Here is a 288358-nt window from a genome sequence, read left to right as displayed (position 1 = left end):
AAGAGAAAAATTGCCAGCCAAGAATTCTTTAACCAGCGAAGCTGTTTTTCAAAACTGAGGGAGTGTTTAAAATATTCACAGACAAATGCATCTCAGAATTTAGAATGTTATTTCTAAAATTGTGAGATGCCGTGCTCTACATGTATAACCTGGTATTTCTCTGGAACTTTGGATACCTGTGTGACACCTAAGACTTAGAGTTAAAGTTCTGCAGCTCTGAAAATCAGCATTGCTCTGTACAGCAACTTGTGAAGAAGCTGAAAAAGAGATCAGACTTCAATAAGAGATATGAATGAAGCTGATCTGGTTGGGACAAAGGTAAATCAGAATACAGGGTAAAGAATTATATTGTCTGTATTTTAAAATTTCACCTCCTGTGCAAGACCAAAGGAAGAGATGTTTATTTTGTACAAAATTTAAATTTTCTGTAGCACACCATCTAACTTAACCTGTTTGTCCATGTCATTTAAACAATCTAAACATATGAAGCCTAGAATAGGGAATGAGTTCTTGTAATTCTGTATAGCTTAATGTAACATTCCAGAGTATGTTGGACAGATAATAAAATGTATTTGCAAAGTCCCTTGAGAGACTAGAAAAAACATGGAACTATTAAACTCCCCCACCTGGGAAATTCCTGATACTTTCTCAAGCATTAGAGACTACCAATTTAACAAGCCAAGCCCTCAATCTTGAGGCCTTGTCTTATGAAACTCATTTCTCTAAGGGGAAGCTAAGCCTACCTATAATTATGCCTGAGAGTCACTTCCAGAGAACCTCTTTTGTTGCTCAGATGTGGCCTCTCTCTTTCTAAGCCCAACTCTGCAAATAAACTCATTACCCTCCCCGCCCCAACATGGGACACAACTTCCAGGGGTGTGTGTCTCCTTGGCAGTGTGGTACCTGACTCCCAGGGATGAGTTGGGCCCTGTCATTGTGGGATTGACAATACCTTCTTGACCAAAAGGGGGAAAAGAAATGTAACAAAATATGGTTTCAGTGCCTAAGAGATTTCAAATAGAGTTAACAGGCTATTCTGGAGGTTACTGCAATCTTCAGCAAGATATTGCAAATTGGCAAGGTGTGCCAAGCCTCAACCAATAAATTTCCTGAAAATCATAAAGAATACCCAGGGCTCTATCTTAGACTCTAAAAAGTTTCACTCAATAAGTTTATTTTTCAGAAACTTAAAGCCTCCAGATTGTTCCTATGCCAGATAAACCCTGAAACCCAGAGGTACCAGTCTCTCCAAGAACATCAACCAATTGCATCCCCTACTCCATGATGTCAAGACCACTTTTCAACATGAAGAAGTTAGAATGGTTATTGCCCAAATGTCCTTGAAGATTGAGAGAATGATCAAATGAGAAGGAGTTGTTGTAACAGAGAAGATAGGATTTAACAAATGATTATGACTACTGAATCATTATATAGGTATTTCTTTTAGGTCTCTAATGTATTGGGTCAGCCAGAAAGAAACACCTGAAACTGTGGAACTGTAACTCATACCATACTTTGAGTTTTCCTATATAATGACTTGTTAAATTGTACTTTGAAATGTATCATTTTTCTACATATATGTTATATTTCACAATAAAAAATGTTTTAAGAAAAGATCACTAGACCATAAATGTGTGTGTCTATTTCTTAACTCTCAGTTCAGTTGCATGGATCAATATGTATCTCTTTATACTAGTACCATGCTGTTTTTACCACTGTGGCTTTGTAATATGCTTTAAAGACAGGATATGTGAGTCCTCCAACTTTGTTTTTCTTTTTAAAGACTATTTTGGCTACTTGGGGCCCATACTCTTCCAAATAAATGTGATAAATGGCTTTTCCATTTCTGCAAGGTGGGCTGTTGGAATTTTGAATCACTTTGGTACAACTGACATATTGACAATATTTAGTTTTCCAATCCATGAACATGGAATGTCCTTCCATTTAGTTAGGTCTTTCATTTCTTTTAGCAATGTTTTGTTGTTTTCTGAATACAGGTCCTTTACATCCTTGGTGAAATTTATTTCTAAATATTTAATGCTTTTAGATCCTATTGTAAATGGATTTTTTTCCTAGATTTTCCTCCTCAGATTGTTCATTACTAGTGTATAGAAACACTACTGATGTTTGCAGATTGACCTTGTATACTGCCACTTTGCTGAACTTGTTTATTAGCTCTAGTAGCTTTGTTGTAGTTTTTTGGGACTTCCCAAATATAGGATCCTGTCATCTGCAAATAGGGAAAGTTTTACTCCTTCCTTTACTGTTTGAATGCCTTTTTTTTTTTTTTCCTTGCTTAATTGCTCTGGCTAGAACTCCCAATACAATGGTAAATAACAGTGGTGAAAGTGGGAATCCTTTTCTTGTTCCCCATCTCAATGGAACCACTTTTTCTTTCTCCATTGAATACAATACTGGTTGTGGGTTTTTCTTATATGCTCTTTATCTTGTTGAGGAATTTTACTCCTATTCCTATCTTTTGAAGCATTTTTATCAAGAAGGGATGCTGGATTTTGTCAAACACCTTTTCTGCATGAATTGGGATGATGATGTGATTTCTTCTCTTTGTTTTGCTAATGTGGTGTATTACATTAATTGATTTTCTTATGTTACACCACGCTTGGACACCTGGGGTAAAACCTACTTGATCATAAGGTATAATTCTTTTAATATGCTGTTGAATTCAATTTGCTAGTATTTTGTGGAGGATTTTTGCATCTATATTTGTTAGAAAAATTGTTCTGTTATTTTCTTTTCTTGTAGTATGTTTATCTAGCTTTGGTATTAAGGAGATGTTGGCCACAGAATGAGTAAGATAGTGTTCCCTCCTCTTCAATTTTCAGACTTAGCTTGAGCAGAATTGTTAACAATTCTTCTTGAAATGATTGGTAGAACTCACCATTGAAGTCATCTGGTCCTGGACTTTTCTTTGTTGGTAGGTGTTCTGGATTGCTAAAGCTGCCATCATGCAAAATACCAGAAATGGATTGACTTTTACAAAGGGGATTTATTATGTTACAAATTTGCAGTTCTAAGGCCATATAAGTGTCCAATATAAGGCATTGACAAGAGGATGTCTTCACTGAAGAAAGTCTGATGATGTCCGAAACACCTCTGTTAGCTGGGAAAGCATGTGGCTGGTGTTTGCTGTTCCTTTGTTCCTGGGTTGGTTTCAAAATGGCTTTCTCCAGAATGTCTCTGGGCTTCTGTCTCTCTTAGCTTCTGTCTCTCAGCTCCTGTGCATCTTTGCTTCTTCTCCCAGGGTGTTTCTTTCTAAGTGTCTGGGGTTCCTCTCTTAGATTCTCTGGGGCAAACTCGGGGCTTCATCTCATAGCGTAGCATCTCCAGACATCCTTCCATCTACATCTCCAAGCATCTCCAAGCATTTGCATCTGTGTGGGCTCTCACGTCTCTTAAGGACTCCAGTGATCTAAGTAAGACCCACCCTGAATGGGCAGTGTCACAACTCCATGGAAATAATCTAATCTAAAGGTCTCACCCACATTTGGGTGGGTCACATATCCATGGAAACAACCTAATCAAAATGTCCCACCCACAATAAATTCACATCCACAAGATTGGATTAAAAGAACATCACTTTTCCTGGGGTACAAAACAGTTTCAAACGAGCACAGTAGGTTTTTGATGACTGATTTCATCTCTTTACTTGTGATTGATTTGTTGAGGTGTTCTATTTCTTCTGTAGTCAATGTTGGTTGTTCATGTGTTTCTAGCAAATTGTCCATTTCACCTTAGTTGTTTAATTTGTTGGCATGTAGTTGTTCATAGTATTTTCTTGTGATCCTTTTTATTTCTGTGGGGTCAGTAGTAATGTCTGCCATCTCATTTCTGATTTTATTTATTTGGATCCTCTCCCTTTTTTGTCAGTCTAGTTAAAGGTTTGTCAATTTTATTTATCACTTCAAAGAACCAACTTTTGGTTTTGTTAATGCTTCAATCATTTCTAAAAGTGTTATATATGTAAATTCCTAACTTCTCTAAAGTTATGAAACATCCAACAGATGCCCCATTCTGTTATTTTTCTTGTCATGCTTTCAAATTCTTCTTCATGCTCACCCAGTATCTTTTTAATATCCTTTATCTCTTTAGCCATATTTTCCTTCCTCTCCTTGAATTGGTTTGGATTTGTTTGAACATCTTTGATTAGTTTTTGCATATTCTGTATCTACTTCAACTTTTTTATTTGTTCCTTTGATTGGGCCATATCTTCCTGTTTCTTAGTATGGCTTGTGATTTTTTCCTGGTATATGGGCATCTCACTATGTTGATGAGATTTTTCTGAAGGTCGGTTTCTCTCTTCTCTAAAATTTTGTTATTGATTGGGTTTGTTTTAAGGCTTTTATTGATCCTTGGCTCCTCAGTATTTCTCAACCAAAACAGGGTTGGGTCCCAGTCTGGGGCCACAGACCAGGTCTGGAGGACATGGGAAAAGAGTCAGGAAAAATGCCAAAAAAGTTTTTATTTCAGCTCCCCAAGTATGTGCTTTCCTGGTTTGCCCAGCAGGTGGTTCTATTCACCAAGAAGCCCTTTTGATGGCTCCCCAGATGTGCACTTTCCTGGTCTGCTCAGCAGTTGGCAGTTTTGGTAACCTATTCCTTGTATCCCTAAGAAGACTGGGTATTTTTAGCCTTCTTGTGGTCTGCCTCTGACACTGGTCAAAACACTGGCATGGGCAGTGCCTGTCCTGGAGAGGCAAAAGTAGCAGGACCCAGTGGTCTAAATTTGCCAGCTAATAGCTGGCTTAGTCCTGGGCTGTGTCCCCCTCTGTTCTTATGGACGAGGGCTTCCACTGCCCTCCCAGTCAGCAGCAGCCCCCCATGTAGAGACTTGGCTGATGTGAAGCTGCTTGTCTTGAGGGTACGGGATGGGCACCAGGGCCTCCACCACTTCAAGTAGTCACAGATTTTCACTGCAGTATCTCTGTCCCTTAGTCCCATTTTCCCTAGATGCTGTGCAGTACTCCCCTGGTGTCTGGAGCCCCCAGTTGTTTTGGACAGTTTCATCTTGTCCATTAGCTGTTTGGGGGACAGGAGTGAGCCCTGCAACTCCCTGTTTCACCATCTTCCTCCTACCACTTTTTTTTTTTAAGAGGTTAATTTTTTTTTAATCTTCATTTTATTGAGATATATTCACATACCACGCAGTCATACAAAACAAATCATACATTCGATTGTTCGCAGTACCATTACATAGTTGTACATTCATCACCTAAATCAATCCCTGACACCTTCATTAGCACACACACAAAAATAACAAGAATAATAATTAAAGTGAAAAAGAGCAATTGAAGTAAAAAAGAACACTGGGTACCTTTGTCTGTTTGTTTGTTTCCTTCCCCTATTTTTCTACTCATCCATCCATAAACTAGACAAAGTGGAGTGTGGTCCTTATGGCTTTCCCAATCCCATTGTCACCCCTCATAAGCTACATTTTTATACAACTGTCTTCGAGATTCATGGGTTCTGGGTTGTAGTTTGATAGTTTCAGGTATCCATCACCAGCTACCCCAATTCTTTAGAACCTAAAAAGGGTTGTCTAAAGTGTGTGTAAGAGTGCCCACCAGAGTGACCTCGCGGCTCGTTTTGGAATCTCTCTGCCACTGAAGCTTATTTCATTTGCTTTCACGTCTCCCTTTTGGTCAAGAAGATGTTCTCCGTCCCACGATGCCAGGTCTACATTCCTCCCTGGGAGTCATATTCCACGTTGCCAGGGAGATTCACTCCCCTGGGTGTCTGATCCCACGTAGTGGGGAGGGCAGTGATTTCACCTTTCAAGTTGGCTTAGCTAGAGAGAGAGGGCCACATCTGAGCAACAAAGAGGCATTTGGGAGGAGGCTCTTAGGCACAATTATAGGGAGGCCTAGCCTCTCCTTTGCAGCAACCGTCTTCCCAAGGGTAAAACCTATGGTAGAGGGCTCAACCCATCAAACCACCAGTCCCCTATGTCTGTGGTCATGTTAGCAACCATCAAGGTGGGGTATGCCGACACCCCTGCATTCTCCACAGGCTCCTCAAGGGGGCACTACACATTTTTTTCCTTTTTTTTTTTTTTTTTTAACTTTCCTTTCTTTTTTAAATCAACTGTATGAAAAAAAAATTAAAAAAAAAAACATACAATAAAAGAACATTTCAAAGAGACCGTAACAAGGGAGTAAGAAAAAGACAACTAACCTAAGATAACTACTTTACTTCCAACATGTTCCTACTTTACCCCAAGAAAGTTACCTAATATAGCAACATTTCTGTGAACTTGTTCCTACTATATCCATCAGAAATTAACAGACCATAGTCATTCCTGGGCATCCCCAGAATGTTAAATAGCTTATCTGTTCTTCTTGGATTATTGTTCCCCCTGCCTTAATTGCTCTCTATTGCTAGTTCCCCTACATTCTACATTATAAACCATTTGTTTTACATTTTTCAAAGCTCACATTAGTGGTAGCATATAATATTTCTCTTTTTGTGCCTGGCTTATTTCGCTCAGCATTATGTCTTCAAGGTTCATGCATGTTGTCATATGTTTCACGAGATCGTTCCTTCTTACTGCCGTGTAGTATTCCATCGTGTGTATATACCACATTTTATTTATCCACTCATCTGTTGAAGGACATTTGGGTTGTTTCCATTTCTTGGCAATTGTAAATAATGCTGCTATGAACATTGGTGTGCAGATATCTGTTCGTGTCACTGCTTTCCGATCTTCTGGGTATATACCGAGAAGTGCAATCGCTGGATCAAATGGTAACTCTATATCTAGTTTTCTAAGGAACTGCCAGACTGACTTCCAGAGTGGCTGAACCATTATACAGTCCCACCAACAATGAATAAGAGTTCCAATTTCTCCACATCCCCTCCAGCATTTGTAGTTTCCTGTTTGTTTAATGGCAGCCATTCTAATCGGTGTGAGATGGTATCTCATTGTGGTCTTAATTTGCATCTCTCTAATAGCTAGTGAAGCTGAACATTTTTTCATGTGTTTCTTGGCCATCTGTATTTCCTCTTCAGAGAACTATCTTTTCGTATCTTTTGCCCATTTTATAATTGGGCTGTCTGTACTATTGTCATTGAGTTGTAGGATTTCTTTATATATGCAAGATATCAGTCCTTTGTCAGATACATGGTTTCCAAAAAATTTTTCCCATTGAGTTGGCTGCCTCTTTACCTTTTTGAGAAATTCCTTTGAGGTGCAGAAACTTCTAAGCTTGAGGAGTTCCCATGTATCTATTTTTTCTTTTGTTGCTTGTGCTTTGGGTGTAAAGTCTAGGAAGTGGCCACCTAATACAAGGTCTTGAAGATGTTTTCCTACATTATCTTTTAGGAGTTTTATGGTACTTTCTTTTATATTGAGATCTTTCGTCCATTTTGAGTTAATTTTTGTGTAGGGTGTGAGGTAGGGGTCCTCTTTCATTCTTTTGGATATGGATATCCAACTCTCCCAGCCCCATTTGTTGAAAAGACCATTATGACTCAGTTCAGTGACTTTGGGGGCCTTATCAAAGATCAGTCGGCCATAGATCTGAGGATCTATCCCTGAATTCTCAATTTGATTCCATTGATCTATATGTCTATCTTTGTGCCAGAACCATGCTGTTTTGGCAACTGTGGCTTTATAATAAACTTCAAAATCAGGGAGTGTAAGTCCTCCCACTTCGTTTTTCTTTTTTAGAGTGTCTTTAGCAATTCGAGGCATCTTCCCTTTCCAAATAAATTTGATAACTAGCTTTTCCAAGTCTGCAAAGTAGGTTGTTGGAATTTTGATTGGGATTGCATTGAATCTGTAGATGAGTTTGGGTAGAATTGACATCTTAATGACATTTAGCCTTCCTATCCATGAACATGGAATATTTTTCCATCTTTTAAGGTCCCCTTCTATTTCTTTTAGTAGAGTTATGTAGTTTTCTTTGTATAGGTCTTTTGCGTCTTTGGTTAAGTTCATTCCTAGGTACTTGATTTTTTTTAGTTGCTATTGAAAATGGTATCTTTTTCTTGGGTGTCTCTTCAGTTTGTCCATTTCTAGCATATAGAAACATTACTGACTTATGTGCATTAATCTTGTATCCCGCTACTTTGCTAAACTTGTTTATTAGCTCTAGTAGCTGTATCGTCGATTTCTCAGGGTTTTCTAGATATAACATCATATCATCTGCAAACAACGACAGTTTTACTTCTTTTCCAATTTGGATGCCTTTTATTTCTTTGTCTTGCCTGATTACCCTGGCTAGCACTTCCAGCACAATGTTGAATAACAGTGGTGACAGCGGGCATCCTTGTCTTGTTCCTGATCTTAGAGGGAAGGCTTTCAGTCTCTCACCATTGAGTACTATGCTGGCTGTGGGTTTTTCATATATGCTCTTTATCATATTGAGGAAGTTTCCTTCAATTCCTACCTTTTGAAGTGTTTTTATCAAAAACGGATGTTGGATTTTGTCAAATGCTTTTTCAGCATCTATTGAGATGATCATTTGATTTTTCCCTTTCGAATTTTTAATGTGTTCGAATACATTGATTGTTTTTCTGATGTTGAACCATCCTTGCATGCCTGGAATGAACCCCACTTGGTCATGGTGTATGATTTTTTTAATGTGTCTTTGGATTCGATTTGCAAGTATTTTGTTGAGGATTTTTGCATCTATATTCATTAGGGAGATTGGCCGGTAGTTTTCCTTTTTTGTAGCATCTTTGCCTGGTTTTGGTATTAGATTGATGTTAGCTTCATAAAATGAGTTAGGTAGTGTTCCATTTTCTTCAATGTTTTGAAAGAGTTTGAGTAAGATTGGTGTCAGTTCTTTCTGGAAAGTTTGGTAGAATTCCCCTGTGAAGCCATCTGGCCCTGGGCATTTATTTGTGGGAAGATTTTTGATGACCGATTGGATCTCTTTGCTTGTGATGGGTTGGTTGAGGTCTTCTATTTCTTCTCTGGTCAGTCTAGGTTGTTCATATGTTTCCAGGAAATTGTCCATTTCCTCTACATTATCCAGTTTGTTGCCATACAGTTGTTCATAGTATCCTCTTATAATTTTTTTAATTCCTTCAGGATCTGCAGTTATGTCACCTTTTTCATTCATTATTTTGTTTATATGGGTCTTCTCTCATTTTGATTTTGTCAGTCTAGCTAGGTGCTTGTCAATCTTGTTGATCTTCTCAACGAACCAACTTTTGGTGATATTTATCCTCTCTATTGTTTTTTTGTTCTCTATGTCATTTATTTCTTCTTTAATCCTTGTTATTTCTTTTCTTCTACTTGGTTTAGGATTGGTTTGCTGTTCATTTTCTAGCTTCTTCAGTTGATCCATTAGTTCTTTGATTTTGGCTCTTTCTTCCTTTTTAATATATGTGTTTAGTGCTATAAATTTCCCCCTTAGCACTGCTTTTGCTGCATCCCATAGGTTTTGGTATGTTGTGTTCTCATTTTCATTCGTCTCTATATATTTAGCAATTTCTCTTGCTATTTCTTCTTTAACCCACTGATTGTTTAGGAGTGCGTTGTTTAACCTCCAGGTATTTGTGAATTTTCTAAGTCTCTGATGGTTATTGACTTCTAATTGTATTCCATTGTGGTCAGAGAATGTGCTTTGAATAATTTCAATCTTTTTAAATTTATTGAGGCTTGTTTTATGTCCCAGCATATGATCTATTCTGGAGAAAGTTCCGTGAGCACTAGAAAAGTATGTGTATCCTGGTGATTTGGGATGTAATGTCCTGTATATGTCTGTTAAATCTAATTCATTTATCAGATTGTTTAGGTTTTCAATTTCCTTATTGGTCTTCTGTCTGGTTGATCTATCTATAGGAGAGAGTGATGTGTTGAAGTCTCCCACAATTATTGTGGAAACATCCATTGCTTCCTTTAGTTTTGCCAGTGTTTCTCTCATGTATTTTGTGGCACCTTTATTGGGTGCATAGACATTTATGATTGTTATTTCTTCTTGTTGAATTGCCCCTTTTATTAGTATGTAGTGGCCTTCTTTGTCTCTCAAAACATCCCTGCATTTAAAGTGTATTTTATCTGAGATTAATATTGCTACACCTGCTTTCTTTTGGCTGTAGCTTGCATGAAATTTTTTCCCATCCTTTCACTTTCAATTTCTTTGTGTCCCTGTGTCTAAGATGACTCTCTTGTATGCAACATATTGATGGTTCATTTTTTTTGATCCATTGTGCGAATCTATATCTTTTAATTGGGGAATTTAATCCATTTACATTCAACGTTGTAACCGTGAAGGCATTTCTTGAATCAGCCATCTTATTCTTTGGTTTATGTTTGTCATATTTTTCCCCTCTGTCTATTAATATCCTTTATTGTACCCATACCGTATAAATCTTCATATTTTTGCAACTTGGTTTTGGCTTGAGTTGTCATTTATGTTTTTGAGAGAGAGAGGTTTCAATTGCCAAACCCTTCACTTCAGCTAAGCTGGTTTACCCACACTTCCCCAAACACATTTTGGGTGTTGGTGTCTGCTCTGAGAAAACCCTTTTCTCTCCTCTCTGGACTCATCTATTCCTAAGCTCAGCTGGAGGCCCGTATCTTCCTCAGAAGACTTTCTTTAGCCTCCTATGCACATTGTAGCATCTCCCACTTCATCATACCTGTAGCACCCACTGTCTGCTTCTCTCATTAGGCTTATGTTACTAAATATGCATATATTTACTCACCCACTCAGGAAATATTTATTGAGTTGCTAGTATGTGCCTGGGCACTGTTCTAGGCGCTAGGATACTTCAGTGAACAAAGCAGACCAAGTCTTGCCCACATGGAAATTAATGGTAAGAGAAACAGATAGACAATAAACAAATCAATAATTAATATCAGGTGGTGATAAGTGCTATAGAGAAAATAAATCATTTCAGGGGATGGAGAGATGACAATTTTATATGAGGTGGTGATAGAAGGCTTTTCTGATAAGGTGACATTTGAGTAGAAGACTGAAGGAAATGAGAAACTGTCATGTGGGTATCTAAGAAAGAGTGTTCCAGTCAGAAGGAACAGCAGGTACAAAGGCCCTGAGGCAGGATCATGCTTGGCATGCTTGCAGAATGACAAGGAGGCCAGTATGGGCTTCAAATGGAGTGAATGAGGGGGAGAGGAATAGGAGTTGGGATCAAAGAGGTAATAGGGCCATATCACGTCTTAAAGACTTTGGATTTTACTATGACTTGACGCATCTTTGAAGGGTTTTGAGTAGAGGATTGATTACACTAATGCTGTGTTGAGAATAGACATTTGGTGGGCAGGAGGTTGGGAGAAGGGTGGTGTCTGTAAGACAGCGATTAAGAGGCTTTTGTAGAAAGCCAGGCAAGAGAAGGTGATGTTTCGGACCATGGTGGTATAGGAGGAAGTGAAGAGAAAGGTTTGGATTCTGGAAATATTTTGAAGATAAAGTCAACAGAATTTGTTAATAGTTAGAATGTGGGGTGTGAGAGAGACAGTTCAAGGATGACGCCAAGATTTTTGGCCCGTACTATTGGAAGAATGGAGTTACTGCTTACCAAAGCAGGATGTATGTATTTTATCTAGTGAACTCCTTACAGGCATGTTATATTTCTTTGCATCCTGTCAAGAATTCCTTCATTATTAATATCTCAATAAATATAATAATGGAAGTTGCTACTGCTACTTCTGAGAACTGTCGGCGAAAGGATGGTATGCAAGAAATGTGAAAAGAAACTTGGTGCTGTCATCACTCCAGATACTTGGAAAGATGGCGCAGAAAGTGGTGGAAGAAAGCTGAATGAAAACAAAGCTTTGACGTCAAAAAAAGCAAGATTTGATCCATATGGAAAGAATAAATTCTCCACTTGTAGAATTTGTAAAAGTTCTGTGCACCAACCAGGTTCTCATTACTGTCAGGGTTGTGCCTATAAAAAGGGCATCTGTGCAATGTGTGGAAAAAAGGTTTTGGATACAAAAACCTACAAGCAAACATCTTTCTAGTTGTAATGAAGTTTCTGACTTTCTATATGATTTTATTTTCTGTTTTGAATTTTCAAGGCATAACATAGATGTTTAAGTTTAAAATAGCATGTTTTAAGACAAGTAATTAAGTTTAAACCAGGAAAGTTGATCGGTATTCATTCTTTTGCTCTCAAGAAGTTCTGAACAGCAAAAATATAACTAGTCTTCTGTCTTAAGTTGTTATTTTCCTTACAAGCATTTTATCAAATTGGAATAAGTGACAAATTTGATGAAAAAAAACTTCCAGTTCTATAGGCACTTTTTATTTAATGTTATTCATATAATTCCTATTTTCCCTTCCCTCCACTTGATAGACATAGCAAAGGTGAGAAGATTATTGATATTTTGCTCTGAACTCGGCATCTAGGCTTATAAACCTTACCTCATTCCCTTATTGGTTGCATAGTTCTTAGAATCAGCAGTCCCTTAATTAATACCAATTTCACAGGGTATTTAAATATTTGAGATCATTATTGTTGAATGGTCCCTTAGTAATTAACCCATACTCAAATCAAAGACAAGTTGAATTTGTGATTTTTTAAATTTGTTCTTGAAGCCAGAGTACCAGTTCCTTTCATGTAAGAACAAGAACACAAATAACCCCTGTGTGCTCAGAGGCATGCACTGTATTTCAGAACAGCACATATACACACCTTACCTTGAATTTAGACTGTTGTGAAAGACAGAAGAACAGTGTTTGTCTGTGATGACATGTCATGAAAATGAATCACCACTCCTTGAGAAAGCTCTTTGAAGCAGAAACAAAACTTTTTGATACCCCCCCAAAAAAAGAAATAACAAACGTAAATAAATAAATAAATAAATATAATAGTGTTAATAGCTAATATAGTAGTTTTTATGTGCCAGGCAAAGTACAACTAATTTTTAAATAATCCTTTTATGTACATTTACATTTAATCATTTAATCCTTACACAAACCTAGGCAATAGGTCCTATTGTTATTTCCACTTATATATGGGGATTTTTAGCCCCAGAGAGGGTAAATAACTTATTCAAGGTGAAACAGCTAGTAAAGGGAAAGCTGTACCTTGCTTTTCCACTTGCTTAACTTTCCGCATAGTTATACCATAATTTATTTAAGTAGTCCATTATTGATAGACACTTAATATATCTCCATTCATTTGTTATTATAAACTGTGCTGCAATGAATTACCCTGTACATTTCATTTTGTGAATTATATCCCAGATCTGTATGACCCTAAAGCCACTTAACTTCCACAGCACACTGCCTCCCAATATGTTGACTGATCTGAGGGGATGATTCTTCTTAACTCTTCTTAATTGTATGAGGATACTTTATGCCTTAACCCCTGTGGCCCTCTGTTTCGAGCCCTAGGTATAGCTCCTCCTGATACCTCTTACGTTCCTGAGCAGTAGCCTCAGGGATCTTGTCTGGGAATAAAGTCCACACTAGAAAAGAGGAATAATAAACTCAGAGCACTTGAGAAAGATTTTCTTTGTTATTAGGTTTAAAGTTAACATACTTTCATAAATAACCTAGAGGATAATCTACCAGCGGCAAATGGAAAAGCTTTTCTAAAAGGATAAGATGGTCTGCGTTCTGCAAAGAATAATTGCACCAGTACCTTGAGCAATACATCACCCTATTTTGTGTGACACTTACATCATTTTCCCTTTGCACAACCTTTCATTGTGCCTGGGACTACCTTTGTTCCAGATTTGAGTCGTTTCCTGTTAAAATTTTACACTCATTTAAAGGTTTACACTGCTGAAAGTTTTACTGATCTTGTAAGACTGATGAATAACTTAGCAACTCCATCTAGCCCTGAACTTTGGTCCAATTTGTGTTGCAGTGACATATACTTCTCTGTGAACTTTCACCTAGATATCTGATTCCCTGAAATGATTAACGGTACTGCAGGCAGGCCTAATGATCTTTTTTTTCCCCCTGAAGACAAATTTATTTTCTAAATGTAATTGAAGTCTGGCACAAAGATGCATGGGTTCGTTCAGGTTCCTTTTTCTTCACATGGCCTCAATCCTGTTTACATTGTGAGCTAGACAAAGCTACTCAGACATGTGTCCTGAAGAATATTTTTATGAAATCTGCTGGAATTCTGATTTCCTTCCAATATCTACTTGACCACTCACTATAAATAACTGTTTCTGTGTCCCCCTCTGCCTATTAGACCATATACTCTTTGAAAGCAAGAACTTGTTCATCTTAGTATCCATGATATTTAGCATGCTGTCTAACACTAAGAATATATAAAAACAGTATTTAAAGAAAAAATGGTAAGGATTAAGGGAGATGCTTTAGACCATAGCCTTTAGTCTATGTTTTACCTATAGTCTATGGTCAGGTCAACTGTGTCCAGTCACCTGGGATTATGTAAAAGTGATTGGCACCGTGGGGACCTTGTGGGCAAATCCTATGGCTCCCAGAGAAGCCCTATTGTAGCCACCAAGTGAGTATGTATGTATGTCACGAGGAGGTGGGTGGGTGTGAGGAGTGAGCTTCCCATCAGTACCATAAAGTGGCCAGAGAATGCTGAACCTCCAAGTGTTGTTATTCAACTGATAGATTTTTGTGCCATGGCTAGAACCAACCAGAAGACCGTGATGATCCTTGAGTTTGAGTACTTGGAATAAGGTTAAGGCTATTTCAGGACAGGTCTTCTCCACCAGTCTCCCATTGGAGACAGCTAAGGATCTGACACACCAGTTTCTAAGGGGCTTAGCTATTTGTACCAATTGCATCATCCACCAAGATTGAAAGCAAGATACACATGGAAGATAAGTGGTGGGACTATGGCCTGGCCAATGGTTGGCATTCTGATACAAGGTCCTTAAAACTTTCCTGCAATCTCTGGACACAGCACCTATACAAAGGGTGTGATGGCTGTATCTTCTCAGAGATATTCCATGATGAAGTCTCCCATCTATGCAAGTTTTTTAGGCGAAATCTTTGACTTAACGGTGCTCCATCATTAGTATGATTTCTCTTGAATGGTCTTTGCTTTCAGGTGCCTTTTCTCCTACAGGTGGTGGTGCCTGAGGTAGAGAAGTTTGAAGCCCAACTACTGTCAATGCTGCCTTTTACTTAACACAGGAGGATCTCAGTCTTTAGAGTCTTATAGCACTCTCTACCGGTTTGTACATATTATGTCACCCAGAAAAAGCCATGTTTTTTGATGCAATCTTGTGGGGGCAGACATTAGTGGGGTTTAAGTTGGAATGTTTGGATTAGGTTGTTTCCATGGAAATGCACCCCACCCAACTGCGGGTGTTAACTCTGATTGGATAATTTCCATGGAGGTGTGGCCTCGCCCATTCAGCATGGGCCTTGATTAGTTTACTGGAACACGATATAAGTTCAGACAGAAGGAGTGAGCTTTGCCACAGCCAAGAGGGACACTTTGAAGAAGGCACAAAAGCTGAGAAAGTAGCTGCAGATGAGAGACAGTTGAAGATGGCCATTGAAAGCAGACTCTTGCTCCAGAGACGCTAAGAGAGGACAAACACCCCAAGAGCAACTAAGAGTGACATTTTTGAAGAACTGAAACCTAGAGAGGAACATCCTGGGAGAAAGCCATTTTGAAACCAGAACTTGGGAGCAGACGCCAGCCATGTGCCTTCCTAGCTAACAGAGGTTTTCCAGACACCATCAGCCATCCTCCAGTGAAGGTACCCAATTGTTGATGACTTACCTTGGACACTTTATGGCCTTAAGACTGTAACTGTGTAACCAAATAACCCCCCTTTTATAAAAGCCAATCCATTTCTGGTGTTTTGCGTCCCGGCGGCATTAGCAAACCAGAACACACTCCAACTTAGAGAAAGGAAAAGAAATGCTGGGGTTGGATGGAGAGGTGTCTGGGAACTAAGAAAAGGAAGAAGAGATGTCTTTTTTTTTTTAAAGAAAAAAATCCAAAGTCTATTAAACATTAAAAATAATAGACAAATAAAAGTTTGGACTTAGTATAATTACTACCAGTATCATGGTGTACAATTAAACTGACCTCATGTTAACTTGTACCTGTTTATTGGATGCAATCTTTGTGGTGTCATCTAAAGGATAATGGTGGATTGTTGTTATGTTTGGTAAGGTGTTCCAAAATTAAAGATTTTATGTCTTGACTTAAATATTCACACACATTTTCCTACACACACTTCACCCCCTGCAAAACGTACTGACTTTAGTAGCCTAATCCAGTCCATCAAGATTTAGGATAAGGTTTTGCTCATTTTTTAAAAAATGAAATTACTACTTATAAAGAAAACCTGGAGGAGACCTTGGCCTAGGAGCCAATAGGAATGTGACAAACTTGAAAGCAGAAAGTGTTTGCCAAGCCCGCCTGCCTTGGGAGTCCTCTAATTAATTCTCACAAAGTTTGTGTTTTCCTAAAAAGAACATTAGGGGAAAACTAAATGAACTATGGAAAAAAACAAGGTTAACTTTGCATTTTACAAAATGTCTATTGTTTTACCCTGAGGGTTTTCTTAACTATTTGAAAACAAACTCCCAACCTTTTAAACTAATGATCCTTTTTAGTCTATTGGCATATGAGATGTCTAAATACTTCATAAACATTATTAGCAAATTGAAAGTTAAACCACTGTTTTTCATGTCAGCCATAGAAAACAGCGTTTATTTATATTTTTCATCCTGTGGTAATGGTAATAATTAACCCTTATTGAGTCCTTACTATGTGCTAAGTGTTTTTCTAAGTCCTTTAGGTAATACTCACAACACAAAAGGTGGGTTCTAGTATTATCATCCCCGTTTTATAAATAAGGAAACTGAAGTTCAGACAGGTTAAATAACTTGCTTAAGGTAATACTTCTATGTAGGGAAACTGGGATTTGCATTCCTCACAGTCTGGCTCTGGAGCCTATGTTTTTTAATTATTATTATTATTGTATGATTCCATTTAAATGAATGCCCAGAATACACAAATCTATAGACATAGAAAGGAGATGAATGGTTGCCAGGGGTTGGGGGGAGGGGGAGAGAGGATTGGGGAGTGACTGCTAATGGGTGTGGGGTTTCTTTTGGGAATGACATGACAAAAATATTCTCAAATTAGATGATTGTGATGGTTACACACTTTCAAATAAACTAAAATCCATTACTTTAAAAGGGTGAACTGTCTTTGACTAAAGCTATTAAAAATAATAATAAGGATAATGATCCAGTAAGGTGGGGGACCATTGCAGGATCAAATTCCTTGGAGCAGAACAGGGACCCCCAGTTTTAACAGTCATCCAAGGCCCATTTGTGGACAAGGAAACCCAGGCCACCAAGAATCTCTTGGTGGGTTAGCCGAGCAGTTGGGAATGAGCCCTAAGGGGCTCTTGCCTCCATTAGTGGGTGGGGGGCCATGGAGCCTATGCTTTTAATCACTACACTATGAACTTTCTAGGATACAAAACCTCCATCTATCTTACTACTACTGTCATTTCCCATCTGTTCTAAACAGATTAATTTTTTTTAATTTTTAAAATTTTATTTATGTATTTATTTTTATTTATTTGGTCTTTCTGTCTACCTATCTCCACCTCAACCCTCTACCTTCTTGGCTCCAAACTGGCAAAGCTGAGTTGGGAAACCAGCTGTCAGAATACAGTAACCCAATTTCATGATGCATCAGAAGGTCATAATTCCCTGACTGGGAAATGGTGATACTGACAATGGCTCTCTAACAGTTGAAAACACTTCAGTGAGTGTGATAGTCCTTGTACAGAAGCCAAAATGCTGGTCAGGGAAGGAGGCCATGTCCTGGAATAGGCTTGTGTTCTAGGGTGGGTTTAGGAATCACCCATGGCCTCAATGTGAATTAAGTTTAGACCACCTTTAGAATGAAGAATATTTGTATCCCCTAGATTCCAACAGATTTCAAACTTCTTCAGGGCTTCCATGGGAGCCAGGCAAAACTAGCACGTTCTTTTCAAAACAGCTCCCCTTCCTGAATATTTCTTGAATCCTGCCCAGGGATTCCCTCTAATCCATCCTCCACGTGGTGCCAGAAACCACATAATCCTAGCTTAAACTCCTACAAAGCATCCCCAACATCACTACATCACTTTCAGAATAAAGTTTAAACTCCTTAGCTCATCACATCAAGGGCTTTACGATCTGGTCTCTGCCTCTTTGTTGGCCACTCCCTCACATAACTCTTCATTTCACTCCCCTTCCCTTGTTCTGGCCTCTTAGCATGCTTTTCAATTCCTCCTAGATCTACATTTCTAGCCTCATCTCCTACCATTTGCCAACATATATCTTCTGTCCCAACCTCATTATTTTACTATTCCATTTCCTCAAGTATACCACGCACTTTGCTCATGTGAGCAAGAATAGTTTCTTAACATTGAGTTTATTTTAACTCCTTCCCTATTCCCCACTTATTCCTAAAGACCAACTCCAAAGCCACCTCCTTTGTGAAGCCTTTGTTGCTTTTTACTGCATCTGGATGAGCTGCTCCTTCAACTATGCCCTCAAAGCTTGATATATCTGATTCTTTGTTTAGATCACATTGCGTTCTTAAATGTAATACATTTATAGTTTACAATCCTTTCTCCTCCAATAGATTATGAGTTCTTGATACTCATACTGTATAGCTACTCATATTGTGTATCTATTTCACTTCTTTATCCCTCTGCAGGTTCTACTAATTGGGATGATCATGTGTTTTTTTTCCCCCTTCGTTTTGCTAATGTGGGGTATTACATTAATAGATTTTCATATGTTGCACCACCCTTGCATACCTGGGATAAAACCCAGTTGATCATGGTGTATAATTCTTTTAATGTGGTGTTGAATTCGATTTGCTAGTATTTTGTAGAGGATTTCTGCGTCTATATTCATTAGAGAAATTGGTCTGTAATTTTCTTTTCTTGTAATATGTTTATCTGGCTTTGGTATTAGGGTAATATTAGGGTAATGTTGGCCTCATAGAATGAGTCAGGTAGTGTTACCAAGAATAGTTTCTTAACATTGAGTTTATTTTAACTCCATCAATCTGCATCAGTGATCATCCCAATTGATGTAGAAAAGGCATTTGACAAAATCCAGCATCCCTTCTTGATAAAAATACTCCAAAAGATAGGAATAGAAGGAAACTTCCTCAACATGACAAAGGGCATATATAAAAAACCCACAGCTAACATCATACTCAATGGTGGAAGACTGAAAGCTTTCCCTTTAAGATCTGGGACAAGACAAGGATGCCCACTGTCACCACTGTTATTCAACATTGTGCTAGAAGTTCTAGCTAGAGCAGTTTAGGCAAGGAAAAGAAATAAAAGCCCTCCGAATTGGAAAGGAAGAAATGAAAATTTCACTATTTTCAGATGACATGATCCTGTATCTATAAAGTACTGAAAAATACTATAGCTAATAAATGAGCTCAGCAAAGTGGCAGGATATAAGACCAACAAGAAAAAAATCAGTAGTGTTTCTATATACTAGTAATGAGCAATCTGAACAGGAAATCAAGAAAAAAAATTCCATTTACAATAGCAACTAAATGCATCAAATATCTAGGAATAAATTTAACCAACGATGTAAAGGACTTGTATTCAGAAAACTACAAAACATTGCTAAAACAAATCAAATAAGAGCTAAACAAATGGAAAGACATTCCATGTTCATGGACTGGAACACTAAGTATCATTAAGATGTCAATTCTACCCAAGTTGATTTATAGAATCAATGCAATCCCAATCAAAATTCCCACAGCTTACTTTGCAGAAATGGAAAAGCTAATTATCAAATTTATTTGGAAGGGTAAGAGACTCAAATAGCCAAAACCATCTTGAAAAAGAAAAATGGAGTTGGTGCCTCCAGGGAGAGGGAATTTTGTGGCTAGAGAACAGGAATGGATGAGAGACTTTTCCCCTGAATTCCCTTCTATAACTTCTGAATATGAGATTTCATGTGTGTTTCTTATGCAAAGAAACTTATGTAGTGAATGAACCTTGAGGACATTATTGTTGAGTGAAATAAGCCAGAAACAAAAGGACAAATAGTGTATGGTCTCACTGATATAAACTAATTATAATGAGCAAACTCTGAGAATTGAATTAGAGAGCATAGGTTATCAGGGGATAGAAAGTGGGCAGAGATTGGGCAATCAATGGTTAAGGAGTACAGGATGTTCAATAAGGCTTATTGTAAAGGTTCCTAGATTGTAAGCTCTTACAGCAGTCACATCTATTTCTGAGTTTTAACTGTTATTTCTAAATTCTGAGATGCTGTGTTCTTTATGTATAATGTGGTAGTTCCCGGGAACTTTGGTTATTTGTGTGACACCTGAGACTCAGAGTTAGAGTTTTGCAGCTCTGAAAGTCAGCCTTACTCCATACAGCAACAGTTAAAGAAGCTGAAAGAGATATGAATGTAATAGACCTGATTAGGACTAAGGTAAATCAGAATACAGTGTAAAGGATGATATTGTCTGAATTTTAAAAGTTCAACTTCTGTGTGAGACCAAAGGAAGAGATGTTTATTTGGTCCAAAATTTAAATTTTCTGTAGCATGCTATCTAACTTAACCTGTCTGGTCAGTTTATTTAAACAACCTAATTGCATGGAACCTAGAGTAGGGAATGAGATCTTGTTATTCTGCACAAGTTAAATTAGTACCTTAAAAAATTCCAGAGTATTTTGGGCCAAAAATAAAATAGTATTTGCAGAGTCCCTTGAGGGACTGGGGGAAAATGTGGAACTATTAAACTTCCCCATCTAAGGAATTCTTAATATTCTCTCAAGCATTAGGGACTCCCAATTTAATAAGCCAAGCCCTCACACTTGAGGTTTGCTCTTACAAAACTTATCTCTGCAATGGCAAAGCTAAGCCTACTTATAGCTACACCTAAGGGTCACCCCCAGAGAACCTCTTGTTTTGCTCAGATGTGGCCTGTCTCTCTAAGCCAACTCTCCAAACTCACTACCCTCCCCCCTACCTAGGACATGCCTCCCAGGGGTATAAGTCTCCCTGGCAACGTGGGACATGACTCCCAGGGATGAGCCTGGTCCTTGCATCATGGGATTGAGAATGTCTTCTTGACCAAAAGGGGGAAAAGAAATGGAACAAAATAGTTTCAGTGGCTAAGAGATTTCAAATAGAGTCAAGAGGCCATTCTATAGGTTATTCTTATGTAAGCTTTAGTCAGATTTTGCAAATTGCCACAGTATGTCAAGCCCCAACCAACAGTATTCCTGAAAACCCTAAAGAATATCCTGGGCTGTATCTAAGACTCTATAAATGTTTTACCTAGTAAGTTTATTTTTTCGGAAACTTAAGGTCTCCAGATTGTTCCTATGCCAGATAAGCCCTGAATCTCAGAGGTACCAGTCTCTCCAAGAATATCAACTAGTTTCATTCCTCTACCCCATAAGGTCAGCACCCCTTTCCAGCATGAAGTTAAAATGGTCATTGCCCAGATATCCTTGAAGATTGAGAGAATGAATAAATGGAGGGAGGACGTGTAATGGAGAAATTAGGATTTAACAAATGATTATGACTACTGACTTATTATATAGATATTTCTTTTTAGTTTCTAGTATATTAGAACAGCTAGAAGGAAATACCAGAAGTTATTGAGCTGTAATCCAGTAGCCCTGATCTTTGATAATGATAGTATAGCTATATAGAAAAAAAAAAGAAAAGAAAAGAAAAGAAAAAAGTTGCCCGTGTTTGTATGGCTCTACTTCTGGAAGTTTTCCACTTCTCTATAGATCTAGCTATGACAATACTACACTGTCTTAGTTAATCTACCTTTATTGTAAGTCTTAAAATTGGGTGGAGTACAATACTAGGGGTCAGTAAGGGTGGGTGGGAATAAGGGGTATAGGATGTTTAGAGTTTTCTTTTTTCTTTTTATTTCTTTTTCTGGAGTAATGCAACTATTCTAAAATTGATCATGGTGATGAATGCACAACTGTGATTCTGTGTAACACTGATTGTATACTTTGGATGGATTGTATAGTGTGTGACTATATCTCAATAAAATTACTTTAAAAAATCAAATGGAAAAGTCATGCAGGGACTCCAAATTTCCAAATTCTTCACCATATCATAAATTTCATATAAAAGGCAACTTGGCAATTCTGACTTAGGTCCAGTAACCAAAGGCAATACTCTTAATGTCATGAGTTATTGCATTTAGCAAACTCAACACACTTTCAACAACTTTAAAATTCTGGAAATTGTTTTCTCATTTTAATAAGAAGAGATTTTAGAATTTTTTTAAAAGTTTAAAAAAACAAAAAAACGGCTCCTCCAAGTAGTATCATATTGTTAAGTTGCAGAACTTTGCTGTGCATGGCCTTTAGTCACCAAAGAAGTCACTGTCTAGCTTCATAAGGCTAGACTGACTCATCACCATCCAACTGGCTCCATCTGTTTGAGGACTTTTTAGCTGTGGCCAAAGCACTGCATTTTCCATTCTTGCTTTCCAGGTGGGGCTGGTCTCAGGAAGTAACTAGGTTGAGTAGCTCAGAGAAAAGAGGGGTTCACAGGCAGATTGGAGGTCTGATGGGTTCCACTGCTGCAGGTTTGCATGAAAGGAGGTAGAGGCAGAGATAGGGCATAAAGAGTTACAGGGGCACAGTCCTATGTAAATAATAGCTTACATGTTCCATACTCTACAGTTTACAGAGTGTTCATAAACATTGCTTCCTCTGAACTACTCAGATGCCCTGAGAAGTAAATGAGGCAAGGATTTTGTTTTGTTTTAGTGAAGAGGAAACTAAGTGTTGTAGACGTAAGGATATGCTTCTGATATCCATCCAATTGACTGAGCAGGGAGTAATTGACTGAGGGCCCCTGCTGTGTACTAAAATCCATCACTGCATTTGAGCTGAGGCATGCTACCAATGGGCTATTCCTAGCCAATGACTGAGCACGGCAGGGACATCAGAACAGGCTCATTTGTGGCTCCTCTAATGGCTTGAGTGCTTCCTGATGGCCTTGATTAACTTTCCTTAGAAGTACTCCCCAACCTAAGACACTACTACATACTTGCCTTCCTTCTCTCCCTCCTTCACTAAGGGTCAGGCCTGCATCTTAGTCTGACGGGCTTCCAGCCTCTTCCAGTGACATCCCGTTTTCTCTTACAGGCATTTCCCCCAATAATGACCTGCAAGTTTAATCCCACCTTGGCATTATACATGGATCTGGGTGATGCCAGGTTGTGCTTTTAATTAATGCACTATATAATTTCTTTTTTTCATGAAATTAATTTCAACTTGAATCAGTATATGGGAACATCCTTTTTTCTATCAGCTTGCTATCATTTTAAATACTTTTTTTACTAAAAATAGGCATATATATTTGATTCTGTCTAGCATATTATATAGGCATAGAAGTAAAAATTTGTTAAAATATGTAATTGTGCTTTATGTTAAATTATATAAATTTATATAAGATTCCGTTTCTCAGTCAAAGCTTTCTCTTTAGTTTATATGCAAACTTTGAGTTTGTTGTTGTTGTTTCTTTGTTTAATCATTTGTCCTCCCCTATTCTCCATTTCCACTTTTGTTGTCCTTATTAAGGCTCTCTGGAGTTTGTAATTGTGCTGGCCATCCTAGGGGGTGCTGGAATTGATGCATGCCAGGAGAACTAGCACTTGCAGGTAGGTCACGTGGTTTGGCAGGGAATGCCATAAACCCACAAATGCTTGTCTAAGGAGCAGGCTGTTCTGAGTCAGAAATGGTGTCACCAGGAGAATGGGGATATTGTAAGCTGTGAACAGGATGCCATGTAATGAATGTAGGGTGGAGAGGAAATTGAGGAACCAGCAGGCTCTTAACTTTGGGCTCTTCCTGGAATTGCCTGGCAGCAATCTGGCTTGCTGTTTGCACGAATTCCCAGGACTCCATCCTTGGAGTTATTCTGACTGAACAGAATGTTTTGTCAGAATGACTGGGGCCTCCTTCTCATAGTGTGCTTGGCTGAGAAAGAAAGCAGGCACCCTTCAAGGGCCAGTATTCTAGAAGTGACTGATCCTAAAGTGGTGATGGAAAAAGGGCTACAGAGTAAGGGTGGTAAAGAGGATTTTGAGGCAATTTGATAAGCTGAGTCACGTAAAAGCTGTCCTAACAGGTGGCAGACAAGAGCATTATAATACTTACCTTGTGCTCATTGATCCCCACAGAGCCAGAAAGCGTGGTGGGAGAGTAGAAGAGTGCCAAAGCCAGGACAACAGAGGAAAGTGAGATCTTAAGCAGCAGTACCTGATCTGGTGAAGAAATGGAACTGTGTATATAAACAGACTGTGATTAACTTGTAGTGTTCATATGTATATTAAGGAATCAGACCTCACACACTCGCACACACATACACTCACAGAAAACAATATTATCTTGCCCCTTTTCGGCAGTCAAAATCCTCAGACACTAACTATATTTTGAACTCTTTAAGAGCAGGGGTCATGAGTTTTATGTCTGTTGCTTACCTGATAGTGCCCAGCACAAAGCTGCATGCATGGCAGGGCCTCCTTGAATTACAGCGCATTGTGCCTTTGGAAATGGAGCAGGTCATGGAAAAGGGTTCTTGGCAGCACGCATTGTGCTAAATAATTTGCATTCTCAAGAGCACAAACGTTGCCTCCACCCCCTGCCCCATCTCGCCTCCAGCATTCTTCCTCCTCCACACATTTCCAGGCCTCTAGCTAACAGCCCAGTTCAACGACAGGTCTTTGACTAAGCATGAGGTTTGTTCTTGATGACAGTCAATGCTAGATTAAACTCCTATGGCCATTAGCCATCTGCTGAGACGCCTGGGGAATCAACCATAAACAAAGGTGACAGGGGTTGAGGGGGTGGGCTAGGGCCTCCACGAAAACTGCTTATTCTGATGGTGAAAGCAGTGCTTTCAGACAGAAGGGAAGTCAAAAGAAAAGGATGCCCAGAGGGCTTTGACTTTTTCCCAGATTTATATCTGCAGGATACTCTACCCTCTCAGAGCATTAGTAACAAACTGCTAAGCCTTCTCAGCTGCTTGGAGATGGTGAGTTAGGGATTCTTAGAGGCAGGCAGGACTGACCTCAAGGAAGTCTGGCATGAAGCAAACAACAGTAATATGTGATCCACTGCTAAGAGATATGGCATGCTGCTTTGTCCTTTTCAAAAATTCTCTTATGCTTTCTGTTAACAAAAGTAAAAATACAGGCTTATTAAACATTTTCAACCATTACAGAAAATATATAATGTGAAAAATGGAAGTTTTTTTTGTAATCCCTGATCCCCACCTCCATCCCAGAGCACCATTGCTCATTATTTGGTATGTCTCTCAAGATGACATGCTTTGTGAGTTTGAAGCAGATTGTGTCTTAACACATAATATCTCCTACCAAAAAAATTGTACCATAAACAGATTCTTTGGCAGTTGTGTGTGTGAGTGTGTGTGTGTTGTATGGAAGAGAGACACAGAGAGACAGAGAAAATGTGATGAAATTGCTCCTATCCTTTTTTGGGAAAGGCGCTTCAGTTCTTGATTTTTATCTTTCACAAGAAAATGTGTGTGGGGAGCCGCTTTCCGGGTTAGGGCCTGTTGGACACGCCGCGACCTGCTCTAGAGTAGCCCCCGCCCATCGAGTGAGCCAAGATGGCGCCCGTACCCTGCTTCCGTATATGACACATGAGACCGCGGTTGCTGCTAGCCTATTGTACACGCTTACATAGTGCCAGCATATTGGTTGTAACCATAGTATATAAGAAATTGCTCGGGCTAGCCTCGGGGAGACAGCCCACAGGGAGCCGTGCCTGACGGCCGCATAGAGGTTGTTCTCCCGCGGGGTGTAAGGCCTCGCGTGGAATATGTAACAGAGAAAGTTTTCTTCCTGGCTCCAGTAAAAGGCTTGCATTCACTGCCATTGTGTGCCTCAAGTGTCAGTTTGTCTGTGTCTCTCCCTCTTTCCCTCTGTTCTCCTTGCCGGCCGAGGACAGAACGCGTGGGACCGAGCGAGAAGGCGCCAGACAAATGTGCTATGAATGAGCAAGCCAGATCATTTATTTAACATGAATATGTTAAATTTTTGCCCAATCACAGGAAGCACTAATCAAAAATTACAGAAAAATAAAAAGATATTATAAACTACATATACTTACTTGTTGGAGAGCTGTCAAGAACATGAGGGCCGAGGTGTGCTTCTGCCCAAGCATCCCTGAAGTTCTTGCAAGCATGTGAAGGCAAGGGGCCATTTCTTGGATGACCAGCAAGGATTTGCTGGAGTGGTGGTTTGAGGAGGATTCCTTTTGTAAATGGTTATTTGGAAGCCCCACCATGTGAATGAAACCGGCTGCTTTTGGGGGTGCACCACCCCTCGCCACCAGCGGTTCCAGAGATTGGTGCTGGCTAATTGGGATGCATGTTGCTTCGAAAAGGCAGGGGTGGGAGCCTAGAAGGTGACTGGGAATGAGTCCTGACCTGTTGCTGGCCACCCTGCTCATGTATGTTCTTACACCCTCACTCAGAACATCTGAGACAATATGTTTGGGTTCACGAATTAGACTTCAGATCTTGAGACTCCCTAACTGACAGTCTCCAAGCAGTGTGGGAGACCCTGATTCAGGTACATGTGCAAAAGTTCACAGCTGGATTTCTAGAACAGCTGAGCTACACCAAGCTATTGGCTTTCTGTAATCAAGTTGCTAGGTAGAATTTAGCAATCACTAGTGAATCCTCTGGTTGTTTATTTATTTATTTACTTATTTTTGGCATTAAGTATGATCTAATAAAATCTTCTTAAAAGATTTTATTCTTAAAAGAAGTACATGTACAGGTAATACATGTACACTTTAGAGAATACAGATTTACAATTTAAAATGAGCCGTAATCCTCTTAACAAATAACTGCAATTAAAATTTTGGACTAGCCTTCCAAAATTCCCATACCTTACTAAACTTTTAATAGATATTTTATATGTATACGAGAAAGTTTTCCTTTCTCCTTTTATTTCAATTTGGAGATAACTGTTACATTTTTTTACAAAAGTATGAAAATGAGTTCTATTCACTATAAACTGAGAAGCAGATGAAGCTGGTTTATGTTGGTTATTTAAACAACACACATTCTCTCAAGTGGCTTTTTTTTTTTTAATTTAGACTTTTGGGGGAAAGTTGGGTTTTTAAAAGAGCTAGAAATTGATCCACTGAACAAAATCCATGGACTTTAATTAATACTAATTTAGTTTGATCCTTAAATGAACTATATCATTCCTAGCCTCTAAATTTTAGCCCAAGATTGTTTCTTCATCCCCTCCTTGAGAGATTGTAAGCTTTTGTCTTAAGAGGGATATATTCAATTTAAGAGTCATGCTGCTGAAACTGAAATCATGTAGGTTTCTGGCTAAACAGCTAACCTGGGCACACAGTGGCCAAATATTTAATGTCCATGGCATGTTTAGTGAAAAAAGACAAGCTACAGAATAATATCTATTATGGAATCCATTTTTATGAAAATATAACATTAGATGGATATCTAGAAAAAACATGGGAATGCTATAATCCAAAATATCAGCAGTAGTTATCTCTAGGTAATGGAGTTATGGATGATTATTATTTTTTCTTCATTCATGTCTATATTTAAAATTTTTTCTTCAATAAGCATATATTACATTTTTCACGTATTATCTTTATAATAAAAAATATGTTATAGTAAGGTCACAGTCATCATTGATCAAAAACAAAATGATACTTCAATAAAGGAAAATATATTTGTTTCCAACATCTTCTCTCTCCCAGTATCTTTCTTTCTTATCTAAAACATTCATCAAACTAAGTGCCCTGTGGTTTCCTCTCATCTCTGAGAAGATGGTTTTGAGAATCCTTACTGATTACCTTTCAGAAGCAGAAATTATGCAAGAAGTGGTAGAGTGAGAAGAGGGATTAAAAAATCCATATGTATTATATGTTTGAAATTTAATTCAGTGCTATGCTACCTAGGTACTTAAGAATTTAGCAATTTGCTGCATTTTGAAGATTACATTTTGCCAGCTGTAGAGCCAGCCAGAGACTCCTTGATGTTAGCTACATCTAATCAAAATCAGAATCTGTAAATGGGGGCATGTAGCTAGCTGATCTGTACTCAATTTCAGAATAATAGTCTCCTGTTTCTTATCCTCTGACTGGAGGCTAGAGTGGTGTTAGCTTGCCAAAGCCCAAACATGGCAATTTCTGCCGGCTTGTAAAAGTGATGTTGCTGTGGTAGATGCCATTCTCACTAGTATAACTTTGCATCATAAACCTTTTTTTTTTTTTGGTTTGTTTGTTTTTTCATTTAAGTGCTTTGATATTTGAAGATCATCAAAGGCAGATGTGTGGGTTTTTTGTTGTTGTTTGTTTTTGTTATTTACAGATCTATTAAAATGACATCAAGAAAAGGAGGCAGTGATACCCTCAGAGTGAACACCACCTGCGGGTGGCTGCCTGGGGACCGGAAACCTTCTCCTGAGGAGCCGGACGAAGGCCTTGTACCCGACAGCCCCCTCTTCCAAGCCATCTGGGTTACCCTGTGGTGCAGCTGAGTCTGACCAGCCCCTAAGAGGCTGTTAGCATTTGAAGACACGCTAGAAAACCCACTGGACAGCACGCCGTGGATGAACAACCCAGAAACAGGGTTGGTCATGCTGCAGATTTCCAGGATCTTCCAGACACTGAACCACAGGTAGGGGAGGCTGCCCCACCCTGCCACCGCAGGCCTCTCCCAGGAAGGGGCAGAGAGTGGCAGGGAGGGCAAGGGCGGGGCTCCTCCTCATTGTCTCAGCCAGTGTCCTCATGGTTGGTAACAGTAGAGCAGTGGAGACACTTTGGATACGCTGTGGGTAGGGAGGGGAAAAGGTCCTGGACTAGAGGGGACCTGGCCTGGAAAATGCACCTGCGGAGCCTCAGCCTTGCACTATTTGAGGCCCGATCTCTGCTCCCAGTTTTTAAACTTATTGCTTAAAATAACTTCTGTGATGGTAGTTTGTAAGTTCATATTTTTAGCAGCTGACAGATGTTTACAGAAAAGTGACTGTTTCAGTGGGAAATTGAAGAATGATCATCCACCTCCCAAGAGTGTTACCTTGTGGCTCTTGATCTGTTGCTTGAATTGACCCTTAGGGGTTTGCTTTTTAGAGTCCATTTTTATTGAAGGCATGTTTCAATCCCAAGTGTTCATGTTAAACATGTTCATTTAAATGTAGCGTAACTCACAGGTGGCTTTTCTTTAATAAATAATTTCCTTTTTTCCTAAACACACACACACACCCCAAGACATCAAGCTTACTCAATACCAGTATAACCTTAAAATTTAAATCAACTCTGAATTTGTGATGAATTTCTTAACTTTTACAGTAGTGGGGTTCTGGAAGTTTGCTAAACTTTGGAGATCATGATGTATCCCTCTGTCTTTACTCAGTGACGGTTTTTGGATTTTTCTTTAATGAAATATTAAATCAAATGTTATACTTTGATTAACTGGCTCAGATAAAAGGAACATCTCATCCTGGAATGACAAAAATTGATCCTGACATTGAGGGATTCACTCCATGTGCTCAGAGAGTGGATAGTTCTGGAAATGGCACTAGTTCTGGTTGGTAAAGTCATGTTTCCCCTTCCTTCCTCATTTGTTTCTTGAGTCATTGAGGACTGCTAATATTAGCCCTGACAGAGTCAACCTTGGAGGAGAATCTTTGCCAAATGCAATTCCAGACCTGGAAAGTTGAGGGAGACACTGAATATAATGGCTAAGTCATTCCTGCAACTTTGGCATAGTCATCTTTTCAAACTTAACATAAACAAAAACAAAAACCTCCTTTCCCATCCCTACTTCCCACCTGGCTCTCAACCAATAAGAGGACTCCAAGAAATGGAAGGATCAGACATCTTCACAAAATGAAGCCAGGCTAAAAGGAAGGGTTCCACAGGTGGCCACACACTTGCTAAAGCAGTCTTCCCAGAGAAGTCTATTCTCTGGGCTAAAGATCCAGGCCCCAGGCCATTTCTATGCACAAAGAGACACTTAGAGACCCACTGGGTTAGATAATCAATAGGGTCTCTTCCTACTCTAAAATTCTAGGGTTCTCATCAGGGTTTCATGGCCCAAAATTAAAATTACCTGACTGTGATTCTGAATTCTTGGGAAAAAGCAAAAAAATAAAGAAAAAAATTATCTACAGGCCTGATATCTTTGGGAACTGAAACATGGGTAGTAGATGGGGGTAAGTGTGTGTGTGCTTGGGGAATGAGAGCTTTCTTAACTTCATATAGCCTCCCTCCCCACTTCTCCATTTACAAAGAACAATTTCTTTCTGGTCCCCTAAGGAAATACTCCTTACCTTTTCCTTTTTTTTTCCCCTTTTTTACACTACCTCACTCCCACTTGCTCTTTATTTCAACTTTCACTCAACATTCACTCATTAGGGATTAGACATTTACCCCTCATAGACAGCATGATCTAGCTGAAAGAACTTTGGCCTAAAAGATTGTGGAACAGAACCTTTGATCCAGCTCTACCACTTACAGACCAGGTAGCTTTGGACAAGTGACTTTAATCTCTTTGAGTGAGAATGTAGAGTAGAAACAACATGCCCTTCCTACTCTACATGAGAAAGTATTTTGTAAATTAAATAAAGTATTTTTATTAACTTGCAAATGCCCCTAGTAGAGGGGTCATAATAAGCTACTCTTTAGCAATCTTGTTTGAATTCTTCTACAGAATGCTCTTTGATGTTTTAGTTGAAGTTGAACAAGCACAGGCTTGTTAAGGTTGGGGTGTGGGGGCGAGGGAGCTGCAGAGAGAGAGACTCAGAGCAGACAAACAACATGAGTGCACCAAGAGAAAGGATTATCTAAGGAGGAGCAAAGGGGCTGAAAGAATAGGCAGGGGTGCTGTCAGAAAACACTTTGCCCCCTCTGGTCTTCCTGTGCAAACAGTCTTTTTTTTTTTTTTTCTCCCTGATCCATCTTTGTTTATTTTTTAAAATTCAGTTTTATTGAGATATATTCACATACCCTACAATCATCCACAGTATACAATCAATTGTTCACAGTACCATCATATAGTTGTGCATTCATCACCAAAATCAATTTTTGAACATTGTCATTACTCCAAAAAAAAAAAAGAATAAAAATAAAAGAACACCCAAAACATCCCACACACCCCCACCCCCTATTATTCATTTAATTTTTGTTCCCATTTTTCTACTCATCTGTCCATATACTGAATAAAGGGAGTATGAGCCGCAAGGTTTTCACAATCTCACAGTCACACCGTGTAAGCTATGTAATTATTCAATTGTCTTAAAAAATCAAGGTTACTGGGTTGCAGTTCAACAGTTTGGGGTATTTCCTTCTAGCTAATCCAATACCAAAAACTAAAAAGGGATATCCATATAATGCATAAGAATAACCTCCAGAATGACCCCTTGACTCTATTTGAAATCTCTCAGCCACCGAAACTTTACTTTGTTTCATTACTCTTCCCCTTTTTGGTCAAGAAGACTTTCTTAATCCCATGATGCTGGGTCCAGATTCATCCCTGCGAGTCATGTCCCACTTTTCCAGGGAGATTTATATCCCTGGGGGTCATGTCCAACGTAGAGGGGAGGGCAGAGTTGGCTTAGAGAGAGAGGCCACATTTGAGCAACAAAAGTTGCTGGGGGACACTCTTAGGCACAATTATAAGTAGGCTTAGCCTCTCCTTTGCAGTGACAAGCTTCATAAGGGCAAACCCCAAGATCGAGGACTCGGCCTTCTAAATTGGTAGTCCCAGTGCTTTGAGAATATCAGGAATTCCCCAGGTGGGGAAGTTTAATATTTCCACATTTTCTTCCAGTCTATCAGGGGGGCTTTGCAAATACATTTTTATTCTCTGCCCAAATTACTTTGGGATGTATCAGGGTTTCACACTAACCTGTACAAACCCACAAGAGCTCACTACCCATTCAAAGTTCCATATAATTATGGTGGTTGAATAAACTGATCATTCAAGTTAAACTAACTACAGATAATTTATCTATCTATTACAGAATATCTATTATTCTATGCTACAGAAAATGCAGATTTTGCACCAAATAAAGATCTCTTCCTTTGGTCTCACACAGAATTTGAAATTTTAAACACAGTCAATATTGTTCTTTACTCTTTAGTCTGACTTGCCTTAGTCCTAACCAGTTCCACTTCATTCATATCTCTAATTGAAGTCTGAACTCTTTTTCAGCTTTTTAAACAGTTGCTCTATGGGATGATACTGATATTCATAGACACCAAACTCTAGCTCTGAGTCTCAGGTGTCACACAGATACTCAAAGTTTTAGGGACAGACCAAGTTATACACAAAGAGCTCAGCATCTCAGAATTTAGAGATAACTGTTACAACTCAGGAATAGACGTGACTGCTGTAAGAACTTAGAATCTGGGAACCTTTATAATAAGCCTTCCCCTGATAACCTATGCTCTCAGATTCAATTCTCAGAGTTTGCTCATTATAGTTAGTCTATATTAGTGAGGCATTATAATGTTTGTCTTTTCGTTTCTGGCTTATTCCACTCAAAATGTTATCTTAAAAATCCATTCACCTAGTTGCATGGAAACTAGTCTTTTTCAAAGAAGGTTCATGTCTACTAACTCAAAAGTCCATGTTCTTGGAGTCATTAAGCCTTGTAAGCTCAAGTTGCCCAGTATGTTTGAGTTAGAGTTTAAATTAATAAATGTGTTATCACAAAGGGCAATTCTTTGTGCAAAAAAATGAAAGGACTATAGACTTAAGTCTTTTGGTGGAATAGACTTACTGTTGAGTTCTATTTTCTGTATATGGTATTGAAGCAACACAGCATGGTGGAAAGGCCGTGGAGTCAGGCTCCTCAGGTTCCCGTTTCAACTCTGGCAGATATGGTCTCTAGGCAAATCTCTCAGCTGTTAAAACAAACAAACAAACAAACAAACCCTTCAAACAGATATTTGCACACTGATGTTCATAGCAGCATTATTCACAATTGCTAAAGATGGAAGCAACCCAAGTATCCATCAACAGAAGAAAGGTTAAACAAAATGTGGTTAATACAATCAGTGGAATGTCCAGTCATAAAAAGGAATGACGTTCTGATACATGTGGCAACATAATGTTGGGTGAAATAGGCTAGACAGAAAAGGACAGATATTGTGTGATTTCACTGACATGAAATAATTAGAATAAGCGAATTCATAGAGTCAGAAACTAGAATACAGGTCACCAAGGACCCGGGTGGGGTTAGGGAATGGGACTGAGGAGTTAATGCTTAAGTTGTACATAGCTCCTAATTGGGGAGATGCTAAAGTTTTGGTAATGGATAGTGGTGATAGTAGCACACCATTGTGAATATTATTAACAGTACTGAATTATATATTTGAATGTGCTTAAAAGGAGAAAATTTAGGTTGTATATATGTTACTAGAGTAAAAATAAATAAAATAAAAACAGAACTTAACCCAAACAGTGAACCCTAATGTGGACTATAATTAATTGTACAATTATAAAAATGTTCTTTCGTCAGTTGTATCAAAGATACCACACTAATGCAAGGTGTTAATAACAGGATAGTATATGGGGGAACTTTGTATTTCATGCATGATTTTTCTGAAAACCTATAACTTTTTTAAGCAAAAAAAAAAAAAAAAAAAAAATCTAGCTTGAATTCAGTGTTTCTTAATATGTGGTTCTTGGATCACCTGCATTAGAATGACCTGGGTTACTTTTTAAACATTTCTGGACTGTGACCTAGATGTGGTATATCAGAATCTCTTAGGATGAGGCCCCACATTCTGCCTTTTTATTAGGTGCCCAGGCCATTCTCATGCACACAGAAGCAAAGGGAGACCCATTAGATAGGACCATCAGTAAGGTCTCTTCCTTTTCTAAAATTCTATAATTCATATGACCCAAATCTTAGTTAACTATTTTTTCTGTGAAAAAGCAAAATTAAAAGGAAAAAGGAAATAACATTGGCTGTGAACCTACTATTTGCCTGGCACTGTGTTTGGGGTCTTATACACATTGTATTATTGTTCTGCACAATAATCCTTTGGGTTAGGTATTATTATCACTATAGTATACATAGATTCAAAATTGGGCCTCTGCTTTCAAAGTCAATGTTTTTTCTACTATACCATGCTTCAGTAAAAAACTACGAAGAGCCTCTTGTAAATCATAACCTCCTACATAGCACCTTTACTTTCATACAATAGATTACTAGTTTAGGAGCTCTCTCTTCATGCTTCTTGAATCACTGATTTTCTCCTATTGTGAATATTAATTCCATAATGTGATGATGAGAAGAACAATAAGCTTCATTTTATTTTCTCTTTGCTTTATTTTTCTCACCTATTTAAAATTTGTTCTTTCTATATTCTATGCATTTTGTAAGGTAATTTAAAATCCTATGTGTGTGACAGGGTATAAGTTGGCTATAAATAAATAAATAATAGAAAGTAAGCTACAATTATGTATCCATTTAATGATTGCATTCACGTAAAAAGATTAAAATTATATGAAACTGTGCATATCACAAGCAATCTGTTAAAGAGATTGCAAAGACAGAAAGACTTCTCCCCCTTTTGTATAGCCAATCAGATCCAACGATAACTAGTCTTCAATTAAGAGGACTTGACTCTTTATCACATACAGTTCATCCTAAATTCACCCGGTAATTGGGGTGATGATTTATGTTAGCTAATTGCCTTTATCCAAAGGAAAACTACACATCTCATATTTTTATGGCAGGAGGTAGTTTTGCAAATTGGAGCCAGGTACCCACTGAAGTTAAATTCCTACCCTCCCACAAAAGCTAGGAGATAGGGGTGCTCTCTTATTTGATGATTGTATTTCAAAGAGATGGCTCCCAGGTCCTTGAGAAAGACAAACCTCGGTTATGTCAAAAGCATTATTTAGCTTTTAAAAAGATTTCCATACATCTTAAAGGAGCAGAGGAAGAATTTATAATGACAAGTTTTCTAAAGAAAATATTCTAAAAAGGGGGAAGGGGTGTCTCTTTTCCTTTATGCACCAGGGAAAATTAATTTCTTTTGCTTTTTCAATTTGTATTTACTCTTATAGTGACCAGTTTGGTTGTCTGAAGTGGTCAAAACAGAAATCATCTGACCTCATGACTTGTTATTTGTGATCCATTATCTTGGTCTCTGGTCCATGAGAAATGTAGTTCTATCTGATTTCAAAGTTCAGGTGAAAAAAAGAAGTGAAGACAGTAATCCTATTTCTGTTTGGATGGACTGGTCTGGTGACAAGGAAATGCAGAAGGCACTTGTTTGGTTTGAGATAATATATGTGGAAAGGACATTGTGAAGCCAAATACAATGTAAGTTATTGTTACTTTTTTGGGTTATGATAATACAGCTGGAAGAAACCCTAGATATCATCTAGTCCAATTCCTTCATCTTCCAGGCAGTAGGTGAGGCCTACAAGCGTCAAGTGTATTGCCCAAGAGCACACACCAAGTAGTAGCAAACAGTGTAGATTCTCGAGTCAGACCAACCCACTATGAAGCCCAGCTCCACCACATATTGGTTGTGAACTCAAGGCTGGGGAGGGCCTCACAGAGGCAAAAAGCTAAGTCATAAAGACTGAGTAGAGTTTGCCAGATGGGAATGGTTTCAGACAGATGGAACAGTGTGCCCAAAGAGAGCGCTGTATGGAGGAGGGATGTGGGTCCATGTAGCTGGAGCACACAGTGCTTATGGGGATGGAAAGAGAAATGATGGGGGGAAAGGGGAGGCAGTTCTCCTGCCTCTGGAAGAGAAAATTCCATTGCCAGCTTTTGTCTTGCTGTTTTAGTATTACAGTGTTCAGTATGTGGACATCATACCCAAAGAAAGTTGACTTGGCTAAGAACCCTAGGAAATGTGGCTTTGTCCACATGGTCTCCTATATAGTCCTGGAAGGAAGACTGGCAGGGTCTGTCTGGGATATTGCCAGTCCCTTCAAGCCCCTTCCAGTTCCCCTGTGAGCTGAGCACTCTTCAGCCAAATACCCAACAAAGCTTTCTTGGGCAACAAGGCCCTAGGATGTGGCTGGAAAATGTTAATAGCTACAATTACTATGTACCTGACACTATTCATTCAATCCTCACAAAAATCTTATGAAGTAAGCATTATTTTCTTTTTCCTCAACTTTTCAAAACTTTTTATGGAAGTATACCATGCATACAGAAAATTGTGTATATAATAAATATATAGCTTAATGAATTTTCACAAAAGAGTACACATATAACTAGCATCCAGAACAAGAAACAAAATTACCAGCACCCCAAAGGCCCTCTGTGGTCCCTTCCAGTCACTAGTCCCCTAAAAGCAACTGCCATCCTGACTTCTAACAGCAGCACTTAGTTTGCTTGGTTTTGTACAGTGTACATAGATCTAGCTTCTTTCATTTACATTAGTTAATGTAAATAACATTGCAGGTATTATAAGTTTGTTTATTCTCATTGCTATTAAATATTCTCAAGTTTTTATTTGAAACATCTTAAACCACCCAGAAAAGTTGAAAGAATAGTAAAATGAACACTCATATACCCTTCACCTAGATCATGAAGAACTGTTATTATCTCTCCTTTACAGATGAGGAAACTAAGGCAAAGGGAAATTAGACAACTAGCCCAGGGTCATGGCCCTGGGATTAGTCCTGCCTAGCTTTGCCACTTAGTCATGACCATGGGAAAATCCCTGAACTTCTCTAAGACTCTTCCTCTTTAAAGTGGGAATAACAATCCCCGCTCCCACCAAATTTCCAGATTGCTGTGAGGTTCAAATGTGAGCAACATACGAAAGCACTTTGTAAAGGGCAAAGTGGTGGTATTCAAATGGGGTATTGTTAAAATGAACGTTTCCTGGGCCCCGCGCCTTGTCAATCCTGACTCAGTAGGTCTAGAGTAGGGGGCAAAATATGTAACAAGAACCCTAGGTGACTTTGATGCACTAGTCCCCAGACCATGCAATGAAAAAACACTTCTGTAAAACAGTGTTTCTCAAACTCTAGAGACTACCAGAATCACCTGGAAGATACAGATTGCTGGGCCCAAGCCCAGAGTTTCTGATTTACTAGATTGGAATGTATTTCTAACATATTCCCATATGATGCTAATGTTTGAGAAATACTGGTGCAAACATTTACAAAGGTCAGGTATAGATACTACTGGCTATCTCGATGACCCAGGAGAATTTTTTTTTTATTAAGAGTGAGTTTTAAGAAATAATAGAATGATATTTTTAAAAATAGTAACTCAAACTGAAATTAAATTCATTTCAAGAACTATTTATTGAGCAAATATTAAGTGCCATCATTATTATGTGTGCTAGGGATTACAAAGAAAAAAAAAAGACTTTCCTTGACCTCAAAAAGCAAGAATGTGCAAGCAAATAATATTGTATGATAAAAGTAAGAATAAAAGTGTGCATAAAATACAAATGTGAAACAGAGATGCTTGAAGTGATGAATTCCACCTTAGGTACTCAGGAGGGCCTCTTGGAGATGGTAACATCTGTCCTGGGTTTTGAAGGATGAAATCCCAACAAACAAGATAGAGAACACAGAGCAAGCAATGAATGACACAGAAATCCTACCCAAAGATGAGTGTGAAGGACTATAAGTAGATCTATATGGCTGGCACTCTAATTCAAGGCAGGTAGACATCAGAGAGGAGACTGGTAGGAGAGGCAGGAGCCAGATCCTCAAAGGCCCAGCACCCATGATCTGCAGGTCAATCTAAACCTGGAGGGAACCCAACAAAAAGGGAAACCTTCCCAGAACCTCAGGTAGGGCCCACACCATGGTAATGGCCTGGCACTCCCCAGGACTGCTTCAGTGCATAGACCCCACTTAATGAGATCCTACACATCCCACCTTGGGTGTTATTCTTGACATTAGCTCCATGTTCTCACAGACTCATGAAGACTAAAGAGAGGTGGAGCACAGAACTTGGTATGTTTGATCTTTCGTGGACCTGGAGAGTCTGACCCCCAAGATTAATCCCTGGGCCCTCTACTTCCTAGACCACATCAAGAGAGTGCAAAAAGCAAAAGGAAGCTTGCTCATCCTTACAGAGAGGAAGTGACTCATGGGTTTAAAAAACGAAAGGGGAAATTTGGAGACATTTTGTAGGTGAAAGGGCAAGATTTTGATACAAAATAAGAAGTCAGATCAGTGCTAAAAAACAACTCTCCTGTCCTCCTCCATTAGGAAGGGGGTTACCACTAGGCAGACCAAACATTTGCTTAGCGCAACAACAAAGCTGGAATACTAAAAAGAGAAGAAAAATAATAATTTGATGTTTGAAGCATTGAAATGTCAACATAGGAACAAACAAACAATTTTATTGGACTTCATAATGTTTATTTTATGGTTTAGTATTGCATTTTCTTTTGAATTACATGGTGGCCAGGGGTGAAAGAAATACCATATATATGTTTGCTCAGATAATCTGGGTCAAGCCCCTGCGTTTTGCACAAGAAAAAACTGGGACTCTGATGTTGACTGATTTGTTTCTTTAAAAATAAAAAAATAATAAATAAATAAATAAATAAAAATAAAGCACAGCCGGTACAACTTGAAAAAATGTTTGCCCTCTTACATAATAAGCATAGGCAACCATCAATCTTTAGTGATTTGGTTTAAATCTTGTTGAGAATAAAAGGAGACCCACCAACAGTACTCTAAGGCTCTTTTAGGAAATTCTCAATTTCACATGAGAATTACCTTTAAGGAATTGACTATAAAATCAAAAGAGCAAGCAGCAAAACAGACATCTCTACAGTTCAGCCATTTCAAAACGAAGATCAGAATTTCACAAAACTTTAAAAGCTAATGGTTAGCTAAAAATAACAGCCCAGAAGTCCACTGTTTCCACTTTTGAAAGGCATTTCTAGTCTGAGGACTGATGTTGATCAACAGGTTAGTTAGTGTTAATTTGTACGCGCGCCCCCTCTTTCGCAAAACCCCAAAGCCAGTCTGGGCGCCGTCCACACTTGCTATCGGCCTCTCGGAACTCCCCGCCCGCACCCCAAGCAGGGTCCCTTCACCGGGCAGGAAATGCCCACCGAGCCAGGGAGCCCCGCCACTCAAGGCGGTCCCACGGTGGGCGGAAAGTGCCCGGCACGGCTGACGGCGGCACTCGGGCTCTGTGTGTGTGTGTGTGTGTGTGTGTGTGTGTGTGTGTGTGTGTGGCTGTGACACAAAGCGTGTGTGTGTGTGGGGGGCTGTGACACAAAGCGTGTGTGTGTGTGTGTGTGTGTGTGTGTGTGTGTGTGTGTGTGTGTGTGTGTGTGTGTGTTTTGTAGGAGGGGCGCAGTTCCTGCGCTGTCACGTGTTGCGGAGGGGGCGGGGCGGAAGGCGCTGGGTATATAGCCGGGTGGCCCGCGGGCCCCACTCTTTGAACGCTGTTCGATTTTCCAGCGCCAACTGCGTGGGATTCGCCTGCCCCTCGCCTCTTCGCTGCTGTGGGTCGGTGGGTGCACGCCCCTTCTGTGCGCCAGCGAACTGGTCCGCCCCCCCCACCTCTCCGCAATGCCGAGTTGGTGGTAGGGGGCGCTCCTTGGGTGCTCGGGAAGGGGTGCGCGCTGCTCTGCACTCTGTGGGGTCTCTAAGCTAGGGGCTGGGGCTGCCCCGGGGCCTGCCCTTCTCCCCCCGGCTAGGAAAGGGCGGGCTCCTGGACCTTTGCTTTTGTTCCTTGAGGTTTCATTTCTCGTAGTTCAGTGTCCTTTGGCTGACCTGGATGGTTGCTCGTAATGGTTTCCATTTGTCGCGAAGTGACATTATTTTAAGGGAAATGCGTTAGAAAATCGTCTTACGGCAAAATTTTATGGCTTACACCGTGACAATGGGGCTTCGATACTGGTGTCTGACTTACGCCTTTCTTAGAGAAAAATGCGTTCTTACTCTGAAGGGCAAAAGCACTAAACTCGTTTCTTGTGGAACTGGGAAGCTTGGTGGCGGGAAGGTGAACTTAATCGACCGGAAATAGTGGACCCGGCCGTGCAGATTCTTTCCTTCCCAGCTCTGCTGCTTAGCAGTGGGGCCGTTTTGTGTGGATGTGGGGTGGGTGTGGGGTGTTGGTGTTTGGGGATAGTTAGTTTACATTTAAGAGTGTCCCGAGATGTTTTTAGTCTCCCCTAAACTAGTTTCAGACCTTTCACAAGGAAGGTAAAAATAAATCCCCTCCAAAGCGCTCCAACTTGATAATGGTGACCCTGCAATCCCAAAATACTACTAACATTTCTTCTACTTGAAATCTCTCTTTAGTCTTAACATGGACTTTAAATTGGTTAGCATGTTTGTGAACAGATATTGCCCTTCAAACGGCATTTCTAGTACCCTGGCAGAGAAGCAGGGCAAATATATCAACAACTTTGCATTTCCCTGTGGAGCCTCTGTTCTGTTGAAAGTTTAAATATAAAGCCTGGTACCTTGCCTGAGAAGGTGTTGCCCAGGGAGGAACTCTTAAGAGTTAGGGGGTCAGCAGAAGAAATGCAGAAGACTACATGGATCTCATTTAGAATTTTGCTTTACTTGAAATTAGCATTTGCTTGAGTTGGAGAATGAATCTGGGAGGGACTCATTCCAGTGACCTGAAATAAATTTCTCTTCTGCAGATTCCTTCTTTCTCCAGGAAGAAAAATGGGAACTGTTGCAGTTGGTGCACATCCGGTATGAGTTTTAAATAACTGTTTCTGGACTCCTTTCCCTCCCCATGTGTTTTGTACATTAACACTCACCCCCTTTGACTGCAGAGTGTGGTGACTAGGGTGGCCAACCTACCCTTGGTGAGTTCCACTTGTGACCTGGTAAACTCAGCTTACATCAACACAAAGGATCAGTATCCCTACCTGAAGTCTGTGTGTGATATTGCAGAGAAGGGCATGAGGACCATCACATCCGTGGCCTTGACAAGTGCTCTGCCCATCATCCAGAAGCTACAGCCACAAAGTGAGTTCTGATTTTTCCCTCAAGATTTAATCCAAGAGATGGATTAGGGGTAAGCCTGGAGCTGGCTTGAATTTTGTGACTACCAACCTAATGGCCTGCACACATGGCAACACTAGGGGCACATAATGTCTTTACCTAGAAACTGCTGGGTAACCCTCATTGTCATAGAAGGCGTGCTTCATGGCCATGGCAGATGTTCAGGGTACTTAAAAAAAAAAAATCTCCCTAGAGATGCTTCTGTAATGGCAACTGAGATCATAAGGGAAGCATGGGTGAGTAAACTGAAATAACTGACCTCCCTGGAACCATACACTGTACACAAACTGCTTTTTTATTTTTTTAGTAACATCTTAATGAGATATAATTCACATACCACATAATTCACCTTTTTAAAGTGGACAAATCAGTGATTTTTAGTATAGTCACAGAGCTGTGCGGCCATTACCACCATAGATTTGAGGACATTTTCATCAAATAGAAATCTTATACCTAATAGCAGTCACTCCTCATGTACTTCTGAATATCCCTAGCCCTAGGCAGTTGCTAATCTACTTTCTGTCTTTATAGATTTGTCTATTCTGGCCTTAGTAAAATCAGAATCACACAATATGTGGTCTTTTGTCATTGGCCTCTTTCACTTAGCATAATGCTTTTAAGTTTCATCCATGTTGTAGCATCATCATTACTTCATTACTTTTCATTGCTGAGTAACATTCCATTGTTTGGGTAGACTGCATTCTGTTTATTAATTTATCAGTTGATGGCATTTGGGTTGTTTTTACTTTTTGGTTCCTTTGAGTAATGCTACTATGAACATTGGTGTATACAAATTTTGGGGTGAACGTATGTTTCCAATTCTCTTGGGTGGAATTGCTGGGTCATATGATAACTCTATTTTTAAGCTTTTGAGGAACTGAAAAACTTTAAAAGTGGAACTTCCATTTTATATTCTCACCAGCAGCATATGAGGGTTGCAGTTTCTCCACATCATGAACTACTTTTGAATAAAGATTTAATTCATTCCCCCAAATGTTTATGTCATGGACTTTTAAGTTATAAGAGACCTCTAGAGACCAGTTATTCCAACTCTGCTACCTCCCAGATGAATTTAGTACACAGAGCACTAGTACTTGGCTTGGTCATTGGGGAAAACTGAACTAAAATATGGGCCTTGTTAGGGAAAGCCAGGGTGCTGTTAACATACACTTTCCTGCTGATGTCTGGGAACCCTATCTATACTGACCCCCAAAACACTGCTGCAGGCTGAATTAAGTGCAGGGACTTAACCAGCATGGAATTGCTAATTTTGAGGGTGTTTTCAGATGTCTCATTCCCTGAATGAGGGTTCAGGTGAAACCTGGCTTCTCTTGGCTTTAACCTTGGGGGCTTGTTAATGAGGAAGAAATTTCTTAGCCAGCTTCCTACCTAGCCTGTCCCTACCACTGCCTCCTCCTTCCCCACTCCTCCTCACCTTCCTGGTAGAAGAAAGTTGCCAGCAACCTATCCAGCTTCCTCTTCCTGTGTGAGCTAGAAAAACCGGGAAACACGCTTTGTGGTAAATGAAGATCAACATTCTTGCTGGTTTTTTTTTTTTTTTTTTTTTAAGGCTAAAGGGTTAAGTCTAGTAATGTGTATTCATTCTATACCCATATGGTTACATTAACATTTTCCCCATTGTGACTCTTCCAGTTGCAGTTGCCAATACCTATGCCTGTAAGGGGCTAGACAGGATTGAGGAGAAACTGCCTATTCTGAATCAGCCAACAACCCAGGTGAGCTTGGCATAAAGTGCTGAGGCTTGTGACCTCTCATGCTTTTATGTTCTGCCTTTTTAGGACAGCTGTGCTCAGGTGGGCAAATACTTATTTGTTCCTGCAATTTGGATGCATTTTTGAAACAATGGCTGCTTCCTTGTTTCCTGAACCGTTGCCAGGTTGTGTCTAAGAAGCAGCAAAAAACTAGCCACCTTAGAGCTAGAATACTTTCAGTCTGATCTTTAGTGATTTGTGGCTTTCTCTCCGCAAATGAAATTGCTTTCTCAAATAACTGATAGCCATGCAGTGTGGATAAATGCGGAGGTGGTATACTAGAACCTTTTCTTAGCTTGGTGCAGGGCTGATATGAACCAACATCCAGTACTGGACAGCTAGCTGATATTTACAAAGTGATAGACCCACCTATCCTGGTGATTCTTTGGTACAAATATGTCCTAGAATTTTAAATTAAGCATATAGCATGGCACAAAGTGATACAAGATAGGGACAACACTGGTTTTATGTCTGTCATAATCTAAATAGACAAGTTTAGTGGACAGTCTTTAGAATGCTCTTGTGCATCTCTTAAAAAACTTCATTTATGCTGCTTGAGAGTATTCTAATGGTGAGAGTTATTTTCCATTTTGCGTATTTTCTTTAAATTTTAATGACTTGTATGAAAAATTACAAGTCAAGTTACCTTATTTAAAATTAACAAAAAATTATTGAAAGTTGTAGTAAATGATCTTCCCCTGAAGTATTAAAAAGTAATTTAGAGGAAGTTTTTTGCTAGCATTCCCTGTGGCTATGTACCACTCCCATCCCTCCTTCCACCCCCAGAGCCAAACTGTATGCCAATATCTGGAGGAACAAGCTTAGCTTGAGCTTTGGTTTTCTCACTGGATTTATGTGACTTTGGAATGAGTATATAAAAGCTATATAATCTCAGTAACAGGTAATAAAGTACTGAGTTCTTCTGTGATCTTTTTTTTCTTTAACTATATGCTCATAAGCAAATGTTGACATTTATAATATGAACATCCAGTAGGGCGGAGAACTGATATCTCTGCCTGGGTGTAGGCCCCCTGAGGCTTGTGTGAGGAGGGCTGGGGGGTGGGACATGGCACATAAGTCTGTGCTCAAAGGCCAGATGCTCTAAGAATAAGCATGTCAACATGGAAAATGCCTTTTTTCTCTAGAGTATCCCCTGTAACAGTTTCATCTTGTTAAAAAAAAATAACACTGACAAACTGACACATTTACCTAATTTGCTCCTCCAACAACCCTCGAGGGGTGGTAGAAAGGGCAGATATACCTGATAAGGAAATTGAGGCTTGTCAAAGCTAAGTGACATGCCCAGGACTCTAAAGGAAGAGAATACTAGGGCTAAATCCCTTCCTTAACAGATTTTTCTTTCTACTTTCAGATATGCTGTCTTAATTAAGACCCTAAATATGTGTTTACGCCCATGTTTCTCACCAACCAAGCGATCTGCTTTTCTACTTGTAGGTTGTTGCCAATGCCAAAGGTGCTATGACTGGGGCAAGAGATGTTATGACAACCACTGTGACTGGGGCTAAGCATTCTGTGGCCAGCACGATCACTGGGGTCATGGACAAGACCAAAGGAGCAGTGACTGGCAGTGTGGAGAGAACCAAGTCTGTGGTCAGTGGCAGCATTAACACAGTCTTGGGAAGTCGGATGATGCAGCTGGTGAGCAGTGGAGTAGAAAACGCACTCACCAAATCAGAGCTGCTGGTAGACCAGTACCTCCCTCTCACTGAGGAAGAACTAGGTAATTGGATTTTCCTTTTGAAATAATAATGTTTTCTATCTTGAAGCAATCTTTTTAAAGAACAGCTTTGTTGAGATGTATTTTATACACCATAAAACTCATCTGTTTTCAGCCTAAATATACTGAATTGTGCAACCATCACCACAATCCAGTTTTAGAATATTTCCATCATTTCAAAAGATCCCTTGTGCCTGTTTGCAGTTAATCCCCATTCCTACCACCAGCCAATCCACTACTCTACTTTCTGTCTCTGTAGATTTGCCTTCTTAAAGCAATCTTAAGTTTCACATTGAATTGTACATAATAAATTTGAAACTTTAGGAGAAACTAGCCTAGAAAAATTATCTTCTATAAAAGGATTGTCTTTAATGGACTGCTTTACTGAATCACTACACATTTAGTGCCAACTATGGCCCAGTTACTTTGTTGCCCAAGAAGCTCACTCTAGTGAGAAAATAAATGTGTAGATTAAAAGTATCCAGTGTTCAGTCTCAGCAGGAGACATGAGCAGTCTTGGGAAAAATGAGTACATAATTGCTAAGTGGGTAGGTAGAATAGACAAGTCAAGATCTGGGTTAGGGTTCAGGCCTCATCACTTGTAGCTGTGATCCCTTAAATTTTTTATCCCTCCTTTCTCTTCAGAAAAAGAAGCAAAAAAAGTCGAAGGATTTGATATGGTTCAGAAGCCAAGTTATTATGTTAGACTGGGATCCCTATCTACCAAGTTTCGCTCACGAGCTTACCAGCAGGCTCTCACGAGGGTTAAAGAAGCTAAGCAAAAAAGCCAAGAGACCATTTCTCAGCTCCATTCTACTGTTAACCTGGTCAGTAAAATTTGAACAAGATAACAGATACCTCTCTTGTTCTATCACACTGGCAAAGTTTGATGCTGTTGGCGATGATGTAGAGAAAAAGGCGCATTTGTGCATTTCTGGAAGATTCAAGGGCCTGATTCAAAGGACTGTTTGGCAGTATCTAGGAAAGTTACAAATGCACCTATACTTTGAGCAATTTTGCTTTCAGGAATTTACTCTACAGATATTTGCTTAGAGCTGCAAAAGACTATAAACAATACATGTCAACTAACAGAGGACTAATTAAAATTGATACATCACAGTAGACTACTGTGTGTTGCTACCATGTAGCGACTAAAGATTGCCAAGTTACAGAACAGTATGTACTGTACTGGCATAAAAAAAAAGGTTCCTTCTTGGAAGAGGAAATAGGTGACTGGCAACAGAGAAGAGGAAGGTTGGACTCCAGCTCCTTACTCTTTAGTACTTTTAGCTTATACATTGTACATATACAAATTAAATTTCATTTGCCTTTCCTGTGCTAAACTGGAAGTAAATTTGGGGACAGATTTAACAGTTAAATAGAAGTAGTAAAGAGCTACTATTATTTGGTTGACTTACCCATTTAGATAATAAATAGCAAGGATAGCAGAGATAGCTCTCCTTAAACTCTTAGAGAAATTCTTAGTTTTTGTGCGGTCTGATATTCGTCATAGATCTGAGCATAGACTAACATGAGTGTCTAATTAGTTTTTTCCTTTGTCTTATTTCCATGTGTTCTAGATTGAATTTGCCAGGAAGAATGTGCATAGTGCCAACCAGAAACTTCAGGATGCTCAGGACAAGCTCTTTCTCTCATGGGTGGAGTGGAAGAAAAGCATTGGCCATGACGAGGCAGATGAATCCCACTGTGCTGAGGTAAGAAAACTGGGACAAAGTCAATCGCTATAGTTTCTGAAGACATTCTTACCAGACTTGCGTTTCAATTTTTCCATAATTCCTCTCAGAATACTCCTCCCTATCAAAGGCCAGTATAGTACTGAATAATAATTCTGATTAAGATGGCTTGTTATGTAGCAGAAGAGGAAAACTGGAGAGTAACTTTATATAACAACAAATGGGATACAATTAAATCAGAAACATGGGCCCTGCCCTCATATTGAGTACAGATTAACAGGGGATACAGACAGTTACACTGTCATGGTGTATTTGTGACAGTGTAAATACAGGTGCTATGAGACTATATAGGAAGGGTATGTGGCTCAGCCTTGGAGTGGGAGTAAGTGAGTCACATGACTTTCAGGAAGAAATGAGTGCTAAGCTGATATCTATTGGACAAATAAACTAAGTGAAGGGACAGAGGAAATAGCCTATGGTAGTCCTAGAAAGTGTTTCTCTAGGTCCCTAAAGCTGATAAACATTTGCCTTTGAAATCATTATTAATTGTTCATATCATGTCTTCTTGTTTGAGGAGGGAGTATCTAAATTGTCCTACTTACACAGAGTGTATTTTCATTCTTTCCAGTCTCTCCCCGCCTGTTACATTTCTTCATCTTAAGATCATAAACTTTGGAGACTCAGCCACTAGTCTGAATCCCCACTCAGCTATTTACCAGCTATTAACTGGGGCAAGTTCCTTAAACTCTGAGCTTATTTTCTGTTCATATCTATGAAACGTGAATAATACTGCTGCAGTCAGGGTTGTTATGAGGATTTTTAAAATGTGCAGAAAATCCACATACATGGTGGACACATAACCAGCTCACTGCAACTGAACTAATTCATATAGAGCACTGTTGGGTCTTCTGCTAATTTTTTACCTTGTCTTATTTTTAGCACATCGAGTCACGTACTCTTGCTATTGCCCGCAATCTGACTCAGCAGCTCCAGACCTCCTGCCACACCCTCCTGTCCAACCTCCAAGGAATACCTCAGAACATCCAAGATCAGGCGAACCACTTGGGGGTCATGGCTGGTGACATCTCATCAATGTTCCGCAATGCTGCCTCCTTTAAGGAAGTGTCCACTGGCCTCCTCACTTCTAGCAAGGGGCAGCTACAGAAAATGAAGGAGTCTTTAGATGATATGATGGATTATTTTGTTAACAACACACCTCTCAACTGGCTGGTAGGTCCCTTTTATCCTCAGCTGGCTGAGTCTCTGAATGCTCAGGCTGTAGGCCAGGAGGCCCAATAACCTGAGCAGAAAACATGTCAAATTTGTCCTTGTCACCAATGCATGGTGCAGCCAGCCAGATGACACATATTATGCTGAAATTGGCCTGCTAGGCAAATCTGAGTTGGGCAAGCAGGTAGCTAGAAAAAGGGTCTTTGACTATAGTCATTTCCAGCTGGATAAAGAGCTTTAAAGTTTCTGGCATTAGCAGATAAGTTCTGTTGTTTACCTGGCTGGTAAGAAAAGGATGATATAGACTTGTCAGAACCTAGCCAGCGCTTACTAAAAGCTCAAGTGCACTTACAATCTCATTTGGTGGGCATAATGTTGCCACTGTTACTGTACATTTGTATTAAATAAAAACACCTCCATGTGGGCTTTAGTATGAACTGGTGTCTGCTTCTGGTTTTGTCTGAGCAGGCCTCATCACTGGTTTGTCTCATGTTGTGTGCTTGTACTTAATTTTAGTTGTTTATTTCTCATTAAATGAATGCTGCCTTTGAGTTCAATAAAATTCACTGCAGAAGGGACCCGTTTTACCCTGTTTGTTTCATGTGCTTTGCTTGTTGCTTTCATAGAGCTGCTTGGCCTGTATGACAGGGTTATTAATATATTTACATGAATTCCATCTGGTCAGTAGGTGAATTTGGCAGGGTAATAGACTAATGTTAAAAATAGAATGTTTAAAAACAAATTTTAAACAAGTGAAAAGCTAATGTGCATGTTAGAATTTTACTAAGTGACATTATTCCCTTCATTTGCCAATTTACTGGACCTCTGAGAATGGGCTTTTAAGCCAATAGAAGAATCTGGTGCCTGCTGAAAAGGAATCAAAGGTGAAAGGGGGCCCGTCAGTGACTGTTTGCATCAGGCTCATGTTAAGGCAGCAGGCATTTCTCACCGAGTGGCGAGTCAAGTCTGAGCTCTGGAGTGAGATCGGTCAGTGTCCAGTCTCAGCTGGACTTACCATGTTCTCACTTAGGGAGAAAACCTGATTTGTTGGTGAGGCACCTTTAGAAGACCAGATGAGAATAATTAGGAGTAAAAGGACTTTGGGCCCCTGCAGACAAGGGTCCTTACCTCCTGCTATTGTGTCCAGACTTCTGATCCCCTCAGTATCAGTCAGTTATTTAGGAAATCTGATCTGTCTCCTTGTAACAAAGCTGCAAAATTTCAAACTGTTTCAAAAAAAACAAATCTTAGAACTGGTGAAATAGAGCTACATACTTGTGCCTTTCCCTGTTAAAGGTAGGAAGACTGCCCTTCAGGAGAACTGAAGTCTATGCCAAATTTGTCTCCTTTTCCCACCCTGGCTCACCTCTTTCCTTCCATGAAAACAAGGAAGCAATATGTAACTTTACATGTACCTTTGTTGTGAATGAGTCTATCAAAGCTTTTGTCAAGTTATTGAACTAAATTTTTTCCCCTCAAGATAATTCCAGGAATCAGTAAACAGATGAGTGGAGTTAGAGGAGGGAATCCCTGCAAGACTTGAAGACTGCTCTTTGTTTCGCGGCTTCCAGTTCCTGGGAAGAGTGGGCCTTTACAATATGAACTTCCAGAACAGATTATGTCTACTCACTTGCCTGCCTGACCTCACTAAATGGCATTTAAAGAAAAAGTTTTCTTAGTCCAAATCTGACATGCCCGTGCCCCTTTTTGCCTCAAACTCCAAGGCTGACACTTTGTGGTTTATTCTAGTTGGTTGGAAAAATCCTATGATATAGATATACACATGCTTCTTTATACTAGACACACCACTCCAGGTTTCCCCATTATAGGTGTTTTAGTGCCAATTGAGTTGCTTGTGCAAAGGTCTCAAAGGTATTCTTCATGAGCAAGGACAAGATACAATGTAGACTGCTCATAGCTTCTAGAAGAGCACTGCCATCACTTGCTTTTTGCCACGACTTGTGCACATTGGTCATAGTTTTGTCTATCTGTCTTTGTGTCTGAAGTTTGTGCTATATGTGTTTCACTCAGCTGTCAACATGTCTCAAAATCTGTGGTGTCCTTGCATCTTGCAGCTGCAGAAATTGGCAGTTTTAGTTTAACACACTTTCTCACAAGGAGTATTTTGAGAGGAGAAAAGCTGACTAACCCCAACAGTCTCTAACCATGGCAGTTTGTTAAACATTTGGCTGAATGAAGCATGGCATGGTGCTTCTAAGTGTTCAAGGATGGTCTTTCCTTTGCATTGTAATAATAATAAGGACTCTGTGGTTAGTACTAGGTGAAGAACCAAAGTAACAGTGTCTAGCCTTTAAATACTGAGCCTTAGTTTTCTCATGTATAAATAAATTATGCCTTAACAGATGAAAGTGAAGTGTTTTGAGGATGGGGTATCTGTTTATAATTTGTACAAAGTCACATTATAGACCAGTGGTAGTCCTATAGAATTCAGCCTGAGCCTGCAGGGACCAAAAGGAGGGTGAGCTACTAGAGGCATGGAAGCACTGTGGGACAGTGACATGTAGTATCTTTAACTTGCCAGTTCAACTCTGAGTGCATAATACTAGGTTATGATTAGGAAAATACATCCACTATAGTAAGGCTTTATAGGTATTGAAGAACTAACGAAATAAAGAGGGAAAAACTAAAATTTGGCTTACCTGAGATAGCCCTTTTAAAGTATCACTTAGCTTATGGGCGAGGGGTTTGAGGGGTAGAGGGAGCAGGAGCAGGATACATATTTGTGCGCAAATCTAACAAATGGAGTATAAATGATGCCTGGGAGAACAGGTGTGTGTGGAGAGAGGGAGGGAGAGAACAAAAAGGAAGGCCTGTTATCAATGCCCCTACTAGCCTGAACTTCCCTGGGCTTTCATGGACCTGGGACTGAGCCAGCTCCAAGAATGACCTACGCTGTGACCAAGGGTGATGGTCTTGATGACCCTGCCCCTTAAACCAAGGTATTTATTGTTCGTATCTCGAAAGACAACATTATATTCTAAGTGTCCACCTTGCCAATAGGTATCCTATAATACAGGATATCCTATAATATCTCCATAATAGTCATTTGATAAGGAAAAGTGCTGAATAATCCCACTGTTGAATATCTAAGTTCCCAGACTAACCTGTAACAGCCTACGTCATCTAAAAGATGTAATTAGAAAGGGTGATATAGCACTGAAGTGTTCAGAGGGAAGAAGTAGGATAAGAAGTCTCTTTTCAGGGCTTGATAAGGTTAGCCTAGGCCAAAGATGGATGTTTTATGATATCTTTCCTGCTCCCCCTGTCTACCTTTTGAGATTCTGATGCCACTCTCCTTCATTATCACCTCTTCCCCACCCACTGACTCTTGGAAGAAATGGTGTCAACAGGACCTCAGTGGGGTAGGCCTGTTGTATTCTCAGGGCTGGCCAGTGGGGTGAGGACTTCTACCTCACCATCCCACTGGGGCTGAGCTGAGAGGCTGGGGCAGAGTGCTAAGGAGGGAAAGGCTGAGGTGGGAAAATCACACCCTCGGATGGTGGTGAGAGGTAGGCAGCCTAGTGCTCTGTTGAGTTTGACAGGTGGGACTGCTGCTTAACCCAATATATCTTTCTTTAGTTGTTAAGATTGTGAAACCACAGGAAAACAGTGTGAAAGGAAAATATTTGGTGGATTGGCAGAGGTGCCTGGGAGCCTTCCTCCATGTTTAATTTGCTCAAACTGGGCCAGAGTATTGGGATATGATAGAATACAATGGAAGACTTAGAATATCACAGGGGAGCCTAGCCTTGTTAGCCAAGGACTAAGTATTGGTGTAAAAGAGGGTGTTCCTACCTTATCACTGAGGCAGGGAGATGTGCATCTAGCCCACTCAACTGTATCAGATTGTTCCAGTAGAGGCTGAAGGGAGAGTAAAGCAGAACCAGGATGCTCCTCCTGATGTGCAAGCACACAAGCTGCATAAGCAACATATTATGGATAGTGAGAGGTTTTGGTTAAAATCCAACTGCCAGTAGGGTTAGTCTTATATATTTGGCATTTTAGCTAATCATTACCTTCTTGCATGATCCTTTTATAATCCTATACATTAGAATTATTTTTATACAAACATTTCAGTTTTTCTCTTTTCACTTCATTTGTTCTTTGATACCTGTACTCTGTTTCAAAATAAATAAATTTTCCTGTTCTTATGTATTTATTGGCACGATAACCAACACTCCCTTTACCAGTAAGTTAAACCCCTACACTGGCTGTTTCTATTTCTATAAGTAGTAGCTCCACCCATCCTGTGCTGTGAGCCACCACTAGCCCACCTTTATGCAAATTAGGAAAAGGCACCGTATCCCTAACATGCTGTAGTGCCACCCTCTAGAAAACTGTCCTAATAAATATGTGAATCTATGATATGAAATGTGATATGATATGAAATGTGCCCCCTATGGTTGTGTGGTGCACAAACTCCAAAAAATGCAGTGTCCTAGGAAGCCTAGCATGGTCATTTGGTTTTCTTGAAAAGACTGGATTGCTTGTTTCCTATACTTGCAAAGAGAGACTATGGTTACCTAACTAGTATTGAACTAACAAGTTCAGCCTCCATCCTTGACGGGCATTCTCAGCAAGAGATTCCTTACATTCCTGCTTCAATGGTTCATAATTATACTTGTTCATGTTAATAAAAAAGGAATTTATTTTAGAAGCCTGTGGCATGAATCTTCTTGTGCTACATTTTAAAATAACCTCATGATGATGATCAGGCAAGACTACCAGGTTTTTAAATCACCGTGGTAACTTGATAGACTGTAACTAACTGTTAGCTGGCCCATCATGCCCTAGGTCCTTCACAGCCTCCAAGGAGGCTATCATAATTGCCAGGAATGAAAGAAACGAGATCATTCTGAACATGCAGATGACTTATTCATATGGTTCTCCTAAACCATCTCAGGGACTAGTGTTTTTTTTCGGTGGTGGTAGGGGCACTTTTCTCTTTCTTTCCAAAAAGTATAGGGACTCCAACTTCCTGCAAAGAACTATCCTTTATGCAACAACTACTTGGTCTATAGATGACTCTGGAGGTCTTGTGTGTGTGTGTAGGGAGTATTTAAGGAATAAAGCTAGTGTTTATTGAGCATCTTTTACAAATTAGGGTCATATTACTGCAATTCTTTATCCACAACCTAATCAATTAGGTATTTTCCTCACTTGAAAGATAAGGAAACTGAAATTGAGAAGGAATTAGTGGCAGGGTAGGGATTCAACCCATTGTCTTCCTGATGTCAAAGCTGATATTTTCCTCATTGTAGCACTCTAGCCTTCCGATAGGAGAAAACTATAGCTTGCTTCCTTGTTTGATACCCAGAAAATCCCTCTGCCTGTATCTTTCTGTGTTGTAGGTTTCTGTACTATTTTACATTTGTTAAAAACAAATAGGGCGGTATTGAATGTTAAAATATATATTTAATAGAAATAGTTCAGAGAGAGCCAGGTAGGCACATCTTTTAACATTTAAAAAAAAGGCTAAAATTGCAATAATTGGTTTGTCTGCCTGGTGCCCTGAATCAATTTGTATGAGCATTGCTGGCTTTTGTGATGTTAGGTTGGATATGTTGTTTATACAGTGAATGTTCTTGAAGAGCTAGAATGCAGTTTACTCAAACTGAAAGCCTCAGGAAGAAATGGTAGAAGTTTGTATTTCAGACCACACAGTCCTCTGAGCACCTCGGTTCTTAGGGAAAAATCCAATAAGGGCTACAAAACAGCCAGATAACAGGCCAAATGAACAAGGCAAGATTCTATTCTTGTCTGTTTTTGAGGGATTTTTTTTTTTTTTTTGGTCTCTTTTAGGCAATCAGCTACTTTTTTTCTCTACCAATCAGAGTCCAGTCCTTAGTAATATACTTTTTTTTTTTTTTTTTTTGATGTTAGTCTGCTATTGGCAAAGACATACCACTTAGCTTGTAAAAATTGAATGTAAAGTAAGAATCAATTGGATTTTTTTCCCCTAAAATTTGCCGTAGCTTTGTGATGGCTATTTCAACTGTTAAAAGATCTTTTGCAAATGAATGTAGGGTTGCTGTTTGACATGAAGGGAAATTTCTAGTAATGGACGGTGGGAAGGTCATCACATTACAACATTCTAAATGTGATTAATCCCACTAATGGAATGCTAGGCAGGGGGTGGAATGGGAAGATTTAGGCTGTATATATGTTTCCACAATTGAAAAAAAAAAAAAAGACATTCTAAATAGATGACAATTGAATGCCAAAGATGATCCTGGATGGGATCTGAGGATGGAAGCGAGGAGGCTCAAAGGGACAAAGTTGAGACATAAGAAAAAAAAAAAAAGGAAATATAGAATGTAAGCTTTGTATCAATGTTGAATCTCTTGTGCTTCTTAGCTGCATTTAATGGGATTGCATGAAAGAATGTTCTTGTTCATGGGAATTGTATATGTGAATTATAGTGTTTGTTCAAGGATGTGTGCAGCTAGCTCTCATATGTTCAGAAGACAGAGCAATAGATGATGGATGATAGGGAGGGAGGGAAAGAAATAGTGGTGTGACAGCATGTTAAAGTTGGTGGAGTGGGGTATCAGGGAAGGGGGGTTAGGGTATGCTGGAGTTCTGTGTATGGGGTTTGTATTGTTTTTGCAACTGTTTCTATAACTTTGAATTTATTTCAAAATTTGAAAAAAAAAAGATCTTTTGCTTCCTGGACATTTCCCAAAGGGTTTATACTATTGAAAGTCAGGCTTATGGATAAGTGAAGTATTGTTGTTTTTAAGAGATTAATAGATGGTAGATTAATAACCAGAAATGTTTTATATCTTGTATATTTGAAAGAGCCTTCATTTAATAGGCTCTACCACTAGGTATCGTTTAGAGAGAAGTTACTGTTGTGCTTTTATAATATGAGTATAGGAATAAGACTACAAAAAAATCTTTACAAAAAGCATAGCTGTAGATAAAGCAAGGTTCACCCACATGCCATAACTGATATTTCACTTAGACCCAATGGCTCACTCCATTAGTGTTTGTTTTAATTTAGAAGATTCTTCTTTTACAGGTGTTTGATTTTACTACCATAGACTTGACTTCTGAGACTGATGAAATTCCAGATATTATAGCTTTGGAAGAAGAAGATGGACCAGATCATTCACATTCTAATGGCCCCGTCCTCTCACGGCAAAATGCTGAATAACAAAAAAAAAATACTCCTTTTGCTTGAATATGCAGTTAGTGTCACATTAAACATCATGTTTGCTCATGTGTTTATTACTGGCTTTGGGAAGTCTTTGTCTTTTGGCCACTTGGCCAATTAATTAATCATTTTCATTAATTGTAATGAAACTCTAATTGATTTAAACTTTTGTAAGAGATTCCAGTTCTATATCATACCATTTTATTTTATTCTTCAAAGTTTAATCACTGAAATGGCTATAATAAAGATTGGGCTATATAATCTTGAATCAGAGTGTTTGTTCCTTTGTTTGTCTTACTGAAATAGTAGATATTTGTTTAGTGGCTTCTCGGGATTCATTCCTGTTTCTTTTTGGTAGCAGCTCCTTTGTGTGTGGGTTTTTTTTTTTGTGGTTTTCTTCTTTTCTTTTTGAGGGGGGTGGGGTGTACGGGTCTCAGTGGATCTGCCAGTCAACATTTTCTGCTTTCTCTCAGCCAAGGAGTGGGCATGTGACCCAACTAGGTCAGCCAGGAGGGAGCACAGCATGGTGCGGTAAGGGCTCACACTCTAGGTGCTGATTTTGGCTCTGCCACTTACTATCTGTGTAGCTTTGAGCAAGTTACTTAATTTCTCTGTGCCTCAGTTTCCTCATCTGTAAAATAAGGATAATAATAGGCTTGTTATGAAGATTAAATACATTAAGATTTGTAAAATGTTTAGAGCAGGGCCTGGCACAAAGCAGCGTTGCATAAGTATTAGTTAAATACGTAAATCGTAGAAACAATGCCAACCCAGGAGTTACGAGCACCCCTAGTGCCTAGACTGTGGTCTTGAAATGCCATTTCAAGAGGCCAGGGATTCTTGGACAAATGGCTTATTCCAGGTCTCAGGCAGGAAATGTTCAAAATAAGCCTCGAATTTCTTGCCATCCCAGATAGTAAGGAAACCAGTTTGAATAGGCTCGCACTGGTCAAAGATGGGACAAATTTGAGCTTCAATAAGGATAATAATTGCAATTGATTGAACCCTATCAAATATGTTTAAGTCCATGTATTCATAATGCTATTTATAAATATCATTACATACATAAAACCTAATAGTCACCTGCAGGGGGTGATAGCAAATCTATTCACTATCTTGAAAACTGGTAAATAAAAGAACTGAATCAAGACTTAACTTGCCTTTTCCTATATGATTACCACTGGGTAACCAAACAGTAAATGAGGGAAAACTTCTCTTCATAAAAATATTCCAACTAGTAAATGAAAAAGAGATAACAGAATTAGAATATCAATCCCCAATGAATTAATGGATCTTGGCACTGAGCATCGATGCCTGCCCATAGCATATATAGAGACATTATGTGCACACATCACCATTTCTAATCTTGTCAAAGGAGTCATACTTGAGTCTGAAAAATTCTTTTAATCCAGGTGCCAGTTTGAAGGAAATACAGAGGATAGGAACAGTGGAACATGGTAAACTGCACCATGAGAATGTAATCAGTAAAATCCAGACTATGGAGAACTATTCAGTTCAAATAGCCCTAGTTCGTCAACAGATAAATTGTAAAGGGAAAAAGGGGGATGGACGAGAACCTGTGAATTAAATTATATTATTTAAAAAACAACAACAGGGCAGGACTTAAAAAAGGCAATACAAATTAAAAAAAAAAAAAGGCAAGACTAAAACTACAGACACTCTTGGATGTTCCAACTATAGGATAGGCAAGGAAGTGATTACTATAAAGGTGAGAATAGTGGTTATTTTTAGGGGAAGGAGGTGCTTCTGGGATGGCTGGCAAAGTTTTATTTCTTGCCCCGTGTAGTGATTACAGTGATGTTCACCTTATAATAATTCATTAAGCTATTAAAAAAAGTAAATTGGTCCACTTGGGAAATAAATCCTGAGTGAGTGACATAGGGGCCTGTCCTTTCCTGAACCTTATTCTCTGGCCTTCTCATCCCTTCTATACACTATCAATATCCACCAAAAAAACCTCCTTTTCTGCTTGGGTTTATCAGAGTCAGTTTTCTGCATGTCATGGAAGAACGTAAATTGATACAAGTAGCCTTGACAAATTATCAGCAGTGGTGAAGTGAGTAAAGACAACTTTTTGGAGAAGTTTTGCTGTAAAATGAAATGGGTGGTAGCTAGAAGAGCATTGGGGTCGAAACAGTTTGTTTTTTTTTTAATGGAAGATATAACAACATGTTTGTATAATGATAGAAATGATCCAGTAGAGGGGAATTGTTGACGCAGGAAAGAGTAGAGGACAAACACGCCAGAGCAAAATCCTTGAATAGGAAAAGAGGTATGTCATCCATGGTGTAAGTTGAAGGACTTGTTTTAGGAAACACACCTTTGTTAATCCAAATTAATAAGAGATGACAGAAAATATATGGGCAAATTTACAGGTAGTTGGTAAACTTGTTGATGGAAGTTATTTTCTGGAAGCATCTAATTGTGAAACAAAGACATGATCTGTGTCTGAGGAAGGGAAAGGAGATACTGGAGGTCTAAGGGGGTGGAGAAAAGAATAATTGTGTAGAGAGTGAAATTTGGGAGAAACAGTAGGATGGAGAGGGCAGGCCTAAGAGCTCACTTGAATGGCCATGAATTACAAGAGAAGATATAATTGTGTTTAGCTGCTAAGGTGCGGGTATGGTGTAGGCAGAGAACTGGATTTAATAGGGATTGGGATTTCTGCCAGACAAATCTGACAAAGAGAGAAAGAGGACAGGGGACTGAGGGCATGTGTAAGTCAATGATTAAAATAATAGGAAGGGAGTAAGAGACAATGAAAGACAAAAGTACTGGAAGTTCTGGTGGTCCAAGGACTGTTGGAATAAGGAGATTTAGAGAGATTGAGCTGAAAAGTTAAAAGGTGGTGGTCGATGAGTGCAGCAGTTGAAACTGAGATTATGGAGGAGTTGCAGTAATTGATAATGACAATGTCTGGGGTTATGATGTATGAGATTGGGTGACTACGTGGAATGGAAGACAAGGTCAGGTATTAGAAAGGTCACCTACATGGATATTGAAATCACTAAAAATAATCAAAGAAGTAATGTTAGAGAGACAGTGAGTTAAGAGCTATCTTCTCAGAATGAGGTGCCTTGATCCGGAGATCTTCTAGATGACCTCTACAAAGGAAGATCTGTGGGTGGTGCAGTCTAATAGCATATGCCTCAAGGGTGCTGGTGGTTTAGTGAGGCAGGAGGCAATAATTGTCAGAGGTGGCAATGAGGAATGAGTAGGATACCTAAACCCACTTCCAGGCCCTACTGGACCTGGGGTTTGGGAGAGAAAGCCGTCCTCAACTGAGAGGGCTGCCGGGGGAAGCTGTGTGCTTAGGGCAGAAACAGATTTCAGTTTAAGCAAGAAGATGAACACTCAACAATTTGAGGGCAGAGCAGATTTTGCTAGTGATAGACTGTGAGTTCCAGAGTGAGCAGGGTATAGTTTGAGGTACGCGAGGAGTCTGATATTGGGTCAGTTTAGGATGTACAAAGAGCCTTAAAGGGATGAGAGGATGGGTTCAGGGATGACCTGAGAATCTTGACTTTCTTGTAGTGACTTACTAAAACAGGCCACCAGCAGATTAATTACTTTTCCCTAAACACATACTAATAACTTACTGATGATCGTCCATCAAATCTGGAGTTTTAAAAAAACTGATTTTGGAGGCGGGGAAAGATGGCGGACTGGTGAGCTGTATGTTTTAGTTACTCCTCCAGGAAAGTAGGTAGAAAGTCAGGAACTGCGTGGACTGGACACCACAGAGCAATCTGACTTTGGGCATACTTCATACAACACTCATGAAAATGTGGAAATGCTGAGATCAGTGAAATCTGTAAGTTTTTGTGGCCAGGGGACCCGCACCCCTCCCTGCCAGGCTCAGTCCCGTGGGAGGAGGGGCTGTCACCTCCAGGAAGGAGAAGGGAGAACTGCAGTGGCAGCTCTTATCGGAAACTCATTCTACTGATCCAAACTCCAACCATTGATAGACTGAGACCAGACACCAGAGAATCTGAGAGCAGCCAGCCCAGCAGAGAGGAGACAGGCATAGAAAAAAAACAACACGAAAAACTCCAAAATAAAAGCGGAGGATTTTTGGAGTTCTGGTGAACATAGAAAGGGGAAGGGCAGAGCTCAGGCCCTGAGGCTCATATGCAAATCCCGAAGAAAAGCTGATCTCTCTGCCCTGTGGACCTTTCCTTAATGGCCCTAATTGCTTTGTCTCTTAGCATTTCAATAACCCATTAGATCTGTGAGGAGTGCCCTTTTTTTTTTTTAATCCTTTTTTCTTTTTCTAAAACAATTACTCTAAGAAGCTCAATACAGAAAGCTTCAAAGACTTGCAATTTGGGCAGGTCAAGACAAGAGCAGAACTAAGAGAGCTCTGAGACAAAAGGCAATAATCCAGTGGCTGAGAAAATTCACTAAACACCACAACTTCCCAAGAAAAGGGGGGTGTCCACTCACAGCCATCATCCTGGTGGACAGGAAACACTCCTGCCCATCACCAGCCCCATAGCCCAGAGCTGCCCCAGACAACCCAGTGTGACGGAAGTGCTTCAAAAAACAGGCACACACCACAAAACTGGGCGTGGACATTAGCCTTCCCTGCAACCTCAGCTGATTGTCCCAGAGCTGGGAAGGTGGAGCAGTGTGAATTAACAAAGCCCCATTCAGCCATCATTTGAGCAGACTGGGAGCCTCCCTACACAGCCCAGCAGCCCAGAACTGCCCTGGGGGGATGGCACTCACCTGTGACATAGCACAGTAATCCCTCAACAGAGGACCAGGGGGTGCACAGCCTGGAAGAGGGACCCACTTGCAAGTCTCAGAAGCCATACTCCAATACCAAGGACTTGTGGGTCAGTGGCAGAGACAAACTGTGGCAGGACTGAACTGAAGGATTAGACTATTGCAGCAGCTTTAAAACTCCAGGCTCACCAGGGAGATTTGATTGTTAGAGCCACCCCCCCTCCCTGACTGCCCAGAAACACGCCCCATATACAGGGCGGGCAACACCAACTACACACGCAAGCTTGGTACACCAATTGGATCCCACAAGACTCACTCCCCCACTCACCACAAAGGCAAAGCAGGGGAGAACTGGCTTGTGGGGAACAGGTGGCTCGTGGATGCCACCTGCTGGTTAGTTAGAGAAAGTGTACTCCACGAAGCTGTAGATCTGATAAATTAGAGATAAGGACTTCAATTGGTCTGCAAATCCTAAAAGAACCCTATCAAGTTCAGCAAATGCCAAGAGGCCAAAAACAACAGAAAATTATAAAGCATATGAAAAAAGCCAGACGATATGGATAACCCAAGCCCAAACACCCAAATCAAAAGATCAGAAGAGACACAGCACCTAGAGCAGCTACTCAAAGAACTAAAGATGAACAATGAGATCATAGTACGGGATACAAAGGAGATCAAGAAGACCCTAGAAGAGCATAAAGAAGACATTGCAAGACTAAATAAAAAAATGGATGATCTTATGGAAATTAAAGAAACTGTTGACCAAATTAAAAAGATTATGGACACTCATAGTACAAGACTAGAGGAAGCTGAATAACGAATCAGTGACCTGGAAGATGACAGAATGGAAAATGAAAGCATAAAAGAAAGAATGGGGAAAAAAATTGAAAAAATAGAAACGGACCTCAGGGATATGATAGATAATATAAAACGTCCTAATATAACACTCATTGGTGTTCCAGAAGGGGAAGAAAAGGGTAAAGGTCTAGGAAGAGTATTCAAAGAAATTGTTGGGGAAAACTTCCCAAATCTTCTAAACAACATAAATACACAAATCATAAATGCCCAGCGAACTCCAAATAGAATAAATCCAAATAAACCCACTCCAAGACATATTCTGATCACACTGTCAAACACGGAAGAGAAGGAGCAAGTTCTGAAAGCAGCAAGAGAAAAGCAATTCACCACATACAAAGGAAACAGCATAAGACTAAGTAGTGACTACTCAGCAGCCACCATGGAGGCGAGAAGGCAGTGGCATGATATATTTAAAATTCTGAGAGAGAAAAATTTCCAACCAAGAATACTTTATCCAGCAAAGCTCTCCTTCAAATTTTAGGGAGAGCTTAAATTTTTCACAGACAAACAAATGCTGAGAGAATTTGCTAACAAGAGACCTGCCCTACTGGAGATACTAAAGGGAGCCCTACAGACAGAGAAACAAAGAAAGGACAGAGAGAGTTGGAGAAAGGATCAGTACTAAAGAGATTTGGTATGGGTACAATCAAGGATATTACTAGAGAGAGGGGAAAAATATATATGACAAACATAAACCAAAGGATAAGACGGCTGATTCAAGAAATGCCTTCATGGTTATAAAATTGAATGTAAATGGATTAAACTCCCCAATTAAAAGATATAGATACGCAGAATGGATCAAAAAAAATGAACCATCAACATGTTGCATACAAGAGACTCATCTTAGACACAGGGACACAAAGAAAGTGAAAGGATGGAAAAAAATATTTCATGCAAGCTACAGCCAAAAGAAAGCAGGTGTAGCAATATTAATCTCAGATAAAATAGACTTTAAATGCAGGGATGTTTTGAGAGACAAAGAAGGCCAATAAAAGGGGCAATTCAACAAGAAGAAATAACAATCGTAAATGTCTATGCACCCAATCAAGGTGCCACAAAATACATGAGAGAAACACTGGCAAAACTAAAGGAAGCAATTGATGTTTCCACAATAATTGTGGGAGACTTCAACACATCACTCTCTCCTATAGATAGATCAACCAGACAGAAGACCAATAAGGAAATTGAAAACCTAAACAATCTGATAAATGAATTAGATTTAACAGACATATACAGAACATTACATCCCAAATCACCAGGATACACATACTTCTCTAGTGCTCACGGAACTTTCTCCAGAACAGATCATATGCTGGGACATAAAACAAGCCTCAATAAATTTAAAAAGATTGAAATTATTCAAAGCACATTCTCTGACCACAATGGAATACAATTACAAGTCAATAACCATCAGAGACTTAGAAAATTCACAAATACCTGGAGGTTAAACAACACACTCCTAAACAATCAGTGGGTTAAAGAAGAAATAGCAAGAGAAATTGCTAAATATATAGAGACGAATGAAAATGAGAACACAACATACCAAAACCTATGGGATGCAGCAAAAGCAGTGCTGAGGGGGAAATTTATAGCGCTAAACGCATATATTAAAAAGGAAGAAAGAGCCAAAATCAAAGAACTAATGGATCAACTGCAGAAGCTAGAAAATGAACAGCAAACCAATCCTAAACCAAGTACAAGAAAAGAAATAACAAGGATTAAAGCAGAAATAAATGACATAGAGAACAAAAAAACAATAGAGAGGACAAATATCACCAAAAGTTGGTTCTTTGAGAAGATCAACAAGATTGACAAGCCCCTAGCTAGACTGACAAAATAAAAAAGAGAGAAGACCCATATAAACAAAATAATGAATGAAAAAGGTGACACAACTGCAGATCCTGAAGAAATTAAAAAAATTATAAGAGGATACTATGAACAACTGTATGGCAACAAACTGGATAATGTAGAGGAAATGGACAATTTCCTGGAAACATATGAACAACCTAGACTGACCAGAGAAGAAATAGAAGACCTCAATCAACCCATCACAAGCAAAGAGATCCAATCAATCATCAGAAATCTTCCCACAAATAAATGCCCAGGGCCAGATGGCTTCACAGGGGAATTCTACCAAACTTTCCAGAAAGAACTGACACCAATCTTACTCAAACTCTTTCAAAACATCGAAGAAAATGGAACACTACCTAACTCATTTTATGAAGCTAACATCAATCTAATACCAAAACCAGGCAAAGATGCTACAAAAAAGGAAAACTACCGGCCAATCTCCCTAATGAATATAGATGCAAAAATCCTCAACAAAATACTTGCAAATCGAATCCAAAGACACATTAAAAAAATCATACACCATGACCAAGTGGGGTTCATTCCAGGCATGCAAGGATGCTTCAACATAAGAAAATCAATCAATGTATTACAACACATTAAAAACTCGAAAGGGAAAAATCAAATGATCATCTCAATAGATGCTGAAAAAGCATCTGACAAAATCCAACATCCGTTTTTGATAAAAACACTTCAAAAGGTAGGAATTGAAGGAAACTTCCTCAATATGATAAAGAGCATATATGAAAAACTCACAGCCAGCATAGTATTCAATGGTGAGAGACTGAAAGCCTTCCCTCTAAGGTCAGGAACAAGACAAGGATGCCCGCTGTCACCACTGTTATTCAACATTGTGCTGGAAGTGCTAGCCAGGGCAATTTGGCAAGACAAAGAAATAAAAGGCATCCAAATTGGAAAAGAAGAAGTAAAACTGTCATTGTTTGCAGATGATATGATCTTACATCTGGAAAACCCTGAGAAATCGGCAATACGGCTACTAGAGCTAATAAACAAATTTAGCAAAGTAGCGGGATACAAGATTAATGCACATAAGTCAGTAATGTTTCTATATGCTAGAAATGAACAAACTGAAGAGACACTCAAGAAAAAGATACCATTTTCAATAGCAACTAAAAAAATCAAGTACCTAGGAATAAACTTAACCAAAGATGTAAAAGACCTATACAAAGAAAACTACATAACTCTACTAAAAGAAATAGAAGAGGACCTCAAAAGATGGAAAAATATTCCATGTTCATGGATAGGAAGGCTAAATGTCATTAAGATGTCAATTCTACCCAAACTCATCTACAGATTCAATGCAATCCCAATCAAAATTCCAACAACCTACTTTGCAGACTTGGAAAAGCTAGTCATCAAATTTATTTGGAAAGGGAAGATGCCTCGAATTGCTAAAGACACTCTAAAAAAGAAAAACGAAGTGGGAGGACTTACACTCCCTGACTTTGAAGCTTATTATAAAGCCACAGTTGTCAAAACAGCATGGTACTGGCACAAAGATAGACATATAGATCAATGGAATCGAATTGAGAATTCAGAGATAGAGCCTCAGATCTATGGCCGACTGATCTTTGATAAGGCCCCCAAAGTCACTGAACTCAGCCATAATGGTCTTTTCAACAAATGGGGCTGGGAGAGTTGGATATCCATATCCAAAAGAATGAAAGAGGACCCCTACCTCACCCCCTACACAAAAATTAACTCAAAATGGACGAAAGATCTCAATATAAAAGAAAGTACCATAAAACTCCTAGAAGATAATGTAGGAAAACATCTTCAAGACCTTGTATTAGGTGGCCACTTCCTAGACTTTACACCCAAAGCACAAGCAACAAAAGAAAAAATAGATAAATGGGAACTCCTCAAGCTTAGAAGTTTCTGCACCTCAAAGGAATTTCTCAGAAAGGTAAAGAGGCAGCCAACTCAATGGGAAAAAATTTTTGGAAACCATGTATCTGACAAAAGACTGATATCTTGCATATATAAAGAAATCCTACAACTCAATGACAATAGTACAGACAGCCCAATTATAAAATGGGTAAAAGATATGAAAAGACAGTTCTCTGAAGAGGAAATACAGATGGCCAAGAAACACATGAAAAAATGGTCAGCTTCACTAGCTATTAGAGAGATGCAAATTAAGACCACAATGAGATACCATCTAACACCTATTAGAGTGGCTGCCATTAAACAAACAGGAAACTACAAATGCTGGAGAGGATGTGGAGAAATTGGAACTCTTATTCATTGTTGGTGGGACTGTATAATGGTTCAGCCACTTTGGAAGTCAGTCTGGCAGTTCCTTAGAAAACTAGATATAGAGTTACCATTCGATCCAGCGATTGCACTTCTCGGTATATACCCGGAAGATCGGAAAGCAGTGACACGAACAGATATCTGCACACCAATGTTCATAGCAGCATTATTCACAATTGCCAAGAGATGGAAACAACCCAAATGTCCTTCAACAGATGAGCGGATAAATAAAATGTGGTATATACACACGGTGGAATACTACACGGCAGTAAGAAGGAACGATCTCGTGAAACATATGACAACATGGATGAACCTTGAAGACATAATGCTGAGCAAAATAAGCCAGGCACAAAAAGAGAAATATTATATGCTACCACTAATGTGAGCTTTGAAAAATGTAAAACAAATGGTTTATAATGTAGAATGTAGGGGAACTAGCGATAGAGAGCAATTAAGGCAGGGGGAACAATAATCCAAGAAGAACAGATAAGCTATTTAACGTTCTGGAGATGCCCAGGAATGACTATGGTCTGTTAATTTCTGATGGATATAGTAGGAAGTTCACAGAAATGTTGTTATATTAGGTAACTTTCTTGGGGGAAAGTAGGAACAGGTTGGAAGTAAAGCAGTTATCTTAAGTTAGTTGTCTTTTTCTTACTCCCTTGTTATGGTCTCTTTGAAATATTCTTTTATTGTATTTTTTTTTTTCATACAGTTGATTTAAAAAAGAAAAAAAAGTTAAAAAAAAAAAGGGAAAAAAAATACGTAGTGCCCCCTTGAGGAGCCTGTGGAGAATGCAGGAGTATTGGCCTACCCCACCTTGATGGTTGCTAACATGACCACAGACATAGGGGACTGGTGGTTTGATGGGTTGAGCCCTCTACTGTAGGTTTTACCCTTGGGAAGACGGTTGCTGTAAAGGAGAGGCTAGGCCTCCCTATATCTGTGCCTAAGAGCCTCCTCCCGAATGCCTCTTTGTTGCTCAGATGTGGCCCTCTCTCTCTAGCTAAGCTAACTTGAAAGGTGAAATCACTGCCCTCCCCCCTACGTGGGATTAGACACCCAGGGGAGTGAATCTCCCTGGCAACGTGGAATATGACTCCCAGGTAGGAATGTAGACCTGGCATCGTGGGACGGAGAACATCTTCTTGACCAAAAGGGGGATGTGAAAGGAAATGAAATAAGCTTCAGTGGCAGAGAGATTCCAAAAGGAGCCGAGAGGTCACTCTGTTGGGCACTCTTACGCACACTTTAGACAACCCTTTTTAGGTTCTAAAGAATTGGGGTAGCTGGTGGTGGATACCTGAAACTATCAAACTACAACCCAGAACCCATGAATCTCGAAGACAATTGTATAAAAATGTAGCTTATGAGGGGTGACAATGGGATTGGGAAAGCCATAAGGACCACACTCCACTTTGTCTAGTTTATGGATGGATGAGTAGAAAAATAGGGGAAGGAAACAAACAAACAGATAAAGGTACCCAGTGTTCTTTTTAACTTTAATTGTTCTTTTTCATTTTAATTATTATTCTTGTTATTTTTGTGTGTGTGCTAATGAAGGTGTCAGGGATTGATTTAGGTGATGAATGTACAATTATGTAATGGTACTGTGAACAATCGAATGTACGATTTGTTTTGTATGACTGCGTGGTATGTGAATATATCTCAATAAAATGAAGATAAAAAAATAAAGGGATGACTGCATGAATAAGTAGAAAAATGGGGACAAAAACTTGGTGAAAAATAGGGTGGGAGGGGGGATGATTTGGGTGTTCTTTTTTACTTTTATTTTTTATTCTTATTTTTGCTTTTTCTAGTATAAGGAAAATGTTCAAAAAATAGATTTTGGTGTGATGAATGTATAACTATATTATGGTACTGTGAATAGTTGATTGTACACCATGGATGATTGTATGATATGTGAATATATCTCAATAAAACTGAATTTAAAAAACAAAACAAAACAAACAAACAAAAAAACTGATTTTATTTATTGCCATGGAGCTTTATTCCAAATAATATTTGGGGTCACTATTTGTAATTTGCTAATTTAGAAGTAAAATCTTTGGCCTTGTAGGCATGAACTTTTTTGGATTGACATAGTTAATCTTAAAGTACACTAGGTAGGTGATTATTCTTAGATGGGGGTAGCGGAGGTGAATTTTTCAAAGGGTAGGGCATTGGAGCTGGACCATGAAGTTCTTTCCCTTAGCAACTACCCAGTAAACAAGTGGGATCATGCACCCCCTAGTGGTTGTTGAGAATAAACAGCCATGAAGGCTTTGGATTTGTTCCCCCTTAACATTTCCTCCCGGGCTCTATAAATGCGTTCTCCCCTTAGCTCCTCAAGGCGGGGTTCCTCTTGGGTCTTTCTTGTCCTGCAGCACCTAGCACAGTGTAGCACTGAATTGAGTCCTGATACTTGTGCAAAGTTCTTCCATGGTATTTTTTTATACTGCTATACCTTTAATTGTGATAGGAAAGGCTAGAAATATAAATCGAATGGACATATCAAAAGTCCCACCTTTATCTAGTCATCTAATAAGCCCTTTAAAATCTGCATATCTTTTATACTTTTATACTGATCACTTGTCCTACTAAAGCCTGTGTCTCTAGTGCCTTAGCACAGTGCTTTAAGATTCTGTGACTGGCTCTCGATCAACATTTGTCCCCTCCAAGTTTCCTCCAAAATATATCCTGAATCCAACCACTTCTCACTACCTTCACTGCTACCATCTACTCCAAGCCACCAGTTTCTCTCCTGTCAGCTACTACAATAGTCTTTTCTCTGGCTTTCTGCTTCTCCTCAATTCTCCCTCCCCTGTCCCATACAGTCTATTCTTTACGTAACAGTCACGAAGGCTTTCAAAAATGTATATCAAATCACTTCCTCTCTTAAGAATCCTCCCAATGTTTTCTCATTGGATTTAGAATAAGATCAAAGGTCCTAAGCAAATAAAATAACAATAATAATAAAAAACATCAAAGGTCCTTACCCTTGTCTAAATGATTTGGGGTCTAGGATGTCTGTGACTTCATCTCAGACTATAGTCTTCTTTATTCTCCAGCCATATGGCCTTTTCTCTGTTTTTTGAATAAATACGTCAAGCTCATTCTCATATTTTTCTGCAACTTTCTTCCCACAGAGATTCTTCACATAGCTGGGTCCTTCTCATTATTGAGGTCTCAACTCAAAAGTCAATACGCTTTCCCAGACAGCCCTATCAAAAGTAGCCATTCCTTCCCCTTCCGGCCACTTTCTACCACATTATCTTTTTTTTTTTTTTAACCAATCTACAGTTTTTATTTGTATTTTTCCACTGTTTTTTTTCTGTTCCATGATCCAATCCAGTATCTCACACTGAACTTAAGTTTTAAATTTTTTAGCTTTTAAAAATTTTTACTATGGTATCATATATATTAAAAACTGTGTCATTTTAAACATTTTTACATGTACAATTCAGTGGCATTAATTACATTTACAATGTTGTGTTACCATCACCAACCATCCATTTCCAAAACTCTTCCAGCATCCTAAGCAGATACTCTGTACTCATTAAAAAATAACTCTCCATCCCCTTTCCCCTGGCCCCTGATAATCTCTAATCTACTTTCTGTTCTACTAACTTGTGTATTCCAGCTATTTTGTATAAATGGAATCATGCAGTATTTGTCATGTCGTGTCTGGCTTATTTCAGTCAACATTATGTCCTCAAGGTTCATCCACGTAGTGGCATGTAATAGAACCTGATCTCTTTTTTATGGCTGGATAATAGACCATTTTACTTACATACCACACATTGTTTATCGAAGGGTAACTGCAAGACGCTGCTTGCGATTGGGCAAGCGCCCAAAAGCTCGCTGGCCCGCAATGCGCTGTGGGTCTTGTAGTTTCGCTCCAGGCCAAGAGGCACAGGAGGAAGAGAAGGGCGCATGGCACGGCGGGAGATATAGTCCGCTGAGAAACCCCTCCTCCCCGGGAAGTCCGTGGCGCGGACGCACACCGCTCTGTCGGAAGCGCGGGAGTCTTGGTTGGTACTGGCTCCTTTTGGGCAGCTGTGGCGGCGCTGCCGTTAGAGTCCTCACTTCCCGGAGACTTTCAGGCAGTTTGAGGCAAAATGGTTCCGGGCCGATGGGAAGGAAGCAGTGGCAATGGAAGGGCCGCCGCGACCTCAGCCTCTCTGTAGGGAGGAAACTGAGGGCCCTTAAAGTCCCTGGGCCTGTCCTTTCTTTCTTTCCATCACTGCCTACCGCGAGGATGAGCTCGGCCGGGGTTCCCTCTTTCGAGAAGCAGCATCTCTGGATGTATCTGCAAGCACTCGGCTTTGAACCTGGCCCGGCGACCGTCGCCTGCGGAAAGATCGTATCGCACACGCACCTCGGAGTGTAAGGGGGCCGGGGCTCGCGGGGCGGGGGAGCCTGTGCCGGGAGACCCCGGGTGGACCCTTTCTTTGGCCAACACGGTCGGTCGATTAATCAGAAGTGATTGAGCAGTTACTGTGTGCCAGGCACTGTCTACAAAGCCCCTGTCCTGAGAGCTGCCACCCTGGAGGTAGAGACATAAGTACCGATTATGGAACAGTGCGAGAGTGTTTTGTTGGGGGTAGAGTCTGTAGTGGGGGCAAAACTGGGGCAGTAAATAACCCCACCTTGGTGGCGGAGATGGGTGGTCTCTGAGGTAGAGGAAAGGGTGGCGAGTTGCTAGGGGAAGGACGTGGGAACAATATTTGCAAACGTTTGTAAGATTCAAGGGAGGCTTTGAAAGTAATTGTTGCCTTAGTTTAACGTTTTTGCTTTTTGAATCAAAGAACTTGAGACGTGCCACAGTTAACAAAAAAAACAGTTGAAAAGGCTATTAAAGTGCCTCTTCTATTACGGTTATGATCATAAATCTAAAGGCTTTGTTTATATTTGTGTCATAACATCAATTTTAGGCAGTGTTATCATCCCCATTATAGGCTAAGAGAAATTTGGGATGCATAAGCCATCTCCTATTCTCTGATTTTTTATTTTTGTAAATTGTTATTTTTAGTTCTGATGGCTGTGTTTTAATAATGTGCTTAGACCTTTATTACTTGATCTGTTAATCGAAAGTATCTCTTGATTCCCCACTATGTAATTTCACAATGAAGATAGTTATTTATAGGATAATTAAATTAGCTTATGTACACTTCCCTACCTCTCTTCTGCCTTCCATCTCTTCTTGACATTTTGCAGAATTATAGCTTTTTTTACTGTCAAAGTTTAGAACTGTAAGTAAATTTTGTTTTGTAACTATTTGTTTAAAAGGTACTACTATTTCATAAAAAAGTGCTTTGTCTAGAAGACTGTTCTAAAACTTAACAGCCAGTGGGTAGCCTTTATTGAGTTAATTATGTATTAATATATACTCCATTTAGCTCATGATTTGAAACTCCTCAGCACAGCCTCATTTCCTCTGAGCTGGCAGACTTCAAGCTTGAAGCTTTTCCAAGGTTCTCCTGAGAAAGGTTCCCACTGTCACTTTATCCTTCTCCCCAGTGTTTTGGAAATCTTAGTTTTCTTTGCTCTGATTTATCCATCAAAACAACTGTAGTCTGTTTTCTGCCTTTAAGAATTTGTTAAAATGTATCAAATTCTGGGCTAGTGATGGCAGTTTTTCAACACTGTCATTGATTTTGCCCTCCTTTGTCTTTAGACAAGAGGTCCACCATGTTGGAAGAGATGTTCCCTTTAAAGTGTTTTAAGCACTTTAAAAAAATTATTTTTATTTTTTATTGACTTTTGGTAAAATTAATTCTTTTTGGTGTATTGTTCTATGAGTTTGGATGAATGCATGTAGTCAGGTAACTGTTTTTCTTATAAGGTTAAACATAAACTTAACATTTGACCCAGCAATACCACTCCAAGGTATTTATCTGAAAGATATGCATTTTGGAAAAATCATTCTGGTTGCATTACCAAGAATGAATTAGAGGGAGAAGTAGGGCTTTGCAGTTACCTAGGCCTGAACTAAGGTGGCAGTGGTAATGGAAAGAAGAGGTGATTTTATTCATTTGTTAATTCAACAAATGTTTATTGAACACAGTATTGGACCTGGGTATACAGTGGTGAACAGAATAGACATGAATTTTTCCTTTATAGAATTTCAATTTAGTGGGTGAAGAAACCAATACATATCTTTCTACAAGTTATAATAAATGCCAAAGAGAAAGGAATAGGTTTAAGAAGAGGTAAAATGGATAGACTTTTATTTGTGTTCTTTGAGGAACAGAGACAGTCTGAGGACAGCATGGTAGTTTGACATGTGAATAGGCATGGGAACACAAGCCAAGGCATCAATAATGCTAAGTCACGAACACTATTTCTTGATTTGATCCCTAATTCCTTGGAATCAAATTTGATGCTTTGCCTTTCATGTTAATTCTTGATTCCTTGATAGCTGCATAACAATTTTTATAGTCTTCAGGTTTTGTTTTTTCTTCAACATTGTTTTAGGTTTTATCTTGATTAGTTAGGGAAATTGGGACAATAAAACTCCAAGGGATTTGGTAGAATTAAACTGTGAGAATAATCTGGGAATAAAATTTAGTGGTAAAGACTTGGACTCTGGGGTCAGATGATCTATTTCAAGTTACTGTTTTTCTACTTCCTGGTTATGTGATTTTTGGGTAAATTATCAAACCTTTGTAAATTTCAGTTTCCTCATGTGTAAAATGAGGATCATAGAACTACTTTCTAGTGTCATTAGGACAGAAATAAACTATGTTAAAGCATTTAACACAGCACTTAGCCTCATTTGATTGTCCTGAAGATTAGATGAGTTACTACCTGTGAAGGCTTAAAATAATGTCTCACAGATAGTACACTTTCAGTAAATGTTATCTATTTTTATTGTGTTTATTCAATATATATTGATTGGTGTAATTGTCATCATATTATAGGCCATGGTTCTCTCTCTGTTTAATTAGGCTTTCATTCCCTTTCTGTAGAATGTTTTCATTGTAATAAAGTAAGTTCTACCATTTTTCTTCTATTTAATCTATTTTCTAGGAATCAAAATAGAAGCTTGTTTATGTTTTTCTTTGATTATAAGATGTACATGAATGAGGAATTAATTTAACTTGATGTCTTGAGAATGCAAAATATTAATTTGTGTAAAACTCACACAACTTTTGATGATGCTTAGTTTTATTAACGATTTACCTTTTCCCTACTTCTGTTTTCTTAAACTACTAGGAATATGTTTGACAAGCTGAACCGTGATGCCTTTCACATAGTTTCTTATTTTTTGTTTCAAACTCTGGATCAGTCTCTCACCAAAGAAGTTTTCAAGTAAGGAAAAGTTACTTCATTTTCTTTTCTTAAATAGTCCTCAAATTTGAAAATAGTTTATGTCTCAATTTAAGCCAGAATTTCAAATTTGACCTTTGACTATTCTTTTGAGTAAATGTCACAAAACTCAGGTTTGAGTCTGATAAATTTGGTGCTTGATCTTTATAAACTGAGTAATTTTTCTTTGTTACTTAGCTTAAAATCATTGTATATTTCTTAGATAAGCTAGGTTTTGTTTTACAGAATTAATTCCTAACATTTTGCATGGTCTTAGTTATAAGGCAAAGCAATTAACTGGTACACTCAATTTTGCCCTACTTTTTGCTAAGTACTTACTCCTTTTTTTGTAAGTCTAGTTGTTTAATGCTTTTTCATTTTCCAGTTCTCTGTAAATCCTCATTAGTTTTGTCAGTGATATATATACATATTTGCTGTGGGCAAAAATCATTCCTATTAAGTTTAACCTGTTGTTGCATACTGTTGAGTATTAAATAGTTTAAGAAGCAAATAAAAATATGAGCGCCTACTAATCTTAGTTGCAAGTTATTTTGCTTGTGACTTGTTTCTTCTTTCTGAAAAAGTGTTCAAATTTGTTTTGTTATTTATATTGTGTCATCAGCCTCTTACATGGAAAAGCCACAAGCAAATCCATCCTTTAGGGCATTATTTTCATTTTTGATCATTTATTTCTAATATTTTGCCTTCATTTAAAGTTATAAGTGTGTAGGAGAGCAGGTACATTTGAAACATTTTTTGGAAATTTCTATCAATGAGGTATAGGATGTCCTCTGCCTGTATTAAAGTAGCTTTTCTGATTTTTTTTCCTGATTATAAACATAATACTGCTCATTTTAGACAATTCAGAAAATACAGAAAAATGTAAAGAAGGAAGTGAAAATCATTCTAAAACCCACCAGAGTATCAATGTTGATATACCAGCCTTTCAGTCTTTTTCTATGCATATTTAATTTTTTCTGTGCATATATAATGTATTATATATTATATAAGTAAAAAAGCCTTAAATTATTATGCCTTAGAAAAAAATTTTTGACAAAACTCATCAGCTGAAAGTAATTAGGTGAATTGTAACATGTTGGTTTGACTAAAACTGAAGCAAAACTTATCGTTTCATATTTTTCTATCTTGTGTAGCTACAAAACAGTAGCAACCACTGACTATGATATGGGTCATCTCTTGGAGATCTAATCTCATGCCGTTCCTTCCCCAGTGATCCTCATATGTAACCATTGATGTTTCTCTATTGCAAGATTTTTTTTTTAGGCTTAATATACTAATTTATTTATACCTTCTTTACGCATTAGTTCTTTGGATCCATTGTGCATGTTGTCCTTTTTAGCTGGTTTTCAGTCATTTAAATAGCTATTCTTTCCTTCATTTAATATTCGTATTTATTAATATTTGTACTAAACTGAAAACTCTATAGATGTTTATAAAGAAAATAAAAACCAATTTCTCAGAGGTTAATGTTTCTTTTTAGCTGAAATCTAAGAATGTTAGCCTTGATCCATTTAGAAGTAATGTTACTAGTTTAGGAAATAAGTTTGGTGTTTAATTTTGCTGAGTTTGTTCATAATTGTAATGCTCCTGTTTTTGTTTTTAAGATTTTGTTGGCCTCCATTTGACCAAAAAAGTGATACTGAATTTCGGAAACATTGCTATGAATGGTTAAAAAAGATTTCTGTAAGTATTTTCTTTCTGAAAGATGCAGATTTTAAGCAGTTAAAAACTACATTAATTCATTGATTTTTTAGATGCGAAGTCTTTTTTTTAAAATGCAAAGTTTATTGAGATATAATCACATAACATACAGTCATTCAAAGTGTACAATCAGTTGTTCACAGTATAGTCATATAGTTGTGCTTTCATCACCACAAACTTTGAACATTTTCATTATTCCAAAAAATAAAATAAAAATAAAAATGAAAAAGAACATCCAAAACATCCTATTCCCCTCCTCACCCCACTGTTCATTTACTTTTTTTTAATACAGTTTAATTGAGATATAGTCATGTACCCTATAGTCATCCACATTATACAATCAGTTATTCACAGCACCATCATACAGTTGTGCATTCATAGAGGTGAAGCCTTTTTAATGCTAATGGTGTAAGCAAGTTAATATTATTTGGAATAGTACTTTTGGATAGGCTTTGGTTGGGATTCTGTAAATTTCTAAGAAACCAGCTTTGCTGACTAAGTGCACTGGAAATAGGTTTTAGAGATCCTGGGAGTTTATATTAAATGTTTTTTGTTTAAAGAAAACTTTTCTATCATAGACTATTTTAGCTTACTTCCCCAAATAATGTCAATAATTGTGACTTTATTGGTAGAATTATTTTTTTGTGACTAAGTCCTCCTAGAGTTTAGAAAAATTCAAAAGTTAATGCTTGGGGTAGAATAATCCTGATTGGTCCTTTATGCTAGAGTTATGGAATACCTGGAAATGTTAAGCTGAATTATAACCCCTGTGTTGTAGAGCTTTAGATTGATCTACTTTCTTTATCACTTATTCACTTTTAGAAACCTTTGCAGTCTTCATTAAGTATACTTTTTTTTCTATCTTTGTACTTATAGAGTATGTTGGGGCTCTGTGCTTACTTGCTGAATGTTCTTGAACCTGCTGCCTTTTCATTTATTTCCACAAAATTGTTAAGCATTTTGAAAGACTATAATTTTTAATAATTTTGGATGTACTGTAGATCTATATATGCTATAGGACCACATGAACACCTCTTTATGTAGGTTTAAAAATAGATTAAGTTAGAATTTCACTGGGGCAAAATTCAGTTTTCATTTATTCTGGGTTATTGAAACCAATAAACACATGTTAAATATGGTATGCCTGGCATTTTGTTAGATGCTGGGTATACAAAGATGAGTTAGATTCAAACATATGTGTAAGTGTTATACTAGGTCTTCGAAGCCTCAACAGTAATTTGCTATGCTGGGTGTTTTCTTTGAAGCTGTATCAAACAAAATAAGGAAAATGTTTGGCTCAGATTCTTTTTCTGTTTGTTTGTTTTTTTGTTGAAATAATAAGGACCTTTATTATTGTACACAATAATTCATGCAAAAGTAAGATGGCTAAAGGATTAGTTAACACTGGGCTCAACCATGGCATTGAGGACCCAGATTCTTCTCATCTTTCCTCTCTGCCATCTTCAGCTTATTATTCTTTTTCTCAGGCTGTGTTCCTTGATGGTTGCAAGTTGCTGCTCTTTCAACAACTGCTCCAGAAGGAAGGCAACTGACATTTATTGATCATGTATTGTGGGCCAAGTAATGGGTTAAATCTTTTTTTATATGTTAAAACATTTAGAATTGTATGATGCAAAATGTTATTCTGTTACATTCGAAAAAAATAAGGATTAAACTAGAGACCAGGCTTACTAATTTCTGAAAAAATTGAGGAAGAGAGGGGATTTATCTTACCAGTTTTGCTGTATGCATCTGTGCCTTTAGGATAGCCATTAACTTAGAGAAGTCTGTTAATATGGTGATCTTGCTAGATTTGTCTCCTGCTTCTGGTAGGAAAATAGAATGTGGATAGATGATTATCTTGGGTTGGGTTCTCCTAGAAGCAGACCCTGAGACAAGGATGTGAGTTTTAGTTTATTTGGAAGATGATCCTAGGAAGCAGAGGTAGAGGAGTGAGGAAATGAGACAGGAAGGAAGCCAATACAGTGTGTTTTTGAGCAGGAAACTGCTCTCAGCAACTGGGGATCAATCCTGCTGGAGAATGCTGGAAGACCATAAAACACTCCTTAGAGTTAGTTATTTCTCTCTTAGGGAAGAGGAAGCTGGGATATTTACTCACCTTTCACATCAGGCCTTGGTCTGTGGGCTGCTAACTCCTTGACACTTTATGTCTGCCTTGTGGAGAAAGGCTGAAAGGGATTCCAGTGAGCCAGAGAGGGCCTTCAGGTAGAGTCACGGGTGCTTAGAGTTGGAAGCTTTTGGGTTGGTGTGCAAGGGATGGTCAGTGCTAAGGGAATTAGGATGGGTACCTACAGTTTCTGTTGCAGTGGACTTAGTTCAGTATATCATTTAAAAATTATTTTAAAATTAGTTTAACCCTTATCTACATCTGTTTAATTGCCTCAAAACAGTATGATGTAAATATAAGGGGATATTGTTGAGAAGGTCTTCAAATCATCTTATTTCTTTTTTCCATAGGCTGAATGTGGAAGTAGCTTTCCTCAAGTTGTTGGTTCACTATTTCTTTCTCCTGGTGGTCCTAAGTTCATTCATCTGATGTATCATTTTGCAAAATTTGTGGCAATAAAATATATTAAGGCCAACTCTAAAAGTAAGTTAAGCTTATAGTAAGAATTTTTTGTTTTGATTCTTCAATTTTTATTATCTACAGTTTGTAAACTATCAAGGAATTTTAATAGAGCAAAGATGAGTTAAAAATATTAATTTACTTCAAAAAGCAAATACTTAATATTCTACTGGAACTGTAATTTGAATATAAGTAATAAGTAACTAGCCAGATTATTTTATTATGTTCTAATATAGGGGTCAAGAAACTTTTTCTGCAAAAAGATGGTAAATATTTTAGGCTTTGTGGACCACACAGGGTCTCTGGTACATGCATATTCCTCTTTGTTTTTTTGTTTTGTTTTGTTTTGTTTTGTTTTATGCAACCCTTTAAAGATATAAAAACCTGTCTTAGTTTGCTGACGTCACAAAATAAGCAGTGGTCTGTATTTGGCCTGCAGGTCATAGTTTGCTGACTCCTGCTCTAATACATTGTCTTGAATGTTGTGTTCAGTGTGAGATTTACTTTGATTACTGGCAATATGTTGAAATTTTTATGTTGAAAATTTCATTTTAAGGGGATTTGATCTTCTTTGCTAATTCATAGAAACAAAAATTGGATTTCTCAAACTAATACTTAAAAGAATGCTATTTGTAGCGTATTAAGTATCCTGCTCTGTAATTGGTTTATGCTTTAAGACTTGAAAAATACAGAAATTTTGAAGTAATAAACTCCATCCATCTTTCAGTTCCCAGAGATAACTATTGCTGACATTTTGGTTTTTAGGGCATATGTTATAACTACCCATTTTATTTATTTTAGATAGTACGTTCTCATGGCTCAAAAATCAAAAGGTGAAAAGTCTTCCTTCCACCTCTATTCCCTAACTACCTAGTTTCCCTTTCTAGGGGCAATCAGTGTAATAAATGATATAAGCAAATATGTGTATATTTTCTTTTTTTTAAACCATAAATGGTAACATGTACAGTTTTGCAGCTTGCTGTTTTCACTTAACTGTAAAGCTTAGAGATTATCCTATATCAGTTCATAGAGCGCTTCCTTATTCTTATTTTCTCTCTTTACAGCTGTATAATATTACATTGAATGGATGTACCATAATTTATTTACTCAGTCTTCTGCTGATAGATGTTTGGCTTTTTTCCCCAGTCTTTTCAATTTGTGTATGTTCAAATGTGTTTGTGTGTATGTGTGTGTGTGTGTGTGTGAGTGTGTATGAATAATTCCTGAAAGATGAATTGTTTGATCATATTACCAGATTATTTTCCCTAGAGGATGGACAATTTATATTTCTACCACCATTGTATGGAGTGCCTGTTTTCCCAAATGTTCACCAATATAGGGTGTGATCAGACGCTTTTATCATTTCAGTCTGATGGGTTAAAACTGGAATCTCAGGGTTTTAATTTGTATTTGTCTTATTATGAGTGAGGTTGAAAATTGTTCCATATGTTTAAGAGCAGTTTGTACTTTCTTGGTACTCTGTGTTCATATCCTTTTTTCATTTTTCTCTCAGGTTATTTGTAGTTTTTCATTTGTAAGAGCTCTTACTTATTATCCCTTCTCTGTGATTGACTTGTAAACCTTTTTTTTTTTCCTAGTTTGTCTTTCATGCATTTTTTTTCTTTTTAACATGTATGTGATCCTGCTTTATAAACATTTATGTATTTTTAATTTAATATAACATAGGCATTTTGCCAGTCTTTCTATAGTAATCTGCCCATATTATGTGTAACCCAAACTAATTTTATATGAAATGTGTGCGTTTTGATTTTACAAGGGTTTATTGTGTGTCACGTACTAAAAACAAGGCTTCTAAGCATGGATTATCTTATTTCTGATTTAAAGTAATACCAGTCAACATAGTGAGTCTCTACATAACTTCAAAATTCAATGAACTCATTGCCTATTAAATATTTAGAAATTATGGTGGTTTCGTTGGAGTAATGGTAGGACATGAATTAGTAGTTAAGTGCATTCCAGGGTCCCTGATTTCCAGCATATCCATATCTTCGTTGTACTGAGCCATGTTAAACTAGGATTTTTTACATATATGACAAGAAAAAGCTTGGACTCTGAAATGTCTGGGTGGCTTGTTTTCAGATCTGCTTTGATCATGAGTGACATAAGAATTTCTTGAGAAATGGAGAATGTTTTTATTTGGCTGTCTTGCCCTGTTAGCCTTACTAGAAGGAAAAGTAAGTTGATGGCAGCAATGGAGATGATTTGCTCTCACCTCATCTCTTTTAATTGCCTTTTTCCTTTGTTGTTAAAAGATTTTGTGAAAAAGAATAGTTGCTCATATATAGCCATTTATTTGTTCATGTATATATCAAATTATGAATGGACTGTTTATTTGGGAGAAATAGATTCTAAAAGTTTTTAATTATGTAAAAACAACTTCAAATATCCTTTTTTAGTCTTCTTTGCTTTTAACAGTTGTATCTTTGTGCATGTGTGTGGCTTACCAGTTTTTAGGGAGATGTTGGTTTCATAAGGTTGCTCATTTGATTTCTTAAAATTAACAAACATTCAACATTTTTGATATTAGTTTTTAAGTTCAAGTTTTCTATGATCTTATTTGTGTTCCATGTAGATTCTTCTGCACATTTCACAGAGGCATCTAATGTAAAGCCACCTGATTTGCATAAATGCATTGCCAGATGCCATGTAGCACGTAACAGATTTTTGCAAATTTTGCAAAGAGAAGATTGTATTATCCAAAAATATCAGGAAAATGCACAGTAAGTAATACTTTGATAGTGAGAAAATTAAAATTCCTTTCTTTTTAAACAAATATCCTTAGTATAGTTTCAGTGAGAAATAATTCATGCCTACCTCAAAACCCTGGCTATTATCTTTTCATTTTAAAACTCGATAACTTTTTTTTTTTAAGTAAACTTTATATTTTGAAATAATTTCAAACTTACGAGACAGTTGCAAAACTAATACAAAACCCATACAGAGATCTCTAGCAGACCCCCCCACCCAGATACCTAGACCCACCAACTTTTAACATTTTTGTCACATTTGCCATTTCTTTCCTTCCTTCTTCTTCTTACTCTCCTTCCTCCCTTTCCCTCCCTTCTGCCTTCCTTCCTTCCTTTCTTCTTTCTTATCCATCCGTTCATCCATTTTCTGAACATTCGAGAGTAGGTTGTATACATTGTGCTCCTTGAGCACTTAGTATTTCCATATACTTTTCCTAAGAACAAGGATATTCAATTATATAACAACCTTAGGTACAGTTATTAAGTTCAGGAAATTTAACAGTGATATGAAGCTTAGAGTCTGTATTCAGAGTTTCTCATATGTTCTAGTAATGTCCTTTTGAGGATTTTCCCTCCATATTAGATCCAGTCTAGGATCACGTATTGCACTTAGTTGTTATTGTCTCTTTAGACACTTTTCTCTTTTTAAATTATGGGAATATTTGCAACATAAACTTTCCTGTCTCAGCTGCTTCCAAGCACACAACTCATTGGGATTAATCACATTCACAATGTTGTGCTACCTCACCACTATCCATTACCAGAACTTTCCCATAATCCCAAACAGAAACCCTTTACCCATAATGCATTAACTACCCTTTCTTCCCCCCCAACCCCTAATCCTTAACCTGTAGTCTAATTTCTGTCTCTATGAATATGCATATTCTAGTTATTTCATCTAAGTGGAATCATAAAATATCTGCCCTTTTATGTCTGACTTAATTCATTCAGCACGATATCTTCATGTTTCATCCATGTGGTAGCATGTATCAGGACTTGATTACTTTTTAGGGCTGAATAAGATTCCATTTTATGTATATACCGCATTCTATTTATTCATCTAAAGCCAGATAAGTTCTGAATAATATATTTTTAAACTTTAAACTGTAAATGAAAGTTTAGAGAATAGGAAAATATTGCTTTAGTTAAAAAAATTCAATATTCATATGTCCTTTTTCTTTTTATAATATGGAAATATATTTTTTAGCTGTAATTGTATACTTTTTCCTCTTGATATTTCATTCTGTACATTTTTTCAAATTGCCATAGTATATTACTTTTTTTATTTTTTTATTTTTTTACAGCTTTATAGAGATACAGTTCACATACCATGCAATCCATCCATTTAAAGTGTACAGTTCAATGGTTTTTAGTATGTGCAACTACCACCAGTTTTGGAACATTTTCATCACCTAAAAAAGAAAACCCATAACCTCTAGCTATCAGCCCCCCTACACAGTATGTTACTTTTAATGTCTTTTTAGTGGTCTGTTGAGTTGCTGTTCCATTAAATAGAAATTCTATCAAGTAGGTATTCTATAATTTATTTAACCATTTCATTCTATTTTATATTCAGGTTCATTTATGCAACAAGCTTTTTTGGATGTGACTACTATGTGCCAGATATTGTTTAGGTTGGCTCTAATTTTTACAATTATAAATAACTACAGTAAGATAAGTTTTAAAATATTGTATTATCTATTACTAAACCTACAAGATCCTTTGCAGTGGCCCTAAAACTGAAATGTGGCCTGACTGCCTAGATAACACTTAAATTTGCCCCCTAGGTATCTGAGACAAGGATAGGAGAGTAAGGTAGTATTACTGACCTCTAATGTTGTTACTCGAAAGAAGTCAGAAGTCTTGGTCCATCTCAGTGGCAGCCTGTGTGTTAGACCACAGCTGTGACTGTTAAAGCAGGGTCCTTAGGAGAGAGGCTAGAGTCCTTTAGTTGCTGCTGGGTGTATTTGGAAGAGTATTCTCAGAGGCCTTGAACAAAGGTGCAAAAAGGGGGACAGATCAAAGTAGGCCATACTAGTTAGTTGTAATGGAATTATATATGTAATTTTACTCATTATCTTTCAGATTGTCAGTTAAGCAAGTACGAGATTTGAGATTAGAATGCGTAGGACTGCAAAACCAAATTAAAAAGTAAGTGACTTTTGGAGCTGAACGTTGCCTTAGATATAGTTCAGTCCTGGAATTTTCAGGTGAGGAACCTGAGAGTCCCAGAAACAATTAAAATAATATATAAATTTTAGCTAGATATTGATATGACTGGAACATAGTTCTGACTCTTAGTATATTTTCTTTGTAATATATTATTGTTGCTTAAGGTAGAATTTCTGTTTTTAATTGGAATGGTTGTTAGTGGGTGGGCTTACAGATCAATCAGTTCTTTGTGTTAAATTACCATGTGATTTTTTTATGGCTAATTAGATTATTTAATTTTTGACTAGAATGGAACCCTATGATGACCAAAGTAATATACAAGAGAAAATTCAAAAGGTAAGAGGAGTTTTGGGGGGAGAAATTTAATCTCTCTTTTGTGATATGCAGTATTTGCACAATTAGTTGGATTCCTGTGTTCTCTCTTTTTGTCATTTCTCATTTGCCATTTCTTTTGTAGGACAGCTGCTTTTTTATTTTTATTTATTTTCTGCTCTACTTGTATAGTTGATACATACTCTGAAACACTTGAATATAATGGAAACAACTAAATTATAATTTATCAGATTAAATGTGCACAAAGACATCTTAAAATATGTTTGGTATAAAATTTTTCAAGCCAACAAGAAAAGTTTACCTTGATAGTAACTTAATCAGTGGTATTTATCTAAATAATATATGCTAACTGAAAGGAGAGAGTAAGCATGGAAGAAAAATGAGTCACATTGAGGCAGACTTGGCAGAGGGAGGAATCTGAGGGATATAAATAATCTGAGGCCTCCAGAGGTAGGGTTTCATGTGGTATAGGAGTGTATTTTTGGGGGAGGGTGCCTTTTGTTTGAATGAAATTCTCTGCAGCTTTTTTTACTAATTCTATGATCACCAAGCTTCTTTGGGTATTAAATTGGCTTCAGAGGTACCTGTCACTGGAAAAGGTGAGTGTCCTCCTCAGGAAATATTCATTCAGTAAATATTTCTTGATCACTGCCACAAGCTAGGCATTCTTCTAGATATTAGAGTTTACAGTAGTGAAGAAAACAGGCAGTCCTTCCTTTCACAGAACTTTGAATAGCTCTTATTGTAAATTTAATAGGTTGGTATTAAACCTATTAAAGTTTTCATATTGGTCTCTCAAGCTAATATTCAGTTTCCCTGAGTCTAGTCAACTTTGAGGCATTGACAAGATCAAATTTCTGGATTTGGAAAATCTGAGAACCAAATCCAGGAACATTGTAAGTTCACCAGGGAAATGCCATCCTGTGGGAACTCTAGACTTCCAGAAAGTGAGTCTTTCTTTGGGGACAACTTCACCTTGCCATGCAGCACTTCAGTTAGAGATAGTTAGTATCTTATGAGTACCATTGGAAACCACAGACACTGACTTGGGTATATATTATATTTCCCCATCTTGCTCCCACTTGCGTAAATTCTATTGAAACATAACATAGGAAAACATGTCCAAATCATAAGGATATAGATTGATGAATTTTCACAAAGTAAACACCCCCATGTAAACCAGCATCCAGCTTAAGAAACAGTATTATCAGTACTTCAGAAGCCCCTTTAGCTCCCATTCATTCACAACCCTTTCTCCCCAAGGGTAAACACTATCCTACCTCTTAAACCAAAGATTATTTTTGCCTGTTTTTGAACTTTATATGAATGGAAGTGTACAGAATATACGCTTTTGTGTCCAGATTCTTTTATTCAACATGATGTTTATACCTATCCATGCTGTTGTGTGTAATTATTTTTAAAAATTCAGTTTCATTGAGATATATTCACAAACAATACAGTCATCCGCATTGTACAATCAGTTCTTAGTACCATCATATAGTTGTGCATTCATCACCACAATCAATTTTTGAACATTTTCATTACCACACACAAAAAAGAATAGGAATAAAAATTAAAGTAAAAAAGAACACCCAAAACATCCCATACCCCATGTCCCTTTCTATCATTCATTTAAATTTTGTCCTCATTTTTCTACTCATCTGTCTTTATACTGGTTAAAGGAAATGGGAGCCACAAGTTTTTCACAATCACATGGTCACATGGTGTAAGCTATATAGTTATACAGTCTTCAAGAATAAAGGTTACTGGGTTGCAGTTCAGCTGTTTAAGGTATTTCCTTCTAGCTATTCCAAAACATTAAAAACTAAAAAAGGATATCTGTATAATACATAAGAATAACCTCCAGAATGACCTCTCAACTCTATTTGAAATCTCTCAGCCACTGAAACTTTATTTTTCATTTCTCTTCCCTCTTTTGGTCCAAGAAGGCTTTTACAATTACACAATGCCAAGCTCTTCCCTGTGAGTCATGTCCCATGTTGCCAGGTATACACCCCCTGGAATCTTGTCCCAAGTAGAGGGGAGGGCATTGAGTTTACCTGTGTAGTTGGCTTAGAGAAAGAGGCCACATCTGAGCAACAAAAGAGGTTCTCTGGGGCTGACTCTTAGGCACAATTTGAAGTAGACTTAGCTCTCATTTGCAGTGACAAACTTCATGTAGACAAGCCCCAAGATTGAGGGCTCGGCCTTCTAAATTGGTAGTCCCAGTGCTTGTGAGAATATCATTAATTCCCCAAGTGGTGAAGTTTAGTATTTCCATATTTCCCCCCAGTCCCTCAAGGGGGCTTTGCAAATACATTTTTATTCTCTGCCCAGATTACTCTGGGATGTGTTGGGGCTTCACACTAACCTGTACAAACCAACCAGATTTCACTGCCTGTTGATAGTTCCGTGTAATTATGGTGTTCAAATAAACCGACCATACAAATTAAATTATATAGTGTGTTACAAAAAATATAAATTTTGCACCTAATAAACATCTCTTCCTTTGGTCTCCCACAGAAGTTGAAGTTTTAAAACATCATCAATATCGTCCTTTATCCTTTAGTCTGATTTACCTTAGTCCTAACCATGTCATTTCATTCATATGTCTAATTGAAGTCTGATCTCTTTTTTAAGATCCTTTAACATTTGCTGTATGGAGTAATGCTGACATTCATAGCTGCTGGACTCTGGCTTTGAGTCTTAGGTGTCACATAAATAGCCAAACTTCCAGGGACTGACCAGGTTATACAAAAAGAGCTCAGTATTTCAGAATTTAGAAATAGCCATTACAGTTCAGGAATAGATGTAACTGCTGTAAGAGCTTACAGTATAGGAAACTTTACAATAAACCTACCCCTGATAACCTGTGATCTTAGATTCAATTCTCAAGAGATTGTTCATTATAGTTAGTCCATTTTAGTGAGGCATTATAATGCTTTTCTTTATATTTCTGGTTTATTTCACTCAACATACTGTCCTCAATGTCCATTCACGTCACAACTTCATTGCTCCTTGTAGAGCTCAGTGTTCCATTGTATGTATACACCACAGTTCGCCATTCCGTTCATCAGTCGATGTACCCTTAGGCCACCTCTATCCACTGTGAATCATGCGTACTGCCACCATAAACCCTGCTGTGCAAATGTCCATTAGTATTCCTCTTTTCAGTCTTTCCAAGTATATACCCAGTAACAGGATTGCAGGACCATATGACCACCCCATGCTTAGCTTCCTGTGGAACCACCACACTGCCGTCTAGATTAGCTGCACCATTCTACTTCCCCACCAACGGTGATTAGGTACATCCCTTTCTTCACATTTTCTCCAGCACTTGTATCCCTCTGTTTATTTTTTAGATGGTTTTATTCACATACCATATTTCCATCCTAAGTAAGCAATCAATGGTTCCCTGTATAATCACATAGTTATGCATTCACCGCCACTATCTATATGAAGACATTTGCATTTCTTCCGCAAAGAAAGGAATAGGGAAAACAAAAAAGAAAAAAGAAAAAGAAAAAAAAGAACAAAAGAAACAATAAAATTAAAATTAAATACAATAAAAAAGCCAGACAATAACACTAATGCCAAGAATCCCATTCCCCTCCCTTATATCCCCCTCTTATAGACATTTAGCTTTGGCATATTGCCTTTGTTGCAGTTAGTGGAGGCATATTACAATATTACTGTTAACTATAGACTGTAGTTTGCATTGATTGTATTATTTCCCCAAGACCATCCCATTTTTTAATACCTTGCAAAGTTCACATTCGTTTGTTCTCCCTCATGTAAAAACATTCTTGTATTTGTACATTTAATCACAGTCTTTAGCCATTCTAGGTTTCACTAAGTTATACAGTCCCACTCTTTATCTGCTATCTTTCCTTCTGGTATCGTACACACCTCTAACCTTCCTCTTTCAACCATACTCAAGTCATCTTTGTTCAGTGTACTTACCATATTGTGCAGCCTCACACAGTATTGTGCTATTCATTTCTGGATCTATACAGTCAGTCCTTCAGAACATTCTGTACTCCTTCAGCATCAAATGCCTGATCTTTACCCTCTTTCTATCTCCTGGTATCTTCATTTCTACACTCTACTCTAAATTTCTCTCCTATTTTTTCCTATCTGTCTGTAGCACTCCCTTTAGTATTTCTTGTAGAGGAGGTCTCCTGTTCACAAACTGTTTCAGTGTCTTTATCTGTAAATATTTTAAACTCTCCCTCATTTTTGAAGGACAGTTTTGCCGGATGTAGGATTCTTGGTTGGCAGAATCTGCACTTAGTCTTTTTGAGCTTCCTTTGTATGTGATGGATTGCTTTTCTCTTGCTGCTTTCAGTATTCTCTCTTTGTTTTTGACATTTGAAAATCTGATTAGTAATGTTTTGGAGTAGGTCTTTTTGGATCACCTCTGTTTAGGGTATGCTGTGCTTCTTGATCTGTAATTTTATGTGTTTCATAAGAGCTGGGAAATTTCCCTTGATTATTTCCTCTATTATTCTTTCTGCCCCTTTTCCCTTCTCTTCTCCTTCTGGGACACCTATAACATGTATATTTGTGTAATTTGTGTCATTCAGTTCACTGAGCCCTTGCTCATATTTTTCCATACTTTTACCTATCTGTTCTTTTGTATGTAGGATTTCAGATTTCCTGTCCTCTAGTTCAGTAATACTTTCTTCTGCCTCTCCAAATCTGCTGTTGTATGTCTCCGTTGTGTTTTTCATCTCTTCTGTTGTGCCTTTCATTGCCATAAGTGCTGACATTTGCTTTTTTCAAGCTTACTAATTCTTCCTTATGGTCACCCATTGTCTTCTTTATATCCTCCATCTCTTTTGTCACATTTTCTTTCAATTTGTTGATCTGATCTAGAGGATTTGTTTGAACATCTTTAATTAGTTGTTACAACCCTTGAATCTCAGTTGAATTGTTAGTTTGTTCCTTTGACTGGGCCATATCTTTGTGTTTCCTTCTATAGTTCATGATTTTTTGCCATCTAGGCATCTGATTTTCTTGATTAGTTTATTCTGGAGGTTGTTTTCTCTCTTTTGCCTTGGGTTTTCTTGTTGATTTCGTTTATCTCTATATTTCTTTGTTTTCTCTTGCTGGCCAGTTGTCAGATTGGCTTCGCCCCACAGTCTTCCCCCCAAATCAGGCATCCATTATGGCCTACCACAGAGATGGGAGGTAGGCACTGGGCACCCCAGCAAGTTCACTGTTTGTAGTAATACAGATCTCCTGGCTTCCAGTGGTGCTTTATTTTCTGCTGGTCAACAAGACCTGGGTTTGTTTTAGATCCCTGCTTTGACAGTTGGATTGCCCGTATTTCTCAGCCAAAACTGGGCTAGGTTTCTGTGCAGGGCATGAAGACCTTTATTAGGACTGGGGTCCTAATAAAGGGTCTGAAGCATCTTTTTAAAAAGGTTTCTATTCCCTTGCACTTTCCAGACTGTCCAGCAAATGGCAGTGTTCGATAACTTAATCGTCCTCAGAGGCTACTTTGCCTCCAAGCACAGGCTGCATCTACACAGGGGAGCTGAAACTGAGGGATTCCTGTGCCCTCACTTTGTCAGTCAAAATCTGGTTCGAAGTGGGGCTACACCTGTGGCAGAGGACACTTTCAGCTGACCCAGTTCTCCAGCCATCTCAAAGGCGAAGAAACGGCCACTGGCTGCTGCTTCCCTCAAGGGTCGGGGAAGGGTTTTCAGACCCAGGGCTGGAAATGCAGTCTCTGTCCACATTTTCTCAGTCTCTTTGACCCTCACTGACCTGGGCCTTGAAGCATCCTCCCCTGTCCCCCGGAACTTCAAACAGTGGGAGGTATGTCTCACTGCTGTGAGAGATTTTAAAATCTGTGTCCCTGGTGGGAGGGTTCCGTCTGCTGATTCTGTGCTTTTCCCTCACTGAGCCTGAGTGAGGGGGAGGGGAGAGGACCAGCTGGTCTGGGACAGAAGATTCCTACCTCATGTTTCTTCTTTTTCTTCACTTCGGCATCTGTAGGGTCATTCTCCAACCTATATCCTCCTCCAGAGTTTCAAACAATTTAGAATTGTCCTTCTTTTCATTGACTCTCTGGAGAGAAGTTTTCAGTAGCTGTTTATATCACCATGTTGATGATGTCCTGTGTGTAGTTTTAATGTGTTCATTCTTAGTGCTGTATAGTGTTCTGTTGTATGAACATAGCACAATCTATCCTTTGTAATTTAGATGAACTTCTGAGTTGTTTCCAGTTTTTGATTGTTACAAATAGATGTGCTGTGAACATTCTTGTAAATGTTTAATTGAACATGTTAGTATATGCCTAAAATTCTTTGCTTTTTAAGAAATGGGCTTTTTAACATTTTAACTTTTCTGCAACTCAAATGACTTTTAATATTGATGTGTAGTGTTTTCTTTGTCCCTCTGAAAATCTTTTATTATTTCTCCCTGAAAACTCTCCATTAGATTGATGGCATGTCAAAGTAGAGGAAATGCTAATTGCATCTTCTTCTTTTTTTTTTTTTTAATTAGAGAAGGTGTGGGTTCTTGAAACAATCATGCATAAAATATAGGATTTCCAAACACTCCTCCACCCCAAACACCTTGCATTGATGTGGAACATTTGTTACAATTGATGACAGCATTTTAAAAAATAATTTCTATTTTTTTAACAGTTACAATTTATGAGAGGTTATTAAAATCATACTATTATCTGTCATCCATAGTTTATGTTAGGTATGTTTTTCCCCGTATACTATTGTATTATTGACACCATGTTTTAGTGTGGTACATTTGTTATAATTAATGAAAGAACAATTTTTTTTTCAAATTTTTTAACTTTATTAAGAAAGAACATTGTTATAATTGCACTATTAACTATAGTCTGTCTACAGTAGGGTTCACTGTTGTATGGTTGTATGTTTCATCTTTTAATTTTTAGTCTGGTAAAATATACATCCTAAAGTTTCCCCTTTTAACCACATTACCCTCTATAATTCAGTGGTGTGGATTATACTCATATTAATGTGCTACCATTACCACCATTCATTTCCACAACTTTACCATCAACCTAAGTAGAAATTATGTAACAGTTAAGCATCAATTCCCCATTCTCTAACCCTAATCTATCTCTTGATAACATTCTAGATTCCAACTCTCTGAGTTTCCTTGTTATAATTAGTTCATAACAGTGAAAGTATACAATATTTGTCCTTTTTTTGTCAGTCAACATAATGTCCTCAAGGTTCATTCATGTTGTTGCATGTATCAGTACTTCATTCCTTTTTGAGGGTGAATAATATTCCAGTGTATGTATATATCACATTTTGTTTATCTTTTCATCAGTTGATGGACACTTGTGTTGCTTAGTCTTTTGGCAATTGTGAATAATGCTGCTATGAACATCAGGGAGCAAATATCTGTTTGAGTCCCAGCTTTCAATTCTTCTGGGTATATACCTAGTAGTGGGAATGCCAGATCATATCGTAATTCTATATTTTGCTTCCTGAAGAACTGCCTGTAGTCTTCCACAGGTGGCTTCACCATTTTATACCACCAGCGATGAATGAGTGTTCCTATTTCTCCACAACCTCTCTAACACCTGTAGTTTTCTGTTTTTTCAATAGTTGTCATACTAGTGGGTGTGCAGTGGTATCTCATTGTAGTTTTAATTTGCATTTTCCTAAACATTAGTAATGTTGATCATATTTTCAACATTTTTTTTTTTTTTTACAAATTCAGTATTACTGAGATATATTCATATACCATACAGTCATCCATGGTGTACAATCAGCTGTTCACAGTACCATCATATAGTTGTGCATTCATCACCCCAATCTATTTTTTGAACATTTTCCTTATACCAGAAAAAATAAAAAGAATAAAAAATAAAAGTAAAAAAGAACATCCAGATCACCGCCCCCCCCATCCCACCCTATTTTTCATTTAGTTTTTGTCCCCGTTTTTCTAGTCATCCATCCATATGCTAGATAAAGGGAGTGTGATCTACCAGGCTTTCACAATTACACTGTCACCTCTTGTAAGCTACATTGCTATATAGCCTTCTTGAAGAGTCAGTCTGCAACACAGTAGCCTTGACTCTTATGACTTTTCATGTGCTTTTTAAAAAATTTTTTGAAATGCAGTTTTCTTGAGATATTTTCACACTACTTGGAAACTATCTGGAGTGTACAGTCACTGATTCACAGTACCACATACTTGTGCATACAGCTCCATTATCAAGTTTAGAACATTTTCATTACTCCAGACAAGAAATAAAAAGAAAAAAGAAAACCCTAATCCTCCCATATTCTTGTCTCCCCATATTATTGACCTTTAGTAATGGTGTGATACATTTGTTACTGCTGATGAAAGTATTAAAATATTACTGTTAACTATAGTCCATAATTTGCAATATGTACATTTCCACATATACCCCTCTATTATTAACTCCTTATAATAGTGTCAAACATCTGCTCTAGTTCATAAAAGACTTTTTTATATTTGTACAGTTAATCACAGACATAGTACACAAGATTCCCTGTGTTATATATTCCCATGTTTTAACCTCCAACTTTCCTTCTGGTGACATGCATGACTCTAAACTTCCCCTTTCCACCACATCTACACACCATTCAGCACTGTTAATTATTCTCACAATAACATGCTACTGTCACCTCTATCCATCTGCAAACATTTACATTCAACCTAGTTAAACATTCTGTACATAGTAAGCAACCGTTCCCCATTCTTTAGCCTAATTCTGTATCCTATATTCTATACTTTATATCTGTGAGTTTACATTTTATAATTAATTCATATCAGTGAGATCCTAAAATATTTGTCCTTTTGTGTGTGACTTATTTCAATAATGTCCTTAAAGTTCATCCATGTTGTCGCATGCTTCAGGACTTCATTCCTTCTTACTACTGAATAATACTCCATCATATATATATATATACCAGATTTTGTTTATCCATTCATCTGTTCATGGACAATTGGGTTGTTTCCATCTTTGGCAATCGTGAATAATGCCACAGTGAGCATTGGTGTGCAGTTGTCTGTTCACGTTCCTGGTTTCAGATCTTCCAGGTATATCCTGAGTAGTGGGATTGTTGAGTCTTAAGACAACTCTATACTTAGCTTCTTGAGGAACTGCCAGACTATCCTCCACAGTGGCTGTACCATTTTACATTCCCACAAGCAGTGAGTAAGTGTTCCAGTTGCTCCACATCCTCTCCAATACTTGTAGTTGCCTATTTGTTGAATAGTGGCCCTTCTAGTAGTTGTGAGATGATATCTCATTGTGGTTTTGATTTGTATTTCTCTAATAGCTAGTGAAGCTAGCCACCTCCCAGGGACAGCTCAGAAAACTCACAGCCTTGTGGACAAAGTGACACAAAATTCCTCTCTGACCTGAATTTACTTAATGGTGCCCATTTTACTTCTCAGGATGGCATGAGAGTGGATGAGACTAGCATACAGTGGAGAGGAGGGTAGCAGGAGGGAGTACAGGATGCCATCAAAATGTCACATACCTAAAGTTTGAAGTACTGGTTACTTTTTGTTGGGGTATAAACAGGGTTTACTCAAAGGAAAGTTTCTGGTGTGCACAGAGGTAGGCACAAAGATTAGAGAGCCCATTTTTGTTGGTCAGATTCAGCACTCAGCCAACTTGCTAAAAAGTCTTCCAGATCTGAATAGTACAGGCAGAATTTTGAAGGAAAGCAGTAGTTTCCTGGTAAATTGCTTCAGTCTGGACCATGAGGCTCAGCTCTATTTCCTAATGCAGATGAGGGCCTCTCCAGGTGTATACTACTGATGAGGTCATAGCCATAAGGGAAATGTTTTTGGTTGTCATTGATTTTTATAAGATTACAAAAGAGATACTGTAAGGCCTCCCTGACATCTTCAGTGGAAAATAAGAAAATGAGGGCTGAGGGATGAGTGTATCTTTCATCGAAAGGAGAGAACACAGATGAGCTCATCTGAAGTTTTCACAGGAAGGGAGAGACAGAAAATATTTCTCCTTTCCTGGCATGTTTCGCTGCTTTTTTTTATGAGTTGAATAGTTGACACATATTGTTTCTAATAAAGAGATCACAGAATCCTCCCTGGGAAAATAAATATAAAAGGCACTTGTTCCTTGAAATTCTTCTTTCTCTGCCCTTCTCCATCTTAATTTAGTAGCTGTAATAAAATATAAGCAATTTCCTAAGCATTTCATTATTTAAGTTACTTCAGATTGGTATTTCTGAAGTTTTCATCCAGCAGTTTTGTTAACCAGAGAAGGATTTTGCTTCCTAGAGAGCTAGACTCAGAGAGGACCTTGTCATTGTTGGCAGAGGCTAGCAAAGGAGGATTTGCTTCAGTGCACTAGATGGAAAGGTAGGCAAGTTAGCCTGTGTTCCTGATGGTTCTCTGAACAACTCGATAATGGCCATTGACTAATTCAAGTTGCCATCAAGGGACCTCATTTTCTGGTACAATACTTAGTGGCTAAAGCCCTCAAGTTTTCCTCAGTACATATAGATGTGCAGATTGCCCACTCAAGACCCCTAGCTTTTATAAAACTTATTTAAATGAATGACACTATAGCAAGAGAGTCCAATTTATTCTGCTCCCCGGTAGACTGGAGGAAACAAATTAAGAAGTACAAATGGTCCAAGGTAGCCCATTTCCAGTCCCAAAAAGGTAATTCCCATGTATGTCCAATGGAATGATGGAAGAATGAATGGTTGGGCAGGTGGTAGGATGTACCATATTCTTGGTTAGTTTTTGGGAGAGACCGCAGCATCACTTGGCTGTCCTGGGTAGGGGGCCCCTGGTCTAGGACTCTGCAGTGGAACATGCAAAAGAAATTAAGACAGCACTGCTTATTGCTGTTCTTCTAAAGAATTATCAACTTCAGTTGAGTGATTAAAGAGGTAATGGCAGTAACTTGAGACACTCCATTGACAAGAAGTGTTTTAAAGAATGGTGACAGAAACAAGGGAAGAGAGGGAAGCCATGCAGCCTGGGAAAGTTCAGGAAAGGCAGTCTAAGCTCTCCCCATTTCCTTAGGTCCGTAGGGCCCTGCAATATTTATACTGAAGGCATGCCGACTAATTTTTGTGCAAGATAATTAGTAGTCACAAAGTTGACGCTGAATCACTCCGAAAGGGTTAAATGAAGTTAAAACTATTTTTTTTTGTCTTTATTGAGGTATAACTTACATACCCTAAAATTTACCCATTGTAAGTGTACAATTCAGTGTTTTTAGTAACTTTATGAAATTATGTACCCATCACTACAATCCAGTCTTTTTAAAAAAATGTAACAGTTTTATTGAAATATAATTTACATACCATACAATTTAACCATTTGAAGTGTACAATTCAGTGTCTTTTAATATATTTTTAGTATATTCAGAGTTGTGCATCCATCACCATGATCAGTTTTAGAACATTTCATTACCCCAAAAAGAAACTCAGCACCTTTTAACCATCACCCCTAAACCTCCATTTCTCCCAACTCCATGTAACCACTAATCTCTATAGATTTGCCTTTTCTGGACATGTCATATAAATGAAGTCATGCAATATGTGGTCCCTTATGACTGGCTTCTTTCAGTTAGCATAATGTTTCCAAGGTTCATCCATTTTGTAACAAGTGGCTGTACTTCCTTCATTTTATGGCTCCATAATATTCCACTGTATAGATAAACCAAATTTTGTTCATCCTTTCATCAGGTGATGGACATTTGGGTAGTTTCCATTTGGGACTATTGTAAATCATATTGCTATGAACATCCATATACAAATTTTTGTGCGGACATATGTTTTCACTTCTCTTGATTCTGTGTACCTAGAAGTGGAATTGCTGGGTTTTATGGTACATTTTGTTTAACTTGTTAAGAAAGAGCCAACTATGTTCCAAAGTAGCTGCACCATTTTACCTTCCTTCCATGTATGAGGGTTCTAGTTTCTCCACATCATCACCAACACTTGTAATTGTCTATTTTTGTTATTATCGCCATCCTAGTGGTTGTGAACTACTATTTCACTGTGGTTTTCATTTGCATTTCTCATTTCCTTAAAGGCTAATGATGTTGAGCAACTTTTCATGTGTTTATTAACGTTTCATTTATCTTCTTTGTGGTACTGAGGAGTGTGTATATGCCCTGTGTAATAGTTTTCTTTTGCTGCCATAACAAATTATCACAAATAAGAGGCTTAATAAAATGCAGATTTATTATCTTATGTTTTTGGAGGTCAGAAATCCAATATAGTCTCACTGGGATAACATCAAGATGTTGATAGGCTGAGTTCCTTTTTGAAAGCTCTAGGGAACTTTCCTTTTCCTACTCATTTGAGTTGTTGGCAGAATTTATTTCCTTGTGATTTAGGACTGTGGTCCCTGTTTTCTTGCTGATTGTAAACTGAGGACCTTTCGATGCTTCTGGAAGCTGCTGCATTCCTTGCTCTTGGCCCCTTCTTCCATCTTCACAGCCAGCAATGCCAGGCTGAGTCCTTCCAGCTTTTCATCTCTCTGATACATTTTTCTGTCTCCCTCTTCTGATTTTTTTACTATATTTTTTATTGTAGAATATAACATATATACATAAAAGTGATAGCTTTCCAAATTAATGAATAGTTAGCAAATTTCAAAGGATAGCATAGGTTACAATTCCACAGTTTCGGTTATTTCCTTATTATGCAATATAACATATATACAAAAAGGTAATACCTTTCAAAGTATGATTTAACAGGTATATATAGGAAATTTCCAAAGGTATTATGAGTACTATTATGATTTATAGTACCATAGTTTCAGTTATTTCCTTATTGTGAAATACAACATTTATACAAAAAGGTACAGCTTTCAAATTACAATTTAACAAGTAGCTATAGAACAAATTTCAAAGGATGCTATGGGTTACAGTTCCACCATTTCAATTCTTTCCTTCTAGCTATTCTAATACTTAGCAACTAAGAAAAAGAAAGTTATATCAAGACTCAATATTCGTAATCCTTTGTTAAATTCCATTTTGTCTGTTGCTACCCCTTCCTCTAGTTTAATCACTTTCCTGATCTTCAGGGATGTCTAGGCAGTGACCACCCTAGCCTGTTCATGTTGAAAAGGGATGTCAACTTTATGAACAAAGGGGACACATCTAGTTGATGTTCTTGAAGAGGCTATTGCCTCTGGGTTTCAGGACTTAGCAGGCATAGGAGCACTCTGAAGGATTTAAGTTTCTGATAAATAAACTTAGTGAGTGAAACTTTTTAGTCTCAGATAGGGATCTGGGTATTCTTTAAGGTTTTTGGGACTACTGTTGACTTGGGCTTATCATATTGTGGTCATTTGGCCTATCTAGGTGAAGCTTGCATAGGAGGAACCTCCAGGACAACCTCCTGAGTGTTTGAATTCTCTTAGCCACTAAAACCTTATTTTGTTGCCTGCCTTTCCCCCCTTTTGGTCAAAAAGGCATTCTCAATCCCTCAATGTCAGGGTCAGGCTCATTCCAGGAATCCATGTACCATGTCACCAGGAAGACTCATTCGTATTGGGGATCCTGTCCCACATCGGAGGGAGGGTAATGAATTTATTTGCAGAGTTAGGCTTAGAGAGAGAAAGTCCACATTTGAACAACAAAAGAGGACATCTGGAGGTGACTCCTAGGCATAATTATAGGTGGGCTCAGCCTCCTCTTTACAGCCATAGGTTTTACCCAAGCAAGCCTCAATATCAAGAGCCTGATTTATAAAGTAGGGTGTTCCTAAGTTCACTTAGCATATGTTATATCCACGATAATCCGTGTAGGGTGTTCCTAAGTTCACTTAGCATATGTTATATCCACGATAATCCGTCCATATCTCACACTATTGTCACTCAGTTGTACAATCTTCATCACTCTCCATTTTAAACAATTCTCATGACCCAAAACATCTCACAGCTCTTGTCAGCTCTCAATTATTTGTCCCTAGCATTTGTGTAATACTAGTATGGTATTCCTATTAATTATAGTCCTTAGTATGCAATGTGTAGATTTTTCCCATGTGCCCTTCTGTTGTCAACTCTGTGCCAGTGTCATATCTTAGAAGTATATCATGCAAGCCCCTATCTATATTTTTGGTTCTTATCTGTGGGAAACATGCCTTTAAACAACTCCTTTCATTTCTATTTGCCTTTAATACAGCTCTGATACTTACAATCACATTAACAAACAATCATCACCCCATCCATTACCACATCTTTGAATTCACCATCATTAACATATCCGAACATATTAGATTATTGTTCCCCTCACTAGCTACTATCACTAGGTCCCCAATATTCCTATATTATAAGACATTGATTTTACATTGTTCAGATAGTTCATAGGAGTGGTAACATAAAATATCTCTCCTTTTGTGTCTGAGCTATTGCATCCTCTCTGACATATATAGTTTCCTGTTTGTTTGATGGCAGCCATTCTTATTGGTGTGAGATGATATCTTATTGTGGTCTTGGTTTGCATCTCTTTAATAGCTAGTGAAGTTTTTCATGTGTTTTTTAGTCATTTGTATTTCCTCTTTGGAGAAATGTCTTTTCATATCTTTTGCTCATTTTCTAATTGGGCTGTTTGTACTATTGTCGTTGAGTTGTAGAATTTCTTTATATATGCAAGATATTAGTCTCTTATCAGATACATGGTTTCCAAGTATTTTCTCCCATTGAGTTGGCTGCCTCTTCACCTTTTTGACAAATTCCTCTGAGGTACAGAAGCTTTTAACTTTGAAGAGTTCCCATTTATCGTTTTTTTTCTTTCATTGCTTATGCTTTGAGTGTAACATCTAAGAAGCAATCTCCTAATACTAGGTCTTGAAGATGTTTCCCTACATTATCTTCTGGGAGTTTTATGGTACTCTTTCATATATTAAGGTCTTTGATCCACTTTGAGTTAATTTTAGTGTAGGGTGTGAGGAAGGGGTTCTCTTTCATTCTTTTTGTTATGGTTTTCCAGTTCACCTAGCCCCAATAGTTGATCAGACTGTTCTGTCCCAGTTCAGTGGATTTGGGGACATTATCAAAAATCAGTCGACCATATATCGGGGGGTATATTTCTGAACTCTCAATTCAATTCCATTGATAAATATGTCTGTCTTTATGCCAGTACCATGCTGTTTTGACCACTGTAGCTTTATACTAGGCTTCAAAGTCTGGAAGTGTAAGTCTTCCCATTTTATAATTCTTTTTTAGGATGTTTTTGGCAATTCAAGTCCCCTTTCCTTTCCAAATAAATTTGGTAACTAGCTTTTCCAAGTCTGCAAAGTAGGTTTTTGGAATTTGGATTGGGATTGCATTGAATATATAGATCAGTTTGGGTAGAATTGACATCTTAACAAAATTTGGTCTTCCTATCCATGGGCATGGGATATTTTTCCACCTATTTAGTTCCTTTTTTATTTCTTTTAGTAAAATTTTGTAACTTTCTGTGTAGAGGTCCTTTATGTCTTTGGTTAAGTTTATTCCTAGGTACTTAATGTTTTTAGTTGCTATTGTGAATGGAATTTTTTTTTTTATTGCCTCTTCACTTATGTCATTACTAGTGTATAGGCACATTACTGATTTATGTGCATTAATCTTATATCCCACCACTTGGCTGAATTTGTTTATTAGCTCAAGTAGCTTTGTGGTCAAGTTCTCGGGATTTTGCAAATGTAAGACCATATCATCTGCAAATAATGAGACTTCTACTTTGTCCTTTCCAAGTTGCATACCTTTTGTATCTTTGTCTTGGCGAATTGCTCTGGCTAGAACTTCTAGCACGGTGTTGAATAATAGAAGTGACAGTGGGCATCCTTGTCTTGTTCCTGATCTTAGGGGTAGGCTTTCAGCTGCTCACTGTTGAGTACTAGCTGTGGGTTTTTCATATATGCTCTTAGTCTTATTGAGGAAGATTTGTTCAATTCCTGCCTTTTGAAGTGTTTTTATCAAAAAGGGGTGTTTAATTTTGTCAAATCCTTTTTCAATGTCTATTGAGATGATCATTTGATTTTTTTCCTTTTGATTTGTTAATGTGTTGAATTACATTAATTGATTTTCTTATGTTGAACCACCCTTGCATGCCAGGAATGAATCCCACTTGGTTGTGGTGTATAATTCTTTTAATGTGCCTTTGGATTCCATTTGCAAGTATTTTTAGGATTTTTGCATTAGGGAGATTGGCTATAGTTTTCCCTTTTTTATTTTATCTTTATCTGGTTTTGGTATCAGAGTGTTACTAATTTCATAAAATGAAGTAGATAGTATTCCTTTTTCTTCAATTTTTTGGAAGCGTTTGAGCAGGAATGGTGTCAATTTTTTTTTAGAAAGTTTGGTAAAATTCCCCTGTGAAGCCATGTGGCCCTGGGCTTTTATTTGTATGTAGATTTTTGATGACTGATTGGATTTCTTTACTTGTGATTGCTTTGTTGAGGTCTTCTATTTCTTCTTGGGTCATCTAGGTTGTTCATGTGTTTCCAGGAAATTGTCCATTTCCTCTAAATTGTCTAGCTTGTTGGCATACAGTTGTTCGTAGTATCCTCTTATGATTTTCTTTTTATTTCTTTGGGATCTGTTGTAATTATCCCCTTTTCATTTCTGATTCTGTTTATTTGGGTCTTTTCTCTTTTTTACTTTGTCATTCTAGCTATAATGGTGTGTCAATTTTGTTGATCGTCCCAAAGAACCAACTTTTGGTTTTATTTATTATCTCTTGTTTTTTTATTCTCCAACTCATTTATTTCTGCTTTACTCTGTTATTTCTTTTTGTCTACTTGCTTTAGGGTTAGTTTGCTGATCATTTTGTAGCCTCTTCAGTTGTTCAGTTAGGTCTTTAGTTTTAACTCTTTCTTGCTTTTTGATATATGCATTTACAGCTATAAATTTCCCTCTCAGCACTGCCTTAACTGCATCCCACAGGTTTTGATATGTTGTGTTCTCATTTTCATTCATCTCTAGGTATTTACCAATTTCTCTTGTAATTTCCTCTTTGATCCACTGGTTGTTTAGGAGTGTGTTGTTTAACCTCTCTATATTTGTGGAAGATCTGGTTCTTTTGTGGTTGTTGATTTCTTTTGCATTCCATTGTGGTCAGAGAATGCGCTTTGAATAATTTTAATCTTTTTAAATTTATTAAGATGACTTTTTTGCCCCAGCATATGATCTATCCTGGAAAGCATTCCATGGACTCTAGAGAAGAATGTATATGCTGGTACTTTAGAATGTAATGATCTATGTATGTCTGTTAAGTCTATTTCATTTATCATATTGTTTACATTCTCAATTTCCTTATTTGTCTTCTGTCTAGTTGTTCTATCTATATAAAAGAGTGGTGTATTGAAGTCTCCCACTCATAAATGTGTCTATTGTTCCCTTCAGTTCAGCCAGTGTTTGTCTCATGTATTTTGGAGAGGAGCATAGGTATTTATGATTGTTATCTCTTTTTGTTGAATTGCCCCTGTCATTACTATATGGTTTCTTTCTTTATCTCATAACATTTTGCATTTGAAGTCTATTTCATCTGATACTAGCATAGCTACCCCAGCTTTCTTTTGGTTACTATTTGCATAGACTATCTTTTTCTTTCCTTTCTCTTTCAACCTGTTTGCATCTTTGGGTCTAAGATGAGTCTCTTGTAAACAGCATGTAGAGAGATCATATTTTCTAATTCATTCTGCCAACATGTGTCTTGCAATTGGGGTGTTTAATCCATTAACATCAAATTTATTACTGTAAAACAGTTCTCGATTCAACCGTCTTACCCTTTTGTTTTTGTCAGCTCTATTTTTTCTCTCTTTTTATCCTTTAAGTTCTCCTTACTAATATTCTTAAATTCTGAACCCTCCTCCAGACCTCTTTCTGGTGTCTTTGTTTTTTCAGCTGGTAAGACTCCCTTTAGCAGTTCTTGTACATCTGGTATCTTATTAGTGAACTCTCTCAGCTTCTGTTTATCTCTCTATAGTTTAAACTCGCCCTCATTTTGAAAGTTCAGCTTTGCTAGATAGAGAATTCTTGGCTGGCATATTGTCTTAAATATATTGTACCACTGCCTCCTTGCCTCCATGGTGTCTTTTGAGAAATCAGCACTTAGTCTTATTTGGCGTCCCTTGTATATGGTGAATCGCTTTTTCTTACTGCTTTTAGAATTTTCTCCTACTCTTTGGCATTTGAAGTCTGATTTCTATGTATCTTGGAGTGGGTCTATTAGGATTTATTCTGTTTGGAGTATGCTGGGCTTCTTGGATTTGCTTGTTTATGTCTTTTATAAGAGTTGCAAAATTTTCAGCCATATTTCTTTGAATATTCTTTCTGATCCTTTTCCCTTCTCCTTCTGGGACACCCATGAAGTGTATATTTGTACACTTTGTGTTGTCAGTCATTTCCTTGAAACCCTGCTTAGATTTCTCCCTTTTTTTCTTCATTTGTTCAAATTCGATTATCTATCTTGTAGCTTGCAGATTCTTTCTTCTTTCTGTTCAAATCTGCTGTTGTGCACTTCCAGTATATTTTAATTTCATCTACGGTATCTTTATTTCCATAATATCTGTTATTTTTCTGTGTATTCTTTTTTAATGCAATTTTATTGATATATTCACACACCATACAATCATTCAATGTGTGCAATTTTTCGCAGTATCATATACTTGTGCATTCATTGCCACAATCTTTGAACATATTCATTACTCCAAAAAATAAACTAGAAATTAAAATAAAAAGTTTCCAACACATCCCCCTCCCCTCCTTCCCCCCATTTTCATTTACTTTTTTTAGTACAGTTTTATTGAGATATATTCACCCACCCTAAGTCATCCACAGTGTACAGTCAGTTAATCCTAGCACCTTCATACATTTGTGCCTTCATTACCAGAATCAATTTTTGAGCCTTCTCCTTTTTCGAAGATAAAACTAAAAGCAAAAAAGAACACCTAGATCTCTCCATCCCCTCCATCCCACCCTATTCTTCATCTAATTTTTGTCCCCATTTTTCTACTCATCTGTCTGTACACTGGATAAAGGGATTGCAAGCCACAAGGTTTTCACAGTCACACAGTCACACTGTGTAAGCTACAAAGTTATATAATTGTCTTCAAGAATCAGTGTCACTGGGTTGCAGTTTGACAGCTTCAGGTATTTCCCTATAGCCATTCCAACACACTAAAAACTAAAAGATGATATCTATATAGTGCATAAGAATACCCTCCAGAGTAACCTCTCAACTCCATTTGAAATCTCTCAGCTACTGGAACCTTATTTTGTTTCATCTCTCTACCCACTTTTGGTCAAGATCCTCTCAATCCCACAGTGCTGGGTCCAGACTCATCCCCAGGAGTCGTTTCCTGTGTTGCCAGGGGATTTGCACCCCTGGGTGTCATGTCCCATGTAGGGGGACGGTAGTGAGTTCACCTGACAAGTGGGCTTAGAGAGAAGGGGCCACAGAGAGCAAAACAGAGGCTCTCTGGGGGGTGGGGGGATTCCTATGCTTAATTATAAGTAGGCTTAGCTTCTCCCTTGCAGCAGCTAGCCTTACAAGGGAGAGCCCTCAGATCAAGGGCTCAGCCCACTAAATTGGCAGTCTTCAGTGTTTGTGGTAAAATCTGCAATAACCCAGGAGGGGAAGTCCAATGTTTCTGCATTTCTCCCCAGTTCCTAGGGGGCCTTGCAAATATACTTTTACTTTCTGCCCATATCACTCTGGATGTATTGGGATTTCACTCCAGCCTGTACAAACTCACTCCCCTTTCACAGCTCCATGCACCTATGGTGTTCAAGCAAACTGATCACACAGGGTAAATTATCTAGTGTGCTACAGAAAATATAGAACCTGCACCAAATAAAATATCTCCTCCCTTGGTCATGCACAAAAGTTATAGTTTTAAAACCCAGTCAGTATCGTCCTTTGCCCTTGGGCCTGATTTGCCTTAGTCCTAACCATATCTGCTTAGTGTATATCTCTGACTGAAGTCTAAACTCTTTTAGCTCTCTCAGCAGTGGTATGGGGTAATATTGACATTCATAGCTGCCCAGCTCTAGCTCCAAGCCTCAGATATCACACAGATACCCGAAGTTACAGAGATTGACCAGGTTATATGCAAGGAGCTCAGCATCTCAGGATTTAGAGATAACCATTACAACTCAGGAATAGATGTGACTCCTATAAGAGCTTACAGTCTAGGGACCATTACAATAAGCATTCCCCTGATTCAGTTACCCATTATTAGTCCATATTAGTGAGGCATTATAATGTTTGTCCTCTCGTTTCTGGCTTTCTTCACTCAAAATGCTGTACTCAAGATCCATTCACCTAGTTGCGTGTCTCACAGCTTCATTCCTTTTTGTAGCCTTTCAGTGTTCTATTGTATACATACACCACAGTTCCCCATTCTGTTCATCAGTCAATGTACTCCTAGACGACCTCTGTCCATTGCAAATCATGCGTACTGTTGCTGTAAACACCAGTGGGCAAATGTCCATTTGTGTCTGCTCTCACACCTTCCAAGCATATACCTCATAGTGGGGTTGCAGGACCTTGTGACACCCACATACCTAGCTTCCTGTGGAACCACCACACTGTCCTCCAGATAGTCTACATCATTGTACTTCACCACCAGCAGTGAATACATACATCTCTCTCTCCAAGTTCTCTCCAGCACTTGTGTCCCTGTTTCTTTTTTCCCTGCAATTTTATAAGTATATATTCAAATGCCATACAATCATCCACAGTGTACAATGAATTGTTTACAGAATCATCATATAGTTGTGCCTTCATCAGCACAGTTAGCACTAACATATATTCATTACTTAGGGAAAGAATTGAAACAAAAGAATAGTAAAAAAGGATAAAAGGAAAAGTAAAAATAAGATAAAATACAGTCACAGAGAGGAGGAGGTGAAAAAAGTAAAAAACGCAAAATAAAGAGAAAAAGAAAGGAAAAAAAATGGCAACTAAAAAGCCACAAAAGAAAAGGTTAAAATAAAATAAAATACCATGAAAAAGTCATACAACACTAATGCCAAGAATCCCACACCCCTCCCTTATGTCCCCCTCCTGTATGCATTTAGCCTTGGTGTACTGCCCTTGTTACAATTAAAGAAAGCATATTGCAATGTTACTCTTAACTATAGACTCTAGTCCACATTGATTGTTTTTCCCCCAGTACCACTCCCTTTTAACACCTTGCATAGTTGACACTCATTTGTTCTCCCTCATGCAAAAACATATTTGTACATTTTATCACAATCATTGACTGCTCTAGGTTTCGCTAAGCCACAGAGTCCCAGTCTTTATCTTCTACCTTTCCTTCTGGTGTTCTACATGCCCTAACCTTTCTCTTTCAACCGTACTCACAGTCATCTTTGTGCAGTGTACCTATGTTAATGTGCTACCATCTCCCAACATTGTGCTCTAAAACCTCTCTCTCCTATCTTTTCCTGTCTGTCTGTGGTGCTCCCTTTGGTATTTCCTGTAGAGCAGGTATCTTGTTCAGAAACTCTTGTCGTTGTCTGTTTGAGAATATTTTAAACTCTCCTTCATATTTAAAGGATAGCTTTGCTGGATATAAAATTCTTGGTGGTTTTTCTCTTTCAGTATCTTAAATGTATCATACCACTGCCTTCTTGCCTCCATGGTTTCTACTGAGAAATCTGCACATAGTCTTACTGATCTTCCTTGTATGTGATGGATCGCTTTTCTCTTTCTGCTTCCAGAATTCTCTCTTTGTCTTTGACATTTGATAATCTGATTATTAAGTGTCTTGGCGTAGGTCTGTTCAGATCTGTTCTGTTGGGAGTTCGCTGCGCTTCTTGGATCTGTAATTTTATGTCTTTCATAAGGAATGGAAAAGTATCAGTGACTATTTCTTCCATTATTGCCCCTGCCTCTTTTCCCCTTCTGGGACATCCATGACATGTACATTCATGTGCTTCATGTTGTCATCCAGTTCCCTGAGACTTCGCTTATATGTCTCCATTCTTTTCCCCATCTATTCTTTTGTGTGTAGTTTCAGATGTCCTGTCCTCCATTTCGTGAATCTTTTCTTCTGCCTCTCAGATGCTCTGTTCTCCAGTTCATGAATCTTTTCTTCTGTCTCTTGAAATCTGCTGCTGTATGTCACCATTATGTCCTTCATCTCCTGTTGTCCTTTCCATTCCCATAAGTTCTGCCAATTGTCTTTTCAAACTTACAATTCTTCTTTGTGTTCACCCAGTGTCTTCTTTATATCCTTCATCTCTTTTGCCATATCTTCCCTAAACTTGTTGAATTGATTTTTTAATTGATTTAGGAGATTTTGTTTGATTAATAATTAGTTGTTTCAATTCCTGTATCTAAGTTGAAGTGTAAGTTTATTCCTTTGAATGGGCCATATTGTTTTTCCTAGTGTGGTTTTTTTTCCATAGGCATCTGATTTCCTTGAATGTCCCAATCAGATTTTCCCAGACCAGAGGGGCTCAGGTCTCAGGAGGAGGCTGTATTCAGTATTAGGTTTCCCTGAGAGTGGGTCCTAGAAGATTGGCAGACTTTCCTGTGAGGCCTTTAGACTCTCTGCTTTCCCTATCTAGTCTGGCAGGTGGCGCTTGTCAGCCGTCAGCTCCCCACTAGCGTAAAGAGGTACGGTCTCTTTAATTCACAGTAGACCCTAACCTGGGAGGGGCCAAGGGTATAAGAAGCCAAGCTTAAGTTGTTTCCAGTTTGTTTGTTTATTTTCCCCCAGGCCCAGGGTCTGAATTCTCTGAGGGAAGGCAGCCACTTCTCTTGAGCCACTTCTCTGAGGGAGCTGGTTCCCCTCTTTTCTTAGGGAAGACATACCCCCTAGGGAGTTATCTTCTCCATTTAAATTCCTCCTTTGTCTTTCTGGCTCTGTTAACTCCACACTTGCCTGGGGCAGGAAGGAATTGAAGATGCCTGAAGCTTTCTCTAATGGGCTGCTTAGAATGAGAGAAAAAAAATGGGAAAAGAGCAAAAGTGCCTTTTCAGAGCCAGTCCCCAGTCCCTCAGTTTTCTTAGGACCCAGCCGTCTTCTAGTATTCTGAAAAGTCTGTTTTTATTTATTTATGTATTTTTTTCACGTCAGCCCTGCCTCCTCCCCACTGGAAGGGATCTGCTTCCCTTCCTGCCCTGTGCTTGTAGCTCGTACTCAGTAGTCCAAATGTGTCAATTGAAATTGCAGTTGGAGCTTGGTTGTGTTACTTTCCCAGTAACTGGTTTCTTTCTTTTCACATGGCAGTGTTTCAGATCGGCCTTCCCTGTCCGCCGGCTCTGGGTTTGCAAGCTTTATTTACGATTCTGTGCTACAGTTTCAGCTGCTGCACCTGTGCCAGGGTGGTATACGATGTGTGTACATTCACGGATGTCTCCCAACAGTTGTTCCAGATTATTTACTAATTGTTCCTGGTTATTTACTAGTTGCTCTAGAGGACTAACTAAATTCCACACTTCTCTATGCCGCCATCTTGCTCCGCCCTCTATGTATTCTTTTAAAGTCTTCTTTCTGCTCTTCTGGTGTCTTCTTTATATCCTTTATTTCTTTCTACAAATTTTACTTCATTTCTTTGAATTGATTCAGGAGATTGCATGTCTTTGATTAGTTTTTCCAGATTTTGTATCTCCTCCGACTTTTTGATCTGTTCCTTTGACTGGGCCATTTCTTCTTGTGTTTTAGTATGCTTGTGATTTTTTTGCTGGTACCTGGTCATCTGATTCTCTTGATGGGTCTATTCTGAAGGTCGATTTCTCTCTCTTGTCTAGGATTTAGTTGTTACCTGGGTTTGTATTAGAGCACTGCTTTGAAAGTCAGGTTGTCTGTATTTATCAGCCAAAATAGGGCCACGTACCTGTGCAGGGTATGTTGACCAGCTCCAATGGGTCTGGGATAGTGTCTGGAGAGGCTCTGAAAAGCCCTGCTGTTTTCCTGCACTTTCTGGCCTGCCTGGCAGATGGTGCTATTCGGTGACTTAATCATTCTTGGAAGCTGTTTATGTCCTGAGCCCAGGCAGCATCTGAATGGGTGGGGCTGAAACTGCTGGTTTCCTGTGCCCTCACTTTGCCGGCCAGTATCTGGCTCAATATGGGGCTTGTCTCCCACTTTTCTTGTGGTGGAGAATTCCCCCGTTTGTCCCAGTCTGCAGCTATCCCCCAGGCAAGATTCAGGCTGCTTGCTGCTGTTTCCCTCAAGGGTGGGGGATGGGCACCAGGACCCATGGGCTGGAAACACAGTCTTTGTCTACGTTTTCTCAGACTCTTTGTCCCTCACAGACCTGGCCATGTCCCCCAGGTCCTCATGCAATTGATTTGTATAGTTCTCTGTGGCTACTTGCTGCTTTTAGGGAAGATTTTGCAGTTCTCTCCCTGATCCTCCATTATGGCATCTCTTCCTTGCTGCCTTTTGTAATCCTCCCTGCCCTGCAGCTTAAATCCTGTTTTTGGGTCCCCGTGGTCTTGGGTCTCTGTGTCTGGATGTAGGTGGGGATCTGTCTCCCTGCTGGGAGGGATTTTATAGTCTGTGTCCCGGTGAGCATTGGGAGGGATACTGGCTACTGCCTTTGTGTGCTTCCCAAGCTGTATGAGACCAAGTGAGCTAGAGGGGAGAGGACTGGCTGGTCCAGGATGGAAGTTTCCTATCCTGATATTTCTCTCTTTTTTTGGTTCATTATTTGTGGGATCCTCTCCAGTCTATACCTTTCTCCAGAGTTCTGAACAAGTGAGAATTGTCCTTTTTTTTTGCTGAATCTCTAGGGAGAGGTTTTCATTAGCTGTTTACATCACCATGTTGATGACATCACCTGTTATGTTTCTTTTTATACTTCCAGATTCTTCTTTATGCTCACACATTGTTTTCTTAATATGCTTTATCTCTTTGTGCATATTTTCCTTCATTTCTTTGAATAGATTTAGGAGATTTGTTGGAACATCTTTGATTAGTTCTTCCAAATTCTGTTTCTCTTCTGAAGTTTTAATTTGTTCCCTTGACTGGGCCGTATCTCCCTGTTTCTTAGTATGGTTTGTAATTTTTTGCTCATGCCTAGGCATCTGATAATCTTGAAGAGCTTACTCTGAAGGTCAGTTTTTCTCTCTTGTCTAGGGTTTTATTTTTGATTGGCTTTTGTTAAGGGCTTCTTTGACACTTGTCTGCCTTACTCTATAACTTTAGAATAGGCCATGTTTAAATGACCAAATTTTTTCATCTCTTCTTCATCTGATTCTTGCCCTGGATATTTGTTAAAGTTTTTAATACTGCACTTTTTGTGTAGTTTCACCTCCAGGAGAAATCTTCCTTTCCTCTGTTTCTTCTCTGGGAATCTTGATCTCTTCTGTTTTTGTTTTGCGTCTATAGTTTCTTACACTCCTTTCCTTGTCTCTAGCTGCTTTTGCATGGAGAGCAAATTCTGGGAGGAGAGTCACCCAGGATGGGACTTTCTCAAGTCAGCATTTCCCAGCCAAGGCAGGTTCAAGCACCCACAAAGGGGGCACAGACCATCTCTCAAAGTTCCCTTGGGGGAGGGTATCAGGAAGGATGTCAAAAGCCTCTTTGATGGCTCCCCAGATCTGTGCTTTCCTGGCCTGCCCAGCAAAGGCAGCCCTTCAGCTAACTGTCCCCTGGAGCCCTGAGAAAGCTCTGGGTCTTTAAATCTTCACTGGCTCCAACCCTTTTTGGTGCAGCATTGAAACAATGGCTGCCACTGCCTGTGTCCTCAGCGGGTTGAAACACTAGCTTGAGCTGGGACCCAGAGATCCAAATTCACTAATAGAAAGCTATGATCAGTGATTGCCTGTTCTTGGGGAATTTTTATGTCCCTTTCTTTCCCCAGTGAGCTAGCCAGGGACTTGGACCCCAACGTGACTTCCCATGAGAGTGGGGAATGGGCACAGGCAGCTGCCACGTGGAGAGAGCTACTCACTGTTTTTTACCATAGTTTATCATCATCTTCCTCCCGCTTTACCCTGGATTCTGTACAGTGTTCTTCTGGCCTCTGGAACCCCAGAAGAGTTGTTTCAGACAGTTCCTGTCTGTGTAACTGATGTTTTGGTGGAAGGACTGAGTCTTGGAGCTCTGTACTTCACCATCTGCCCCAGAAGTTCCGCTCATTGCATCACGGTGGGATAAGATTCCTTAGGTTTGTTTGGAATATCATAGTGAGCTAGATTCTCCTAAGAAATTCTTTCTTTTTTAAAGCCCTTTTGGAAGTAATGTCAGTGCTTTTAGACTATGAAAATACAGTTGTTTAGTTTTCTTATCAGAAACAATTCCAGGAACACTTCATTTTTTCTTACAAGTTAGCATGTATTTATGTTTTACATGTCTAGGATATGTACAGATTACATATAGACTTTAACATTTTCTGTTTGTCTCTGTATTTAAAGGTTCGGTCACTGTGGACTTCAGTGAATGAAACACTCACGTTTTTGGAAAAAGAGAGAGACATTGTTAGTTCAGTCCTTAGTCTTGTTAACCAGTATACTTTAGATGGAACTAATGTTGCTATTAATATTCCAAGGCTCTTACTTGACAGAATTGAAAAACAGATGTGTCAGGTAAGCATTTGATATTAAGAAAGCTTCTGAGAAAACTCTCTTCATATAAGTATTGTATGTATTATTTATTGGTTTAATGTTTTTCTACTGCTTTCAAAATTCATTGTTTTAAGTATATCTAGTAAAATCTTCATAAAGAGGGGTACTATTAAAAGTATGTATTTATATCCATCAATGTTTATTAATTGTGCTGTGTACAGTGGTATATCATATAGTGTGGGAAGTAGGAAGTTACTTTGTAGGAAGATGATGAAATACTAGTTTGTTATAAATTCTCAAAGAGGGCACCAGTGATTTCCTAATTGCCAAGTGTCCTTTTTTTTACAGACTCCATCCTTTTGGTTTCTCTCTCTTGACGCTGTTCAGTATTCCTTTTTAAGTCTTTTCTTTAGCTTTTATGATTTCAGTGTCTGCTCTCCTGTGGGTTTTCAGATTTCTGTTGTCAGTTTTTTTCCACTGGTTCCTTTTTCGTCTAACGTTTAAATGCAGGTGCTTTCCACAGTTTCTTTAATGCCCCTTTTTTTCCGTGCTACAAATTCGTTGTTATTTCTTGCCTAATCCCATGGATTCAATGGCTTCCCATACCATAATATTTCCAAATTGGTATTTCCATTCTCTCTCCTTAAACCCAAACTCCAAATATTTATTTCCACTTGCTTTGGGGACATTTCCATCTGGATAGTGTACGTTTTCTTCTCTTAATAAGTACACAATTTATTAAGCATCTACTATATATCAGATATTGATTGTAATATAGGGAGTACAAAGGTAAAATACTGTTCCTAATCCTGAAAAGCTTTCAGTTTAATAGGTAATGTGATAGATACATCAGATTCAGAGTACATAAAAATCAGGGTCTGCAAACTTGGTTTCCTACAGAGTATAGACAGGTGATATATATAAATGAAGTACACTAATTATGGTTTAATGGTAGAGAGAAAGTAGGAAGGGATGAGGACTTTGGAGAACTGGGAAGTAATTTTCATATGAAATCTACGAGTTTTTAAAAAATATTGGCAATTAATTAAAATGTTTTTGAAATAGTGACACTGTGTAGGCCAAATAAACATGTACACATTTAAATGCAGCCTTTAGGGGCTATCAGTTTGTAACATTTGTTAAAATGTGAATTCATGGTCTTTCCCAAACCTGTTGTTTCTCCTCAGTATTTATCTTGTCTTCAATCTATTTGTATTTCTTTGTATTTCTTTAATTCTAGTTTTCAACTTTTTTGCATAATATAAAAATGTAGTCTGGAATGTTAATTTTTGCATAATATTTGTTTGAATTGGACCAAAATTGTTTATTGTAGTTGTTTCGGTAGAGGATATTTGATTTTTTTTTTTACTCTTCTTTAAAGTAAACTTTTATGTAATAGTAAAACATATAACTATATTATGTAGCATTCTAGTAACTTAAGAACCTATAGTTCACTACTTTTTTTCTCTCTGAATCCTTAGTTGCACATAGGAAATGTTTATGAGGCTGGAAAATTGAACCTCTTAACAGTTATTCAGTTACTAAATGAAGTCTTGAAAATAATGAAATATGAACGTTGTCAGGCTGACCAAGCAAGATTAACAGTAGACCTTCACTACCTTGAAAAAGAGACCAAATTTCAGAGAGAAAGATTATCAGATCTGAAGCATATGAGGTACACTAGAAAGATCTTCTCTTATTTATTGTGGGAGGAGTAGGGTGATTTTGATAATTTCTCTGCAAAACTCTTATATAGTTACTGGCTTTGGCAAACAAGTGAGAAAATATTACTGACACTCAAAAACCTTATTATCTAATCAACTCCCAGGAGAAACCTAGAAAGGAAAATTAATGAAGTTTTCTCTTTGGAATAAATTTTTGCCCTGCATGGTAATTTTTCATGAAATAATTTTAATCTTTGTCTTGCTCTTCTTTTGTGCAGAAGTGTTTTTGTTTTGTTTTTTTCTGAGTAGAAAGAGGGGGAGGTATGGGATGCCATAAGGAATGGACAGAGAGTGGGAAAATAGAGTTCTGATTGAAGTTTAGAACCAGGAAAAACAATTGAGTTATAATGATAAATGGAGTAGTAGATAATAGATGTCTGATTGCTTTCTTGTCTTAAAAGGAAAAAAGATACTTTAGGTTCTGAATATTCATTTGCAAGAGTTTATTCATTTATGTATGCTGTATTGTTTAAATTTTCATTTATATTTATTTTCCCTGCCCTATAACTATCATTGTTTTCTTAAATATTGCTCAGTACAGTTTTGTGTATCATATTTTTTTAATTAAATTCAGTTTTATTGAAATACATTCACACCATACAATCATCCATGGTATACAGTCCACTGTCCACAGTATGATAACATAGTTATGCGTTCATCACCACAATCTATCTCTGAACATTTTCCTTATATCAGAAAGAACCAGAACAAGAATAAAAAATAAAAGTGAAAAAAGAACACCCAAATCATCCCCCCATCCCACCCCATTTGTCCTTTAGTTTTTATCCCCATTTTTCTACTCATCCATTTGTGTATCTATTTTGAGTAAAATTTTTTTTATGCTGTCACAGGAATAAAGTAAAAGAAGATCTCTTAACTATAAGGCATTCTATTGTTGAAAAACAAGGAGAATGGTATAACAAGTGGAAAGAATTTCTTGGTCTGTCTCCTTTCAGTCTAATTAAATGTTGGACTCCAGTAAGTAATGTCGACTTTATTTTTAAAGAGTGGTTTAATGTGAGGCAATTTCTTGATTTATCATGTCACAGATGACCTAGAAATGCTGCGTGTATGTACATTTGTCATCTTTGCCTCTAAGGCTAAAGTTCCAATACTTTGGTTTCTGTAATAGTTCTAAATATATATTTGAATATGCTTTAAACTGCTGTTGTGATTTAAGTTAATGTTTTTAGATTCAAAGAAATAACAAGAAAATGAGACATTCCTCTTGATATTAGGCACTATTACATTTGAGACGTAGTTGGAGGACAAACTAGTTCCTTGGTTCCTTGGTTTAAAAAATAGTGGTATGATAATTTACGTGCTTACTCATTCTGTTTTTAGTAGGGAAAAAATTCATCCACTTGTAGATTAACTTAGCAGTGCTATTATGGTAGTGGTTAAAATGCATATCCTTCAAAATTGCAAATTCTGTTTTTTAAGGCTGTGGATCTTTTACCACCTATGTCTCCCCTTTCGTTTGATCCTGCCTCAGAAGAAGTATATGCAAGGAGTATTCTTTTTCAGTATCCTGCCTCACTTCCAGGTTGGTTATTTATCTTTTTCTCTTTTAAACCGCTCTCCCTTCAATATTCTTGTTATAATAGTTCCTTTACATTCTTTCTTGTTTTATTTCCCCATTTTTTTAATTGTAGTAAAATAAAAAACATAAAATTCATCATTTTAAATACTGCAAGTGAAAAATTCAGTGGCATTTAGTAAAGTCACGATATCATGCAACTATTGCCACTCTCTAGTTCCGTAACAGTTCATCACCCCAATAGGAAACCCTGTAAGCAGGCACTACACTTTAGCCCAGCTCTCCAGCACCTGGAAACCACTAATCTGCTTTCTGTCTCTATGGACTAGCTTATTCTGGAACCATACGGTGTGTGACCTTTTGTGTCTAGCTTTCACTTAGCATAGTGGTTTCAAGATTCATCCATAGCATGAAAGAATAGTATAATAATTACCTGAAAACAATTGAATGTATGCTTTGTTTTGTATGACTTCATGGTATGTGAATATATCTCAGTAAAAATGAATTAAAAAAAAATTACCTGAATACTCATAACCTGCTTAAACAATTAACATTTTTCTGTATTTGCTTTTTGTGTGTACTTGGGTACTTTTGTTAAACCAGGTAAATTCTAGACATTGTGACACTTCACTCTAAATATTCCAGCTTGTATTCCTGTAAAAATAAGGGTATTCTCCTGTATAACCACCAAAGTATTATCACACTTAAAAAATAAACAATAATTCTGTAATATCGTCTCATGTCCATTTCATACTCAGTCTCCTCAACTGCTATACCATTATCATACCTAAAAATTAATCTCCCTAATATCTTCTAATATCCATTTTGTATTCAATTTCCCCAATTGTCTAGTACTCATGTATGAGAAACTGTTATTGGATTTAGTAAATGTTAAGTAGATAGATGTTAGATAGTAAATATTAGATAGATAGTTGGAGTAATGAAAGAATAGAAACCAAATGAATTATATAGCTAAGCTGGAGCAGGTTATACTTATCGGCTAGAGTTGAGGTCAGGCAGATCAAAAGTCGAGACAGCATTTAGCACAGGACTTAGGAAGGAAAGGGTGAATGCAGCTGGGAAAGATGATTGATTTGGGAATCAGTTATATTCAGGAATGTCACTGGTTAGAAAAGATCATAAACCAGACAAGTAAGGCTCAGGATAGGCGCTAGCCAAAGAGTAAGCACAGAGAATGCTACACAGTCTGGTGAAAGAGTTTTCAGAGAGAGCATTGTGGTATCAATGGCAGCTTACCTATGATGATAAAATGACTTTAATAGTCCTTGGCATATTTGGTTGGAATTTTGTTCTCACTTTAGCTGGGAAAGGGCTTTTGCACACTTGCCAGGAGTAGTTAGGGCCTTGTTCTAGTTTGCTGATGCTGCCGGAATGCAGAACACCAGAGATGGATTGGCCTTTATAAAAGGGGGTTTATTTGGTTACACAATTACAGTCTTAAGGCCATAAAATGTCCAAAGTAACACATCAGCAATTGGGTACCTTCACTGGAGGATGGCCAGTGGTGTCCGGAAAACCTCTATTAGCTGGGAAAGCACTTGGCTGGCGTCTGCTCCAGAGTTCCGGTTTCAAAATAGCTTTCTCCCAGGATGTTCCTCTCTAAGCTGCAGTTCTCAAAAATGTCACTCTTAGTTGCTCTTGGAGTGTTTGTCCTCTCTTAGCTTCTCCGGAGCAAGTCTGCTTTCAATGGCCGTCTTCAAAATATCTCTCATCTGCAGCTCCTGTGCATTCTTCAAAGTGTCCCTCTTGTCTATAGCAAGCTCGCTCCTTCTGTCTGATCTTATATAGTGCTCCGGTAATTTAAATCAGACCCACCCTGAATGGGCGGGCCAACACCTCCATGGAAATTATCCAATGAGAGTCATCACCCACATTTGGGTGGGGCGCATCTCCATAGAAACACTCAAAGAATTACAGTTAATTAATGCTGATAGGTCTGCCCACACAAGATTACATCAAAGATAATGGCGTCTGGGGGGACATAATACATTCAAACTGGCACAGGCCCTGTGAAACCATGGAATTTTCCTTATGTCCATTTGGAGATTTCTGTATCTGCATTGAAAGTGTGAGTGTATCTGAATCTGTTTATGAAATCCAGTGGGAACTCCAAATTTTAGAAATGTTTGATAGACTCTGTTTTAGTTTCCCAGTTGCTAAAACAAATACCAATACAATGGGTTGGCTTAACAACAGGAATTTATTGGCTCACCGTTTTAGAGGCTGGAAGGCTTGCTTTCTCCCAGGGTCAGTATCTTCTGGCTGACAGGCAGTCTTTGGGGTTCCTTGGCTTTGTGTCACATGGCAGTGTACATGGTGGCGTCTTCTTTTTTTTCTGAGTTCTGTTGACTTTCACCTTCTTGATTTCCCAGTGGCTTTCTCTGTGTGTCTGACTTTTACTCCACTTGTGAAGGATTCCAGTCATCCGCGTTAATGCCCAGCGTGATTCAGTTGAGACACACCTTAACTGAAGTAACATCTTGAAGAGATCTTATTTTACAGCGGGTCCACACACAAACCCAATTCAAACCAAGACTGAGAACCTGTCCAAACTGGGTATGCAATTCTGTCCACCATGGGTTCTTTGGAACTCTGTCATCCAAGCAGTGCATAATTTGTACTCTTGGGATTCCTTTTTTTTCCTGGGGTAGAGCCTTGGACTGAGCTGGAGCGGTCTCATCATTCTTTTCTGTTTTTTTTTGTGGTAGAATGATTTCCTCTGACACCTTGCAAATGACATCTTATTTAAAGTAATTTACTTTTAAAATATTTTTAAAAATTATTTTTCAAAATATAGGAAAGTACAGAGAATAATATTATTAATACCTGTTTACTGAGCACTCTTTTTTTTGGTCCAAAGCTTTGCTATATTTGCTTCAGGTGTTTTTTTTTAAGTAATAAAATATTACTCACTACTCCTGCATTTGCAGAAGCAACCACTGTCCTGAATTTTGTTTATTCTGATGTATGTTTATAGAAATATGTATGGATCTATAAACAGTACATGGTATTGCTCTGCTTGTTTTTAAAGTTTACATATAAATTTTCTCTGTCCTCAAAATGTGCTTTGTAAATATTTGTTTATTTCTTGAATCAGGATCCAAGGAGGTTTCACATATTGCATTTGGTTATTTTGCCTTTTAGTGACTTTTATTCTAGAATAATGCCCTTACCTTTTTTTTTTTATGACACGGATAGAATTTGTTTTTAACAATCATATGTATTTAGATTTACCAGCATGTTTACTGAATTCTCCTGGTCAATTTTGCTTCTTGTATTCTACTCCTTCCCAATGAGGACTATATCCTGAAGTACATCCTTTAGTTCTTTTAGCGATGGGCATCTAGTAATAAAAACTCTTAGTCTTTCTCTGAAAATGTCTTTATTTTCACTCACTCTTGAATGAAGTGTAGATGAATATAGAATTCTAGATTGACAATTATTTTTCTTTAGGATTTTGAAGATAATGTTTTTATTGTCTTCTACCTTCTGTTGTTTCTGAGACATTTGCTCTCAGTCTAATTGTCATTCATTTGTAGGTAATTAATTTTTTTATTGAGATTATTCATATACCATACAACTATCCACAGATCCAAAGTGTATAATCAGTTGCCCATAGTACCATCATACAGCTGTGCATTCATCACCACAATTTTTTTTTTCAATTTTTAGAACATTTTCATTACTCCAGAAAAGAAGTAAAGGTAAAAAAAGGAAACTCAAATCTTCCCATACCCCTAACCACCCCTCCTCCATTATTGATTCATAGTTTTGGTATAGTACATTTGTTACTGTTGATGAAAGACTGTTAAAATACTACTAGCTGTAGTATATAGTTTGCAATAGGTATATGTATTTTTTCCTATATGCCCCTCTATTATTAACTTCCAGTTATAGTGTCATACATTTGTTCTCATTCATGAGAGAGATTTCTAATATTTGTACAGTTAATCATGGACATTGTCCACAAGATTCACTGTTTTATACATTCCCATCTTTTAACCTCTAACTTTCCTTCTGGTGACATACGTGACTTTGAGCTTACCCTTTCTACCACCTTCATACACCATTCATCACTGTTAGTTATTCTCACAATGTGCTACCATCACTTCTGTCCATTTCCAGATGTTTAAGTTCACCCTAGTTGAACATTCTGCTCATTATAAGCAACCACTCCCCATTCTTTAGCCTCTTTCTATATCCTGGTAACTTATATTTCATGTCTATGAATTTACATATTATAATTAGTTGCTATCAGTGAGTCCCTGCAATATTTGTCCTTATGTGTCTTATTTCACTCAATATAGTGCCCTCAAGGTTTCTTCATCAACCTGTTTTTCTTTTTACTACGGTTTTGTTCACACACCATATATTCCATCCTAAGTAAACAATTGCTGGTTCTCTGTATAGTCGCATATTTATGTGTTCACCACCATCACCACTATCTATATAAGGACATCTCCATTTCTTCCACAAAGGAGGAAGAGTCAAAGAAGGCAGAGAGACAAAAGAAAAAGAAAAAAAAGAGAGGGGAAAAGAAACCCAAACATGACAGCTAGAAAGCAACAAAAGCAAAGATAGCATTAACCTAAAGTAGAGTAAAGAGTCATACAACATCACCAATGCCAGGAGTCCCATACCCTTCCCCTATTCCCTCCCCCCCATATGCATTTAGCTTTGGTATATTGCCTTTGTTATATTAAAGGAAGCATAATACAGTGTTTCTGTTAATTATACTCTCTAGTTTGCATTGATTGTATTCCCCCCCCCCGAATCCTACCCTATTTTTAACACCTCGCATCATTTGTTCTACCTCATGTAAAAACATATTTGTACCTTTTATTACAATCATTGAGTACTCTAGGTTTCACTGAGTTATACAGTCCCAGTCTTTATCTTTCGTCTTTCTTTCTGGTGTCCCACATGGTCCTAACCTTCCTCTTTCAACCATACTCACAGTCATTTTTGTTCAGTGTTCTTACATTGCTGTGCTACTATCTCCCAAAATTGTTTTCCAAACCTCTCACTCCTGTCTTTTCCTTTCTGTCTGCAGTGCTTCCTTTAGTGTTTCTGTTAGAGCAGGTATCTTATTCACAAACTCTGTCACTGTCTGTTTGTCAGAGACTATTTTAAGCTCTCCCTCATATTTGAAGTACAGTTTTGCCAGGTATAGGATTCTTGGTTGGTGGTTTTTCTCTTTCAGTATCTTAAATATATCACCCCACTTCCTTCTTGCCTCCATGGATTCTATTGAGAAATCCGCACATAGTCTTATCAAGCTTCCTTTGTATGTGATGGATCACTTTTCTCTTGCTGCTTTCAGGATTCTCTCTTTATCTTTGACATTTGATAATCTGATTATTAAGTGTCTTGGTGTAGGCCTGTTCAGATCTGTTCTGTTTGGGGTATGCTGAGCTTCTTGGATCTGTAATTTTATGTCTTTCATAAGAGATGGGAAATTTTCATTGATTATTTCCTCTATTATTGCTTCTGCTCCCTTTCCCTTCTCTTCTCCTTCTGGGACACCAGTGACATGTACATTCCTGCATTTTGTTTTGTTCTTAAGTTCCCTGAGATGTTGCTCATATTTTTCCATTCTTTTCTGTATCTGTTCTTTTGTGTGTAGGCTTTCAGGTGTCTTGTTCTCCAGTTCCTGAGTGTTTTCTTCTGCCTCTTGAGATCTGCTGCATGTTTCCATTGTGTCTTTCATCTCTTGTGCTGTGCCTTTCATTTCCATAGATTCTGCCAGTTGTTTTTTTGAACTTTCGATTTCTACCTTATGTATGCCCAATGTTCACATTATACACTTCATCTCTTTTGCCATATCTTCCCTCAGCTTTTTGAATTGACTTAGCATTACTTGTTTAAATTCCTGTATCTCAGTTGAGGTGTAAGTCTGTTCCTTTGACTGGACCATAATCTCATTTTTCTTAGTGTAGGTTGTAGTTTTCTGTTGTCTAGGCATCTGGTTTCCTTGGTTACCCCAATCAGATTTTCCCAGACCAGAATGGGCTCAGGTCTTGGAAGGAGGCAATAGTATTATGTCTGCCTGAGGGTGTGTCTTAGAAGATTGGTACACCCTGTGAGGCTTCAAGTCACTGTTCTTTTCTGCCCAGCAAGTGGCACCTGTTAGCCTGTAGCTCCAGACTGGTGTACTTCACATCATTTTTCTCAATGTCGTAAAGAGAATTCTATTTGCAAGCCACCCCCCCCACACACACACACAAAAAGCCCACAGCTGTTTTCCCGCAGGTTCTAGCTCTGGAGTCTGGTTCTGAATGGAAGGCGGGTAGTAGAACTTGGCACTACCTTTTTTCTCTTAGGGAAGATAACACCCCCTAGGGAGAGGTCATTTACATTTGAATAGTCTCTCTGCCTGTGCTGTCTTCACCCTTGTCTCTGTCAGAGCACTGGGAACTGAAAATGGCTGAGACTTTCTCCACTGAGCCGAAAAAGGGACAAAAAGCCCCCTTCAGGGCCAGTCCGTGGCCACTGTCCAGCTCTCCAAGATCAGTCTTCACCCAAAGCCTCTGTCTGCTTGTTGGGGATTCGTAGCTTGTATTGAGCAGTCCATGTTTGTTAATTAAAACCCCAGTTGGAGCTCAGCTGAGCTATATTTGCTTGCTGGGAGAGTGCTGCTCTCTAGCACTGCGAGGCTTTGCAGTTCGGGCCATGGGAGGAGGGGGCTCCCGGCTTGGATCTGCAGTTTTTACTTACAGATTTTATACTGTGATCTCGGGCATTCCTCTCAATTCAGGTTGGTATATGATGAGTGGAAAGTCATGTTTGTCCCCCCGCAGTTATTCCAGATTATTTACTCATTGTTCCTGCTTGTTTATTAGTTGTTCCAGGGGGAGAAACTGGCTTCCACTCCTCTCTATGCCAACATCTTCTTCTGTCTCTATAGGTAATTAATTTTTGATTTCTGGTTGCTTCTAAGATTTTTCTTTTTTTGTATTATGTAGGTTCATTGAGATATGTCTAAGTGTAGATTTGTTTGTATTTTGTCTGTTTAGGATTTGAGGGTGATTATTTAATCTGAATGCTCATGTCTCTCTTTAGTTCTGTAAAATAATTCACTAATATATCTTCTGATATTGACTCTCTTATTCTCTTGATCCTTCTCTTCTGGAACTCCTGTTGTTGGGACCTCTAATTTAGTCCTCCATGTCACTTTATTTTTCATTCATATTAACAATCTCTTGGTGTCTCTGAGCAAAGTTGTATATATTTTCCTCGGATCTCTCTTATAGTTCACTAATTATTTCTTTTTCCTGTGTTTTATCTGTGTTTTGATCTGTCCTTTTAGTATTTAATTTTCACATATGTAGTTTCATTTCTAGGAGTCTTATTTGTTTCTTTCTTAAAACTACCTGTTATTTTTCATGTCTTTGGTTTGGGATTCCTCCAACAAGTAGCCAGTATAATTTTGGATTTTATACCTCCTTTTAGTATGCCTGGACTTAAATTTCTTCCCTCCGTCCCTCTCTTTCCTTCCTTCCTAACTTCCTGTCTTCCTTCCTAACTTTGTTCCTTCCTTTCTTTTTTCACCCAGGACTTCAGGTAGACAGCAAGTTTCCTAACTGCTTCACTGGTCCAATTGGCAGAAGTTTTATAATTCCCTTTTCAGGGTTAAGGCAGCCTTTACAGTGTTGTGACCTTATGGCAGCCTCATAGTTTTAGATCCCAGCCTAAGTGGCCTGAGATGGTGTTTATTGTTATTATGTAGGTATTAAATATCCATGTCCAGCCTCCCATGGAACCTGCCTTATTGTGCCCTAGTTTCTTAGTTTGAGCAAACCATTTTCATTATGCTTTCCATATTTGATTCTGGCGTATGATGGTTTTTATTTATTATTTTGGGCATTTCTTCTTTTTTTTTTTTAAAGGAGTTTTACTGATGTATTATACATATATCACTACAATCAATTCTAGAACATTTTCACCCTGAAGAGGGTTCACTATGTTATACAGTCCCATGTTTCATCCTCTTGCCTTCTAGTGACATACAAGATCCTAAACTTTCCCTTTCACCTGCAGTTGCACCCATATCATCACTGTTAGTTAAACTCACTATAATGTGCTCTCATCATGTCCATCCATTTCCAAACATTTACAATCAACCTTATTACCCTATTCTCTGCTCTGATTCTGTCTTCTGGTGACCTGTGTTCTAGATATTAACATCACAAGGTTTCTGGTTATATTTAGTTCATATTTGTGAAGGAAGTTATGCAATTTTGGCCCTTTGTGTCTGACTTATTTCATTCTCCATAATGTTCTCAAGGTTCATCCATGTAGTAGTGTGTCATGACTTCATTTCTTCTTAAGGCTGAATAATATTCCATTGTATGGGTGATACCCCATTTTGTTTATCCATTCATTGGCCACCTGGGTTGTTTCCATCTTTTGGCAATTGTAAATAATGCTGCTATTAACATCACTGTGAAAATGTCTGTTTGTTTGCAGGATGGCCGTATCATGTGGTAGTTCCTTACTTATCTTCCTGAGGAACTGTTAAACTGTCTTCCACAGCAACTACACCATTCTGCATTCCCACCAACAGTGGATAAGTGTTCCTATTTCTCCACATCTTCTCCAACACTTTCAGTTTTCTGTTTTGTAGTGTCCATTCTAGTAGGTGTGAAATGACATCTCATTGTAGTTTTAATTTGTATTTCTCTAATAGCTAGTGAAGCTGAGCTTTTTTTCATGTGCTTTTTAGCCATTTGTATATCCTCTTTGGAAAAATGTCTCTTCATGTCTTTTGCCCATTTTTAAATTGGTTTATTTTCTTATTGAGTTGTAGGATCTCTTTTATATCCTGGATATTAAACCCTTTTCAGATATATGGTTTCCAAATATTTTCTCTCATCGAGTAGACTGCCTTTTCACCCTCTTGACAAAGTCCTTTGAAGTGCAGAAGTATTCAGTTTTAGGAGGTTCATGTATCTATTTTTTCTTTTGTTGTTTGTGCTTTGGGTGTAAGGTCTAAGGAACCACCTCCTACCACAAGATCTTAAAAGATGCTTCCCTACATTTTCATCTAGGAGTTTATGGTTCTGGATTTTTATTTAGGTCTTTGATCCATTTTGAGTTAATTTTTGTATAAGGTGTAAGATTGGGGTCCTCCTTCATTTTTTTGGATATGGATATCCAGTTCTCCCAGCACCGTTTGCTGAAGAGAAAGCTCTGTCCCGGTTGGGTGGCCTTGGCAGCCTTGTCAAAAATTAGTTGGCCATGGATGTGAGGGTCTGTTTCTAAGCTCTCAATTCAATTCTGTTGGTCAGTATGTCTATTTTTATACCAATACCATGCTGTTTTTATCACTGCAACCTTGTAATATGCTTTAAAGTTAGGGAGTAAGTCATCCAACTTCATTTTTCTTTCTCAAGATGTTTTTGGCTATTTGGGGCCCCTTACCCTTCCAAATAAATTTGGTAATTGGCTTTTCCAATTCTTTAAAGTAACTCATTAGAATTTTGATTGGATTGTTTTGAAACTGTAAATCAATTTGGGTAGAACTGACATCTTAATGATATTTAGTTTTCCAGTCCATGAACACAGAATGGCCTTCATTTATTTATGTCTTCTTTGATTTCTTTTAGTAATGCTTTGTAGTTTTCTGAATACAGGTCCTTTACATTCTTGGTTAAGTTTATTTCTAGGTATCTGATTCTTTTAGTTGCTATTGTAAATGGAATTTTTTTTCCCGATTTCCTCCTCATGTTGCTCTTGACTAGTGTGTAAAAGCACCACTGATTTTTATGTGTTAATCTTGTACCTCGCCACAAATGCTGAACTCATTTATTAGGTTTCTTAGCTTTATTGTAGATTTTTTGGGACTTTCTGGGTATAAGATCTTATCATATGAAAAGAGTGAAAGTTTTCCTTCTTCCTTTCCAAATTGGATGCCTTTTATTTATTTTTCTTGCCTAATTTCTCTAACTGGAATGTCTAGTACAGTGTTGAATAACAGTGGTAACAGTGGGCATCCTTGTCTTTTTCCTGATCCCAAGAGGAAAGCTTTTAGTCTTTCACCATTGAGTATGATGTTAGCTCTGGATTTTTCATATATGCCCTTTATCATGTCAAGAAAGTTCTCTTCAATTCCTATTTCTCCTGGTGTTTTTATCAAGAAGGGATGCTGGATTTTGTTAAATGTCTTTATGCATTAATCAAGAAGATGATGTGGTTCTTCCCTTCAATTTATTAATGTGGTGTATTACATTAATAGTTTTCCTTTTGTTGAAGCACCCTTACAAACCTGGAATAAAACCCACTTGATCACAGTGTATAACACTTTTAATGTGCCATTGGATTCAATTTGCAGGTATTTTGTTCAGGACTTCTGCATGTGTATTCATTAGAGAGATTGGTCTGTAATTTCCCTTTCTTGTGGTTATCTTTATCTGGTTTTGGTATTAAGATGATGTTGGCTTCATAGAATGAGTTAAGTTGTGTTCCTTTTCAATTTTCTGGCAGAGTTTGAGGAGGCTTGGTACTAGTTCTCTCTTGAATGTTTGGTAGAATTCACCTGTGATGCCATCTGGTCCTTGGAATTCCTTTTTTGGGAGATTTTTGATGGCTGTTTCAGTCTCTTGTGATTGGTTTGTTGAGAGCTTCCATTTCTTCTAGAGTCACTGTGGGTTGTTCATGTGTGTGTAGGAAATTGTCCATTTCATCTAAGTTGTCTAGCTTGTTGGTGTACAGTTGTCCATAGTATGATCTTGTGACCTTTTTTTATTTCTATGGGGCCAGTAGTAATGGCTCCCCTCTCATTTCTGATTTTATTTATTTGCGTCTTTTCTCCTTTGTCAGTCTAGTGAAGGGCTTGTCAATTTGTTGTTGTTGTTGTTGTTTATCCTCAATTTCATTTACTTCTGCTCTAATCTGTTATTTCTTTCCTTCTGCTTGCTTTGGTGTTAGTTTCCTGTTCTTTTTCAAGTTCACCCAGGTGTGTAGGAAGATCTTTGATTTTAGTTCTTTCTTCTTTTTTTAATGTAGGCATTTAGGGCTATAAATTTCCCTTTTAACACTGCCTTCACTGTATCCCATATGCTTTGGTATGTTGTGTTCTTGTTTTTATTTGTCTTGAGATGTTTACTGATTTCTCTTGCATTTTCTTCTTTGATCCACTATTTAAGTGTGCATTGTTTTACCTCCATAAATTTTTGCATTCTCTGCCTCTTGTGACTTCTAACTTCATTCCATTATGATCAGAGAAAGGACTTTGTATAATTTGTATCTTTTTAAATTAAATAAGACTTGTTTTATGAACCAGCATCTGGTCTATAGTGGAGAATAATCCATGAGAACTTGAAAAGAATATATATCCTGCTGTCATGGGGTGCATTGTACTGTTTATGTCTATTAGGTCTAGTTCATGCATCAAATTATTCAAGTTCTCTAGTTCCTTATTGATCCTTTGTCTAGATATTCTGTCTATTGATGTGAGGGGTATATTGAAATCTCCAACTATTGTTGTATATGGATCTATTTCTCCCTTCAGTTTTGCTAGTGTTTGCTTTGTATTTTGGGGCACTCTGGTTAGATGCATATATATTGTTGATTCTAATTTCTTTTTGGTGGATTGCCCCTTTTATTAATATATAATGGTGTGGGTTTTTTTGTTTTTTTTGTATAACAGCTTTGCATTTATGGTATATTTTGTCCAATATTAGCATAGCTACTCCAGTTTTGTTTTTTGTTGTTGTTTGTATACTGGGCTTGCCTGCAGTATCTTTTTCTAGCCTTTCACTTTCAACTTATTTGTATCCTTGGGTCTGAGATGAGTCTCTTATAGACAGTGTATAGATGGCTGATAATTTTTTATGCATTCTGCCAGTCTGTCTTTTGATTAAGGGGTTTAATCCATTAACATTCTGTGTTATTACTGTAAAGGCAGTACTTCAGTGATTATATCCTTTGTTGTTTATATTTCATATCTTATTTTTGTCTCTCTTTTTACCCTTTTAATTAGCCTTACTGATAATCTTGATTTCTACACTGTCCTTCAGGCCTTTCTCTCCTTTCCTTTTGGCCTGTAGGACTCCCTTTAGTATTTCTTGTGAGGCAGGTCTCTTGTTAGATTCTCTCAGCTTCTGCTTATTTGTGAATATCTTCAACTCCCTCTCATTTTTGAGGGACAGTTTTGCTGGATAGAGAATTATTAGCTGGCAGGTTTTTGTTTGTTTGTTTGTTAATTCAGTTTTGTTTAAATATATTTACATACTGTACAATCATCCAAAGTGTACAGTCAGTTGTTCCAGGTACCATCATATGGTTGTACATTCATCACCACAGTCAATTTTTGAACATTTTCATTACTCCAAAAACAAATAAAAATAAGAATAAAAATTAAAGTAAAAAAGAACACCCAAAACACCCTATCTAACTGTGCCCCCTATTATTCATTTAATTTTTGTCCCCAGTTTTTACTCATCTGTCCATGCACTGGATAAAGGGAGTGGGAGCCACAAGGTTTTCACATCACACAGTTACACCGTGTAAGCTATATAGTTACACAGTTGTCTTCAAGAATCAAGGCAACTGTTGGAGTGCAACAGTTTCAGGTATTTCCTTCTATTTCAATACACTAAAAACTACAAAGGGATATCTATATAACTTATAAGAATAACCTCCAGAATGACCTCTCAACTCCATTTGAAATCTCTCAGCCACTGAAACTTTATTTCTCTTCCTCTTTTTGGTCCAGAAGGCTTGCTCAATCTCATGGTGCCAGGTCCAGGTTCAATCCCAGGAGTCATGTCCCACGTAGTGGGGAGGGCAGTGAGTTTACCTGCAGATTTGGCTTACAGAGAGAGCAGAGTTGGCTTACAGAGAGGTGCCACATCTGAGCAACAAAAGGAGTTCTCTGGGGGTGACTCTTAAGCACAATTTACTTAGCCTCTTCTTTGTCAAGGTTCATAAGGGCAAGCCCTAAGATCGAGGGCTTGGCCTTCTAAATTTGTAGTCCCTAATGCTTGAGAGAATATCAGGATTCCCCAGGTAAGGAAGTTTAGTGTTTCCACATTTTCCCTAGGCCTTCAAGGGGGCTTGGCAAATACATTTTTATTCTCTGCCCAGATTACTCTGGGATGTATTGGGGCATCACACTTACCTATAGAAACCAACTCCTGTTCAAAGTTTCATGTAACTATTTATAGTTTGAATAAACTGACTGTACAAGTAAATTATATAGTGTGCTCCAGAAAATATAGATTTTGCACCAAATAAAGATCTCTTTCTTTGGTCACACACAGAAGCTGAAGTTTTATAACACTGTCAAATATCGTCCTTTACCCTTTAGTCTAATTTACCTTAGTCCTAACCAAGTCCATTTCATTCATATCTCTAATTGAAGTCTAATCTCTTTTTCAGCCTCTTTAACATTTGCTGTATGGGGTAATTCATAGCTGCTGAACTCTGGCTTCGAATCTCAGGTGTCAAACAGATACCCACAGTTCCAGGGACCGATCAGGTTATACACAAAGAGCTCAGCATCTCCGAATTCAGAAATAAGCGTTACAACTCAGGAATAGATATAACTGCTGTAAGAGTTTATAATCTAGGAACTTGTAGACTGGCGGTTTTTTCTTCAACATGTCATACCATTGCCTTCTTGCCTCCATGCTTTCTGATGAGAAATCTGTGCTTAGTCTCATTTAGCGCCCCTTTTATGATATGAATCACTTTTCTCTTGCTGCTTTCAGAATTCTCTATCTTTGGTTTTGACATTCTGATTAGTATGTGTCTTGGAGTAGGTCTATTGGGATTTATTCAGTTTGGGTTATGTTGCTCTTCTTGGACCTGGATGTCAATGCCTTTCAGAAGACTTGGGAACTTCTTGGCCATTATTTCCTCAGATATTCTTTCTGCTCCTTTTCTGTTTTTTCTCCTTCTGGGATACCCATGATGTAACTGTTTATGTGCTTTGTGTTGTCAGTCAGTTCCGAGTCCCTCCTCAATTTTTCCCATTCTTTGTTCTTTCCCTGATTGAATTTGGATTCTTTGTCTTCTAGCTCACTGATCCTATCTTCTGCCTGTTCAAATCTGCTGTTGTGTGCTTCTAGTGTATTTTAAATTTCATCTGTTTTGCCTTTCATTCCCATAAGATCGTTATTTTTCCTGCATGCTTCCAAATTCTTCGTTATGCTCACCCAGTATCTTCTTAACATCCTTTATCTCTTTAGCCATCTTGTTGAATTTACTTACGAGATTTGTTTGCACATCTTCAATTAGTTGTTCCAGAGTCTGTGTCACCTCCAACTTTTTGATTTGCTCCTTTTACTGGGCCATATCTTCTTCTTTCTTAGTATGGCTTATTATTTTTTGCTGAAGTTTGGGCAACAGATTATATTGCTGAGTTTACTCTGAAGGTTGGATTCACTCTCATCAGAGCTTTTGTTTTTATTGACTTTGTGTTAATGCTCTTTTTTGACACTTGGTTCATTAGTATTACCCAACCAGGCAGGGCTGGGCCAGTGACTCACAAAGGGGGCACACACTAGCTCCACAGGACCCCAGGGAGGTGAGGTCAACACTTGTATTTCCACTCCCCAAAGGTATACTTTCCTGCCCTGCCCAGCATATGGCCCTCTTCCCTCCAAACTTTTTAGATGTCTTCCTGGAGGTGTGCTTTCCTCCTGTGCCAGCAGATGGTTCTCTTTGGCAGCCTGTTCCCCTCATCCCTTAAAAGGCTGAGACGCTTCCTCTGTACTCTAGACAATGGCAGTGATCTTTCTGTAATATAAATAAGATCCTTTTCATTTCCTGGTATAAAACATGTCATTGACTTCCTGTTGCCTTCCGAGAAACAAAAAAGGAAAAAACTCTGGATACTGTCCTACTTAGGAACTTAACTTTCTTACATACCAGAACAAGCATTCATCAATTGTGCTTACCACCAACAGATGGTGTTTACAGTTATGCATGATCCTTTTAATTTACTGCTAGTTTTGTGCTTATTTTTAAGACATTTAAAAAATATCAGTCATTCCATCAAAATCAATTAGTGCAAAAGCAGAGTATTAAAAATGCTGGAAGAAGAGGCATAGTCTTACGATGGGGAAAAAAAGTAAAGCTTTACATAGTATACACATTGGTTTCTTATACAGTGACATTTTGGACACATGTACAGATATACCTAAGGAAAAGCTTTCAGGAACATTTTGAAAGGGGAGGACACCCTGAAATATCCAGTCCTCTGTAATCAAGCCATGGCCTTCTTCACTCATCTCGTTTTCCCCCATGCTTCCACTGGATATACCCTATGGTTCAGCATACCAAACCCATACCTTATTCTCTTAGTGCATTAATGCCTTCTTCTCCCTGCCCATGCTGGGCCAGGTGCCTCTCCTCTGCTTCTTTGTACTCTGTTCATACTTATTTCTGTCATAGCACAATAATAGTAAACAAAAATAGTAAACAATTCTTCACTTCATAATTTCCTTAAAAAAAAAAAATCCTTTCCTAGAGTAACTTGTTGCAGTCAGGGATCCTGTCTTTTATTTCTGTCTCCCACTGTTAGTATAGAGGCTGGCACTGAGTGATTCAGGGATACATTTATCAGTAAATATGGAGATATGACTAATGTCATTGATACTAGACTGAAATATGCTAACTATACTATAACCTTTTGGTCTTGTTGCAAACTTATGTGGTAATTGCGTGATCTGTGTACTTAAACATGAAGCATGGCTATATAATACTGGAGAATTATGGACTCTCACTTTTTTTTTCAAACTTGGTTTAGTATAATCTATCGATCCATCTTTTTATAAAAGCATCCTACTAGATATTCTCTACTAATGTCCTGCCCATGACTTTACATTAACAGTTGAATAACTGTCTATGCCTATTAGCCTTCATATTCTGATTTTTCTGTTTTCTTCCATTTAGAAGTTTTTCTAGAATTTCAAGAGATGCTTGAATATTAGAATGTACAAACATAAAGAGGAATTAATTTTTCTGCTTCTTTAGATACACCTAAGCAATGTAACCAAGAAAATGATTACAGAAGAGAGAGTGATAAACCAGGAGCTGTAGGTGATCTACCTAGCAGGTAAAACACATTTAGTTTTCATAATTGTTTATTTTTTTCTTTATTAATTTTAGTCCCATCTTTACTATGGTATATTCCATAACTTTCTCCTCATTACCAGACAGTGTTTTTCCAGTGCAGACCCACATTTTCAGAAAAGATTCAAATTTCTGACAAAAGGGCAAACATTTTCTTTTCTTTACCTAAATATTGGGTTTCATGGGGAATTATCTAGTTTTTGAAGGCAAAAAATTTATGGAATGTATCTAATGCAAGTTTTGGAATATTTACTTTTTTGTGTCTATGAACTTCTTTGTAATCACTCTGTGAATGTTGACTAGAGCCAAGAGTTCAGGGACCTTGGAGATCATCTGGTCTGATAATTTTTAGACTTTATTAGTGCTGCGAATGATTCTGAGTCTGTGGCAGCTCCAGCCCCTTCCCACTGTAACCTGAGCAGTTTGCTTTTTTGTCTGTAGCACATATTGGGACTTTTCATGCTGTTTGATAAAAAGAATTCCATGCTTTTAAAGAAATCAGATGACTTCTGATTTAACCTAACCTTAAAATGTAATGGTTGAAAAAACTGAACCTCCTTAGTTTGTCGTAACCTCTTTCCAGAGTTTTCTTATTATCTTTATTACCTGTTTTTTCTATTATCCCATTTTGACTCTTAAAAACTGACGGCCAGGTTATATAAAGAAGATCTCTAAACTAAGTGTATGTAATCCACTAGGGGGTTATATTTGTTTTGTTGTTGTTTTTAAAATTGAGATTAAGCATTGTTAAATAGCAATCAGAGACATATTGAACAGATTCCTTTATTATTATTTTTTTTTCCTGATTGCCCTTGGGCCTAAATAGGTGTCTTTCAATCTTAATGCCCCAAGATGAGGGACAAATGTGGAAATAAAATACTTAGTTAAGTTCTAAAAGAAAAGTGAATTGAAGTATTCTTCTTTCTATATACTCTTAATAAGTTAATAAGTTGAAATGCCATAACAAGAGTTAAAACTTTCATTTGAAAACAAACTATTGGCAGTTTCCTCTCTAGTAATTTTCTGGTTGACAAGAGGTCAGAATTAGTTGAAGAATTATGTTTCTATTTTTCTTCCTGAATGTGATGTTAATTTTTTAGTACCTAGATTAAAATATGAGATGTTCATTGAAGACCTAATACTGAAAAGATAGTAAAGTTACTGGGTTTGCCTGTTTTACACTCTTGTTACCCTGGCTTTTTTTTTTTTTTTTTCCACCAGCATGCTAGAGAAGAATAGTCAGTGCCAATCTAAATTATGTTTTTGGTTTGTCTTCCCTTGACATAGCAATTTAACTGTTTTGATTATGGCCTCTCGCCAGACTAAAGATTGATGGGGATAGTAAACTAAAATATAAATCAGATTTTATTTATGAACTGTATTGTACCTCAAGCTTCTTTCTTGAAGTGGAATTTTTTACAAAGATTTACTATCAGAAATTTACAGGAGCCAGATAGCCCCTAAGAATTTAGTTCAAATGAAATTCCCTCAATACAGGAAAAAGAGTTGTTAAATACACTTTGATTTCTACATCTTTCCTCTTTCCAAGTTCCTGGATCTTTTTATTATTTTCTGACACTTTGTTTTAACTATAGGTTTGGAATATTGAGGGGAGGTAAAGGGGAAAACTTTTGATGTCAAAGGATGAATGCTTAATGGAAACTGAAAGATTGTTACCACTTGATAGCAGAATGGAAGATATGTGAAGTTAAGTTACTGGGATATGGAAGTTATCTTGTTGCCCAGAATTCTTCACTGTAAAAGGTTTTATAATAAAATGTTTCATCAGTAATGTGTAATATGGGTTGCACTTAATTAAACAACATAATACCTTTTTTTCACATGTAGTTCAGCTGTTACACTAAGTATTTTGTTTGCAGTGATGTCATCTTACATAGGTTATGATGTAGTTCATTGGAAAATTCATATGGGGATATGATGAATACAGTTGTTCAATTAGAAGACATGAAAAGAATGTAATTTTTAGGGTGTGTTATTAGTTCTTTCATATGCAGTTGTCATTCACAGGTACCAAAATATTTATAGAATCTGTTCCATAAATCTCATGGCTGGTTTTGAACAAGTTTAAGCTAATGGAGGCTTTTCCATATTATGACCAGAATTCAGTGATTGGTGATACCTTTGTAGCACACTGTGGACACTATCCTTCTTTGCAGTGGTTTTTGGGAGGGGTCCCTGATATTTTTAGTGATAATAATGAATAATGCAGTTGTCCTCAACTTGTAACCTCTACATTTTCTCCTTTACTTCATTTTCTCCTTTACTAACTTAGTTTTAGAAACTGAGTGCAATGCATTTTTCAATCACTTTGGGCACTTTCATCGTAACTTAGTAATACTGTTGACATGTAAGTTTCACTTAGTGCATTTGTCAGTTACCTGTTTCGATTTCAGAAACTTAGTCTGAAGGTTCTAGGAGAGGATCCTTCTTTGCCTCTTCCTAGCTTTTGGCAGCTGCTGGCAGTCCTTCATGTTCCTTGGCTTGTGGTAGCATAACTCCAGTCACTGCCTATCTTCTCTCTCTTTCTGTCTCTTTGTCCAAATTTTCCTTTCTTATAAGGACATCAGTCATACTGGCTTAGGGCCTACCCTAAATCATTCTAACATCATTGTTCCGTTTCGCTAATGCTGCCATTATGCAAAACACCAGACATGGATTGGCTTTTATAAAAGGGGGTTTATTTGGTTACAAAGTTACAATTTTATAGCCGTAAAGTGTCCAAGGTAAGGCATCAACAACAGGGTACCTTCACTGAAGGATGGCTGATGGTATCTGAAAACCTCTGTTAACTGGGAAGGCATGTGGCTGGCGTCTGCATGCTCCCAGGTTGCGTTTCAAAATGGCATTCTCCAAAATGTCAGTGTTAACTTCCATTGGCCATCTTCAAAATGTCTCTCTCAGCTGCAGCAAGCAGTGAGCTGCTTCTGTCTGAGCTTTTATAGGGCTCCAGTGAACTAATCAAGGCCCACGCTGAATGGGCGAGGCCACACCTCCATGGAAATTATCTAATCAGAGTTATCACCTACAGTTGGTGCGTCACATCTCTGTGGAATCAACCTAATCCAAAGGTTCCAACCTAATCAACATTAATATGTCTGCAGCCACAAGATTGCATCAAAGAAAATGGCGTTTTGGGGGCCATAATACATCCAAACCAGCACAGTCATCTTAACTAATTACATCTGCAAAAGCTCTGTTTCAAAATAAGATCACATTCACAGGTACCGAGGATTATGACTTGAACATATCTTTTTGGGGGACACCATTCAACCCACAGCACCCTATAATCAAGTTTTTGAATGTTCATCAACAAAATTTAATTGACTTAAAAATTTTTTTTAATATAGTGTATTAGTGAAATGTTCAGAATTTGGGAGGCTGATACACAGATTGGGCTGAAGTATTGCTCTAATTGTCACCATACCTCCCTAGAATAAACTGCCTTTTGATGACCGGGACGAATTGAGTGAAATCGTAACGGACAGATACGGGGCAGACAGTTTCTTTAAAATATTTAGATAGATCAAGTGAATGGAATTCTTTCCTACTTTAATTTGGATTTGTTATCTTTATTTCCTTTTAGCCCTGCTTCCTTCCTGTTGCAGTCAGCTTCATTATCAGATAGAAACAGCATTACACTACTTGAAAAGGTACATTTTAAAACAATTTTCAAATCTGACCATATTAAATTATGATAAAATAGTACTTATTTTTGTTGATATCATAGTTTAATTAATTTCTATTTTCACATGACCCAGTATTTGTGTATTATGTACTTATTTCCATTTACATATTATCTATTGCTTTTAAGTGGGAATATTGTAGTTATTTAATTATGCCACTGAACATATAATTTTACAATAAGATTAACAACCTTTTATATATTCATAATAACCCATGAACCTGTAATGAAGCTTCTAGATCAGCCATGATTATTAATGTCTTTTGCATAATATGTCTTATCTTCTTCAGGACATGAAGATGAGAACTCCTAAATTGGAAAGTGAAACAATTTCTAAGAAAATACCAGAATTTGAAGTGGAAGACTCTTCATTATCAGATATTGCAAAGAATACAGAGAGTAGTGCATTTGGAGGGTCTCTGTCAGCCATAAAAAGTGATCCGTTCCAAAAAGAGCAAGATCATCTGGTAGAAGAGGTTAGGAAAAAGACGTATAATATGAATATTAAATCCATGCTTTCTCAATGGTGTTGGGATCATAAATGAAGTATAGTTAATTATTGATTAACTGGGGTAATTTGGGAGAAAGGAGGTCACAAATAATAAGAATCATGGTAAAGCAAAATTGATTGTTCCAAAATGTAGAACTATTTCTACTAGTAGTAGACCTATTTAATACAAACTTATTTAGTTAAGATCACATCAGTAGTTTAGAACTCACTTCCCATTCTATGAATATCCAAAAATTTAAAAATAATACCTGTGTGATCCTTTTAGAGTTAAACCTTTACAAAAGTTGTTGGATAAACGTACCAGTGATTATATTCTTTTAAGATTCTCTGTCACTGTGTCTGCTTATTAGATGAGCTGCTGCTTATTTTGAGTATTAGAATACAGTATAATACCATTTTATCAATGAATAAAAGTTTTGTCTTCGATGCTTAACTTAATGTTCTATGCTTAGTAAATGTTTCAGAAATGACTAAATGCATCATTGTTCATGAACTTTGTTTTCCTAACTAGCCCTGTCCCCATAACATGGTTATACTTTTCACTGGTGAGCGACCATATGATATTACTATTGCTCAGTATCTTAGAACTCAATTTACACAAATTAATACTCTAGCCATTCTCTAATGTTATTTTTATTACATGTTTCCTACAACACCCCTTAGCATTGTTTGAATTTGGTTAGGGAGGGAGATAATCAGTTACTTTGTATTCCTGATGGAATGAAAGAAAAATTTGGCTTAGTGCATATTAATTCAGGTATTGGAGCTCCCTCCTTTATCCCAGTCCATATCAAACTAAGTAAAAATTGTCCAAATAAGAGAACTGGTTGTCAGTCATTTTTTTTTTTCTTTGTAACATGCAGAGGTTGGACCAGTTTCATGGTCTCTAAAATTTCTAAACTTCTGAAGTTCTATTGTTTCTCTTTATTGGTTGATCAACTCTACAGTAAAGTAGAGATGGTCGATCAGTCCTTTTTTTTCTCCTCTAATTGTGGAAGGAAAGACTTGTTTCCTTGTTAAAAGAATTTCAGAAGTGGAATGGGATAAGATAGAAAAGCGTAGTCCTGAAGTCTCAGAAAGCTCTAAAAGTAAAATGAAATTAATTTTCTTTCATGTTATTTGTGACAAGGGCTATTCAATGTTTGAATTCCAGGTATCTCCCTGTTTTCTTGGAGGAGGGTCAAGTAGGGACTAATCTGATTACAGTTGTGGGAGGCTTCCTTTTTTTAGAGATCTCAGGAGCCAGAGTTTTCAATTTGCATGTTTTTGTTTTCCGATTTTATTGACATTTAGTTAACATAGAGTGGTAGTTTCATGTTGTATGCTTTCTTTTCTCTATTTTAGAATGCCTTGTTCTCTAATTTATATCTGATAATGAAATTTCTGGCAAAGATGTTGTCAGAATGCATTCTACTTGTTAACAGAGGTGTTACTGAACAAATGGATTATAATTAAAAATAATAATCTTTCTTTAAAACTAGTCATTTTAGTGGATACAGAGTTGTCAAATGCAAAGATGTGGTAGCTAGTAGCTTAGGTCATTGTGTAGTTAGAACTGCCCGTAAATCTGTTCTCTCCATTTTAATGGGTAACCTGTTAAAGATAAGAAGGAGGAAACAGTTTTGTGTTCCATTTCACCCTACAGGGCACTGTTACTAAAATCAGGATTGTACCTCAATAATCTGTAGTGTATCTGTGTAGTATCTACATTGTTGAGCTTGATTTTGTGCCATCTGCTATAAGAGGGGCTGACAGTGAAGTGCTTATTCACTTTTGTTTCATTTTGCCAACTGGCTTGGTAATTTTTCCTTTACTTTTTCTTTTCTGTTATAGGTTGCTAAGGCAGTTTTATCTGATTCACCTCAGTTCTGTGAAGGAAAAGAAGTAAAATTAGAGGAATTGATTGACTCTCTATTTTCTAACCCATTCTTAGCAAGGAACCAAATTCCCCGAACTCCAGAAAACTTGAGTAAGTTAATATTTTCTATCCCTTATTTTCTTCCTTACACATAATCACTGTTATAACCATGGTCTGATAAATCTTCTGGGAACTCATTTTTTTTTTTTTTCTAATGCAATAGCTTTTTTTTTTTATCAAAAACTTAAAAAAAAAACAAAAAACAATTCAAACAAAACAAAGGATTAAGAAAAAGAGATAACCTAAAATAACTGTATTGCTTCCAACATGTCCCTACCATACCCCAAGATTTAACAAACCCTAACAAAACAAAGGAATAAGAAAAACAAATAACCTAAAATAACTACATTGCTTTCAGCCTGATCCTACCATACCCAAGAAAGTTTGTAGACCATAATTATTCCTGAACATTCCCATAACATTGAGATTACCCTCAAAAGCTTATCTGTTCTTATTAGGTTATCATTGCCCTTCACTAGTTGCTGTCTATCTCTATGTCCGCTACATTCTACAATAAAAGATTTTTATTTTACGTTTTTCACAGAGTTCACATGAGTGGTAACATACAATATCTCTTCTTTTTGTGTCTGGCTTATTTCACTCAGCATTATGTCTTCAAGGTTCACTGGAAACTCATTTTAAAATACTTTTCTGGTATGTTGGAGTTCTCTGTATGGCTTTTGTGTTATTTTTGCAGCTATCTTGTAAGTTTGAAATTATTTTAAAATAAAAAGTTTAGGGGGGAAAAACTTCTTGTGTATCTTTTGGTTCAGATGGCAGTGGCTTTATTTGTTCTGATGTAAGGGACTTTTATTGAAGTATTTTAAGTGTGGGAACTCTCACTTATAAGGCAATCCAACCCCAAAAGCAATATTATTTTGTGGCTTCAGTATAATTAGTATATTGAGGTTTAATAGTCCCTGCTACTGTACTGTTTTGTTTTATTTTATTTGGCTTTTTACTGGAAAATATTTTATTTTGTCACTTAAAAATGTGATCAACGTTTATGGAGTATAGAGGCTATTTCTCCCAGCCAACAATCAGCATCATCGGCCAAAAACTATGTGTGCATAGATCTTTTCTACCTCTACCAACCTCTCCCTATGCTTTTTTCCCTATAACCTACAGTTTGTTTAGGCAAAGTTCTCATATTGGTATCCTAATATAGGCAGATCCTGGTTGAGTGATTAAGTATGATTTACATTTTGCTGCTGGAAATGACATTCAAAGTTAAATTGGTTCAGTTCAGGTTGAACCTAGCCATAGCCACAAACTATGGTCTTGGATCAAATCTGGCCTGCCCTGCATATTTTTGTAAATAAAATTTTATTGGAACATAACCTTGCCCATTTATGGCTGCTTTCATGCTATGATGGCAGAGTTGAGTAGTTGAAACAGAATGGATTGTATGCAAAGCCTTAAATGTATTATCTGGCCCTTTATGGAAAAAATTTGCTAAACTCTGGCCTAGATGGACTAGGTAACGTTTTTTTAATACATGTAATTTGTATGTGCTACGTTAAAGTATATGCATGTTTCAGGAATAGCTTTTGATATATATGTGTACTCATGTTTTATCAGTTGGAGATTGAGCTTTTTGATGTTGCTGGGGTTTGTTATATTGTGGAGCCTCGTCATCCGTCTGATATATTTATTGAACACATACTGAGTTAGTGGCTTTACTTTGAGCTTTAGAAATAAAATGCTTAATTGCATGCTGTATATTTGGGAATATTAGTAAATTGTGTCTTTTTTCCCTTAATTAGTCAGTGAAATTAAGAGCTCATGGAGAAAAGCTGTTGAAATGGAAGATGACAGAAGTACAGAACTGATTCAAATGGATACTGAAAATAGAGAAGTTTTGCCAGAATCCTTACCTGTGTTGCATAATCAAACAGAATTTAGCATGACCAGTTTTCTCTCAACAACTCCTGTATCAGATTCTAGGCAGTCTCATTTGCCTGAAGAGAAAGTTGTTCCAGATGATCTCAAGTGTGTGCCTCAGAAATATGTGGTGGCCAGTCACACAGATGAACCACCAACACAGAATCAGTCAGATTTGTTAAATAAGAAAATAATTTGCAAGCAAGATTTGGAATGTACAGCTTTACAGACCAAAACAGAGACATTCTGCCCTGCTATAGAAAATAGGATCGATGTGGTTGGTGACAGTGAAGAGGAGCATGTTAAAATATTGGACTACTTGCATACTTCTTACAAAGAACCTTCTTTGCATAAAACTGTGTTATGGAACTCTTTTCAGGTATCAGGTGGAATTAGTTCTAAGAGTTTCCAGGATATTGATTTTGGCATATTACATGAAACGCTTCCAGAAGAAGTTGGTCACCTAAGTCTTAATAGCTCCAATAATACAGAGGCCAATTTTAAATTGGAACCAAATAGTTCTGTGCACAGTGGAGATGCGGAAGAACAGCAGACTACTCCAAATTCAGACTTCAGTTTGCAGGCTATTTGCAGTAGGTATGAGGCTCTTTCCAAGGCAAGGGAAGACTCTTCTCTCGCTTATCCTGAAACACTTGAAAGACATAAACCAGAATTGAGCCTTACTGCCAGTAACCTGCAAACAGATGATATGTTTAACTTTTTGGACACTTATGATTTGCATATTGACTATACAAAACCATCTTTACACATGTCTCTCGATGAAAGAAAACGGTCTCTTTCACCACTAATTAAATTTTCTCCAGTGGAGCAAAGATTGAGAACCACAATACCATGTAGTCTTGGAGAATATCTACCTAATTTAAAAGGTAAGATTTGATTAGAACTGTGCATATTCACCTGTTGAAGTTTTCGCTCAACTTTTCATAAAAGTAGTGCAAAATGAACGCTGCATGATCCTTGTTAATTACTGTGGCAAACTACGCTCTTTATTCTTTCACCAGGGATGAGAGGAGTGATTTTATGTGTACTTTCAGTATCTTTAGAGATGTTTATGTAGTTTACAATTGGGATGGGGTAGGGATAGAAACAAAACCAAAAACCTGAAATCTCTTGCTTTTGTAATACATACTACTGAAAGTAAATCTCGTCAAAATATTATTGGCTTGTGGAAGATAGTTTTTAAACAGTTAAGAAATGCTATTTTAAATATCACTCTTATAATGATAGTATCTATGATTTGCTTTGAAATAATGGGGGTGAGGAGTAGAAACAAAACAGTACTGGTCAGTATTAATTATTGAAGCTGAGTGATGGATACCTCGGGTTAATCATACTATTCTCTTTACTTTTGTGTATGTTGGAAAATTTTCACCATAAAGCGTTAAAAAAATTGCTTTTATAGCATATTACGAAAGCTAGGGATCTGATGATATAGATATATTATGTATCACAGATTTGTGCATGGTAATTAAACACTGGTATATTGAAAAGTATTCTAAAAGGGATGCTCTCCTCTGGAGAAAAGGTACTTCAATAAGAATGTTAAGTATTTGCGTAAGTGTGAAAATTTCCTAGAATGTCATGTTTAATTTGTTCATAACGTTTGCTTATCTTTTTTTAAAAAAATCCATTTTGCAGAAGAAGAAATCTTGAATAAGAGCCATGATGCAAAAGAATCTCCGCCTGACTTGAAAAAATGAGGCAGTAGCATGCACTTGAAGTGAAACTGTGCCACAGAAGAAATACCGATTTGTAATTTATATGTAATTGGAAATGTAACACTTTCTTTTTCAAGATCTAAAAAATCTTAAATGCTTTTTACCCTCCTGTGATGTTTTTAGGTAAGGAAAGTATGTTTAGATTTTCTCTATTTGTAGAAATATGTGGATGACATGTGAAGTATTTGGAAAGCAAAATGGAGTTGAGCAAAGACATTTTGATTTTTTGAATAATATGTAAGCATTAAGTAAAAATGGCAAACGTAGTAGTTTAATCTGTTATGTTATAATCTCAGTTCATTAACGTAAGGATGAATATTTTTTTATGTCTTCATTAATTGGTTGATATAGTAGCTATTGGGTATACTGATCTTTCCTTTTAGAACAATATACATCTCTTGTTTCTTTGTGGAACATTCTGGTACTAACAAAAAAATGAGAAAAAGAGTGCCTTGGGATGTGTCATCAAGGTGATAAAGCTTAAGATTGAGAAAGCTCTACAGTGGCTTAATGATTATTAAAGTAAATTTGACCCTGAGAAATGATTTTTGATGGAATAAAGTGCATGTGATAATAAGTGAAGACTGTTGCAAGATGAATTTGGAGAAAAGGAAAAAGATAGAAGATGATGACTAGATAGTTGAGGAACACTGTCAAACTAAATCCATTCAGTGGGTTGTATAACAGACATAGTTGGTCTAATTTAGACTTTGAAAATTTCATTGAATCCTAGTTTTATATTTTAACAGAAAAAATGTAAATTAAAGAATTCATTAGTTTGTGGTTTGTTTTTATTGTCTTTTTTTTTTTAAGGGGGGGTGCTGCTAATTTGGATAAAGAGACCAGTTTTGATTGTGTTACTTTCCTGCTGAAAGACCATCAAGAGAAAACTGATGGTGATAAGAAAACTGAATCCAAGTGGAGCTAAATAACTTGTCCTGGGTCACAAAGCTAAGTCAGTGGTGACTTTCCTTCCTTAATATATACCACCAGGCCCCCTAAAAATAACTGAAAGGGCAGGGCATAGGATATGGCTGCAGCAGTGGGCCTCCTAGTGACCTTCTTTGGGAATCAGAGGTGAAGCCTCTTGTACAGTCTCCTACCTCACTCTATCAGGCTCCCAGACTTAGGAAAGGGTTTGTCTCTAGTACCCAAATGAACACATGCCATTGTCCTCTGTGAGCCAGGAGGAATGGAACAGATACTGCAAGGGTGATAGCACCTGAAGTACCCACTGTAGGGCACCAACTTTTTTTTTTTTTTAAACATCTATTTAAATATAACATTTTTCCTAGACAAATGAAAGTACTTATAAGCATATTTATAACATGGGAGACATAAATATAAATGAAATGTATAAGTATGTAAGCAAAATTTAGCAAATATATTAGACAAATTGATTTCATGGTTACATTTAGATTTAAGGGCACATTAAAATGGATATTTGAAAAGGATGAAAAACTGCTATAAAATGTTCACATTTGCATCAGTAATAACTCACATTTCCTAGACTGATGTTTTATGAAAGCTATATAAAAATATAATTTATTGACTACATGGTAACATTATTTGCAATTAATGCATATTTTTATAAAGAGATGTTTCTTTAACTTTTAAATAATATAGCACATATATCAAAAACATGACACATTTATTAAACAAACAGACATAACACACTAAAACATGAATAATTCATGCACTTTTACGCACAGAATTAACAAATTATATTGCTATTAATCAAAATAAATGTGATTTAAATTTCTCATAGCATAGAAAAACCGGTATCACAATCTACCTTGTTCCTTTACAATTTATTGACCAATGGCAGTTCTCTTCTGTTTTAGTTGGAATAAATAATAGATATTAAAAAACTACAAGCCATATGTAGGTGTTTTGCGTACAATCTAATTGGAAATGAGTTGATTTCAGTTTTTCTCACATTAAAATATTTTCCATCTGTTGTGGCCAACAAAAATTTCTAAATAAGGGTGTTATCAGCAATAGTATGTATCATCATGAGATGTTTTTCTTTAGGAGGCAGAGAGGTTGAAAAGGAAATGTAGCTCTCTTCATAAACTGGGAACATATGTGGTAAGGAGAGCAAATGCCAACTGAGGCAGAGGCAGGGAACATTTTTGAAAGCTGGTGAGAGAGCACGCTCTGAAGAGGCAAAAAGGCAGAGGACTCATTTGAGGTAGGGCACCAACTTTTAACCATCAAAACCTTGTCCACTAGCCCCCAAGAAATTGACAAGGGGAGGAGAAAATTTGAAGGGGAGAGTTCTGGAAGTAGATGCTTAATTAATAGTTAATCTCTACCCATCTTGGACTACTTTTCTTTCTTTAAGCTGTTTGTTCTATCCCAGTTTGAAGGTCAGTCTTTTTTGTGAGAAAAGACAGAAGAAAGCACATATAACTCTTCTGCAGTGAAAAAGAAAAAGGAAAAAAAATGCTCCTTCTAAAGTGCTGTGTTTCCTATTAATACAACAAATTAGGGACTCTGCAGGTCTACTGGGAAAAAACTCCCCAGTTTGCTTTAAGAAAACCTAGTTATCTATATATCTAAAATTAGCATATAGGGAGGAAGTAGGACTATCATATTAGCATCTACAAAGTACCTGGGCATTTGGAAGACACTTAACTATTATTTCATTTAATCCTTATAACTCTGTAAGATAGTGATTATTATACCTGTTTCACAGATGAGAATATTGAAGCTCAGGGAGTTTAAATGACTTGTCTACAATGGACTCAAGGATCATCTATATTAGAATCATCTGGGATTCATCATTAAAATGTAGATTCTGAAGGTCTAAAGTGGGGATTAGGAACCTGCATTTTAAGTAGGTTTCCCTGGTGATATTTGGGCACCATAGAAAAGCTTAATAACCACTGCTAGGAGATTTAGATTCACATTTAGTTTGGGGTATCTTTAAGAAGCTACATTAATAAATATCAGGGTCACCAAATATTGTAGGAGGCCCTTACTGAGGGTCAGAAACAAAAGGTCAAAATATCTCTGGACATTATTTGATGTACAAAAAACACCTTAAGTGAGTTTTTATCTTAAGTGATATATATACTTTAAGTGATAGGCTGAGAATTTTTGACATTTTCCCCATGTCTTTCATATGCCAGTACTAGGAATAAAAAATGTCTCCTATCTCTTTCTTCTCCTAAACCACTGTGTTTATGGTTTACTGCCTACAGTGTCTCTCCTATCCATACCTCCTGCATAGCTACCTTCTGGCCTTAGAGGATTCCTTTGATTGTGTAACTTCCTTGCTTAAAAATCCATGAATGATTCATTGCTAATACAGGATAGAGTTCAAATTCAAAGGCAGATAAGGTCCCCTGCATAGGTTTCCTCTATTTATCCTTCTATTATGATCTATTTTTCACTGAAATGCTCCAGTGAGCATGGGTATTTAGAAATCTTATTTCACCTAAAGCTGATATTCACCTTCCCCTCTCAGCTTATCATTATTCTCTCCTTTATGGTGCAGAACAAATCTCACTTCCACCTTGAAGTCTTAATTTATCTTTTCTGTATCTATATGCCTGTCACTTCTCTGAAATTTCCTGTGATTTATCTTATCTGTTCTATTCACTCAGGATTTCATTTATTCTTCTATTATGGTTATTTTTCATGGTTATGATCGCTTTAGTTATATACAGACATATCAATTACATATGTACTTACATAGATGTGTCTGTGTGTGAACACACAAATACACCCCAAGGGCCATGGGCAAATATTTAAATATTTTGTTCTATCCCAGTTTGAAGGTCAGTCTTTTTGTGAAAAAAGAAGAAAGCACATATAACTCTTCTGCAGTGAAAAAGAAAAAGAAAGCTTCTAAGGTGCTATGTTTCCTATTAATACAACAAATTAGGGACTCTGCAGGTCTCCTACATGATGGAATGCAAAGTAATGGTAAAGATGGTTAATTTATTGCTGTAATATTGTTCTCATTACATTCATATTGGACAAATTACACAGAATGTACCTTGTTTTATTCACTATTTGTAAGATATAAAGGCATGTAAACTGACTCCTACATCTTCAGCCTGAAACCTTAAATAATGCCAAAATGTCCTAATTATTTGTTTAAAGAGAACAAGATATAATGTTACTTAACATGAAAAATGCTATCAAGTGGAATAAAAAAAATTGTAGTTAAAGATGTGGGGGCATTTAACTAAAAAAATGCCAGTATTTTGAAACCTTTTCTTGGGCATGTATTTCTTAACCATGACCTATGAAGTCAATTTTCTCTAAAGGAAAAACAGGAATTCTTGAGACCTGTAATATAAAAGAAAATCCTTGGTGTGTTGAGACCTGTAGTATAAAAGAAAATCCTGGTGTGTTGTGGTTTTGTTTTGTTTTCTCCTACTTTGTGTATTTTAAAAATTAAAGAAAATAAAATTTAAGGACAATTTCCTCAGTGTGAAGAAAGTATCTGATAAGGTAAAATTGTTTCATTAAGCTGTAGATACATGGTTGCTCTAGGATAACTTTCTCATGTTCTGTGAAATCCAACTCTGCATCCTAAATTTAAAATATTTGCAAGTTCTCTGTGGATTAAAAAATTAGTTGATACATTTTACATACTACTGTCTTGAATAAATGTTGAATATACCATTTGGCTCTGGAATTTCCTATAAGTGAATTATAAGACCCATGCCAGACAACCATAAAATGATCACAAATAAAGGTATGTCAATAACTTGCCCAACAGAAGAGATTTGAGAGGTTCAGTGATCCAGATACTGCAATTTTAATTACTTGAAAGATTTACTACATGTACTTAAAAATGATTTTTAAAATCATACTGTAGGATTTTCCTCATCTGGAGTTTTGATACCAATTTATTGCCAATGGCCCTAATTAGATGAGTTTTATAATTTACAGCTCAATAGCTTGTTGCTCTTCATGGGTAGGAGCCTGAGGTACACATGAGACGAGAAAGGGTTTAATAAATGTTAAATAACTTTAAATAAAAAGCCCTTGGAAATTCTAAAACCCTGTATAAAAAGATGTTGCCTCATTTGTAAAATGAGAGGCTGGGAGGAGTTGATAAGAGGTCCCTTTTGGCCCTAAAATACTTTGATTTCATTTAAAATTATCTGTAGGACAGCTATTGCTAGAATTGAAATAGGGTATTTAAGGTCCATTTTCTGATTTCACTATACCACATTGCTAATCCAAATTAGAAATCTTAGAAAATCCTTCCCCCAAATAGGTATTTTAAGAATCTGATTCAGTTATCATCCAGATTTCCAGATAAATAGAAATAGAAGAGTGGTCTCTCCTAAACTGAATGAAACACTTCTTGGAAGAAGTCACTTAATTTCCTGGGCTTCAGCTTCTTTAGTCTGTCAAGTTAGGGGCAATTATATGGAGTAATCTACATCTAAAAGGCTAGGTTTGTTGTGATTAACACTGGTACTGGAGTGTAATGGTTGGGGGAGGGAGAGGGACTGTAGTCAAATTTCCTGGGTTCAGTTGTGTGACATTAACAAATATATTAAGCCTCTGCCAGTTTTTTCCTCTATGGACCTCAAAGGTTGTGAGAATTACCTAAGATAAATGTACATTAAGTATTTAAAAATATCTGGCATTTAGTAAGGGTTCAAATATTTAGCTGAATATTTTGGCCTATTACATCCATTAATTTGGGGGCTCAGTAGCTGGTAATGATAACTAACATTTAACATAGTACTTATTTATTATGTGCCAGGCACCATTCTAAATGCTTTCCACGCTTCAATGTAATCGTGGAATCCTTTTAGAATTCTCATGAGGTAGTGCCATTCTAAACCACATTTTACAAATGAGGAAACACGCACAGTGAAATTATCTTGCCCAAACTCAAAGAGCTAGTAGTGAAGGGATCCAAATAGTAATTCAACTCAGGTGGTATGGCTCCAAGGCCAGACTCTTAAACCACTTTGCTTCAGCTGCTATGAAACATTCCTAAGGAGATGGGGGCTAAGACCACAAGATCAAATTTGCTAATTAAGGAATACTCGCTGGCAGTCAGAATCTTTAGATTTATATTATTAACTACCTTCAAATTATTTCAAATAACACCATATTTTAAATTGCTAACAACAAATGTTTTATTCATGATTGAAGCAAAGAATAATTTATAAATGCATTTTACACCTTGCTGACAAAATAGTAACATCCCATTTTTGCAAGGTGATACGGAATACAGGAAGATACCGTTATAAGGGCTTTGATGTATAAATTTATTATAACCAGGTAATCAGAACACACACAAACCACCTTTAGTGTTACACCATACGAACTTCAGAAAAAAACACTTTGAAGCTCTACTGGATAGCTGAGTAAATAGCGTCCAATGTATAAAGACTGGGGAATAGGGAAGAAAGACGGCAGTAGTAAGCAACATTCAAAGCCCACTTATAAGCACAGAACATTATGAATTTTTTTTTTTTGTAAAGAGAGGATGCAGGGGGAAAAAAGGCAATTCAGCATTTTCAGAAACAGCATTTGGCAAAATTCAACGCATAAGGAGACTATGCTTAGGACCATCGACTCTCTCCAGCTTCTCAAAGTGTTTCCTGGCATTGCGAATGTTGATCAAAGTAGCTGCAGAAGGGATCGATGGATCCGACATAACAACCATCACGTACGTGTTTGATGTGAAGATGTCGATGAAAGCGGCGAAGTTAGAATTCCTAACTTCCATACTCTGGAAAGAAGCGGCCAACTTACTGCAACTCAGCTTGAACTGCTTAATGATGTTGCTGATCTTCTCAAATCGGTGGACGTCACGCTGCTCTTTGCATTGATAATGGGAAATAACCAAGAACGTAGCTCTCTCGAACAGCAGAACTTCATCGGCCTCAATAATTTGGGCAAAATTCCTTAGGTTCATCTCTAGCTGCTGAACGTTAGGAATCAGCTGATAGACAATACTGGACCAGGCTTTGTACAGCGTTTCATCCCAGATGGATGTTCGAAAACAAGCGCACTCCAGGGGGCGAGACAAACGCCTCAGGTCTTCCTCTCGCTCTTTAAAAATCAAGTCACGCTGATCCTCCTGAACCAGATCCATTTTGTGCACCAGGCAAAAGATCTTGGCATCTGGCGAGTTCTGGAGGATGGCCTCCAGACATGACTGGTAGTAATGCATGTCCTTTTCCAGTTCGCGGCTCTCCACGTCAAACACGTAAATCAAAACCTCGACATTACGGAAGATGTTGTCTCGCTGGCTGGTGAAGTAGTTTTCCATAAAGGTGTCTTGACCGCCACAGTCCCACAGGTTCAGAACAAGGTTCCCCAGAAATCGGACGTGGGAGTGCTCCACGTCAATGGTGGCACCTAGGCGCCGGGTGTCGCGAGCAATATAATTTGCAAAGATAATCGACCTCATGCTGGTTTTCCCCGACCCGCTCTTTCCCATCAATAGCACCTTTTTCTTCATGGCTGTATTTGGCATCACCCGCCGGGGCCGCCACGGACTGGGCCTGAGGGAGCGGCCTATCTGCAGCACGGAGAGAGGGGCTGGGAATTGCACGGAGCTCCGCTGGCTGAGCCTCGGTCCTCCCCGCCCCACAGCTTTGCAGTCGGAGAAGCCGAAGGCGCGAGCTTGCGAGCTTGGTGCTTGAAAGGCGCGGCGGGGTCGACTATTCCTCAGAAAAGAGAATCTGGGAACAAACCCCGGCCACCGCTCGAGAGAAACTAGCGCCTTCCGGAAAGGTGAACCGCTGCGTCCCCGCCACCACCCACTTCCGGCGGCGATCTCGCGAGAATACCCGCGCTCAGCCGTCACTGACCAAGAAGCTTCGGTAAACTGCTACTTGAATGACAGCGAACCAGATCCATGCGGAAGATAATGACAGACAATCTCGGGACTCTGGTGTTTAATTCGTCTATTTAAACTGGTCTTACCTAAGGGGTGCATCAATGGATGGTCGAGAGAATGCTGCCATCTTGTGGCGAAAGAAATGAATTCGCTTGCAGAACAAGGTGTGCTTGGGTGCTTTTCGGCAGGGGCCGCAAACGGGTGCTGTGGAGGAAAGTGCTACCTCCTCAGCCCACTTAGGCCTCCCTAGGTTCCCTATCTTAATGAATACAAGGGCAGAGCATATTAAAACTAAAGGTGAGGAAAGCGAGGCTTAGAGAAGTTAAGGGGTTGTTCAGTGCTACACAGCGACATGGTAAATCCTTAGAGGAAGACATCCTGACTCCCAATTAGTGCTTTTCCACTTGGAATCAAGTTTCTTTCTCACACCTGCGTTTCCTGTAATCTCAAACTTGAGAATTTATAAACAGAATTCCAAAGCTCCAGGAAACTATAGTATGGAGCCACGTGCATTTATTCAATTATCACAATAACTTTCTGAATAAATAACCCTATTTTAAACTGAGGAAATTGAAGCCCAGGGAGATTAAGTAACTTGCCAAGTTACAGTTATTGAGTGATGAAATGGAATTTGAATTCGTAGAGTCCGACTTCGAGTCTAGGTGCCTAATATAGGTCACAATGCCTCCCTAAAAATATACCATCGTTCTGCCATTGGTCTTTGGTAGATGAATAAATTAGTTATCAGGATACTGAAACCTCCTAAGTTAGGATAATATCTTCCGTAAAACCCTTTTCAGAGTGATGATGAATGGTACAAATACAAGGAATTAATTCTTCCATTAATTCAAAGAAATATTGGAATGCCTACTAATGTGTAGGGCAATAAGTTAATGTCTTTATTTTTTACACTCACACTCTACTGGCTGGAAATAATTTTCCCTCACAGTCTTGGAGGCATTGTTGCATTGTCTTTTAGCTTCTAATACGTCTGATTTCTGCTGCTATGGCCTATTTTTTTATCTCTAAAATTTTATTTGATTTTCTCATCTTTAATGTTCTAAAATGTAATAATTGGCATTGTTGAATCCTAACTTTTATTGTGCTGGGCCCTCCAATATGCCTTTTAATCTGGAAACCTATACCCTTTAATTCTGGAAGATGTATTTTTTTTTTAAATATTCTTCTTCCATTTTTTTTATTCTCTCTTAGGGATACTCCAATGATTTGGATGTTGAATGTCAAGGATTCTCATCCAATGTTCCTATATTCTCTTTCCTATTTCCTATTTCTTTCTTTTTGTTCTGTTCTTTAGGAGATTTTTGTCATCTTTATCTTTCAACTCTTCTTTGGAGTTTTAAATTTTGTTACATATTAAATTTTTGATATTTCTTGTATTGATTTTTCCTTTTAAAAATATAAATTTTCTTCCTTGGATTACATACCATTTGTCTTTCTGAAGATATTAGTAACAAAAAAAAATAGTTTTCATTTCCTGTTTAGTCTTTGTTTCTTCCAAGTTCCTTTTGTTTGTTCTTTTGTTTGGGTCTCTCTTCTTCCTGTTATAAGCTTTCCTCAGTTATTGCTTCGGTTTGCTAAAGCTGCTGAAATACAATATGCCAGAAATGGGTTGGCTTTTACAATGGGGATTTATTAGCTTACAAATTTACAGTTCTAAGGCCATGAAAATGTCCAGATAAAGGTATCAACAGGACCCTATTCAGTAATAAAAAGTTTTGAGGCTCATCCATATTTTATGATGTATTATGTATTATGATGTATTTTCTCTGAAGACCAGTTACCAGTGACTCCTGTGTCAGATAGCAAGGCACGTGGCAGCATCTGCTGGTCCTTCTCTCCTGATTTTCCTTGCTTCAGCTTCTGGATTCTCCGTCTGTGGCTTTTTCTCTAAACGTCTCTGGGTTTTTCTTTGTTAGCTTCTCAGAATTCCATCTCTTTGTTTCTATATGTGTTTTTTCTCTCATAAAGGACTCCAGTAAAAGGATTAAGACCCACCTTGAATTGGGTGGATCACATCTCAATTTAAATAACCTAACCAAAAGGTCCCACCCGTAGTAGGTCTGTACCCATGAGAATGGATTAAAAGAACATGGCCTTTTCTGGGGTACATAACAGCTTCAAGCCACTGCAGTTATCTAGTGATATTTGTCTGTCTGCTCCTATTTAAAGCTGTTTAAAGCCTCACAGTAGCACGGGAAAACTGTGAGGCTCATTGAAGAATGAGCTGGCTGGGCCATTTCACAACTCATTCTATGAGACACCTGATTTGGAAATGAGAGAAATCTTTACCTAAAATATTCAAAACTGAATAATAATTTGATAATGTTATTGAAAGGAACTTTCTGCAAGGTACTTTGAGATATAATTTACTATGAAAGTCATCATTGTAAGTGTACAGTTCCATCACCACATCTCAGTTTTAGAATATTTCCACCCCCCTCCAAAAGTTCTCTGCTCCTACTCCCCAAACTAAGTAACCCCTGATCTGTTTTCTGTCTATATTTCCCTTTCCTAGAAATTTCATATAAATGGAATCATTCAAGTGTATTCTTTTTTTTTTTTTATCTGGCTTCTTCCTCTTAGCATAAGGGTTTTGAGGCTTATCCATATTTTATGCTGTATTAGTCATTATTCCTTTTTATTGCTGAATAGTATTTCACTGTATGAATATATACTACTGCATTTGGGTTGTCCATTCACCAATTGATGGAAATTGGGATTGTTTGCAGTTTTTAGGCTATTATGAATAATACTGCCATGAACGATCATTCATGAAAACGTTGTGTAGACATGTTTTCATTTCTCTTGAAAATAACTAACAGTAGAATTGCTGGGTCATATTGTGTGCTTCACTTTTAAGAACTGATTTCTTTCTAAACTGTTTTCTGAAGTGGCTGTACCATTTTAAAATCCCACCAGCAATGCATGAGCATATAATGGTGTAAAATTAATTATATTTGGCACCTTGTTATCTTGCTTGGCCTAGTCATAAGTTCTTCCTTTGAGTGACCACCCCAGTTAACTCTGTTCTAGGTGGAACCATAGCTAGCAAGGCATGTACCTCCACGTAGTGTGGGTGATGAATGTCCCTTCTTGCTGCTTCTGCCCTTCATGCCCATAGTTTAAAGCTGTCAATCCCCAGCATCCACAAGGAAACCCCCTCCTCCCTTCTAGGATACAATAAAGGCAAGAACCTGGAACTCATGTGGTTGTCTTCCTCCCTCCCCTTCATGGAGCCTCACAGGAGTCCAGGTTAGGTAAGCCCTGGTCCCCTCTGCTGCCCTTATTCTCCCTTCTCCCCCTCCAGACCCTTTGATCTAATAAAGTTGTCATATCTTACATTCTCGGCATTCTGTCTGTGTTTGCATCTCATCACCCAAAGAACTTCCATATAACATCCAAAACAGAGGATGCCTCTTTCTTCACACCCTTGGCAATAATAGGTGTGTGGTGGTTTCTTGCTGTGGTTTTAGTTTGTATATCCCTGCAATATCCATAATGACTATTGATCTTGAGCATTATGTTGGGGATTCCCAAAACCACCCCCAGATTTGATGATTTTCTAGGAGGACTTAAAGAACCCAGCATGGAATCATACTCAGCAATATGACTTACTACAGCCAAAGGACGCAAAGCAAAATCAGCAAAGAGAAAAGCACATGGAGTGAAGTCTGGAGGAAACCAGGTGCAAGCTTCCAAGAGTCCTCTCCCAGTGGAGTCAGACAGGACATGGTTAATTCCTTCAGGAATGAGTTGTGATAACTTGTGTGAAGTGTTAATCTTGTGGGAAAGCTCATTAGACACTCAGTGCCAATGGTTTTTGTTGTGGGTTGGTCAAAAAAGCACTCCCTGCCTAGTATTTACAAGAATTCCAGACTCTCAGAAGGAAAACAAGTGTTCAGCATAAACCACATTGTTTGTACAACACTGTAGGCATTCTTACCAGGGATTGTTGGGTACTTTTCCAAAATCCAGATACCAGATACCAGCCAAGGGCAAATGTTGCAAACAGGGCTTTTTAAGGATAGCAACCTCAGGCCTCCTATGTTAACTCTTCTACACAAGCATCTTTTCATGTGCTTATTAGGCATTCTTTATATCATCTTTAGTGAAATACCTATTAACATCTTTTTCCCTTTTTAAACTGGGCAATTTTTTTGTTACTATGAGTTGCAACAGTTTGTTACATATTCTGACACAGGTCCCTTATCAGATAAATGATTTACAAGTATTTCTCCTAGTGTGTACTTATGTTTTCATTCTCTTAGCAGTGTCTTTTGAAGAGTAAGTCATTAAGATTTTATGAAGTCCAGTATGTTAATTTGTACATTTATATGGGCTATGGTTTTTGTGCTATAGCTTTGATATCTTTGTCTACTTAAGGTCACACAGATTTTCTTCTATATTTTCCTCTGGAAGTTTTATAGTTTTAGGTTTTATATGTAAATCTATGATCCATTTTAAGTGAATTTTTGTGTATGATGTGATGTTGTGAGGGTCTAGGTGCTTTTTTTTTTTTTTGGCATATGGATAGTCGTAGACCATTTGTTGAAATGACCATCCTTTTACCTTTGTTGAAAATCAATTGACTAAAAATGTAAGGATTTATTTGTGCAATCTCCATTCTGTTCCATTGATCTATATGTCCATCCTTATGCCAATTATTGTAGTGTTCTAATGCTAATGCTGCCATTATGCAAAATACCAGAAATGGATTGGCTTTTATAAAGGGGATTTATTAGGTTACAAATTTAAAGTTCTAAGGCCATAAAAGTGTCCAAACTAAGGCATCAACAGGAGGATAGTGTCACTGAAGAATGGCCTATGGCATCTGGAATGCCTCTGTCAGCTGGGAAGGCACGTGGCTGGTGTCTGCTGGTCCTTTGCTCCTGGATTGTGTTTCAAAATGGCTTTCTCCAAAATGTCTCTGGGCTTCTGTTTATGCTCCTCTCCTTCAGCTCCTGTGTGTTCTTGCTTCTTTCTCCCAGAGTATTTCTTTCTAAGCATCTGGGGGTACTCTCTTAGCTTCTCTTGGGCAAACTCTGGGCTTCATCTCTTAGCTTTGCATCTCCAAAAGCCCTTCTGTCTGCATCTTCAAGCAACTCCAAGTGTCAGCATCTGTGTTGGCTCCTGAGCTCTCTTAAGTACTCCAGTGAACTAATCAAGACCCACCCTGAATGGGCAGTGTGTCAGTTTGAATATATTGTGTCCTCCAAACATGATTATCTTTGATGTAATCTTGCGTGGGCAGACATTTTAGTGCTGATTGCATTGGAATTCTTTGAGTGTTCCCATGGAGATGTGCCCCACCCGACTGTAGGTGATAACTCTGATGAGATAATTTCCATGGAGGTGTGGCCCCACCCATTCAGCATGGGCCTTGATTACTGGAGCAGTATATAAGCTCAGACAGTAGGAGCCAGCTTGCTACAGCCAAGAGGGACACTTTGAAGAACGCACTGGAACTGAGAGAGGAGCTTCAGCTTACAGAGACACTTTGGAGACGGCCTTTGAAAGCAGACTTTTGCTCCAGAGAAGCTAAGAGAGGACCAACACCCCAAGAGCAACTAAGAGTGACTTTTTTGAGGAGCTGAGGCCTAGAGAGGAACGTCCTGGGAGAAAGCCATTTTGAAACCAGAACTTGGAGCAGACACTGGTCACGTGCCTTCTCAGCTAACAGAGGTTCTCTGGATACCATCGGCCATCCTCCAGTGAAGGTACCTGATTGTTGATGCATTACCTTGGACACTTTATGGCCTTAAGACTGTAACTGAATAACCAAATAAACCCCCTTTTATAAAAGCCAATCCATCTCTGGTGTTTTGCATTCCGGCAGCATTAGCAAACTAGAACAGGCAGGGTCCACACCTCTATGGAAATAATTCAATGTTTTCACCCACAGTTGAGTGGGTCACATCTCCGTGGAAACATTCAATCAAACATTTCCACCAACAAGATTGGATTAAAAGAACATGGCTCTTCTGGGGTCCATAACAGTTTCAAACTGGCACATACAGCTATATAGTAAGTTTTGAAATTGGGTAATGTAAGTCTTCCATCTTTATTCTTTTTCAAAATTGTTTTAGCTATTTTAGTTAATTTGCATTTACAAATAAATTTTGGTCAGCATGTAATTTCCACAAAAAAGCCACCTGCTGTGATTTTGACAGGGATAGCACTGAACGTCTAAGTCAATTTGTGAGAACTGCCATCCTAACAGTATTGAAGCTTTGCTCCATGAACATGTTATGTCTCTCCATTCATTTAGATCTTCTTTAATTTCTCTCAGCAATGTTTTGTAGTTACCAGTGTACAAGTTTTATACTACTTGGGTTAAATTTATTTCTAAGTATTATATTCATTTTGATGCTATTCCACATCATGCTTTATTAACTTAACTTTTGGATTGTTTCCTGCCAGTATAGAAATAAAAACAACTGATTTTTATGTATTGATCTTGTATCCTGTAACCTTGCTTTATTTGTTTATTGGATCTAGAAGCTTTTTAAAAATATATATTCCTTAGGATTTTCTTCATGGGATCATGTTATCTGCAGATAATGACAATTTGACTTTTTTCTTTCCAATCTGGCTGCCTCTAGTTTCTTTTTCTACTCACTGGTGATTACCTCCTATAGGATGTTGAATAGATGCGGTGAAAGTAGACATCTTGTCTTGTTCCTGATATTATGGAGAAAGTATCCAGTCTTTCACCACAAAGTACAGTGTTAATTGTACTCTTTTCATAGGTGCCCTTTATCAGATTGAGGAAGTTTTCTTCTATTCTTAATTTGTTGAGGGTTTTTACCAAGAATGAGTGTTGGATTTTGTCAAATGCCTTTTTTGACTCTTTTGAGAGGATCATGTTTTTGTCCTTTATTCTATTGATGTGTTTTACAATAACTGATTTTCCAAAGTCAAACCAACTTTGCATTCCTGTGATAAATCCTATGTGATCGCAGCATATACTCCTTTTTATATATTGCTACTTTCAGTTTACTAACATTTTGTTAAGGATTTTTACATTTATATTAATGAGGGATATTGATTTATAGTTTTCTTTTCTTGTGACAGTTCTGGTCTTTGGAATCAGAGTAACACTGACCTTGTAAAATGAATTGAGAAGTGGGTCTTTCCTCTATTTTCTGAAAAGTATGTATAGAATCAGTATTATTTCTTCCATAATCATTATATAGAATTCACCAGCTCCTCCTATTTTTCTTTCTTGGCATTTATAATAGTTAATAATGATACAGTTAGGTAATATTTTGATTATCTGTCTTTCTTTCTAGATAAAGTTTCATGAGGGCACTGACCTTTGTCCCATCAGGCAGCACAGTGCCTGGCTCATCATAGATGATTAATAAATATTTGCAGAATGAATGAATGGCTGAACAGTAGAGGTCTAAGTTGTGTGTTATCATGGGCTGGTCTTCTATTGGTGCCAATGAAGTATAGTAAACCTAAATAGTTAAGGATGTTAAAAAGAGACAATGTTTTGCTGAAGTGCATTGCACTCAAAGGAATAATTACAGATTTAAACAACATTCTGCAAAGAGTACCTTCTTAGATGGTATTTTAATTCCCTAGCTGTTAAAACAAATGCCATACAATCAGTTGGTTTAACAACAGGAATTTATTGGTTTATAGTATCAGAGGCTAGAAGGCTTGCTTCCTCCTGAAGTCAGTATCTTCTGGCTGGCGGGCAATCTTTGGGATTCCTTGGCTTTTCTGTCACATAGCAATGCACATGGTGATATATTATTTCTCCTCAGAGTTCCATTGACTTTTGGCTTCTAGCTGCTTCCTGTGGCTTCTCTTTCCAGCTGACTTTCACTCTGTTTATAAAGGACTCCAGTAACCTGGATTTAAGGCCAACCTGATTCAGTTTGGTCACACTTTAACCAAAGTAATACCTTGAAGAGAACTTATTTAAAATGGGTCCACACCCACCAGAATATGGATCAAGACCAAGAACATGTCCAAACTGGGATACACCATTCAATTTACCACTGAAGGTACACAACAATGAATTTGGGGGTGCACAGGTTATAAGGCCCATAGAGTAAACATTGTTAAGCTCCACTGTCAATTTTATTAAAAGATTTTGGGAAAAATATTATATAAAGATACCCATATTAATAAATAAAGGAAATATTTGCAAAAAAATTTAAGATAAAATACTCTGTGCAATGTTCTCTAAGATCTTTGGCTTATCCATTCATTCTTTTTCTTTGTCCTTTTATTGGGTGGAAAAGTTTGTAAAGAAATTCATCAAGACCAAGGTGAGTCTGAATTTCTGTGTGATTGTGAGTTTAACTCTCAGCTTCAGTATTCTGATTTGTATTATGAATATGATCTGATAATACCACCTCAGCTCTAAGAAATAAGTGAGCTTATGGGAAAGTACACTGAAGTGTTTGGTACAAAGCAAATGAAAGTAAATGTTAGCTCTCTTCATTGGCAAGGAAATTTTGGGAATGGGGTTAGAGAGGTATTTAGACAGGTTGGGGTAGAGTTGTCTGGAACTAATAAACATGGGCAGTACATGTAACAAGTGGGTGTGGGAAGGTGTTGTCCTACTAGCCCTACAGAAATGCCATTGTTGAAGCTATATGTTCTATATCATCTTCATCTTTCAAAATCTCCACTCTTTTGGGGGCAGGATGGGGGAACTTGGGAATGCCATGGGTTGTTGACAAGACGGGTATTCATAGGGCAGTTTGATGGGGTCGTTTCATCAAAGTCAAGGGGCATGAGTGAGCATCCTTGAGATAGAAGATTCATGGATAACGCTTAGGCAGCTGTCAAGAGAAGGCTGGTATCCAGCACTGTGACTCCTCTGGACAGATGGCATCAATGGCTGGACAGACGGCATGCAGGCTTTGCCTTTGCTTCCAACAGCTCCCACCTATTCTCTTGTCCCCACCCCACTCCATCCCACTCCCCACCCCTAGGTTTCCAACTTCCCCTGACCTACCAGGAAGGCAAGGAGCACCTTCACCTTCCACTGTTCTTAGGTGGGATCAGTAAGCTTTGCTCCCCTTTGGGCCTACCTTTTTGACTTTCTAGAGCAAACTTTTTCTGTAAAAAGCCTGAGAGTAAATATTTTAGGCTTTGCTGACCAAGAGGCAAAATCAGTACTATTTCCACTCATTCTTTTTACTTGACAATATTTAATACTTTATTTATAGACCCTGAAATTTGAATTTCCTATAATTTTCACATCTCATAAAATTATTCTTTTAATTTTTTTTCAACCATACAAAAATGGGTGGCAGGCTGGATCTGGGCCATGGGCAATAGTTTGCCACCTTCTGTTCCAGAGCCTAACAAACATAAAAGAAAACAATAAAAACCCCAGAATATTAAGTTTCCTGTGGTCTAAGATGACTCTGAGTCATCTCATTTGCTTAAACAAGTGGGAAGATTAGGAAGTATAGGAAAGAAAAACAAGCATAAGGATTTTTAATAGCTTAAGCTGCCATTTCCCATAACCTGGTAGTCATGTTCCGTTCCAGACAACCTGCCAGAGCAGTCAGTGTCTCCTGAATTTGCTTCATGATCAGAATCACCTGGGGTGATTCTTGCGCTTTAATGCAAGAGACTTCAGGCCAGCAATTCAAAGTGGTTCTCAGGATCAGGGAAGATGGAGAAACACTATACCAGAGGAAGGCTCTCTAAATCTGTAGTTCTCAAAGGATGGTCCCTGATCCGGCAGCAGCAGCAGCACTTGAGAACTTGCTAGAAATGAACATTTTCGGTCCCAGTCCTGCCTTTCTGAATCGGCAACTCCAGGAGTAATCTGGCAATCTGGTGTTTATCAAGCCCTCCAGGTGATTCTGATGTACAAAATCTGAGACCCACCATTCCAAGGGGCCATCATTACCACCTGGAAAAGTGACCACACCCCACCTGAGCAGTAAAGGCTTAGCGTCTCAAACTGCTTTGTTCTCAAGTGAGCAAGGTCTGTGCGTGAGAGCAACTCTGAACAGACACATCTAGCCAAAGGCGTGGATTTCCTCAAGAAAGACCTGGAGAGGCATTCAAGGTCAGTCTTCTCGGATGCCTTCAAGAGCTGCATTTCCATTAAAAAGGGACCACCGATCCTAGAGATAGAAAACGCCACCCAGTGTGATGGCAGGGGAGTTTTCAGCTTTTTGTTTTGCACATACCATCATAGTATTTGCTGATAAGCGCACCCACGAGCTTTTCAAAGTCCACCTTTTTTTAGATTTCTACGAGGTCAAATGGGGAAATCTTGTTCTGGTCCTTCCAGGTGGGGTAGTGGGAGCTCCCTCACGTCGCAGGCGGACCTTGTGATGTCATTTCTACCCAGAGGAGCGCCCTTCCTGGCCCGGCGACGTCACAGAGGGCCCGCGGGGCCCCGGGACCCGCTTCCAGGGGCCGGGCAGCCGCTCCTGGTGCGTGGATCCCGGGCGCAGAGGCCGGGGCGGCGGCGGGCAGGGGGCAGTCGCCCGGGCTGGCGCGCCATCCACCCTCCCTGCTATCCCTCGTGCAAGGCCAGCACAAGGAAGGCAACAGACAACAGAAGTTTGCAAAAGGGCCTCTTAAATTTTCTTTAGGATAAATACGGAGAACAGTTGCCCAGGCCCTTGAGATCGGCGCGCCCCCAGTGAGGCGGTTGGGGCGCACAAGGCGGCGGGGCTGCAGCGGCGGCAGGGGATGTGCTGCGTGGACGCAAGGGCCGCAGAATGGCCCCTTTGAAGAGGAAGTGCATCTGCGACCTGTGCTCTTGCGGGTAAGGTGGCCGGGCCCAGAGCAAGGCCGGGGGGAGGCCTGGAGGCCAGCGCGTCGGTTTTCTGGAAAGCCAGGCTGAGGCGGTATCGCGGTGGATTCGTCCACTTGCCAACCTTTGTTAGGCTACAGTGTTGCAGCGGATTCACCGCCGTCCTTACCGTCAAGGAGTGTTTAAAGCGCTGGGGTTGAATCAGTCCTGGGGAATGTGGCTGTCTCAGGCCATTTCTGTGTTCGCTCCAGAGCTGTGTGCAGGTTGCAAAATGGGCGCAGCTTGGCAGAGTTTGTGCTCCCTTCCCTACGGCCCGAGGAAGCGTCGGATGGAAAATCCCTGACCAGTGCTGCACTTTTTTTTTTTTTTTTTTTGGTGTACTTTTGGAAGGGAGTGGAGATGAGGAAGAGGATTTCTTTAGTATAACTGAACTTCTCAGAGAAATTATGGTTACTTTGTCAAACAAGTATAAAGTGTTTGTAAAACTTATTTCCGCACTGTGGGGAATTGAATAAGAATAATGAAAGGGAAATTGCTTTCACTGTTTATTTTTTTCCTGACCCTTTGCCTTAGAGGACCATGTCTGGGGTGAAGCCCAGTACAGGAGGGGGTCCTAGGGAGCCATCATGGGCTAGTCTATATCATGCCCACTCGGAGCTGATCCTCTCACCTGCTTCTAAGGACAACTGATTAAATGAGATTATGCATGTGAGACTCCGGAAGTCTGAAAAATGTGCTTGCCAATTTAACGTGCTTCATGAATACAACAAAAATGGTATCATGGGGCGGGTGGGTGTGATTTAACGGACCCTAAGGTCTGGGTTAGAATGTCTGAAACATTGGACATCTCTGGTGTGGATGAATGAATGGTTTTCAACCCGGGCTGCTCATTAGAATCACCTGGTGGGGGTGGGGTGGGGGCGGTTAAAGCTCCCATCAATGGCCCAGGCTTTTAGATCCTAATCTCTGAGGGTGGACCCCACCAGTGCTCTTAGGGGATTCTGACCATTTGCAGGACTGGGAACCACTGAGCTAGATCACATACAAACGTGTCTTGCTTTTAAGCTTTGTTAGGTGGGACTCTTCTGTAGACTTTCTCCTGTGAACTGTGGCTGCCTAGAAAGGCCTGGGCTTTTAGCTCGGTTTCGACTAAGGGAAACCATTAGATTTGCCCAGGGATCCCCCTCCCTGCTCCATGGTCTGGAGACTGTCTCCAGGTACCAAGCCAGGCTAATCACAGGGCTATCTCCTTTGTTTTTTGTCTCTCAGGGATCATTATCCCTCCTTGTTTGATGTTCACAGGTTTTGAAAAGCGTTGTTTCTAATATTTTGTCCAGTTTTTTTTTTTAGTTGCCCCTGTTACTCCACCTTTGCCCAAAGGGGAAGTGTCAGAATGCATTGTTACATTGACTTTTCCTCCCATCAGAGCGGAATCCCCCTTCCTGTGTACTAATTATGTCTGCATGTTTTATTTCCCGTATTTATATACACTTGGAAAGTAGAGGCCATATTTTATATTTGTTTGTGCCACTGTATAATTTTAACAAACCATTTTCCATATGGCAGTTAAAACATGTCTTATTGAATGAATGGATAGAGATTTTTTTTTTTTTTTGGTCAAAGTGACGTCACACTGGGAGGGGTTAAAGAGGCGAGAGCTAGATCTGTGATGTCCAGTATGGTAGCCACTAGTCACGTGCAATTTCGCTTAAATTCATTAAATTACACAAACCTGAAAATCCAGTTCCTCAGTTGCACTAGTCAAATTTCCAGTGCTCAATGGCCACAGATATGGACCATTTCCGTCACTTCGGAAAGCTCTGTTGGACAATGCTCATCTCATTTAGATGTCCTCATCTCCCGCCCTCCCCCCCAGGTAAATCTGATAAGAGGATGGTTTGGGATGAATGAGAGGAATTTTATAGGTGTTCTCTAAGGTCTAGAAATCTGTGGGGTTTTTTTTGTTTGTTTTGTTTTGTTTTGTTTTGTTTTACTTCTCTGGCCTGATGTTATGGGAAGAGATGAGAATCTGGAGGACCCCATGCCAGCAGAGGGATCCCTTCAGTGGGAGAGGAGAGATTAGGTTTCTGAGTTGCTTGATTCCTCTGGGCTTCAGTCCACCCCTCCTCCCGCCCCACCCTTTTTTTTTTTAAATCAAGAAATTAGTGGAGACCCTGGTGGCTGCTAGGGAGGGAGGGAAGTCCGCAGCTGTCCCCTCTTCCCCATTTATCTTCCTCCTAAGGCTTTGTTTGAACAGAGCTTTTTTTTAATGTTCATTCAACTTCAACTTCTGAGGGCTTTGTACTTTAGTGGGGAGGCTCTGGGGATATACAGAGGTTGGGTAAGAAGGTGTCCTTCTGCAGAAGTAGCTGTCAGAGGCCTCTGGGGCAGTTCTCTTGGAGCAAGTTCTTCCTTTTGGCCACAAGGTGGCAACCTTCTCCTGACCAACTCTCACTGCTGGTTGTGCCAGACCAGCCAAAATTTGAAAGCAAAACCTTGGCTTGCTGAGTTTTCCTTTAGTTTTATTTTTTTATAGAGTGACCCTGTTAGGTTTTCTAAATTGAGCAGATAGAATTTAGGGCCCAGCAGAGCTTGGGAAGGTGGTATGCCTTGAGGAATTGGCTGCAGATGACAAACTGAAGGTGTTTCAAATATCTAACATTGAAGATTCTAATCACTTATAAAATTTTAATGAGCTTTGCTGGTTTAAAAATGGACATATTTTACTTATTAAGCTCAAGGTTTTCCATGCACAACAACCCTTTTCCTTGACAATCCAAATCTGGCAATTAGAACTATTACCATAAAATGGTATAATCTCTTCAACACAATCAGAATCAAAGCAGTAATAAAGTCAGCTCTTTTAAAAACTGATTTTTTTTTTAACCAATATGACTTAATTATCTTGACAACAAAGATACTTTCAGGAGTGGTTTGATTGGAGTGAACTGTTTTGTAAATGAGATGACGATGTTTCCAATCACACCTGAATATCCCACTCTTCACAGTTTTACAGCATTATACCACCCTTCTATAGTACTTTGAAAAATTTAAAACACTCTCTCAAATATTATTATCTCACTAAGGGTCCCTCAACATGGGAAACATTGCTTAGTTTGGAAATTTGATTTGTTGATCTGAGCCTCCATTTTCCCTGAGGATGTTTTTGGTGTACTGAGTTGTTCTTGCCCCAAATTACTAAATTTGAATCGTGGGCAGCTGTAGATAAAGTACAATGTTAATCACCTTTTTAAAACTGAAAGGGATCTTAATGGTCTGTAGTGCTATTATTTTACAGATAAGGTAATTTAAGTGTTGAGATTAATTTTAATATATGGGAAAGCTTTAGGCACAATTTAGGTCAATTAGTTAAATTTTATTAATCTCCTACTACGTATCAGACACCGTGCTGGCCATTAGAATTTACAGTCTGTGGCAATGTCGGAGTATTTTCAAGGCACAGTGGTCCATTTTTTACTACATATTAGACTATGAATGTTCTTGTCCAATTGAAAAATATTATCTGATATAAAGAAAGTGTTATTTTAAAAGTCATTTTAGTAAAGAAATATAAATAATAGCAAATCTCTTCCCTGAGATTAAAATGTAGTACATTTTTTTCCCTAAGATGATTGTAAAAAAAAAAAAAAAAACAAAACTATTGCCAATAAAAAAAAAAAACTGTTGCTAATCAAAGGATTAATACAGTAGTTAATTTTATATCTGATTATTTTATGGCTTGCAGTGCACAATTTAAAAATTTTGTGTGATCTTGCAGGAAATTCCCGAACTGGGTAATGTATCATGAAATATTTATGTAGCATTGGTGTTATGTGCAGCATTTCATAAAAAGGTAGTCCCATAGAGAACTCGCAAATTGCTGAAAAGGATGTGGATTTGGCTCTTTCTCAGAGCTTGGGGAGGAAGGTGATCTCTGGGGCAGCCATGTATCTGCAACTTAAATCAGTTATGTTAACCAGGGAGGAACTTGTTATTTTAATTTTGGAAAATATTTTCTTCACATTGATGGAAATTTCCTTAACTTTAGATTTTATTTTCTTGGAGTCTCTGTTACAAATTAAGAGGAAGGGAAAAAAATTGAGGCGTTGGTTTGATATTACATGTTTCAAGAATTCTTGGTTTTAATTTAAATAAAATCGACTTCAAAAATTCTGATTAAGATAAAAAGACAACAGCTTTTAACAGATACTTGCTGGTGACTTTTTATCTTCAGTGGATTCCAGGTAGAGAATAATAATTAAAAAACCCAAATGAAAAAACCCCTTTCACTTTATTTTCATGGTAGAATTTGTGCACTTTTCATGTTAAGCTACATTATATGCTCTTCTTTAAAAGTTATAGCACTTTTGTGATATCAGAATTAATGTTAATTGTTCAAATATACTTTTTATCTTATAAAGTGAGTCTGTCAATGTGTATAATTTGTCAAATTTCAGATGTTATGAAATGAGTACGATTTTGCAATAATTCAAATTACAGCAGTTAAAATTATCTATTCAACTGTATCATTGCAAATTGGTCAGTTTAGAGTACCCTTGCTTTAATTCCATTCTATAGTGGGCAGTTTTAAACATCATTCGCTCTATTGATATTAAAATATTTGTTACAGATTGACCTTCAGGTGATTTATAGTTTATTTGGGATGATGACAGTTTTCATGGGGCAAAATAGCCAAGCTTCAAATGAATGAGATTGATAAAATCAGTGATGTAGGATTTCAGAGATCATTTTGGGGTGGGGGAACTGGGACAGCCATAGGAAGCAAATGGCTCAATTGGGGTGGAAGGACAGTGTAATGGTTAGGAAAGTGACTGCCGAAGTCAGGATACCTGCTTTTGGATCCTGGCTCTGCCACCTTTTAACTCTGTGTTTACTGTGCAAGACATTTACTCTCTCTGTAAAACAGAGAAAATAACAATACCTTTGCCCTAGGGTAGTCCTTGGGGAGGTGTGAGGACTAGGTGGGGAAGGAGCACAGGCCTAGCACTTAGTGGGGGGCCCTGAAGAAAAGCCCCAACTGCAGGGGCACGGAGACATGGAAGACGTCACATCCACGCGAGCACTGGAGCCTGAAGAGGGAGTGTGTACCACATGGAGGCAAGTGCAGAGGGGCCCTTAAAACCCTCAGAATGTGGACGCAGACAGCAAAGAGCCATTGATGGATTTTGAGCAGGGGAATAATGTATATAAAACAGTCTTCTGCCCAAGGGAAGTGCGCAAAAGAACAGCAAACATGTATGTTTGTCCTTTTTTCCTTCTTGAAATACTTCCAAATTTGGCCAATTTTAAGTCAGTTATTCAGTTTGGTTCTCTGAATGGATGTGTAGTTGGCTAATATTTTCTGAAAAGTATCTTATCACCATTCTCTTCTTGTCATTTTTCTTGGTTACTTTATTCAACAAATAGTTTACCGGTGATTTGTTGAGAGAGGCAACATCAGGGTTTTAGGCAAGATTCTAGAGCCAGGACCCGTAGATTCAAATCCCAGCCTTTTCACTTACAAGCTGTGTCACCGTGAGTAATTTTACAGTGAAGTCTTTACTTCCATGTACCTTGATTCCCTCATCTGGAAAGTGGAGGTTAGAATAAAGCTAACCTCATGGGGTTAGCACGAGATTGAGCTGGTTTTGAATACCCAAAGAGAGCAGTGCCTGGCTGTCTTAGTGGGTCAGGACTGCTTTAACAAATGCCACCGACTGGTTGGCTGAAACAACAGGTATTTGTTTGGGAGGCTGGCAGTCCAAAATCGTGCTGTCAGCCAGACCATGCTTTCTCTGAAGTCTGTGGCATTCTGGTGGTGGCCTGCTGGAAATCCACAGCTCAATCTCTCCTTCATTATGTAGCCATCTCTCTCCCGCTCACTGTGTCCAAATTTCCTCTGCTTATGAGGATTCCCGTCGTACTGATTCAGGTTGGCCTCACCTTAGCTAATACGGTCTGCAAAGATCCTATTTGCAAATGGATTTATATCCACAGGACTGGGGCTTAGGACTTGAACATGTATTTGTGGGGGACACTATTCCATCCATAACACTGGCTTACATAGTGATGTCTGGATAAGTGCTGTTACAAAATATAAATTAAGGGGCTAAACTGTGTTCTAGGCAGTGAGGTCCTAGGAGGGGAGAACAAAGTCTCTGCTCTCCTGGAACTGCACTCTAGGGACAAGTGTTAGTTTTCTTGTTTATTAGCTGGAAGGTAATGAAAAGTGCTCTGCAGGGAATTAAAACAGAGCAATGGACTTAAGTGCTTGGGGGACTTGGTTAAATTGGGAGGACAGACATAGTCTACAAAGACAAAATCTGCTCTTCCCACACTGGGAGGCCCTCTGTCCTCTCAAGGATGCCCGCACTTGAGTCCCGCAATTATACTGGCAAAATTATCAGACTGACATTAATAAACAGTAAGGATAGGTGTCTGTTCACTTTAGAACTTGCTCATAATTAAAAATAATGTCACTGGGAATTAAAGGCATCTTCATGGCACAGCATATACTCCACCATTCTGTTCTGTCATTTTGCTACTGGCTTGTTTAAAATAACTTTGAAGGTTTATGATTGTTTCTCTAAAAGGAAAGAACAGTATTTCTATATGGTTATCAAGGGTTACCAATTATCCAAATCCGGAAGCCCCACACTCGGATGTTAACAAATTGAGTTTGTAATGTATGAAATCAGCTAAATTACTGTTGGTCAGTTACTTGATTTTAGAAACATGTCTGCTACAAGATTATTTTAAGAAGTCAAAATCTTTCCTCTTCACTATCCATTTTTTTCATGTCTGATGCATTTCAACTCTGTTCTACAAATAAATTCCACATGCTATCTGTGAACAAGAGGTCAAAATGAAAAGCAAAGAATTAACTTGATAACTCGTTCTCCTATCCTGATTCAAATGGGAGGGCAGTGGGCAATATAAGAGAAAGAACATGGGATAGCAAGTCGGAACTTTTGAATTCCAAACCTGTGTTTTGATTACTTATAAACTTTGTGAACTTGTTCAGGTCTTTTAACTTCTCTGGACTTTAAAAAATCAATGGTTATCAGACAATTGATGTAGTTTCTATCCTCTGTGATGGCATTTTTCTGGGTCAGTAGGAATTCCACCTCGGGGTTCTGAAGGTGTCTGCAGATGGCGCCTCTGTGGGTGTCCAGAGGGAAGTAAGGGAGAAGGGGAGCTCTATCACAGAGCTGAGGACAAACAGATGCTTTCTTGATTTTTCCAAAAATTACTGAATGGCTAGTTAGAATGAATGCATATCTTTCTCGGGCCTCATGGACTCTTCGGGTCTAATCTTCCCAGCACTCTGCTTCTTCTGCATATCGGCCATCTATGGTTGCCCCAGCCCCTAGTTCTCCACTGCAACTTAATCCAGGTAAACAAAGAGACTGAAGAGAAACACAGTGTACTGTTTCCAAATTCCAGCTGGAAGAGTCTATTGGGCCAGCCTATAAAGTGGATCCTCTGGCATCTAGGGTCCTTCCCTCAATCCAATCAGCTGAGCTGAGGGTGTGTGGGGTTACAAAATACAAACTGGGCAGCTAGGGCAGGGGGTTGTTTTGTAATAAGGGGGTGAGGGTAGGAAGGAACTGATTAGAAGAGGAAATTGGCCTCTTGAGGACATTGCCAGATACCCTTGTGGATGAGGTTGTTGAAACTTGGGCTGGATGAAAGTATAATTATGTGGATCCCCAGCTCATTAACTAAGCAGGCCCGAAGGGTGTCAATTGATGGCTTTTTGCCTACTTGGACCAATATCACCATTGCTGTCATAGAACTCCATCATCAGTCTTGTCTTGTTCAATATTTTTATCAAAACTTGGATGAAGACATAGAAACATCTTTATCAAATTTACTGGAAAAAAAAAAAACCCACACAAAATGGGAAGAATATAACATGTGTGATAGATGACAAAATTATGATTCAAAATTATCTTGACAGGCTTGAAGGGTGAGCCAAAACCAAGCTGCAACTTTAACATGAAGTTCTACATTTGGGATGAAAAATCAATTACACATTAACAAGGGAGGTTTGTCTTGGCCATAGTTTGTGAAAAGGTCTTTGGGTTTTACTTAACCACAAGTTTAATATGACCCAGTGGTGTGATGTGGCTGCTAAGAAGCATTAACTTAGTTTTCAGGCTAAAGGGACCTACAGTGTCCAGGTCAGCAAATGTGATTTTTCCACTGGGCTTTGGCCTGGTCAGACCACAACTAAAGAATGCTTTTCCATTTGGATACTTCATTTCTTTAAGGGTAGCAGCCAGTGAATGAAGAAGGGTGACCAGGATGACCAAGCCTTCTGGAACTGAGAAGACTTGAACTTGGTGAGATCAGGAAACGGACAGATGGGCAACAAGTATTTGGAGGACTGGATTCTGCAGAAGAGGGTTGGCACGTGTGCTGAGTTGCTCAGAGAGTAAAACTAAAAGCAGTGAGTGGTCACTTCATGAAAACTGATTTGGGGTCAATATGAAGAAGGATTTTATAGCAGTTGGAACCATAGGGACTTGGACTGAAATGCCTCGGGCCTTTGAGTTGGGCGTGAGCCTTTCAGGGATGCTGCGGGAAGGACTCCTGCACTGGGCAGGAGGTTTGACAAAATGATCTCAAGGGTCCTTTTCAATGCTGAAAACCCAGGTTTCTGGAAAGGGAGAAGAGCATTTGTTTTAATATGCTGATTGAACTTAAAGCTCTACTGTGGAGCAGAGAACTGTGGGCATATGTGATGTGAAGAATAAGCTGAGATCCATATGTGCCTGAAAAACCAAGAAAGTTAAGAGGGGTCTTAAGACATCTATATTTAAAGTATAAATGCACATGTGCAGACTTGAGCCTCTTGTCTCTGTGCACTGCTCCTAATTAATCTGCCTTTTCACTTGGTGCCACTGCCTTCCTGAGAGAACTTTGATAGCCTTCATTTATATTAAAAAGTTTCATCTGTTGCTTCCACAGCTCCCTGTTTATGTCTACATCCAGCAGTTAATGTTCAGGAGACTTTTGTGGCTAGCCTGGGACTCTAGTCACCATGTGAAGCAATGCTTTTATGAGAAGTGTCAAGATTCAATCAGTGTATGGGTGTTTGTTTGTTTGTTTTGTTTTTGCTGTGTAAGACATTTTTATTATTTTTGCAATTTCTTAGTAATGCCAGAAAAATAACAGCTGTTATTTTTACTTTAAATACAAACCAAACACTGCTGCACCCACACTAAAAAGATTACCTTACAAACATGGTTAGGTACAAAGGCTAGATGTCTAGACCACACATTGTTCTTACATCAAAGTAAGACTGATGGTGTAATTTCTTTTGATAATTATTTTAGCAAATAACTGTGCTACTAAACAAAGGCAAATACGTGTGTATACACAAACACGTCTCAGCTAAAATTATATGTCACCAGATATTTGCACCCTAAAGTCCTCTGTCCTGATCCCACCCCAAGTGCTGACTTGATCTGAAGAAAATATTAGAGATGTTCTTAACTAAAGGCACATTTAGAAGCTGTTGAAAGTGGCATGCATCTGGCACAGGTGCGTACTCCCTACAGTCATATCACATGTGACTGCCATTTATGCTTCCTGCTGCTTTGTGTGGTAGTACAACATGATCCACCTTTAGCTAGCTTGCTTTAAAATTTTGAAGCAATTGGCTACTTTTAATGCACTATTTTCATTAAAGGCAAAAAGGTAGTTTGCTCACAGACTACAGAAAATGCACTTTACAGTGTCAGAAAATAAGGTATGAAATTTACAAAACAAGTTACAAAGTGCTTTTGTTGTTTAGGTTTATCTTGTAGGCTCCTTGCTTCTTACCTAGAGCTCAAAATATTTCATTGACTCATATGTAAGGGATTATGAAATGATTTTAAAAGTCAGTAATGAGAAGTTCAAACACAAAAGTATTGAATAAATAGTCATCATTTTCCCTTATAAATAATTTTATTGCATAATTGTCTTTCAGCCAAACTGATAGTAGCTTTGTGATATTTATTTTACTGGTAAAGATTAATTTGCAACACAATAGGACCTACACTTTTACAAAAGTCACACAACACAGGTTTAAAGAGTAAGTGAACCTATCTACAGCAGAATACAAAGAAATAAATGATTCCGTTTTTTTCTTTCTTTCTAAATCTAGAGGAGGAAAAAAAAGGCTTTCTTCAATATGTGCAACTCTAATAGATTGGGACACTCTCCCTCCCATTTCCATGACTTATTTTGCTGAGGTCAATGTATGGATTTTTGAAACATGTTCTCTTGTGAAGCTGGAAGACCCATGTTCCTTCTCTTTTTGTTCTGAAGTACCACTTCACACCCACTTTGGAGCCTCAACTGGGCTCTGGGCTTGGAAGCTTTCCTTGCTCCTCACTGCCAACCACGGTTGTTCCTGAAATCTTGGCACCTCCACGAATCAAGCCATCCTGTTTCTTTTCCACCACTTTTTCTAAACATGGACTTTATTAAGGTACTTTTTTCCCTAAAAGGGAATTTGAAGAATCTTAAATTACTTCACGTAAGACAGTACAATAGCAAACAAAAACATAGCAAATTGTTTCATGCCCTCTGTCCCTGTGAGCGTGCTCTGAATCACCACTAGATTTAAGGTTTTGGTTCTAGAGTCTGTAGCTCCTCTGCAGCATCTGATCCCAGCCTTAGAAGGTGCAGGGACTGGCTATGGATAACTTTTTGTTTTTTTTTTAAGCTATGGATAACTTTTAGTGATGATGCTTGCCCTAGTGAAAGCTCCTAGAGAGGTTGAATTACTCAGGAATCTTGGTTAGAGCAGCTGAAATGGACACTGATTTATGAAATTTTAAACAAATCAAAAGCTACAGGGCACTGCACAGATTATGATTTGATAGCCATGGAAAATGCCTTTATCCAGCCATGGATCTTAAACTATGGTGCTTGGAGCGAGACTAAAGCTTTTCTCACCATGGAGCCCTTTACTTGCATGTGAAGGTCTGAGACTCACGTTCACAAATCCAAGTGTACCTAGAATCAACTGGAGAACTGTTTAAAAAAAAATGCAGAGTCCTCAGCCCTGCCTTCATATACTTTGATTTCCGTGGGTCTGAGGCTCAGGAATCTGCAAGTTTCAAAAGAACCCAGGTGGATAATGGATCACACTTTAAGAAACACATGGCTACTTCTTGAGTACCAGTACCAACCTCAAAAACGAAAGGCATATTTTCTACAAGGAGAAGAGATGTTATTTTAAGGCTTTTAAATCTTTCCAGTTGTTGATTAGAAAGAAGCAAGGTAAATTCAGTGTGTTCTTAGAAGAGCTTTTTGGCAGGGATTGTTTGGAGCCGGCTGTGACATGTGAGGCTGCCACTCACTGCCCTCCATCATCTTCAGTAGGACGTGCCTTCTATTTTGAGCTCTGACTTGCCTCTCAATCCTCCTCAGAAAAGGACCTTTTATTTTTCCCTTTCCCTACCCCCTATAAGTATTAATCCAACCTCACAGGGAGGTTTTAATACTTTCCAGATTTCACTGGTCTGTTTTGTGGTCTTGTTCACTGACTGCTTAACCGCCCCGTCCACAAGAGCAGAGAGCACTGTCATGGAGCATCGCTGGCATTAAACACTGTGGAGCCTCGAGGTGGGAGACCGGCGTTCTAACTGTGCCTGGGGCTGAGGGGCGTCTGATAATACCTGCAGCAAAGCTTTGGGCCTCCTGCCTGCTAAGTCTCTCTCGCAGGAAGCCTTAAATGTAAATAAGATGATTCTGCTGCTTATAGAGCATCTTATAGTTTTTTAACATATTTGCAGCTCTTGCTTGAGCATGCTTGTTTCTATTTTCACTCTTGCTATAGCTGGGAGTAGTAGCAATGCTATTTCTGACAGTGATTTTTCTAAAATTCAGTTCAGTTGTCTTTGCCAATTCAAAGCCTTTGCAGTTCTCCATTGACCGCAGGACAAAATAACTTTGAACATTCCAGGTTCCACCCTTCCTTTCTAGCCATTGCCTGCAATGTACCTTGTGTTCCAGGCCTATGCTAGCTATACTAACACCCTGTCTACTAACCATACTAATTTGAAAACCTGCATACTAAGTATACCAACACCCTGTATACAACTATACTTATACCCTGTGTTCTAACCATAGTATCTGAGACCCTGTGTATTAACTATGCTAACGCCCAATGTGGTAACTATACTAACACTCTGTCTACTAATTATACTGACCTCGTGTGTGCTAACCGTACTTACACCCCATATCCAGACCCTCCAGATTTGACTGCAAACGTGCAGCGCCCAGTTCATAAACTAGATGCCTGCCAAATGTTTTTGCTAAAAATGGAATGGTTGCTAACATTACGTGAAATCTCCTGATTTTTTAAAATCTGGGTGTCTAGTTTCTCTTGAAAAAATCAAAAGATGTGACAGTCCTGTGCCAATGTTCCTAAATGGTAACAATCAGCTCTTACCCCAAGAGTGAGGCATGTTCTCTCCATAGCTTCCATGGGTAAAGGTAAGGGGAAATATCCGTGAAACTTTACCTTCCTATTTCCCACAAGGGGGCAATATCATCTCTAGAGAAGTAAAAAGGACTGGCATTGCAAAAGCTTGAATTTTGTTCCCCAGGTGAAGACCCTATTTAAGTGTCCACCTGGGTTTTCCCTGCTGCCCAGCAGGCAGCCTGCCATGTGCTATTATTATCCACATCTTCACAAACTGTTTTCATTTGGCCTGAGTCCCCTCCAAAATCTTTATAAAATTCACCTGAGAGCCAGTTTGCGTGCAGTGCAAGAGGGGCCTACAGTTAGACATCCTTCTTGGAGGCTGTGGAAGTTTGACGGAGGGCTGATGAAGCAGGGTTGTTTTCTAGGGAAAAGCTGACTGTCTGATCCTTGCCGACGACGTCACAGCCTGACATAACTTGGTGGCCTGTCTTGTTGGCGCTGAACCTTGGTTTTTGTCAGCTCCCTGGGCGCATCACTGTCAGCTCTTGGGGATGACTTAATACTAACCAGGCCACCGGAGGCCGATGTGTGAACCCAAATGCCTATTTATCAATTTATGGTGAGAAATGTAACTGCTGAGGAGACCTAGAAACTCATCCTCACTGACTAGAGTTCACTTTCCTTTTAGAAAAATTATCAGGAGAAGCCAAAGTATAACCATGAAGTTGCTTGTCTGATTTCTGAGCAAGGGGAGTGCCATGATTTGCACGTTTGAGGGTTCGTTGGTGATGCTCTGAGGTACCCTTCTACAAAAAAGGGACTGGCTGGGTGCAGCTCCTGTGCCAGGCCTTAAACTGGACGGTGCTGTGGGCACCTCGGCTTGTTTGCTTCTTGCCTTTGTCCTCCCCCTCATGCCAGATTTACATGTCTTTAGATCTACTAACACCATGAATTAGATTACATTCGTAGGTAGGATTTTTTACTTCACATGCTTTGTACATTGTATCTATTACACGTGATTTTAATAATTTAGGACTAGTAACTTAGGCTTTGGGGAGGTTTAGGGCAGAGTTCCCCAGCACCTCTAAGTTGCCTGGAGAGAGCTGGAAGGTTTAAGGACATACCACTAGCTCTTAAGCCCCAGATGCTGGCTAGTATAGATAAGTGAAAACAAAGGTTCCAAATCTTCCTTTCTCTATTGGTTTCCTTCTCTCTACCTTGCTTGCCTTTGGTTAAAAGACAAAAACAAAAACATTTTTGCTACATTTTCCCCCCTCTTCTCGTTTTCTTCTTATTCATCCTTAATACTGGTAAGATTTGAAATGGTTTAATAAGAATGTAGAAATATGGAAAAGAAATTGGAGGAGGAGGAGAGAGCTAGAATGGCTCAAACTATATACTCGGATCTTGGGTTATTTAAAAACAGTCTTTGATTATTAAAGCACCTGTAAATTGTGTGTGTGTGTGTGTGTGTGTGTGTGTCAGTTTGAGTTGAATAACCCATCCTTATTCCATTAGGTAAAGCTAATGCTGAGGTGAATATATATATATCTATGAATCCTATTCTGCTTGGGTCCTAAAATCTAAGACCTAACTCTGGGCAGACAAAAGAACTTGAGTGCTAATTAAGAAAATCTTTTGGTAGTTTTTATTCATGAACTCAAGTCGGGTAAGGGGGAGTCTCCATGTGTTCAGGGTGTCTCCCTCAGTCATGTGGAGCTGAGTAATTTTGTGGTGATCAACAGGATCCAGAGGATTTGTCCTTAAATTCACCCATGGCCCGGAGTTCCCAATGCAAAGGAAGAGAGAAGGGAGTGTGTGGGGACGCTGTGGCTGTGCCCATCCTGCCTCCACCACCCCACCCCAAAGAGCGGCAGTGGTTCCTGTGTCTCCTTAGGTCGTTTAATAGGATTGGAGAAATAGAATAGTTAGAAAATGAGCTTTATTTGAATTATTTCTTACGGAATTTCAGTCAGAATGTATTTAAAGGCCTGTTTTGTGCTCTGAACTTTGCTTAGGTTCATGGCACTATTAGGATAAGCAGAACACTTAATTCCTACTTTCAGGGAGCTTGAAGTCTATGTGGCTGAAAGGTACACACAAAACAAAGAGAGCAGTGCAGCATCCTATGGTAGAGTGAAGAAGTTAGGGGCTTTGGGATCAGACAGACACACTCATTTTTTTTTTTTCCTATTCTCTCTCTCTCTCTTTTTTTTTTTTTTTTTATTCAGTTTTATTGAAATACATTCACACACCGTACAGTCATCCATGGTATACAATCCACTGTCCACAGTATGATAACATAGTTATGCGTTCATCACCACAATCTCTCTCTGAATGTTTTCCTTACATCAGAAAGAACCAGAACAAGAATAAAAAATAAAACTGAAAAAAGAACACCCAAATCATCCCCCCATCCCACCCCATTTGTCCTTTAGTTTTTATCCCCATTCCTCCACTCATCCATACACTAGATAAAGGGGGTGTGATCCACAAGGTCTTCACAATCACACTGTCACCCCTTGTAATCTACATTATTATATAATTGTCTTCAGGAGTCCAGACTGCTGGGTTGGAGTTTGGTAGTTTCAGGTATTTACTTCTAGCTATTCCAATACATTAAAGCCTAAGAGGTGTTATCTATATAGTGCATAAGAATGTCCACCAGAGTGACCTCTCGACTCCATTTGAAATCTCTCAGCCACTGAAAGTATTTAGGCTCATTTTGCATCCCCCTTTTGGTCAAGAAGATACTCTCAGTCCCACGATGCCGGGTCCACATTCATCCCCGGGAGTCATATTCTGCATTGCCAGGGAGATTTACACCCCTGGGAGTCGGGTCCCACGTAGGGGGGAGGGCAGTGAGTTCACCTGTCGAGATGGCTCAGTTAGAGAGAGGGCCACATCTGAGCAACAAAGAGGTACTCAGGGGGAGACTCTTAGGCACAATTACATGCAAGTTTAGACTCTCCTTTGCAGTAACGAGCTTCATAAGGGGACACACTCATTTTTAAAAAGCCTTTCTGAGCCTAAGTTCCTTAATGTGTGAATATGTAGGGATAAACATATGTACTTCTAAGGTTGTCAAGATTATGTGAGTAATGAGTGTAAAGCATTTAGCCTAGAGCCTGGCATGTAGTGAAATGTTCAATATTTGGTAGTTAATCAGGTAAGGTTTCTTTTATGCGTTTATTAAGAGAGGAGTGGTTTCCTATAAGAGGCCACTGATTATGCTGAACACTTTGAAAGAAAATTTCATATTTTTATTTGAAATTTATATGTTTTATACCTTCTTGATTTCTTTAATAAACTGTTTTTCTTGTTCATGGAAATATGGGTCCATTGATCCTGTCTTATTAAAAAGAGTGCTTTTCTTACATTGTGCCTGCGTATACTTGCTTTTTTACATCTCTTCTTTATAAGCTGCTTCGATTCTGGACATTCAGCCACCAAACGATACATTTAGATATAAAGAAGTGAAGAATACACAAGGGCCTTCCTTGTACTTTTTATAAGACTAAAAAGTAGGGGCTTAAGGACAGTTTCAGTGTTGCGGGTGCTCAGAATCCTTTAGCGCCTTCCTTCTCAGCTGGACTCTGGGAGACAGGGATTTCTAGACATGTGGCTCTGGCTAAGTTGGGGGGCGTTTGTTGCCGAGGACCCGAGGCATGGGGAAACAGCAAGTCCCGTTTCCCATCAGAAGTGAGCTTGATGGAAAGACTGATTGAGAAGCAGGTGGGAAACACGGGGCCTAGCCCTGGTCACGTGGCAATGATGGGACCGGAGAGCAGAATGCTGCATTTGCTGCCCTAGGAGGTTGTGAGTGTTACAACCTCAAAGTCCTGGAGGTGCTTTGGGCTCTGCTGGGAAGCGTAATGTCAGAAAGAGTGAACATGAACTTACTAGGTCTGAACTCTATATAAGGTGGGGTTTTTTTTTCTAGGTTAAAGTGTTTATTCATAAAAAACCTGAATGGACTCTGCCTCTTTAGAAGGTGAATATTCTCTTTTGAGATGATGGAAATTGCATGAGTGAAGGAAAATCTGACTGGCTTTGGTAATGAGAGAGCATAAGAATGTCAGTATTTCTCACAGCTGTTTTACTAGGCAGAGCTCTTAGACTTGGGGAATAACACCACAAGTAATCTCAATTTTCCCTGATGTTTGTTCCATTTTCACTCTGTGTACTCCTCTCTTCACAGATTTCAATACCAAATTGCTTCTGTTACTTCACAGTTTCCACCTGGAGTCTCAGATATACCCACAGAGCCAAAAAAAGCACCTGCAGTTTCCCCCTTTTTCCACATCTTGTAACGGGGGGCTCTTTTTTGAGCTGTTTATGTCATCATTATTATTTCTTTGGGTATTCCTAGTTGAGGTTTTAGTTTCAACTGAAGTTGTAATCTCAGAAGTGGCAGGGTCTTCCCCTGCTTAAAAACCAACATCATCTTGGAAAGCTTTCTGCTGTGATGGTTTGGGGTGACTTCTTTTTGAAATTCCCTTTCTCATCTCTGCTGGGATTTTTTGTTTTAATTTTTAAATTTGGCAGACTTTGTTCATCAGTAAAGATCATTTTTCCCCCACAGATAAAGAAAATTGCTTCATTCCAGTCTTATCAGGATCATTCTTTTATTCTCTGAATACAAGGAAAGAAAATTACAGGCATTAAGGATAGATTCCATTCTGTCTGCTGATGCTGTGTGGTAGTGATTGAAATGAAGCATCCTTGTTTATATGAAGGCAAAACATGGATCTTTGTTTGGTGGAAATAAGTTTGCTGTATTTATGAATGAGTTTGGCTATTGTGACTAAACTGACCCATCAAGTAGCTGGATGAGTAATTGCTTTCAATTTGGAGATTTGTGTTTTGGGTGTTGTGGTCTGTATTTGTCTTGCTGAATTGCATGCATGGTGAGACGTGCTCCCAGAGAACTGGCTTGTTTGTTAGGCACAGCTTCTCCTGGACCTGTCCTTGAAAAAGTCCCCTGCAGTGCTTGGGTCACCCTTACCTCTTTCCTTGACTCACTCCTGCAGACAGGCTATGTGGGGTTGGAATGATAGCCCCTCGGGAGGTTGACTGGCAGGCCTCTGAAAGCTTGGAAGTGAGACGCGGGAAAATTTCCTCTCCGTCCCTTTCGGTCCTGGCATCTCTTCTACTCCCTGGCTTTTCTGTCCCTCAAGGGTTCAGTCCCCTGTACCTGTCCAAAGACCCCAGCCCTGATTGCCTCTTGTGTCCAGGCTTCACAATTTCTTTTTATTCCTTTCTTTCTTTACTTCAACACTCCCTTTTTCTATTTGCCTGCTGTATTTTAATTGTTTAGTGAGTGACTTATTCCCACCCAGTCCCTAGGAGAGTAGTAACTAGTAGGCTCTTAATAAATATTTGAATAAATAAGTGAACAAATAAATTCATTCCAGGCCATTGAAAGAAAAGTCTAAACTAATCCACATTAAGATATGAATAACTGCCCCAAAGCTTTCAATAGAATTTCAGACATTATAAGGGAATTTAAGATTGAGTTTGTGACATGTGCCATTGTTTTTATTTCAGCAAGAAAAAAGATGTAAAGAAATACAAATTAATGATTAAAAAATTCAAATAGTACCCCAGTTTCCCTCACGGAAGGCAAGCATTGCTTTCAATTTCATGTGTATCTTTTCTGAGATTTTCTATAAATGCAGAAGCATATATGTACATATAACTACCCACTTTTTTAATAGAATGAAGCATAATATATTCATTTAATTGCCCTTTGTTAGCATGAGGCCCTGACCAAATGTACCACCTGCCTCTTCCCCTCAACTTTTTCTAGGTTGTCTTTTTAAAAATTTGTCTTTAAAAAAAAATCAATCTCATTCAAAATTGTATATTTTAGATTAACATTGTTTATCTTTCATTTGCTTATGCCACTGTATTGTTGAGGATAAGGTTTGGCTGTGTGTCAGAAGACCTGAAATAAAAGTGGCTTAAAGAAGATGGTTTACTTTCCTTTCACCTAAGAGAAGTCCAGGGATGACAGGGCAGCTCACAATGTCATGGACCTGGGCTCCTTTTGTCTTTATGTTTTGCCCTCTCTAGTGTCTTACCTCATGGTCCAAGATGGCTGTTTAAGTTCCAGACATTACATTCCATACAGCACTAAATAGCTGACCCAATTAAGAATTGGGATTTCTGTTACCAAAGAAGGGGAAGACTAATATTGGGGTAGCTAAATAGCAATTTCTGCTGCATTCAATTTTTTCAACTATCGCTAGCCTTCTTAATTTCTTATTCACAAAGGGCTTCAAAATAGCTTTCAACTCCTTCCAGAAACCCCAGTTTACATTTGTGAGAGTAAAGGTCTGTTCCCTCTGAGAAGAGCTATGTTATTCAGATTTAAAACAATAATCAAGTGTTACGTTAGCTCAGTGAAAAGTCCAGTGCTGTTTGCGCTTTGCAGTTTGGCCTTTTCTGAGGTGATCATTTAAATCAGGGATACCAAACTTCTTCTGAAAGTAAAGATAATTCATATCTTAGGCTTTCTAGGCCGTAACGTTTGTGTTGCAACTATACTACGCTGTTTGTTGTAGTGCAAAAGTAACCACAGACAATACATAAATGAACGTGTATGGCTGTGTCCAGTAAATCTTTATCATGCTAAAATCTGGATTTCATGTAATTTCCACATGCCATGAAATATTTCTCTTGATGTTTTTTTTTCAACCATTAAAAAATTGTAGAAATCATTCTCAGTTCAGGAGCTGTACAAAAACAGGTGGTGAGTCAAATTTGGTCATAGTTTGCTGACCCCTAGTTAGGTGATGATTGTAGTAATAAGCTCTAAGAACAGAAAGGAATGTTTTGCTATCCTAGATAGAAGTTGGTCAGTTAGGGTGAGAACCTCGAATGGGGCAGAAGGAAGGAAAATCTAAAAGTTTTTAGAATATTCAGACTTAATTTTGAGGCCAGAGATTCTAAAATGCTTAAAAAGTACATTGCTAGATTAAGAAGTAGCCCATATTTTTTAGGGTACATACTGAAGTATACAGGGTGAAATGAAAATGTCTGGGATTTACTTTAAAACACTGCAGTAAAAAAATAGGGGGTGATGGAGCATTTGTGGAAAAATCTGGATAATTATGGAAACAGGATGATGTTTATTTGAGGATTTATTAAACTATTATCTCTACTTTTTGAGTATGTTTGGAAATTTGCATAATAAAAATTTTTAAAAGGAAAAACTTATTAAAGTTCCCTTCATATTATTGTTTTACATTATTGTTTGGACACCTTTGTTTTTGTTTTTGTGTTTTTTTAAATTCAGTTTTGAGATATATTTGCATAGTATATAATCATCTGTGGTATACAATCAACTAGTTCACGGTACCATCATATAGTTGTGTATTCATCACCCTAATCTATTTTGTGAACATTTTCCTTATACCAGAAAAGGTAAAAATAAGAAAAATAAAAGTAAAAAAGAACACTCAAATCAATCCCCCCACTCTATTTTCATTTAGTTTTTTTTTAATTCAATTTTATTGAGATATATTCACATACCATACAATCATCCAAAGTATACAATCAGTTGTTCACAGTACCATCATATAGTTGTGCATTCATCACCCCAATCTATTTTTTGAACATTTTCCTTGTACCAGAAAAAGTGAAAATAAGAATTAAAAAATAAAAGTAAAAAAGAACATGCAAATTATCCCCTCCACCCTATTTTTCATTTAGTTTTTTGTCCCCATTTTTCTACTCATTCATCCATATACTGGATAAAGGGAGTGTGATCCACAAGGCTTTCACAGTCACACAGTCACTCCTTATAAGCTACATTACTATACAATTGTCTTCAAGAGTCAAGGCTACTGGGTTGCAGTTTGATAATTTACTTCTAGCTATTCTAATGCATCAAAACCTAAAAATGGTTATGTAGTGTGCAAGAATGCCCACCAGAGTGACCTCTCAACTCCATTTAGAATCAGCCACTGAAACTTTATTTTGTTTCATTTTGCACCCACCTTTTTGTCAAGGAGATGTTCTCAATCCCACAATGCCAGGTCCAGATTCATCTTGGGAATCATATCTTGTGTTGCCAGGGACATTTACACCCCTGGGAGTCAGGTCCCACATAGGGGGTAGGGCAGCGAGTTTACCTGCCGAGTTGGCTTTGTTAGAGAGAGAGAGGGCCACATCTGAGCAACAAAGAGATACTTAGGGGGAAACTCTTAGGCACAATTATAAGCAGGTTTAGCCTCTCCTTTGCAGTAAGGAGCTCCATAAGGGCAAGCCCCAAGATAGAGGGCTCAGCATACCAAGCCGTCAGTCCTCAATGTTTGTGAGAACATCAGCAACAGTCCAGGTGAGGAAGCCCAACACCTCCGCATTTTCCCCTAGCTCCTCAGGGGGTCCTACATACATATTTTTATTCTCTGCCCAAATTACTTTGGGATGTGTCGCTGTTTCACACTAACCTGTACAAACCTACCAGGTCTCACTTCCTATTAAAGGTTCCATGTAATAATGGTATTTGAACAAACTGTACAAGTTAAATTGTTTAGGAAATATAGATCCTGCACCAACGAAACATCTCTTGGTCTCACATGGAAGTTGAAGTTTTAAAACACAGTCAGTATTGTCCTTTACCCTTTGACCCGATTTGCCCTAGTCCTAACCAGATCTGCTTCATTCATATCTCTAACTGAAGTCTGGACTCTTTCAGCTTTTTTTTTAACAGCTGGTGCGTGTGCTGACATTCATATCTGTTGAGTTCTAGCTCTGAGTTTCAGGTATCACACAGATACCCAAAGTTCCAGGGATCGATCAGGTTATATACAAAGGGATCAGCATCTTGGAATCTAGAGATAGCCATTACAATTCAGGGATAGATGTGACTGCTGTCGGAATTACAATCTAGGAACCATTACAATAAGCGTTCCCCTACTAAGCTGCACTCTAAGATTCAATTCTGAGTTTACACATTGTAGTTAGTCCATATTGGTGAAGCATTATAGTGTTTGCCTTTGTTTCTGGCATAGTTCACTCAAAATGCTGTCTACAGGAGCTGTTCACCTTGTGAGTGTCTCACAGGGTCACTCCTCACAGTTGCTCAACATTCCATTGTATGCACACAAATAACAATTCACCATTCTGTTCCTCAGTTGATATACCCTTAGGCCACCTCCACCCATTGCAAATCATACATACTGTCTCCGTAAACACCAGTGGGACACCTTTGTTTTTTATTAGAACAGCTTTCTAATTTTGAAGTCATTTTGATTTTCTTCCCTCATTTTCTCATTTTAAGGAAATACTGTGATCTTTTGCAACATTCAGCTATATTATGTTTTTGCTTTTTCCCACATAGAAAAAGAATCTAAGTCCTTTCTGTTTGTAAGAGTCACATTCTAGCCTCAAGTGAAAGTGTTGTTGGGGTAGGTACCTAGCAATTTCTGCTAGAAGTGGGTGAAGTGGATTCTTGTGTACTCTTGGGTGTGTAGCATGAATGTGCAATAGATTCTAAACCTGATTTACTTAGAGGGGCTTTGAAAAAAATGTAGATATTCTGTAGGCTGATATGGCAGGCATGAAGTTGAATGTGGTCCCCAGAGGTGACTGGGAGGTAGCTAAGTTTGGGAACCACTGAATATGAGCAAAGTTTGCAGAAAGACAAAGGGAACAGCATCCCTTTCTGCTCCCTCCTACCAGCCAGGAGAATTTCCTACTTTAGTGGGAGGAGAGCAGGTCTTTAAATCAGAAGTTCAGTCTGGGCACTGGACCTGGATGACTATTTAAATGAGTCCCTCAGCCACTGGAGACCACTTTCCTCTTTGAAAAGTAAGGAGGCTAAACGAGACCATCAGTAAGGTCCAAGTCAGTTATTTAAAAAAATGAGACTTTGGCTGATGACGACTTGAGCCTGGGAGAGATATGTTGAGTACTAGAGGTGACAGAATTAATATGGAACAATCCCTTGTACTGAAGGAGAAGATATTTGTGTGTCTGCACTAAGCTGATTAAATTTGTAGACAAATTGCTCAAGGGAAATAACTACATATCCCAAAGCTTTTTTGGAGGGTGGGGGGGGGAAATTTGCTTTATTAATTTTATATGTACTTATTTATCTATTTATTTAAACCAGCATAAGTAGTAGAAATGTGGTATTCTGTAGTTACTTCCTGCATTTCAAAAGGCAAAACTTGATCTCTTCTTGGATAGGCTACTGGAATCACAACCTTGACATGTTTAACACGTTTAAGCATCGTACAGTGAGCTTTTCCTTTGAGGTGTTTAAGAATGTTGAAGCGTGTTAGCTCACTCAAGCTGAGCCTGGAGGTGGAAGAGATGCTGGCAGTGTGTCCAATCCCGAGGCCCCCACCACTGAGATTAGCCCCATATCCCATCCTGGGCTTAGCGTGGAACTGCTAACGGATTCATCTTCTAGATAATCAGGATTCAAGTGGAAGGGATCTGACTTTCACCCATCCCCTCCTTTGACAGATGACAGAGCTGAAGCCTAGAAAGGAGGATGGCTTAGCCAGAGCAGAGAGCTCACATTCCAAGCCTGGGCATTTCTCCCATGTCTTTTAGGATTGCAGTGCCTTCAAGACACATCATATACTTCCCTGCCGGAAGCCACATCCTTCAGTGGATGACACCCAAAGGCAACCCCCTCAGTCTTTTGCTTGTTTTGGAAACATGCAGCATGACTGCTGTTATTGCTATAGCACTGGGTGGTCTGCCAGTAAGCATGCAGTATAAATAACAACTAATAAATAATTTTATAACAAATGTCCTAAATCTTTCCAGATAGTGCACTGATGCATGGCTGTGAAACACCAGACAGATCCTAAGAAAACAGTAATTTTAACCCATCCATCTTTTACAAACGTGGCACACTGTTTTCATAAAATTTTCCTTGAGTTTTAATGGCTTAAGGGAAAAAATGCACACATGAAAACACATGTCCACAAACACAGAGACACATGCATAGCTACCCTAGCTGGCTACATGATGATGTCCATTTTTAAAAACCACCAGTTTGATAGTTTTATGAGTATTTTTTCTGCTTTGACTACAGTAAAATATTTTACCGCAGTAAATTTGAGTAGACTTGATATTTTTTGGAATAAGACACCTTAGTGCATTTTAGACTGTACTTTTGCTTCTGTTTTAGTTTCAGAAATAAGATGAACTGGTTTTATTCATCTTGCAGGTTTGTCCTTCTTTGCCTTCTTTTAATTGAGGAGCCAGCTGTATGAGGTCTGCAGCCTTAGTACTATCCAAGGCCACTGGTTTTCTAGCTGGGTTGGGGTTAAGACTCTGGCCCTATCCCCCTCCTTGGGATTTCTTTTTTACCTGTAAATGGGGGTAATACCATATTATGTTTAGGGTTATTTTACAGATGCACTGTGGCGTCTTACACAAAAGCCCCCAGCACAGGGCCTCCATGTAAAGCTCTCAATAGTTATTGGGTCTCTTCCCCTTGTATGTTGATATCTTATTCCTCCTCCTGTTGAAATTCTGCCCAGGGCGAAGCCTCTTCAGGAAGTCATCCGGAATTGAAATGAATTCACCCTGCTTTGTGCTTTCCGAGTGTGTGCTGCGCCTTTTCCCACTCCCATGTGGTCTTTGACGGGGTGTCTTTCACTGTGGTGATTCCAGGGGTTGTGTCTGTGCACCCCACCCTCACCCCACTCCGGCGGGGCCGCTAGACCGAGCGCTCTCTGGGGGCGGAGGCCGCGCCGCCTCAGCCCTGCGTTTCCTGAAGGTCCGTGGCGCAGTGCTGCACGCACGACGGATGGCATCGCAGACAGGCCCTCAAAAGATATGTGGGGCAATTTTTAAAACAAATGTTTGTTAAATCGGTTCAGTGCTCACGAGGTGGTTGCCACCTCGCTCATCCCTCCAGGCCCTCCCACGGGAGCTCCTCTCTCCCCGGGTGGGGGCCGGGCCCCCCTGACAGGAGCCTGGTTTATGGAAGAGGCTGTTTCCGAGCCTGCCTGACTGCTTGCTAGCTGTGTGATGCTGGCAAATTTCTTAACCTTTCAGTCTTAAACTTTTCTTGTCTATAGAATGGGATGATGAGACAAAGCACAACCACCTCACAGGGCTCGTCTGAGGTATAATAGTGCCTGGCCTTGCACTTTGGAAAGACCCTGGTAAATGCTGCCCATTTACTATTAATATTCCATAGATTCCTTGCCTTTTGTAGCCCTGGCCCCCTTTTAAAAAATTATGGTGGTAAAAGATATAATAACATAAAATTTCTGTCATTTTAACCATTTTTAAAGGAACAATTCTGTAGCATTAATTACATTCACAGTGTTGTGCAACCATCACCATTATCTGGTTCCAAAACATTTTCATCATCCCAAAAGGAAACCCTGAACCCATTAAACAGTCACTTCCCATTCCTTCCTCACTCCAACCCCTGGTAACCTCTAATTTACTTTTGTCTCTATGGATTTGCCTATTCTAGATAGATAAGTGGAATCATTCAGTATTTATCCTTTTGTGTCTGGCTTATTTCATTTATCATAGGCCTGGACTGCTTTCTATTAAAAATTAATTTTATTTACATACACTCTATATCTACCAAACATAGACCCCTCTGCCCACCTCCCCCATCCCCTGGTAATCTCTAATCTACTTTGTCTCTGCAGACTTACTATTTCTAGACATCTCTTAGACGTGACATCTTATACTTACGTGTCATGCTTGTTTCACTGAACGTATTTTCAAGGTTCTTCCATGTTGCAGCATGTCTTAGACCTTCATTCTTTCCAACAGCAAAATAATATTCCATAGTACGTATAAACTAAATTTTATTTATCCATTCATTTGTTGATGGACTTATGGATTGTTTCCACCACTTGCTTTTGTGAATAATGCTGGTTTATACATTAGTGTACAGTTTCTATTTGAGGTCCTGTTTTCACTTTCTTTGGGTAAATGCCTAGAAGTGAAATTGCCAGGTCATGTGGTAATTATGTGTTCAGCTTTTTTAGGAACTGCCTATTGCTTTCCATAGTGGCTGCACCATTTTACATTCCCATCAACAATGCACTAGAGTTCTAATTTCTCTACCCTCTGTAACACTTTTCTTTTTTTTTAAATAAAACTATCCTTGTGGGTATAAGTGGAGTCTCAATGTGATTTTGATTTATGTTTACCTAATAACTAGAGATGTTGGCCATCTTTTCATATGCTTACTGGTTTTTGTATATCTTTTTTTTTTTTTAATTTCTATTACAAGTCCTTTGCCTACTTTTAATTGGGTTGTTTGTCATTTTGTTACATTGTAAAAGTTCTTTATATATTCTGGGTTTTAAACTGATGTCTGATACATGGTTCTCAACTATTTTCTCCCTTTCTGTAGGTTGTCTTTTCATTTTTAAAATAATGTTCTTTGTACAAAAATTTTTTATTTTAATTAAGTTGAATTTATTGTTCATTTTGTTGTGCTTTTGGTATCACATCTAAGAATCCATTACTGAATCCCAAGTCATGGGCACTTGCCCCTATGTTATCGTCTTATGTTTTAAGCTCTTCTATTTAGGTCATTGATCTATTTGCAGTTAATTTTTGCCTATGATACGAGGTAGAGGTCTAACTTCATTCTTTTGCATGTGGATATACAGTTTTACCAACACCATTTGTTGAACAGACTATTCTTCCCTCATTGCATGTACTTAGCACCCTTGTTGAAAATCAACTGGTCATAGATATGTGGGTTTATTTCTGAACTTTCAATTATTCATTGGTCTATATGTCTATCTTTAAGCTACTGCCACACAATTTTGATTACTGAAACTTTGTAGTGCAATTTGAAATCAGGAAGTCTGAGTCCTCCAACTTTGTTTTTCTTTTTAATAATTGTTTCAGCTATTTGGAGCCAAAGAAGAATTTGAGTTTTGGTTCTTCCCTTTCTACTAAAAAGGCTGTTGGAATTTTGATAGGAGCTGCATTGTATCTGTAGATTGCTTTGGTTAATATTGACATTTTAACAATATTATGTTTTCCAATCCATGAACATGGGATATCTTGCCATTTATTTCGGTCTTCAATTTATTTCAGTGGTGTTTTGTAGTTTTCAGTGTACAAGTGTTCTTTTATATCCTTAGTTAAATTTATTTCTAGATTTTTTTTTCTTTTAGATGCTATGGCAAATGTAATTGCTTTTAATTTCCTCTCTGGATTGTTCATTGCTAGTGTAGAAGAAACACAATAGGTATTTTTGTGTTGATCTTGTACCCTGCCACTTTGATGAAATCATTTATTAGCTGTAGTAATTATGGATTCCTTTGGATTTTCTCTATATGTGATCAGGTCATCTGCAAATAGAGATTGTTTTCCTTCTGCCTATGCAATCTGGATACCTTTTATTCTTCTTGTCTAATTAATTGCTCTGGCTAGAATGTCTAATACAATATTGAATGGCAGCAGTGACCATGAGTGTCCTTGTCTTGTTCCTGATCTTTATGGGAAGGCTTTGAGACTTTACCATTGAGTATGATGTTAGCTGTGGATTTTTCCTGGATGCTTTTAAACTTAGCATTTGTCGCATTTCTCCAGAAGCCTATTCAGCTGGTTTTGGTGAACCTAAGATCTAGAAGCCTTAGTGTAAAGCAATATTTTCCCCAAAGGAATCTAGTACTAAGTAATTGTTATTTCCTGGTAAGGAGCTCAGCAACAAATCATAAATAATCTGCAAAATAACTCCATCCTAAAACATTAGTGCTTGCTAATAGGCTGAGATCTAACCCTCCTCAGGGAACTACTTTAACTGGGAGCTGTTTTATTTGATAACCTTTAAGTACCTATTGATTTCCTTACTTTTATATGCTTGCCACTGTAGACTATAGGAAGTAGGGCATGAATTATTTAGTATTGTTATAATAAAAATTAGAATCTATGAGTCCTTGCTATGTGAGAGGTGGGCAGCATCTGGAGTGAGATGTAGGTTTCAGTCTGACACTTGCAGCTGTATAGACACAGGCCAGTTACTTAATCTTTCTGAGCATCTGTCTTCTCCTCTGCAAAGCAGAGGTGCCAATACTTGTCTAAGCAACTTTTTTGTGGTTCAAAGTGAGCTAACCTAGGTAAAGAGACACTTTTATATGTGGTGCATTCTCAGAAAAACTAAGTTCCTTTCCTTCCATCTCCCCCATTCCTCAACTCTGAGAGTCTATGAGAGCAATTACTCAAATGTTGGTCTTAGGCACAATATGGAGGTTACTTTCAGGCAGGTAAGAGCTTACTGTGCCCATCAAAATTGTATTCCTAGAAAGCTGCCCATCATCTGCTTTCTGTGCAACTTTGAGTAACATAGTTCAGGTTCAAAGCTTTATTACAGCTTGGTATAAAATGAAGTTGATATTCCTCCTTTTAGTTCTTTTGATTATTCTATAACTTCTAAGTTTATTTAAAAAAACGTCTGGAAGTACTGAATATTTGAAGAATGAAGTATGAGAAGTGTGTGTATGTGTGTGTGTGTGCATGATGGCTAAAATAAATTTTCCTATAGCTAGTGTTCGTTAACTATGAGTTGGTCATCTTTATAAATTAAATGTATATTTTTGAACTTCTCTAAGATAAATCTGTATTAATAACTATGGCTATTTGAGCACTTGGGTTCAGATAACATCAATAACCTAAAAGTCTCTAAGTTCTTTATAAACATCAATGTAGCCTGTATTAATATCCATATAAAGCAGGACTTCATTTTGAGTTTAATTGAATTAGTCATTTGGTATTGGATGAGGAGTCTGCTCTCCAATTTCACTTAAAAACCAATGGGGTAGGGAAAGAAAGGCAAAGAATATTCTGTTTCAGCATCATTTTATTTGTTTTATTAATTTTCTAGTCCCCAAACCATTCTCAGATGATTCCATTAAAAGGAGGTGGGATTTTTGCCATTTTTCATGAAAGTAATGATAGGAGACAGATCATTATCCTAGGAGGAGAGCAGAAATAGATCATTCATACCTTATTATAATCAATATAACTCATTCTATAACTGCCTTTTTCTGTACTCAATCAATCTTTCCTTTTTTTAAAAAATTTCCTTTTAAAAAGAAAATGGTTATTTCCCTAGGATAAAGTTCATAACACAGAATTTTCCAGAGGTTTATTGTTTTCACAGACTCTGTTCAGATAGAAACTGGTTTGGGTAGTTATATCATCTAGAAGTCAGTATAAAGTGAATCATCATAAAGCAAATCATATTTTTCCATAAGGATCAGTTTTAATTAGGGGTTTTACTCCTGACAAAGAGCTCAGGTTCATATAAATCATAAATCTGACCACCAATATGTTATAAAATAAAGATATAGCCATATATTTCACTGTAATAATTTAATGTAATAGAATTATACTCCTAGTTACATACAAAGGGCATGCATATAGTGTATAATTGATTATCCAAGGGGTCTAAGCACATTATAAAATATACATTCAGCACATAAAATGCACAGCTTTGCCATGATTTAATGTATATGAAAGAATTTAAAAAACTATAGAGTACTATACAGATGTTAAGTTGAAATTTTATTAGCCTTGTGCATATAGCCTAACATAAAGCTTGCTAAATTTCTAATTGGGAATATTTTTGCTCTTTTCAGTTTGGAAGGACGTTTGGGGGTGGGGGAGGGGTTGGGGGACTCCAGGCCTAAGCAACATAGGAAAGTTTATGCAGATGTTTTTTGTTTTTTGTTTTTTTTAATATTTTTTTATTCATATACGCTTTGTTTGAAAATGTTTTCACATGTATTTCATAATGTAATTCCCATCATAACCTCTTAAGATAAGATACCATTATTCCTGTCTTGAAGAAGAGGGAACTGATGCACACAGAAGATACATGGCCCCTTCAGGGACACTTTGCCGCTAAGAAGTTACAAAACCCAAACTAAAATCACTTCTTTCTGACTTCTTATCCTTTGCTCTTCCAGAAACACTATAAAGATCTGACATTTCCCTCTGTAGTAGGTATATGCTATCAGAATTATTTCAGACCTCTTAGAGCAGGGTTTTCAAGCCGAGATCACTCAAAGGGAGGAACCATTACAGTGTCTAAACACATAAGAGTCCTCACAACAGACTTCAGCCGTGAGGATTCAGAGAGGAAGGGACTGGATACTTTTCCTTTGAAGGACCAAATAATTTATTAATTACAGAAGGTCACAGTAGGCTGGGCAGATGGATAACCTGAGTAAAATATGTGGAAAGGGAAAGTGAGGTCACGTTCCCTTGCCTTTGTGTATTAGTCAAGTATAACTAACTTATACTGCAATGACAAAGCCTGAAATTTCAGTAGTTGATCATAAAGTTTATTTATCATACAAAGTTGGAGGCAGGTCAGATAACTCTACAGCAGCTCTTCTCATGCAGTGACTAAGGGATTATGGTTGCCTGCCATGCCCCAACTCTGCCATCTTGGAGTTCCTCATTTCTGGCCGTGAGGGAGAAAACATGTGGAAAACTTGTGTCTACTCCTAAGTGCCTTGACTTGGAAGTAATACCAATCACTTTGCTCTTTAACATGTTGGCCAGAATAAGGCACACAGTGGCAATTTATCTGCAGGGGAGGCTGGGAAATGTAGATGAGTACATGGAATATTTGTTGACCACTATTACCTCTGCCATTCTTAGGGATAGTGGTGCTAGACTGGAAATACGGGTTTGATCCTTGGGGCTTTGTTTGCTGTGGCTGATAACAAAGCCTGGGCAGTAGAGAGGTGCTAATCTTGAAACCAGGAATCCTAGGTTTATACTCTTCCCTGCCATGCTCTACCCAAGCAATCCTGGGCAAATCACTTGGCTTCCCTGAGACTGTTTCCTCTTCTGATACAAAAGAAGGCTAACTAGGTGAAGTGCAAGATTTCTTTTAATCCCAAGAAATGTGAACACAGTCTTAAGACCTTATCACCCCTCTTATAGTTTCCTTGTTTCACTGCTCAGGTCCAGTAGAATAGCTACTGCAGTGGGACCTGTAAAATGGACAGTGCATATCGGTGCATATTCAGCATCCATCCATCCATCCATCCATCATAGAGTACAATTTCGTACTAGGCCCAGTTTTATATATCAGGGATATAAAGAAAAATGACACACAGCCTCTGCCCTAAGGAAAGAATTTTTAACATAAACTTATGGCACTTTTTAGTTTGTTCTTGTCCATTTCTGGAAGCAACCTAACTAATTTCTGACTGTCTGCGGCATTGTTGGGGATGGAAGGGTTAAGAAAGGGGAAGGAGGATGGAGATGGCATGTGTTTTAGAAATCTGAAGGTAAACCCCAAACTTTAATCTTCCTGATAAGTCTGAAGATCAGAATTTTATTTAAACTCCCAACCAGTCTAACAGAATAGATAAGCTTGTCTTTGTTTTTCCTTCTGCCTTTTCCTAAGGAATATGAGGATGACCAGGATTCATAAATGGGAAAGGTAAAGGAATCCAAACCTGGCTAGATCAACACTGAATTGACTTTCCCCATTGCTAATGATGAGCTTCCTGCCCTGCTGTCCTATCAGTGTTAGAGTTGGAAGGGTCCACAGAGATTCTGTAGCCCACCATGGCTCCCCACATAGGAGGAGGGGCCTTGTCCAGGATTGCGTGGGAGCTAATGTGGGAGGCAGAACTGGACCCCAGCTCTCCTCACGTCCGGTCCAGTTTTCTTAGGAGAAGCAGGTGTAGGGCCAGCTTGTTCCTGCTTCTGTACCACCCAACACCCTATGTTTTTTTTGAAGTAAAGTTGGTTAAAACTAACTTTGATGGAACCTCAAAGGAGGGAAGCCACAAAGGAGCAGAACGGGACTGGTGTGCCAGGGCATGGATGTGGGAAGGAGACAGCACATACACGTCCATGATCTCTTATCAGTAATTCTTAGTTTAAAAAGGGAAAAAAGCTCAAAAACCAAACATTTTTGCAAATTCTGCACAAACTCCTTTGGAGGCAAAACCTGTGTTGACTAGATGGTGGGGCTACTTATAGCCTTTAATTATCCCATTCAGTATGAGTAGTTATATATTTTGCTACAGAAATATCAATGTGTTTGATTATAGGATGCTGACCCCAGAAAAGGGGTGCCATATAATATACAGCATATGTTTCATATGCCTTTCTAAAATCCAGAAAATCCACATCTTACAAAAGGATTTTAGAGAAGAGATTGTGGATCTATTATGCATAATACAGGTACATCTACAGATATATATATATGAATATTTGAGGGCTTCTGTATCTTATTGTAGCCCAGTTCGTTCTCTTTTCCTTGCCTCTTGATCAGTTTTAGAAACTGGGTTTCCAGAGCAGCTAAGAGCACCTGTTCCCCTCAAGAAAAGTAATGCAAAAGCCTCGGGGTCAGGACTCACTGTTGTACCTGCCCTCTCTAAGGATGCAGAGGAAGGTTTGGACTTGAATCTATGTCAGAGAGCTTTGGAACAGATTTATGCTCCTAGGTGATTTTGATGTGTGGCCAGTATTTAGAAGAGCTGTGGTCATTTCTTTTGTCCTTTGAAAAATCAAAGTACCTGCAAACCCAAATCTATGCCTAGTGAACTTTCTGTGGAGGGACAGTTGTGAAACAAAATTTCCATCAAAATGAAATGAAGTGTTTGATGATATGGTGCATGCTGCTGTGCATCCATGCTGCAGTTCCAGTCTCGGTGTGTGTGTGGGGTGGCTCTCTACGTGGGTTTTGTGAGAAACAAGCACTGTTCCTAAAAAGGAATAAACGCTCACCCGATTGTGGAGAATAAAAGAATTTATTCACGGTCTTGCAAGAACGGGCACCCAACCAAATGTGAGGGTTGGCATGCAGAACCACAGAGCCAGCAGTATTTATTCCCTATACCTAACTGCAAGTCCCTCCCCTGTTTCTCCATTGGCTGGATACTCCAGAGGTTACATTCTATTCGACAAGCCTAACTAGCCCAGCAAATTTGAAACATGCAGCCCGCCCAAATTGGAAACATTTGAAATACCTTTTCCACGCAAATTTGCAACATTAGGAACCATTGGAACAAATCTTCACCCTGACTATAATAGTTATGCCCAGGCCTCTTTAGAGCCAGTCTGGGCTAGTTTGGTAACAAGTTATGAGGCTATTTTGGGAACTTCTACCCCGAGTCTCCACCTTGCAAGGATAGTAGATAGTGGGCAGATAAGCAGGGGGACTGACTGTGGATAGTGGGCAGATAAGCAGGGGGACTGACTGTGGATAGTGCGTGGATAAGCAGGGGGACTGACTGGGGTTTACAGTTTGTCTTTTTAACCTTCTGCCAATTTCTTAACTGCCCCACCCTGCAAGGCACACATATTCTGTGTGAAAGCTAAACTTAATTTCATTCTCACAGTTTTCTGTTTGCTGAGCCTGGGGTCTGACTGTGTCACTCTCTGACTGTATGTCCTTGAGTGAAGAGGTGTAGTGTATGGTCCCACAGTTCTTTTTTATGCTGAGATCATCAAAATCCTGACACTGTCGTCAGTAACATTCTGGTTCATTACCTGAGCTGACCCTACCAGACAATCACCTTGGTGGCTTTTTGTTTATTTAATAAACATTTATGGAGGGCATGTGTACAAGGCATTGGGTTGAAAAGTTGATTCAAAGCAGCAATTTGTTCAAAAGAGTCACTTGAATTCTGTTTCATCCATTAATCACAACTTTCCCATCTGGGCCACTGCTAGCCCATTTGAAGCCTTTGTGCAAATGAGAAACAGGCCCCCCTCTCCCATCACCAAGGCATTTTACTTGAATCTGTCAGAAAATTATGCTGATTTTATTATACAATACCTTTACTGCTGCCTCTTGGAAAATTGTCAAAATATACACAGCGAGGAAGAGGAACCTAAGATGGCAACTAGGTGAGACAGAGAAAAAAACACCTCTGTGGAAAACACTAGATAAAAAACCAGAAAGGACCCAGAACACCAGTTCCAAAGTAGCACCAGCTGGACAAGTTCTGCTAAAGCCACAGGGAACGTGTGTTTGGTGAAAGCAGGAGTCTGCATTCTGAAAAGAGTGAGTGAGTAGGCTGAATCCCTTGGCCATGCTGCATTGGGGGGAAACGGTGGGTTGGAGTTTTTAAAAAAAATGAAAGAAGCCTGGGAACAGCTGCAGAGAAGATGGGAGTGGTCTGGACTAACGCCTCGGTGTCTGGGGTGGAGGATACCCCTTCCCACACCCACTGCTGATTGTCTCAGGTCCAGGGAAACAAAGGGGAGATGCACAACTTGCAGCCATCTCCCCAGCGGGTGGGGCTGCTCCAGCCCGGGGCCGAACACACAGCGCAGAGCAGAGCTGAGAAACCCAGCCTGACAGGGAGTCTTTCCCACAGCACTGCTCACACGACACAATATCGGCTGTTGACAGTGGTCTTGAATACACCCACGGCTGATTGTCCCGGAGCTGGGAGAGCGGAGCTGTGCAGAAAGGGGGAGTTAACGCATCCCATTCAACCATCTTTGAAGTGGGCTGGGAACGCCCCTACACAGCCCGGCGGCCCAGGGCTTCCCTGGAGGCCGACGCTCACTTGTGACGTGGCACGGCCCTCCCCCCGTCAACAGACGTCCTGGAAAAGCACAGCAGGGAGGGGGGACCTGCTTGGAAATCCCAGGGAACCTATGCCAATACCAAGGACTTTTGTGTCAGCGGCAGAGAACAGCCTTAAATCTCCGGGAACACCTGGGAGGTTTGATTGTTAAACCTGCCCTTCCTCCCTAACCACTCAGGCACACGCCCCTCATTGAGGGCAGACAGCACCGACAACACACCCAAATTAAGTGCACCAATTGGACCCCAAAAGAATCAGATCCCCACATACCACAAAGTTGGGGAGAACTGACTTGAGGGGAATAAGTGACTCACGGACGCCATCTGCTGGTTAGTTAGAGAAAGTGTATGTCACCAAGCTGCAATTCTAACAAATTAAAGATCAAGTAAAGCAAATGCCAAGAGGCCAAAAACAACAGAAAATCTTAAAGCATATGATAAAACCAGATGACATGGAGAACCCAAACCCAAACACTCAAATCAAAAGATCTGAAGACACACAGTTCCTGGCAGAATTAATAAAAGAACTACAGACAGCCAATGAGAGCATGGCACAGGATATAAAAGACTTGAAGAAGAGCATGGCACAGAATATAAAAGACATAAAAAAAGACCCTAAAAGAGCATAAAGAAGATGTTGCAAGAGTAAATAAAAAAATAGAAGATCTTATGGAAATTAAAGAAACTGTAGGCCAAATTAAAAAGACTTTGGATACTCATAATACAAGATTAGAGGAAGTTGAACAACAACTCAGCCTCCTCGAGGACCACAGAACAGAAAATGAAAGAACAAAAGAAAGAATGGGGAAAAAATTGAAAAAATCGAAATGGATCTCAGGGATATGATAGATAAAATAAAACATCCAAATTTAAGACTCATTGGTGTCCCAGAAGGGGAGCAGAAGGGTAAAGGTCTAGAAAGAGTATTCAAAGAAATTGTTGGGGAAAACTTACCAAACCTTCTACACAATATAAATACACAAAGCATAAATGCCCAGCGAACTCCAAATAGAATAAATCCAAATAAACCCACTCCAAGACATATTCTGATCAGACTCTCAAATACTGATGATAAGGAGCAAGTTCTGAAAGCAGCAAGAGAAAAGCAATTCACCGCATACAAAGGAAACAACATAAGACTAAGTAATGACTACTCAGCAGCCACCATGGAGGCGAGAAGGCAGTGGCATGACATATTTAAAATTCTGAGAGAGGAAAATTTCCAACCAAGAATACTTTATCCAGCAAAACTTTCCTTCAAATTTGAGGGAGAGCTTAAATTTTTCACAGACAAACAAATGCTGAGAGAGTTTGCTAATAAAAGACCTGCACTACTTCAGATACTAAAGCGAGCCCTACCAACAGAGAAACAAAGAAATGAAAGAGAGATATAGAGACTTTTAACAGACATATATAGAATATTACATCCCAGGTCACTGGGACACACGTTCTTCACTAGTGATCACGGATCTTTCTCCAGAATGGACTGTATGCGGGGACATAAAAACAAGCCTCAATAAAATAAAAAACAAAAAAATGAATTTGTTCAAAGCACATTCCCTGACCACAATGGAATACAAATAGAAGTCAATAACCATCAGAGACTTGGAGAATTCACAAACACCTGAAAGATAAAAATGAGGGGGAGATGAAAACATTCCCAGACAATCAAAAGCTGAGGAACTTCATCACCTGTAGATCAGTCCTAAGTAGCCTGAAAGGAAGGGACACTAAACAAGTGACTGAAACCACATGAAGAAATAAAGATTTCCAGTAAAGATCACATGGTAAATATAAAGACCATTACTACTGTATTGTTGATTTATAACCCCACTGTTTACTTCCTACAGGATCTAACATACATAAACTGTAAGGATAAATTGGTGGTTTTGGACTCAATGTAAAATATGTAATTTTTGACAAGAACTACATAAAGGTGGGGGAATGGAGGAGTATAGGAACACAGTTTAAGTGTCCTATTGAAGTTAAGTTGGTTTCAAAGAAAAACAAGATTGTTATAGATTCAAGAGGTTAATTTTAAGCCCCATGGTAAACACAAAGAAAGTATCAAAGAATATGACCAAAGAGATGAAAAGTAGAGTAGGGGTTCCAAGAAGTGGGGGAAGGGGCAATGGGGAGTTAAGAAATGAGAGTAGGGTTTTTGTTTGGGGTGAAGGGAAACTTCTAGAAATGGATGGTCGGAAGGTGATAGCATTGCAACATTCTAAATGTGATTAATCCCACTAAGGGAATGCTAGGGAGGGGTGGAATAGGAAGATTTAGGCTATATATATCTTTCCACAATTGAAAAAAAAAATAAGACAGTCTAAATAGATGAAAATTAAATGCCAAGGATGATCCTGGAAGGGATCTGAGGTTGGAGGAGAGGAGGCTCAAAGGGACACAGATGGGACACAAGAAAAGAAAAAAAAAAAAAGGAAATATAGAATGTAAGCTTTGTATCAATGCTGAATTTCTTGAACTTCTTAGCTGCGTTTAATGAGATTGCATAAAATAATGTTCTTGTCCATGGGAAAGGTATATGTGAATTATATTGTTTGTTCAAAGATATGTATAGCTTACTCTCATATGTTCAGAAGACAGAGCAACAGATGATGGGTGTTAGGGAGGGAGGGAGGGAAAGAGACAGTGATGTGACAGGATCTTAAAGGTGATGGATCAGGGTATCAGGGGAGGGGGGTCGGGGTATGATGGAATTCTATGTAGGGGGTTTGTACTGTTTTTACAACTGTTCCTGTAAGATTGAACTTATTTCAAAATAAAATTTATTATTAATAATAAAAAAATATATACACATCAACAATGCAGTGAATGTTACCCCTTTAGATGTGTCACTCTTGTATAGTACCTGACCTGCACAATTGTAGGAGACAGTCTTATTTCCCTGACTTCCCACTATCAAATCTTTCTGAAATCCTATTTAAGTTCTCAGGTAAAAATCTGTCTACTTTTTGTAAACACAGTGGAGACCTCTTTTAGTGAGAAGATGATTTCAGTTCTGTTAGGCCAAAGAGAAAAGTGTCACTTTTCTCCTTTTCCTTGAGTCAGATTTCTATGTTATTTTTCTGAGATAAGCATGGTCTATCATCTACTTTCAGTCTCATTTGTTTTAAAACTATACCTACCTACCTCCATTGTTGTTTTCTCTGTTCTTTGAGTATTTGCTACATTTTGAAGCTATGGAGTTGCCCTGTTACAATAATTCCTTTTTATTCAAAGACCTTTTACACAAATAGGATCTTAATGGAATATTCTCAAGTGATACATTCCCACCCTCGGACTAAAAATGATTGCCAGTGTTAGTAAAATTGATTTTCCAATTGCCACCATTTGAAACTGACCAACCCTAAACGCAATGCAGTTTTTTGCTAAAAAACAAAAACAAAACAAAACAAAACAAAAACCACCAGATGAATGGATACATTGTGAAGGACGTTTAGTTTTAACTATAAAACCAGTTGCTTTTTCTTTTTTTTTTTAAGTTTTATGTGTGCATATTATCACAGAACCTAAACCTAGAAAAGCCCATTGCTATTTCTTTGAGTAAAAGATCTCTACTTAAAAATGAAGGAGCAGTCATGTGTGAAGAAAGGATAGTATGTTTAAAAAAATTTCAGGACTGGTCTAATTGCACTTTGATTACTCTCTCCAGGGAGTAATTCTTACTCTTTGGTAGGAGACCACGAGCAAGTCTGACCATTTGGTTTTGTGAAAATAAGCTTAGTTTAATTTATTGACACGTTAGACATACCTGCCAAATGTTCTTATGCTTTTTTTTCCCTGACATGTGTCTCGCCTGATGGAGTCACTGTAATGCAGGCTATGTGTTTTTAAAGAAATTATGTTTTGCTAAGGAATGTATCAAAATTGTTAAACCATGTTGCACCTTGTTCTCATTAGTCTTTGGAATGCAGCTGCCGGAACAGAAAGGGCAGGGTAGTCGGACTGGTGGCTATGAATAAACTTACCTTCTCTCTCACAAGAGGCCCTCTGGGCTCTGTTTGGGGCTGCTGGGTCTCAGCCCTGTGCTGGGGCAGCAGTGCCAGGAGGGTGCAAGCAAGGAGCCCCATAACCCAAGCCCATTGCTGTTCCTTTTAGCTGAAAACCAGAAAAGAAAAAAAAAAAAAAAAAAAACCACACCAAAATGAATCTCACCTCTATGTACAATCCAGCTATAATTGCCATACTGTAAGTAATGAAATTTCCAACACCCAGTTTTCCATTGGAAATACTTGCCAAAGGGAGGCCCACCTTGGTTCATTAACAGCAGTGAATGCCAAAGAGTGTCCAAATGTTCCAAGTCCTGACGGTGTTACTTCCTTATATAGCTCTTATCAGTCCCTGGTCTCCCCTCCTGATACCCCACTGTCTGGTTCAGGATGCCATAAATCTCTTGCTCGGACTAGTGCAACAGCCTCCTAACAGGCATTATTGCCTTCTCCAATTCATCCTTCACATTGTAGCTACCAGTGATCTTTTATAAATGGTTGGCCTTTTCGTCCCTTCCCTGCTTGCTTCCCAGTCACCAAAGGAAAAAATGGAAACTCCTTTTCAAGATGTACAAGGCCCTTCAAGATGTGGCTTCTGCCTTGTCTATTCTCATCTCCTAATACTTCTCACCTTTCACTTTATGTTCCAGAAATAGAGGAAAATTTGCAGCATTGGATACATATCTTGCTGTCTCACATGTCTGTACTTTTACCTTGTTTTTTTTGAGAATTTGTAGGTTTACAGAAAAATCATGTATAAAATACAGTGTTCCCATATACCACCCTATTATTAATACCTTGCATTAGTGTGGTATATTTGTTATAATTCATGAAAGAACATCTTTATATTTGTACCATTAACTATAGTCCATGGTTTACTTGAGGGTTATCTGTGTTATAATCCTAATGGACTTTTAAAATAATTTTTATTCTAGTAACATAATACCACCTAAAATTTCCCCTTTTAACCACATTCAAATATATAATTCAGTGCGTAATTGCATTCACAATGTTGTGGGACCCTCACTACCATTCATTACCAAAACTATTCCGTATCCTGAATAGAAACTCTCTACATTTAAGCATTAACTCCCTATTCCCTACCCCCACCCTGGCCCTTGGTAACCTATATCCTAGTTTCTGACTCGATGAGTTTGCTTATTCTAATTATTTTATATCAGTGAGATTATACAATACTTGTCTTTTTGTGTCTGGCTTATGTCACTCAGCATGTTTTCAAGGTTCATCCATGTTGTCGCATGTATCAGAACTTCATTCCTTTTATGGTTAAATAATATTCCATGGTATGTATATATGACATTTTGTTTATCCATTCACTGGTTGATGGACACTTAGGTTGCTTCCATCTTTTGGCAATTGTGAATAATGCTGCTATGAACGTCAGTGTGCAAATATCTGTTCGCGTCCTTACTTTCAATTCTTGAAGTGGGATTGCTGGGTCATATGGTAATTCTATATTTAACTTTGTGAGGAACTGCCAAACTGTTATCCACAGTGGCTGCACCATTTTAAATGCACCAACAGTGAATGAGAGTATTCCTGTTTTTCTACAGTATCTCTAACACTTGTAATTTTTTGTTTTTTAAACAGTAGTCAGTCTAGTGAGTGTGAAATAGCATCTGTGCTGGTTTGAATGTATTATGTCCCCCAGAAGAAGCCATATTCTTTGATGCAGTCTTGTGGGGCAGACATTATAGTGCTGATTAGATTGGAATCCTTTGAGTGTTTCCATGGAGATGTGACACCCAACTGTAGGTGATAACTCTGAGATAATTTCCATGGAAGCGTGGCCCTGCCCGTTCAGCATGGGCCTTGATTGGTTCACTGGAGCACTATATAAGCTCAGACAGAAGGAGCGAGCTTGCTACAGCCAAGACAGACACTTTGAAGAATGCACGTGAGCTGAGAGAGGAGCTGCAGATGAGAGACAGTTGAAGACAGCCATTGAAAGCAGACTGTTGCTCTGGAGAAGCTAAGAGAGAACAAACACTCCAAGAGCACCTGAGAGTGACATTTTGAAGAGGAGCTGCTTCCTGGAGAGGAACGTCCTGGGAGAAAGCCATTTTGAAACCAGAACTCTGGAGCAGACAGCAGCCACGTGGCTTCCCAGCTAACAGAGGTTTTCTGGACACCATTGGCCATCCTCCAGTGAAGGTACCCAATTGTTGATGTGTTACCTTGGACACTTTATGGCCTTAAGACTGTAACTTTGTAACCAAATAAAACCCGCTTTATAAAAGCGCATCCATTTCTGGTGTTTTGCATTCTGGCAGCATTAGCAAACTAGAATAACATCTCATTGTGGTTTTGATTTGCATTTCCCTGATGGCTAATAATGTTGAGCGTATTTTCATGTGCTTTTTGGCCATTTGTATATCTTGTTTGGAAAAAGGTCTGTTGAAGTATTTTGCACATTTTTAAATTGTGTTTGTCATTTTGTAGTTAAAGGATTTTTTTTTATATATTTTGGATATTAAACCCTTATAGGATATGTATTTTCCAAATATTTTCTCCCATATGTAGGTTATCATTTTACTTTCATGATGAAGTCCTCTGAGGCACAAAAGTTTTTAATTTTGATGAGGCCCAATTTATCTATTTCTTTTTCTATTGCTTGTGATTTGGGTATAAAATCTAAGAAACTATTGCCTAACACAAAGTCCTGAAAATTCCCCTACATTTTCATCTATGACTTTTATAGTTCTGGATCTTAAATTTAGGTCTTTGATCTATTTTTTTTTAATTGAGATTGTTCGCATACCATACAATTATCCAAAGATCCAAAGTGTACAATCAGTTGCCTGCAGTACCATCATACAAGTATGCATCCATCACCACAATTAATTTTTTTTCAATTTTTAGAACATTTTCATTACTCCCCAAAGAAGTAAAGACTAAAAAAGGAAACTCAAATCCTCCCATACCCTGAACCACCCCCCCCTCCATTATTGATTCATAGTTTTGGTATAGTACATTTGTAACTGTTGATGAAATACTATTAACTGTAGTATATAGTTTGCAATAGGTATATATTTTTTCCTATATGCCCCTCTATTATTAACTTCTAGTTATAGTGTCATACATTTGTTCTAGTTCATGAGAGATTTCTAATATTTGTACAGTTAATCACAGACATTGTCCACCACAAGATTCACTGTTTTATACATTCCCATCTTTTAACCTCCATCTTTCCTTCTGGTGACAAACGTGACCCTGAGCTTACCCTTTCCACCACCTTCACACACCATTTAGCACTGTTAGTTATTCTCACAATGTTGTACCATCACCTCTGTCCATTTCCAAACATTTAAGTTCACCCTAGTTGAAAATTCTGCTCATAATGAGCAACTGCTCCCCGTTCTTTAGCCTTGTTCTATATCCTGGTAACTTATATTTCATGTCAATGAGTTTACATATTATAATTAGTTCATATCAGTGAAACCCTGCAATATTTGTCCTTATGTGTCTGTCTTATTTCACTCACTATAGTGCCCTAAAGGTTTCTTCCTCAAACTGTTTTTTTTTTTTTTAAAGATGGTTTTGTTCACACATCATACATTCCATCCTAAGTAAACAATCACTGGTTCCCTGTATAGTCACATATTTATGTATTCAGCACCATCGCCACTATCTATATAAGGACATTTCCATTTCTTCCACAAAGGAGGAAGAGTCAAAGAAGGCAGAGAGACAAAAGAAAAAGAAAAGAGAGGGGGAAAAAAACAAACATGACAGTTAGAAGCCAACAAAAGGAAAGATAGCATTAAACTAAAGTAGAATAAAGAGTCAGACAACATCACCAATGCCAGGAGTCCCATACCCTTCCCCTATGCCCCCCTCCCTGTATGCATTTAGCTTTGGTATATTGCCTTTGTTATATTAAAGGAAGCATAATACAATGTTTCTGTTAATTATAGTCTCTAGTTTGCATTTATTGTATTTTCCCCTCAATCCCACCCTATTTTTAACACCTTGCAATGTTGACATTCATTTGTTCTACCTCATGTAAAAACATATTTGTACCTTTTATAACAATCGTTGAGCACCCTAGATTTCACTGAGTTATATAGTCCCAGTCTTTATCTTTCCTCTTCTGCTGTCCCACATGCTCCTAATCTTCCTCTTTCAACCATACTCACAGTCATCTTTGTTCAGTGTACTTACATTGCTGTGCTACTATCTCCCAAAATTGTTTTCCAAACCTCTCATTCCTGTCTTTTCCTTTCTGTCTGCAGTGCTTCCTTTAGTGTTTCCTGTAGAGCAGGTATCTTATTCATAAACTCTGTCATTGTCTGTTTGTCAGAGAATATTTTAAGCTCTCATATTTGAAGTACAGTTTTGCCAGATATAGGATTCTTGGTTGGTGGTTTTTCTCTTTCAGTATCTTAAATATATCACACCACTTCCTTCTTGCCTCCATGGTTTCTATTGAGAAATCCGTACATAGTCTTATCAAGCTTCCTTTGTATGTGATGGATTGCTTTTCTCTTGCTGCTTTCAGGATTCTCTCTTTATCTTTGACATTTGATAATCTGATTATTAAGTTTCTTGGCATTGGCCTATTCAGATCTATTCTGTTTGGGGTGTGCTGAGCTTCTTGGATCTGTAATTTTATGTCTTTCATAAGAGATGGGAAACTTTCATTGATTATTTCCTCTATTATTGCTTCTGCCCCTTTTCCCATCTCTTCTCCTTCTGGGACACCAATGACATGTACATTCCTGCATTTTGTTTTGTTCTTAAGTTCTCTGAGATGTTGCTCATATTTTTCCATTCTTTTCTCTATCTGTTCTTTTGTGTGTAGGCTTTCAGATGTCTTGTTCTCCAGTTTCTGAGTGTGTTCCTCTGCCTCTTGAGATCTGTTGTTGTATGTCTCCATTGTGTCTTTCATTTCTTGTGTTGTGCCTTTCATTTCCATAGATTCTGCAAGTTGTTTTCTTGAACTTTTGATTTCTACCTTTTGTATGCCCAGTGTTTTCATTATATGCTTCATCTCTTTTGCCATATCTTCCCTAAACTTTTTGAATTGATTTAGTGTTAGTTGTTTAAATTTCTTATCTTGGTTGACATGTAAGTTTGTTTCTTTGACTGGGCCATAACTTTGTTTTTCTTAGTGTAGGTTGTAGTGTTCTATTGTCTAGACATCTGGTTTCCTTGGTTACCCCAATCAGGTTTTCCCAGGCCAGAACGGGCTCAGGTCTTAGAAGGAGGCAATAGTATCATGTCTCCCTGAGGTTGTGTCTTAGAAGGTTGATGCACCCTGTGAGGCCTCAAGTCACTGTGCTTTTCTGCCCAGCAGGTGGTGCCTCTCAGCCTGTAACTCCCAACTGGTGTAAGGAGGTGTGGCCTGTGGCTGTTTTCCCCCAGGCTCTGGGGTCTGGTTCAGAATGGAAGGCAGGTGGTAGAGCTGGGCCCCACCTCTTTCCTCTTAGGGAAGATACCCCCCTAGGGAGAGGTCATTAGCATTTGAATAGTCTCTCTGCCTGTGCTGTCTCCACTCTTGTCTGGATCAGAACACTGGGAACTGAAAATGGCTAATGCTTTCTCTATTGAGCCAAAAGGGACAGAAATCTCCCCTTCAGGGCCAGTTCTCAGCCTGGTTTCACCTGTTTGCCAGAGACAGCACCTGGTCCTCTAGGCTCCCCCACCCTCTCAGAGAGGTTCTCTGGCTCCCCAAGCCTCTGTCTGTTTGTTGGGTATTGGTAGCTTGTGTTGACCAGTCCATGTTTGCTAATTAAAACCCCAGTTGGAGCTCAGCTGAGCTATATTTGCTTGTTCAGAGAGTGCTACTCTCCAGCACTGCAAGGCTTTGCAGTTTGGGCCATGGGGGGAGGAGGCTCCCAGCTTGGATCCACAGTTTTTACTTACAGATTTTATGCTGCGATCTTGGGCATCCCTCCCAATTCAGGTTGGTGTATGATGAGTGGACAGTCATGTTTTGTCCCCCCGCAGTTTTTCTGGATTATTTACTCATTGTTCCTGGTTGTTTATTAGTTGTTCCAGGGGGACTAACTAGCTTCCACTCCTCTCTATGCCACCATCTTAGAGCCTTCCTTTGATCATTTTGAGTTGATTTTTGTATATGGTATGCAGAGGGGCCCCCTTCATTCTTTTGCTAAAGAATTCTTTCCCAATTGAGTGAGTGGACTTGGCACCCTTGTCAAAATCCATTGGCCATAAATGTGAGGGTTGATTTCTGAGCTCTCAATTCAATCCAGCTGGTCTATATGTCTATGCTTGTGCCAGAACCATGCAGTCATGATTGCTGTGGCTTTGTAATCAGTTTTAAGATCAGGCAGTATGAGTCCTCCAACTTCATTCTTCTTTTTCAAAATGGCTTTGGCTATTCAGGGTCCCTTACCCTTTCTTATAAATTTGATGACAGGCTTTTCCATTTCTATAAAGAAGGCTGTGAGGATTTTGTGATTGCATTGAATCGATAAATCACTTTAACAATATTTAGTCTTCCAATCCATGAACACGAAGTGTCCTATTTATTTAGGTCTTCTTTGATTTATTTTAGCAATGGTTGGTAGTTTTCTGCATACAAGTCCCATACATCCTTGGTTGGATTTTATTCCTAGGTATTTCTTTCAGTTGCTATTGAAAGTGGAATATTTTCTTGATTTCTTCTTCAGATTGTTCATTACTGGTGTAGCTAAACACTGACTTCTGGGTATCGATCTTATATGCTACCACTTTGCTGAATTCATTTATTAGCTCTAGGAGCTTTGTTGTGGATTTTTCAGAATTTTCAATATATAGGATCATGCCATCTGCAAATAGGGAAAGATTTACTTCTTCTTTTCCAATTTGGAGGCCTTTTATTTCTTTTTCTTGCCTAATTGCTCTAGCTAGATCTTCCAGTACAATGTTGAATGACAGTGGTGATAGTGGGCATCCTTGTCCTGTCCTGATCTGAGAGGGAAAGATTCCAGACTATCACCATTAAGCATGATGTTAGCTGTGGTTTTTTCAAATATGCCCTCTATTGTGTACAGGAAGTTTCCTTCTATTCCTGATTTTCTAATGTTTTTATCAAGAAGGGTGCTGGATTTTGTCAAATGCCATTTCTCCATCAAGTGAGATGATCCTGTAGTTTCCCCCCCCCCCCTTGATTCTGTTAATGTGGTATATTACATTAATTAATTTTTTCATGTTGAACCACCCTTGCATGCCGGGGGTCAATCCCACTTGATCATGGTGGATAAATCTCTAATGCGATCTGATAAATCATTTTGTAGAGGATTTTTTCATCTATGTTCTTAAGAGATATTCATAATTTTCTTTTCTTGTGGAATCTTTATCTGGCTTTGGCATGAAGATGATGGCTTCAGAGAAGGAGTTAAACAGTATTCCCTCTCTTCAATTTCTTTGGAAGAGTTTGGGCAGGATTGGTTAAGTCTTCTTGGAATGTTTGGTAAAATTTACCTGTGAAGCCATCTGATACTAGGCTTTGCTTTGTTGGGAGGTGTTTGATTGCCGAGATCAATCTCTTTACTAGTGTTTTGGTTTGCTAAAGCTGCCAGAATGCAGAATGTCAGAAATGGGTTGGCTTTTATGATGGGGATTTATTTGCTTACAAATTTACAGTTTTAAGGCTGTGAAAATGTCCAGATAAAGGCACAAATAGGATGATACATTACCTGAAGAAAGGCTGCTGGCATGTGAGACACACCTGTCACATGGGAAGGTACATGACTGGCATCTGCTTCATTGCTTTCAGCTTCTGGCTTCAGTGGCTCTCTCTGTGGGTCCTCTATGAGCTTCTCTGGGGCTTTTCTCTCTCAGCTCTCTTGGCTTTCTCTGCCTTTTATCCTCTCAGAAAGTACTCCAGTATGGGGATTAAGACCCACCCTGAATGGGCTGGGTCACATCTCAGTTGAAATAACCTAACCAAAAGGTCCCACCCACAATAGATCTGCACCCACAGGAATGGATTAAAAGAACACGGCCTTTTCTGGAGTACAGAACAGCTCCAAACTACCACAATTAGTTATTTGTTTGTTGAGATCTTCTATTTCTTCTTGAGTCATTGTAGGTAGTTTGTGTGTTTCTAGGAATTTTTCCATTTTTAGGTAGATTATCTAATACTGTTGATTCAGTAGTGATAGCCATCCTTTCATTTCTGATTTTAGTTATTTGTGTCCTCTTTTTTTCTTCATCAGTCCAGCTAAAGGTTTGTCAATTTTATTTATCTTTTTTTTCTTCATCAGTCCAGCTAAAGGTTTGTCAATTTTATTTATCTTTTTAAAGAACCAACTTTTGAATTTGCTGATTCTATTTTTTTTTTTAATTCTCCATATCATTTATCTCTGCTCTAATCTTTGTTTCCTTCTGTTTGCTCTCTTTGGGTTTAATTTGCTCTTCTCTTTCAAGATCCTCCAGTTTTGAGGTTAGGTCTCTAATTCATCTCTCTTCTTTTTAATGTAAGCATTTAGAGTTATAAATTTCCCTTTCAGAACTGCCTTTGCTGCATTCCATCCGTTTTTTTTTTTTTAATGTTTGGGTAAAAATATATTTCCCCCTGTTTTATGTCTTAGCACTGTTGATATATGCATAGATTACCTGTCCACCACTCTCCTACCTTAAGAGATGCCAAATTACTGAGCATGGTTGCTGAGTGATTACTTTCATACTTGAAAAAGTAATATGCTTCACATTAATACAATTATTTTAGTTTTCTTAAAAAAGGCAAGTGTCTGACATGCAGCTTACATATTTGACAATTCTGTATTAACACTGAAAGTAGATTACATAAGTTTTAGAAAACACATTGGTTTTCTTCAAACATCAAAATGACAATGATCTAAAGCTACAGTGTAAGGCGTATCAGCATATTTTAAAATTAATAGACAAAGTTCTAATGCTGTTCACAGCTTAATTTTCTATTTACTTAAAAAATTCCCTTCATACCTACATACAATCTAGACTTTGTTGTTCAAAATTTCCACTAAAGAGTCATCATATACATGTCCTGTAAATGGAACCAGGACTTTCAGAAGTTGAGACTTGACAATTTCATTCAGTCACAAATGGCAAAAAAAAGAATCTGAATGGATAGTTTTGGTAGGACCACATAGAGACAGTATGACCACACGAGACAGTATGACATGGCTTGATAAACAGCTGAAAAATCTGATGTAGCAGTTTGTATGTGAAACACTTATGGGTGTGTCAAGAAAGTGAGGAAACCAAGTCCATTAGAGATGCACAAGATATGGAGAATAAATGTTATTGCTGGTGAGATTACAAAGTAGAGAAGGATGATAATAAGTAACCTATGGCCAGTGTTCTGTTGAATGATTCCCCCAGGTGAGATACCTTTTGTGGACAAAACCTTGGCAAATTAATAGAGTTTAAGCTGGGAAAACAGTCTCTGAACTGCCAATAAATTCTCAAAGGGCTTTTCCATCACATCTGATAGCATATTAAATTGTTAGAGATCTTTAAACTAAACTCCTGAAGAAGTAAAAAGGTGGTCATTATGGTTGGAAAAAAGATGTGATAGACCAGTTCGAGTGGTCTGGCACATACACACACACACACACACACACACACACACACAAATTCCATATGTTTTTGTATGTAGTGCTTTCGTCTTCATTCACCTCAAGATATTTCCTAATTTCCCTTGTGATTTCTTCTTTGGCCTACAGGTTGTTTAAGAGCGTGCTTTTTAATATCCACATATTTGTGAATTTTCCATTCTCCCTCCTGCTACTTATTTTTAGCTTCATTCTATTGGGGTTGGAGAATATACATTTTGTGATTTCAATATTTTTAAATTTGAGACTTGTTTTGTGACCTAACATATGATCTATCCTGGGAAATGAACCATGTGCACTCATGAAGAATGTGTATTTTCCTGCTGTTGGGTGAAGTGTTCTATATATGTCTGTTAGGTCTATCTGGTGTGCAGTATCAGTCCAGTCTTTTATTTCTTTATTGATAACCTGTCTAGATGTTCTATCCATTATTGAAAGTGGTATATTGAAATCTCCTGCTATTAATGTAGAACCAGCTATTTCTCCCTTCAAATCTGTCCGTATTTATTTCATATATTTTGGGGCCCTGTCTTAAAGGTGCATATATATTTACAATTGTTATATCTTGTCAAATTGACCTCTTTATCAGTATATAATGACTTCTTTTGTCCCTTGTAACGGTCTTTTTTTTTTTTTTTTCCAAAGTCTGTCTTATCTGATATTAGAATAGTTACCTCAGCTCTCTTTTGGTTAAACTTGCATGGTATATCTTTTTACATCCTTTTACTTTCAACCAACTTAAGTCTTTGAATTTAAGATGTAGCTCTTGTAAATAGCATATAGTTGGATCATGCCTTTATATCCATTGTGCCTATCTCTGTCTTTTGATCAAAGAGTTTAATCCATTTACATTTAAAGTACCTACTGATAAAGTATTTTCTTCTGCCAGTTTGCTGTTCAGTTTTTGTAAATATTTTACCTTTTTTTGTTCCTGAATTCTTTCCATTAATGCCTACTTTCATATTTATTTGATTTTTATGTTGTACCATGTTGAGTCCCTTTTCATTTCTTTCTGGATATATATTTCATATTTTTTCTTTGTGGTTACCATGGGGTTGAAATTTAACATCCTAAATATATAACAACCATGTTTGATTTGATACCAACTTCAATAGCATACACATAAATTGTTCCTATACCCCTCAGTTCCCCCCTTTTTTGGTACTTGTTACAAATTATATCTTTATACATTGTACATCCCAAATGATTTATCACTACTTTTTATGCTTTTGCATTTTAGCACCTATAAGAAGTAAGAAGTGGAGCTACATACCAAAAAATACAATACAATAGGACTGGCATTTAAAATTATCCAAATGGTTACCTTTACGGGAGGTCTTTATTTCTCTATGCCACTTTCATCTACTGTTGAGTTTCCTTTCCTTTCAGTGTGGAGAACTTTAATGTTGCTTGTAAGGAAGGTCTACTGGTCATGAACTCCCTCAGTTTTTGTTTATCTGGGAATGTCTTCATCTCTCCCTGATTTTTGAAAGAAAGTCTCATCAGTTATAAAATTCTTGTTGGCAACTGTTTTCTCTCAACACTGTATTTCAACCCACCTTCTTCTTGCCTCCATGGTTTCTGATGAAAAATTGGAACTTAATCTAATTGGACTCCTTTGCACATAACATGTTGCTTTTGTCTTGAAGCTTTCAGAACTTGCTTCTTATCCTTTGCATTTGACAGTTTGACCACAATGTGTCTGGGCAAGTTTCTCTTCAAATGTATCCTGTTAGGTGTTCAGTGAGCTTCTTGGATGTGCATATCCACATCTTTTGCCAAGTTTGGGAAGTTTTCTTTCTTATTTCTTTGATCCTCCTTCTGTTCCTTTCTGAACTTCTCTCCCTGGGACTCCCGTAATGCATATATTGGTATACTTGATGGTATCCCACAGGTCTCTTAGGCTATTTTTGCTTTTTTCTAATTTTTTTTTCTTTCTGGTTGTTAGCCTGAGTCATTTAAATTGTCTTATCTCTGAGTTCACTGATTATTTTTTCTGACAGCTCCAATCTGCTGTTGAAGCCCTCCTGGGAATTTTTCATTTAAGTTATTGTGGTCTTCAACTCCAGTAGTTCATGTGTTACTTTTAAAAATTTGTCTCTTTACTGAGATTCTCATATTTTTCATTCATTGTTTTCCTGACATCCTTTAGATATTTCTCTGTATTTTCCTTTCTCTCCTTGAGCATAGTGAAGATTTTTTTTTTTAAGCTTTTTATCTTTGTTGATGTTTTCTAGATTTTTGCCCTCTTCCTTTGGGCCATCATTTCTATTTCTTTGTCTTGTAATCTTTTGCACACTGTCCATTTTAATATTTTAAAGTGTTAATTCTGGGATTTAGTCCATGAGATGTCTGTTTCTTGGGTTTGTATCTGACTAGTGAGATGACAGAGATTTTGAGTTCCAGGAGCTAAACTAAAACTGAAGAAACCAATGCAAAAAAATACCTTTCACAGTCTTTGCAAATTCTATTTGGTTAGTTGGTGCTCTCCTTCAGCTCACTTGTCAAGGAAGTCAGCCAACGGTGAATGCAGAGTGCAGGGTCGTCACTGTCTTTTCTAAGCCTGTGTCTTGTCTGGGCTTGTGTTTAACCATTGGCTTTAGTAGTTACCCTGTTTACAGGAATTTGAATGCCCCTTTTACTGCCTAGGAAGCAGAACTTCTTCCTCTCTAGTGCTCTACCTCAGTACTTAGAGCAGGTAAGCCTTTGCCCCAGGTGGCCCAACTCAGTTGTTTCTGTAACAACTGTTCACTGTACCAAGCTGCTTTTTCCCAGAGGGCAAATTCCGGGAGAGGAGGTGAGATAGAGAGGAGTTTCTCAGGTCTGTCTTTCCTAGCCAGAAGGAGATCAGGGACCTGCAAAAGGAGCTCTGACTGGCTCCACACTGCCTTTGGGATGGGGTGAGGGAGGGGCCAGCAACGGTGCCAGGAGCTTCTCCTACTGTACTTTGAAGCTGTGTTTTCTTGGTTCAGTGCTTTCTCAGTAAATGCAGTCCTTTAACTGGTTTTCATAGTTTTGAGGAAGACTATTGTCTGTAAGACTCCTCTGCTGCTTTTTCTGAGGTGGGTTGGAACAATGGCTACCTTCAGAGCTGGGCCCCCAGTGATCTGAAGTAGCTGATCAAAAGTAGAGATCAGTAATTGGACAGCACACTCCCGGATCTTGAGGAACTAAGTCTTTGTAGCCTGTCCTAGCACCAGCAAGCTTCACCAAGAGCTGGGGTTTAGGACCTCACTACTGCCTGCCATGAGGTTGGGGAATGGATGATGGTAGCTACCTGTAGGGAGAGTATAATTCACCAGTATATAATGCAATTTACCAGCCTCTTCTCCTGCTCTTCCCTGGATGTGGCAGAGTGTTCTAGATCCTGGAGTTTCAAAATAGTTGATTCAAACAGTTCCTGCCTGCTTAATAACTGTTTGGGTGGAGAGACTGCATCCTGGAGCTTCATGCACCTTTATTTTGATTTTCGTTTTTCCTTGAATGTCTTGTCTGCTGTGGTCCCTCTGGCTAACTCTACTTAGCCCAAATGCCACCTCATCTTTTTCCTCTGCTGATTTTAGATGCTCTATGTTCTGTGCTTCCATTGAGCTTTATTTATAGTGATAAAGCAATTATCTAGTAGCATACATTTTTTTTTTCTCCTTAGTGAATCCTGAGCTTTTTTTTTTTTTTGATTACTACAAGAAAAAAAATTTTTTTTTTAGCAATAAGAAAAAAATGATAAAAAGAAAAATAACATGTCATACAATACAATATACTAGTAAGGACAGCAAATAACACCACTACCAAGAATCCCATATTCCTCCCCTATATTCCCCTCTCATATACATTTAGCATTGGCGTATTGCCTTTGTTACATTTAATGGAGGTATATTACAATGTTACTGTTGAGCATAGACTCCAGTTTGCTTTGATTATGCTTGTTCCTGAATACCATCCCCTTTTCGTCTCTCTACATGGTTGACATTCATCTGCTTTCCCACATGCAAAAACATTTTTATATTTGTATATTTAGTAACAGTCATTGGCCACTCCAGTTTTTGCCACGTTATACAGTCCCAGTCTTTATCATCTATCTTTACCTCTGGTGTCATACATTCTCCTATCCCACCTCTTTCAGCTTTACTCACAGACATCTTTGTTCAGTGTACTTACAATACTGTGCTACCATCACACAGTATTATGCTATCTATTTCTGGATCTATGCAATCAATCCTAAACATTCTGTAGTCCTTCAGCATCAAATGGCTGATCTCTGCCCTCTTTCTATCTCCTGGTCGCCTGTGTTGTCAGCTTTTAACTCCCAAAGTTTGTTCATTAATGTCTGTTCATATTAGTCAGACCATACAGTATCTGTCCTTTTGTTTCTGGCTAACTTCACTCAACATAATGTCCTCAAGGTTCATCCACATTATTACATGATCCATGTCTTTGTTCTGTCTTACAGCTGCATAATATTCCATCATGTGTATATACCACAGTTTGTTTATCCACTCGTCCTTTGATGGACATTTGGGCTGTTTCCATCTCTTGGCAATTGTGAATAATGCTGCAATAAACATTGGTTTACAAATGTCTGTTTGTGTCTTAAGTTTCAGTTCCTGTGAGTATATACCCAGCAATGGAATAGCTGGGTCATATGGCAAATCTATATTTAGCTTCCTGAGGAACCTCCATACTGTCTTCCAGAGTGGTTGCACCATTCTACATTCCCGCCAACAATGAATAAGTGTGCCTCTTTCTCCACATCCTCTCCAGAACTTGTCTTTTTCTGTTTTTTGGATAATGGCCATTCTGGTAGGTGTGAGATGATATCTCATTGTGGTTTTGATCTGCATTTCCTTAATAGCCAGTGAAGTTGAGCATTTTTTCATATGTTTTTGAGCCATTTGTATTTCCTCTTCAGAAAAATGTCTGTTCATGTCTTTTGCCCATTTTTTAATTGGATTGTTTGTCTTTCTGTTATTGAGATGCAGGATTCCTTTATATATTTGGGATATTAAACACTTATCTGATATGTGGTTTCCAAATATCATCTCCCATTGTGTGGGTTGCCTTTTTACTTTTCTGACAAAGTCCTTTGATGTACAAAAGTGTTTAATTTTGAAGAGATCCCATTTGTCTATTTGTTCTTTGGTTGCTCGCGCCTTGGGTGTGAGGTCTAAGAAACCACCTCCTATCACAAGATCTTTAAGATAATGCCCTACATTTTCTCCTAAGAGTTTTATGGTCTTGGTGCTAATGTTTAGGTCTTTGATCCACTTTGAGTTAATTTTGGTATAAGGTGTGAGATGGACATCCTCTTTCATTCTTTTGGAAATGGATATCCAGTTCTCCAAACACCATTTATTGAACAGGCTGCTCTTTCCCAGTTGCTTCGGCTTCACTGCCTTATCAAAGATCAGTTGTCCGTAGATGCGAGGGTCTACTTCTGAACACTCAATTTGATTCCATTGATCAGTATATCTGTCCTTATGCCAGTACCATGCTGTTTTGAGCACTGTAGCTTTGTAATATGCTTCAGAGTCAGGTAGTGTGAGACCTCCCACTTCATTCCTCTTTCTCAAGATATTTTTGGCTATTCGGGGCACCTTACCCTTCCAAATAAATTTAGTTATTGGTTTTTCTATTTCTGTAAAGTAAGTTGTTGGGATTTGAATTGGTATTGCATTGAATCCGTAAATCAGTTTAGGTAAAATTGCCATCTTAACTATATTTAGTCTTCCACTCCATGAACATGGTATGTTCTTCCATTTTTTTAGGTCTTGTTCAATTTCTTTTAGCAGTTTCTTATAGTCTTCTATGTAAAGGTCTTTTGTGTCCTTGGTTAAGTTTGTTCCTAAATACTTGATTCTTTTGGTTGCTATTGTAAATGGGATTTTTTTTTCTTGAGTTCCTCCTCTTGTTGCACATTGCTTGTGTATAGAACACTACAGATTTTTTTTTATTTTTATTTTTATTTTTTTATTTATTTTATTTTTTTATTTATTTTTTAATCATTTTATTGAGATATATTCACATACCACGCAGTCATACAAAACAAATCGTACTTTCGATTGTTTACAGTACCATTACATAGTTGTACATTCATCACCTAAATCAATCCCTGACACCTTCATTAGCACACACACAAAAATAACAAGAATAATAATTAGAGTGAAAAAGAGCAATTGAAGTAAAAAAGAACACTGGGTACCTTTGTTTGTTTCCTTCCCCTATTTTTCTACTCATCCATCCATAAACTAGACAAAGTGGAGTGTGGTCCTTATGGCTTTCCCAATCCCATTGTCACCCCTCATAAGCTACATTTTTATACATCTGTCTTTGAGATTCATGGGTTCTGGGTTGTAGTTTGATAGTTTCAGGTATCCACCACCAGCTACCCCAATTCTTTAGAACCTAAAAAGGGTTGTCTAAAGTGTGCGTAAGAGTGCCCACCAGAGTGACCTCTCGGCTCGTTTTGGAATCTCTCTGCCACTGAAGCTTATTTCATTTCTTTCACATCCCCCTTTTGGTCAAGAAGATGTTCTCCGTCCCACAATGCCGGGTCTACATTCCTCCCCGGGAGTCATATTCCACGTTGCCAGGGAGATTCACTCCCCTGGGTGTCCGATCCCACGTAGGGGGGAGGGCAGTGATTTCACCTTTCAAGTTGGCTTAGCCAGAGAGAGAGGGCCACATCTGAGCAACAAAGAGGCATTCAGGAGGAGACTCTTAGGCACAAATATAGGGAGGCCTAGACTCTCCTTTGCAGCAACCGTCTTCCCAAGGGTAAAACTTATGGTAGAGGGCTCAACCCATCAAACCACCAGTCCCCTATGTCTGTGGTCATGTTAGCAACCATGGAGGTGGGGTAGGCGAATACCCCTGCATTCTCCACAGGCTCCTCAAGGGGGCACTACATCATTTTTTTTTCCTTGTTTTTCTTTCTTTCTTTTTTTTTTTTTTTTTTTAACTTTCCCTTCTTTTTTAAATCAACTGTATGAAAAAAAAAGTTAAAAAGAAAACAAACATACAATAAAAGAACATTTCAAAGAGACCATAACAAGGGAGTAAGAAAAAGACAACTAACCTAAGGTAACTGCTTAACTTCCAACATGTTCCTACTTTACCCCAAGAAAGTTACATAATATAGCAACCTTTCTGTGAACTTGTTCCTACTATATCCATCAGAAATTAACAGACCATAAGAACACTACAGAGTTTTGCGTGTTGATCTTGTAGCCTGCTACTTTGCTGTATTCATTGACTAGTTCTAGTAGCTTTGCTGTAGATTTTTCTGGATTTCCTACATATAGAATCATGTCATCTGCAAATAGTGAAAGTTTTACTTCTTCCTCTCCAATTTGGATGCCTTTTATTTCCTTTTCTTGCCTAATTGCTCTAGCTAGAACTTCCAGCACAATGTTGAATAACATTGGTGATAGTGGGCATCCCTGAATTGTTCCTGATCTTAGAGGAAAAGCTTTCAGTCTCTCCCCATTGAGTGTGATGTTAGCTGTGGGTTTTTCATATATTGCCTTTATCATATTGAAAAAGTTCCCTTCTATTCCTATCCTTTGAAGTGTTTTCGTCCGGAAAGGATGTTGAATTTTGTCAAATGCCTTTTCTGCATCAATCGAGATGATCATGTGGTTCTTCTGCTTTGATTTATTGATGTGGTGTATTACATTAATTGATTTTCTTGTGTTGAACCAGCCTTGCATACCTGGAATAAATCCCACCTGGTCATGGTGTATAATTCTTTTAATGTGCTGCTGGATTCGATTTGCAAGTATTTTGTTGAGGATTTTTGCATCTATATTCATTAAAGAAATTGGTCTATAATTTTCTTTTTTTGTAGTATCTTTGTCTGGTTTTGGTATTAGGGTGATATTGGCTTCATAGAAACAGTTAGGTAGCTTTCCCTCTTCTTCAATTTTTTTGAAGAGTTTGAGCAGGATTGGTACTAATTCATTCTTGAATGCTTGGTAGAATTCACATGTGAAACCATCTGGTCCTGGGCTTTTCCTTTTTGGGAGCTTTTTGATGACTGACTCAATCTCTTTACTTGTGATTGGTTTGTTGAGGTCATCTGTTTCTTCTTGAGTTAATGTTGGTTGTTTATGCTTTTCTAGGAAGTTGTCCATTTCATCTCAGTTGCCTAGTTTATTAGCATATAGTTGCTCATAGTATCTTCTGATTATCTCCTTAATTTCTGCAGGGTCGGTAGTTAGATTTCCTTTCCCATTTCTGATTGCATTTATTTGCATCTGCTCTCTCTCTTTTTTTGTTAGCCTAGCCAGTGTTCCATCGATTTTATTGATTTTCTCAAAGAACCAACTTCTGGTTTTGTTGATTCTCTCTATTGTTTTCCTGTTCTCAATTGCATTTATTTCTGCTCTAATCTTTGTTATTTCTTCCCTTCTGCTTGCTTTGGGGTTGGTTTGCTGTTCTTTCTCTAATTCCTCCAGGTGAGCAGCTAACTCCTCAATTTTTGCTCTCTCTTCTCTTTTAATATAGGCATTTAGGGCAATAAATTTCCCTCTCAGCACCGCCTTTGCTGCATCCCATAAGTTTTGATAACTTGTGTTTTCATTGTCATTTGCCTCGAGGTATTTACTAATTTCTCTTGTAATTTCTTCCTTTACTCACTGGTTTTCTAAGAGGGTGTTGTTTAGCCTCCATATGTTTGTGAATTTTATGACCTTCTGCCTTTTATTTATTTCCAACTTCATTCCATTGTGGTCTGAGAAAGTGTTTTGTATAATATCAATATTTTTAAATTTGTTGATTCTTGCTTTGTGACCCAACATTTGGTCTATCCTAGAGAATGTTCCATGAGCACTTGAGAAAAAAGTGTATCCTGCTGTTGTTGGATGTAGTGTTCTATAAATATCTGTCAAGTCCAGTTCATTTATCACACAATTTAACATCTCTGTTTCTTTAGTGATCCTCTGTCTAGATGTTGTATCCATTGATGAGAGTGGTGTATTGAAGTCTCCAACTATTATTGTAGAGGTATCTATTTCTCCTTTCAGTGATCGCAGTGTTTGCCTCATGAATTTTGGGGCATTCTTGCTTGGTGCATAAATATTTATGATTGTTATGTTTTCTTGATGAATTGACTCTTTTATTAATATATAGTGTCCTTCTTTTTCTCTTTTAATTGTTTCGCTTTTGAAGTCTAACTTGTCTGATATTAATATAGCTACTCCCACTTTTTTCTGGTTGTTGTTTGCATGAAATATCTTTTTCCAACCTTTCACTTTCAGTTTATTTTTGTCCTTGTGTCTAAAGTGTTTCTTATAGACAGCATATAGATGGGTCCTGTTTTTTAATCCATTCTGCCAGTCTGTGTCTTTTTATTGGGGAATTTAATCCATTTACGTTTAGTGTTATTACTGTAAGGGCAGTACTTTCTACTACCATTTTGTTTTTTGGAATTTATATGTGATATCTTATTTTTTCCTCTCCTTTTACCTTTCCTGATAATCTTCATTTCTGCACTCTTCTCCAACTCTCTCTCTCCTGTCTTTTCCTATCAGCCTGTAGCACTCCCTTTAGTATTTCTTGTAGTGCTGGTCTCTTATTCACAAACTCAGTGTCTGTTTGTCTGAAAATGTTTTAATCTTTCCCTCATTTTTGAAGGAAAGTTTTGCTGGATATAGAATTCTTGGTTGACAGCTTTTTTCTTTCAGTATCTTAAATATATCATGCCACTGTCTTCTTGTCTCCATGGTTTCTGCAGAGAAATCTGTACATAGTCTTATTGACCTTCCCTGGTATGTGATGGATCACTTTTCTCTTGCTGCTTTCAGAATCCTCTCTTTGTCTTTGACATTGGACAATCTGACCAGTAAGTGTCTTGGAGTAGGTCTTTTGGGACCTATTCTATTTGGGGTATGTTGTACTTCTTGAATCTCTAATTTTCTGTCTTTTGTAAGAGTTGGGAAATTTTCAGTGAATATGTCTTCTATTACTCTTTCTGCCCCCTTTTCCCTCTCTTCTCCTTCTGGGATACCCATAACACGTATATTTGTGTGTTTCATGTTGTCACTCAGCTCCCTAAGACCCTGTTCATATTTTTCCATTTTTTTCACCTTCTGTTCTTTTGTGTGTATGAATTTGAATGACCTGTCTTCCAGTTCACTGATCCTTTCTTCTGCCTGTTCAAAGCTACTGTTGTGCCCATCCATTGTGTTTTTCATCTCCTCCATTGTGGCCTTCATTCCCATGAGTTCTGCCATTTGTTTAAGTTTATGAATTCTTCTTTATGGTCATCCAGTGTCTTCTTTATATCCTTCAGCTCTTTTCCTATATCTTCCTTCATTTCATCAAATTTATTTAGCATTAGTTGCCTCCACTCCTGTATCTCAGCTGAGCTATTAGTTTGTTCCTTTTGCTGGTCCATGTTTTTGTGTTTCCTGGTATGGCTTGTTATCTTAAGTTGTCTAGGCATCTGATTTTCTTGATTAGTTTATTTTGGAGCTTGTTTTCTATCTTTTACCTAGTGGTTTTCTTGTTGGTTGGCTTTGTTCTCTGGCCTCTGTTATTCAGTTCAACTTATTCTAGACTTCTAACTTAGGTTCTATTTAGTTGATCAGAAATTTTCCCCACTTGTTTTTTCTGTTTCTTGCTCTGCCTCTATGTAACCTTTTTGTGAGTGGGTCTCCTCAGATATGGTCGACCCTAGTCAGATTTTCCCAGTCTAGAGAGGCCCAGGTCTCATTGGGAGGGTATGGAGTTTTCCTGAGAATGAGACCCTCTTATGAGGCCTTTGGAATTGGTGCTTTTCCTCTCCGGTCCAGCAGGTGGCGCTTGCCAGCCCGCAGCTCCCCCACCAGTGTAAGGAGGTATGTAGACTTTAGTTCTCCTGGTGACTCTGATCCTGTTGGGGGCGTGGCTGACTGAAGCCGGAATCTGAATTCCAGCCCCTGGGGTCTGAGTTCCCAAAAGGAGGACTGCCAGTTGAGCTGGACCTCCCTCCACTCTCCCAGTCCTCGGAACTCCAGTTGTCTCTCAGGGGCACTATTCCCTTCTCCCCTCTCCTCTTTGGGGCTTCTCCAGGTAGATTCCTTGGTAAGCAATGTTCTCTGTGATCTCCACTTTTCCTCCAATTCCAAATTTGCATCCGATGTGTGACTGGTTACTGGAGACCCCGAAAACACTGTTTCATGTAGTTCTTGGGTAACTGCCAGCTGCTCTAGGGGAGAAACGAAATTCTCACCACTTGCCACAGCTTCTTTCTTGACCTTACCACAGAAGCGAAGTCCGAGTCGAGCGCATGTGGTACTGAATTCTGTTCACCCTGACCTCTGCAAAAATGTGAAACGTTCCTGAGCCACAGAAGCCATCCCTGAGTTTCTCCTGAGGTTTACATGTGGCTGCAGACAGGTGAGGGGCTGCACACCAATCCTGAGCTTCTTGAGGCCAAGGACCCATAGGTTTTTCTTTTCCTTTTTTTTTTTCTTTTTGCTATAGTTACACAATCATCATAAAAGATCAGGGCTACTGGATTACAGTTCAACAACTTCAGGTATTTCCTTCTGGGTGTTCTAAAACATTAAAAACTAAAAAGAAATATCTATATAATGAGTCAGTAGTCACAGTCATTTGTTAAATCCTAATTTCTCGGTTAAACTTCCTCCCTCTCATTTGATCATTCTCTCAGTCTTCAGGGATATCTGGGCAATGACCGTTTTAACTTCTTCATGCTGGAAAGGGAGGGTTGACCTTATGGGTTAGAGGAATGAAACTGGTTGATGTTCTTGGAGAAACTGGTACCTCTGGGTTTCAGGGCTTATCTGGCATGGGATCAATTAGGAGGACTTAAGTTTCTTAAAAAATAAACTTCCTAAGAAAAACTTTTCTAGAGATGTAGGTAGAGCCTAAGGCATTCCTTAGGATTTTCAGGAGTGCTATTGGTTGGGGCTTGACATACTGTAGTAGTTTGTAATACCTGGCTAAAGCTTGCATGAGAGTAACTTCCAGAATGACCCCTCAACTCTCTTTGAAATCTCTTAGCCACTAAAACTTTATTTTGTTCTATTTCTTTTCCCCCTTTTGATTAAGAAGGCATTCTCAATCCCTTGATGCCAGGTCCAGGCTCATCTCTGGGGGTCATGACCCATGTTACCAGGGAGACCTACTCCCTGGGAGTCACATGTTGGTAGGGGGAAGGGTAGTGAGTTTATTTTCTGAATTACCTTAAAGAGAGAGGCCACATATGACAACAAAAGAGGCTCTCTGGGGGTGGCTCTTAGGCATATTACGAGTAGGGCTAGCTTCACCATTGCAGAAATAAGTTTCGTAAGAGTAAATCTCAAAATCAAGGGTTTGGCTTATTAAATTGAGAGTTCCTAATACTTGAGAGAATATCAGGAATTCCCCAGGTGGGGAAGTTTAATAGTTCCACATGTTTCTCCAGTCCCTCCAATGTACTTTGCAAATACATTTTAATTTTCTGCCCAAGATACTCTGGAATGTATCCGGGTATTACATTAAACTGTACAGAATAATAAGGTCTCATTTCCTGTTCTAGGATCCATGTAATTAGGTTGTTTAAATAAACTGGCCAGACAGGCTAAATTAGATAATATGCTATCTAAAAAATTTAGAATTTAAATTTTGGACCAAATAAACATCTCTTCCTTTGGTCTCACACAGAAATTGAGGTTTTAAGATATAGATGATATCATCCTTTACCTGTATTCTGATTTACCTCAGTCCTAAGCAGGTCCATTTCATTCATGTCTCTAATTGAAATCTGATCTCTTTTTTGGCTTCTTTAATAGTTGCTGAATGGAGTAATGCTGACATCCAGAGCTGCAGAACTCTAGCTCTGAGTCTCAGGCATCACACAGATATGCAATGTTCCAGGGAACTATTACCAGGTTATACACAAAGAGCACAGCATCTCAAAATTTAGAAATAACAGTTAAAACGCAGGGATAGATGTGACTGCTGTGAGAGCTTACAATCAGAAACTTTTACAATGAGCCTTACTTGGATATTCTGTACTCCTTAATTGTCAATTGTCCAATCTCTGCCCACTTTCTATCCCCGATAATCTATGCTCTCAAATTTAATTCTCAGAGTTTGTTCATTATAGTTAGTTTATATCAGTGAGACAATACAATATATGTGCTTTTGTTTCTGGCTGATTTCACTCAACACAATGTCTTCAAGTTTCATTCACCTAATTGCATGCCACACAACTTCATTCCTTCCTGCAGCTGCTCAGTATTCCATCATATGTATACACCACAATTTGCCCTTACATTCATCAATCAGTGTACCATTAGGCCATCTCCATCCATTGCAAATCATGACGAATGCTGCCATAAACATTAGTGTGCAAATGCCTATTCGTGTCCCTCCTTTAGGTTCTTCCAAGTATATACCTAATAACAGGGTTGCAGGATCATTTGGCAAACCTATACTTAGCCTCCTGTGGAGCCACCACACTGCCCTCCAGAGAGGCTGCACCATTCTACTTCCCTACAAACAGTGGATAGGTATATTTCTCTCTCCATGTCTTCTCCAGAACTTGTATCTTTCTGTTTATTTTTTAAACAGTTTTATTTGTACACCATGCAATCCATCCTGAGTGAACAATGGATAGCTACCAGTATAATCACGTAATTATTCTTTCACCACCACAATCTATATGCGAACATTTACATTTCTTCTGCAAAAAAAAAGAGGAATAAAAAATAAAAATAAAATAAAATAGGAATAAGAACACCACCACCAAGAATCCATAGCCCTCCGTTGTATCCCCCTCCGTTGACATTAGCTTTGGTGTACTGCCTTTGTTATAATTATTGGAAGAATATTACAATGTTATTGTTAGTCATAGACCCTAGTTTTCATTCATTGTGTTTTTCCTCATATACCCTTCCATTTTCAACACCTTGCAATGCTGACATTCAGTTGTTCTCCCTCATGTAAAAACCTTCTTCTATTTCTACATTTAATCACCATGATTATCAACTCTAGTTTTTGCTGTTATGCAGCTCCAGTTTTATCCTCTATCTTTCCTTCTGATGTCATGCGTGCCCCTGGCCTTCCTCTTTCAACCATACTCCCACTCAGCTTTGTTCATTCTACTTACAATATTGTGCTATCACATAGTATTGTGCTATCCATTTCTAGGATTTTTACAGTTAATCCTGTTGAACATTCTGTACTCTTTGAGCATCAAATACCCAATCTCTACCCTTTTTCTGCCTCCTAATAACCTGTGTTCTTGACTTGAACTTTCAGAGTTTGCTCATTATAGTTTATATTAGTGAGATGATACATTATTTCTCCTTTTGTTTCTGGCTAATTTTGTTCAACATCATGTCCTCAAGGTTCATTCATGTTTTTATATAAATCAAGACTTTATTTTGTCTTACAGCTGCATGTTCCTTCGTATGAATATACCAGTTAGTTTATCTACACATCCATTGATGGACATTTGGGCTGTTTCCATCTCTTGGCAATCGTGAATAATGCTGCTATAGACATTGGTATTTCTGTTTGCCTCCTAGCCTTCAGTTCTGTTTGCCTCCTAGCCTTCAGTTCCTCTGAGTATATACCTAGTAATGGGTTTGCTGGATCAAAAGGCAGTTCTATACTTAGCTTCCTGAGGAATCGCCAAACTGCCTTCCAGTATTCCCATTCTGTATTCCCACCAACATTGAATAAGTGTACCTCTTTTTCCACATCCTCTCCAACACTTGTGGTTTCCTGTTTTTTTTTTTTTTTTTTTTTTTTAGTAATGGCCATTCTAGGAGGTGATGATATCTCATTGTGGTTTTGATTTGCATTTCCCTAATAGTTAGTGAAGTTGAGCATCTTTTCTTGTTTTTGAGCCATTTGTATTTCCTCTTTGGAAAATTTTCTGTCCATGTCTTTTGTCCATTTTTACATTGGGTTGTTAGTCTTTTTATAGTTGAGTTGTAGGATCTCTTTATATATTCGGGCTATTAAAACTTTATCTGATATGTGGTATGTAGTCACCCATTATGCAGGCTGCCTTTTTATGTTCCTGATAAAGCCCTTTGATGTGCAAAAGTTTTCAGTTTTGAGGAGATCCCATTTATCTGTCTCTTCTTTCATTGCTCACACTTTGGGTATAAGGTCTAAGAATCCAGCTCAAATCACAAGATCTTTAAGATCTTCCCTACATTTTTTTCTAGAAGTTTTATGGTCTTAGCTCTAATGTTTAGGTCTTTGATCCATTTCAAGTTAATTTTTGTATAAGGTATGAGATAAGGGTCCTCTTTTATTCCTCTGGATGTGTATATCCAGTTCTCCAAGCACCATTTATTGAAGAGGCTGCTCTTTTCCAGTTGAGTTGACTCCACAGTCTTATGTCCTTTGATGAGAGGGTCTGTTTCTAAACACTCAATTTGATTCCGTTGGTTAGTATACCTATCTTCATGTCAGTATCATGCTGCTTTGACCACTGTAGCTTTGTAGTATGCTTTAAAGTCAGGTAGTGTGAGACATCCCACTTCTTCTTTCTTTCTCAAGGTGTTTTTAGCTATTTGGGACACATTGCCTTTCCAAATAAATTTATTATTTGTTTTTCTATTTCTGCAAAGTAAGTTGTTGGGATTTTTATTGGTATTGCATTGAATCTATAAATCAATTTGGGTAGAATTGACATCCTAACTATATTTAGTCTCCTAATCCATGTACATGGTATGTACTTCCATTTATTTCAGTCTTCCTTGATTTCTTTTAGCAGGTTTCTTTCTTTCTTTCTTTTTTGGTAGTTTTGTGTGTATAGGTTTTTTTATGTACTTGGTTAAACTTATTCCTAAATATTTGATTCTTTTGGTTGCTATTGTAAATACATTTTTTTGTCTTGAGTTCCCCCTCAGATTGCTCCTTACTGGTGTATAGAAACACTTGATTTTTACGTATTGATCTTGTATCTTGCCACTTTGCTGTATTCACTTATTAGCTGTAGTAGCTTTAGTGTACATTTTTGGGATTTTCTACATAAAGGATCATGTCATTTGCAAATCTTGAAAGTTTTAGTTCTTTCTTTCCAATTTGGATGCCTTTTATTTCTTTTTCTTGATTAATTGCTCTAGCTAGAATTTCCAGCACAATGTTGAATAACAGTGGTGATGGTGGGCACATCCTTATTTTGTTCCTGATCTTACAGGGAAAGATTTCAGTCTTTCCCCATTGAGTATGATGTTAGCTGTGGGTTTTTCATATATTCCCTTTACCATGTTGAGGAAGTTTCCTTCTATTCCTATCCTATGTAGTGTTTTCAGCAAGAAGGGATACTGAATTTTGTCAGATGCCTTTTCTGCATCAATCGAGATGATCATGTGGTTTTTCCTCTTTAATTTATTGATGTGGTGTATTATGTTAATTGATTTTCTTGTGTTGAATAACCCTTGTATACCTGGAATAGAACCCACTTGTTCATGGAGTATAATTCTTTTAATGTGTTGCTGGATTTGATTTGCAAACATCTATATTTGATTTTGCATCTATATTTATTACAGAGATTGGTCTGTAATTCTTTTCTTGTAGTATCTTTGCCTGGCTTGGATATTAGAGTGAGTTAGGTAGCTTTCCCTCCTCTTCAATTTTTTTGAAGAGTTTGAGCAGGATTGGTATTAATTCTTGAATGCTTGGCAGAATTCACATGGGAAGCCATGTGGTTCTGGACTTCTCTTTTTTGGGAATTTTTTGATGACTGATTTAATCTCTTTACTTGTGATTGGTTTGTTGAACTCTTCCATTTCTTCTTGTGTCAATGTTGGTTGTGCTTTTCTAGGAAGTTGTCCATTTTGTCTAAGTTGTTTAGTTTGTTAGCATATAGTTGTTCTTAATATCTTCTCATTATCTCCTTTATTTCCACAGGGTCAATAGTTATGTCCCCTTTCTCATTTCTTATTTCATTTATCTGCATACACTCTTTTTTTCTTTGTCAGCCTAAGGGTTTATCAATTTTATTGATTTTCTCAAAGAACCAACTTCTAGTTTTGTCAATTATCTATTTTTTTCATGTTCTCACTTTAGTTTATTTATGCTCTAATTTTTGTAATTTCTTTCCTTCTGTTTGCTTTGGGGTTGGTTTACTGTTCCTTCTCAAGTTCCACCAGGTGTGCAGCTAAGCCCTCAATTTTTGCTTTTTGTTGAAAAAAAAATATAGATGTTTAAGGCAACAGATTTCCTTCCAGAGACAAACAGCTTGAGGATGATTGAGTCATCAACATTGCCATCTGCTGGGCAGACTGGAAAGTGAAAGGGAATTGAAGGGCTTTTCAGGTACTCTCCAGACTATCTCAGGCCCACTGGAGCTGGTATACACCCCTCTGCACAGGAACCTGGCCCTGTTTTGGCTGAGAAATATGGACAATCCAACTGTTAAAGCAGTGTCCTAAAGCAAACCCAAGTCTTGCTAGCCAGAGAAAAACAGAGCATGACTGGAAGCCAGCAGACTTGTTTTACACACACACAGAGACCTTGCTATGGTGTCCAGAGACTACACTGAGAGGTTCTGTAGGATGTTGGGCAAGTTGCTGAGCCCCTCCTTTTGTTGTTGTTTTCACTTGTTATAGAGGGCTTACGATCCTTTCCTTGTGGGGTTGCTATAAGGACTAAATGTGATAGAATTTTGGTAGAGCTCCTGGCACATGCCAGGCCCTCAAAAGTTATTACTCCTGTTGGCAAATATTAGTCCTGACATGGAAGCAGAGAAAGGGAGAGTGGATTCTTGTTTTTGCATGCTGGATTAGTGAAATGACAGAAACCACTGGTATCACACTGACACAGAGAGGGCTCTGGACCCTGTGTGAGGAGCTGTAGCCTGGCCCCTTCTCCAGAGGATCTGCTCGAGGGGTGCCCTCTGGAAAGGGGATGGGACAGGACCCCTGAATTCTAGTCCTAGCATTGCCACCAACCACCTGTATTGCCCTCTGTTTGCCTCAGTTTCCAAACTGAGGTCAATAGGGACCAGTCTTGTTTATCTCCTAAGGTTGTTGTAGAAATCAAACCAAATAATTTAAATGTGAAAGTGTTGTCATAAGAATATTACAAGGTCTTTTATGGCTGAGTGAGCATGAGTAGGGGATGTCTTCTTCTTTCCTTCCTTTCTGTTTTTCTAGGCAGCCCTCCTTTCCATTAGCAAGCTATTTAATTTTCACAATCACAAAGAAATAGCCCTGAAGCCTGGAGGAGAAGCATTTCTGTTAAAGAGATTTCTTGCAGATGTAGTCATATCCATTTCCAGAGGTTCTTAGGAAAGACTTTGAAGTTAGTTTAACACTTTACACCTGCCTTTGCTGTCAGGTGTTTGGGGCTCCGGGCTGGTCAGATTTGAGTTTCACAAGTCCATGAGTCAATTTTTTCCTTAGCTCTTAGATAATGCTCTACCAGGATAACCGCATTTTAAAGGTGAAAATCTCTCAACTATGTTAAAAATGCAAGTAGAAAAGATTGGAAGGTTATATTACCACAGTGTCAGCTGATGGGTTAGTAGTGGTTTGTGGAATGATTTTTCTCTTTATACCCTTCTGTGCTTTTCAAGCTTTCTGCAATGGGTTTTGCTTTTAGGGGAAAAAAACAAACAAACAAACATGCACCTCTTCCCACGAAGTAAATGTAGTGTTATTTTAAAATATTATTGAAAATATGGGATTTCAATACCAATAAAGAAAGAGGGCTGGTGTATCCGGCAAACCCCAGAAGGCAGGCATGGCCTAGCCAGGCTGTGAAACTTTTCCTTAGCCCTGGGCAGCCCATGGCACCCCTCCCTCTTCTCTCTCTGCTAAAAGCTGGGAGAGTTGGGGCAAGAGTCTTCCTTTCTGGCCAGGCCTTCATACCAGTTTCGGTGGGTCTGGAGGATTAATGAGCTGTTAAAATTCTAGTTCTTCATCTCCTGCAGCTTCCTTTCCAGTGACAGATTCCAAATATGACCCACCACAGCTGTTTACCACCTCCCACCGTACTTTTGATTTGTTTGCTTAAACACATACTCCCAAGCAGTGCCTCAGTTCCTTCTGTTGACTGAGAGTTGGAGCCAAAAGGTGCCAAAAACAGCTTTATGAATGAGCTCAGCAACCTCACAGCATGGAAATGACTTTAAAACCCAGTTTAGACCTCTCCCTAAATTAAACTATTTAATTATTCTAGTTAATCCCAAAGCACAGACACAAGTGAGTCAGAATGTCCAAAACAGAAGAAATCCTTTCCTTTCTCAAACTCCCTTTCTAACCATCCCATTTCAGACAGCGGTACCACCAGGCTTCCAGTGTTTTCTGGTGGAGAACACCATTTCTTTCATTCCCCTGATACAGTCTATCATCAGGTCCTGATGAACATGCCTCTTGAGTTAATTCTTTAGTTTCTCTTTTCCACAGCCTTAGTTTAGGTCTTTGTCATCTGTAATCAGACAACTGTGATTGGACCCGTGCCTTCTAGACTCTTGTTCCTCCAGTCCATGTACTGCTGCTAGACTAATCTTCTTGGAAAATAGAGCTGATCAGGCCATTTTCCCAATCCAAAACCTTCTCTGGGCCCCCCATTGCCCACACTGAACCAAGCACAGGGAAGTCAGCCATTCCCAGTATAATTCACACATATACTCAGACCAAAGGTTCTAGCCAAAGGAGAGCGCTCTGTACCTTTCTCCTCCCTGAAACCTTGCTTGGATCCTTCTTTCTGCTTTAAATACCTCCCTTCACCTTTTTCCACTCATCCCTCATGTGCAAAAGCCCTTCTATTCTCAGCTCCAATGCTATCTCCTCACGAAGTCTGCATTTATCACGTACCTCTCTCTCCTGCCCACCCTCCTCATGAAAACAAGAGTGTCCTTATTTCCTTCCTCTGAGGTCCATTAGCATGCTATGAAATTCTTCCTCTCTTGTTTTTGTAGTACATTAAACAATTTGTATATTTATCTTCTCAATCAATTGCAAAATCCATGGGGGCCAGGACCATCTTAGTCTTTGGGTCCCTCCACACGGCCTAGCCAAGTGTCTTGGGTTTATATTTGTTGAATGGGATTGAATACATACTCAAAAATTGCTTTTAATGATGCATGCAGAATATAATTGAGAAATACACTGATTTTTCTCACCACTCACCATCAACCATGAAAACTGAAAAGCAAAAAAATCCATGCTATGTCATTTAGTAAAGTGCTATGAAATATTCCTTTGCAGCCACTTAAGATGTTCAGGCTTGAAATTTATTCCTATTTACCAACTTAAATAGTTTTTATTTAGCAAGAGAGTAACTTCAGTTACATAAGAAAGTAGGAGCATGAAGAGGCAGGGATGTATATAAGAGCTTTGCCATCAGCCCAATGTGGGGTCAGTTCTTGGTTCTTGGACAAATCACTTAACGACTTTCACCAAACCTCAGGTTCTCCATCTGCAAAATGGTGATATTATCTGCCTAAGCTTTTGTTTGGTTTGCAGAATGACCTAGAATGGTGCCTGGCATGCAGTATAGGCATGCCTGAGATGCAACAGTGGAAAATTATTTTCATAGCCATTACATATGGTTCAGTTAGAACTTGGGGCATTTGCAAGTCCAGGTGGACACTGAAAACCAAGTTTACATATTTCAAAAACTCAGCCTACACAATGGCTTTTATTAAAATGTGAGATTGTTTATAAAGCAGAGGATTACTTGACAGCTGGCCTTGGAAGTAGAGCTTGGGTGCAGACAGGAAGGGATAGGTGTGCCGTGCTGTGCTGTGCGGGCCATCTCCTCCTCGGCAGGCAAGCTCTTCGGTCCAGAAGAAGCAGATGTTTGGCTGTCTGGGGTGAGAAGGCAGGTCAGGGCCCCATTTACTCTTCCACAGTGTGTGTGGCTGTGCAAGGCAACAGCGTGAAAGGCTGGGCTCTGGAATGGTGCTAATGGAGCTCTCATATGTGCATGGTTTAAAAATGGAGCATTTAAAAATTTGTCCCTCATCATTGCATTGCCACAGGATGGAGATGGGTGGGGTGGGGAGAGAGACTAAAGAAGAACCAAAGAAGAGAAATGAGTCAATTGGAGAACTGTGAGTTGTGTTCCTACTATGTGCCAGGCACTGCTTTTGGGAGCTGGGGGTAATGACTGGGAGTGGTGGTGCAGAATATAAAGATGATTAAGATACAGTCCCACCTGAGTCTAGAGCAGTCCTAGACTCCTTTGAAAATATGTTAAAAGTTTTGGACTTTCCCCCAGGAAAATGTGCACACAGAACATTTTACATACCATTCTAGGGAGCTTATGGTTCCCCTGAGGTTCATTTAAAGACCCCAAGTTAGGAACCCTTTACTTACTAAGTACACTCTAGTGGACCACATAAATATGGACACTGGATTCAGATACATCTGGCTCAAGCTTGTGTCTCACCTCTTACTAGCTATTTCTTTGAATGAATGCTCTTCGGTAGCTTAACCCCTCAAAGCCTCAGACAGCTTAAATGGAGAAGGGGAATCATAGCCGCACCCTCCCATGGGGTTGTAGTGAAATAATAAACAGAAAAGCCATTAGCACTATGCTTGGCATGTGGTAAATGGTCAATAAGAGGTAACATTATTAGAGAGACTGCTGTCATGGAGCTGCTAAAGTATAGTAGGGAATTAATTCCTGTTGGCATGGCAGGGGCCAGTATGAATCACAGTTTTCAGTTGAGCTATTGTATGTAAAAGAATTGTGACAAACAATGCGGGGAGGTCTGCCATCTGAATAGACAACAAATTTATGGTGACTTTATCTCCTGTCAGCTCGTAAAAGAAGGCAACCCCAGCAGCATTCCACAGAGGTGTTTCAGTGGTTATATATTCCATAGAGATGACCTCATTGGAGGGAATAAATCTGTCTCAACAACTGCTAAATTGTCAGAGCTGTAATCCATCAGCAATAATGAACAAGGAGGAGAAGGAGGAGGGGGAGAAGATGATGACGGTACCAGCTAACGTCTGTTGAGGGGCCAGGCATTATGCTAAGTGCTTCACATTTATTTTGATTTGTGGCATCCTTTCTGATGAAGGTAGATCACTTAGAAGAGCAGAAGTCTAAAAGATAAAGGACTTTCCCTTGGTGCAGTTAGAAGTCAGCAGGCTGTGTGTGTGCGTGTGTGTAAGCACACAGGGCAATAGAAACAGAGCCTCTTATTGGCTTTCACTCATTTGACTGCTTTCTGAGCCGTATGTTTTAACATTTTGGAATGTGCCTGGTGAAAAACGAAGGTTTATCATGCAGAGTGTAAGATTACAACCACAAGACTCAGAAAAGGGTTTCTGAGCTTGGGGGAGAGTTACAATTAACCTCGTAAAGAGAGGAGATGAAAGTCTTTCCCATAGTTACAATCAAAGACACTTTAGGCCACTCTTTTCCCAGAGGAAAAGTTGCTTTTTATGGCATGTTTGAAAGTTTTATTTCAAAAACAGTCAGCATCTAAAAGCAGCACGTTGCAGGCTCCCCAGGCCTGCGCTTACAATGTGTTTTCGGTTTTCTCAATCTTATTACCCAGTTTCTGGATACGATGTGAGCTGCTACCCTCACCAGTGCACACACGGAAGGGTTTGGCCTGATTTCCCTGACTCATAGCAAGGACTCTTTTCCAAATCTTCTTGTTATTTTCTTCTCAGAGTTCAGAGTCAGCATTATCATGTTAGAAGAGATTGTCTCTTTCAGTCCTCTCATTTTACAGTGGAGGAAACTGAAACCTAGGGAAGAGGTGAGCCCCAGTTCTGTCTAGTACTCTTCCCACTACACCCAGCACTCAGCTGCCCAGATCCCCGGGTTGGAATGCTTCCCACTGTGTCACACCTGTGTGTGTGCAAGTGGGCATCTGTGTGTGCGTGTGTTTTGAGTTCTTAAATATATCTCTTCCTAAGACATAGAAACTAATTGCCTTTCAGGAATAATTTTTCAATGAACACTTGTTGCAGGGAGTGATCAGTAGGCTGACAGCACCAAAGTGTTTCAGTAAACATAGTTGTGAACATAGTTTACAACTGTGTTTGCACAGAATTTCAAGGTTAGCGAAACTTGTTCACATCTCTTAGGGTCTTGATGTTTCACTCCCACTCCAGTCCTTTTCCTGTTTCTGTCTCCTCTTACCACAATTTTCAGCTTGGTCAGAGACCTGGATTCTGTTGTCAAAGAGTGCTTTCGATGCTCTTTCCACCATAATTTATTTTGACTACTCAAAAGCTGGGGGTTTGACCCGATTGTGACTTCATATGGTGGGCCGCTCTCATTTATACAACGCATAGGACTGTTGTAGTGGCCTGTGTCACTATACCTGCAGTCTATTTCCTAATCAGGCCCCACTGCTATCAGGGTCTAGCTTTAAACACAGAGCCAATCATATCTGCTATCTGTTAAACCATGTGAGCCTCCTGTACCAGTTTGTATATATTATGTCCCCCAGAAAAAGCCATGTTCTTTGATGCAATCTTGTGGGAGCAGACATATGTGGGGATTAAGCTGGAACATTTGGATTAGGTTGTTTTCATGGAAATGCGCCCCACCCAACTGTGGGTGATGACTCTGATTGGATAGTTTCCATGGGGGTGTGGCCCCGCCCATTCAGCATGGGCCTTGATTAGTTTATTGGAGCACTATATAAGCTCAGACAGAAGGAGTGAGCTTGCTACAGCCAAGAGGGACACTTTGAAGAATGCACAGAAGCTGAGAGAGTAGCTGCAGATGAGAGACAGTTTGAAGATAGCCACTGAAAGCAGATTCTTTCTCCGGAGAAGCTGAGCATGGACAAACACTCCAAGAGCAACTGAGAGTGACATTTTGGAGAGAAGCTGCAGCCTAGAGAGGAACATCCTGGGAGAAAGCCATTTTGAAACCAGAACTTTGGAGCAGATGCAAGCCACATGCCTTCCCAGCTAACAGGTATTCTGGACACCATTGGCTATCCTCCAGTGAAGGTGCCCGATTGTTGATGACTTACCTTGGACATCAGTGCATCCCGGCAGCATTAGCAAACTAGAACACCTCCTCAGCACCTAGAGTAGGGAAGGCAAATGATTCCATTTCAGGTGCCAATTCCAGTTGATTGTTAGTGGATGTTTGAGTGTGGGGTTAATAAGTCGCTGTGATGTCTGACATGTGGGGGCGGGGTAGCAGGTGTGCCCTGTCATCCCAAGCCAAGAGGATACAGTCTAAATTTCTAAGCCTGACACGCCAGTCTCTTTCTGATCTGGTTTCTGCCTACCTGTCTAGAATCATTTACCACTCCCCAGCCTGCATTCTTCCCTCTATGCGCTGCTTCCCCAACATCCACACTGTCACACCTAGATGACTTTCCATCTGTCCATCTTCTCTTGAAATCCCTTGCCTCTTGCTTCTCCATTGCCTCTTCAGCCTTCAATACTTGATTCAAGTCTTACTGCCTCTGATGAGACCTCACTTTTTTTTATCCCTTAGCCACACTTTACGCATTCATTTTCTTCTTTCTCTGGTTTCTCACTGCATTTTGTATAAACATAACACCATTAACATGTTACATTGTAACCATTTAGTTATATGTACACCTCTCTGACTAGACTGTTGGGTGCGAAAACCAATATTGGTTGAGCTCCTTCAATGTGCCAAATGTACTGGGAAACACTACCCATCAGGGAAGCCCAATAGAATAGAGTGTAGGGTTTGGAAGTTGACTTTCTGGTTTGAGCCTTGCTCTCTTACTGTGAGGCTATATTATTTCTCTCTCAGGTTGTTCATATGTAAAACTGGGAATAATAATTTTATATTGCCCTGTTGTTGAGTGGTGTCTTAGTTTCCAGGTTGCTAAGACAAGTACCATACAATGGGTTGGCTTAACAATGGAAATTTATTGGCTCATGGTTTCCTAAGAAGGCTTACTTCTGCCCAGGGTCAGTTTCTTCTGGCTGGTGGGCAATGCTGAGGGTTCCTTGGCTTTTCTGTCTTATGTAAGTGTCATCTTTTTTTTCTGGGTTCTGTTGACTTTTGACTTCTTCTTCACGTGCGTTTCTCTTCAAAAAGCCTCCATTAATAGGACTAAATAAGATCCGACCTCATTCAGTTGGGCCACACCTTAACTAAAAAAACCTCTTCAAAAGGTCTTATTTATAATGATTTCACACCCACAGGGATTAAGATGAAGAGCGTGTCTCTTCTGGGGCACATAATTCAACCTGTGGCAAGTAGTTTAGAAATAATATTTCTAAAATGTTAGCACAGAGTAGTAAGTTTTCAATAATTGGTAACTATTATTGGTCATCTAGTTTATCTTTAGACCAATTTTGTGAGGTGCAGTAGGAATTACCCACTATTTTTTTCAATACTGCGACTGAGACTCAAGTTATTTTGTTTAGAGTTAGAGTTTAAACTCAGGTCAGCATGACTTGAAGGCCAGTGTCTGTCTTATATTGTATTTTTTAAAAAAATGTATAAGTCATTTCAAACCTACAAAATTGTAAAAAAAACAAAGAATTCTATATCCCTGTCATCTCACCCAGATTTTCCAGTTGTTATTACCTCATTTTTTCCATCTCCCTCTCCCTCTGCCCCTCTCCTGCCCTCTCCCTCTCTCCATTTATGTGCCATACAAAGACAACACATCTTTTCTGGCGTGATGCCTCATCACCCCCAGTACTTGGAAAAACAAGGACCCTCTCCCCTTGCATCGTCATTGTACAACCATCCCAGTCAGGAGATCAAGTCAATACAACACTGCCATCCAATCCAAAGACCCCTTTTCAGATTTCACCAAGTGTTCCAATAGCATTTCTGTTTTCCTGTCCGGTTCAGGTTCCTATCTAGGAATATGTGTTGCATTTAGTTATAATGGTCTCATCAGCCTCCTTTAACCTGGAACTGTTCCTCTGTCTTTTCCTTGTGTCTCATGCCCTTGACAGTCCTTTCATTCTGTAGGGTGACCCTCAACCTGAGTTCCTCTAAGATTTCCTCATGACCATACTCAGGCCATGCACCATAGGCAGGAAACCACAGAAAGGATGCTGAACTCTTCTCAGTGCATCCCATCACATCAGAAGGCACGTGATGCTGAACCATCTTACCACTCATGATGATAACCTTAGTCATCTGGTCCAGGTAGAGCCTGCCAGCCTTCCCTACTGTAAATTCATCATTTCCCCTTTGTATTTGATTACTATGGGGAGATATTCCAGTATTATGCCAATATCCTGTTTCTCATCAAACCTTCACCCATCAGCTCACCCGAATCTACCTTGACCTTCTCCCCTGTTTGTTACTTGTTTGTTTCATAGGTTCTGTTTTATTAAAAGGGCTCTTATCTATTACTATCATTTATTTTGATTCTCATATCATTCCTTATTTGAGTTCCTTCAAGTTGGCCCCTATGTCCTTTTTTTTTTTTTGATTCATTTTATTGAGCTATATTCACATACCACGCAGTCATACAAAACAAAGCGTACATTCGATTGTTCACAGTACCATTACATAGTTGTGCATTCATCACCAAAATCAATCCCTGACACCTTCATTACCACGCACACAAAAATAACAAGAATAATAATTAAAGTGAAAAAGAACAATTAAACTAAAAAAGAACACTGGGTGCCTTTGTTCGTTTGTTTTTTTCTTTCCCCCATTTTTCTACTCATCCATCCATAAACTAGACAAAGGGGAGTGTGGTCCATATGGCTTTCCCAATCACCTTGTAACCCCTCATAAGCTACATTTTTATACAATCGTCTTCAAGATTCATGGGTTCTGGGTTGTAGTTTGATAGTTTCAAATATTACTGCTAGCTACTCCAATTCGCTAGAACCTAAAAAGGGTTGTCTGTATTGTGCGTAAGAGTGCCACCAGAGTGACCTCTCAGCTCCTTTGGAATCTCTCTGCCACTGAAGCTTATTTCATTTCCTTTCACACCCCGCTTTTGGTGAAGAAGATGTTCTCCATCCCACGATGCCAGGTCTACATTCCTCCCCGGGAGTCCTCTATGTCCTTTTGACGTGTGCCCACCAATCACTAAGCATTTCTTTATTTTCTATACAAAATGTTCCAGACTCATCTTGTATTTTTCTGCCTGTACCCTGAAATCAACTATTTCTTCAAACAGTTTCAATTCCTTTTAGTGGAAAATGATATTTAGAAATCGAGATCTGAGTGTTCTTTGTGCTCATTGTTTTAGGCCCACTCAGTGGCCAGAGTTAGGAAATGTGTATATGCATGTATATGAGGATGTGTACATATATATATATGGGTACATACATAGAAATATGTATGTCTACACACACAAAAACATAGAAATATAACTATGTCTATATCTGTATCTATATTAAAAACCCATCAGTTCATACCAATATTTCCAATTTCAGTCTAATACCTCAGATTTTCCTAGCATTTTTCTTTCCACACTTAGAAATCCCTTCTAAAAGTGAGAAGCCTAGCTCCTTTTATCCTCAATATATTTACTTATTTGTTCAATGTAACCAAATTTCCTAACTGTTCTGGCTGCCTCTTCTATCCGCCACCTCCATACCCCATCCCCTTATTGCCTACTCCTCTGCCAAAATCTTCATAAAGCATCTTGGATTTTGCTACCCTAATTTTTTTGGATGCTGAGCACCGATGTCAAGAAGGGGAGATGAGAAGTGAACAATCATGCACTTTTAAGGCAGGGAATATGTGCTTTATTTTTCTTTCTAATTCTAACAACTAAAATGGTACATGACATATAATAGGTGCTTTGTGAATGCTGTAAGAATGAATGAATGAATAAATGAGTGAATGAAAAAGCAAACTTGTCTTATTGTGCATTGTTTAATTTGTGGATGCTACATTGGGATTATTAGAGGATGTACATAGACTAGGTAAGACCAAAGCACCTTCTCTGTGTCTCTTTTCACCTTTTTAAGCAACTTGGGAGGGCCACAGAGGAAAGGGGCCAGATATGGGACACCTGCTCAAGCAGCCAGGTGAGCAGACTGAAACTCTAGCCTGGAGTCAGCTGACAGGGGATGCAACCAGCTCGCCTTCATATCCAGCACAGCACCAGGCTCCTGAGGGCGCTCAACCAAAAGGCGTGGTGATGACAACAGGTGCAAGGCAGTCTAAGCTTCACATGTTTTTTGAGATTCCAGTGTGTGCATGTTAGAACTAATATAAGGCAATGCTCCAGAGTAAATAGCTCCTGTCCACCTATGTGTCTTTTGAAATGCCGTCCTTGTCCAATACTGTGTGGCTCTTCACCTTTATGGAAACTGTTTAGTGCTAATCTAAAGGGACTAGTGGGTAAGAATTGATGATTCCAATAGTGTGCATAAATAATACATAAATAATCATGCATAATATCAGCTTTGTGGTTACTTAAAACCTGTTATCCCTTTAGAGTCTTCATAACCCTTACCATGATGACTACTTATACTACAGTGACAATGCATAAAAACAGTTTATGATGTTAGAATCATTTTGTGAGCAGCTTCTGTTGGGTGGTCACCCAAAGTACTCTCCAAGCCCCATATCTCTTGCCTGCTTCTGACTGTGGACAGAAGAAGCCAGACCCTTGATTTCACAGCTCCCCTTGTAGCTGGGTTCAGCCTTATGACCTGACTCCAGTCAGTTAAAGGGCTTGTGGGGAGTGTTTTTCACTTGTCCCTCTGTCAGGTTGTAGAGGGTAAGATTCCTGAGAACCTAGGGCTGTTGGCACTCTTCTCTAAAAAGACTGGGCCTCCCTGAGGGCCTTCTGGATTGGAAATGGTCACTGCCCTTGAGATCCTCAAGGACTGAAAGCTCAGTGCAGTGTGGGCACAAGGAGGAGGAAAAAAGGTTGGGGTAGAGCAGCAGAAGAGCAAGGGGGATGGGCGTGAGGAAAGATGGAATTTGGTAGAAGCTTGGTACAAACTACCTGTTCTTGGCAGCCACTTAGGGCTTCTTGGAGGCTCAGGATGGGATTCCAGGTCTACCTTCACGGATGCCCCCTGGGCCTCTCACGGCTGAGCTGGTCGTCTGACCATCTCTTTCGACTCTAGGCTCTTTGTCCCGCACAACTCACACCTCAGGGTTTGAGTCATTTGTAGACCCACCTTCCGGTCTAAGAATAGGTGGTTGTGAAGATTAAGTGAAATTATACAGATGAAGAGTTAAGAACTGTGCCTGGTACATAGTCAGTGCTTTATAAAGATGAGCTACTCATATGGTTATCTTTGAGGTTATAAAACCATTTATTGGTGTACAAATTCTATATATTTATGAATAAAAGACAAAGACTCTAAATGATTCTGCAGTATCATTCATTGGCACTGGAGAGCGTTTTTCAGCCAACCTAATAGAAACATGTGGCTGTTTCTTCAGTGATATGAGAGGGTTTCTTTGCAAAGATTGCAGGGAGCCCAGGATTTTATTTTTGCATATCTTTTTTTTTTTTTTTTTTGGAAAGGAAGGCTATCATCTACCAGAAATCAAGGACAGAATTAACACCAATAGTATATGTGTATCTGTCTGTTCCCCTCTAATACCTCCTCATTTCCTAGGACTTTGCCAGTGTTTGGGAGGTCCAGTAAGAAATCCTCTTGAAATCCTCTGCATTTTTCCAGAAGCCCAAAAGATTTAATGAGTTCTGATTTTAGCTGAAATGTATAAACAAACAAAAAAACAAAAACCAAAAAAAGGTAAAATTTCTGGAACCTGTTTTTTTTTATGCCAAAAATCTTTGTGTGTTTGTCAAGTAACAAAGCAAAACCTGGGTTTTTTGTTATTGGTTATTGGCTAATGAACGTAAAGCAGGATATTTTTCGGAGATAAGGCACAGAGGGTTTTGTCATTTTATCATGCCATAGTTCATCAAATGAGTGGATTTCATATTATCAGTAAACTTTAATTTTTAGAGAGTAGAAAATAGTGAGTGAAAAAGTACAATTGGAAAAGGGGTGATTTAAAAAATTTCCCTTTAGGCTAAACATCTGAAGAGAAATAGAGGAAAATCATGAATGAAATCAGAGACCACTTTGACACTGACTTGTGAAAGCACAGCACAGTGAAGTAATTTCATCCCAGCTGTTCAGCTGTGGTAGTAATTAAACTTGGAGTCCAGCCTCCTGCCTTTTTGGGGGTGGGGTTGGGGGGAGTGCCTTATAGCAGTGACTTCAGTTTCTAAGAATCAAATGTGCATTTAAAAATATTTACTGGCCTCGAAGGAGTAAATTTACTAAAGTACAGCTGTTTTTCTAAAAGCATTCCTCATTGTTTAAATTAACTTTTTTTTTTTTTTCACTTTAATGACACTATTGGAGATTTGGCTCAAATTTTGAAACTCTCCCCAGAAGCAAGAGAGAAAAAAACACAAATTAGCGCTGGTAAATCTTTTTTGATGAAGGATACAACAGTTGTTGAACTGTTGGTATCAGTTGGAATTCTGAAGGTTTCAAGAATTGAAGCAAGCAGCAATGGGCATGGGGAATATTTAGTTTATGACGGTCAAGTCAGTAGCTTATGAGGGGGGAGAAAATCCTCACTTTGAATTAGGCATTGGCTGAGCTCCTCCTGGCTGCTAGATTTCAGGGCTTTGTGCCTGAAGGTGTAGCTCTGCCCCAGGCCTTTGGAAAGGCCACTCTAGGTACAGGTGCTCCTTTCTGTGGCTAGTCAGGTGGGAAATGGTGTTCCAGAAGGGAAAGGCCCCTGGGCATTTTGACACAGAGAGACCTTGGAGTTGAAAATCCGAAAATCTGACATGGAGGCTAAGATACCCAGCCGCAAGCCACCGGACAAGGATAAGCACTGTGAAGTGCCTGTAAGCCGTTTGAGAATGGTAATTCACAAGGCGCCTGAGGGCCCCTAGGCCTTTCAGTAACTTGGGGTAGAACATAAAGAGCACAATTGTTCTTGGAGACAGGATGTGGGGAAAGAGACCCCTATTACGGAGAAGACAGAGCACAGCTGTGGCTGATCCTGCTCTGTGGGCCTTTGGGCCCCACTTAGTTGTTGCGGCTCACCTGCATAAACTCAGAACAAAAATCTAGGGTTGAGCCGGATGTGCAGGTGGATGGGTTTGGGTAGGGAGGTGGCAGCAATCCTCATGGCCGATGACAAGCGTTTCTATTTGTAGACTCACCCAAAACTTGCAGTTCTGTCCCCAAACTGGAAGCTGAAAGAGGAGGATAAGTCTTTTATGAACTACTCCTTCAGGGTAATCTGACATAAAAGGTTAGGGAAATCTTTGCCAGTCCCTGAGCATCCCTAAAAAAGGCTGTGACAGCAGAGCCCTTCCATTGTTAATGAAGCAAAATGAGGAAAGGGGCATGTGTGGAGGGAGAAGTTATGAAACAAATTAATGCATGTTGAGCTGTTGATGTCAGCCAGCTGGTGGAAATATATATGGTGTATAGCATAACTGCTATCTTTTTACCTTAATTAATTATATGAGACATTTAGCATGTTGAGACATCAAGCCAAACATCTGGGATTTATGGACGGTGGCCTTTATCCAACTATTTTCTCTTTCCTGCTTTCCAAGCTTAGTAGGCCAGAAGCCACACAGTCTCTGACTTTATTCTCTGCCCCTATGGATAGTGGAGTGTTCATATTCTGAGTGATCAACTTGAGTTTTCCTTGGAAAGGAATTTGAGTTGATGAAAAGAGTACCCCTTTAAGAGTCAGCAAAACCGGCATTAGTCCCAGGGCTACCACTGATTCTTCTGTGCCTTTGGGCAATTACTTAATTCCCTTGGCTTTGCTTCCTCATCTGCAATATTGGGGGTGGGGTGGTGGGTGGTGCTAATAATTTCTGACCTGTTTAGTAGTCAGGGTTGCAAGAAGAACAAGATCAGATTATATGGGAAAGTTCTGTAAACTCGATGTGTTTTACAAATTGTTCCTCCATCCATTGATCAATCCCCAAGTGTTTATAAATTGTGTAGGTTTCCAGGCATTGTGCTTGACTGGTTATATAATAGCGAGCAAGACAGTTCCCTCCTCCCTCTTTCCGCTCAAGGAACTTGCAGTCCAGTCAGGGCAACAGATACAGAAGCAATTTTGAATCTCATGGGATAAATGCTGGGATAGGAATAATTCCAGAGCACTGCGTGAGCAACCCATTCTAGGTGGGGGTGGGGTGGCGGCTCAATGACAGTTACTCTTTTAAGATTGGGATTAAAGAGGATTTGACTGTGTTTAGCAATGCCTGGAAGAGAGGCTTGGGCAGCTTTGTTTAGCACAGCTGGCAGGTTTCATCTGAAATTTACAAGGTATTCGATTTCTTGGGAAGAGAGTGAAACTGCAGTCAAGAATGCGACTTGCTGCTTTTTGGCTGGAGGACACTAAAAGGCCATGTGGGAACAAGCCCAGTGCAGCTGATGCAGACTTCGGAGTGTGAGAAGGGAAGCTTCCTCTGGTTGTTGGCTCTGCATTTATCAGCTTAAATCAAGACCCTGTTTTGTCCCAGGGGGTTGGACTAAAGCCGCATTGGCCTCTGAGGGACTCTGTCTTGCTTAAGCAGATACATGCTTGTTTCGCGTAGGTCCTTCCTCTTGGGGATTTTTTTTTCATATTTCATTAATTATATAAAAAAATTTAATCTGCGAAACAGAGTGAATAGAGTGATGAACCCCCATGTATTCAACTCTTGGCATCAGTAGTTACAGAATTTTGCCACATTTGCTTCATCCATCAATCCTAGCCATCATGTCATTTTATTCCACATACCTGATTATGCTTCCCTGAAGATTTGCATATTTACTTACAACCACAATGACAGAATTACATCTAAACTAGGGATTTTTAATACTTTTTTTTTCCTCTTCTCTCCTCCCCGCCAACATTTTATTATGAAGAATTTCAAGCACACAACAAAATAAAAGGATTTTAACGGGAATGGCTATGTACCCATCACCTCGATCCTATCACGAACACTGAACTTTATCACACATATCTCCAGCTGTTCATCCCATTATCCATCCATCAATACATTTTATTTTTTATGCATTTCAAAGTAAATTGCCAAGATCTGTAAACTTCTCCCCCAAATAGCAAGCATGTCACCAGATACAGTTCAATATTTGCGTAGCTGTTTTTGTTTTGAGGTAAAACTTACAAACAACGAAATGCAAATCTTGAGGTGCCTTCACTGAATTTTGACTGAATTTTGATTCATGTACATGTGTATTCCAAATCTCTGTCCAGATATAGAGCATTCCCAGCACTCCAGGAAGTTGCTGCAGGCCCCTTTTCAGTCAATCCTCACCCTCAGTGGTAACCACCTATCTGATTTTTTTTTCTTAAACTAAAGATTAGTTTTCCCTGTTCTAGAATTTCATATAAGTGGAATTGTAAAGTATGTTTTTTTGTTGAATTCTTTTTTTCACTCAGCTTAATGTTCTTGAGATTCTTCCATGCTGTTGTGTGTGTAGTTTGTTCCTTTTTATTGCTGAGTCCTAGTCCATTGGGTGAGTGTAAGTCTATCCATTCTCCTGTTGATGGATATGGGGCTGGTTCCAGGTTTTGGTTATACAAATAAGCTTTAGTGAGCATTCCTGTCCAAGTCTTTTTGTGAATATGTTTTTTTTTTTTATTTTGGATAAACACCTAGGAATGGAATTGCTGGGCTAGGTGGTAAATATATGTTTAGTGTTAAAAGAAACTGCCATACCTTTTTCCAGGGTGTACCTACCAATAATGTTTGAGAATTCCAGTTGCTTCACTTTTTAACGTTAGGTTTTGTCAGTCTTCTTAATTTGAGCTCTTCTGGTGTGTATATATCATGGTATCTCATTGTGGTTTAAATTTGCATTTCCCTGGTGACTAATGACACTAAACACTTTTATATACGCTTGTTGGCAATTTTGTGATATAGCTTTTCAAATCTTTTACCTTTTTTTTTTTTTTTTTTCCTTTTTATTATTGAGTTTTAGATGATCTTTATACCTGAATCTAGTCCTTTGCAGGTATTTATTTGGTGAATATTGTCTCCCAATAATAAATAAATAAATAAATAAATAAATATTGGTTATTTTCTTAATGATCTCTTTTGATGAACAGAATTTTTAAATTTTGATGAAGTCTTATTTGTCGGAAATAAAGCGGTTCCTGTAAGGGAATAAACGCTCACTCGGTTTTGGAGGAGAAAAGAATTTATTTACAATCTTGCAAGATAGGGCGTCCAGCCAAACACATGGAAGACTGGCGCGCCAGAGGAAGAGAATGGCGATCTTTAAATCTCCTACTCCTACTTCGCAAGTCCCTCCCGTTTCCCCATTGACTGGGTACTAAAGAGGTTACAGCCTATCCGAGAACACTAACTAATTCATCTTTTGAGATTTTAATTTGTACAGCCAATCCCAGAGAGCCAACTAGCTCATTATTGAGATTTTGAACTGATCAGCCTATCCCCCTCAAATTTTTATTTTTTTTGCTGTGAGTTCCCGCCTCTGATATTACCTCATATCTCTTTACATTCCAGTAACTATGGTTACTTTTCCATATAAGGAGCAGGCAGATTCTCTCTTCTCTTTGTCTGGGGCTTGTTTAAACTGGTTTTGCCTCCATTTCCCTTATTCCATGCTGTCTCTATGTGAAAACTAAACTTATCCCTTTCTTACATTATTTAACAATTTCTTCTTTTATGGTTAATACTTTTATCTATGAAATCTTTACTTACCCCTAAGTAACAGATACACTCCTATGTTTTCCTCTAAAAGCTTGATAATTTTGACTTTTGTATTTAGGTTTGTGATCCATTTCAAGTTCTGTATGTGTACGATGTGAGGTAGAGGGACTTGTTCTTTTAAAACCAATTTCTAGGCTTTGGTCACATAGGAAGCACCACATAACTGGGTTACACAAATGGTGAGGCGTGTGTGTGTGTGGCAACTGGTGGGTTTTCTTTTCAGTTTGTGTTTGCAGGTGTGCAGGTATCAGGCCACAATGGACAGAACTTCTTACACCACCTGCTCAGTGGTCTTCTTTCATGTTTTCAGCAATTATGTATTCAAGGCCCATCATGTGCCATGCACTGAGGTGGTGGTACACGGGGTCTGCCCTGTGGGGAAGTTAGGTTCCGAGCTGGATGTGATGAGTATGTGGTGTGGGAATGTAGAGTGGAGTCAGCACAACATGGTCTGGGGTTCTGGGAAGGCTTCTGGGAGGGTGTGATTTTTGAGCTGAAACCTGAGGTAGATGAAACAGAATGGATAGGAATAGCGTTCCAAGTATAGTGTCCCCAGGACTTTGGGAAAGGAGATGTGCAAAGTTAGAGCAGCTCAGGGTGGTGCCTCCTTCCCTAGACTGGTTCTTGAAGTATTGGAAAGAGAAAGTGCCTTGGTGACCAGCATGTTTTTATGTCTCTCTTCAAGGCTCAGTGGGGCCATTGCCCAAATCCCAACCTCATGTGTCCTAGGGATGTCTTGACCAACATACCTTCTCCGGGAGGTTTCTCCAATTAATCTAAGTATTTTTCACAGAAGAAACTCTTCCTTTTGATTGTCAAGGGAGAAGTGTTTGGGAAGACCCTTGAGGTGCTGTTCTCTCCAGGTTCTCAGCTTCTCATGGATCATCAGCTTTTGCTGACTTCCCTGCTGCCCCACCGAGCCTGACCCTATGGCTGTGTATTCCAGGAGAATGCCTCTTGTTGCCTGAGTCCCTGAGCTTCTCTTTGCTGCTGAACCCGAGTCTTCCCCATAGCTGCTGACCATTGCTGTGGTAAGACCTGACATTGGGCCCAGTGGGCCTAGCTGGGCCCCAGCACCACTTCTCCTGGAGGCATGTCTGCCACTCTTTTCTAATCAGCCCTTTGCACAGTCCCCACAGTACCCTGTGCATACTCGTGAACCTCTCTTCTTGCTTCCATTCCCACCTCCTCAGCTTTTACTCTGCAGGTACAGTCCTGAGGTACAGGCAGCCAGAGGTGTGCTCCCCAGATTCCCTCCTCTTCTCTTACATTGTCTCTTTAACAGCATCTGCCTCTCCTGTGCAATCATATTTCCTTTGCAGTCCAGGCTGTTACTCCATTAATTATTTGTGCCCACCAAAGGATCCCTATCTGTTAATCAGTTCCCTGACTGACACAGATGATCTGATTTCATGTCTTTACCCACTACCCTATGATGATATTCACACATTGTGTTCTTTCTGGATAATTTCTTGAGCTCCTCTTCTACGTTTGGTTTCTCTTCTTTCCACTTCAGCACCACTAATTCTGAGATTCTTCCCCAGTCACTCTACTAAAACTGTGTTATAGTCACCAAAGGTGGCCTTTTCAGTCCTTGTGCCTATTGATTTCCCTGTGGCGTTAAACGTTTAAACACTTAAAACTTTTCCTTATGTGACATCTCTGACGCTGAATTTTCTTCCACTTTTTGTTAGTTTTTCCCCATGAAACTACTACTTCTTCCAAATGTGCTGTTTATCAAGATTTTGGCCTTGTTTTTAATCCTTTCCCTTTTCTCCTTGGCAACCTCATTCATATTTTATGGCTTCGTTATCATTCCAGATGTCTTCTAAACTCGTGACTCGTAAACTCGTGACTCATCATTTCAACTGTTTGCAGACATCTCCACCAGGATTCTCTTCCCTCCTCCCCTCCCCTTCCCCTCCTCCCCTCCCCTTCCCCTCCTCCTCCCTTCCCTTCATGTATTTATCAAGTACCTACTGTGTTCAAGGAATTATTCTAGGTGATAAATTTCCCAGCCCTCATAGTGCCTAGAGTATAGTGTGTGTGGGGAGGTAGGCAATAAACAAGTATGCAAAATGTATGTGATGAGTTAAAGAGCTAAAAAAGAGAAGAGGAATATAGAATATTGGGATAGCTGTTGAATTTTAGATTGGGTGGCCAGGGAAGGCTTTACTGAGAAAAGATTACTTTTTTTTTTTTTAAGAGACCAATCAGGTTATACATTAAGGGTTCAACATCTCAGAGTTTGGAGATAGCCATTATAATTCAGGAATAGATTTGACTGCTGTAAGAGCTTACAATCTAGGGACCATTACAATAATCATTTCTCTGTTAACCTGTGCTCTAAGGTTTCATTCTGAGTTTACACACTGTAGTTAGTCCATATTGGTGAGGCATTATAGTGTTTGCCTTGGTTTCTGGAGTACTTCACTCAACATGCTGTCTACAGTATCCATTTACCTCTTCGCGTGTCTCACAGCTTCACTCCTTCCGGTAGTTGCTCAGTATTCCATTGTATGCATACAACACAGTTCACCATTCTGTTCCTCAGTCAGTGTACCCTTAGGCCACCTCCACCCATTACAAATCATGAACACCACCTCCGTAAACACCAGTGTGCAAATGTCCACCCATGTCTCTGCTCCCGGATCCTCCAAACACACACCCCACAATGAGGTCGCAGTACCCCATGGCCCCACATACTCAGCTTCGAGTAGAGCCACCACAGTGACCTCCAGAAAGGCTACACCGTTCTACCTCCTCATCAACAGTAAATACGTACATCCCTCTCTCCATGTTTTCTCCAGCACTTGTACCTCTTTTTATGTTTTTTCCCACAATCTTATAGCAATATATTCACATAACATGCAACCATCCACAGTGTACAATCAGTTGTTCACGGCATCTTCACATAGTTGTACATTTATCACCACAGTCAGCACTTGAACATATTGATTATTATGAAAAAGTGGTGTTTTTTTGGTGAATAATAAAAAAGATAATAAAAATAAAAATGTCATACAATACAGTATAATAGTAAGGACAAAAAGCAATGCCACTACCAAGAATCCCATATCCCTCCCTTATATCCCCCTCTCATACACATTTAACTTTGGTATATTGCCTTTGTTACAATTAATGGAAGCATACTGAAATGTTACTATTGACCATAGACTCCAGTTTGCTTTGATTATGTTTTTTCCCAAATACTATCCCTTTTTTTCAACACTCTGGATGGTTGACGTTCATTTGTTCTCCCACGTGAGAGCATTTTTATATTTGTACATTTAGCAACAGTCATTGGCCACACCAGTTTTTGCCAAGTTATACAGTCCCAGTCTTCATCAACTATCTTTACCTCTGGTGTCATACATTCCCCTTTCCTACCTCTTTTAACTTTACTCACAGACATCTTTGTTCCATGTATTTACAATATTGTGCTACCATCATACAGTATTATGCTATCCATTTCTGGATCTATACAGTCATTCCTGCTGAACATTTCTGTAGTCCTTCAGCATCAAATGCCTGATCTCTACCCTCTTTCCATCTCTTGGTAGCCTGTGTTATCAACTTTTAACTCTCAAAGTTTGCTTATTAGTGTTATTTCTTATTAGTGAGATCATACAGTATTTGTCCTTTTGTTTCTGGCTAATTTCACTCAACATAATGTCCTCAAGGTTCATCCACATTTTTATATGTTCCATGTATTTGTTCTTTCTTACAGCTGCATAATATTCCATCATGTGTATATACCACAGTTTGTTTATCCACTCGTCCGTTGATGGACATTTGTGCTGCTTCCATCTCTTGGCAATCATGAATAATGCTGCAGTAAACATCAGTTTACAAATGTCCGTTTGTGTCTTAGCTTTCAGTTCCTTTGAGTATATACCTAGCAATGGAATACCTGGGTCATATGGCAAATCTATACTTAGCTTCCTGAGGAACCTCCACACTGTCTTCCAGAGTGGTTGCACCATTCTACATTCCCACCAGCAATGAATAAGTGTGCCTCTTTCTTCACATCCTCTCCAGCACTTGTAGTTTTCTGTTTTTTGGATAATGGCTATCTCATTGTGGTTTTGATTTGCATTTTCCTAATAGCCAGTGAAGTTGAGCATTTTTTCATATGTTTTTGAGCCATTTGAATTTCCTCTTCGGAAAAGTGTCTGTCTGTGTCTTTTGCCTGTTTAATTGGGGTGTTTGTCTTTCTGTTGTTGAGTTGTAGGGTTGCTTTATATATTCGGGATATTAAACCCTTATCTGATATGTGGTTTCCAAATATTGTCTCCCATTGTGTAGGCTGCCTTTTTACTTTTCTAACAAAGCCCTTTGATGTGCAAAAGTGTTTGATTTTGAGGAGATCTCATTTGTCTATTTGTTCTTTGGTTGCTCGTGCTTTGGGTATAAGGTCTAGGAACCACCTCCTATGATAAGATCTTTATGATAATGTCCTATATTTTCTTCTAAGAGTCTTATGGTCTTAGCTCTTATGTTTAGGTCTTTGATCCATTAGAGTTAATTTTTTTGTATATGGTGTGAGGTAGGGGTCCTCTTTCATTCTTTTGGAAATGGATATCCAGCTCTCCAAACACCATTTATTGAAGAGGCTGCTCTGTCCCAATTGATTTGTCTTGACTGCCTTATCAAAGATCAATTGTCCATAGATGCGAGAGTCTATTTCTGAACACTTAATTTGATTCTATTGGTCAGTGTCTCTGTCCTTATGCCAGTACCATGCTTTTGGGCACTGTAGCTTTGTAATATGCTTCAAAGTCTGTAGTGTGAGACCTCCCACTTCATTCCTCTTTCTCAAGATATTTTTGGCTATTCGGGGCACCTTCCCCTTCCAAATAAATTTGGTTATTTGTTTTTCTATTTCTGCAAAGTAAGTTGTTGGGATTTTAATTGGTATTGCATTGAATCTATAAATCATTTTAGGTAGAGTTGACATCTTTTTTTTTTTTTTTTTAGAGTTGACATCTTAATTATATTTAGTCTTCCAATCCATTAACATGGTATGTTCTTCCAATTTTTTAGATCCTGTTCAATTTCTTTTAGCAGTTTCTTGTAATTTTCTTTGTTTAGGTCTTTTGTGGCCTTCGTTAAGTTTATTCCTAAATACTTGATTCTTTTGGTTGCTATTGTAAATGGAATTTTTAAAAAAATTTCTTCCTCTTGTTGCACATTACTTGTGTTTAAGAACACTACAGATTTTTGCATGTTGATCTTGTAGCCTGCCACTTTGCTGTATTCATTGATTAGCTCTAATAGCTTTGCTGTAGATTTTTCTGGATTTTCTACATATAGAATTATGTCTTCTGCAAACAGTGAAAGTTTTACTTCTTCCTCTCCAATTTGGATGCCTTTTATTTCTTTTTCTTGCCTGATTGCTCTAGCTAGAACTTCCAGCACAATGTTGAATAACAGTGGTGACAGTGGGCATCCCTGTCTTGTTTCAGATCTTAGAGGGAAAGCTTTCATTCTCTCTCCATTGTGTACAAAGTTAGCTGTGGGTTTTTGATATACTGCCTTTATCATATTGAGAAAATTCTCTTCTATTGCTATCCTTTGAAGTGTTTTCATCAAGAAAGGATGTTGAATTTTGTCAAATGCCTTGTCTGCATTGATGAAGATGATCGTGTGGTTCTTTGGCTTTGATTTATTGATGTGTATTACATTAATTGATTTTCTTATGTTGAACCAGCCTTGCATACCTGGAATAAACCCCACTTGGTCATGGTGTATAATTCTTTTAATGTGTTGCTGGATTCAATTTGTGAGTATTTTGTTGAGGATCTTTGCGTATATATTCATTAAAGAGATTGGTCTATAATTTTCTTGTTTTGTAGTATCTTTGTCTGATTTTGGTATTAGGGTGATGTTGGCTTCATAGAATGAGTTGGGTAGTTTTCCCTCCTCTTCTATTTTTTTGAAGAGTTTGAGCAGGATTGGTATTAATTCTTTCTTGAATGCTTGGTAGAATTCATGCTTGAAACCATCTGGTCCTGGGCTTTTCTTTTTTGGGAGCTTTTTGGTGACTGACTCAATCTCTTTACTTGTGATTGGTTTGTTGAGGTCCTCTGTTTCTTCTTGGGTCAATGTTGGTTGTTTATGCTTTTCTAGGAAGTTGTCCATTTTATGTAAGTTGTCTAGTTTATTAGTGTATAGTAGCTCATAGTATCTTCTCATTATCTCCTTTATTTCTGCAGGGTCAGTAGTTATGTTCCCTTTCCCATTTCTGATTGCATTTATTTGCACCTGTTCTCTCTCTCTCTCTCTCTCTCTCTCTCTCTCTCTCTCTCTCTCTCTCCCTCTCTCCCTCTCTCTCCTTTAAGCCTAGCTAGGGTCCAACAATTTTGTTGATTTTCTCAAAGAACCAGCTTCTGGTTTTGTTGATTCTCTCTATTGTTTTCCTGTTCTCAGTTTCATTTATTTCTGCTCTTATCTTTATTTCTTTCCTTCTGTTTGCTTTGGGGTTTGTTTGTTGTTCTTTCTCTAGTTCTTCCAGGTGGACAGTTAATTCCTCCATTTTTGCTCTTCTTCTCTTTTAATATAGGCATTTAAGGCAATAAATTTCCCTCTCAGCACCACCTTTGCTGCATCCCATAAGTTTTGATATGTTGTGTTTTTGTTGTCATTTGCCTTCAGGTATTTACTAATTTCTCTTGTAATTTCTTCCTTTACCCACTGGTTTTCTAAGAGTGTGTTGTTTCGTCTCCATATATTTGTGACTTTTACAGTCTTCTGCCTGTTATTTATTTCCAACTTCATTCCATTATGATCTGAGATAGTATTTTTTATAATATCAATATTTTTAAATTTGTTGAGGCTTGCTTTGTGACCCAGCATGTAGTCTATCCTAGAAAATGTTCCATGAGCACTTGAGAAGAATGCATTTCCTGCTGTTGTGGGGTATAGTGTTCTATAAATGTCTGTAAAGTCTAGTTCATTTATCATATAATTCAGCATCTCCGTTTCCTTGTTGATCCTCTGTCTAGATGTTCTATCCATTGATGAGAGCGGTATATTGAAATCTCCAAATATTATTTTAGAGTTATCTACTTCTCCTCTCAGTGTTCTCGGTGTCTGGCTCATGAATTTTGGGGCACTCTGGCTTGGTGCATAAATATTTGATTGTTACATTTTCTTGATGAATTGACCCTTTTATTAATATATAGTGTCCTTTGTTGTCTCTTTTAATTGTTTTACTTTTGATGTCTACTTTGTCTGATATTAATATAGCTACTCCTGATTTTTTCTGGTTGCTGTTTGCATGAAATATCTTTTTCCAACCTTTCACTTTCAGCCTATTTTTGTCCTTGTCTAAGAGTGAGTTTCTTGTAGACAGCATATAGAGGGGTCCTGTTTTTTAATCCATTCTGGCAGTCTGTATCTTTTTATTGGGGAGTTTAATCCATTAACATTTAGTGTTATTACTGTAAGGGCAGTACTTTCTTCTATCATTTTGTCTTTTGGATTTTATATGTCATGTCTTATTTTTTCCTCTCTCTCTTTTTACCCTTTTTGATAACCTTCATTTCTACACTCTTCTCCAAACCTCTTTCTCCTGTCTTTTCCTATCAGCCTGTAGCACTCCCTTTAGTATTTCTTGTAGCGCTGGTCTCATAGTCATGAACTCTCTCAGTGTCTGTTTGTCTAAAAATATTTTAATCTCTCCCTCATTTTTGAAGGACAGTTTTGCTGGATATACCATTCTTGGTTGGCAGTTCTTCTCTTTTAGTATGTTAAATATATCATACCACTGTCTTCTTGCCTGCATGGTTCCTGTGGAGAAATCTGTGCATAGTCTTATCGAGCTTCCCTTGTATGTGATGGATTGCTTTTCTCTTGCTGCTTTCGGAATTCTCTCTTTGTCTTTGACATTGGACAATCCGATCAGTAAGTGTCTTGGAGTACGTCTATTGGGGTCTATTCTGTTTGGGCTATGTTGTACTTCTTGAATCTCTAATTTTCTTTCATAAGAGTTGGGAAATTTTCAGAGATTATTTCTTCTGTTATTCTTTCTACCCCTTTCCTCCTCTCTTCTTCCTATGGGACACACATAACCTGTATGTTTGTGCGTTTTGTGTGGTCACTCAGCTCCCTAAGACCCTGCTCATATTTTTCCATTCTTTTCACCATCTGTTCTTTCATGTGTGTGAATTCAGATGTCTGATCTTCCAAAGCACTGATCCTTTCTTTTGCCTGTTCAAATCTACTGTTGTATCCCTCCATTGTCTTGTTCATTTCCTCCATTATGCCCTTCATTCCCATAAGTTCTGTCATTTGTTTTTTCAAGTTTATGAATTCTTCCCTGTGGTCATCCAGTGTCCTTCTTATATCCTTCATTTCTTTTGCTATGTCTTCCCTCAGTTCATTGACTTGATTTTTTAATTGATTTAGATTTGTTTGAACATCTCCAATTAGTTCTTCCTTCAGCTCATTGAATTGATTTAACAATATTTGCTTCAACCTCTGTATCTCAGTTGAACTATTAGTTTGTTCCTTTGGCTGATCCATATTTTCATGTTTCCTATTATGGCTCATTATCTTAAGCTGTCTAGGCATCTGACTTTCTTGATTAGTTTATTCTGGAGCTTGTTTTCACTATTTTACCTGGGATTTTCTCGTTGATTGACTTTGTTCTCTAACATTTGGTGTTCAGTTCAGCTTATTCTAGACCTTTAACTTAGATTCTGTTTAGTTGATCAGAGTTTTTCACCTCTTGTTTCTCTGTTTCTTGCCATGCCTCTATGTAGCCTTTTTTGTGTGGTGGTCTCCTCAGATATTGTCAGCCCCAGTCAGATTTTTCTAGTCCAGAGAGGCTCAGGTCTCGGGAGAAGTGTATGGAGTTTCCTTGAAAATGAGACCCTCCTGTGAGGCCTTTAGACTCTGTGCTTCTCCTATGCTGTCCAGCAGGTGGCACTTGCCAGCCCGCAGTTCCCTCACTGGTGTAAGGAGGTGGGGAGCCTTTAGTTCTCCAGGTGACCCTAACCCAGTCCAGGATGTTGCTGACTGAAGCTAGTTAATGAATTCCAAACCCTGGGATCTGAGCTCCCAAAAGGGTGGGAAGTTATGGTGTTTAGCGAATTTTCTCCACAAGTAGTCTTATTGGTTTGTCTCTCAGATCTGTCTTAGCTCTGCTCTTGCTTGGACCCAAATTGTAAGTCTTTGGGGCTTTCTGTAGTGGGCTTCTTAGAGTAATTGTTTTAGAAAAAGAGAAAAAAATTTAAAAAAAGAAAGGAAGGGCCCAGTATTGACTATTTACAGTCTTTACAGATCTAATGGGCTATCGAAATGCTAAAAGTTCGGAGTTGAGGGTGATTAAGGAGCAATCAAGAAAGCAGAGAAGCTGGCTTTTCAGACAAATTCTCTCCCTCCCTGGATTTGCATAGGGTCTGATTCTGTATGAGCTCTGAACTTCTCCATATTATATTCACCTGACTCCAAAAAGTCTCTGTTTTTATTTTGTTTTCTATTTTTTTGCTGTTTTGATAGCCCTATCTCCTCTCTGCTGGGCTGACAGCTCCCAGATTTTCAGGTGTCTGCTCTCAGTTTATCTATGGTTGCAGCTTTTGTTCTCCCTCCTGGTTCCCAGCATGGATGGCCCCTCCTCCCTCAGGATTATGCCTGGCAGGGAGGGGCGCAGGCCCCCTGACCACGAGAACTTACAGATTTTGCTGACCTCAGCTGTTCCACACATCCGTGAGCGTTGTATGACATCTATCCAATCCCAAATTCCTCTGTGATGTACAGTCCACGCAGTTCCTGGCTTTCTACCAACTGCCCCAGAGGAGTAACTACAACCTAGACCTCACCACTCTGCCATCTTGCCCTGCCTCCCAGAAAAGATTACTTTTGATCAAAGACTTAGAAGAAGAAATGAGAATGTTTAGGGGAGGAGCACATCAGGCAGAAAGAACAGCACCTGCAAAGGCCCTGAGGCAGAAGTATGCCTGGTGTTCAGGGGAGCATCAAGATGGTCACTGTGGCTGTGGCAGAGTAAATGAGGGTTAGAGTAGTAGGAGGTGGTGTCAGAGGGGTAAAGAGACACCAGATAATTTAGGACCTTTGTAGGTCACAGTAAGTACTTTTACTATCAGACAGGCATTGGAGGGTTTTGAGTAGAGAAGAGATGTGATCTGACTGCCATTTTTAAAATCGGATTACTCTGACTCCTGGGTTGAGAATAGACTGTGCAATGGGTGGGGTCATAGGGCATGCAAGCCTATCCCTTCCAAAAGTGAGCTCATGATTTCCAGCCCTTCTCCACACCTGTATTCTATTTCTTGGGTAATGACTCCACTATCTAGTCACCTCGACATGAACCCGTAGAGTCCTAATTCAATACATTTTACTGGGAAGTCTTCCAGTAGATCAGTGATTTTTCTGTGTCCTAGTGATATCTGGTAAACATTTAACAAACTGTCCTCATTTGTATTGTTTGCCAACAACTGTGGTATAAATTTTCCCATCATGGCCAATTTCTAGTCACCGAGGTGATGTCATCTAGCTCACAAAATTTCCCCACATTTAATAATCTCCTCCCTATCTGGTATGAACTGGCTCCTTCATGCCACTGTGTGCCCCCCTCCTTCCCATCTACAATCCCATTCACACTAGATTGGGGCCCCAGAAGTACAACTGTGATCTAGTTGCTGCCCTCAAATCCTCCACTGTATCCCCATTTACTATAGATCACAATCTTGATTCGCTGGTTGGCATTCAAGAATCTCAGCCTCCCTCTGGCTGCCTTAAGCAGTAGTAATAAAATGTCCAGAATTCTGAGAATGGAATAAGCTCAACATATATTGGCAGAGATCAAATATTGCAGTATTACATTAAAATAGTGATTTTTGATTTGGGGAGGAGTTTTCAGGAAAACCTTTGAGAATTGGATGAACACTGTAGACCCCATCCCCAGAAAAATATATTTTTACCCCAAAGTTGCAAACAATTTGAGGGCATTCATGGAGTCCAAGTAGACAATCAATGGTCTTGCCAGGGATCAATGACCCACTACACAATCCTACCTTAAGGTGACAAATGTCTCCCAGTGAAGGACAGATTTGGAAGGTATTTATAGGGGTCTAGACCCTCATCCCAGCTCAGTCCTCACCTCCTTGATGGAGTCTTTGCTGGTGGTTTATCTATTTTAGCCCCTGCCCACTTTCTTCCCAGTCAGAGCTAGAAGGGTCATGCTGAAATTTTACCCCATGGGCGCACTGTGCATTTGTGGAATATTGGCATTCTGTTTTGAAAGTTGGTTATATATGAGGAAAAGGGGCATAATAACTTGTTTCTCCCTAGACAATTCACCTTCATTTTTTTCCTTCCGTCTGTCTTTAAGTTGACTTCCCTCTTTCCCAGAATATAGGATTTAATATACCTGCCTCCTTTGTTTGTCCTAAGAAAACTAGTCACTGGCATTTTGGTTGACAAGAATTGCTCAATGACTAGATTAGGACACAGAATACAAAGGAGTAAGTGTGTTCAAATGTATCTTGTAGCAATATAACATATGGTCATACCAGTCAGTTTAGTAAACTTAGTAGTATTACACAGCAAAAAGATGTTATTTTCTACACGTATCTAAGTAAATTATAAGAACACGCAATTTAGAGGACTCCATATTTGCAAAATGCCAGTATTTTCTGCCCTGATCACCTTTCTTGATGTATTGCTTTGCAACTATCTACTAGCAAAATGCCTTTCAAAAGGATTAAAACACTAACTGGGACATCAGCAATGTATGAGCTACATTTGTTTCCGTATTCTTGTTAGCACTCCTCTGTTTGGTTTTGTAATTTTTTCACTTGTGTTAATTAAGTTTAAAATGACAGTTTATTATTTTAATCTACAGTTCATTATTTAATCTATTATTTAAAATAATATTGAACATTGAAAACAACCTGTATTTCCCTTTGTGTGAGTTGTCTTTCATGTTGTTAATTTGTCCATGGCAGTGATTTTTTATTTGGGGATGACCACTAGAATTATCTGGGGATGGGGTGGGGTTGGTTCTCAAATGTGGTGTTCTCCCCTGAAGGTTCCAACCTGTCCCAAAGTTTTCTGTGGTAAGGTCCTGCTACTGGAATGCTATGTCCCTTAGGCAAGCCAGGAAAGACAAAAGAGGTTGAGAATGTGTTGAGTTCTTAAAAATAATAGTTTATTTCTAGTTAGCTGTCTTCTTGGTTGAGGCAGGTAACATGGAATAGTGGAGAAAGCACAGGAATGAGACATGGGTCCTGGTTAGTTCTGTGACTTAACTGCCCTAACTCTTGACTTGATTAGCAAATGCTAATAATTACCTGGGCTTTGGCCTGATGGTTAGTGCCCCCTTAGACCCAGAAGTGAGGGGCCCTACATTGGGCCGTACATTTTAGAGACTCCACTTTGGTTCTCCCCTGACTACATCTTTCCTTGTGGGGCAAGTTGGGGCCAGAGGGACGTGCCCACTTGGAGCCCACATGATCCCCTTTCTAGACCTTGTTCCAAATATCTGGGACCCCTTAATTCCCTGCCCACATGGCCTCAAGTCCACTTGCATGGCCTCTGTGGGCCTCTTTCCTGGGTCTGCCTTCCTGAGAGCAGTTTATGCAGCTGATGTGCATAACCCTAGGACAAGGGATGGCCATGAGACAGTTGTTTGTAGGGTGTGTATGGATCTTGGACTTGTGGCTTGGGGGCGTTTACATAAGTGCAAGAGAGGCCCCTTTCATTGCGGATAGAGCCTAAGGTGGGAAGTGAAGGAAGGGGCCTGGGTTGGCTGTCTCCATGTTGCCATGGTCTGGCATGGAACTCCAAGGAGTTTGAGAATTCTAAATTTGAACCTGGCCTTCTAGGTTATTATGCAAGTATATTTGTCAAACTAGGAGGAAAAACTGTATTTCATTTATAGTTTGGTTGCTTGATTTATAATCATGCGTATGAAGAAAAATGGTATATGGGCCTTCATATACCACATCCCCACCTATTCCCACTTCCCCACCCCTGTACTCTTGACAGACATGGCTAATCAATTGAGGTGGATCACCATACTTGGATGTGGCCTCAGAAGGTTTTCAATGTGCTACGCCTCCCAGGCAGCCACTGCCACTTGATTTTCGTTGATATACCAGTTCAAGTCTGTTTGCCATGTTTGTACTAGATGATCTTTAAGGTCTCATGTTCTTTGTCACATAAAATGGTTTAACTCTGCTTTCTGTTACCCAGGATCTGATCCCTGGAAGGAGCAGGCACCAACAAAGGATTCCCATTTATAAGTCCCCCAGTTTGCTAGCACCATGGGCAGAATAGATGCTGGAGTTATTCATATTTTCCCACCACTGTTCTGACTCTTTAAAGATGTGTGTAGAGGAGGATAGGTAGGGAGTTGAGGAGTCTTGTCTCAAGATTGGCCTGAAGAATATCTACATATGTTCAGGAGTTTTTATTTTGCAGTTTATAAAACCATCCTCATTTGTCCCTTTGCCTCTGTGATATAAACGCAAGATAACAAATTTTAGTAAACATTTTTAAAGTTCATAAACCACTGTGGTTAAAGACAGACACACTGCAGGAGAAGCATTGGCTCCCCCATCCCCAGAGGCCAATAGGGTTGGCTTTGTGGGAGCATAAAGGGAGAAAACCATCCTGGAGACATGGGTCCTCTTCTGGGAAGGTCCTGCCTCTGACATGTCAGAGTTTTTGATATTCCAGACACCCTAGAATCTTCCTAAACCATCAGCATGGGAGGATGACTTTTTTGACTTGAGGTGTGGTTCTCCTTGGCACCTTGCCCCTCTTCTAAACTATGAATACATTTTCTGTGCTGTTTCCTCTCTTGCACAGCAGCTGTGACAGGTCACAAGTTCTAACTACTGTGGAAAAGGAAAACTGGGCTGCAAATCCTTTAAAAGTATGAACTTTGGATTTTAAATTGGATCATGAATGCAAGCCAATTATGTGGGAGGTGAAATGGGACCAGCTGTGTGATCCCGGACAGCACCCCGGGCTTCACTTGGTCTCAGGGTCCACATCTGTATGATGGAGAAGTAGGGCTGGCTGGTCTCTAGGGTCCTTCAAGGTTCAGCATTCTGTATTCTTTGTTTTCCTTGTTACTGTTATTACTTTACCTAATGACACTCTCTTGTTTAGATAGTAAAGAAATTCTGTGGAAACACTGGAGTTTTAAAGAGCAGTTGGAATTTAATCTATTTGTTGGTCAGTATAGAACCGTTTTATGGTCAGCAGGTAAATGGAGGGTGTCTTACTTTGGAAGTAGCTAAAGGGTCTCCAAAGGGGCAAGTCAGAGAACTGCTCTTAGGTTTATCAGAGCAGCCAGGAAACAGAGGTATTAGGTGTTTTGTTGGCTGGCATCCCATTAAGCCACACAATGTATGGCAGTGATTAAGAGCACAGTCTTTGGAATCAGGCAGACCTGAGTTCTAGTCCTGTCTTCAGTGTGACCTTGAGCCAGAAAACCTCTCCTAAGCCACAGTTTTTGTGTTTGTAAACTGGGGATGATAATAGTGCCTCCCTCATAGAATTGCTGTGAGGATTAAATGGGATAATATGCAAAACTCTTAACCCATGTCTGGTACATAGTAATTGCTCAGTATAAGTAGCCTATAAATTACAGAGCACTTGTCTTGGACTCGGCTTGGAAATTCCCCTCCAGTATCTGATTTAATCCACATAGTCATACTAACTGGTAGAAGTTGTTACTCACATATTACAGGAATTGAAGTTCAGAGAAATTAACTTTCTCACCTTGCACAAGTAGTAAGTGGCAGAGCCAAGATTGGAAACTAGATCTTCCACCATGCACTCCGCTTCTCCCAGTGCAGGAGAGCCCTCCTCCACCCACACCATGCTAGATTCAGCAGAGGAGTCCAGAAGACTCAGGTGGTAGAAATGGAAATATCCCCTGCCTCCAAGAACTTTCAGTACCGCAGTAGAGGCAAGATGAGTCATTGATATGTACTTACAAATAGGTTAGATTCTGAAAGACAATTGAAGGTTTATTTGAGAAGTCCCAGTTATATCACAGAATCTACTCTTCTTGTTGCCTGGTGGTGGCAGGAAGAATTGCTATGCATTTGTACTGATCAACAGTTTTGTTTGCAACTATGATAATCCCTAACCTGAAAGTTTATAGGTAGAGGACTGTGCAAGGCAGTACAGACAATGGAGGGACATGACACCTAGCACACTCAGAGGAGACAGTCATAGCCACTTACTGTGTAGTGGGATCATCAGTAGCTTGTGTGTGTGTGTGTGTGTGTAGCACAGGTAGTTGTGGTGGCAATTAAGATTAGCCTTGAAAGGGAAGCATTTTGGAGAAGTGGATGTGGCAGGAAAGAGAGCAGGTCTAGGGAACATTAGAACTGCATAAAACAAGCTCAGCTCTGTGGCTTGGAGTGGATTTTGGAAAGCTTCTTAAATTATATCTTTCATGTCTTTTAATGCCTCTAACAGTGTCTTAGGAAGGCAGGTCAAAAAGCCCAGGAAAAAGATAGTATCTGTTTTAGTTTCCTGGCTTCTAAAGCATTTACCGTTTAATGTGTTGGCTTAAACAACAGAAATCTATTGACTAAAGGTTTTGAGACTAGGTGAAGTCCAAAATCAAGGTGTCATCAAGGCAATGCTTTCTCCTAGAAGACCGTGGCTTTCTCGGACTGGCTGCTGGTGATCCTTGGTTCTTGGCTTTTTAACATGCATGTGGCATGTGGCTTCTCAGTTTTGTTGACTTTCAGCTTCGGGGTCTCCCGCTGGCTTTCTCTCTTCTTCCTTCCCTATAAGGCCTCCTGTAATAGGATTAAGACCCATCCTGAGTCAGTTGGGCTCCACCTTAACTGAAGAAACTTCATCAAAAGTTCCTCTGTGTATAATTGATTCACACCCACAGGAATGGCTTAAGTTTAAGAACATGTTTTTCTGGGGTACGTAGCTCCAAGCCACCACAGTCCATCCTCTGGACCCCAAAAAGCCATGTTCTTTCTACATGCAAAATACATTAATTTCATCACAACATATTAAAAGCCATAAGTCATGTCAGTAACAGTGCGAAGTATAAAATCTCATCACATGGTTGCTAACATGCCCACAGACATAGGGGGTTGGTGGTTTGATGGATTGAGCCCTCTACCACGGAATTTGCCCTTGGGAAGACTGTTGCTGCAAAGGAGAGGCTAGGCCTCCCTATAATTGTGCCTAAGAGCCTCCTCCCGAATGCCTCTTTGTTGCTCAGATGTGGCCCTCTCTCTCTAGCTAAGCCAACTTGAAAGGTGAAATCACTGCCCTCCCCCCTACGTGGGATCAGACACCCAGGGGAGTGAATCTCCCTGGCAACGTGGAATATGACTCCCGGGGAGGAATGTAGACCTGGCATCGTGGGACGGAGAACATCTTCTTGACCCAAAGGGGGATGTGAAAGGAAATGAAATAAGCTTGAGTGGCAGAGAGATTCCAAAAGGAGCCGAGAGGTCACTCTGGTGGGCACTCTTATGCACAATATAGACAACCCTTTTTAGGTTCTAATGAATTGGGGTAGCTAGTGGTGGATACCTGAAACTATTCAACTACAACCCAGAACCCATGAATCTTGAAGACAATTGTATAAAAATGTGGCTTATGAGGGGGGACAGTGGGATTGGGGGGGTCATAGGGATCACACTCCCGTTTGTCTAGTTTGTGGATGGATGAGTGGAAAGGTGGGGGAAGGAAACAAACAAACAAACAGACAAGGGCGCCCAGTGTTCTGTTTTACTTTAGTTGCTCCTTTTCACTTTAATTATTATTCTGGTTATTTTTGTGTGTATGGTAATGAGGGTGTTGGGGATTGATTTTGGTAATGAATGTTCAACTACGTAATGGTACTGTGAACAATCAAATGTATGATTTGTTTTGTATGACTGCGTGGTATGTGAATATATCTCAATAAAATGAATAGTAATAAAAAAAAATCTCATCACAGTTGCTCATGGGTGTGCTCTGTCCTGGGGCACAATTCCCCTCTTGTCTGTGGATTTGTAAAACTTGGAAAACAAGTTGTCTGCTTTCAGAATGCAATGATGGGCCAGGCATAGATAAACACTCCCATTCCTGAAGGGGGAAACTGGAAGAAAAATAGGGGTCATGGGTCCCAAACAGTTCTGAAACCCAGCAGAGCAAGCCATTAGATTTTTTTTTTTAATTTTTTTTTATTAAATTCAGTTTTATTGAAATACATTCACACACCATACAATCATCCATGGTATACAATCCACTGTCCACAGTATGATAACATAGTTATGCGTTCATCACCACAATCTATCTCTGAACATTTTCCTTACATCAGAAAACCAGAACAAGAATAAAAAACAAAAGCGAAAAAAAGAACACCCAAATCATCCCCCCATCCCACCCCATTTGTCCTTTAGTTTTTATCCCCATTCCTCCACTCATCCATACACTAGATAAAGGGGGTGTGATCCACAAGGTCTTCACAATCACACTGTCACCCCTTGTAATCTACATTATTATATAATTGTCTTCAGGAGTCCAGACTGCTGGGTTGGAGTTTGGTAGTTTCAGGTATTTACTTCCAGCTATTCCAATACATTAAAACCTAAGAGGTGTTATCTATATAATGCATAAGAATGTCCACCAGAGTGACCTCTCGACTCCATTTGAAATCTCTCAGCCACTATAACTATTTCGTCTCATTTTGCATCCCCCTTTTGGTCAACAAGATACTCTCAGTCCCACGATGCCGGGTCCACATTCATCCCCGGGAGTCATATTCTGCGTTGCCAGGGAGATTTACACCCCTGGGAGTCGGGTCCCATGTAGGGGGGAGAAGCCATTAGATTTTAAGGTCTAAGAGCCATCTGTGGATTGACATTTTGTCCTCTGGGCCTGATGGAGTGGCAGCCCCACCCTTTCAAGTGCTCATGCAGTGACCACGCCTTTCCCGAACACCAAGGTGAAGGTTCCATCCTGTCCAAGCACTGGGGTGGCAGGTCTCTCCCTGAACAATGGAGTGTGAGGTAGGATAGAAAGATCAGGAGAGAGAGAGATGGTAGTGGTGGTGGTGGTAGATATTCTAGGTATAAGATGGGCAGGGAAGCCTTTCTAAGGAGGTAGAACTTGAAGTGAGACCTGAAGGAATTAACTGAACCAGAGAATCTTTCAACGTGAAAATGGCTTCACATAACTGATGGTATTCAGTATACTCAGAACTGAGTTGGTTCTGCTATGTGTGATGCTGCTTGTGTGCAAGGGTGATGTGCAATATTGTCCTAGGCACCAGTTAATTATACAGGACACTAAGGGCTCCTAAAGCAGAGCCTTGGAGGCCCTGCTACTTCAGCATTAAGATCAGAGTTGCTGAGTTATTAAGAAGCCTGAGGAGAGCTTGGAGCAGCTGGGGTGGCACTCAGACGGCTGGGGGCAGGGGTGGTGCAATCTTTACCATTAGGATCTGGAAGTATTTCAGTATTTAAACAAGCAGTACTGAATGTTTAACAGCTGAACATCAGCCATGCATGTGTGAAATTTTAAGATCCAAAGAATTTTGGTGATTAAACAATTGCATTTATAGATCATCTTTAATCTTAGCCACTTCACATAGTTTACTAGAAGAAGAAAAAAGTTCAATTCCTGTTTGCAATGCATCCATGACTTTACTGTTCTGGGTCACATTTTGAAGAGGCGTTGCATTATCAAACAGGACTTATTCCTCCCAACCTAACTCCATGTGTTTTTTACAGGCGACATCACTGTCCACATCTTCCTACGAAGATTTATGATAAAACAGAGAAACCATGTCTTCTCTCTGAATACACCAAAAACTATCCTGTCTATCACTCTTACCTGCCCAGAGAATCCTTCAAGCCCAAGCTTATGTACCAGAAAGGGTCCATACCAATGGAAGGCCTGAGCACATCGAGGTGAGGAGAAATAGTCGTAATGTGTGCATGTACAGCATTTATGTAGCAATGTATGGTACTAATATACAATACAAATGTAATACTGTACAGTATTTTTGCTTTAATGTTAATATAGTCTAGCCCTGAAAGAAAATCCTGCATTTATTGGATTGCTCAGTTTTTTTCCAACTCCTTTTTAAAGGGAAAGGATTCTTGTTTGCAGGGCGTTAGAAACTAAGTCGATCTACTTAATAAAGGGATGGAGGTTAGGTATAGTAATAAGGGGATGAAAAGAAGGGTGCTGCTGCTGGAAAAGGAGCTTGGGGTTTTGGCCTCCTTGGGGTGATGGTAAAAAAGAACTTGGGAACAGAAGAAGAATGTGTATTTGAGAAATAGTGCTGTCGATGTGATGTTGAATTGGAGCCCCCATGAATGTTCTTCAATAAATCTGAACAAAGAAGAGTTTTCATTTTAAATTGCTCTTGATTTCTATCTGATTCTTTACATCCATGTCTGTGTGAGACAGAAGTGTCTTTATTGGGGGGGTGGGGAAGACTGATCACTCTCAGGATTGCTCTACAAATTGCAAGCCTCTGGCAGAATCTGCCATTGGCAACTTGCTAGTGGCCTCCAGGTAATGAGCTGTGACGCGGTAGAGTTGAAGCATCTTTGAGTTCAGTTGGGCAGGCTCTCAGTTTATGTAGTTTTGCCTCCAATGAGACCTGAAAGATGGATGCATTCTCCGCCTTTGCCATTCCTCATCTCTAAAGGGCAAGACTGCCTTGAAGTGGAGACAGGATAATAGTGAATGTGAATTCTTCCAGCACGGTGCTTGTACATCACAGGTGCTCATGACCTGGTAACTTTTCTTCCTGTTGCTCTGCCTTGACCTCATAATTTTGTGCTTTTCTAGTAAAGGTCCCAGGTGACCCAGGGTAAGCAGGAACAGCCCTAATTCATTCTGCCTCCAGCTTTTCCTCAGATAGGCATGGGAACTCCTTTGTTGAGATGTGGGTTGGAGGCATGAAGTGTTCCTACTGAAAGCTACCGTCTTTCCAGATCCACAGGAAGTACATGTCAGAGTAACGGTCCCAGAGGCCCTGCAAGGGGGAGGAGAGGCCAAGGGATTCCTGGGTTTGATTGGGCCAGTGGACAGGGACAGCTGGAGAATGGGAGGAGGGGAAGGCCGTGTCTAATGCTTGACTTGAACCAGATCATTTTTATGCTAAACAGTTATCATAAATTATTTGGTTTAAGCTCAATGTCTCTAGGTTCTGATCCATTGAAAATTGCAATTTATGCAACCATTTTTATTCAACCTGTGACTTATTAAACAATATGAACCTTAAAGTTGGGGCTTAATTCTGCCAAGAAAACAGCATCCTTAGACTCTGAGTATACAGGTGACATGACCTAAAAGGATGTAGACTGTTCCTGAAATTTGATTTTTCTTTTCAAGAAACTGTAGACAACACAAATGAAGACTCCTAGGCACATCTATATGAGGCACGTCATTGGTAGAAAAGGATAAGAGTAATGCTGAGAAATGGTATCCATCACAGTCAGCCTCTAGGTGTTGATTTTCTCATCTATCAATACCTACTTTGCAGGCAAGAGCACAGTATGGCTTCAGATAATGTTGTTTTAGGTATGTATTTCCTGTCCCAGAGATGTAGAAAAGGATGCTTTGAGGGCTAGATGTTGGAAGATGCTATTTGTTTGTTACCCACAAGTTTAAGAGAATGAAAACAAACACTCTCTTTGGGGCAGGAACCCTAATCATCCTCTAGCTGGGAGGCACCACGATATAGCTCTATACCCCCTCCCTCCTCCTGCTGGCTCTTTGCAAAACAAAAACTTACCCTCTGACCTGTCCTAAATTATCCTTGCTTTTTGTCACTTGAACAATAAACACATCAGCCAGAAAGCCCCTCTGCCCCTGCTAGAGCCAGAGTGACAATAAATACCATTTGTGTCAAGATGTGGCCAAATTGGAGGAATGCAGATACCAAAAGAATTTCCAAAACAAGCTGTTAATGATCCTAAGGACCTTAAAAGAAAAAAGTGGCAGGAACAAGGATTTGGAGAAAAAGGGCAGAAATGGTTTTCTCCTTTCTCCTCTAGAAAGAGAATCAAGGGGAAATGAGCAGAGGGTATTTCTTCTCTCCCTTGTACCTCAATGTCATTCTTTCTTACCCTGTTCCTGCCTTACTGGGCACTCAGTTTTCATAGGGATCCTAATTTTATTCTCCATCTGTCAGGAAATGTAGAGAAGCTGCCACCTAGGTGTCCCACCCAAGGCTACTGGGGTGAGGGGTGGGCCAGCCCTGTGTCTTCACGGTCGTTTCTGTGCGGGGAGTCACCTGTCTGGCCTATTCCCAGAACGTCCCTCCACGTCATCATCCAGAGGCAAACGCTGCTCAGTTTCTGAGGCTGGACCAGGGGCTGCCACCTGCTGAATGAAAAAGCCATGTGGCCCGGGGCTTGGCTGATTTTGGTGATTAAGTCCAGACACAAAAAACACCTGGTCTCTGGAAAGGTTATCATCCCAGCAGGAGACGTGATTACAGCTGCACACAATTCTTACTGACCATAAATCTTGGGGATTTACAGCAGGTGCCATGAGGGGAGAATGCTTGTGATTTCTAGCCTCTTTTATTGTGAAACCATTTCTTGCAGCTCTTGGTAATTCTCTCACATAGGACCTGCCTTTACTTCATATAGACTTGGGCTCAACTTACGAATAAGAGGTTTGCACTTCAAGCCTCATTTGCCCTTAGGCATGTCACCATGTAAAGCACCTGGGCCCTGTTTTGGGACATTATTCCTGTTAGCCAAGCCGGTTGCCAAAAGATAGGCAAAATGAATAGCCTCAGAAGAAAAAGATGAGTCTTCAAATGGTGGTAGACCGTTATCCTAAAGGGAGTGGGGCCGTGGGTAGGGGGGAATGGAAGTGCAGGGAGGAAGATAGACTCAGGCTCAGACTCGATGGGTTTGACTGAAAGGCAGAGGGCAGGGACTTGGTAGCAGTCTCCTTCATCCCTGGCATGACTCCTTGTCGAACAAAGGAGGGAGGGAGGGAAGAGCTAAAAGAGTTCGGTGTCCTCTCCAAGAACCATGAAAGAAGCAAGAAAGTTGTCAGTGAGCTTAGCTTATTCCCTACCCATTGAATTTTCTACATTTTCTGTCCAAATACATACTTGATTCCTCAACTCAGAGCTATCACTGGGGATGTCCTTACTCCCCTCCATAGACTGGGCCTGAGGATTCCTGAGGGAAGAGGTCTCAGCACTGAACTTGCCTGGGCAATTTTAGAGGGCGTTATATACCTGGATTAATATGGCTATTTATTAGAGGCAAAATTACCTCTGTTGTCATAGTATTTCCTTTGAAAAGCTTAACAAAGGCTTGTAATAGTTAGAAAAATATTTTCATATACATTACTTAGGGCTTAAATTGAATGTGATCTCGGATTCAGTATAAATATCTTTTAAGCTCAGCCTAGTTTATGCCTTTGTTTAAAGATATAGTATTTTATATAACTTGAAATTTTAATTTTACCATCTGCTAGCATTACTAAAATGATTTTGTGGTTGGCAAATTCCTAATTCCTTTCTGCTTTTCTGTGCCTAATTCATAGGGTTGTTATGAGGATCACATGAAAAAATACTTACGAATATTTTAGACTGCTTTCTGATACCTACTAAGGTCTCAGTAAATATTAATATTATTGTGTGACAATGGGGGAATACATGGTACTAGAGGAGCAAATGGGAGAAGCCTCTAACTAGCACTTGGGGTTATCAAGAAGACTTCTCAGGTTGACATGTTTGCTGAGACCCAAAGGATGAGTAGGAATTAGCCAGGTAAAGGCACAGGATGAGAAAAAAGTGTTCTAGGCAGAGAGAATAGTGTATGTAAAGATCATGAGGCAGGAAGAAGTATGATTGGGAAACATGGTAAAAGAAGGTGAGAGTGCCAGAGGGTTGGGGGAGTGGTGCAGAATGAGCCTGGAATGGTCAGCAGAGTGATGGGGAGCCTTTGGATTGTCTTAGACATTATGTAGACTTCATTAAATTTGGAGAAATTTTGGCCATTATTTCTTCAAATACTTCTCTGTCCTTGAGGCTGTTCATCCACCCATTTTTTTCTGTCTGTTCTTCAGATTGGATAATTTCTACTGCTCTTTCTTCAAATTCACTGAGTCTTTCCTTCCTCATCTGCATTCTGCTATTACAACCATCCAGTGGATGCTTTTTTCCAGATAATATATTTTTCAGTTTTAGAATTTTTATTTGATTCTTTTTATATGGCTTATATTTCTCTGCTGAGCGTTCGTAATTTATTATGACCTTATTTTTTTTCTTTTCGTCACTGGGCATAAATAAGTAGCTGCTTTAAAATCTTTGTCTGCTAATTCCAACCTCTAGGTTAGCTTGGAGCTGGTCTCCCTGGTGATCTTTTTTATTTGAGAAGGGGTCACATTTTCCTGTGACCAAGTTGAGCATTTTTGGTTGATCCTGGACATTATGAATCTTATGTTGTAGAGACTTTGAATTCTTTTACATTCCTCTGAAATGTTGAGTTATTATTATTTTTTTATTTTAGCAGGCAGTTAACTTGATTGGACTCAAAATGCCAACTGTGTTATAGGTAGCAGCTCAAATCTCGGTTCAGTTCTTTACCTTTAGCATGGTTGCTTGAAGTCTGCCCCATGCCTGTGTGGTTTGGGGGTCAACCAGAGATTTGGGCCCAGGATATACATAGAATTTGGGTTTCCCTGTCTCTGATTCTCTCCTTTCCAGGTTTCTGCACTCACTTTCTAGCACCTAAGATTGCCTCAGACTTGGTCTTCTGGTTCTTTAGTTAAGAAAGACGGAAAGTTTTCTATTTGCATTTTAGCTGCCCTGCATGGCACAGACTGGGGCCTGCCTTCAGTCTAGGGGCTGCGAAACAAATGTAACTTATGCAGAGAGACACACCCAGTGCCATTCCCTTCTTCCACATATTGGCTTTCCTCCAGAATCTGCCTATTTTGGTTGCTCTTTAGTAATTTCACATTGTGTGGGTTTTTTGTTGTTGTTGTTGCTGTTAATATTTTTTCCAGAGTGTATATGAAGTAGTGACAAATGTTAGCTTTAGCCTTAATTGAGGATTCAGGAGTTGAGACAGTAGAGGAGATAAATACCGTGTAACTTGAACCTCAGATATATGTCCTTGGAATCCCATCTATTACAGTGATGATAAGAGAGCTTGGTGTGCCCTATCAGGGTAACAGGCAAGACTCAATCCCTGTGGTTCAGCCTAGGGATCTTTCTCAATGTACTCTCCAACTCACCTGGGAGGACATGATGGTTTCTCTACAGGGTGCATTTTGACACTGGAAAGTTTTAGAATTATATATGGAACTGATGAAATAAATCCTTTGAAAGACAAAGGGCAAAACCCCACAGAGGAGACTGAGAAGGAAAACAGACCATGAGGCATGGGATCACAAAGTCAAGGGGGAGAGAGCGAATGAATGCCATTAAGAGGGTGCAGTAGGTTAAGGACTAAGAAACAGTGATTGGATCTGGGAACAAGTTGGCACTTAGTGAGTGGCCTTGGCTGGAGCAAGGAATGAGTAGAATCAGATTATGGTAGGTGGAGTGTGAGTGGGAGGTGAGGAAGTAGAATCTATACCTGTAGACAACTCTTTGTAGATGGGAGGAGTGGAGTCCAGCAAGAGTTGTATCTTATTTTAGTTTTTCCTTTAAAGATGAGAGAGACTGGAGCACATGTAAATACTGATAGACAGGAGATGATAGGGAGGAAGAGGTTAAACTATAGGTTAGGAAGTTGGGACAGGAGTGAGCAGATTTGCTTTGGGCAGGAGGAGGGGCTCCTCTTAAAATCAATTCCATTTTTAAAATGCAATTTTATTGAGATATACTCACACACCATATAATCCATCCAAAGTATACAATCAATGGCTCACAGTATCATCATATAGTTGTGCATTCATCGCCACAATAAATTTTCAAACATTTTCATTTCTCCAAAATAAAGAAAAAAAATAAGAAAATAAGAGAGAAATAAAAAAGAACACCCAAACGATCCCATACCCTTATCCCCCCTATTATTTATATATTTTTGTCATTATTTTATTACTCATCTGCCCATACACTGGTTAAAGGGAGTGTCAGTCACCAGTTTTTCACTATCATGCAGTCACATGATAAAAGCTATGTAATTATACAATTATCAAGAATCAAATCTTCTGAATTACTGTTCGACAGATACAGGTTTTTCCTTCTAGCTATTGTAATATGCTAGAAATTAAAAAGGAATATCTATATAATGTGTAAGAATAACCTCCAGATTGACCTCTCGACCCTATTTGAGATATCTCAGCCACTAAAACTTTATTTTGTTTCATTTCTTTCCTCCCTTTTGGTCAAGTTGGCATTCTCAATCCCATGATGCCAAGGCCAGGCACACCCCTGGGTGTCCTGTCCCTCACTTCCAGGGAGACTTATACCCCTGGGAGTCATGTCCCACATGGGGGAGGGTAGTGAGTTTATTTGCAGAGTTGGCTGAGAGAAAGGAGCCTGATCTGAGCAACAGGAGTTTCTCTGGGGGTGACTCAGGCATAATTATTAGTAGGCTTAGCTTCTCTTTTGTCAGTAATTCCATTTTAATATGATTGATTACTGTGATTATTTGAATACACTAACAAACTCTGAAGTTTACAGAGATGAAATAGGTAAATATTTATATGTATATGTGTATATATTGCGTGGCCCCTTAGTCACTGTGAAAATATCCATATCTGACTTCCAGGCTTCCTGGCCCTAGTTAGCTCTCCTTACTTCCTCTTTCCTTTTCTCAGACTCTTGTCACACTTTGCCAAATGATTTGAAGTCAAGTTGACTTTCCCAGCAGGGTCACTTTAACCTTTACTTAACTCGGAGTTTAATGCATGGTCGTCCATACTATGTAACTTTTATAGTATTTACCAACTCTGAAAGTATGGTTACATCTTTGGCCAATATTTTTTTCTTGGTTCTTAGTCACAGTGGGCGTAAGAAGTGGGAAATGTAGCATAGGAAGAGAGGGGAGAGCCAATGCTCTCTCTTTTTTTTAAGGCTACTAAATTTGAACAATTTCTGGGAAGAATGAAAATAAAGACTTTTCTTCTACATGGACTTAAAGGCTGTAAGATTATGTGAGATTGGGGACATGCAGTTATGTTGTGGTTAATGATAGGTTACAGTGAATGTTCTCAACATAAAAACCTAATGAGAAACACATTAATTCTGATTAAATTTACTCTTAAGCTATAGAGGATATATATATATTTGGTGTAAGTAGATCAAATTTTAAATTAAAAATTTTCCTGTCTTCAAAGGTGGATCTTCCTCTCCCCACTCCTCCAACATCATTTGCCTTAGTTTTATCTGATCAGTAAATTCAACATAGATGCACTTCCATAAAAGATCTTGAATTTTGTACTGGAAAAGGAAATTGGGTTAGCAATTGGTGAGCAGGTTTTTGCTGCCTTAGCTTTTGCCTTTGAGAAACCAACGTCAGAACAGTCCATGAGCTGGTGAATTTGGTTGTGGATGTTTATCTGCTCTCTTCCTGTAGAAGGGGCAGGAAGGAGATAAAGCTTTAAGCAGGCTTTGGTTGTCCGAGAACTGGTGGCCCTTTAGGGGAGGTTCTTGTAGCATCTCTGAGAGGAAATGTGTTCCCTCAGGAGGAGTAACAGCAAAACAGAATGTCATGGCCTCTGTGTTTGAGTCCCTGAGAGGGGCAGGCCCACGGCTGGAAAGCCCTGACTTCTCTGGTATTGGGAACACTCGGGGCACCCGGCTTTACTCCTTATCACTTGCCCTGGGCATTTCCTGATAGGAAGTGAAGAGAGTAGCCTCTTTACTGGGTTCTGTTAAACACAGGGTTGACGTGGGGCGTGGGTCTCAGCTTGCCTCCAGACCCCACTCTGCTTGTCTTCCTCAACCTCCCTTGAGAGCATTCCCCTCCGAACGAAACTTTCTGGCAGAAAGCCCTTTTTCAGTGAACCGGTTTTCAACCAGGGTTTTCAGTGGATTTCCATTTCTTTCTGCAGCCTGGGGCTCCACACTCCTAGTTCTGGCTGCATTTGGCTTAGCATTGAACAGATGCCAAGCAAGGTATTTGTACACTAAGGAGGGTAGACGCGTGGAACTGACTCTTGGGTTCTTTTGTAGCTCATTCTCTCTACATGCCCTGATTTATTCAGTCAGCCTCCAGGTGCCTCTGGTCCCTCAGCTTTCCCTTGCTGTTTGCCAACAGTGGGGCCCCTGGGGAAAAGAGCCCGGGTTGAAGGGCCTGTGATTGCTTCTAAGATATATTTTAAAATCTACCCAGGGGGTGTTACTGGGAGTTCAACTGAAGCATCTCCTATTTCCTCCCTAGAGCCCTAGAGGGACTAATTCTCCAGCTTCCTAACTCCCTCCTTCCATCCCACAGCATTTTCAGGACCCTGTGTAGGTTTATTGACAGTCATGTGTATAATTCATGCAAGATGGGCTATAGTGGAGCATGTTACCTTTTCTAGTCAAGCATGGCCCAGTAATGCTGTCCCGGATTTGGGCCGGGAAGTAGGTTTTATTGGTGTTTGGGCCTAATGTTTTCCTGTCCGGAAACCTTCCCCATCCGTTGGTGAGGCTGTTCTGGCAACAACATCAGGGATAATCTGCCCCCCGCCCCTTGTCCAGTTGGATAAATGGGTTCCAGGCAAAAGTGGTCTGTTGTGTGCAGCAGAAGCCCTTGGGGGGAAATGTTTGCTTAAAGGAGTTTGCATTGAGAATCGGGAAGTTGAGACTGCCCTGGTGGGCAATGTGAGCCCAAGCTAAGCTCTGCTGTTGCCTGGTGATTCCTGGTGATGTTGCAATCACATCTTGGCCTTTTTATAACTGTGGATGCACTGGGAAGGGACTGCTGCTTGTTTTGTGAAGACCATGATGCTTTTTTCTATTCCATTGTTTTCATACTCCCTGAAATAATGGGGGTGCTGATGCCAGACAGCAGAGAAGCTAAAGACTCAGTGTCTCCATTTATACACATGTTTTTCCTTCTGGGTTTTCTGTAAGGTCAAGTAGAGGGAGGAGATAAATATTAGCAGGAGAAGCAATTGGGAGCATAGAGAAGGAGGTAGTGGCACCAAAAAATAGAAGTTAGCTCCTCAGCAAAGGGGTTAGGGGAAAGGAAGGTGGAGAGAGCAGGCACAGGAGAGAGGTCCTTTTCAATTGTCCAATGTGGTTGGGAGGTGGGGTGGGGGAAGGTAGTTGGGGAGTAAGGTGGGGCCAGGTCCCAGAAAGCTTATAATTCATGCTAGAAAGTTTGGGCTTTTTTGGAAGATTTTAAGTTGGGGAGTGAAATGATCTGAGTTTTGTTTTAGAGAGTTTGTTCTGGCCACACGATGGGAATTGAAGTAATAGTGGTGGGAATGAAGCAGGAAGCCCAGGTGGTAAACTGATCCAAGTGAAAGGTGGTAAGGGCTTGAAGTGAGGGAGAAAGAAACACTGATGATGTGAGTGGGCCGTGCTTGGTGAATGGTTGTCTGGGGGGTCAGAGATGATGATTGGGGGTGGGGTCAGAGATGATGATCAGGGGGTCTGATTTTTACAAGAAGGCAATGGTGATGCCCTCCTTGCAAGTGGGAAATAAAGGAGAAAGAGTAGTTGGGGATGGGGGTTAGGGTAGAAAGTGAGTTCTCAGCAAACGTTTTTGGAATTGAGTTGAATGGAAAAAGTAAGCCTCTCCCCAGCCAAGACCCCAACAGCATATGCTTCTTTTCCTCACAGGAGAGATTTTGGGCCTCACAGAATATTACCAGTGAAGTTGCCTCAGCCCAACCAGTTCATCCCAAGTGAAGAGAATATGGATGTGCTCACGACATACAAACAAGATTACAACCCGTACCCTCTCTGTCGAGTGGACCCCGTCAAACCTCGGGACAGTAAATACCCATGTGGTGACAAGATGGAGTGTCTGCCTACGTACAAAGGTAGGAGAGTGCTTGAGGACCAGGAAATGTTTTATATGCACATTCCCTCAGTGCCAGGGTCGGCAAACCACTTCCTGTGGGTCAAATCCTGCCCACAGTCTGGAGAGCCAAGAATGATTTTTACAGTTTTAAGTGGTTGGAGGAAAAAAAAAATCAAAATAATTAAATTTTGTGGCATGTGAAAATTAAATGAAATCCAAATTTCAACGTTCTTAAAGTTTTATTGGAATATAATCATGCTTATTCGTTTATGTATTATATATAGCTGCTTTTGCACTAGTGTTTTGAGTAGTTGTGAAAGAGACTGGCTTCAAAACCTAAAATATTTCATACTTCGCCCTTTACAGAAAATGTTTACTGACTCTAGCCTTAACTTGCTGTTTGAACCCCACATTGTGGAAGCATTTCGAGTTTAAGCTAAGTTAGTTTCCATCATTGATTGATTGATTGATTTATCATTTAAAAATTGTCAAAACATATACATGCACCAGAAAAGTGTATAAATCATAGTTATACAGACCAATGAAGTTTTCCAGTGAATGTGCTCATATAAACAGTGCTTAGATAAAGAAATATAAAAGTACTACCCCTTCCTTTCATTCCTTCTCCCACAAGAATAACCATTGTCCTGACTTTTAGTACCGTAAGTTAATTTTGCCAGTTTTGAACTTTATATAATTGGGATTCATTCATTCTTTTTTTTTTTTTTTTTTTTTTTTTCCCCACAATGAAGTTTATTTGCTATGAAAGGGAAAGACCACACACGAGTTTTTGAAAAGAGGCTTGAGATGGTATCAGTACAGAGCCTATCTACAACTTCAAATGGCTCGCTTATGTCTTGTGTATTAGCAATAGCTTTTTTTTTTTTTTTAATCTTCATTTTATTGAGATATATTCACATACCACGCAGTCATACAAAACAAATCGTACTTTCGATTGTATACAGTACCATTACATAGTTGTACATTCATCACCTAAATCAATCCCTGACACCTTCATTAGCACACACACAAAAATAACAAGAATAATACTTAGAGTGAAAAAGAGCAATTGAAGTAAAAAAGAACACTGGGTACCTTTGTCTGTTTGTTTCCTTCCCCTATTTTTCTACTCATCCATCCATAAACTAGACAAAGTGGAGTGTGGTCCTTATGGCTTTCCCAATCCCATTGTCACCCCTCATAAGCTACATTTTTATACAACTGTCTTTGAGATTCATGGGTTCTGGGTTGTAGTTTGATAGTTTCAGGTATCCACCACCAGCTACCCCAATTCTTTAGAACCTAAAAAGGGTTGTCTAAAGTGTGCGTAAGAGTGCCCACCAGAGTGACCTCTCGGCTCCTTTTGGAATCTCTCTGCCACTGAAGCTTATTTCATTTCCTTTCACATCCCCCTTTGGGTCAAGAAGATGTTCTCCGTCCCACGATGCCGGGTCTACATTCCTCCCTGGGAGTCATATTCCACATTGCCAGGGAGATTCACTCCCCTGGGTGTCTGATCCCACATAGTGGGGAGGGCAGTGATTTCACCTTTCAAGTTGGCTTAGCTAGAGAGAGAGGGCCACATCTGAGCAACAAAGAGGCATTCGGGAGGAGGCTCTTAGGCACAACCATAGGGAGGCCTAGCCTCTCCTTTATAGCAACCGTCTTCCCAAGGGTAAAACTTACGGTAGAGGGCTCAACCCATCAAACCACCAGTCCCCTATGTCTGTGGTCATGTTAGCAACCATGGAGGTGGGGTAGGCGAATACCCCTGCATTCTCCACAGGCTCCTCAAGGGGGCACTACATCTTTTTTTTCCTTGTTTTTCTTTTTTTTTTTTTTTTAACTTTCCCTTCTTTTTTAAATCAACTGTATGAAAAAAAGTTAAAAAGAAAACAAACATACAATAAAAGAACCTTTCAAAGAGACCATAACAAGGGAGTAAGAAAAAGACAACTAACCTAAGATAATTGCTTAACTTCCAACATGTTCCTACTTTACCCCAAGAAAGTTACATAATATAGCAATATTTCTGTGAACTTGTTCCTACTATATCCATCAGAAATTAACAGACCATAGTCATTCCTGGGCATCCCCAGAACGTTAAATAGCTTATCTGTTCTTCTTGGATTATTGTTCCCCCTTCCTTAATTGCTCTCTACTGCTAGTTCCCCTACATTCTACATTATAAACCATTTGTTTTACATTTTTCAAAGTTCACATTAGTAGTAGCATATAATATTTCTCTTTTTGTGCCTGGCTTATTTCGCTCAGCATTATGTCGTCAAGGTTCATCCATGTTGTCATATGTTTCACGACATCGTTCCTTCTTACTGCCGTGTAGTATTCCATCGTGTGTATATACCACGTTTTATTTACCCACCCATCTGCTGAAGGACATTTGGGTTGTTTCCATCTCTTGGCAATTGTGAATAATGCTGCTATGAACACTGGCGTGCAGATATCTGTTCGTGTCACTGCTTTCCGATCTTCCGGGTATATACCGAGAAGTGCAATCGCTGGATTGAATGGTAACTGTATATCTAGTTTTCTAAGGAACTGCCAGACTGACTTCCAGAGTGGCTGAACCATTATACAGTCCCACCAACAATGAATAAGAGTTCCAATTTCTCCACATCCCCTCCAGCATTTGTAGCTTCCTGTTTGTTTAATGGCAGCCATTCTAACCGGTGTTAGATGGTATCGCATTGTGGTCTTAATTTGCATCTCTCTAATAGCTAGTGAAGCTGAACATTTTTTCATGTGTTTCTTGGCCATTTGTATTTCCTCTTCAGAGAACTGTCTTTTCATATCTTTTGCCCATTTTATAATTGGGCTGTCTGTACTATTGTCATTGAGTTGTAGGATTTCTTTATATATGCACGATATCAGTCTTTTGTCAGATACATGGTTTCCAAAAATTTTTTCCCATTGAGTTGGCTGCCTCTTTACCTTTTTGAGAAATTCCTTTGAGGTGCAGGAACTTCTAAGCTTGAGGAGTTCCCATTTATCTATTTTCTCTTTTCTTGCTTGTGGTTTGGGTGTAAAGTCTAGGTAGTGGCCGCCTAATACAAGGTCTTGAAGATGTTTTCCTACATTATCTTCTAGGAGTTTTATGGTACTTTCTTTTATATTGAGATCTTCGGTCCATTTTGAGTTAATTTTTGTGTAGGGTGTGAGGTAGGGGTCCTCTTTCATTCTTTTGGATATGGATATCCAACTCTCCCAGCCCCATTTGTTGAAAAGACCATTATGACTCAGTTCAGTGACTTTGGGGGCCTTATCAAAGATCAGTCGGCCATAGATCTGAGGGTCTATCTCTGAATTCTCAATTCGATTCCATTGATCTATATGTCTATCTTTGTGCCAGTACCATGCTGTTTTGGCAATGGTGGCTTTATAATAAGCTTCAAAGTCAGGGAGTATAAGTCCTCCCACTTCGTTTTTCTTTTTTAGAGTGTCTTTAGCAATTCGAGGCATCTTCCCTTTCCAAATAAATTTGATAACTAGCTTTTCCAAGTCTGCAAAGTAGGTTGTTGGAATTTTGATTGGGATTGCATTGAATCTGTAGATGAGTTTGGGTAGAATTGACATCTTAATGACATTTAGCCTTCCTATCCATGAACATGGAATATTTTTCCATCTTTTAAGGTCCTCTTCTATTTCTTTTAGTAGAGTTATGTAGTTTTCTTTGTATAGGTCTTTTACATCTTTGGTTAAGTTTAGTCCTAGGTACTTGATTTTTTTCGTTGCTATTGAAAATGGTATCTTTTTCTTGAGTGTCTCTTCAGTTTGTTCATTTCTAGCATATAGAAACATTACTGACTTATGTGCATTAATCTTGTATCCCGCTACTTTGCTAAACTTGTTTATTAGCTCTAGTAGCTGTATCGTCGATTTCTCAGGGTTTTCTAGATATAACATCATATCATCTGCAAACAACGACAGTTTTACTTCTTTTCCAATTTGGATGCCTTTTATTTCTTTGTCTTGACTGATTACCCTGGCTAGCACTTCCAGCACAATGTTGAATAACAGTGGTGACAGCGGGCATCCTTGTCTTGTTCCTGATCTTAGAGGGAAGGCTTTCAGTCTCTCACCATTGAGTACTATGCTGGCTGTGGGTTTTTCATATATGCTCTTTATCATGTTGAGGAAGTTTCCTTCAATTCCTACCTTTTGAAGTGTTTTTATCAAAAACGGATGTTGGATTTTGTCAAATGCTTTTTCAGCATCTATTGAGATGATCATTTGATTTTTCCCTTTCGAGTTTTTAATGTGTTGTAATACATTGATTGATTTTCTTATGTTGAAGCATCCTTGCATGCCTGGAATGAACCCCACTTGGTCATGGTGTATGATTTTTTTAATGTGTGTTTGGATTCAATTTGCAAGTATTTTGTTGAGGATTTTTGCATCTATATTCATTAGGGAGATTGGCCGGTAGTTTTCCTTTTTTGTAGCATCTTTGCCTGGTTTTGGTATTAGATTGATGTTAGCTTCATAAAATGAGTTAGGTAGTGTTCCATTTTCTTCAATGTTTTGAAAGAGTTTGAGTAAGATTGGTGTCAGTTCTTTCTGGAAAGTTTGGTAGAATTCCCCTGTGAAGCCATCTGGCCCTGGGCATTTATTAGTGGGAAGATTTTTGATGACTGATTGGATCTCTTTGCTTGTGATGGGTTGGTTGAGGTCTTCTGTTTCTTCTCTGGTCAGTCTAGGTTGTTCATATGTTTCCAGGAAATTGTCCATTTCTTCTACATTATCCAGTTTGTTGCCATACAGTTGTTCATAATACCCTCTTATAATTTTTTTAATTTCTTCAGCATCTGCAGTTATGTCACCTTTTTCATTCATTATTTTGTTTCTATGGGTCTTCTCTCTTTTTGATTTTGTTAGTCTAGCTAGGGGCTTGTCAATCTTGTTGATCTTCTCAAAGATCCAACTTTTGGTGATATTTATCCTCTCTATTGTTTTTTTGTTCTCTCTGTCATTTATTTCTGCTTTAATCCTTGTTATTTCTTTTCTTCTACTTGGTTTAGGATTGGTTTGCTGTTCATTTTCTAGCTTCTTCAGTTGATCCATTAGTTCTTTGATTTTGGCTCTTTCTTCCTTTTTAATATATGCGTTTAGTGCTATAAATTTCCCCCTTAGCACTGCTTTTGCTGCATCCCATAGGTTTTGGTATGTTGTGTTCTCATTTTCATTCGTCTCTATATATTTAGCAATTTCTCTTGCTATTTCTTCTTTACCCCCCTGATTGTTTAGGAGTGTGTTGTTTAACCTCCAGGTATTTGTGAATTTTCTAAGTCTCTGATGGTTATTGACTTCTATTTGTATTCCATTGTAGTCAGAGAATGTGCTTTGAATAATTTCAATCTTTTTAAATTTATTGAGGCTTGTTTTATGTCCCAGCATATGATCTATTCTGGAGAAAGTTCCGTGAGCACGAGAAAAGTATGTGTATCCTGGTGATTTGGGATGTAATGTCCTGTATATGTCTGTTAAATCTAATTCATTTATCAGATTGTTTAGGTTTTCAGTTTCCTTATTGGTCTTCTGTCTGGTTGATCTATCTATAGGAGAGAGTGATGTGTTGAAGTCTCCCACACTTATTGTGGAAACATCAATTGCTTCCTTTAGTTTTGCCAGTGTTTCTCTCATGTATTTTGTGGCACCTTGACTGGGTGCATAGACATTTACGATTGTTATTTCTTCTTGCTGAATTGCCCCTTTTATTAGTATGTAGTGGCCTTCTTTGTCTCTCAAAACATCCCTGCATTTGAAGTCTGTTTTATCTGAGATTATTATTGCTACACCTGCTTTCTTTTGGCTGTAGCTTGCATGAAATATTTTTTTCCATCCTTTCACTTTCAATTTCTTTGTGTCCCTGTGTCTAAGATGAGTCTCTTGTATGCAACATATTGATGGTTCATTTTTTTTGATCCATTCTGCGAATCTATATCTTTTAATTGGGGAGTTTAATCCATTTACATTCAACGTTATAACCGTGAAGGCATTTCGTGAATCAGCCATCTTATCCTTTGGTTTATGTTTGCCATATTTTTCCCCTCTCTCTATTAATATCCTTTATTGTACCGATACCGAATCTCTTTAGTACTGAACCTTTCTCCAACTCTCTCTGTCCTTTCTTTGTTTCTCTGTCTGGAGGGCTCCCTTGAGTATCTCCAGTAGGGCAGGTCTCTTGTTAGCAAATTCTCTCAGCATTTGTTTGTCTGTGAAAAATTTAAGCTCTCCCTCAAATTTGAAGGAGAGCTTTGCTGGATAAAGTATTCTTGGCTGGAAATTTTTCTCACTCAGAATTTTAAATATATCGTGCCACTGCCTTCTTGCCTCCATGGTGGCTGCTGAGTAGTCACTACTTAGTCTTATGCTGTTTCCTTTGTATGTGGTGAATTGCTTTTCTCTTGCTGCTTTCAGAACTTGCTCCTTCTCTTCTGTGTTTGACAGTGTGATCAGTATATGTCTCGGAGTGGGTTTATTTGGATTTATTCTATTTGGAGTTCGCTGAGCATTTATGATTTGTGTATTTATGTTGTTTAGAAGATTTGGGAAGTTTTCCCCAACAATTTCTTTGAATACTCTTCCTAGACCTTTACCCTTTTCTTCCCCTTCTGGGACACGAATGAGTCTTATATTCGGACGTTTCATATTATCTATCATATCCCTTAGGTCCGTTTCGATTTTTTCAATTTTTTTCCCCATTCTTTCTTTTATGCTTTCATTTTCCATTCTGTCATCTTCCAGGTCACTGATTCGTTGTTCAACTTCCTCTAGTCTTGTACTATGAGTGTCCAGAATCTTTTTAATTTGGTCAACAGTTTCTTTAATTTTCATAAGATCATCCATTTTTTTATTTAGTCTTGCAATGTCTTCTTTATGCTCTTCTAGGGTCTTCTTGATTTCCTTTGTATCCCGTACTAGGGTCTCATTGTTCGTCTTTAGTTCTTTGAGTAGCTGCTCTAGGTGCTGTGTCTCTTATGATCTTTTGATTTGGGTGCTTGGGCTTGGGTTATCCATATCGTCTGGTTTTTTCATATGCTTTATAATTTTCTGTTGTTTTTGGCCTCGTGGCATTTGCTGAACTTGATAGGGTTCTTTTAGGATTTGTAGACCAATTGAAGTCCTTATCTCTAATTTATCAGATCTACAGCTTCGTGGAGTACACTTTCTGTACTTAACCAGCAGGTGGCGTCCACGAGCCACCTGTTCTCCACAAGCCAGTTCTCCCCTGCTTAGCCTTTTTGGTGAGTGGGGGAGTGAGTGTTGTGGGGTCCAATTTGTGTACCAAGCTTGCGTGTGTAGTTGGTGTTGCCTGCCCTGTATATGGGGCGTGTTTCTGGGCAGTCAGGGAGGTGGGGTGGCCCTAACAATCAAATCTCCCTGGTGATCCTAGAGTTTTAAAGCTGCTGCAATAGTCTAATCCTTCAGTTCAGTCCTGCCACAGTTTGTCTCTGCCACTGACCCACAAGTGCTTGGTATTGGCGTATGGCTCCTGAGACTTGCAAGTGGGCCCCTCTTCCAGGCTGTGCACCCCGGGTCCTCTGTTGAGGGATGACTGTGCTATGTCACAGGTGAGTGCCGTCCCCCCAGGGCAGTTCTGGGCTGCTGGTCTGTGTGGGGAGGCTCCCAGTCTGCTGAAATGATGGCTGAATGGGGCTTTGTTAGTTCAGACTGCTCCACCTTCCCAACTCTGGGACAATCAGCTGAGGTTGCAGGGAAGGCTAATGTCCATGCCCAGTTTTGTGGTGTGTGCCTGTTATTTGAAGTACTTCCGTCACACTGGGTTGTCTGGGGCAGCTCTGGGCTATGGGGCTGGCCATGGACAGGAGTGTTTCCTGTCCACCAGGATGATGGCTGTGAGCGGACACCCCCCTTTTCTTGGGAAGTTGTGGTGTTTAGTGAATTTTCTCAGCCACTGGATTATTGCGTTTTGTCTCAGAGCTCTCTTAGTTCTGCTCTTTACTTGACGTGCCCAAATTGCAAGTCTTTGAAGCTTTCTGTATTGGGCTTCTTAGAGTAATTGTTTTAGAAAAAGAAAAAAGGATTAAAAAAAAAAAAGGGCCCTCCTCACAGATCTAATGGGTTATTGAAATGCTAAGAGACAAAGCAACCAGGGCCATTAAGGAAAGGTGCACAGGGCAGAGAGATCAGCTTTTCTTCGGGATTTGCATATGTGCCTCCAGGCCTGAGCTCTGCCCTTCCCCTTTCTATGTTCACCAGAACTCCAAAAATCCTCTGCTTTTATTTTGGAGTTTTTCGTGTTGTTTTTTTTCTATGCCTGTCTCCTCTCTGCTGGGCTGGCTGCTCTCAGATTCTCTGGTGTCTGGTCTCAGTCTATCTATGGTTGGAGTTTGGATCAGTAGAATGAGTTTCCGATAAGGGCTGCCACTGCAGTTCTCCCTTCTTCTTCCCGGAGCTGGCAGCCCCTCCTCCCACGGGACTGCGCCTGGCAGGGAGGGGCGCGGGTCCCCTGGCCGCAAAAACTTACAGATTTCACTGATCTCAGGATTTCCACGTTTTCATGAGTGTTGTATGAAGTATGCCCAAAGTCAGATTGCTTTGTGGTGTCCAGTCCACGCAGTTCCTGGCTTTCTACCTAGTTTCCTGGAGGAGTAACTAAAACATACAGCCATCTTGCCCCGCCTCCTCTCATTCATTCTTTATTGAGCATCTACTACACATCAGACATGGTGTTAGGAACTGTGGAGGAAGCATCATGACCTGCCCTTGACCTTGTAGTCTAAAGGAGGGACCAGATTTGGAATCATATGTGTTGTGCAAGCAGAATAGCAGACAGCCACAGAGCCACAAACTTTAGGACCATGGGGATGGGAGGGTGCAGAGTTGTAATCAATAACTCTTATGCTCATGATCCATACTGTTACTCTAGGCATAGCAGCTCATGTAAACTGCTTGTGGACTTCTAAATGAGGGTGATGATGGTTGCTTTTATTTAGTCAAGCCAAGCATTTTGGGAGCAGGGGGAGGAGGAAAGCTTGAGAAAATGTAGGAATCTTTCTGAAGCCCTTCTATGAGCTCTAAATCTATCATTCAGGAAGACCCTGCATGTGGTAGAGCTTCTCTGCTTCTCACAGGGAACAGACTCAGAGCCAACTGATGTGGGTCTCTTCAGCTCCATGGACTCTGTCCTTTTACCTTCTCATCTTAGTGCCCTTCTCTTCCTTTGCCAAATCACATTCTGGACATTGTCATCCCTGAAATGGCTCTGCCTCTAAAATCTTTGCATACTGCAGCATCCTCTCTTTCCAGCTTGCTCTCTCATCTCCTCCCAACATGACAACCCTTGGCTCATCGGGACCACCACTGGGGCCTCTGATTTGCCTCTCACTGTCACCCTTTCTGTGTTTGACCCTCCCCAGATGGCCTATTCTACATTATATCACTGTAGTCTACCTCTTACCAATTCCCTAACTTCTCTCTCCCCTCTCTCTTTTCCTTGGTTCCTCCTGGCAAAGCCCTAATCCTGCTTTCTCCATGTCCACACCTGAGCATACCCCTGCCCCCCAGCCTTGTCCCTTATCCATTTTCCAAATAAAGGAGTGCTGGGGGGTGGGGAGGTGACTTCCAAAGGTAAAAATCTGATCGGACCTGTTTTCTGCTTGAAAGTCTTCAAATAATTATTAGGATTTTTAGGATAAAATCCAAAATCTTACCAAGTCCTCTGATGTCTTACAAACTCTAGCTCCTCCTCCCCGAGTTCCCTTTGCTACAGATCGTTTTTTTAGTTCCTTTCTTCTATTTTTTCCGCCTTGGAGCATTTTGCAAATTCCATTCCTTCTTTATAGAACTTTTCTCCTAGAGGGCCCTCATGTCAACCTCTATAAATAGGACCCTATTAGCTACTCCAAGAGGGCCTTGCACCCCTCTGTCTTGTGAATTCATTGTGCAGTTTTGTTTTGTTTTGTTTTCTGCTTGGCCAAATTGTAAGCTCCACGAGGGCAGGGACTCTCTCTTTTTCTTTACCAGTTACTCCCTCAATCTAGGAAATAAAGAAGGTGCTTCACAGAAGAGGCAATACAACCAGGCAGGAGTGCTGTAGAGGCAGCACTCTTGCTTCTACAGGGCACGTTTTTCTTCTTTTTCATGCAGTGTTTAGAGGACGACCAGCAATAGGGCACCTCAGGACAGTGAGCTGGGCAGGAAGGAGGAAGTGAAATGGGAGAGAGCTCTTTCCTCTGTTGGGGAGTGGGGAGCAGTACTCTTGTGGGGGCCCATCCATCAACAAAGCCTCCTTCCTCTCTGCTCTCCATGGCACCCCTTGGTTTATGAATCTTGGTGTAGTTAGAGGCTCTGCAGAGCAAACTGCCTGCTCAGCTCAGTTCCTCCTCCCCTTGCCCTAGGTGCAGGGGGAGGTCTGGGAGTGAAAAATGCTCCTTGCATGCCTCAGGTGTTGGCAAAGATGAGGTAGGCACAATGGTGGTAAAGTTCTCCCTACTTCTCCTTACCAAAAAATCCCTCCAAACAAACAGAAAATATTCCAACTCAATACTCATGCTTTCATCTCTTCCGTACTCAGTTCTCCCATATTCCTCCCTTCTCTGTGCAGTTACCTCTCAAGTTACCCTCTGCTAAAACTAAATCATGGCTGATTTTCATTACTGATAAACTTAAAATTGATAAAATCCTATTTTCTTCTTCATTTTTCTTAAACTTCTATCACCTGTTGCTGCTTGCCTGCATATATAGAATTAATAAACAAATGCCAGTCAAGTATTGACAGGGTTGCTCAGAACTAGGTGTGCTTAGATGGGCAGGGTGTTTGTTCAGGGTCCATCTGCACTTGAGTTTGGATTTCATAGTTCGCCTCTGTAAATGGTCAGAGGGAGGAGGATGAACTAGAAGATTGCTAATGTCCCTCCAGCTTTAACATTCTGTGGGTCCAAAATCACTACTTCTGACATGTGGGAAATTACTTTGGTGCGGTGACTGCTTTCAAGCGCTACCAGGCAAGCTATCTAGAGGGCACAGGACAGAAAATTCAGGGGTTAAATTAAGATGTTCAAATCACATGGTTTAGAGATCCATTGGGGAAGAGGTAGGTTATACAGATACACTTAGGATAGGGTGTAAGCAGGTAGAAGGGCTACATTGCCAGGATCTCAGGTTACTCAGAGCTCATATGTCCTAAGATCTCCCTGTTTTAAGGCTGCCCTCGGCTATGTCTGCCTTTCCCATTGATCTGTCACTGGGGACCAGATGAAGACCAGAGTTGAAGTCTGGCCAAAGGGATCCTTAGAAGGAAATGCCTGGGGCTGATGGCACAAAATGGCTTCAATGGAGAGCTGCAAGGCCAAGTATATTTGGCTACAACTGTAGCTTGTCAAGTAGCCTGCTAAACAGTGTGTCTTATTTACATTTCTTGGGTAGGGCACAAGTGGGGCCAGAATGATTGGAGCATGCTGGGTATCACAAATGCGTGGTCGACTTCAGGGTGACATAGCTGTCAGCCCAGATGTGGTGTGATCAAGACTTGGTTTTGCATTCCTTTCTATCTATATGTAACACTGTTGTTTGTTTCATCATATTTTCTATTTTTTTCTGTCTTTGGCGTATCTTACAGGCTGCTAACTTATCTACCTTTATCTCATCTTATGAACTCTGCCCATTTTCCACTTACGCTTTGTGCATCCCATGAGCTTTGCCTGTATATCATGAGCTACTAGCTTACTCCTAAGCTCAATTTTCCTTCCAAGTTTCATTCATCCTATTTGCTATTATTGCATGTATAGCTGCATTAAATAATCTTCAGTAATACAGCAATGCATATTACAAATTCTCTCCTCTGTGTCTGTTGACTGATCAAGTTCCTGCAGAGCCTAGAAGCAGCATAAAGTGGGAATTAGGCCTGGCATAGGACAGTAGGAAGTGATCATGTCACACCTAAATGAAATGAAATTCAGATTAAAAAACAAGTCAGTGTGTAGCCAAAGGAAACATATTTGTAGTTATATTTGATCCATAGGTGTCAGATTATAACCTGAACATCTAGCACAAGTTTTTTTTTAAATTAAACTTATCATAGTCTATTATTGTAAGTGGTTTATTTGTTCCATTACTTCCCTGTGATGTAATAGCTTCCCAAACTGGACCTTGAATGCCCAACCTCTGTATTCCCAGCATTTAGCACGGGGAGTGGCACAACAAAGGTATGTTGAATGAAGGAATAAATGAATGAATGGCTTTGGACCATTGTTTGCAGGGGTTCCAGGTAACAGAGTTTGGCAGTAGATATACACATCCCGCCCCTCCCCCTCATTCCCTGTGGGTGCTATTCAGGAGCAGTAGTGATGTTTGGGGAAGGCCTGACCCATGACATTTACTCTGCCCTTGGTTCAGTCCTGCACAACCTTAGAATGTGTGTAGAATTTGCCTCATCTCTGGGTGTATCATCCCTCGGTGACTTGTCTGTCTTATGAAATTAATACACTGCTTTAGTAAATCATTTCCAGAGCAACCTTCATGTTTTATGGCTATACATTGATTCTTTTTCTAAAGGGGAAAAAAAAAATCCAAAGACCAAGGTCATTAAAAGATTTATTTCTATAGGTGCCATCTCTATTATGTCTATATGCTCCATTTACACTGGTTCCACAGGAAAAATTTGCAAACTTTTCCCTTTTCACTCTTGTGGCCAGCACTTTACTGGGGTCCAGAAAACCACCAATAAAATATGCTCTAGCAGCATTTGGTTGTAATTTGTAACATTTTCAAAACACTGTGCAATTGGAAAGATTGAGAGTGTAATTACTTGATGTTCAGCTTTATGTTTAGCTAAAACTTTTTTTCAAGACACATTATTGAATGGAATCCTTTTTTAAAGAGGTTCTTGCCAATTGCCCACATGACACCCTGGCCCTGAAGGGCTTTGCTGATGGCTTTTCAGGCATGTGAATAGTTTGTCATGTGGATTTCTGAGGTTTTCAGGGTCCTGTGAAGGTTTTTTGTAATAAACGCTGGGTGGAGGAAGTTGGGAGGCTGGATAATCATGTGGTTTTAACTGTATTGTTGGGTATCAGAAAGCACATGGGGCCCCTTTCAGCTTAGGAACCTGTTTTCTTAGCACTTCATCCATCACAGCAGAGGACCAGAAAACCCTATCCTACCAACCCCCAAGCCGTTATGACTGTGTGTAGACATCTACAGGTAGTTGCCCTCAATTCAGCGAGGCCTGAAGTCTGAGGGAAGCATGTGGTTTATATTCAGTAAGATGGTTCCCTCTAAGCCCCCCTAATGCTTTCAAGATGCTGATAAAGCCATTAATGGCTCTTGGAGAAAGATTAGATTTTCAATTAAAATGAAGCCAATTTTGAATAAATAGTCGGTAAAATTATTGGCTTAAAATAAACTTAAGAGTGAGCCTGGGAGTGGAGGTGGGGGTGGAAGATGTCAGGACTTCTGGAGTGGTAGAGTGAAGAGCTCGGAAAATTCCGCTCCCTAAAAGCAATGACAAAACTGTACGAAATAGTAAAAAAAACAACCATTTCATTACCCTGGAAATCAACTCAAGGCATGCAACAAAATTGAGCTGCGTTTATTCAAGAAAAAACTATTGAACCTTGGTAAGAACAGTTGGAGCCTGTGGCATTTTGTCCTGGGCCTGTTTCTGTCACTCCCCTGGCCTCCTCACCAGGCTCTGTCTGTGTAACAGTTCCTCCAGGGCAGGCTAGGACCTGGAAAAACGGCAGCTCTGCTGTCGGTGGGGGCTGGCCTGATTTAGAGTAGAATACATACCCACAGGTTTTGGTAACAATAGCGATCTCAATGGCAAACAAAAAAAGACAACTTCCACAGCTCATCTGAGGTTGCAGTACTAGTTGGGGCCAGTAACAGCCTAGCAGACCAGCCAGAAGTTTAACAGGGAGTTCCAGAGAATTGGAGAGACACAGTGGGCCTGATAAGCTCATCCATGTTCCTGGTGGATTGGAAGACTCTGATATGGGTAACACTGTGTGCACGTTCAAGAGGGACCAGAAAGGGCCTAGCTATCTACTCATCCCTGGTTGAATGTGAGGAGTAGTGCATGTGCAGAGGAGACATAAGAAAGCCTGGCAGAAAATAAAAGCCAGGGCAGACTTGTGAACTGCCTGAACTTTGAATGTGTTCCTCAGCCCTCACACATATTCACTGGTGAAGGGTGAAAGTCTTACTGGCTCAAGGTGTTTAAGGATAATTTCTGACCAATCATTGACTGAAAACTAAGCTATGCTGACACAGGGTGTGCCCTAGGAATCCAGGCATAAAAAAAATAAAATAAAAAAAGAACTGAGGAAAAAAATAACTGGCCACACACTTCAGATGAAAGAGACTATATATAGAATTCATGCAGGCAAATCTCCAAATAAACAGCAAAATCAACAGCTCCCAGTGGGGGATCAGAATCCAGGGTAGACAGTAGAAACTATCCAAAATATATAAAGCAAAACTTTACAGAATTGAAAGAGAAAAATAGACAATTCAATAATAATAGTTGGAGATTTCAATAGTCCACTGTCAATAACTGGTGAATTATTAAGCAAGAACATGGAATATTTAAACAATACTATCAACCAACTTGGCCTGATATCTATAGGACACTCTACCCAATAATACATATTATTTTCAAGTGCACATGGGAAAATTTCCAGGATAGACCACATGCTATGCTGTAAAACCAGTTTCAAAAATAATTGAAATCATACAGAGTATAATATACCAAGTAGTAATATGGCTACAACAGAATTAAATTAGAAATCAACATTAGAAATTTGGGATATCCAAAAATATTTGAGAATTGCACAGTATGTTTCTAAATAACCCATGAGTCAAAGAAGAAATCACAAGAGAGATTAGAAAATATTTTGAACTGAATGAAAATAAAACTACAACATATCAAAACATGTGAGCTGCAGGTAAAGCCGTGCTGAGAGGGATATTTGTAATTCCTGCCTTAAAAAGAACATGATCTCAAGCTAATAATCTAAGTTTCCAGTTAAACTAGAAAAAAGAACAAAGTAAATCCAAAGAAGAGATGTTAATAAGTTAGTGGATCTGGATATTGGGGTGGGGGATATTTTGGAGTTCTATGTATGGGTTTTGTATTATTTTTGTGACTGTCCTGTAAGTTTGAAATAATCTCAAAATCAAAAGTTAAAAGTAAAACCAAAGAAAGTAGAAGGAAGGAAATAATAAAGGCAGCAGAAATAAAATATAAAACAGAAAAACAGTAAGGAAAATCAATGAACCCTAAAGTTATTCCTTTGAAATAAAATGCCTTCAATAAAATATTAGAAGACTGAATCTGTCAACATAAAAAAGGATTGTACAATGTGACCTAAGGGGAGGTTTATACCATAAATTCATGGTTGGCCTACCATCAGAAAATTAGTATTATATACCTATTGTGTTAGTCATGGGATTTCTAGGGAAACAGAACCAACAGGAGAAATCTGTAAATATAATGATATTTGTATAAGAATTTTCTCATGTGACTGGGGGGATGGGCAAGTCTGAATTCCATAGGGTAGGCCACAAGTTGGGAATTCTGAAGAAAGTGTTTGATGAATTCCCCAGGAGAAGCTTGCTGGCTGAAATAGAGATGGAAATTCTCTCTTCTGACTGCTGAAATCTTCACTTCTCCTTTTAAAGCCTTCAACTGATTGGATGAGACTTATCTCATTGTTGAAGGTAATTTCCTCAGTTGATTGTAGATGTAATCATCCATAGATGCAATTGACTTACTGATTACTTAAGTCCATGAAGTGTCCTCCCAGTAACAATCAGGCCAATGTTTACCTGACCAAACAACTGAACACCATCACCTGGCCTAGTTGATACATGAACTTAACCATCATGCACATTAATAGAACAAAAGACAAAATCACATAATTGATAGACACAGAGATGCAATACCCATAAAAACTCTCAAACTAGAAGTAGAAGGGAACTACTTCAGCTTGCAATAGGGCATCCCCCAAAACCTATAGCTAACATTATAGTTAATGTGGAAAAACTTAATCCTTTCCCTTTAATATTGGGAACAAGGCTAGAATGTCAAGTCTCACCACTAACATTCCACATTGTACTGGAAATTCCAGTCAGTGCAATACTGCAAGAAAAGAGATAAATAGCATCTAGATTAGAAAGGAAGAAGCAAAATTGTCTTTATTCTCAGATAACATAATCCTTTCTGCAGAAAATCCTAAGGAATTCACAAAAAATTACTAGAACTAAAGAGTTCAGCAAGATGTCAGTATTGAAGATCAATATGTAAAAATCAGTTGTGTTTCTGTATACTAGCATTAACAATATGAAAATAAAATTAAGACAAAAGTTCCCTTCACAATACTCTCAAGATGAATAAAATACTTGAAATACATTGTTTAAAAAGTGCAAGGCTCGTAGACTGAAAACTACAAAAAGTGCTGATAAAGTGTAGAAAATTTAAATAAATGGTGACACGTTGCATGTTTGTGGATTGGAAGACTCAATATTGTTAAAATGGAATTCCCTCAAATTGGTTTACAGATTCAATGTAATCCCTATCAAAGTCCCAATAAGTTTTTTTTTTTTTTTGGAAATTGACAAAGAAATCTTAAAATTTATGTGTGAAATTCAAATGAACTAGAATAGCCAAAAGACAGATTTATTGAGCAATGCAATTGACTTGACAGCACAAAAATACACCCTTATGTTTATTATTGATTGATTTTTGACAAAGTCACCTAGGTTCTTCCATGGGGAAGAAGATAGTCTTTTAACAAATGGTGCTGGGACAAATGGACATCAAACAAAATGAAGAACCTAGACCCTTACATCACACCATACACAAATATTAACTCAAAAAGGAGCAGATACCCAAAGGTAAGACTAAAACCATAAACCTTTTAGAATAAAACAGGAGAGAATATGTGAGGCCTTGGGTTAGGCCAACATTTCTTAGATATGACACCAAAAGCATGATTCATGGAAGAAAAAAATGATAAATTAGACTTCAAAAATTCAAAACCTTTGTGCTGCAAAAGACACCATTAAGAAAATGGAATGACAAGTGACAGACTGGGAGAAAATATTTATAGACCACATGTGGTATGGGATTTGTGTCCAGAATACACAAATATCTCTTATAATGCGATAAGACAGTTCAATATAAAAATGGGTAGAAAAATTTGAATAGTGATTTCACCAAAGAATATTACATGATTGCTAATAAGCACACCCAGAGATGCTCAACATCATTTAGTCATTAGGGAATTGTAAATTAACATCACAATGAAATACCACTACATACCCACAAGAATGTTTATAACTAAAAAAAATTAAAAACAGAATAACAACTGTTGGCAAGGACGTGGAGAAATGAGAACCATCATACACAGCTAGTGGTGCATCACTTTGGAAAACAGTTTAGCAGTATCTTAATAAGTTAAATATTCTTACCATACTACCCAGCAATTCCACTTTTCAGAATCTACCCAAGAGAAATGAAAACATATGTTCACACAAAGACTTACATGTAGATGATCATAGCAGAATTTTTCACAATAGCCTGAAAGCTGAAACAATCCAAAATTTTCATCAGCTGGTGAACAGATAAATAAAATGTGGCATAGCCGTATTTTATTCAGTGACAAAAAGGAATGAACTATTGATATATGCTATAACACGGATGATCCTTAATTGCATTATGTTAAATGTTAGAAGCCAGGTGCAAAATACTACATACTATGTGACTCTATTTATTTGAATTGTCCAAAAAGGGTGTATCATTATAGAGACTAAGAACAGATTAGTGTTGGCTGGGGATGGGAGTGAAACTGCCTTCACATGGGCATGATTGATATTTTTTGGGTTGATGGAAATATCCTATAACTGGACATTAGTGATGGTTGTACAAACCTGTAAAAGTTATTAAGTTGTGTACTTAGATGGTACATTTTATGGCATGCAAATTATACCTCAATAAAAGTGTTAAAAAGTATACCATTATGATTCCACTATATAAAATAGCTAAAATATGCAAATTAATAGAGACAGAATAGGCTACAGGTTACCACTGGCAGTGACGGGCAGAAAGAACGGGGAGTTAATGCATAATGGGTGTAGGGTTTCTGTTTGGGGTGATGGCAAAGTTCTGGTAATGGATGGTGGTGAGGATAGAACAACATTGTCAATGTGATTAATCCCACTGAAATGTGTGCTTGGGAGTGGTTGAGAGGGGAAAGTTCATGTTGTATATATGTTTCCACAGATTAAAAAGAGAGAGATTAAAAGGACAATAACTACTACAGGCAATATATGATCCCAGACTGGATCTAATAATGGAAGAGAAAATACCCCAAAGGACATATGAAAAATTTGAAATGTAGACTGTAATACATGTTAAATTTCTTGAATTTAACTATACTTAAAATTTGGATTTCACTGTATTTACAGTGGTTATATAAGTGAATATCCTTATTCTTAGGAAAAAGTACATGGAAGCATTAAGTGTTCAAGGAACATGATGTATACAACCTACCTTCAAATGTTTAGAAAATAGATGAATATACAGGAAAATAGGTATATAAATGGGTGAATGAGTAGATAGATACAAGGATGCAGCAAATGTGGCAAATGTTAAAAGCTGGTGGATTCTGGGTATCTGGGTGAGGGATATGTTACAGTTCTCTGTAAGGGTTTTTTTTATTATTTTTGCAACTGTCCTGTAAGTGAAATTATTTCAAAATAAAAAGTCTAATAAGAAAAAAAAGCATAGCTAGGATCTCCACTTAGTGTTGGCTGTATAGACTTAAGGCTCCTGGGAAGCTGCTTTTGTTCTGTTGGTAAAGCTGTTTGCAAGGCAATTGCCTGTGGACTCATAGGGCTCACTAGGGTTCATAATGGCTACTTTAGGGATAGAAATGGATGGGCATGGATTCGGGGGGTGGAGGACTTGGTTGAGAACCAAGTATGATGGAAAGAATGGCAGCAGTGTTCCAGGTGGTTGGATAGCATGGTTTGCCATCCCATTTTTCTCATCTGGACTTCCAGTCTCAGGGCTTGTGCCAGTTTGTTTACATTGTGTCCCTCCAGAAGACATGTTTTAATCCAGTCTTTTGGGATATTTGGATTAGGTTGTTTCATAGAGATGTGACCAACCAAATGGTGGGTGATACTTTTGATTAGATTATTTCCATGGAGGTGTGGCCCTGCCCATTCAGCCTGGGTCTTGATTAGTTTACTGGAGCACTGTAAGAGCTCAGCCAGAAGAACACGCTGGAGCTGAGAGAGACATTTTGGAGATGACCATTGAAAGCAAACTTTTGCTAGTCCAGAGTTTGCCTGGGAGAAACTAAGAGAACACCCTCAGTCGCTTAGAGAGATACATCCTGGGAGAAAGCTATTTTGAAACCAGAACACTGGAGCAGACGCCAGCCACATGCCTTCCCAGCTGACAGAGGTTTTCCGGCCACCATCGGTGTTCTTCAGTGAGGGTACCCTATTGCTGATGCCTTTGTTTGGACACTTTTATGGCCTTAGGACTATAACTTTATAACCAAATATTCAGAGGACATATTTTCCATAGGTGAGAGGAGCGTTTCTTGAGTCAGGGTCAGCGAGTGGTTGGTCTCCTCTGTTGGAGTGGATTCCCCAGATCCTCCCACAGCCATGTACCCTCTAAAATCTTGGCTTACAGCATTGTGGGATTTGATGAGAACTCCTGTAAATGTGCCTCTTCTGCACGGGAGCCAAGAAGTACTATAAAGTTGAAACATCAAGCCTTTGGCGAGGTAGAGGCTGGGATCTGCTCAGTCCTCCCATCTTTTCAAAGAACGCCTCATTAGAGACTGGTTTGTGACTTTGGGACCCCTTAGAATACATGCAGATTGGGTGACTTATTTATTAATTGGCACTTTTACTTTAATTTTAGCTGATTATTTACCCTGGAACCAACCCAGACAAGAACCACTTCGTCCAGTATACAACTACCAGCCATCATCAACCAAATTTGATAGTAGAACCACGCACCAGGATGACTATCCCATCAAGAGTTTGGTGACCACCATGAGCTGTAAGCCTCCAGCAGTGCCCGGACTCTGCAACATCCCCCTGGAGGACCTGACTAACTACAAGATGAGCTACGTGGCCCACCCTATTGAGAAGCGCTTTGTGCATGAGGCAGAGAAGTTCAGACCCTGTGAAATCCCCTTTGAAAGCCTTACCACGCACAAAGAGTCCTTCCGGGGCCTGAAGGGGGAGCCTGCCAAGAGCTTGAAACCTCCAGCCAAGCCTTGGCTAGACGTACCTTTCTGTAACTCCACTGAGTTTCGAGATAAGTACCAAGCTTGGCCAACGCCCCAACTCTTCTCCAAAGCTCCCATCACCTACGTCCCTCCAGAAGAGAAGATGGACCTTCTGACAACTGCACAGGCCCATTACACATACCCTAAGGGTGCCCCAGCTCAGTCCTGCCGTCCAGTGATCCGGATCAAGAAAGGTGGCCGCTTTGAAAGCTCCACCACCACCAAGGACGACTATAAGCCGTGGGCCACCATTCGCATGGAGCCAGTCAAGCCCACTCCCAAGCTGGACCTTCCCACGGAGCCCCTGGACTACCTGAGCACAAGCCGGGCCCACTATGTGCCACACCCCCCCATCAATACCAAAAGCTGTAAGCCCCCCTGGTCTGGCTCCCGAGGGAATGTCCCGGTGGAGGGCCACACCACCTACACCATCAGCTTTACTCCCAAGGAAATGGTCCGGTGCCTGGCTTCATACCCTGAGCCCCCCGGCTACATCTTTGAGGAAACGGATGCTTTTGGGCACAGGATTTACAGGCCAGTGTCCCAGATGGGCTCTCGGAGGAGCAGCTGTCTTTCTGTGGGTGATGCGGAAAACCCAAACCAGAGGGAGTTGGCAGTGTCTGCCTGATTAAAAAAAAAAAAACGGTATTTAGAAGTTGCACTGTACTTTTAGAAGCAGACTATTGAGAATTATTCCTTGGATCAAAAAAAAGGAAAAAAAATTCATCATTCCCAGGATATTTGAATAAAATGAGAATCACTTGAGTCAAGGAAAATGACATTGAATCTCTGGCTAATAAACTCCCCTTAACCTCTGCTGTGTCCTTCCCCTCGGGTCCCCACCTTGTGCTCCTGGGAATCAAAGCAGGTTTCTATGAGGTTTTCCTGTATCCAGATGTATTTTATTAATTTAATCATTGTATGAGTTGACATTATGATGAACTCTTGCCAAATATGAAGTGCCAAAGAATAAAATTGATTTTGGGGGTTTGAATCCGCAGGTCTGTGTGTTTACTCCCATGTTTGCTCTCTGTCTATGCAGAGAGCAGTCTGTGTTCCTTGGCATCTTTGGGTAGATCTTGGGCTGAGGAGCCCACTGCATCCTGGCTTGGTTGGGAGTGCCTTGGAACCCGTCTGGCTCGTGTTTCGGATTCTCTGTGCTCCGGGCTGCTTCACAGGTATGTTTCTACCTTTCCCTGCATGACACACCAGCAGGAGTAGTGCTGCCTGGTGGGGAGTGGGTCTCTCCAACCACGGGTGATAGGGGTGGGGGAAGTGAACAAGGTCCTGTGGCAGCCCCAGGCGGGGCATGGACCCTACAGGCCTTTCCAACCCCTGGCCTAGGGCAGGTTCTGATTCCAGGGAGAGGAGCAGGAAAGAGGGAGCCTTGGCAGTCAACCAGACAACAGCCAGTTCCTGGGCTGTGAACAGAAGTTATGGCTTTTCCACCTGCTCAGAGCCCTAAAAAAATTGCCCTATACTGGGCTGGTTTCTGGGAGGCTAGGCCTGCTCATCCTAAAATGTCAGCTGTGACCAGAGCTGCGACCAGGCCTGACATGAGCTGGACCCTGCTCTGG

General features: G+C 39.0%; 5 protein-coding genes and 1 non-coding gene across 8 annotated transcripts; 5 read left to right on the top strand and 1 right to left on the bottom strand.

Annotated features, from left to right (window-relative positions):
• Positions 1 to 11661: 11661 nt before the first annotated feature.
• Positions 11662 to 11955, top strand: LOC119545214 (cysteine-rich PDZ-binding protein-like). The gene has a single exon (XM_037850764.1). It carries the CDS (start codon positions 11662 to 11664, stop codon positions 11953 to 11955), a length of 294 nt encoding a protein of 97 aa, XP_037706692.1.
• Positions 11956 to 39321: 27366 nt separating this feature from the next.
• PLIN2 (perilipin 2) lies at positions 39322 to 47809 on the top strand. The gene is given in 9 exon segments (XM_037797445.1): positions 39322 to 39437; positions 40582 to 40636; positions 40720 to 40915; positions 42605 to 42687; positions 44179 to 44464; positions 45107 to 45288; positions 46042 to 46176; positions 47095 to 47438; positions 47440 to 47809. Coding segments are annotated over 8 exon segments (1443 nt in total). The 5' UTR covers positions 39322 to 39437; positions 40582 to 40606; the 3' UTR covers positions 47627 to 47809.
• A 20461-nt stretch (positions 47810 to 68270) lies between these two features.
• Positions 68271 to 137599, top strand: HAUS6 (HAUS augmin like complex subunit 6). 2 transcript variants are annotated; one of them, XM_037797236.1, is made up of 17 exons: positions 68271 to 68689; positions 71522 to 71617; positions 73240 to 73318; positions 75815 to 75947; positions 78517 to 78664; positions 80777 to 80842; positions 81151 to 81199; positions 107544 to 107714; positions 109175 to 109368; positions 110269 to 110395; positions 110861 to 110963; positions 126963 to 127044; positions 130666 to 130732; positions 131055 to 131240; positions 133109 to 133244; positions 134960 to 135964; positions 136737 to 137599. In XM_037797236.1, the coding sequence occupies exons 1-17, from the start codon at positions 68436 to 68438 to the stop codon at positions 136796 to 136798; spliced, it is 2958 nt and encodes a 985-aa protein (XP_037653164.1). In that variant the 5' UTR covers positions 68271 to 68435; the 3' UTR covers positions 136799 to 137599. The 2 variants fall into 2 exon arrangements, with proteins under 2 accessions (XP_037653164.1, XP_037653165.1); XM_037797237.1 differs by lacking the exons at positions 68271 to 68689; positions 71522 to 71617; positions 73240 to 73318 and adding an exon at positions 74858 to 74881.
• On the top strand, positions 130454 to 130584 carry LOC119505795. Its single transcript, XR_005210835.1, has one exon.
• A 5317-nt stretch (positions 137600 to 142916) lies between the features above and the next one.
• RRAGA (Ras related GTP binding A) lies at positions 142917 to 144582 on the bottom strand. Its single transcript, XM_037797235.1, has one exon. The coding sequence runs from the start codon at positions 144288 to 144290 to the stop codon at positions 143349 to 143351; it is 942 nt and encodes a 313-aa protein (XP_037653163.1). The 5' UTR covers positions 144291 to 144582; the 3' UTR covers positions 142917 to 143348.
• A 10716-nt stretch (positions 144583 to 155298) lies between these two features.
• On the top strand, positions 155299 to 287885 carry SAXO1 (stabilizer of axonemal microtubules 1). Of its 2 annotated transcripts, XM_037797808.1 has the most exons (5): positions 155299 to 155439; positions 256309 to 256488; positions 266295 to 266497; positions 286409 to 287426; positions 287824 to 287885. In XM_037797808.1, the coding sequence occupies exons 1-4, from the start codon at positions 155393 to 155395 to the stop codon at positions 287407 to 287409; spliced, it is 1431 nt and encodes a 476-aa protein (XP_037653736.1). In that variant the 5' UTR covers positions 155299 to 155392; the 3' UTR covers positions 287410 to 287426; positions 287824 to 287885. The 2 variants fall into 2 exon arrangements, with proteins under 2 accessions (XP_037653736.1, XP_037653735.1); XM_037797807.1 differs by lacking the exon at positions 287824 to 287885 and having other exon boundaries at positions 286409 to 287671.
• The last annotated feature ends 473 nt before the right edge of the window (positions 287886 to 288358 follow it).

The sequence above is a fragment of the Choloepus didactylus genome, chromosome 10 (genome assembly GCF_015220235.1).
Source record: "Choloepus didactylus isolate mChoDid1 chromosome 10, mChoDid1.pri, whole genome shotgun sequence".
NCBI classification, from domain to species: Eukaryota; Metazoa; Chordata; class Mammalia; order Pilosa; family Megalonychidae; genus Choloepus; species Choloepus didactylus.
Note: the sequence above shows the minus strand (reverse complement) of the source record. Positions and strands in the feature narration are given on the sequence as shown.

Bases quoted from the DNA above. Each gene is read 5' to 3' on its own strand.
- LOC119545214 (XM_037850764.1), top strand. From the start codon at position 11,662: ATGGTATGCAAGAAATGTGAAAAGAAACTTGGTGCTGTCATCACTCCA.
- RRAGA (XM_037797235.1), bottom strand. From the start codon at position 144,290: ATGCCAAATACAGCCATGAAGAAAAAGGTGCTATTGATGGGAAAGAGC.
- HAUS6 (XM_037797236.1), top strand. From the start codon at position 68,436: ATGGGAAGGAAGCAGTGGCAATGGAAGGGCCGCCGCGACCTCAGCCTC. The intron at 110,964-126,962 runs GTTGGTTATTTA...CTGCTTCTTTAG, and splicing joins GTATCCTGCCTCACTTCCAG to ATACACCTAAGCAATGTAAC. The intron at 131,241-133,108 runs GTTAGGAAAAAG...TTTCTGTTATAG, and splicing joins AAGATCATCTGGTAGAAGAG to GTTGCTAAGGCAGTTTTATC.
- SAXO1 (XM_037797808.1), top strand. From the start codon at position 155,393: ATGGCCCCTTTGAAGAGGAAGTGCATCTGCGACCTGTGCTCTTGCGG. The intron at 155,440-256,308 runs GTAAGGTGGCCG...TGTTTTTTACAG, and splicing joins TGCGACCTGTGCTCTTGCGG to GCGACATCACTGTCCACATC. The intron at 266,498-286,408 runs GTAGGAGAGTGC...CTTTAATTTTAG, and splicing joins GTGTCTGCCTACGTACAAAG to CTGATTATTTACCCTGGAAC.